Source organism: Atractosteus spatula, chromosome 3 (genome assembly GCF_055471065.1).
Source record: "Atractosteus spatula isolate fAtrSpa1 chromosome 3, fAtrSpa1.hap1, whole genome shotgun sequence".
In the NCBI taxonomy this organism is placed as follows: Eukaryota; Metazoa; Chordata; class Actinopteri; order Semionotiformes; family Lepisosteidae; genus Atractosteus; species Atractosteus spatula.
In genome coordinates this window covers 58,852,802-59,141,159 of record NC_142708.1, presented here as the reverse complement: position 1 = coordinate 59,141,159, position 288,358 = coordinate 58,852,802, and the positions used below count along the sequence as shown (strand labels likewise).

General features: G+C 37.9%; 2 protein-coding genes across 3 annotated transcripts; one reads left to right on the top strand and one right to left on the bottom strand.

Moving 5' to 3' along the window:
• The first annotated feature begins 107,031 nt into the window (after window positions 1–107,031).
• On the top strand, window positions 107,032–117,192 carry dusp4 (dual specificity phosphatase 4). The gene is made up of 4 exons (XM_088912257.1): window positions 107,032–107,573; window positions 109,518–109,654; window positions 110,794–111,013; window positions 113,744–117,192. The coding sequence occupies exons 1-4, from the start codon at window positions 107,198–107,200 to the stop codon at window positions 114,115–114,117; spliced, it is 1,107 nt and encodes a 368-aa protein (XP_088768383.1). The 5' UTR covers window positions 107,032–107,197; the 3' UTR covers window positions 114,118–117,192.
• Window positions 117,193–123,574: 6,382 nt separating this feature from the next.
• tnksa (tankyrase, TRF1-interacting ankyrin-related ADP-ribose polymerase a) lies at window positions 123,575–264,060 on the bottom strand. Of its 2 annotated transcripts, XM_088910194.1 has the most exons (28): window positions 263,225–264,060; window positions 252,002–252,226; window positions 231,340–231,435; window positions 185,364–185,400; window positions 181,281–181,356; window positions 163,177–163,197; window positions 161,379–161,473; window positions 158,672–158,738; window positions 157,321–157,507; window positions 154,236–154,357; window positions 153,886–153,977; window positions 153,709–153,787; window positions 150,302–150,473; window positions 148,911–148,990; window positions 148,282–148,427; window positions 147,323–147,488; window positions 146,282–146,501; window positions 142,039–142,148; window positions 139,527–139,715; window positions 137,679–137,916; window positions 137,107–137,189; window positions 134,088–134,208; window positions 132,858–132,955; window positions 130,075–130,149; window positions 129,365–129,470; window positions 128,015–128,201; window positions 126,545–126,701; window positions 123,575–125,740 (listed from the first exon to the last, which is right to left on the bottom strand). In XM_088910194.1, the coding sequence occupies exons 1-28, from the start codon at window positions 263,736–263,738 to the stop codon at window positions 125,654–125,656; spliced, it is 3,846 nt and encodes a 1,281-aa protein (XP_088766320.1). In that variant the 5' UTR covers window positions 263,739–264,060; the 3' UTR covers window positions 123,575–125,653. The 2 variants fall into 2 exon arrangements, with proteins under 2 accessions (XP_088766320.1, XP_088766322.1); XM_088910196.1 differs by lacking the exon at window positions 163,177–163,197.
• Between the last annotated feature and the right edge of the window lie 24,298 nt (window positions 264,061–288,358).

Genomic DNA, 288,358 nt, shown 5'->3' with positions numbered 1-288,358 from the left:
CATGATGGGTTTCAATTTGGGTTTTTGAAGGGAGCTGGCCCATGAGGACTGTTGGATAGTGAGAGACTGACTAGAAACACTACATTACCTGCTAGAGCATAAACCCTGTTTGCCTTGTGATGTTAATCCATTTATTTCCTTTTATCAAGCACTGGACTGGAATCTGTCACACTCCTTTGAAAGTGACCATAATAAATGTCTTCTTTTGAACAGAACAGTACAGTTGGGCACATGTATTAGATCAGAACGGATACACTCACTACTTTGTATGTGCATTTTGTGTTTTGTCTCCTTCCATTACAGTCACAAAAGGGCATGTTGTTATGGTATCCTGGTAACAAGGAAAAGAACAATCAGAGCTGGTGATAATGTAATTTAGAAACAATTAACAATTCTCAGCATTTCATCAAATATGCAGATTACATTCAGAGCCTTCTGTCTTTCACAGGGTCACTTGTCCTCATTTCCCCACCATGATTATATAAAATCCTTACCAGTCCCTAGAGATGTGCAACCACCATGTGCTCTAATCTGGACAGAACTTGCATATTTTTGCATGCATCTAATTGGCGTCTTTGGCAAAGCCCGAGGACGTAACATAATGTTATGCGATAAAACTGTCCAATCTGTCTTTTAAGACACTGTTTGCTTATACATGTTACTTCTCCTAGATGATTTTTCCTAAGCAAATCATTTTTAATTAAGCACTAACGATCAGTGTTCTGGTCTGCAGGCCCTTTTCTCATTGTGAATTACCTCATTGGAAAGAAGCACATCAGTGATATTATGAATCATGAATAAGTTTATTGTTATAGGAAACTAGAGCATGCAGGGTCTATTTTAAGAAAGCCATATTAGTTAAAACAAGAACTTTTTCTTGCAATGAATGAGAACAAGTTTCAGATTTTAAAATGTAATTAATGACGAACCGCAAACAAGAAACTGAAGGTCATTGTTAACAATTCTTATTTGCTTCCAAGTTCCTGGTATGTTATGTAAAAATCTGGATTTGCTTTCTATACACCCCACAATTTTGAAATCAGCATTTTGTTTGTTTAATACTGTGACTTACAGTCATGACTCATGTATCTACATAAGGAGAATGAAAAGGGACTCTCCAACCATTTGGGCAGTTCAATTTTGATACGTTACAAGCTCTGCAAGTCCAGTACTGATTGTATTGTGCACCCCACTAATGTTATCACAAACCCACAGCTGCCCACAGCTCACTGTTTTGCGAACAGCCAAGAGAACCTACCTCCAGTGGTAAGCGAATAGTGTGTTGCTGCCTGGGGAATTTCCAGTCACAGTCGACTAGTGAAATGGTGCACGCTTGAAAATGTTTGAACAAGTTTTATAAATTTGAAAATGTTTTGTCTCTAGAGATCTACATTTATAGCACTGCTACTACTGTATAGTGTAAAGCAGACTATATACAGTGTATATACAGTATACTTTATACCACTGTATATACTGGTGGTTATACACCAGTATGGGTCTAATTATTGCTTTTGAGATGGAACATATACAGGATAGATGATATTTGGAATTGATATAAACACATATGCATTGTGTATCGATTGCTGTTTGCTTTTGTCAAGTGAGTTTTGGTAGTTAGATTTCTTTGTTGCTAGTTTTCTGCTCAGTTTAATTTTGCATCATTGAAATTAATGGTGTGATATATAAATTGATGTTAGCCTGTAGTTTAAGAAGGATGCAGTAAACTTTAAAGTTAATTTATGCAATGCAGTACTATGTTATAATTGCTGTATCTGTTGAATTAGTTAAAAGAATTGTAACATATGTCATGTCACAGTCAAAAGGAAGAGGTATAATTGGTTTAAAACAACTGAACATACAGTACAGGTAACACTCAACTGTCAGTGTCTCTCTGTTTCACAGCCAAAATCTCTTGAGGCCTTTTCATTCCTTTCAAGGAATGTTGAGAATGTTTTGGTCATTTCCCTCAAAATGGTGGTGTTATTTTTTTTTTATTAGTGAACTGGCCTTTGGTGCTTTGTAAAGCAGACACCTCAGGCTATTTTTTTAAACTGAAAGCTCCAGTAACTATATTCTCTACCCTACTACAAGGATTCATTAGTTGATTAGTACACAGCTTTGTCAGTCTTGTGGATGATCTTTAACATTGTACCATAAATGTAACTTTTTAAGAGACATCAACAAAAGAAGGCTTTTAAAAAAATGTAATCACAAGGACATATACCTTACATCAAAAGACGTAATAGGAAAAGACACATTCTCTTCTGGTATATAGGACTTGTCCATCATACTGGGAGTAAATGCAGAAAATCCATTTAGAATTCTAATCTTTTGTCGCTAAAAGGGAAAAGAAAGATATAGACCCTGTGCAGGACTAAAGAAGGGGAAGCCACAAGCACTTAAGCCGGAAGTCCAAAAACGCTAGGCAAACAGGCAAAGTCAGAAAACTATCCGCAACAGGAGAAAATGAGAGAGAAGGGGCGGGGGGGACAGGATGCCAGTCCATTGAAGGACATACACAGACACACAGACCCTCAGACTCACACTATTTTCCAGGAGTAATTATCCTACCAGGATGCCTTTGGACTGTGAGATGAAAGCAGAACACCCAAAGGAAACCCACGTAAATAAAAGGGAAAATACAGTACATACTGTACTTCACACAGCTAGCATCCCAGGAACTGAACCCAGGCCCTAGCACTGCAAGGCAGTTACGCTAACTACTGCACCACTGTGCTGCATAAATACATGTTATTTTGTTAATAACTTAAACATTTTTTGCACCTTAAAGTGCTTTACATAGAGAAGAGGATCCACTTTATCTATTGTTGAAGTGCAGCTCCCAATGATGCAATGTGCTGCAGACATTTGATTATGCGCCAGTAGGCTCACCACCATATAACGTTTTCTCCTTTTCTAACTGATCACAGTTAGGAGACGAGGGTTAACACTCCTGCTCTTAGAAACGGTGCCAGAAGACAGCATAGAGTTGCAGTGTGTTTGGTTATATATAGAAATACATTACAATGGCTTGCTGTGGCTCTTTTCCCCTTTAAACTGCATTTTCTATGGGGATATGAATCAGGGATTTACAAAAAATGAAATGAAAAAAAGCTATCCCCCACAAAATAAAAATAAAAATCAATAGCAGAGGCAGCTGCATTTTTGGAAAGCTGATTGCAAGACTTTTCTTCTGATAAGCAGCTGAAAAAGGCAAGGGATTACCCTCTTGCTCAAGAGTTGCAGTTGCAGTGGCTGCCTCTGCAAAATAGGTTTCAGTCTCCTGTTTTGCAGCTTTTCTTCAGTGAAAAAATGCTTCTTTCTTTGTGCTGTCATTTCGCAAATTAAACTGGATTTAAATATTCATGTGAGTTCTGCTGTTAATAGTGAAAACTCATAAACAACAGAGGTTTAAACTCTAAAACTAGTGAAGACACCAGAATTCCCAATATAAACCCACTGGTGGCATCTTAAGACAGAGCTTTTACTGAAGAAGCAGTACCTGTGGGACACCACTGATGTGTCAGACAGTGAGGGTCTCTATCAGTCCCGTGCACCTGCCTCTTCTCTGATTATGCAGTCTGTTCACGGGTCACGTTGTTAATAAAATTCATATCTGGATGATTCACCACATCATTCATGCGCCTCTTTATAATACTGCCGCATTATCGGGGGGGTAAATCAACTCCTTCAGAAATTCTCAGAAGCCACATGCCATTTGAAAGAAGAAAAGAGAACAGAAAAAATATACAAGTGTTTGATTGAGTTCCTTACTGTTGTAGCAGCGAGGCTTATTAATAAGGCAGAATTAAGTGTTTCTGAGCTTCCCAAATGAGGCCCCATTTCTCTGTTCATCTCTGTGGTGCAGCCACAGAGAGACCATTAGGGTGATTTAAGGTTTCCTAGGACAGCTCCCAAAGGGGGGTGCACTTAGCTAAGCCTGGCTATCATGATCAATGGTCATCCGCTGGCGCCTATCAGTCTAGGGAGTGCCGGATGGACATCTGGACTGCATTACTAAGTGTCAGGACTAAGTGACTCATATCTCACCTTGATCAACCAATCAGGGACTGGTAGGGCTGAGTAACCCACGTGGGACTCTGATGCCCATGGAACTTTCAGCCAATCAACAAGCTGAAGTTCCTCCAGGTAAAAACAGGCAACACAGACCTGGAGATTGAGATTCAACAAGATTCAGATTCAACAAGATTCAGATTCGGGAGATTCAGTAAGATTCTGGAGAGGATTCTGTGGACTGTTCTAAAGGGAATTCAAAGGAGAATTCCAGGGCAGGACGGCCCAGGAGCAGAAGGCTCCCAAGGGCAGGACATTCTCGCAGCGCGCCTCCTGACCATTCCGAGACTCAGCCCGGACAACCACGGAACGGCCAGTGTGTCCGAGTGCCAGAACTTTCCTTTGTTCTAAGAGTCTAGAGTGGAGGTTGCCAGAGAGTAACCAGCAGCAGGCCTCGTGGACAGGTCAGAACTGTGGACAGCTGAATCACTATTCAGAACTAGCTCTTCATCAGGAACGAACCGGTCCTCTTCCTGACTTGCTGGGATCCACAGTCATCTTTTCTCCTGTGCACAAACTTTGCTAGTTAAAGCCAACACTAACTAGCCGGTCAGTGAGCATCAGCAGCGCACCGTCGCAAGCCGCACAGCACAGCCTGGCACGGAGCCAGAGAGCGCGGATTGGACAGCAACAAGCCTGCAGCTGATTGTTTGTGCCTGCAGGAGATCTGAATCCCCAGAAATTGGATGAGTATTCAACTTCAATGCATTACAGCTCGAGAATTCAATTGTTATCCCAACCAGTTGATATCAATTTAATTCCTAAGGGTTATGTACTTGTTTTGAGTATCTAATGTAGAAGTTGTAACCAAGTTCACTTTACGAAACGGTCTTAATGAATGATATACTGAACGTATGTCCTCTTGATGTGTAACACTTCGTAACTGAATGAATATATATCTTTTGTATTCTGATAACCCTCTCGATAAGATCTGTTAGGTTTAAGGCATATTCTATGTATTAATAAATGTATCCTCGTGTATTAGTACCTGCGTGTGTGCGTTGTTTGAGTTATGTCGCATGGTTGGATTCTAAAGCCATCAAAAGAATCAACTTTGTGATTTACTGCTACAATTAATAATTGTCTCAGTAAATGCCCAAACCCTACAGAACTGGTGCCTTCAGAGAGCCACTATGATTACATATTTGGCGTCCCTGAACGGCTATGAAACACTACATTTATGGCGTCCCTGGGTGGGCGTGGCAAGACTGAAATGAATCAACCAAGCGGAATAATTCATATAAAACGCCGCGGGTTTCATACACGACAATACAGTGTGCTGAAAGCCGAAAGAAAAAAAGTTCCCCTTGCTCTTTAAGCAGTGCTTGATTGTTTTGTGATCTTTTGCAATCTACCGGGTTGATTGCATACTTGATCTTGTGGTTTTCTGTGGTAAAACTGTGATTTCGTACTTAAAAGTAATACTCTTTAAGTTTAACGATGGTTGCTAAAAGGTCTGAATTCGAGTCGCTATTAAGCACTCTCTCTAGCAGCGACAAGTCTGACCACGATCTCTTCCATATCTCCGTCAGCGGAGAAGCTAGAAGGATAAATCTCCATTCTCTGAGAGAGCTAGCGAAGGACATAGAGAGATTTGACCCCGCAGTGTCAGAGAATAATATCGAGAGTTATATTCAGGACCTCAGGTATACCCTGCAGTACCTGCCAAACGCCACAGAACAGGAGAAAGTGTTTCTGGTCAGGAAAACTACCAGCAGAGCTGTACATGAGTGGATGGCTAGGCAGATGAAAGAAGTCTGTAATGACTTTGAGCAGCTATGTCAAGCACTTATCGAAGAATACAGTGCGTTTATTGACCCGACTGCCGCGATAGCCGCCGCCCTTAACATTAAGCACGAGAGAGCAGAGTCCCCTCGCGAATATTACGAGAGACTTAGACGAACTTATTTTGCAGGGCGAAATTATGAGGGTTGCGAAGAGAACACACATTTCAAGGGTTTATTCATTGCGAATCTCCACCCGTCAGTCAGAAAGATGATCTTAATGCATACAGATGCACAGACCATGAAAATGACTGATATTAAGAGATTCGCGCAGAAAGCCTGGGAGTATGATGTCCAAAGTCGCTCTGAGCAAAAAGCTGCTAAAGCGACTGTGTTCGCCGTCAGAGCCAGCAGGGTTAATTCCCCCCTGCTCGAAGGAGCACAGGCTCCTGAGCTGGCTAAGCCCCGTTCCAAAGCACTCACACAGGACCGCACCCAGCGTCCTAAGTGCCATGAGAACACCGGGGAAGGGAAAGGGCTAGAAAAGGCTGAACAAAAGGATTCAGTAGCCACCCGCCTGGCCAGGCTTGAACAAGCTTTATTAGGACAGGGACAACCGCTCCCCAAGGCTGCCGGAAGCGTGAATGAGCTGATACTCTCCACTGGAGGAGGCGGAGACCCGCCCCCTCCCACTCCCTCAGTCTATCTGATTGAGCGGAAGGGTTCCTGCCTGGATGAGGTCAGCCACTCCCAAGTGAGTGCTGACTCCACCCCTGAAGTCACAGAGCAGGCAGTAAAACACAGAGGAAAAGCAGGAAGCTTTTACCTCAAGGCTGCCATGGGAGATGTCTTACCCAGTGAGACACTGATTGACACTGAGGTTGAAAGGTGTTTGATGTCACACGGCAAGCTCAAACGGGTAGAAAAAGAAAAGGGTATGCGACTCAGAGTGGAACCTTTGGTGGATCACCAGAAAGGCAAAGTGTGGAAACAGGTCAAGGCTCCTAAGCCTTCTGTACAGAAGGAAAGGGGGGCCAAGAGGCAGACTGTGCTCACACAGTGCCCACCGAACACAGAAGCCTATGTGGAGATTCCTTCTGTTCCCTCTGGACAAGAAATAAAAATATTTTCTTGTTCCCCGGATATACAGGGAAGTCGTGTCCCGGCTGAGGTCACAACAGCCTCCCTGCCACAGGAGCGGTGCTCCAAGCAGCCGCCTGATCCACCAGGTAAAGCACACCCCTTTTACATCCCTAAAGAGGAGCAGATCTCCCCACCTGGCGATGAAAAGGAGCTTTCCCTGTGCACCCTGGCACCCAAGAGGGGTCAGGACCACCACCCTGCAGTGGTGGAAGGGATCCAGATGGCAGGAGAGCAGGTTGGTGATGTAGCCCTCACCCTTAGCCCTGAGAGGTCCTCTATTAGTGAGGATCTGCTTGAGCAGCTGTCACGGGGCCACCGCCAGGTGCCCCTGGTGCAACATTCACAGGTTAGACAGGAGGTCCAGCTGGACGCTGAGACTACTGCGCTGTGGACACACCTGATCCCAGATGCCGATTCCCTCTGCTGTGACCCAGGGAACCTGCAGTCAGGTAACATTATTTCTCACAACTACCAGGTAGTGAGTGAGACTGACCTGATTGTTCCTGCCTCAACGGCAGGGTTTCCAACACACCCAGTCCCCCAGAAGGGACAGGGAATGAAAGCCGAGCCGGTTTTCTTACAGCCACCAGCTCAGTCTGTCAGTCTGAGTCTGACCAACAGTGGTTCACCCAGACTGGAGCTGGATGGTCAAGCCACCCGCCTGCCAGTGCAGGACATCGCAAAGAGGGGTATCAGAATCCCCGCCTGCACTGACATGGGCCTGGTGGGTGATAGTAAGTTCAAAGACAATGAACTAGCTATCCCAGTGCTGGGGCAGCTCCCTGAACCCCTAGCGAGGGAAGGGGGGAGCGAGCAGGTGTCCTACACCCACGCCCAGCGAACGATTGTAAACATGCCGATAGAGGGATTCCTCAATCAGGAAGTGTGCAGGGTGGACCTGAACAGTGAGAATGGGATAACAATCCCAGATCACTCAGGTGCTCCAGATGACCACTCAGCCGAGGGTCAGGCATGCTCCACCGCTGCACCACCCCCTGCAGGGTTCCTAGAGCACAGGCATGAACAAATTGAAAAAGCAGATGCCCTGGAAAAGGAGGAGCAGCATCAGCCGCTGCGTCAGATTTCCCCAGATTTCCAGGATGTTGGTGCCCAAGATGCCACATGGCATACTGAGAAAGACACCATGTACATGCTGCGCCAGCTTAGAAAGACAACAGTCACTCAGAAGGAGATGACTGGGGTCAGCCACCCGAAAAGACTTTTGGGAGGACTGATTGCTGCCGCCACTGTTGCACGTTTGCTCTTTTTGGTAGGTTTGTTTGGTACTGGCACTCTCACCCTGACTGCCCCAAGAAGGCAGGTGAAGGAGATGCCAGAGGGTAGTGACAGACTGTATCGACAGCAGCAAAAGTTGGAAAGCTTAGGGAAAACCCTACAGGCAACTTCCTATGCAACAGGGTTAAACCTTATTCCCCAACCAGTGGACATGATTGTTGGTGTTATACAGTGGGTTTATGCTTGTGTGCAACAGGCCAGAATGTTGACACAAGACCTGTTAAGGGAGTTTAGTGCCACTGTAGCCAGTCTAACCATGGCACAAATCCCAACCCACTTGATTCCACTCTTCTCAGTAGAGGAGTGTGTGACATTAACCCCATCGCTCATAGCTCACCCAGAAGACAATCCAAGATTGAATTTGGTTCCAAATCTTGAGATGGGTATGGCTACCAAAGCTATCCATTGGCTGTGTCTAAACGATTCACCAATGAAGGATGTAAAGCTACTAACGAGCAGAGAGAGGTTAATGAACCCCATGAAGAGCAGGTGGGACGTAAATGGCTGGTCAACACACCACATTTAACTGACACTATGACTTGTGACAGGCATGATACAGCTACCGCAATGCAGCTACCTAATCAAACAGTTCCTGTAAGTTCCCGAGGAGGCCATAGTACAGCTTGAACTTAACACTGTACGGTCTGGAACCAGACAATATAAGACCAAACTTGAGGTCGTGGATGCCTTCAGGTGCCACACTATTGAATTGGATAGAAATCCAAGAAACAGTAAGCCCTGAAGAGGTACAGGTAGTTAGTTTGCTTTAATGGAACAAACCTCCAAACCACCCTAGCAGATACCCAACACAGGTGTTGTGGTTTATCGGGGGGCTGGGAACAGGAACTGGTGTTATTGTAACACTGCTGCCGGGTAGCTGGATCATGACTGACAGTGTACTCTGAATGATGTACTCTTACATCAAGATGTACTCCGGGTAGCATGAATGAGTCAAAGGTAGCATGCCAAAAGAAAGGAAGTGACTTCTCCCCAAATATCTACCACAGAGGTATCAGATATTGACAGTGAACTTCCTGATGTGTAATTCCTAGACTTAGATAATGTCTCCTACCGTGTTTATACATACTCCAGATGTTATTCATCCTGTTTGTATCCAATGCTGGTTCCGGTATGAATTCTCGAGGAGTAATGTAGACATTTAAGATTAATGTTCTAATGGCAAGGGACATCACTTAACTCTGTTTTGTTTTGAAGGCAACAACGCCTCAGGACCTCGTGACCTTCAAAAAGGGGGGATATGTAGCAGCGAGGCTTATTAATAAGGCAGAATTAAGTGTTTCTGAGCTTCCCAAATGAGGCCCCATTTCTCTGTTCATCTCTGTGGTGCAGCCACAGAGAGACCATTAGGGTGATTTAAGGTTTCCTAGGACAGCTCCCAAAGGGGGGTGCACTTAGCTAAGCCTGGCTATCATGATCAATGGTCATCCGCTGGCGCCTATCAGTCTAGGGAGTGCCGGATGGACATCTGGACTGCATTACTAAGTGTCAGGACTAAGTGACTCATATCTCACCTTGATCAACCAATCAGGGACTGGTAGGGCTGAGTAACCCACGTGGGACTCTGATGCCCATGGAACTTTCAGCCAATCAACAAGCTGAAGTTCCTCCAGGTAAAAACAGGCAACACAGACCTGGAGATTGAGATTCAACAAGATTCAGATTCAACAAGATTCAGATTCGGGAGATTCAGTAAGATTCTGGAGAGGATTCTGTGGACTGTTCTAAAGGGAATTCAAAGGAGAATTCCAGGGCAGGACGGCCCAGGAGCAGAAGGCTCCCAAGGGCAGGACATTCTCGCAGCGCGCCTCCTGACCATTCCGAGACTCAGCCCGGACAACCACGGAACGGCCAGTGTGTCCGAGTGCCAGAACTTTCCTTTGTTCTAAGAGTCTAGAGTGGAGGTTGCCAGAGAGTAACCAGCAGCAGGCCTCGTGGACAGGTCAGAACTGTGGACAGCTGAATCACTATTCAGAACTAGCTCTTCATCAGGAACGAACCGGTCCTCTTCCTGACTTGCTGGGATCCACAGTCATCTTTTCTCCTGTGCACAAACTTTGCTAGTTAAAGCCAACACTAACTAGCCGGTCAGTGAGCATCAGCAGCGCACCGTCGCAAGCCGCACAGCACAGCCTGGCACGGAGCCAGAGAGCGCGGATTGGACAGCAACAAGCCTGCAGCTGATTGTTTGTGCCTGCAGGAGATCTGAATCCCCAGAAATTGGATGAGTATTCAACTTCAATGCATTACAGCTCGAGAATTCAATTGTTATCCCAACCAGTTGATATCAATTTAATTCCTAAGGGTTATGTACTTGTTTTGAGTATCTAATGTAGAAGTTGTAACCAAGTTCACTTTACGAAACGGTCTTAATGAATGATATACTGAACGTATGTCCTCTTGATGTGTAACACTTCGTAACTGAATGAATATATATCTTTTGTATTCTGATAACCCTCTCGATAAGATCTGTTAGGTTTAAGGCATATTCTATGTATTAATAAATGTATCCTCGTGTATTAGTACCTGCGTGTGTGCGTTGTTTGAGTTATGTCGCATGGTTGGATTCTAAAGCCATCAAAAGAATCAACTTTGTGATTTACTGCTACAATTAATAATTGTCTCAGTAAATGCCCAAACCCTACAGAACTGGTGCCTTCAGAGAGCCACTATGATTACATATTTGGCGTCCCTGAACGGCTATGAAACACTACACTGTACAGACTCTGATGAGGTGTAAGAAAGCATATGAATGTTGTAGATCATGCTGGCTATTTTTAAGACTCTATGTTTCTGTCTAGAAAACATTTTCATTCATTGTAAGGTGTCCTGGATGAGAATGTCTGCTAATCAAATGATTATTATTAGTATAAGAAAAAATAATAAGAAGAAATTCTGTAATATATGCATATTCAATATTATTTTTAATGCTACCTATGGAGCTGTTGCGAGAGCAATGAGATGCATTGGTACCCTTGCTTGTGATGGTTGGTATCACATAAACCCCAAGTGGCTTAAATTTACTGATGAAGCAATATGGATTTAAGCACTTAGATCAGGGGTGGTTAATTTTGACATCATGCCATTGCAGGACTTCGGACCTTCCAATAACTGACTGTAAGTGCTGAATCTTTACTTCATTGCTTAATTTACCCAGGTTCTGCAGATCACTTTGATAAGTAAGGAATATAGCAAAGTCTTTTATTGGCTTAAAGGTTAGGTGCCAGGTTTGACTAAATATGGACTAAGTTTTTTAATGTTTACTGCTCTACAGCTTGAACATGTCAGATTCCAGGAAGCTAAGCAAGAATAGACCTGGTCATTACTCAGAGGAATGACATGCATGAAAAGTCAGTCAGTTGTGTCTGCAAACCAGTAGGTGGCGCAGTTCCCTATAGACCATAATTAAAAAAAAACAACGCCCCAGTATAGTGACTGAGAACCTCTGTGTTATAGATTTTGCTATCTGTTGAAAGACACATTAAAACAATGTCCTCATTCCACTATAGATACTGTGTCAAAAACTGAAAACTTAAGAGTGTTCATCCCAGTGTCCTAAGCTAATTGTAGGCACGTACAATATAACCTCTCTAAAGTTCCCCCTTTAATGCAATTGGTGAAGTAATTTCTTACTCCTCTATCTGATCTGCTTCAGAGGCTACTGGTGTGTAATGCTTGGTGCATGTCTCCCAGATGCCTGCTGTACTTTAATGGTAAATTATGGTGGTCCCTTCTTATATGTAATGTATTAATATTTCCATTTTTTATTTTACTTTCTTACAAGGCAGTTAATTGCTCTTCTAGTCACTGATTTTATGGTAGAAATTTTAACTCTGTCCTAGATCATTTTCCCCTTTGAATGCTTAATTTAAAATTGCTGCTGCTATTAATCAAAATTAAATATAAAACCCCAGCCTGAGAGCCCACTAAACCACATCAGTTCCCCTAAAGTGATTCAGCCTTTGAGACTTCATATTGGGATATTTTTAAGCACAACAGTTCTGGATAAGAAGCAGCATCACAGATTTAAGAGCATGAGGATAGACAAAACTTCTTATGTTCTGGCTCATTTCCTCTTTTAACTACCCAGTAAAAGGTCCAGATGACAGATCATAGAGTTTATGTCTGTTCAACCAACCCCAACAGCAAAAGCCAATTTGGGACCAGCAGTCTGACCTCCTTTCATTAGTCAGCGTGTGTCATGACTTGCACTCTCGCAACTGGTCTCTGGGCTGTTGGAGTTAAACTACACTTAAAGAGGTGCCTTATAATCTGATGCTCCATTGAGTAAAGTGGTAATGGTTATTAGTGTGATTTTCCGATGTGGTATTATTTGGAAATGCTCATTTTTTTGTAAACTCTGTTAACTCCAGATGGCCATGGCTGAAGAAACTGAATGTGGTGTCAGATTATCTGCATGAAAACAAATGGCTATAGTCCCCCAACTCAGGTATTGGGACCACCATACTCAATGCCTCTGAGTCACTCAGCCAGCCAAACTCAAAATGATTTATGGTGAAAAAAAATATTGAGGTCTGCAAGTACAGTATAGTTCCAAGGTGAAAAAAGTAACATCTGAATTGTGATACAGCCATGTCTTTATCTGTTCCTCTGATGCTGACATTTGCTGTGGCCCATGTTGTATGAAGTCATTTCAGTCACTTGAAGCAAACACGTATGACAACATATTGTAGTTGTTCTTTTGCTGCTTTGGGGCCTTCTATTTGAATGTTGCTTGAATACTTAACTCACATTATATTACCATTGTTCTTAGTACGTCTGCTTTTGTGAATGATATCTGAATCCTTTGGTGCACATCTGCACAACAGATGTCTTTGCCAGCTGCCTGTGTCTAACTGTTTTTCAAAACATGCAACTTTTTAGGAGTGTTCTGATCTGAAATTGACTATTCTATCACTGTACAGTCAGTGTGGTGTACTGCGTAATTGCAATCGCTAGGAGTCAACAGATGTTAGCTTGAACTTTGCCTGTTGGTGTCTGGACTTGGCATTCACACAGTAGATGCTTTTCTTCTTTACAATAAAGCTATAACAGTATCTTTAATTTCTTCTTCTTCTAATTTCTAGTAAAAACACTGAGAAAAATCCAGACAGCGAATGTAAGGAGTGGAAGTTTTAATTCCCTACCACTATGGTAGTGAATGTGCACATCAGAAGTTACGAACAGTGGGCAGTTAACATCCTTGGTGTTATAAGAGCAATACAGAGTATTTGTAGTTTATGAAGTGTTCAATAATTGAACCGAAAGGAACAGACTAATATCCATTTGGAATATACATGGCTATTTCACATGCCACATGTACAAAAGAATACACAGTATTTCTAACAGCTATCAAACAGAATTCTCTCTATCTGTTTTCTATTAGGAAGTTAAATTCATTTTGTATTACTTTCTTTGCATTACTAGGACAGAGAATGTATGCCAAAATTATGTTACTTTTTTTTCATTGTGCAATGTTGACTATAATTTTAGCCCCTGAAGCATACTTTTGACTCATTTTAACATATTTTAGCATTACATTTCTCTTGTATTTTGAACTTTCCTTAAATTAACCTTTGAAAAAGAACACTTTTCTTTAGAGTTTTTATTTTCTCATTCTTTCACTGATGCAACTGATTTCAAGTCTCACATAACTACTTTAGAAAGACTGTCATTGAAGGACCAGGTAACTACAAAACTAAATTGAAGCCCTGCTGGTACAAATTGGTCTTTTATTAGTTCCAGTGTGAGTCATACTTGAATGAATTAGAGTTTTATTGCTAGTTCTGTGACTGCAGCCCATTTACAATAATATTGGACAGATTCTCAGTTGTATGCAAAGCATCATTTTCTTCAATTCTTATTCCTAGTGTTGCTATAAAGAAAGAAGAATCGTGCCTCATTTAATAGATTTATTTTGAAAAAATATTCATACTGACACTGGTATAGCATGGAAATCTTAAAAATGCATTGTTTTCCATCGTGTGCATAATATACACAATCATGTAAACTTAAATTAACCAGATGTTAGTTATTATTTTTCTCTGTGGCATAACTAAGTGCTCAAGAAACATTGAATTATCTAGATTGTTTGGCTAGCGTGGAAATTCGGGACCTCATGTAACGGGAGCCGGTCCAGGCTTCCGCAAAGCGTAGTTCAGGACCCTATGTAGATGGTATAATCTGGAAGCAAGTGGAGAAGGACATCAGGAGATGAGATGGAGAGGATCAGGATGGGTAGACAGACAGGGGGACATGACACTGGGGAATTCAACCAAGATAATACAAACAAGGTTAAAATCCAGAACGGGATCTGGAACAGGGTATAAAACCAGAATAACGAGGCTAGGCACTCCGAGCCCCGGACTCAGATGGTCAGGATGGCGTGACAAAGCCTATGCCGTCGGGTCTCTCCTTGACCAGCTGGTAGGCGAGCTTCCGGGTGTCCATCTCCCAGTGCTGAGCCAGGAATAGCGAGAGCTCCAGGCTTAAATAATGAGAGACAAACAGAGGGCAAGTGCACATAATCAACTAAATACGAAAGGGTCAGAGCACCCTTAAGAGGAGGGATGAGAATCGTGACACCTCATTGTTTATTTGAAAATACTTAACGCACACATTTTAAACACATTATTAATCGTTGGAATGACATAACACTACTAATATAAAATTAAAAAAAATCAGACGATATACTGTAATTATTTTTGTGTTATTGGAAACATAATTGAATTCAGGTTTTTTGTTTGAGGACAACCAGATCCAGTACCCAGAAGGCCTTGCGTATACTACATCTGTCTGGCAAGAAGTCGATAAAAAATATACATTTTTATTTCAATAGCTCTTTAATTTGATTTAATTTGTTATAGAAACAAATGCCAATGGGCAGATTAATCTTGCATGCTAATCTTTTTGTTTAAGTGTCATCTCCAGGCGTTGACAATGTTTGCCGAAAAAGTTTTTTTAAGGGGTTAAAAAACCTGGGTCACTGTCCTTTTTATGTAGAGAAAATCCTGTTCAGATAGAAGCAGCAACCAGCCAGGTAAATCTTTAATTGAAAAATACATGCCATGGTACAAAAAAAAACAAAAACAGATTGGACTGTGACCTGCTTTGTCACTTAAACAGGCTCCCGTATGCTATCACTCTACACGCTCCAGGTAAAAGAAGAGGAAGCAGCTGGTACTTTAAAATGCAGTCACATCTGGTCACAAAATCCAAGGTCGGGATTTTGGAAAATATATCATTATTAGATATGACTTTGGAGCAAGTGTACAGCGAATCAAGGACACTCGATAGCTGTTATGCAAGTTATGCAAGCAGATATGCAAGGGGAAACAAAGCTGGTCGAGAAAATAGCTCCACATTTTCAAAATTTGAGTTTTATTTTGTTGTCAATTGCATGATGGTATTAGATTAACACTTCTTCCAACACCAGACTTTGAATTCAGCTTTTAATTCATTTATAGCTGCACTGCTAAGGATTTAGTTGCATCGTTTTACACACTCTGCCCCTCTACTCAAAGATGACACTTAACAGGAAGTCCAGTGTGAGATCATATTTGTCACGATCGCAAACCCCTCCTCTTAAGAGCGCTCCAGCCCTTCCTTGTTTGTTTCATCTCCCACACCTGTTCCCTCTTCCAGCCCCTTTTCAGTTCCCCCTTAAAAGCCAGACGCTGACGCTAATCCGGACTCTGCATTGGTTCCCGCATCATGTGAGCCCGGGACCTAGATGCGTCTGGCTCCGTTATGGTTTTAGTTTCTGTTTCTTGTTCCCGTTCCCGTGCCCCCTGCTGGTCCCGACCCGGTTCTGGATTTTAATCGTCTGTCTCGGATGGATTGCCTGGCCTTGGACTTGCTCTGTTTTGGATTTCCCTTTTGACTCATCCCTGGATTGTTTGCCTCGGCCACATCTCCCCCGACCACCAGCACTCCATGGACACGTCCCCCCCTGTTGTCATCCCCGCTTCCTGCATGCCTTTTTTCCTCGTGTTTTCTCACTCAACCCTGGATCGTGTTGTCTGCATAGGAGCCGGAAAGAACTCTCCCTGACAATATTGGGGTATAGTACAGAGCGGTTGTGGTTATTGCTGCGTACTGACACCTCTGGGGTCCTGTGGCTCATGTGTTTTCTCCAGTTCTTTCAGTTTTCTTCCAAAGCTTTTATAACTAAGTTAATTGGTGTCTTTACTGTGTGCTGACATGTGTGCCCATGGACACTCTCCAGATTGCATCAGCCCTTGCCAGATATTGCCAAGGAATTTTACGATAATGAGAAGAGGGGTAAATTAGAAGTTACATTGGGCAGGCCAGATTTTTATAATCTGTTTTTGGATTTGGCCAGAACATGTATTTTTCACAAAAGCAGGCCATGGTGATTTCCATTTATTGGATATGAGTGTAAAAGTGTAGCAGTGAATATCTTCTCAGAATCTTCTCGGAAAGAAGACTTTGTTAAGTGTTTAATTTTTCTTTAAACATAAGTTTTGGCAGCCTGGCTAAGAAAATACCTACTATACATTTTTTTTAAATTTCTCCGGTGTTAATGTCTTCTAACTTGTCCAGCTTCCTAACGTTTCCCCACACACAAGACAACATTTTTTAACATTTCAGTCAGATTGCTGGAAAGGAAACCAGGTTTTCTGTGGTGTGTATTGAAGCTGCTTTGTCTTGTGTATTGTATTATAATACATTTAGACCATAAATTATGTACAGGTACATGTATCTTTTCTTTTGCTATCCACTCCGTGACCCTGAATTGTACGCATGAACACAAATGATATAAGTGACTCACCGTCACTTCTGCTCCTACTGAGTAGAACTCATTCCCCAGGAGACAGACAACCACTTCACTGCAGAAGGTCACCTGATGGTTTCTGGGCCAATATGGGATCCTCATGCATAATTTAGTACAAAGTTGTCTAATGTCTCACAGGAGGCAGACATTGCCTTCTTTCGTATATTGGTATAAAGGTTGTTTATTTTTCATAGCCTGCTGGAGCAAGTATGAGTCAGGCGTGAGTCACAGCCCCCTGAAGGATGGATGGATGTGTGCTGCTGATAACTAGAGAAGGGCAAAAAAGCCTTTTGATTAAATGTTAATATTACCGGGGGAAAATGACCGTGAAGCCTATACTCCAGAATCGTTTTCCATCTTAGGTTTTTTTTTCTTTAATCCCCATTTAGAGAAATTTTCCTGGAGCAAAATACACGTATATTTAAGTCCATACTCCAGGTAATTGGATAATGCACAGTCTGGTACAAGTTTTGTCAACAGGCACTGACTGCTTATGTAAAGAATATCTGTAATATTTTAGTATTTTACTTATTTGTTTCAGAGAACATTATTATTTTCACTATTTCTTAAAGGGTTTCATGGAAAGTGGGCAAACACTTCAGCACATGACTTCTCTTCTACAAAACTGCTAATAGCACAGAATGCTCTTGTCCCAAAATTAGCAAGCTTATTATATTTTATCTCATCAAAGAGCTGCATCTGAAATCTCAGATGTTGTAGATGTTAGTGACCTGGAAAACACACATAAAGCAAAACATATAGGGGCACATTCATAAATCATCCAGCTTTTGCAACACTCCAGCAATGCTGCACTATTTAATTATCTGGGTGTTCCCTGTATTCATAGAGGAATTGGGTTGTGTAGTGATGCAAAAAGTAGAGTATAGAATGGTTTTATAGTATAGTTTCATTGACGGATTCTGTTTATAGTCACTTTTACCAAATGCCTCAGCATTAGTCAAATTCAATGCAATATACTGTAGGCGGAATGCCAAAACAGCATACTGAAGTTCACCTTCCTCTTTTTATTATTTATTCAAATCAATAAGCTTAACAACAGAGCAGAACCAGAGCTCCATACTGAGGCTGCTGAATGTTCTTCCTTTGAAATCTGACCGGGATCGGTTAACCCTTAGTAAAGTGCTAGATCACTCTAATTTCCCAAAACGTGAACTTAATGAATATGATATTTGAATATTGCATAACGAAGGCTGTGCCATGTACAGAGCCTTGGTCTAGCATAGCGAGCAGCTTTAAAATAAAGCTGCTACACTATAGCTTAAATGTAACCCCAACTTCAGCAGGACACCAAGACGTAAACTGAGCAAGCTTGTATTTGACAGCTCAGAATTGTGCCTCATGATCCTGATGCAGGTGATCAGGTTAGGAAGATTTCACCAATGGTGCAGGAAATGAAGCTGGAAAACTGGGCTCTTTAAAGTAAAAATATATTCCAATATATGTAGAAAAAGAATTTTTGCTAAAGAATAATATTTTTATGCTTCTAAATACATCAAATTTCCTTTCCTAAAAAAACTGAAAGATTCAGCTTTGAATGGGATAAAACTAATCTGTTTAACAAGTGCAAAACCCCAGTGATAGGATCTGCATGCAGTGAAGCAGTAATGAATTATCCATTCTTCAGGTGTTCATTCAGGGCCTGACCAACTGTCAGTCTAATTACTTATTCCTTGATGGCTTGAAAAAAGCTTTTGTTAATGCAAAATATATCGTAGACACAATTTCAGCCTTATGGAGAGAGCTCATTTGAAGAGTACATGTTCTCATCAAAGTCAATCCATAATAATGTAATAAATCCTCCACCTGCATCACATACCTGTGCATGAAAATTAAAATTTGAGAACGTTTTCACTGCAACAAGGCTTTGAAATGAACTCACAAATAGAAAAATACATGTTGTTTTGATTTGACTTAAATGCATTAAATATGATATGCTTTAGTAAAAAAAAATATAATGTGTAGGTTTTCAGGACCATTTTCATCAAAACCCAAATAACTTTCTGTAATGTCGATTTATTCTTAGTTACCAGCATCCATTTTACCAATTAACTGAAATGTTTTAAAAAATCGTTTGAATCATTCTTTAGCTGTTGTAATTCATATGAACATGCTTTCAAGCTGAATTATTCATACCTATGTCTGTTACATATGCCGTCCTGTGAGAGCAATCTCAGTGAAGACGCCCACCATGAACACTAGTCACTAAATTTGATTAGACTATTTGAAAATCCAGTGAAAGATGTCAGTGTAATGTATTCTGTCTCAGAATGGTTTAGTGGCATTGTAGGAAGGGCTCATGCTAGTCAGTGTGCATCGTCATTGTTATTTTCCATAAACATCTGATTGACAGATATATCCCTTTCGTAAGGTGTCTTGTCATTGCTGTCAGTCCCAACATTGCTGTCACTCAGCAGTGAATAAAAAACAGAAGATCCAACTCTTCCGAAACCGTCCCGTCCAACAAAGAATTAATGGTCCCTTATTTTACAATCAAAATAATTTGTTATGAAATAGCATGATCTTCTAGTGACAGAAAACTAGTCACGACCTCATACCAAGAATGTCTACTTATTTTCCGATGACAGTAGCCATTAACAGTACCCATGAAATTCTTATGCTCAGAAAAGATCACACATTGATAGCACTCTTTATTTCCCTTTCCAGGCAAAGGACACTGATCTCTTTGTTGTAAGAAATCTCTGCAGTATTTGAGCATCTGTTGGTAAAGCTTATGGTCTGCCATTCGTAGGAAAAATAATAATGTCCTTTGGGACAGATCATACTGAAGGCAGATTTGCTATCCCCATATTTTAGGTCATATGAATTCAAGGAGGTGAGGACTGATCAAGACATAAGGAAAAATACATGAAACTAATCCGTTACACATTTGAAACAAACTGTTCTTGTTTCAGTCACCTCTTGAACCTTGGGCTTTCTTGAAAATTTTTTGTGATGGGACAGGCCTTATCTACGGTCTTTCAAAAGAGAACGAATGGTGCGACAGGGAAAGAGGAAGAAATGAGGGTGGTTAAAAGAATGGAAGAAAGGCAGTCTATCCAATGACTCCAGAAATCTGAATGAATTCATGAGAAGTCCCCCATGACCTGAGAAAGGCGCTGTCTGCTGCAGTGTTTTTGCATTAACACCGACAGTCTCCTGCAATTCAAGCAGACTCTGTGGCAGAGGGCTCTTAAAGGCTCTAGCATCCTGCCAGGCACTAATTAGTCTCCAGAGGTGCAGTAAGATGTCTATGAAAGGGCTACCTCCCTTGTCTAGCAACAGTGAAAAAGCCTGATTAATCCTGTGTCGAGGGGTTTGATTTGACAATATCAACCATTACACCGTGATTCTTCAAATTTTAAAAGAAACTGAGCTGAATGGTTGAAACAGAGGTGCTAAATCTTTATGTAAAGTCCTAATTAGCAGGATCAGGAAGACAGGAAAGAAGCATTACACCATAATCATTGCACATAGGAGATAGCTGATAGCACCTTCGATAGCGCTAACAGTTTTTATTTTTACAATATAGATAATAATATATGAGAGAAATATTACTGCAGGTTTATTTTCTTAACAGGCACGGACAGAGAGAGAACCAAACTCATAGAAGTGAGACACTTAGTCCAAGAGGAAAAGGTTCCTTGAAAAGTCGAAGCTGAAAAGATTACTATTGAAAAATATAAAAAATACCTGGTATCTTATGTTGACACATTGTTTATATCTTCCAGACAATGTGGTGAAACAATGAAAAAGGCAAAAAAAATAGTCTATGTAGTCAAAAGTGCAGAATTCAATTAAAATTTAAATTGTATAATGCACTAGTTAGGCCACATTTAAAATGTTGTGTACAATTATAGACACCATGTTACAAAAAATATATTATTGCTGTGAAATCATTCTGGAGAAGAGTGTCCAGATGCATTCTGGTGCTTAATAGGATGACAAGCTGAAAGAATTGAATCTTTATAGTCTTTAACAAAGAAGAATATGAGAGGACATCATACAGGTACATTAAATCCTCAAAGGCATGGACAAAGTCAGTGCAGACGATTTCTTCAGAATGAACAGTGAAACATGTACCACAGAATACAAGTGGAAACTATATCTGTAACTAGAGGGCATTTAGAACCAAGGATAAAGGACTTCTTTATCCAAAGGTTTGTGGAAGTATGGAACAAGCTTCCCAGCCATGTGGTTGAAGACAGTACCTTGGCTTCCTTACACAAATGGCTGGATAAGATCCTGGCATCAATAAGGTACTAACTTCCAAATGGGCCACGTGGACAGAATGGCCGCTCTCATTTGAAACCCTTCTTTGGTCTTATATTCATAGGTGATAGTTAAGTTGATTGTGTTCAACCATTTGGCTCACAGTGAATCTCGTGCTAATGTGTAAAGCAGCCTTCTGACCTTATCAACACCGTGCTGGAACAGGCACCTGGCTGGTACATATATTACGATGCCCTATACTTGACATCACAATATGACCATTTTTGCTTTTCAGTTACTTAAAAAGTAATGAAGCATACTGTTCTTTTACACACATACAGTACAGCTTGTTGGAAATCTAATCAATCTCCAAAGTAACTGTTGCATTTACAACCCAGTCTGTTGTTCACTCCTTCAAGGACTGAAATAGAAGCCACATTTGTATTCATTTACCTTTATTCCTATCCCTTGGTTGCAGGCCTGATAAACTCTTACTTTCTTTATTGCACTTCAGGTATCCCAGATCCAGGATACCTAGAATCCTAGAGTTCACCAATGTAGCTCCATCTTGAGTCACCAGGGTGGCTAGCTCCCAGTTCCTTATTATGCAATTTTTTTTAAATGCATAATGATAACAAAAGAGCTAATGTATCAATGTATGCCTATGACTTCCTGAGAAGACAAGAAATAAATACACAGAAGCTTTGTTAGAGGAGTTTATTAAAAGGCTTGGTGAGTGAACATTTTGCCATGATTAATTACTCTGCGTTACAAGCACCTGTTGTAATATGGGTGTTGAAGTGCCGAGGCATGCCTTTTCTCTGTGTATATTAATTAATTCTTCAATGAACAAGAATACCTTTTTAATGAGATTTTTAATTATGCAGCAGCAGAATGGAGTGATATACTGTATGTGCTGTTCAGGTTAATGCTCAGTCAGGTGAAGTTTCGGAGAAATACAGATTGTTCCAGGTAGGGTTTTGCATTTTTAAATATTTCCTCAGTGTATTAAATGGAACAAATTGGTCAAAACTGTTTAATATCAATACAGTTATTAGTTGGAAAATGTAGGTAATATGCTGATGCTACTATAAAACACAGCCAGATGTGTTAAACAGCTGTAAGCTATTCTTTATTGCCTTGTTTAAGTTTGTTGTTTTGAATAAATTAGTGGTTTCAAAACATGCCCTGAAGACCAAAGAATGCATCCTATGCATAATATTATCTTAATATTTGTGTGGCTAATAATAACAAACCTCTGGTCTATTTTAGCCAATCATGAGACAGACAACACAAAGAGATGACAGAAACCAGCATACAATGAATTAATTATATATATATTTTTACTTAATTCAAATTTCAAGAGTATCTTCTATGTGCAACAATTTGCATTGATAGCAGAAATGACAGGTTTCTACTAAGGGGAAACCTTAGTAGACTAATTCTACTAATTTTAGTAGAATTCTTCTACTAATTGTGCTTGAATGGGAAACCAAATCTGCCAATTGTTGCTGAAAACTGGATGCCATTTTCAAAGATGTTGATATTAAGTTGTGTCGATTGCATGTCAGAGGCCAGTGCTAATCTAGCATTACTGAACTTCTACACTGGGGTGTGATGTGTATGAATCATAAGCAAATGATGCATTAAAATGATACCATTAATATGTACGCTAGCAAAGAAAACAAAAACTCAGATGGTCTGTACAATAACTTTTCTGGAGGAGTTAGTGTTAGAATGTTAAAAAAAATAATTTGACTTGATTAACAACAGTTAGATCAACAATATGAAAAAAGAGCTCTTTTCAGATTCTTTAACTTTATGTATTTGCCACCATTTATATGACACAAATAACCAATTTAATGTCCCCTAATCTATAAATTTACATCGAACATGCATTGTCCAGGACATTGACCTCGATGCATCCTGAACAATACGATAATCTGTGAGACTTTTTAGTTCTGTTGAAAACTGACAAGATTTTGTCTCCTGCAGAAGTGCTGAAAGAGTGATGGAACGTTAAAGAGATGCAACCAGAAAGGATGCCCCTTCAGAGTATTTTAAGGCTTTGACATGATTCATGTCAAAAGCAAGGAGCTTGCAGTAAACTTGTGTCATTCTGCCAACATCTTAAGTAATTATAAGTTGGAAGGGTGATTCATAATCACACTGTGATTCTGTTCAGAGTAAAAATAATGGCAGTATTTTTGCCAAACGCTGTTGAGTTTCAACTTAGCAGTGCCTGTAGTGTGTATTAAAAGAAAAACATTCCTCTGTATTTGTCTGCTCAATTATATGGTTTTGAAACCTAAAACAGACAAAAACTCCACAAAAAGTGGAGTTTTACTTAGTAAAATGAAAACATTCACTTTCTTGTGGGGTCTAAAGCAAGTCAGAAGTTTAGGCAAGCAGAAGAAAACAAATGTAAAAAACATGTAGAGCCACAAGTAAAAAGCAATCCTCACCCAATTTCAATTTGTGTTTGTGAAGGTCATGAGATTCCCATGTAAAAGCAGACCCCATATTAGTTACAGTTGGGCTTGTTCTTTTTATTCCATACTGTCTTGTTTCTCCCAGCTCCCTCTTCTCAAATGGAAAAGGACGTAAAGCAAAATATCGGCCTAACATTACAAGCACACAATGGTTAGCATGCAAAACAAAACTACGATGTAACTAAATTAAACAAGACATACACACCAACATAAGGGCAGCATGGTGGTGCAGAGGGTAGCTTTACTGCCTCGCAGTGCTGGGTCCCAGGGTTCATTTCCTGGGTGCTATCTGCATGGAGTTTGTACATTCTCCCCATGATTACGTGGGTTTCTTTCCTCACACAGTCCAAAGACAGACTGGTTGTTTCAATGAATTGGCCTTGTTGTAAGTGTTTGCAGGTTTGTGTTTGTGTGTGAATGGCATCCCATCCTGGGTGTACCTTGTCTTGCACCCTGTGACTCTAAATAGAATGAAGCAGTTAGAAAATGGATGGATGGATACACATGAATACATCCTCACTAACATCCCAGTATAATATTTCAGGCAAAATGATGGAGATTTCCAACAATAACCTCAGTGTGAAATGATTGAAAATATTAAGGAAAGGGTTAATTGTTTCCAACTGTCTACCAGGATATCAGCATTAATATACAAGTGTGAAAAACAAAATCAAATGGTATATAGAGAGCAGACTTTAATGTGTTTTTTAGCAAAAAAAAACATTCTTACCAATTAGGAAGCATACTGTCTGATAAATTCTCCACAAATGACAATAAACAACAACAATAACTTGTGTTATTAATAGCTAAAGTCAAAAGTTAGCCCTTCTCTGGGAATGGAAGCCAAAATATTTTTCATGTACAGTCACTACCCTCCATGCATACAATGTGTTAGTAAACATACTGTATATTCTCATATTAGGATAAAGTATATTAGTACTTTGATCCTCACTCATTCAAAAAGCCTTTCCTTATTTTTCAATTTTTTAAAATTATTTTCGTATTTTTGTGCAGTGCCCTGGAGGCAGGGCATATTTGCTGGTGCTGTTTTTATGCTCTGAGGCAACCCCTCGTGAGATGAGTCATCTTCTTACAGCTTTGTTATTAAGGAACATTTGACTGCATTTAAAAGAATAAAAGGTAGCTCTTCAGAAAGGAAAACATTCAGGAGGAAAAACTAAAATCAATGTTATAATATGTTAATAGGTCTTAAGCAAACATAAACAGCACTAGGTCTTACCAAGCTTGTGCTAATGGCAGACATGGCAGTGAACGATAACTGAATCAGTGTGTTTGTGCTTGTGATTGTCAGTTGACCTAATTAATATTTTATGTCACCGTTTGCCTCTATTTTTCCTGCTGCTCCTATTGAATCAACAAGGTTTGATTGTAAACTGGACCATTTCACTATATAGCTTGCCGTTTTTTTACATTCCACAACTATATGCTTTACAGTTTCTGTGGTGGGATGGCAAAGAGGCTTCAATAAGCAATGGAGCATTCAACCTTTTGATTTATACCTGTTTTTATCATTGAATAATCTATTCGCAACAATAAATTCATTTAAAAGTTCAGTTTTATGAAGGTCTAGTGATGTTTTAAATCAAAATATCTGAATATTTTGTTTTCCTCAACATGTACCAAAATATAGAACCACAAAAAGCTTAACCTGGTCGAGGAAGGCAATAACAAAAATGTTTTTAATATTCTGAGAACATAAAAGTGTAAGAGACTGTAAAATGTTATTATATTCAGTATGTGTAATATTCCATGCTTCAGGTTAGATTTTTCACACAGTGACTCTATGGATTGATTATAAAAGGCATCAGTTACCAGTCATTACTAGGAGTGTACATTTATAGTTATTATTTTTGATACTTCAGTCTTTTTACTTTTTACCTTTTTATAAATGGTCACATGAAATTAAATGCTCATTCAAATGTTTTCTCTTTAATCCATGTGATTGTCCTTTTTTATTCTATAGTACAGTGAATGACGCACAAAAAGAACTCACAGGATACTTTGCTCTGTATACTAAATATATATTTTAAAAAGGAGCCTTTCACACAGATTCAGAAAGAAACTCTCATTAGAATCAAGAATGTTTAGTTCTTTAGATAATTGCATTGTGTGTTAAATGAAGCAGGCTGTGTATCTAAGTGTAAGAACCAAAACAATAAAATATCAATATCACATAACAGTTTACTGGAAATAAGCTTTTGCTGACCAACTTCCGTTTCCAGACAGCACCACTGCCACATTGTAGCCTGATTATGAAAGCTAAGCAAGAGCAGGCCTGGGAAGTACTGGGATGAGGGACACTTAAAGAAATCAGGCTGCTGCTGCTGTAAGTGGTGCGGTGGACCAGTGAGTGGTGCTCTTTCCCTTTAAACCAGAATTTCCAGACAATATTCCAGTAAGAAATATTTTAAGGTTAAAACAATAAACTGATGTCCTGCCTACTTGGTCCATAAGGATGCCACATCACTGTTTATAAGAATAAAGGCATTAATCCCAGTAGCCTAGCTAAATTCCAACCCTGGGCTTGCTCAATTCAATTCAAAACCCCAGTTTTTAAAGTTCTACCAATTCATCACTGTATTAATTCAACAATCATAATTGTTTTAAAGGATATAACTTAGTTTAAACATGGTAGTAGGAGGCCAAACAACCCGTCAACACAAATGTATGTTAAGAAACATCCATTTCTAGAATGAACATGAAGCATGTGGTAGGTAGCTTTAAGAATCACAAACACTAAAATGAAAGTATTCTAGGTTATAAATTAATTTGTATTCAGTCAGAAGCATTTCAAGAGTTACAAATAAAAGCCAAGTTTTAAAAGGGGTCTTAAATTAAATGAAGGAAAGCAGGCATTATCTTTCCACTCATTATGCATTTACTTAAATCATTAACAATTTTGCATTTTCTTCCTGCAGTGGTCCCTGAGGATCAGGTTCTTCATAATTAGGCCTTTTGAAGCTTTTGGTATCTATTTCAGTTTTGTTTACCCCTCTTTGAATCTTAATTAGGTATGATTATACTATTTAAAATGAAAGCATTGACAATATGTAAGTTGCAGTGTTTATGGTTCAGAGTCCACAAACGGCTAGGATGTTTTAGCTTCAGGAAGCCTATTTTCAAACAGGGTGCATTATAAGATGGGCTTTGTGAGCCAGTTCATCCGATTGCTTGGTAGCTACTTGTGATTGTGTTTCTGTATAGGTGTTCATGGTCTCCATGGTTACAGAGAGCAGACGTGGCATTGCCCACATCTAAAATGGAGAATGAACAGTGAGGAAAGAAAACATACTGGAAGGCATTTAAAAAATGGCCCAACAAATTGTTTTGCACTGCGTAAGTTGTATTAAGCTTGGTCATTCCAAGAACAACATCTTTTAATTCTTGAAAATGTCCAAAGTTGGGGTATGAAGTCTTCAGCCTGAGGTGCATGTGATGGTGAAGAAATGTTCTAGTCTCTAACAAGCAAATTAGTCCATTGCAACTCACTGTTTGGTAGTGAGGTTGCCAATGTTGGCCAGGAATAATTGTGGGAGAAAAACTACTTATATTATTGAACATTTTATGGAGAAATGTGGAATTTAGGTTCAGCAAGGTAATGGTCATCAATAATTTTAGAGCAAACTAAGTAGACTGAAGGAAAGAAATTAGAATATGGTTGAAAGTTAAATTAATGCAACCTGATCTGATCATTCTGGGCCGAGAGCTGGAAATCTGCTGTTGCTGTGTGGGTGTGAAGGAGTGGATGTGGTAAAAACTCCAGTGTTGTGCAAGCAAGTAAATAAGCATCCAATAATGAAGCTGATACTTTTAGTGCAAGTGTACAAAGTGTAACAACTAGTTTCCGCTGAGATCTTTCACAGGGAAAAATTCACTACAGCATTATCTTTCACTTTATTTTGCTTACTTAAGGCATATTGTGACCCAGTTCCTTTCTTTCTTCATATCTGGAGCACAGTCAATAGGACTGTAATTGGCAGTGAGCAATGTGCTGTGTTTCTTGCTGGGAATGGCATGCTTCCCAAGAAAAGAGAAAATGAGCCATTTCATGCAGAGTCATTATTATGAAGCCGTTTTAAGCAGTTAATGAGCTATTGGTAATTGTTTTTTTTTTATTTGCATTTGGCAGGATGGTTTCCTATGTTTTTATTTACAGCAATAGCTGAGTGCCCAGTTAAGAGAAAAATCTTTTTTTTCTTTCCATTAACCTCTGCAAGATGTAGTTCAATAACATGCTGTTCACATGTTGTAGTTGAGTTGCTTTAGACATGTACCAGCTCTTTAGTAGTATAATATGTCATGTTGGTTATTGTGTTGTGATATCAAATTTGATATCAATTTGTGATATCAAATTGCAGTTCACTATTATTGTAGTTTTATTTGTGTGATGACTTTAAATATGCCTATTGGTCTGTCTTAATTAAGGTGAATTTGGTTTTAGCATACTGAATTGCATTTCCTGCAATTCCTCAGTCAAAGGTCAGTGGAATCTACCTATTGCCATTATTATAACATATTAATTTCCCATGTTTAAATACTGGATGACTGTGTGGAACTCTGGGACATTTTTCAAGAAAGAAGTGAGCTGCTCAGTCTTGTATGACTGAGATTAAAATTGTGGGACTGCATGGACGTTCTGCTTTGAAATTACGTTTTTCTTTCTTTTTGTTAAGCATATAGTGCATAATATAATAATAAAACTGCAACTTCCTGGAAGCAAGTATTTATATCCAGGCTGTTCATAACAAGATGCAAGCCAACTCAAAGAGGCCTGTCTAAAATAATGTACCATATGACTGTTAAATTACATTTGTCACGTTGCCACAGATGAGCTCTTAGAGCAGTGAGCAATAACCTTTGCTGAAAAAAAGCCAAAAAAATAGAGTTTTCCATCAGTGCAAATCCTTATAGACAAATATTCAAGGAAAGGTATAGTATGTTATTCATTATTCAAAATGTATTTTATAGGTAGATGTATGATAAAATTAAGTGTCCTTACATAATAACATGAATAGGAAAATATTTTTAATCTTTCGTGTGTGACTAATATTAAACATACAACACCATGGTCAACATCAACAGTACAGCACACCCCATTCAATGTACACATGAGCCACGTGAACCATAACTACAATAACACACATAAAACATTATGTGTTTTGTTTCACATTTCTACACCCCTCTATTCATTCTTTGTCTAACTGCATTATCCATTACAAGGTCGCAGGGTAAACAGTACCTATCCCAGCAAGCAACGGGTGCAAGGTAGGATACACCCTGGACGGGGCACAAACACAAACAGACACATTCACACCAGGGCCAATTTTCTCAAAACCCAATTAACCTACCATTATGTCTTTGTACTGTTGGAGAAAACCGGAGCCCACATTTCTGCTTACTAATGTCAAATTTTAAAAAATGCCATTGGAAATTCTCCATCATATTTTCTATATCTTTCCCTAAATAAACTTGAATTCACATTACATTTGCATTCTAAGAAGTTTTATACTGTGAAGTTAAAACATACATTTGCAACATCAAGACTAGTTCAAATAATGCATTTTGCTCTTTGTAAAACTAGTCATGCTTCTACAAAATGTTGCTGTGAGAATTTTAACAACAAGAACTAGGGCTATTGAAAATATTACCTCTGCATTGACATACCTCCATTAGGTTTCTGGTCAATTCAGGATTTATTTTAAAATTTTACTTATGACATATAAAGCTTTGCACTGCTGTCTACCCACAAACGATGAAAGATCTGGATTCCATATGTTTCCAATTAGTCATTTAGGTCACAGAATGCAATCTTGCACATTGTTCCAAAGGGGAAAAATGCAGATGGCTGAACGGCATTCAGCTTCTATACTGTGAAATGATCCAACTTCATTTATAAAGGTAGCTCCCTCTGCTCCTTTTTTACAGGAAGATTCAAATTTAATTTTTACAACTGGGCTTTTGGATAAATAGCTGGTATTGAAAACAGAATTAGTAATATATTATTCACAAAGGTATACAGCGTTAATTTTTTACAAGGGCTCATACAATGTGTTAGAGTTTGTGGTAGGATGTATCAATTTCCTCAACCTTCCCCCAAGCCATAGTTGCCTTCTCCTGTGCCTTGCTGTGATCCTAGCATCTATAAATTAGACACCAGTGACTATTAACTTTGGGCTTTTTTGCATAAATAAAGATTGATTTCCAAATGCCGCCATTTATGGAGACTTAGTAGAGCCTTTAACTCTGTTAATGTAATACTTGGTTATCTAAACAAATAATTATCTAATAAAAAGCAATAAGAGAGAATTGCTTAACATATGAATTCAAGAAATCCTGCAAATGCAAAGAGACCATTTTGGTCATTCTGATATTGGTTTCATGTAGTTTATTGACCTGAGAGCCTCATTTAACTATATATTGAAGTGTCCGGGAGTCTACTTACTGTATTGCATCATTGCGCAGTTTGTTCCTGACACCCAAAACTCTTTCACCTAAATGCAGCTCCTCTTAATCTCTATTTGGGGATTCCGGTGCTTGTTTTACTGTGTACCCTGAATAAATAAATATAATTTATATTCAAGTCCCGTTGTAATCCTCTCTCAATTAAGAACAGTAAATCGAATAGTTGCAGATGATAGGTCCTGCACAGTTAATGCTTGCCTCTTTACTATGTGGGCTACTCTCTTATATGCATGGTTTTGAGTAGTAATTAACTAAAGAGAGTTCCAACCTGCCTGACCTAATCAGTATACCAGTTATGCCAGGAAATGCACAGGTGGATCTATTGAAAATGCCATCTTGGACAAGATGAGAAGCCAAGAACTATCTTTGACAGCATTAATTAACCTCCACTTAGGAAACAATTTGTGCCCCTTAAAGGCCGGACTGATGGTTTATACTATTGCTGTAAGCCAATCTGTTCCTTCCTTCCTTCCTGTGCACTTGGGGGAGGCAGAGGGCAGAAGGTTATTATTAGACTGAAATGGAGAATCAAAGTCCCATTTCCTCCACTTCATGGTTGGTGTCAACCTCTGTTATCACTTGTCTTCCTGACAGTCCTACACATACCCTGTCCCAAGTGCTTCAGGCTTAGTAGTCTAAATTAAAAAAGACCAGCTGTTTAAAAAATTGGCAATGTCGATTTTAGGATCATACAACAAAGTGTGTAAACACTTCCAGTAAGAAGAAAATATTTAAGGATTTCTAAATGACAAATATTTTACTCCAGCTATTAATCATATAATCGAATGGTAATTTGGTAATTAGGAAGGATCACATGCTACAGGGTTAATAACACTATAATGTTAGCTATGTGTATTACAGGTACTGTATTTAAGAGCTTTTAAACATAAATATGCACCACAATATCCCTTTGCTTCTACACTTGTGATAATGCTTTGCTTTCTTTCATCCTTTATGCACAGAAAAAACAATGAAGCCAGGTGTTATTTTCTCTGAAACATTTGATATATTTAAATTGTTTAAAAAGTACATTCATGTACTTTCTAGTTTTACAAAAAAAAGTCACATGCGTTTGAATGATATTGTAAAAGAATGATTTTTTTTACTCTGAATTATAAATTCATGTTGATGTTGTTTCTTATTTTAACTCTTAAATTGTATTTGCTTGCTTTATACAACAGGCAATCCCAATATCTGAGCACATGTAGTGATGTGACTATGCGTATGATGTGAGTTCAAAATATGTGAGCACAGGTATAAAAATTTTAGATGTGATGCTGTGATGCCTGTTTTAATCTGCTGATCAAAAACTGCAAAATATTTGTGTTAATTAGTAGGATACTGGGAAACTGTAATTTTCCCTTAAATGAAAACCTATTCAGAAGTTAAATAGTTCTTACATTAATTTGCTGAATTTAGAACTGACCTGCTTCTAGTTATACTGGAAATGGTACCATGAGTTGGGTTACAAAAAGGCATTGCTCCTTTTTTGTGACATTTTTTCCTGCACCTAAAATAGCACAATAAAATACTGGTATTGTATTTTAAAAGGATTATGTTAATATGTTTATGTTAACTTGCTGTATTATTGGAAACTGGTGAGGAGTTAACAATTTAAAATAGGCTCTTTAGATTTTAAAATTAATATCAAAGCAGGGATACCTTTAGATCACCAGATGAAGTATTGTTAGAAATTGTGAGCATTCACCCTCTACAATAAATCTACTGCTACCCCATATTCAGGCCAGACTGCTGTCCTTCAAGTCAAACAGGTCAAACACCAAACTATGTGTGGCTTCATTTTAAAGTGTACTGTAAAGTATCTTAATTTTATTACTTGTTTGTATATTTCCTGTATCCAAAACCACTTCTATAAAATGTAAAAACAATTTATCCCTTTACCTCAGCTGCATAAATGCAACCCAGTTTCCTTCCTTTAAACCTATGGTTTTAGCAGAAACAGACTGAATATCAAAAGCAAGAGAAAGTGCATAACATTAATTAACCAATTCTAACTGCTTTGAGGCCCTGGAGTCACATGTGATAGGTTTGAACATTTCTGTTGAGAAGGTGAAATGAATTCACCTTCGTTGATTTTTGATGTTACTGCGCTGCATTTGGAGAGATTGTTCTCTGATGGAAGTCTCAACATCTCCTACTGTTTGCTGTGTGTTTTGATTCCACAAGTGAGCCACAGGCAATACATGACACATAGCTATGACAGGATGTGCTGACTTTAGCCCACTGAGTTTAATTTTCTGTATTGATCCCTGTGAGCACTGGGAATAAGCTGTGACCTAATAAAGTAACCCCTCTCCTTCCAGAGGTAATCACTATCTGAACTTTACAGATTTTTGTTTCTTGTAGTCTCATGAACTGTTTGTAGATTAAGGGAAGTATTGTGCTAATTGTACCATGAGAACTGACCTTCATATCACTGGACTCTCATTCTCTCTCCCGATTACTTACAGTACCAGAATTGTGATGCACTCTAATGGACTACAGAACATGGTGAGAGTGGTTAACCATGTGGTTAACAAGGCTAAAGCTCTGGTTCCCAGCCCTGGTCGGACTGGTTATGGCTGAGCTCTAAATCATCAGTGCTGATTAATGATTTAATTGATCTGATTGCTTGTTTATACTTTTATCGAACTTTTTTTGTATGTATTCTATTTCAAGGGTACTGTTTCCAACAACTTCATCATACAGTGCATTTTATACAGCACTGTCTCAGCTTGCTCCCTGTTATTTGGGAGTGACTCTCTTACAGAAACTCCCAAAGATAGTCTTCCACCACCTTTCTGTTTCGAAGCGTTTTGAGTCCATCATCTCCTCTTTCATTTTTAACTTTAACTGTTGAAAAATGCATTTCTTGCCCCTCCTACTTCTCCTGTTTCAGCAGGAGGTTTCTGATTCTTCAATATGCAGATGTGTGATCCTTTTATTTGAGAGCATGAGGAGGTGAGGGACATTTTTTTCTTCTGCTCTTATAATAACTGAACACATGAGAGTTATTACTTCTTGCAGGACAGTAATGTGACACCTGGGTGTTGAGGAATTGACATGACACTGTCAAACCACGTATCAAACAGGAAGGGAAGCAAAGTGATGCTATATGACACTGTTCTAAGGTGTCCTGGTTGTTTGTGCTGCTTTTTCTCTGGCCTGTTTTTTCTCCATATATCCTGAAATCCCTACCCTGGCTCACCATGTGCTAATAGGATTTTCAAATGCAGTATGTACAGTACTTATAAACATTTCCCAAGGCATAATCATGTCAGGTGAATAGCATATTATGCACTGAAAAGATAACTGAGTGTGTATACATTTGTGCACAGGTTTGTTTAGCAGATAGTTACATCTCATTTATCCAAAGGGTCGCTTTGCAGCAGTTTCAACATGTCTATATTTTTCTACTTTCCCTATAGAACAAAGGAAAAAATATGCAATCATTTTAAATTTCCCATGAGGAATGTTTAGTTGAATCCAACAAGCTTGATAAAAAAAGACAAAGTTAATGAAAAATAGCATTCTGTGGGAAAATGATCATTTTCATCATGCTTCAGTATTGATCAAGTTCTATTAATCTGAAATCTAAACTGGAGCATCAAAGTAATATAATCGGCAAGTTACCTGCTTGTTATTCTAAAACAGTGGTTCTCAAACTTTTTTGATGACGGAACCCTTTTCTGTCGAAGATAATGTCGCGGATCCCCAACAATCTTTTTTCTTACTTTTCAGGATTAGCTATGGTGGTGTTCTGCAAAAGGCATTCTAGGACTGCTATTCAGAGGCAATTAAGCCAATTATTAAGGAAGAAACCATTGATTGCTTTTGTTTTAATTGTAAGCATTGTATGAGCCCATTGAGTTTATTTCAGTCATTTATTAATCACATGAGACTAGCAGCCATATCACCCTGCAACTCACAACCGGCAACCCACTGAAACTAAGCAGGGCTGAGCCTAGTCAGTACCTGATTGAGAGACCTCCTGGGAAAACCTGTGGTTGCTGCTGGAAGTGGTGTTAGTGGGACCAGTGGGGAGCACCCACCCTGTGGTTTGTGTGGGTCCTAATGCCCCAGTATAGTGATGGGGACACTATACTGTAGTGGGTGCTGTCTTTCGGATGAGATGTTAAACTGAGGTCCTGACTCTCAGTGGTCATTAAAGATCCCCAGGCATTTCTTGAGAAGAGTAGGGAGGTATCACAGTGTCTGGGGCGGATTTCCCTCTCAGCCCTTACTGTGGTCTCCAAATTGTCCCCATGTGTATGATTAGCTTGCACTTGCCCTGCGGTGGAGTGGCGCCCTGTCCAGGGGGTGCCCTGCCTTGCGCTCGTTGCTTGCTGGTTATGCTCCGGCTTCACCACCGCGACCCTCACCAGGAAAAGCGGAAGTGAAAATGGATGGATCTAACCGGGCACAAATAGGAAAAGTTGGTAGCAAAATGACTAAGTAAAACACAGTGAAACAACAATACATGAGGTTTTTTAAAAAGAGTACTGATAATTTTTAATCAACATTTACTTTAAACCAGCAGAAACAGAACAATCTCAGTGTGATGAGTGAGTGAGGAAAAATAAGTTTGCCTCTTACTTCTACAATTTTTTTTTATATTTGGAGTTATGGATGTAAGTTGCAGTCTCATGTTCGACTCTGCATCCAATCTGTTGTGATACTTCATTTTTGTGGACACGTATGATGAAAATCCGGTTTCACACAGATGGGTGGTCACAAACGGGAGAAGAACAGAAAGAGCTTTCTCTGATAATACTGGATATTCGTTTTTGGTGCTGCACCAAAACTTTGAGAATTGCACTTTATTAAAAGCTGTTTTTAAGGAAGAGTCTGAAATCAGGTCAATGAACTTCTCATACGCTTGTGTCATGAAGTCTCAAAGTTTTTTATTGTTTTTCACATTTTTTCTTTTTTTTTTTCTCTCGTGGTTGCAGTAATTTCTAAGCCATCTTTCTACGTAGCAACACACCATTTTCTCTCTTGCGAGAGATTTTGATTTGCCGGATAGCGAAATGGGAAACTTTTATTATCTCCAAACAACATAGAAGAGCAGATGGAAGTGGAAATTTCATCTGACATCTTTGAAGTACATTCTGGCTCTAGCAGCAAATGTACACAAATTTATTCAGAGAGTTCATTTGAAGATGACGTTTCAAAAGACATGCCCAATTTTTCTGACTTCTTGGAGCCATGCAAAGCTCCAACATCGTAACACATTTTTTAATTGATATCAAATTATTATTTTTCTTGTAGCCTATGTGAGAGCTCACGGAAACACAGTTTGAGAACCACTGTTCTAAAACGTTATTGTGAGAATAGAATCCCACAAGATGTTGGGTTGGAGTAAGACATTTTATTTCTTCTGAACTGAAACAATGCACAGTTACGGTCATATAAGAGAGGCAGAAAACAAAAAAGGAGATTATCACAGCTTTTCTTCCATGGTTTTTTTCCAGCTTTTCTTGCTACTCTCCTTCCAGCTGTCACCATGCAATTTAGTCCTTTTTTCATTTTAGAATTAAAATAACACTACTCCTCAAATTCAGGTTCACAAACAAAAGAACACCTTACAAACTTAAACTTCAGTCCTACATTACTAACATCTAATGCTCTAATCTTTGTTGCTTGTATAATAAATTGTACACATTTAATTTAAAAATGAAAATGTTATATGCATGATTTGTAAAGGAAAAAAAGGAGTTGTATAAAATTACAACATGGCTAGTACTGCTAACATTGTATTAATTATTGTCATTCAAAGTTAAAATCCTCATTCCTTATTCCATTTGCACCTATCTGTGCTTATACAGAATTTAATTAATCATTTGCAATGATCTAATGCCTTATTAGAAATTAAAATCCCCTGCCTGTTCACAATCGGGGCTACAAGTAAAGCAGGAATGTTGTCACCCAGTGTCATCTCATGATTATATCAGCTCGGTTGATGATCCCCAGAACATCTTTAGAAGTGTTGCCCTGTTCTTTTTCACTGTTCTGTCAAGCACAACCTGCACCCTGTGGCCCTTATTAGTTTTGTGGCTGATGTTTGTTTCACTTTTGTTTTAGATTTTATACACAGCTATGCAGAAGTCTTACGTTTTGGCACTGAGTGTTGTTTTTTTCTTGATGCAAAAACACAATTCTGTGATGATGTTTTACTGAAGCATTAGCCATTTTGTTTTAAGCTCACACTTGATCTTCACTTGATCTGTGTATTTTGTAGTACAAAAAAGTAGCCTTTTAGTTTTATGGAGGTGTAGAGAGAAAAAAATGATGTTAATGAAACCAACTTTGAACTCTCTGTCATAGTGTACATTAACATTAACTCTCACTAAGGGCAGGAGTTCTGACTTACTTTACAGCACCTTCTTCACGAGCACTGTAACTCTCTTATCACTTTCATCCCATCTCTTACTCTCGCACACCCCCCACACTACTCCTTCCAACTACAGCTGCTACTACACTTGCTCAAGGCCACACCAAGGCCCAGATCTGAGGCAAGATGATGGCTTCCCAAGGTAGACAACTTTCCTTCTATCAAAGTAACCATAGTGAAAGAGAAATGAATTCAGCAAGCAGAGAGGTGCTATGATGAAATAATGAGTATGACTTACCTATTTAAGTGTACAGTTAAATACGTAAGGATCTTAATGCAGTGAATTGTTGTTATTGGGGATAGATTTTACAAGATTTTACTAAAAAATACAATATAAGTCAGAAAAAAATTATATAGCTTGCAAACCATTTTTTCCTGATATGTACTGTAAGCTACATCTAGAATAATTTTACTGAAATAACTAGCCATACAAGCCACATGTTACAAATGAAATTCATAATTCTTAAATCCATTTTTTCTTTTTCAGTTGACTGGTGCTGTTTGTCTGATACAGTACCTCACTGACAGCACTTTTATGTAGGATGACTAATACCTCATTGACGCAGCATTTGTATTGATGCCTGGTGACGTATTTTATTCCACTTACACCCCAAGTCCTGTGCACAGACTCTGCCTGGCAAATATAAGGTGAAATTTATAGCCCTAATGCTGTAGAAGAAAAAAATCCTTTGCTGGAATATGCTTTGCTTGCAATTGTACATGTTGAGTACGAACACTCCAAAAGCTGTGCAGTATCTTTACAGTATTTGTGATTATTGTATCAGTATAAATTTATTTAAAAGTGTATTTATTGAGGAATAAGAAATAATCTTTTGGATTTTTCCTTTATTACATTTGATCATATTAGAACAAAAAACATACCTTATGCTCAACTTGGTAATTTCAAGTGACCATTCATATTGGGACACATTCACTTTAAGTACATTTCAAAGTTTAAAAGTCATAATTTGTTTGCACATCCCTTTGAACCAATAACTGCAGGAACTCTGTTATTCACTGAGCTCACCAAACCCTTTGTGTAAATATTAAAGATGCTTTGGTGCAACCACTTTGCGTGCTTGGCTTTATTCAGCATGTAAAGTTCTCAACTGGATCTAGAGATTTTCCACTTCTTTCTCCTGATGACCTCTTTGGTTGTCCGGACATTATGTTTTAGATCATTGGCATACTGCATACTCAAAAGTATGGAAACATTATTTCTACAGAAGCAGACAAGATGTACAGTATCTGTAAAATTCAGAATTCATACTGTTGCTGCCATCATTTGTTACATCATCAACAAAGATGAGTGAGGCAGTTACAGAGATAGCCATGCATGCCCAGACCAATATATTACCTCACAGATGAGACGGTGTTCTTGGGAGCAGCTGAAGTTCTTTTTCCGCGTTCAACCTTTCCATTACCTCTGGTAAAGATTTTTCTTGGTCTCATCAGTCCATAAAAAATTGTAGCAAAACTCTCTTGCTTCATCAACAAAAATTGGCAGCTCTTGTCTGAAAGATAAAATATATTTAGATACAGTATACCTAGCTATATAAAAGGGTACAAATATAAGTCTTATCCTGATAAAGAAACCTGTGGAGAATGATCTGCACCTGACTACATGGTCAAAGACTGGTCTGGTTGCTTTTAAAACCAGGAACAGGACCTAGTAGAGCTTCTGTTATGAACTGAACCAGAGAAAGCAGGAAGCAACGAGACGCACCAACCAACCGACTGATGAACCTGCAGGATGAAGTCTTATGAGAATATTTAGAAGAGTCTCAAAGACAGACTTAGTTTGTGGAGGTGTCTGAGAAGTGTTTCTGAAAGAGACTTACAATATGCTGTACCCGTAAGCAGCTCAGCTGCCCACTTGTGTTTAGAGAGGGACTAAAGATGTTTAGTTTGAGCACGGACAGAGCTTGGCTATTGTTTTGATTTTTTTTTCTTGCAGTGAGAATAAAGAGCGCTGTTTTTTGGACCTCATGGCTGCTTCTGTGGCTCTGTTTTCCCTGAAACCTGCCTATTTAAAGACCCTGTTACAGCACTGAGCCCTGAGATATGCCATGAATGATGAAGTGATAAAAGAATGCCAGACTATTCTGTAGAGATTGCCAAGTTTCTAGAGGCTAGAGATAGCTACAGTTGTTTCAATCATACACTTTTGCGCATCATGAAGGACAGTTTAGAATGTATTGATGAATAAATAAGGCTTTCTGCAAAGATTCTTCAGAATATGAGTTAAGATGTACAGAAAGCAGATCCTGTCGTATATTGTCCTGGGTTTTATGTGTCTAACTCCACCTAGTAAACTGGGTTTAGCACGATGTCATCACTCCCCTAGGACCTATGCCAGAGAGCCCAGACGTTTGACACAAACGCAAAGGGTCCAGGCTGCTTTCCAAATAGCTAGCATGTTCCTCTGAAATTGGCTGGGAAGCACCATCGCTGTTGGTCATGATCTCAATAGAAAGTGTAGGATTATAGAGCAAAACAGTGCCATGTGAGATGTCTGCCAGACACATCTTTCACCAGATTAAAAGTTCGCCCCTGGCTCATACCTGTAGTAAGAAAGGACCAAGTGGTGGATACAAATGAGGCTGATAGCCACTCTGTTGCTGCATTCACATTTATTGCTGTAGCAACTTCAGAGTCACTGGACTGTGAGATTTATCCACATCCTTCATATAGTCGCAGAAAGGAAATGAACATGGGCCAGAGGCCATGAATGTTTTGCAATTTTCCTCTAGGGTTGGCAGGAGAGCATCTGCTGTGTGTATTCAGACTAAATCACAGTGGTCTGGCACTAAATCACAGCAGTCTGGAATTATTAGTATTTGAATTTGTGGAATTCCCGTATTTCAAAGCGAATAGGATTATTTCGGCAAATATAGTTTACCGGCCATACAGTTTGCCTTTCTTGTTCTTTTGCTTTTCAGGAGAAATACATCAATGTCTCAGTTTTTAGAAAACAAAAGTATAATTTTTAAAGGGCAGATCTTTACTATACACATACGGTACCTGTTTCTGAACATCTATGAACAGCACATCGCAGATAATGACAATTAGTGTTAATTTACAATTTGGTCCTTTTACCTCTGCTATTGTGGATGACAGTCCTTATTTCTGTAAAATGAGTCTTTGCACATCCTTAAAATTAAACTCTTCTGAGAACGTATGTGAGTTTTAAAACTAATTCCCAAAAGATCATAAGAAACGTTACAAAGGAGAGGACAAAATTCAGCCCACCTAGCTAATTTGGTTGTGATGGGACATACATATCTTAATTTTAAAAAACTTTTCATACATTTACTGTATGTGTTTTTCTATTATAAAAGAAACATCTTTGCAAAATAATTATTCTATTTTAATTCTATTTATACTGTATATTAATTTTAATATTTCATCTCAATATTACAATTTTGTTGAAAGACTGATCTACTGCAAAGTAGTGTATTTGCAGCTCTTTTGGAAAAGCTTCCAAGGAATCAACTTTCTGCAATTAAAAAATAAATTATTTTCTTCAAAATCATTGAAAACGATTCCTTTTTATCATATGTCTCTAGGGTAGATCTTGTACATCTACAGTGTATATGAATCACTGATCATAGGTCTCAGATATACTTTGTCGCAGCAATGAGAGGAATGGCTCATTCAAGAGTACGAGCAGGGGAGCAAGCACACTGAGGATTTATTCAACTTTATATTTTGACATAAGTCCCTGGGGGACTTAACATTATCACTTTTTTTGTGGGGTTCCTATTATGAAGTGTCATATATCTTAAGCGATTTTGAGCTTGTGCCAATTTCATTAAAGTGCTCATGTCTATAAAATCCATCTTTACATGTTCTTCTGAATGTGGGGGAATGAAAATGTGTGATGACAATGAGACACTCATTTCAGTGGCCTACAAGATGATGGCCTCAATAATTTGTATGACACATTTTTCAAAAATACCAAAACAGCATCATTAATAGACCACCAGTCATTGAGCATCGGGGCAGCATTACAAGTGATGGCCTGAAAATTGATAATGACTTTGGGAGAGAATAAAATGTGCTGATGTACAGTAACTGTTGTGAGATTTACATTATGCCACTTCGTATCTACTCTCTGGATTTTTATCTCAGAATATAACATCACATTTTAAAACAGATATACAAACACATTCAATGTAATGTTTCAGATTGCTTTTTTTGTAACCCAACCAAATACAGTGTGGTGTGGTGGCTCTGTGGCTAAGGATCTGCGCCAGTGGCTGGAAGGTTGCCAGTTTGTATCCCGCAGCCGGCAGAGGAATCCTACTCCTTTGGGCCTCTGAACAGGGCCCTTAACTCCAACTGCTCCAGGGGCACTGTATAAATGGCTGACCCTGTGCTCTGGCCCCAAGCTTCTCTCCCTGTCTGCGTGTCTCATGGAGAGCAAGTTGGGGTATGCAAAAAGACAAATTCCTAATACAAGAAATTGTATATGGCCAATAAAGTGATCTTGTCTTATCTTAAATACAGTAATAAGCATTTAAAGACTATACAAACATGGTGATTGTGACTAAACTGCCTGACGGTAAGTCCAGTGTAACAATGTGGGCTCTTGGGAGGAGCCACAGTGCACACCGGTAAAAGTCAAGATTTCAGGGGGTGGAGACACCGTTGTGAGGTCAGCAAAAGAGGTAAAACAAAAATAGGGAAAAAAAGGATAAATGCACTACTTAGAACAGCAGCTTCCAGAGTGGACTGTCCCTATTTAGTGGGGTCCAGTCTGGGGGAAATAGAACGGCTTGAAACAGTGGGATCCAGTTGCTTTAATGTCTCCACTTATGGGGGCTTCAGGACTAGAGTCCTGCTAGCTTCTCCCCCCGGGGAAGTGTTCAGTGTGTTCATAAACCAAAATTAACCACCCCAGCTGTGGTTGTCAAGGAAACGTGTCACCCTTAGACAAGGGCCTCGCCTCCACACTGAACATGCCCCATGTAATGCCACAGCAGCAAAGGTCTCAGACGTAAAAAATGTAGGCCTGACACAAACGTGAAGTGCAAAAAGTGTCTGGTTACTTAGGAACTTGCAGGAATGTATTGACAATACATTTTTAGATTAATAAGCAAAATATAAAGATGTATCCTTTTGTTAACAAATTTACCATAATGAGAGGAATGAAACCTCTAAGTAAATAGTGACTACCAGAGATGAGAGACCTCATTTGAGGTCATGGATTAGGGGTGCACAACAGCCCTTTGTCACAGTGATGTTTTATGGTGACTAATAAGATAGAAGTGGCAGATTGAAAAAGAAAAAATGTGATCATGGCATGTTTGGGATTACTGTCCATTTAGTTATACCCTAACAAAGTGCTACTGGGCTGTTAGCTTTCTGCAGCACAAGGTGTTACTGTACAATAATTCTATTAACAAGTAACACCTACCTACCTATTGGTAGGAAACAACATTCATAACAGTATTAACCCATGAATACTGTACAGAAATTAAAGATTGACAGTCTAGGATCAGTGATCACCCAGCCAATCTGCTTGGCTCATTTTCTGAACAACTGTAATTTGTTAAATTAAATTGAACAATATTTAATTTAATATTAATATTAAATATTAGTGATATTAATATTACTGTAATGTTTTAATATTCAGTTTAATAATAATTTACAATCCAATTCAAATACAGACAAGCAGAGATGAGACAAGAAGACTATAAGACCATGCTAGCACAATGCCACATATCACATTGGCTAAAACAGTTTCAATAGATTAAGCTCTGTTACAATTTCATTTATGTTTCATAAAGCTAATTAATTATTTGGCATATCAGTTAATCTACAACTGGGGGCACTAGTCTCTATGAGGTCAGAATTAATTTTAATCACTGTCTAAACACACACCAGCTGGCATCACACCACTGAAACTTTGACTTCATTAGATATGAAAATGGTCCATAATTACAGCAGGCCAAGGACAGGACATGCGTAGATGTTTAGGCTCTAATTTGAGGGAAATAATGGCCAAATTGTCCATCTAATTCATTTACTTTGTGCGAATTTTGCATGTGGTATCTCAAAGTTGAGAATGCACATTCCATTTGTTCTTCAAAGCTTCAAAGCTTGACTTATGAACATACAGTAGAAAGCAATTGGGGATTTGAGCTGTGTTTTAAATACTGTATAGGGCTCATAATACTTACACATTCATTGATTTGTGTTTAATTTTACTACTTTGTCTTTGGGACAGTTTATTTTTGAGTTTTTTTTTCTTTTGTGGGTGCAACAGGGTTTTACAGAGCATCAAATTTCTATCTTAAAATTTGTCATCAGGGACATTTCAGGCTGGGATTCTTAGAGAATGTAATGTTGATCCCAAGTTCCCTGTTTTCTTGCATTAACCTCAAGCAGCCAAATCAAAGCTCAGAATATTTTGCCATGGCAAGGATTAAAAATGCAAATTAAATTAATTTAAAGGAAAATATAAGAATCCTTGGGGGTGTTTGTAAAAGAGAATCTCAAGTTACTTCACTGTACTGCCAACAGTACTGTTTAAGAGAGTGTATATTAATACAGTCTGGAGCCCAAGAGGACATTTTCATTTTAAATGTTTAAAAGCTGAAGGCTTAGATAGTTTATCCACATTTGTAATCAAAGTGTATAATCTGGAAGGTGAATGTTTAGGTTTATATCTACCCACAAGTCATTTTTCCTTTTTTTGAGCATTATAGAACTGTGCTTTATTTTTTACAATTCTATTTCTTAGAAAATAGAGTTCCTCATAAATTATTAATGCTCAAATTGCTGGTGGAAGTTATTCAGGCTAATGTGAAACCTTGCAAAATAAGTCATTCCCATTCCAGTTGTGTCCCATTTTGTTGAATTACAAATGATATATGCATATGTATAAAATTAATATTTTATCTTAACTGGCATTATGGAACTGAACATATCTTCGGTGAAAGAAGTTAAATGTCAGTAACAACTATAATGAAAAATCAAGACTAAAATACAATATGTTGATTCCAAAGAATTCACCTTCCTGAATCAATACTTGGTGAAAGCACCTTTGGCATTAATTACAGGTGCAAGTCTTTTTGGTTAAGTCTCTACCAGCTTTGTGCACCAGAATGATGCAATATTCTTCCACTATTCTTTGTAAACATACTGTACTCTGCCAGGTTTGTTGGTAACTGTTGATCAACAGCAGTTTTCACGTTTTCAATTGGAATCAAGTCACAGTTTTGCTTGGGGCACTCAAGGACATTTACTTTCTTCTTTTTAAAACATTGTGATCTGGGTCATTGTCTTTAGAAAACTTGTCGTCTGGGACAGATTTTTTCTATTGGAAAACACAGTGTTTGGTTTTTGGCATATGTAGAAACATCTAGAGGCTCCTTGAAATAGAAAAACCTGGACATGTAGCTCTTCCAGCAGGACAATGCAAGACCACACAGTGATATTGCAGTAGCAATGTTGACCTTTTTCTCCTGACCAACAGAATATCTGTGGAACTGAGTCCCCAAGGTCATCAACAGGAACCAGCCAAACTTCACCAGCTGTTTGCAGCTGCAAGATCCCACAGCTGTCTTTCCAGAGGCTCATCATGTTTTTGTGTCAGTGCTTCCAGGATTGTTTTAATTTTAGGTGGTAATACTGTTACTTGATACTAGCTTTGTAAAGTTTTCTTGATGATGGTGTGTGCCAGTTCATACTGAAAACTTTTCATTGATTCTACAGTATATGTTTATTCTCAGTTGTTCTCATTATCTGAGATTTTGTGTGATTAGCTATGTATAAATATGTTTTACTGAATCTTTTAAACCTGAGTCGATGTCTTTTTGTGCACCGGGTTATTGAATGACTGAAAAAGGCAAATGTGAAGGGCAACACATCTTTTCCAGTCGGCTCGGTAATGACTTCCTTGGCACATTTTTAATTTGTGCTTTATTACAATTTGGAATAAATTAATGCTATGTTTAACTAGAAATTTGTTTTTGTTAGCCAAAAACAATGCATTTGTCTTAAATACTTAATATTTCATATTCATGATGAGGCTTTTATTGTTGTTTTTCATATGTTTATATCCACATATGTATTAATTTTTCTACTCTCAAGAAGGTCCAATAATGAATTAGGTGATGAATACCTTTGATTGTATGGCAGGCTGTTTACAGTACTTTATCATTGTAATAGTAGTAATATCTTCTTTTACCTATAGTGCATTGCTATTGAAGGTTTACAAACTGGACTTTTAAGGCAATGTGTATATACAGTACATATGTGCATTGTACTGGAAGGCTGTTAAGTAGCAGTTATAGGCAAATACTGAGAATCTATAACAGAAGCAATTACACATCAGGAGGGTTCCGTATGATAAAAGCATCATACATTGATATTACTGATGTTTATTTTATTTGTTGTCTTTTTAAACTCCTAAAATCTGTTAAATGTATAATTTAAATGGGGCTATGGCTGCTGTAATATTTCAGAAAATGGTTTTGGGCTGTTGTAAATTGCTTGCGCTCATACGGTAGCTCCTCAGCTTCAGTAGTTGTCAGTATGCTACAGTTTTATTAACCTCAAAATAGATGTGCTTGAGTCAAGCCTATATGTGAATTCAAACTACACCAGCAAAACCAGCAAAACAAGAAATTACTGACCACTCTATGTTTCATTATTTTGTTAAGTCACAATTCTGCCTGTGAAGAAGTGACCAGACTTGTTCTAAACAAATTCTAAAATAAAGAACTGTCAAATGTCCTCCAAATTATTTTGTTCTCATGTGCTGCATTGTACTCCCTTTTTATCATCATTTGTGAAACATTACCAAAATACAGTACAATATGGTATTTATAGATCTATTTTGTTTATTAGAAATCCTCTAGAGTTCAAAGAGACTTTGTCCTTGTACTGTACATCTTGATGACATATGTATATATGTTTAAGAGAATATTTTTATTGAGAAACAATCACTACTGAACAGTATGTTTGCCCAGCAAAATAGTGTCTGTACGCTAAAATATGCTTGAACTAGTCTGGATTAATCTTTATTAGTGGATCAGTCAAGAATAATTTTATAGTTGGCCATTTGCTTCAGACTTCTCTGAGGAACAAGAGCAGGATAAGAAAAAAATTGTCACATTCATCTCAATGTTCACCTACTAGAACCTCATAATACACATTACAGCACCTAAACAGTCTCAGAGCAACATCATGTACAAGTCTTATTGATTTGCTTTACTTAATGTTGCCCAAAGGCAAGGGAATAGGATTAAAATAATCCAGCTAGAGAGGAGAGCTTCTTAGAGCCAAGAAAAATGGTCCCTGAACATTTCAGACATGTTTTTTTACGACATCACAAATCCACTGCCACTTAACAGTGCTTGACTACAGTCCTTCATCTCCTGAAACCTTTACTTTCTACAGTTTTATGAAATTTACAATTGTTATTATTATAAATTGCTTGATAAAGTATAATATACTGGCATTCAAATTTAGGGTCATAAGAAAATGTACAAAATTTTAAGAAATTATAAATAAGTTACTAAAACAGGTGTTGTAGATGGCTAGACCAGGAAAGAGGCTGTTTTAAGTTGCGGGTTGAACACTACAGACCAGAAGGCTGTATCGAAGCTAGGTTACACCACTGGCTAAGCACTGACAGGGCTGCAGGAGTCTGAATTGACCACAATATCCTCAAATTAACCTTGGCAATAGTGCCACGGGAATTGTCCAAACACTTCTTTACCTGCAGGGACATGGTGAGAGACACACCTCTCCTCCAGTTAATTCTTGTACAGTATGAAGCACACTAAGGAGCCCAGACAGAGAGTCTTGAAGTACCAGAGGTGCCTGTGCACAGTTCCCATTCTGTGCTGACCTGCTCAGAGATTGCTGATCTCACCTGGCAATTCTACATATCAGCTTGGCAGTGGGCACACAAGGGAAAAATGGTGATCTCAAATTTTAAAACATAAATAAAACAAAGAAAACACTGTAATTGTATGTCTGTTTTCTCAATAGAAAAGGTGCCACAGAGGACTTCCTAACACTTAACCTCAAGCTTCTTTATTTGTGAATTGTTTTTGGCTAGCAATAGCCAGTCCCTTAAATAAAGCTGACACTCTCAGCTATCTGTCAGTTTTATTTTTCTGGTCATGATCATGTTCCATATCATATCTACTGTAGCTGTATCATTCCTTTCTACATTTTTGCCAAGATCGTCACATAACATTTAGTGGGGTGAAGGTCAAGGCCAGAACTGAGTGTGCATTTTACAGCCTCATACACAGTGTCCTCCAAGTGTATTCATACCCTGGATAAAACAGGAATAATAACCATCAAATAACAAAAGAATTAACAGATTGGTTATTTTTTGTTAATGAAATCTACACAGAGCTAAGCATTCATAAATACACTTAAGATGATCTTTTTTGCTGCCATAAGTAAGGATTGTGAACATTTTAAAACTGAATGATTATCTACTACAAAGCACTGCCTTTCTGACTTCCTATCTATCTGAAACAGCTGGAATTTAAATAGGAACTGTGACTACAGTAATCATGAATTGGAAGGCATTCATTCATGAAATACAGCCTTGTCTTTTTAACAATTTGCCCATTCATGTTTGCTTCCCTTCCCCCTACAATAGTGAGGATATTGTATTAAAAAATAATTAGTCGAAATTTAGAATGGCCGATTCTTTCAGCAGTGAGGCATAAATTTGCTTCAGATCTCTCTCGTTGCCAGAATTCACCCCCAAAATACGGTACTGAGGGTAATCCCTGATTACCCACACATGCCGAAATCAGTACAATTATGTATTCGTCTAGGTTCCGTTTCTTTCTGGTGCGTACTTCTGTGCATTCTCAACCCTCAATGAGCAACCAAGCTGATTATAAATTCATGGCCGGGGCTGTTATCCTGCCTTGTGGAGTGGGAACACACTGCCACAAGCTATGAATTTAAATAGAGATCACAGGACTAGGAGCGACAGCCTGTTCCTCTAATGTTTTGCACTTCATTAACACCCTCGCAGGATCCAGAGAGGAATGCAAGTTCAGTGTGAGGAAGATGAGCTGTCACTGGGGTACGCAAGAGATAAAAAATGGGTTGGGGGGGAGGGGTTCGGCAGCCATTGATGAAGATGAGAAGGTGGGACCATATGGTGGGGTTGTCATTATTAATACTGACATGCACACAGGGTGCTAAAGTGATTAATGTCACATGGTCCAACTGGAAAAATAAGCACCAGTGGGGGGGCGTGTATGATAATAAGCACCATACTCTCCGACACAGCCCAGGCTCCCTCTCTGTGTCTCCCTTTATTTAGAAAATAATAACCCTTTATGGTCCAGTGTTCTATGTATGCCAAAGAGGCAAACAGGCAGGAATCCTGTCAGTGTGTGCATCATGAAGTTCATAACCATGACTCTTAGAGTCTGTTATATGAGTTTGCTAAGAAATAATTTCTTATTCCTAGATAGAAATTTATTGGTTTGATACAGTCCTTATCACACAATTATTATTGTTTTAAATTTGTTGCATGCACAACTTGCAAAAAGAAAGAAAGCTAAGTTTAATTTGAAAATCAAGCTTAAAATTAACATGCATGTACTGTAGTCCAAGGGATGCTTAGAAATCAAAATGTAGACATGAATGTGTTAACAAAGTTAACAAATGCCACATTTTATTCTTTCTTGTATTGTTTTCCCCAGGATCTCAGAAGAGATAGATTTCAATTCTGAGGTATTGGAGGGAAATTATTTCCATTATTTCCCATATTAAGATCACCATTGTGATTGAATAAGCCTTGACAAGCAACCTATAATTTGAAACAGCTTTTATACTGTACTTTTGATCCTTAAGAAGGGGTAATATGACTGAGTTTGAATATATCTTTAATAGTAAATAGAGCTTAAAAGTATCTTATAAACTGGCACTATTAAAACCTTGAACAATCAGATGGTTTTCTATAAAAACAAGCATGTATCCCAAATGAATGCAATGTGAATTCTTTAAACTTAATGAACCACGGAGAAAGAACAAGAAAAAGAACCTTGAAGAATATATAATATGTGTTATAATTCTGTGTTATAATAAGATTTATATATTAGGAGTTACTTTTGATCACCTCAGGCCAAAATGTTTGTTGATAAAGTTTTTCAGAGCAGAACCCAACTCTGCCTGGGAAAATATTTTGAGAAATATATGTAGAAACCTCAGACATACACAAAGAAATGTATGAGTGTGGATCTGCTGTGTAAGGTGGCTGCAAAAGAACAAGTAAAGGTAATTCCAGAAAGAAGAAACACAACATTTGGCTATTGAGCCTTGAAGAAAGCTCCTGTATAAGGCTTGAGAACTGAAATGTATTTCTTATTTCTGTTTTGTTCCCACCTCTTACAGAACAGAAAGAAAGTGAGAAAAAAGGTACCTACTCTCAGAAGGTCACTAACATTCCGAGTATTGATCACTGGCCATTAATACCCTTGCAAATCAGCATGAGAACTCTGTAAAGGTGAAGTCCATGTCAGGTGAGACTTGTGATGCTTCCATTTTCAGATGCTGTTGCAGTTCAAGTGATGCTTAAATCCTGAATGAATCTCAAGTGCTCCAAGCGTTTGTAATGGCCATTTCAAATGACCATCTTGGATATCTGTTCAAAGTCTTAATTAATTATCTGACTATCAATAGCTAAGTTAAATATGTCATAAACCTATTGTACTTTGGACACTAACTGCCTACTGGTCTTCGTTGTATCATGTACTCTGTGATATTATAAAGCATTGTTTATATATAATTAATCGTTGCACCTCTGATCTTAATAACATTTATATTGATAGATAGATAGATAGATACTTTATTGATCCCGTGAGGGAAATTGCAGTGCAACAGCAGCTTAACACACACAACACAGCCACAGTGTAACGAATTATATAATAATAGTACAATACATACAATACAATACAAGAGTTACTCACAGTCCGGACGCACAAGAACAAACTAGAACAGAACAGTACACAGAAAATCGTATCACACTCATATCACACATATGAATATAAATATAGATGTAACTATAGATATAAATATAAATGTATTGCACAGGTCCCTGGCATATATTGCACAAAAAGTGGTTGTAAACGGGAAAAAGAAAAAGAAAAAGAAAGAGAACAGATGTAGCAGTAGATGTGTAGATGCGTTTAGTCCAGAAACAGGTCACTGTCGATGTTGCCTCTGCCAAGACGCAAGGTGGATGCGTTGTACAGTCTTATGGCAGACGGCAAGAATGACCTCCTGTAGCGCTCCCTGTCGCACCGTGGATGAATCAGTCTATTGCTGAACGTGCTCTTCATTCCTGCCAGCCTGTCAAAGAGGGGATGGGAGAAGTTGTCAATGATGGCCTCTAGTTTGGACCTCATTCTCCTCTCAGCCACTACCTCCAAGGAGTCCAGGTCAAACCCAATGACAGAGCTTGCTCTCCTGATGAGCTTGTTCAGCCTTTTGGAATCTACTGCTCTAATCCCAGAGCCCCAGCACACCACTGCGTAGAAAATGGCACTCGCTACCACCGACTGATAGAACATGTGTAGCATCTTACTACACACATTGAAGGACCTGAGCCTCCTCAAGAAGTAGAGTCGGCTCTGTCCCTTCTTATAGATGGCCTCGATGTTCTTAGACCATTCCAGTCTATCGTCGATGTGCACTCCCAGGTACTTGTACGAGTCCACCATCTCCACGCCACTCCCATGGATGTAGACAGGATGTAAGCATCCTGTCTTGATTTTTTGTGATAACATTTCTGATTAACAATCATTAACTAGTTTATTTTGGTACAATGCATGTTGACTCTTACCTTCTTTAGACAAGACAAAGCTTTAGCAGTTGTGATAATTCCATTCCTTCATACATCTGTTTTTCTCATGCCAAGTTCACATTTAAGATATGAGAGTTGTGGTTTATTGTTTTGTTTCTGATTTAAGACTAAAGACCCTGAAGCATTTGTTCAATTTCAAATTATTGCTTACCACACCCTTCAGCTCTTACATTTTTATCTCTTAATTGTTTTATTGGTTTTATACATAAGATGGAAACAATCCTTCCTTTCTTCTGCTATTGTGTTGTAATGTGTGCTTCCTGCTACAAGTCATATTTTCTTAAGTGTAATCTTGAGCTTTTCTTTTTTAAAACAGCTTACTGTAAACTTCTGCCACTCTCCTTTAAATGAAGGGCAATTTCTAAACTTAATTTGTCAGTTGTTCATTTTTTTATTGAGACTTCAAATATGTTGTTTCAAACACCTGTTCAGAAATACAGACTTTGTAGCACAGACCAGAAATAAAGTCCATTTAGTTATATGTTAATTTGGTTCATATACTTAACATGTGGTTGCTTGCTCCTGGTTTTAATTAATTTAGGACTGCAACAGATGTGCCACCTGGTTTGTGTACTGCCATTCTTTGCTAAACCAGTTCCAGAAGTCTTTCTTTACATCATTTAGTGTTATTATTAGAAATGACTTCTGCTTTCTGACTAGGTATGATGTACAGTAGGTGCATAATATACATAAGACATACATACTATGCAAGCTATTATTAATAAGCTTTCTTTATTACATCAGTTTATAGCAGAATTAAATCCAAACTAGAAACCAGTTAAATATAACCAGTTTATATGCCAGTTACTTGGCACAGTATATAAATTGTTATTGGGTTTCACATCTTAAATAGAGTACAGCTTTCTTTCCGGACACATGAACAAAAATACGTTATTTTTCATGCTGTTTCATTAAATTTGCACAAGGAACATTGTGTCATATACATTTTTAATGGAAATAGGGATGAGGAGACAACAGTCTTTCTGTCTTATCACCCAGCAAAACTACACCTCAATTGTCTACTCAAATGCACACTTTGTGTGTGACTCATATAGTATTTGAAGAACTATTTTCAAAAACAATATTCCGACATACCATTTGGGATATCTTTTAATTACTGGTCTGTAATAAAAAAAACATAAATGAGTATAATAAATAAATGAGTATAGATTCAGAATGGAGAAATGAAAGAACATTCCCACAATATGACTGTATGGAACAAGGTGTTAAATAATGTGGACACTCGTTTCTTACAGGTAAGTGAGGTTTCACAAGGTTGTGGATTACCAAAGTTTTATAATTCCAATATAAATTAGAAATAGCGTATAGCTATTTTTTGTCATCTATTTTATGTGGAGTTTTAAAAAGAAGACATACTTTAAAATGAATATGAGCATTCATTGGTGTTCCTGGCTAATAGCTTAGGTTGGTCCAGTTTGTATTTTTTTTTCTTTGCTTCAGAGTAAAGAAAGCATTTGAAAATTGCCTCCTGTGTAACACATGCCCCTTCAATATCTCCCCATGTAATGCAACCAGTGTAATGAGAAGTTGTTAAATGCATAATTATGCCTAAAAAATGAGTAATGTGTGAGTCATTCTTGTAGCTTTTTGTCATTAAAATTCGCCAAACTGTTGAAATATGTATTTTTAAAGTAGTCAGAAATCTTACAAATATTTTTGACAGCACCCTCATTATTATGTACGTCAGCAGCCATATCACCCTGCAACTCACAACTGGTAACCCACTGAAGCTAAACAGGTGTGAGCCTGGTCAGTACCTGGATGGGAGACCTCCTGGGAAAAACTAAGGTTGTTGCTGGAAGAGGTGTTAGTGGGGCCAGCAGGGGGTGCTCACCCTGCGGTCCATGTGGGTCCTAATGCCCCAGTATAGTGACGGGGACACTATACTGTAAACAGGCGCCGTCCTTCGGATGAGATGTAAAACCGAGGTCCTGACTCTCTGTGGTCATTAAAAATCCCAGGGTGTTTCTCGAAAATAATAGGGGTGTAACCCCGGCGTCCTGGACAAATTTCCCATTGGCCCTTACCAATCATGGCCTCCTAATAATCCCCATCTATGAATTGGCTACATTACTCTGCTCTCCTCCCCACTAATAGCTGATGTGTGGTGATGGTTCTGGCGCACTATGGCTGCCGTCGCATCATCCAGGTGGATGCTGCACATTGGTGGTGGTGGAGGGGAGTCCCCATTACCTGTAAAGCGCTTTGAGTGGAGTGTCCAGAAAAGCGCTATATAAGTGTAAGCAATTATTATTATTATTATGTTATTACACAGACTTTCAAAAAAGTTTATCAAAAGTAGCCTCGGAACTCTCTCTCCATGGAAGAAGAATGTTGGATTCTGAAGAAGAAAAGTTTTTGTGCTCAAGGATGACGGATTCTTCTGGAATAACTCCTCATAGCCCAAAGCCCTAAACAGTGGCACAGGAAGCATGCCTAGGCCTTTGTTTTTTCCTCCTGACACAGGAAGTAAACAGGAAACCAGATGTCACTACAAAGCAGCTTCTTTGCCTTAATAGTTACTGGTAATTGAAACAACTTACTATTCACAACCTAAGCGCTGTTCAGCTTTGCATACCTTTCCATTCATATGGTAACTGTAAGCGCTGAACTCACCATTGTGTCCCAGCAGGCACCTTATTCCATTATATAAAATGTTTGGTAGGTAAATATGTGGACATGTTACAGACAGCAGTTCTTAAAAAAGTATTTTTGTTTTTTTTATTCTTTTTCTTTCGGTTGGAACTACCTGTGCGCTGATCCTAACAGTACAGATGAGAAAGTTAAGTTAAAGCTGTAGCAGATAAACCAAATTTAATGCACATGACTCAAATAATAAAAAGCACTCAATGGTGATATATCTGGCATATAAAATCTGTGGCTATATCTGGTGGGTAAATGTTGCTGCAACATTGATTTTTTAAATGATTAGAGATTAGAATAGTACTATATACTGCAAAAGTTCTCTTGTTAAAGATACTCTTTGAAATGTGTACAAAACATACCGTATTTCAAAACCAGATTTTGAAATGTCTTCAAGACAGCTTATTAAAATATTTAATAATATGTAGATGTGATGCCATATATTATTTAAGAACCTGTGTCTATTCAAGAACACAGATTGAATTCATGAGGATGATAAATATTTCTCAGTTATTCTCTTGAATTCATTTCTCAACTTCTCAGTTACTGTATGCTATGTTATGGCAAATAAATAATATACATTTAATATTAATAATTTAACAATTACAAATGTTATTTAAAAATGGTCAATGTAATTCCTCTGTTTCCATGTTTCTAAGTAATCTACTGTATACATTCTCAATATTAGTATTTGGAGTTTTTTGTATTAATTAATTAAAGTATTCATGGGGCACTTGTTTTATTCCATTGTTTTACAACGTAATTCAATTGAAAACAGTATTTTGGTAACAGTGATGGCCTGGAGACTCATTTATACAGCTGGGCATTTTCAGGAACAATCTGAGTGGCATGCCTTGCTCAAAAGTACAACATCAGCATGGTATGCAGGGTTTGAATTAATTAATTCCTTACACTTATATAGCTTTTTTCTGGACACTCCACTCAAAGTGCTCTACAGGCAATGGGGACGTCCTTCCACCACCACCAATGTGCAGCCCCACCTGGATGATGCAACAGCTATGCATTCACCATACAGAAAAAAGTGAAGCTAATTTATAGAGGGGAATTATTAGGAAGCCATGATTGGCCAATGAGAAATTTGGCCAGGACACTGGGGTAACACCACTACTTTTTCAAGAAACACCCTGGGATTTTTAATGAGTCAGGACCTCAGTTTTACAGCTCATCCGAAGGACGGCATCTTTTTGAAGTATAGAGTCCCCATCACTATATCAGGGCATTAGGACCCACACAGAACTGGAGAGTGAGCACCCCCTACTGGCCTCACTAACATCTCTTCCAGCAGCAGCCTTAGTTTTTCCCCAGGAGGTCTCTCATCCACATACTGGACAGGCTCATACCAGCTTAGCTTCAGTGGGCTGTCAGTTGCGAGTTGCAGTGTGATATGTGCCGTCCTTTCCTTCAAAGTCCTCACTTCAATACAGCTGTCTGTTTGGTAAATTCAAAAACAAAGCATTAGTTGCTCCACTTCTACATTGAAGATGATCACTAGTCATTATTTTTCAGCATTTGTGGTGTCATTTCTCAACAAATGAATTACAAACCTTTATAGGCACATATGACATGTAAGAATAGATTCACTACACGTCAAATCACACAGTACATTATTGGAGTTTATCTATTCAATTTTCTGAGTTTAAAACCTGTGCTGTTGGAGATAAGCACACAAAACTAAAATACAATCATTTCCCTTTAAAAAATTATAAACTGACATTACTGGAACTGAATAGCTGATTCATACCACAATGCATTTCATATGTAATTCAGTCATTTCATCTCATATTGTCTGTGTTTAAGTGTCCACAAAGTCATGTCTGGTTTGTAAAAATGTATAATAAAAAAGCTATACAAAGCATTTTTTATTTCTGCCTACCACTATTTTTCATTTATTTGATCTGACAGATCTGACATGAATTTCTTTTCCTGGCACCACACTGGAGAATCCCCTTATTCATAATAAATAGGGGAACTGTGAGCTGTTGTCCGGCTACAGGCATGTTTTCACTCTTGTTTACTGAACCTACTGCACTTAGTAAATTAACTTGCACTGCACTATGAACAAAAATCATTGTGAGTCCTGGTCAGGCAGGAAGTCAGTAAAGTGCCTGGAGGCACAGGTCAGCTCCATTATCACAGATTGAATTGGCTTCCTGTTCAGCTATGGAACAATAATAAAACTAAAACAGAGCTTTAGGCAATCAGATGACCTTGAATCCAGTGGATGTTAAAAAAATAGAAAGAACTGGTTTGCATGAAGTGTTGATACCTTGGGAAAACAAGAAAATATTAATATTTCATCATAAGCCTTCATGGAATAGATCTGTATACATGCATGCAGATGTAATACAATCAATACCAAAAAACACTGGAAACACAATACGAATTTTCAGCTGTTAATTTGTAACAGAAGTAGATTAACCTGTTTGAAAATGGTGTTCTGGATATGAGCTTCACCATTGTTATCACAACTGCACCAATGCAACAGTTCAACGAAAGGGATGATGCATACTGGAAATGTTGTAAGATATGTTTACCTTTGGAATGTGTTAGAGTACAAATGTCCCTCTTTCAGTACATTTGATCTCCTATGTATTGTTACAGAAACATATGGCAATGGTTTCAGGCTCATCCCTGAGTAGGGTGAGCTAGCATAGGCCTGGCAGGTGGCCCCTCTGCTCCACCCACATGTCACTCAGCGCTGGTTGCCTTGAACACTAACCGACAGGAGACTCAGATCACCTGGAGGCAATCACCACCTCTCTGTTCCAGGTGATTCAGGGAAATTTAAGTCTTGCTCAGACTTTGTTTGGTGGTTCGTACTCTGAGCCTCTGAGTTCTCAAGTGTGATCCTTAGCTTTGTTTTCTGTGGCTTGTTCGGATTCCTGACCTCACCTTTGCTAGTTCCACTGAGCAACGTGGCTGTTGATCATTACAACTGGCATATCACATTATTAACCCTTATGTTTCACAGTACATGGCATGAAAGATGTGAATGTGTTTGCAAGAGTAAAACATTCACCAGTGCAACAAAATATACTTCTCTAAGAAAACTGTAATTGTAACAAATTGTTGGCAAGAACATTATTGTGTGATGTTGCTCAAGCAGTCACTTTTCATGACAGGACACCAGCAATGCAATGCAGCCAAATAATCTTGTCAAATGCATGTGACACACACATGAGAACTTACTTCCACACAGTAACACTTTAGCCAGCAGCCATATCACTCTACAACTCACAACTAGCAGCCCACTGAAGCTAAGCAGGTATGAGCCTGGTCAGTACCTGGATGGGAGACCTCCTGAGAAACACTAAGGTTGCTGCTGGAAGAGGTGTTAGTGGGGCCAGCAGGGGGTGTTCACCCTGTGGTCCATGTGTGTCCTAATGCCCCAGTATAGTGACGGGGACACTATACTGTAAACAGGCGTTGTCCTTTGGATGAGACATAAAACCGAGGTCCCAACTCTCTGTGGTCATTAAAAATCCCATGGTGTAACCCCGGCGTCCTGACCAAATTCCAATTGGCCCTTACCAATCATGGCCTCCTAATAATCCCCATCTATGAATTGGCTTCATTACTCTGCTCTCCTCCCCACTGATAGCTGCTGTGTGGTGAGCGTCGCATCATCCAGGTGGATGCTGCACATTGGTGGTGGTGGAGGGGAGTCCCCCTGTAAAGCGCTTTGAGTGGAGTGTCCAGAAAAGAGCTATATAAGTGTAAGCAATTATTATTATTATGTGCAACACAATCTGCCATTATGGACTGTAAATGAAACTAAGAACATTCAATAGCCAACTCAAAAGCTCCAATAACTATTTCAGGCAGTGAGGTATGTCTGTGTATAATAAAATCATATCCGGTCAGAATACTGGTGCATGGTTTGTAGTTTAGCTTTAAATAGATTTTTATGAGATTAAAGCATAAAACATTTCTTGCAGAGGCAATGTGATATATGCATATTTCTTTTGGATTCTTATGGGAAAATGTCTTACTAAGGATCTTCTGAATGTTAAGGGTAAATGCTATTTAATTTTCTCCTAGTCAGACCATTGTATTATGTTCTACCAGAGGCATGTAATAAAATATAAATGATAACCCGAGGAGAGATAAAAATGCATAACTTACCTTCTTTTCCAACACCTGTTAATTTTTATGGAGTAAAGTATATTAGTTCACAATTTAGATCATAAACAATGAAAAGGCTTTCACACATTTGCAATTAGGGGTTATAAAACACTAAACTGGTTACATATTGCTAAGAAATACAGTAACTGAGTACATACTGTATGTAGTGTGTGCTGTTGGTCCCATGCCTGAATATGACCACTGTTTCTCAGACAGTGGGGAAACCCACTATGCCAAAAGGCCACAGGAGCTGTTGAATTTTTCTAGAAGACTATGCCACTGTATGGGGCTCAATGACTGAATGAACACATTGTAGTATGTTAACTTCAAAAGAAAAATACATTAGATTTTTCTCTCTAAATTCCTCATAATCCTGAAATGGTCAGAACATAATTTCCTTTTCCTGTCTACAGCACAGGTACAGTCACGCCACAGCCAATATGTTATAATATAATACGTAATATGCTGGTACACGTATAAAAATAATAAAACAGCATGATTCACATTCTAAGGACAGCACAGTGGTTAGCATTGCTACTGTATTTTTCAGCGTTTGGGGCCTTGGGTTCAATTCCTTGAGTGCTATCTGCATGGAATGTGCTTATTCTACACATATTTGCATGAGTGTGCTGCAGGTTTTCCTTAGCTTCTCTAAAAATTGGCCCTGGTGTGAGTGTGTCCAGTACATGTTTATGTCCATGTCTTGTGTGCCCAATGGTGTACTGGTGTTCAATGCAGGGTGAATCCCCCCCCGCATCCCAGTATAGGCCCAGTATAGGCCCAATATAGGCCAGTATAGGCTCCAGGCCACTGTAACCCTCAACTAGATAAGCAATTATTGAAAGTGATGATGAATTCCCATCCTTGGAAAGTGGAAAACAGTCTGATTGATTTTTACCTGAATGAGCAAGAAAAGAAAGCAGACAAAAACAAATATAAAATGTAAAAACTTTGCAAAATGCTACACAAGCACATCAGATCATATTAAAAGGCCACTTTTTTAGCAATTTTGCACAGGCTAGTGTAACAGATAAATAGGAAATTATAGCACTACCTTTGAACAGAGCTTTGTGCACCAGGACTAGCTACAGAAAAGAAGCTTCTGCAAAGCAAACCTAGAAAGAAAAACAAAATTGTGAATTTCACTGCTATCACATGTTTCCTTAAAATAAGTAGTTTCTTAGCTTTGTTGAACAAAAGCTCTCAGTCTTCAATCCTTCACTGATAAGAGCACAGCTTTCAAAAATCATTAATATTCACTTCATCCACGAGTGGCCACAACAAGGCCACACATTATGAAGAGTGTCAGGTGTTGTATGTATTATTTATGCATAAAATATTCAAAGAAAGCATGTACGTGAATATCAGGCAATATACTCCTTTTCCATAGATGGAAGTTTGATAGTTCTGTGAAATCTGAATTAATGTGATGCAGAGTTCAAACATGATGAAGGTTATTTGGTGTAACTGGCCTTGCTGAGGGAATGACAGCCAGCTCATGAGGAAGAGGCTGAAATTACCCCTCTCTCTCTTCATGAGGAATGAGCCAGGAAGCTGCTGCAAGGGGGAAGATATGGCAAGAGGAATGAAAGAAAACATACACAAAAATCTCCAGTATATGCAAGGTGTGAGATCAACAGATAGCATTACAGATTGTTCTTGTACTTAGTAATGGGTTAAATGAAAGCAAAGGATTTTAGAAGAAGTGAAGAGAAAGAACAAACTAGCTAGAAATCTTGACCAAAAAGGCATTTCAAGGGCTTGTGAAATAGTCATGCGTTTGTGGGTTCCGGAACACTGTCAGGGGTATACACAGTTAATAAACAGACATGCTTCTTTTTATAGGACTTGATGACTTGTAAATGTCACTATGGAAACAGTGACACATACATACATTGAAAAAATCAGTTCTGTCCGATCCCGATTCTCTCAAGCTGTGTCATGTATAAGAAATGTCTCCCCTGGACCGGAAAGACCTTTGGTAATAGCTGCTGTATCGGTAAATAAGATCATTTGTGATCACACATACCACATGAGCAACAGATGAGTGTATTTTCCTGTTGTTCACAAGCTGCATCATGGAGAGCACACACCCTCACAGGTTTCTCACTTAACATGGAAGAGAAGACTGTGAGGGCAGCTGCCTAAAAGACTAAGCACGAGTCTGAGAGACATGTTCCAGACCGTTTTGTTCCTGCTTTTTATATTACTGAGAAATCTTCAAAGAAATTCAATTTGTACATGGGCAATGGAATTAGTTAAGTGTCAGTTCTCCACAATGTAAGCTGCCTGGTTTTGTATTAATTTACGGCTTTTCAGTTTTCTTTGCTTATATCCATATAACTGCTGTAGGGATATAAGGAGTCACAGCGCAGTGCAGTGAGCATTTAATAAGTTTAATTGCGATTTCCAAAGAACGCTGAAGAAAACATACACAAGGTGTACTTTTCACAGTGCCCCGAAATGCAACAATGTTACAGACAGTGTTGTAGTCCGAGACTAGCAATGTTATTACCATGAATGGGAGTTTAAGATTGATCATACCCCTTATGGCCTAGTGGCTGTTCCTGATGATTCCTGATGGTCTTGCCTTTCAGCTATTTCTGTGATGTCACGTACAACAGCAAGTGTCTGTTTAAATTTCCCTCAATCCAGGTCATTAGTAATGATCCCAGGCCAGAATCAAATTTCTACACTGCTCCTAATTTGTTTACAGAATATTCCCTTTTGATATTAGCATTGACATCTAGTGTGGTTTGCTTTTTAAAGATCTACAATTTGAACAAGATGCAATGCATTTTATCTTTCTCAAATAAGTCTACATTTTGACAGGGAAACCCTGCCATATTATTTTTCTGAACAATGATGGCACATGTGAATGCACTATGAAATAACATTGATCAACATTTTTAATAACAGTGGTAAACTAGAGAAGGCTATTCAGCACATCTGGCCTGTCTGAATTAATCCTAGTTAAAGATCACCCACTGTGTGCCTGGCTAAAAGGCATCTACATTTACAGTATTTCTATTGACATGATTCTTCCTGCTGAAATCAGCAGAAAATGGTTAATATGAAGACCTCTTGTTTGACCTTTGACCTCTTGTTATCACACCTCCCCTGCTTGTTAAAACATTTTCATTTTCACAATCCTCATTTATAAAAGTACGTCAGGAGAACTTCAATATCAGGTCTCTTGTATAAATACCACTCTCTAGATCACTATTTTACAGTGTTGATTGCACTAATACTCCTTTTTACATTCCCCAACACCATGCAGCAACTTCTTAGTTTAACTGGGGGGGGGGGGTGTAAGTGACAAGTTTGCCTGGGTAAAAGGGTACCATGTACTGTATATACAAAAAATATCAATGGAACTGAACTAAAACCATAAACTGATTTGAATAAAATGTAAAAACAGAAAAGGCAAGCAAGAAAATGTGATTATATTTAATCATGTCTATAAACTCTATGATGGGACATGGTATCTCATTTGGAAGTCACAGCATATAAAACAAAATGGCTAAAAGAGAACCAGGATTACTGATTTCCTGGTGAGAAAATGGTTCAATGGTAACGAATCTTTCTATCAAGCTAGATGTATTTCATTCAGGTGGTGTTAATTCTTCCTTATGTACTAAATACATAAATACAGTATCTATTAAAGTACTGTTCTCCATTTCTACAATAACCATTTAGTTTTAGTTTCTGCCATTTAATTGTCTTTGTTCTGCTCACCAGACTATGAAATTTCCTCATTTAGTCAATGAATTGGAAAAGATACCAAGACCCACAATAAGGAAGTCATCCTAAATCTGCACTTTAATGGCGTAAACACTAACATTGCAGAGGGTATGTTCATTTTTATTTTAAAAAAATAAGTCATCTTTTGTTGCAAAAAAACTAAATAAGAAATTAGGTGTTAAAATTGTTTTGTAAATATGGTTCCTCGAAAACATATTCTCATATCAAATTCTTAACTCACATCAGACGCACTATGCACCGCTCATCAGCAAAAATGAATTGGCCAAGGTACAATAATGCATTTTAATTAGAAGCTGCTTTAACGGTAGGAAGTGAGGTTTGATTCACGAAGGAAGTATACAACCGTTGTATTTCAGTCCAGTGTGTCTTTGATGATACAAGCTCCTTATCTAAGGGTGTGTTATATTCTTATTTGCACACATAAATGACTGTGCATATTTCACAAAGAAAAACAACACCAGAGACATAAATGTATTGAAAAGTGTGAATGTTTAGTCATAGTAAAATGTGGTTAAACCTACTGTACCTGGCTGAGGGTCAGCCCTTTGGCCATATGAGGATGAGGCTGCATGCAGAGTGAGGAGTGAACAAGGAGCAGCTACACACGTGGAAATGGGGTGGAGGAGGGATGCAAATCACTGACATGAAGGAACTTTAAAAGTGTAAATCCAGTTTATTTTATGCCACTGTTGAAATATGCAGCATATTTTACATATACCATGTCGTAATTATTTTTCACAAGAAAGACTATTAATTAACATGGTGTAAAATAGCAAGTGGGTGCAATATTTAGTTTTGTTTTTAACCCTTTTCCATTCTTCCTGGCTGTAATTTTTTCAGGTTTGATGTAGAATAATATATTAGTATATTGGACATATTAATCTCAAGGCAGAAAAGAGATTGAAAAACATACTTCCAATTTAATTTAGAATTTGAAGATCTTAGATACAATGTTTTAAGTGTAATCAAAACTACAAGTGATGGAATTGTATATGAACATCTACTTGCTTTTATAGGACTTCAGCAGCACTAACCTGAAGAGGATTTAAATATAAAAATGCTTTTGAACAGATGCCTCTACACAGGCTCCTGAGAGACCCGCTGTAAAAGCTACCGCCTGAAGGAGACTCGCATGCATGTTTGCCACGTCTGCTGGTTCGGAATTTTCCAATTGTTTTTTAACAGAATTACATTAGCTGTTAAATAAAGCATTGCACCTGTGTGCAATTGCATATCTTTGTTGAAGTATCCTGGTAAACTTAGTCATATGGCGTTCCTATTTGCAGTTTACAGATCGCTAGATCATACCTGCTATCTGTAACCAGGATTTCCCAAGACGAGACTTGCCATTGTGCTGCGAGGTAGGATGGGGTTTCAAATCAATCAGGATTTCCTCAACTAGCTGCGCAACAGTGACTCCTGAATCTGCCTGGGCGATTCTGAGCCTGCTGCATTATCAGGGAGAGATTCATTAATCAGACCCAGTTGCACTTGTGGTTCTTTGTTCCTATAGCACAGCACGATAATATACAACGGATATAAGAGGAGTGATCAAAATTGATTACGAAATGCCTACTCCAAATTAGAGAGGGACATAAAATGAAAAAAAGCGATTAATTTAAAATAAAAAAAACTGTTTTGTAATGCAAGTATTTTTTATTTTGAATTTTTGAATATTTGAATCTAAGGATTTGTCCTTACATTAACAAAGCACAGTTAAGAAAATAATTCCACTGTAGTGCTATAAAGATCATTGCTATTCGAGTTCATTTAACTGGGTTAGCAGAAACAAATAATTTGCAATGTAGCGAATTGCGAACTTCCAAAACGCAAAACGTATGTATAATCGATTTTTTGTTTACATGTAACGAAATGTGGACATCCTTGCAGTTTTTTTTTCCCTAGAAAAAAAAGCATCAATGTCCTGCGCGGGAGCATGGACATAAAAGCCACATAAAGCATTAAAAGCCCTCTCCCTGCTCGTAATAAAGCGAGCCTAATGCCATGTGTTCACAGAACGCGTGCCTCCTGTCTCAGACAGTTCTCTAAGGTACCCAGCTCACATTCACCGTCAGGAAGTTGTACTACTTATAAATCAAAAGCTCTCTGCTTCCTCCAAGCCAGTTGTCGAGTGAGTCAGTCCACTGCAGCGAACTAACACTAATAGCTACTCGATTATGGGATGCGTGCGTGCCTCGAAAGCAAAGAGGGTCTCTTTGTTCGCGACTATGAAAGGAGAGGAAACCTTTGTCTCTACATTACGGTCACATGCCGGGAGTGCACCACTCTGACAATAGACTCAAGCAGATACCGGAGGGGACAGGGGAAGCGCAGGAAATACCGTCCGGAGTGACAGGAGAGATCACAGGATGGGGATGGTCACGCTTCTAGCCGCTTGTTAACATTCATCAACCTGCCCCGTGCCTTGTGAAAGAGAAGAGAGTGGGGGAGGGAGAAAGGAACTTTAATTAATGCCATGCAGTAAAGTGCCGCACTGTCTACCATAGGAAAAGAACACTATGAACTATCTCTTCTTCTCCACTGCTCTTTCCAAAGGCAGCTGTATACTTTAAACCTTGGAGCAATATACCGTGGTAATGTGAACGATTTCCTTTTACAAAAAGCCTGCCTTCATGAATGTCACATTTTTACCCCTTGATTTGTTTTAATCAAAATACTAGATTAATGAGTAGTGTTTTCAGTTCATGTTGTTTTTATGTTTTTCATTTCAGTATTGTATTGAAAGTCTGCAAACTTTCTACATGCAAGAAATAAAATTCAAAACTCAACAAACAGTTGAGTACTGTACTTATAATAGAAGATTTACCCATGAGATGCACAAATCTTTTGTTAGTGAGTGGGATGCAGCAAAGAGAGTGTGACATTCCAATCAATATAAAGCAGTGTTACAGTCATAGTAATAAGAATCTAAATACTTTAAAACCTAAAACTGTTTGCTGTTTCACAAAGGGTTACACAACCTAGGCCTCAAGTGACAGGTTCCTGTGGGTTTCAGCAGTGCTTTTCAATTAGCACCTGGTGAAGACCTGGAAACAAAGATGATTTCACTTCTTACCCACTTGCATTAATTAACTATTAAACTCATTAAACTCTGAGGTGTTTGAAAACCAGAAACGAGCACTTGAAGATCAGGGCTATGTCTTATTCGAAGGATGGCACCTCCAACAGCACCAAATTGGAAAGTGTGGTCCAGCTGGAAGAGTGCCACCTACTGGTAGAGAAGCAACCTGGCGGTTTTTGTTGTACTTTTTCACCTTAAGTGACACACCAAAATGGGGCACACCAACTGATTTTAAAGGAATCACTAATATTGCAGGAAATAACATTAATCTGCAAACTAAAATTGAATTTGACCTCACTTTTTTTATAACAATTGCCATGTGAAAATGTGAGCTTATTTCATAGAACCATTTAATATTTTATTCAGTGTTGGAAAGAACTACACAAGTTCCTGATCCAATATTTTTTAAACTGAATCTCTTCTGATTCCCCAGCACACCTGAAATCTTGCAGTGGCACACAATTTGATAAGCAGAGCCTTATTGGTCTCCTCTTCCAGTACTGATCTTTCTTCACACTACAGTATGTAGGTGGAGTGAAACAAAGGTTGTCTTGTATTAGCTAATGTATTGTGGGTTTTATCAACAAACAAGATTTGTTGGGTGCCTTTAATTATTTGGCCTGTTGTCACTGAGAGCTGCATCATTCCTCCAATTGATGGTAAATATACTGTTATCACTGAAAAATGCACAAAATTAGTAAGTTTTGATAACAATAGTTAAATAGTATTAATAAAAATGTATTTTATATACTGCCTTGAAAATTGGCTTCTCAAAAATATTTACAGTAAGAAAATAAAAACACAATGAGAGGAAGCAGCAGAATTACACAATTACAATTAGTGTTTGGGATACAGTAGGAAAGGAAAGGGGCAGACACAGAAGCAGTTAAATAAAGCTTTGGAGCACAGCAGGAAAAGACCCTATCACCTATATAGAATGTAGGCAGGCTTGGGGGACAGACAGGAAATCAGAATTAAAAGAATGAAGGTTGTGAGTTTGGGAATAGGAAAATAGTAAGTCACATTTTTGTTGGTATTTTAAAAGCTGATACAATGTGAAACAATCCAGAAAAATGATTTCTATGTGTGTTTTATTTTTGTTATTTTTTTTCTCACAAGGCATGGTAGGAGAGACTTAATTAAAGCCTCCAGATGGAGGTATGGTGCATTTCAGAAAACAAAGCAACATTTCATCAGGCATTTGGAGAGACGAAATGGGGGCAGGGATAGGATCAGTCTCATGACAACTCCCCCACATAAAGATTTTCTGTAATGAGCTCAGGTAATTAAGCAATTCATATGGCATTCCAGGATGCCATACAATCAGTGGCTCATTAAGTAAGGAGAAACAAAAAGGAAAAAAAAGATCATTTCATCCTCTTGCATGTGTTGAAGGCTGAATAAAACGGATTCATTTGGGACTCACAGCATGAACAACAGAAAGCTGGCAGACAGAGCTGTCAGAAATGAGCACTATTTCTACTAAGGGTTCACAGGAGCATACATTCAACATTTTACATACACATCAGCAGAGCTCCACAAATTTATAGGTACCAGAGGTGAGCTACCGGACTGTGAAACAGATTTGTAGGGTACTCCAAGTAAGGTAGTTAAATTTGATCTAGAAAAAAAATGTGAGATGCGCTCTAATTTCTTTTCCTGATAATCAATGTCAGTCAGAAATATGAACCCTTTCAAGCAATCACGTAAAAAGAAAATCTTTTGAAGGCACTGGCAATTTTGCTAAACACTATAGCTGAAAAGATAAAAAAGCATCGAGAACAACCACTTTGCATCGTTCATTTTTAAAAAGTACTACATAATACATTCAGCAAATTTCTCTAAACTATTTTCATTCTGCAGATCGTCACAAGTGTCTCTAGACCAGAGGATAAAATTACATTTACTTTACTGAGTAATCACTTACGGTATGGGGATATTAAATCACTCTCAGTAAGGAACAATAATGTTCTGGATTTATTAAGGTTATCAAATCTTTTTAAAAAATACCATTAACATTTTTTGTGGGTTTTTTTACAATAGTTTACAATACAACATAAGTCAGATACAGTGTACATATTAAGATATCCTCCTACGTCCTACAAAACTATATGTACTCTGCTCTCTGCTCAGAAATGCCCTTCTCCCCCTGCTCTTTACAGATATCCATAGTAATGCTGTGTATTACTGGTAAAGATGCAATGGATTTATTCCCTATAGTTTTACCACTGAAGGCTTCTCACAGTTGGTCAGTAGATCACAGTCCACTCTAACCTGTAACAGCCCACTTTTGTCATGCTGAGCCTAAAATCTAGGATGGAAATCCTTGTTCCATGAGCCACTATAGCACGTTGCACTGGTTTTATAGTTTTATTATTGCAGCCACAATAAGCCCAGAACAGAAAACATCTTCAGTCATACTTCCCATTGGACTCCCATAGTGACCAGGAGACTGACAATGTTTCCTCATTTATTGTTTATTGACCAATACAAGAGCCTTGCCGTGCACTTACTGTTCATCAATTACATATGAGAGAGCAGACTGATGTCTTCCAAACATTTTTTATAGGAAAGTAATTCTATGGCTTATAATATAAAACAATCAGAATTTGTTTTCTCCACTAAGGTATTTCATGGGTAACAAAAGCTGTACATGTACTGAGCCAGCTCACAACTACTGGACTGACAGCACTTGGTGGTAATTCCAACATTTGATTTATCACCTTCAGTTCACTCCTGCCTTTCCTGCTCATTCATACCTAAGATAATAGCAGAGAAGTTAAGTATAAGAAGTACTGTAGTGTGTATTTCATGGATTTTAATACAGTCAATCAGAAATTTAGGTTGGATCAGCAACAAGGCTATGTTCAATCAACCCCAGCTGCCAGTGATCTGTAATTCCTGATGTCATTTCCCCACATAAAAAAACTATAAAAACTACACCTAATCCCCTTCTCTCCCTCTCATACTTCTTTTGCATGAAGTTCTCACATAGTCTGGATTTGCTGCTGTGCAATTCTCTGACCATTCCTTCTGGGCTGGAGCTGCCTCCTCAGCAATTAATCAAGGCACCCCTGATTATTTCATTAATCAATTCAGCCGCTGGTCATCAGAGACCCACCTCGCTTACATAAACGAATACTTTAAACAAGCTCTCCTCCAGCTTTCTAACTGCCAAAGCAAGCCTCAGGTTAAAGCCATACATCACAGACCACGTCTTTAGCTTCTCTATGCTCTTCTTTAATTCTACATTGGTGGTTTGGGGCCCCAGCCTCCTAGTCCTATGGTCCATCTAAAATACGCTATAAATCTTCCAATATGCTTAATTCTTAGATGTCCCTATTTCTAGTAAATTCTTTTTTAAAATAACTTAATTTTGGGTAAATAGAAATACAGTTTCAGGCAAATCTTTAGTAAAATTTATTGTCATGGAATTGTCTATCTAATTTCTCCTACCACCCTATTTATCCTAGATTTTGCAGCAGCAGGGTTAAGTACATAAGTTAGGTACATAAAATCTGTTTTTATAATTTTATGCTGAATACTTATGGCACAATGTCAAAGCTCTAATGCTACTGTGCCACATTTGTGGTTATGTATGCACTGGCAGAAAGAAACAAAACCTAATAACTGCCAATCTCTCCCTTTAATGTATTATTACCTGGTGATTTCTTCAACTCTTCATACTCTACATTTAGCTCTAATGATTCATCCCTGTAATCTCTGTGCCTTGTATTGTATTGCTTTTGTTTCAGTTTTTATAGACTGCATCTTCAGATACTATGATCACTGTATTGCAATAATTTCTTTACCTTGAAAAGGTTTTTATGTGCTATCATAAAGTACAATCTGATGCTGAGTTATTGTATTGAATAGACCATTTATTTATATTGCTGTTTTTGTAAAAAATTGTAATGGTGCATAACATTTTACAGTTAATAGTTCTGAATACACATTATTTTGGATAAAGACTTCAACTAGTGAAATAGAAGATGAATATGTTTATACATGTTGACTTTTATTATTTAAAAGCTTCTGTAGTAGCTGCATATTGGTGTCACTTTAGGACTTAGCTATTAACTTTTGTTTATTCTCTTACAGCTATATGCTTGTTTTACTCTCTATCCTACCTATACATAACTATCATAATATTTCATAATATTTACTGGCATATGTCTCAAATAAATCTCTTATGTCCAAGTAGTTAGATGGTAGTTAGAAGACATTTTTCTTTCTTTTGTTCCGTTTTGGAGGAATGGAGGGGATGAATTTTGATATTGAAATGTTTCCTGGTTTCCCGGACTCCTCCCACATTTATGTATGATCATTTTCTTCTTTTCAGATTCATTATTTTGAACGAGAATAGTGCTTTTTAACTCATGCAAGGAATCTATCGTTTCCCAGTCTATATAGTGAACTTCTGACAGAACTAACTTGTTTGATATATACTATTAATATGTTAATGATTAGTTTAAGAGTAAGACAATATGCTTTTCAATGCAAATAACTGTTCTACTATAATCATTTTTCAATGTAAATATATTTAGTCTATGAATGAAGATGTTTTAAACATCACCATGACTACGGATTTTGATTCTGTGGCTTTGGGATGAGTGAAACAAAGTTCTTGGATAATATAGAAAGAAGTCTGTTCTGCAGTGAGAAAGCAGCTTTGTGAACTAGAAAGGAAAACGTTATCTGGACAAAAGGATGCTCAAAATGTTGTGATTCTCAGCTGTCACTCTCATTGCCCCTTCCCTTTAGTCTCTCCTTTGTATGACAGGGCTCCATGCTGCTCTGCTATCAATGCCTTTGCTGTGTGAAGCTGTTTTCAGGACACCTGAACACATTGCTCAGCAGGAGCGCATGATGAGTATTGAAGGGCGGTGCCAAGCTTTGCCTACATGAGTGTGTGGGAGTGAGGCGTGTGCATGTGAGTGGGTGGTAGGCCTGTGTGTACAAAAATCATCTATCATCCCTTTTAGAATAGGAGATCGATGTGACCTGAATGCCCACGTTTTTCTTTTGAGTTTTTTTTTCTCTCCTCAGGCTGCGGAAACACTGTATGGACATAAATGGAGATGTTAATGGCAGTGGAAGCTTTTTTGTTACATTTCTTTCTTGGGAAATGTGTTCAACACAGTAGCATTTCTAAGAAAAGGCAGAAGTCAAATGAGTCTGTTGTTGCAAAGGAACAAGTAAATTCAAGGTTAATTCCACTTGACAGCAATTCCAGCTCAAACCTGAGCTTGTGGCTGACTGGTTTCAAAGTCAATTCTCAATTTCTCCCTGTACTCTGATGTTTTAAGCAAAATCTACACAAAGCTTTGCCGTGGGTCTTCTCAAATCTAATCCTTAGGGTCCCAGAGTGTCCTGGTTTCTGTTCAAATGGTGCTGTCAGTGCAGCAGACTAATAATAATACTTCACAAAACTAAATAAATATGTTTTTTAAATTGCATTAGCTACTGAAAAGATGGTTCATGTTAGTAATACAAAAGTTAATTATATTAAACCTTAAGGTTATTAATATTAAGACAAGCTAGATAAACAAACATTCATGGAATACTTGTGGAAACAGAGATGAATGCATTTGAGAAAAGACGACTCTTCCTTATACAAAGAGTTCTAGGAGCCTGGGACATGATACTGGCCATGTTGTTGAAGCTGATACCCTGGCTTCTTTCAAGAAGGAAGTGTTTTGATGTTTGCCTCACTTTGAGCAAACGTGTGGCTCCGGAAACAGGGAAAGTAAGTCAAGGACTTACAACGGCCTATTCACCTTGTCTACTAGACATGGATCACTGCAAACAGGAGAATTACCTGCTGAGAGTGTAACACTATCCGGTTACCCTACCAGCTCCGGTAAGAAACAAAACAAAAATGTACATCTCTGTCCAAAAGTTAGAGACCCTCCCCAAAGTCGAGTCTCACACTTAGTCCAAAAGGAGATGAAAGTTAACAAGATGATAAATCAGTAGATTCTTGGAAGTCAGCACATGCACACACCATAGCGTTGGGAAAACAGTGGTGCGGTCAAGTCAAAATAAAGTTGTCTGTGTAGTACACAATGGTTTGTAATGGTTGGGCTTGTTTTGAAACAAGATATAAATCAGCTGCTTTCTGTCTTCCTGATAAAGGGCACTGTGTGGTATGGCTGAGAGCACTGTCACACCCTTTGAATCTTAAGAATTCCAAAGAATTTTCCCATGCTCTTGCCCTTGCACGGAGCTGTTCATAGGGAGAGTCCCTAAGTGTATTTTTCCGGGATTTTTCTTACTCTCAAGGCCATGCTTAGATAGCTCTGCTTTTTGTGTTCAAAGCGCTCTTATGAAACATATTGAGAAAACAGGAAAAGAGTTGCTTCCCAAAAGAAGAAAGAGTTATTCTGTTAGAATCCAAAATGTTGGAATGACACCATAGTTTTCTTAGCAGAAGCCACTTCATAACCATTGATACGAAATGAGAAACACAGTCCTTCCCTGAATTTAGTGAGTCAAAGATGTGTAATCTATGTGTATCTTCGTTACTTGGTCCAAGGGTGTAGCACTGAGTCAAACTTATTTTGGGAGGGAAAGATAAAAATGAAAAAATTGTTGGTGATTGTAACTTGAAATCAGATTTCAATTTTAGATTTAAAAAGTGTAATTATTACATTTCACTATACGTTATAGGTTTTATATTGTCAATTGAAATAATAACAAATAATATTTATTAAATTAACTTTAAAAAGTAGTAGAAAATTAATATACTGTACCTGTAACAGTTGATTTTAAAACCCATCATTTTAAACATGTTTAGAAGGCATAGACCATGTTTAAACAGGAGTTTTGTTTATGTATAAAATGTTACTATTTTTTATAATTCCTAATACTTGATTACAGATTACCATATTTTTCAGAAATGACTAATTGTTTTACAGTACTGTATGTTTTCCTGTTTTAAGGTTATCAGTATCCCTTTGAAAAATTCTCCTTCTTCTGCTAAAATGCCAGATTAAAAAGCTGAAAAGGAATTGGTTTGAGTGAGGAGCTGCGTCGACTTCCACTAGCTACAAGGAAACAAGGAATCCCTTCAAAAGGATGCAAAAAGAAAGCTCAGTGAAATCATGGCTGGGAGAGGTGAAATGGGGAACTAATGGTTTGCAGTCATTTTTGCTCCTCACTGCTCTGACAATAGGCCTGTTTTCTTCCCATCTAATTCTTGCTACTGATAGAGATCAGTAAATGAGATTGTTAGATACACATTATGTTTTCTGTGTGACCTTGAAATGCCCAGAGGGGCCACGTGTACAGTATGTGTGCTACTGGATATATATCTCCATGTGATCCAGCAGCTTTTGTTGTCCAGTGTCCAGTGTCAATGGTGGCTGTGGGTGGTTAAGTAAAACTGTGGACAGGAAAAATTGGTCAGAGATATGAAATGATTTGCATGTCAAAAAAGATTCCAATCAAGGGATCATAATGTAAAATGGAGAAGTTCAATTTTATAATTTCATGGAATTAACCTTTTATTAATCTAAAAAAATATTGGTATGACATGAGTTTAAGTACTCGTTAATAACTGTCTATTAACAGTCTCTTACCATTTATTTCTTCAGTGATGCTCTCTCCTTCCTGGGATTTCTACCCAGAAACTAACACACCTAGTTCAGTTGAGTTAACAGCAGCAGTAGGTGGAGCTGTTTAGGAGATCTCAGAAGTTCATATCATTAGCATAGTTCTGCTGTCCTAAAAAAACAGCGTGGATGGATTTTTATTTTGGTGTTTTTGTGGTGTACAGAAATGATTAAACCCAATGAAATCTGATACTTGCCAAGTCCTTTATGTAATTATTGCCATTACGTTTTTATTTCATTTCAATACCGCATTAAATATATATTTACTTTAATAACAGTAACAAGGAGCTCCAGACAAAATTAAAACTAACAATTGAATTATTCATTTCAGATGGATGTGACTCTATGATCAGATTTTTATTAATTGAGATTGAGATCCACTTTAAGGCTTAAACACTTTAAAAATGGAAAAATATGCTTCCTCCTGTGCAGAAATGGAAAAAGCCCTTTTCTGTTTTTTAAATGGTGTGCTTCTAGGTATTATTTTTGGGCCTGGTTGTAGGTGGGGTTCAGAGTTTGGAGTGGAGAAGAATATCACTGTACTGTAGCTAATTGGTGTGAAGATTAAAGTCTTTTGGGACTAGAGGAACGGATAAATGTTGACTTGAACATATGTAGATATCACTTTATGTCAGATAAATTCAGAATACCCAAAGAACAGCACCCTACTGTTGGCTATTGGCCACAGAATTTGTACCAGCTTCATCTAATTAGAGATGGAAACCTACACATTTTAAGGCTATAATGCCATGTTAATCTTCACACCTATGAGTCATTATTTCAACACACTCACACTCACACATATTTGTGGATGCAGCAGTCATAATGTACTGTATATGCATGCTAAGGTACAACTGAAAAGTAAAGAGGTATGGGAAAAAATGACTCAGGGCATTGTTAACAACAAATGGAGTTTGTAAAAGTTGCTTCTTCCTGTTTTTTTGTCCTTTGCTTCTTTAAAATCCTGCTTTTCAAGCTCTTAGCAAATCCCTGTGGCTGGTTCTGCTTATATTGTGGTTCACTATTCCTAGAAACACCGCAATGCTGCAGAAAACCTTCCTCTTTTCTGACATGTAGGAGACAAGGAGGTGGAAACACGTTTTCGTAGGAGGCTTCAGACTAATGTACAAGCATAAATTTCTTTCTCTGACATAAAAACGCTCTAATTTGTGAGCGGTTTAGGTGAAATAAGAAATTACTTCACTGATTGAATCGGGGCTGAAATTTAGGTAGGACAGATTAAGTAAGATCACAGTAAACTAGGATGTGAGGGTTAATATCCCTCCACTTACAGTATAAGCAGTGCTATGGTATTGTAGGATCAAAAAATACTAAACAGCCTAGACGGGTCTCCTCTCATTTATAACCATTTTGTAACTATCTTATGTTTAATGACCATTTAGTTAGGACTTCAGTTTCACACCTCATCCAAAGCACAGCACCCCTTGCAGCCGCATTGATTTTGGAAGTTCTGGTCTAGAAGATGAGGCCACATATTGGTCCAATAGCATCACATCTACCATCTACCTGGTTTTCCATAGAAGTCTCCCATCCCAGTACTGGCCAGGCCCAGCTTTACTTGGCCTCTGAGATCTGACACAATCAGCTTAAAGTGGGGCAGACTGTTGTCTGTTATTTAGTAAAGTCTAAAACATTATTTTTTCCCTGAGAGTCCAAAGGATTAGGAAGAAATATGATCACCTTAGAACAGTTTTGTTCATAAACTCTCCTATGAGACTATCTATTTTATTGCAAATATTTCAAGAAGAATAAGCAGTTATACGTGTATATCAGACAATTCCATTCTCTGTGAAAACTCGGTTCTCATGGAAGTTACTGTATTTCATCCACCTCCATGCTGCTGGAACTAGCTGGCAGCAACCTGTTTAAGAAATTGCCTTGGAGCTGAACTGATCATGATTCCAACAATGTGAAAATAGAACCATTTACTGGAAAGGTTTGATAAAAGCTCCTATTCTTTGGGAGTTCAATGCTGCTAGGTGAAAGAGGAAACTGTGTTACCTAACATCAAAATATGCTTTATAGGGTTGCCATGGCAATGCTTTGTAGGATAATTTACTGTGAATGACAGACATGTTGGTCAGACTGAGCCCAAGGTACAAAATCAGACAGAATCATGTAAAAAGGAAACACTTGAAACACTGTAGCACGATCCAGTTAACCGTTGCTTTTGTTTCAGCTGGGTTTGAAATAGAGATTCCGAAGTGAGAATGAGGGATAACATGATTGAATTCATAACCAAGGCATGGAAATCCTCTTTCTTTAAAGAAACCATAGCATTCACTTCAAACAGTTCAGCTAAAATGAGAAAACTGGCAGGATTTTCAAAGCATTTTTCTCCAGAAGGGAATTTATTCCCACTTTTCTGAAATCATACATTTATAAACGCATAAATCTAAAGAGCAAAGTCTGATCTGAAAACAAAAGTACATACAGTATTTTATTTTAAGTTCAAATTTAGGCCCACATTTTGTCAAGACTTCTTTCAACTTGCCTATTGTGAACTGCAGACCAGCTACTTGATGGCAGCTTTTCATAGTGTAAAAGCAGGACTCTTGTGCCAAAGATCTGCCAAGTCAAGTACTGATTCTGGAAGTTGTTATTGGCAGGTAGGTTGGACTGTACCAACAGAGTTAAGAACTAAAGAACTGACGAGAGCTAAGGGCTATGACTCTGCTGTGCCTGAACTAATAACTTGTTATAAATAGGGGTGGAAAACATTTTCCCAGAAATGACAAATTTCTGCTAAAGAAAAGGTGCACAATTTTGGTTATTTTAGAATGCTGAAGTGGATTGTACCATAGAACATATTCATTCTTTGTCTACAGGAAATGTTCATTTATTTTGAAGAACAATGAGCTTTTGTAATAGCATATCGTCTATAATGCACAACACACTTAAGGCAAGGGTGCTCATAATAAAAAAAAACACTCTCCTGGGAAACAGTTGCTTACCACCCAAGTGCTTCTTGAAACACCAGAATATAAGATTTTACATATGTCCCCATGCTGTATGTTTTAGCTGCACTTCAGTGTCTGAAAAATTACTCCTGAGAAAGAATGGCGGCTAGCTTTGCTTTTAATCAATTTCTTTCAGTCTGGCCTTGCTTCATTGATTGGCTGTTCTTCACTGATGCTGACACAAGGAAACTCAATACTCACAAATTCAAACAACTGAAGTGTGACCCCAGAACAAAAACAAGACACTGCCCTCCTAGAGCCATCCATCTGTTATCAGCAAGCCACTTATCCTGGTGATGGTCATTGCAGGTTGGAGCCCATCCTGGAAGCAGAGGGTACAAAGTTCAGCCAAAAGCACGCGACTGCTCTCTCACTGAATGGGACATCAGTGTATCACAAAGCAACAGAGAAAGGAAGCAGAACAGCCAGTCAACCCTAGCCAGCATGCCTGTTTGTGGTGGAAGTTAACAGGGGCACCCAGAGAAAATCCACATGAACACAGGGAAAGCAAATAAACACCACACAGAAGTCCCAGGCCAGAACGAACCCCAGCTTTCTGCCACTTCCACGCTTTTCTTTTTTAAATGAATGTTTGATGTCTCTCTACATATAAAGAACAAAGCATTTCAAACAACAGACAATTCGAATGCATTATTGTGATCAATGCAATACAATATTATATAGTTCATTACAAGTACCAAGTATAAAACTACTCTTCAGTCACAACACAGGAAAAATTGCATATTAAGGATGTATACCGCATAAGTGGGTATTTTATTTAAAATATGTCAAAAACAATACGATATTTATTGTAAATTAACATAAAGGTAGACTTTATACTGTAGATGTAAGTATAGTACCTAAAATATATTAGTCAAAAACATATACCTAAGTTCCAGGTGCATTTGGAACAAAATTAAAGTAAAAGAAAACACTGACTTAGCAAATGATTATGACGTAACAGTAATCCCTAACATGCCTGCCAGAGAACGATGGTGATAAATGCAATCTAAGTGGTTATGTAGAATTCTGAATAATCAGAGAGATTGGTGGAGGCACTGTATGCCAGAAAGATTTAGACAGAGGAACATATACTAGAGGAATCAAGGGTCTCAGAATCTATATGGGCATAAAGACAAATTTCTGCATTAATACTAAAGTGTTAGCATAGAAGATGCTGAAATGCTACAAGTACAGTACTAGAATTGGATAAGAAAAATATCCAGAGCCTGATTATAATAGCAAATATACTTACTGAAAGTAATAAAAGATGTTATTTCAAAGGCCGTTAGCAAAATTCTTTCAGCACTCACTCAAGACATGAAAGTACCCATTGACTGTTAAAACTGCTTGTGTAGCAAAAAACAAGGTAACAAAACTGAACCACATAATTATAGACCAATAAGTGAAGTTGAGAAGCAGGAGGATTATCTATATGTAAATAATATGCTAGTGGGTAGTAATCATGCATTTAGAAAAGATAGGTCATGGTTAACTAACTTCTTAGAGTTCTTTGAACAAATAATGTCGTACTTTTAGACTTTTGGAAGGCTTTTCATAAAGATCCTCACAAAATCTCCAATTAAGGAAATAGATATATTTAAGTTAAGAAATGGTTAATGGACAGGAAAAGAAAGCACAAAAAATAAGAAAATGATCAACCTCAGGTAATTAGCAGACTTTTAGGACTGCTGCTCTTCCTATCTTATATCATTGATCTTGATTCTGCTATAGTAAAATGCTGAAATTCAGATAATAGCAAAACTGGAGGATTAGCAAAAAATTGTAAAAGCTGGAAAGAAAATTTAAAAGATTTAGATAGAAGTGAAGACTGGGCAAACACACCTAAGAGATTATATTTAATGCAGATGAGCGCAGGGTGTTACATGCTGTTGGCAAAAAAATAAACTTAAGAACATGGAAAATATTAATGTATTTGAATACATCTTTTACATTTTCTAGAGAATGTGAAGAAGCAAGAAAAAAGGCAAAGGTCAAAAACATCCTACACTGACAGGTAAAAAAACTGAACCCTTTTAATCTTATCACACAAGACTACAAGAGACTACAAGTGATCAAACTCCACGAAGGCACTGACAAATTCAACCCAGTAGACTTCCTCAAAATCAGCGTGAAACATGAACTAGGACACAAGTAGAAATTACATGAAAGTATATTTATAACTGAGGCACAATCATTACACAAAGATACCTGGTAGAGTTGTTGAAACCATAACCTGGTTTCTTTCAAGAATGGCTGGTTGAGATTGTTGCATAAATGATGTACTAACTTCCAAATGAGCGAGATGGGTTGAATGGCCTTCTCTCATCTCTCACATTAACACATAATTAATACAGAGCAGATCAGATGAAGTGAGAAATTGCTTTACCAGTTGAATTAAAGGGTAACTTTTGGCCAGATTTAGGGAGGCCAAATTGTAAAAGCCCAGAGTGGAATTTAACCAGGACATCCCTAATGAATAGTGTTGTGGAGCCAAGCAGTCAGGATGTTGGTTTAAGTTTTCATCCAAAGGATAGCAATTGTACTACAGCACAATGTCCTCAGTCACCATGATGGCAAATTGTGTTTGGCAAAGCTGTCAAATGTCACATACGAGTCCATACAAGTGCCACATACTGGTCCCCCAACACCATTTACTGCAGAAATGTGATTTTCCCTGGAACAATTTATCATGTCAATCAGGCATGAAAGGGAGGAATTAGAGTTTGTACAAATAACTAACACATCATCTACATATAGTAGGACTTTACTTTTCACACTTTGTGACCATTTACTTGCATACTTACAGTTTGTTTAATTAATTTTGCTAAAGACTCAATTAAAAAATTAAATAACAGAGGTGAAATAGGGCAAACATTTGCTTTCTTTGTATAAGTCATAGGGGGCAGAAATTTTCCAGTTTACATGGTAGTTGTGGGATGTGAATAAACAGATATCAAGTATCCCCAAAATCCATCTTCTCTAAAGTAATATATAAAAAAAATTAGTCTAAAAATGCATTGACAGATACAGCAGAATCACAATTATCTCTGTCCAATACCTGTGGGTCATTACCTAAAATTATCTGCTGAAAATATGTCATTACCTTTCTGGTCATGATAATTAACTGTTAAATAACCTCTTGAAGTTTATAAACCAGAATGTTCAACAGGATTTTTAAATCTATGTGAAGAAATGAAACTGGATGATAGCTCCTAGAGGGGGAAGGACTTTAATCTGGATTTAAAATAAGATTTCCATTTGCAATTTTAACTGCATTTTGGTACTGTGTTATTTGATTTAATAATCTAGAACAGGGATGCCCAGTCTTGTTCCTGGAGTGCTAGTGTGTCAGCAGGTTTTATTCCAACTCAGCTCTTAACAAGCTAAACTAGCTAGTTACTGTCTTAACACTAGCCCACCATGACTAGGATTGGACAGCCTGGTCTAAACTAATTTCGAGTTTTAAATGGTTTGGGTATATCATCCCCAGGAATTTTCTTTATCAGTAATTTTATAACATTTATAACATTTTTTGTCATATGATATGAACAAAATCTGGGTCAGTATAATTTTTATTTACTGTAATTCTATACTTATTGCAGGAAGTGTACAGTTTTTTTTAATTCTTCATTGTACATTATATATACTGTATACAGTATATGTTTCCAGGTGTTTCCTAAAAATATCACCTATTTTAGAGATATACAACCTCCAACAAAGAGGAGTAGGGCGTACTTTTGAATTGGTGGGTTGCCTTTTAAAGCAGTCAGACACTTTCACAAGAATGTGGTGCTGGTGTAGAGGTGCTGTATTTTTATCACGGCAACCTTCATGAATAAATGCATTTCTCCATTCATCTGAAAGTGTGTCGGCAACACTCGACTGTGCACAGAGCATAAAATACAGAGGGTCAAAAAATAGAATCAAAATAATCAAGGTGCTAACATCCTCTGCACACAAATATGGATTTAAAATTAGGATATTTTTTATTTTCATTTGCAATTTTAATTTACCTGGGAAACATCAAAGTCATACAGCTGCAACAAGCCAGACCTTCCCCTCCATCTCAGAACCTGTTGTATAAGGTGTTTCTTCACAAGATGTTCTTGACAGAGCAGAGTGTTATTAATGAGCTTCAGCATTGTATTGTTGCTTAAAAGATGGAAAAGGAATAACAATGCTACTGAAGATCTTCAGTGAAGACAGCTGTGCTTAATGCCTCACTTGAAGTGACCATTTACCTTTAAACACGAGAATAATTACAAAGTCCATTTGTTTTATTTTTTCATTTCTTTTTAAAGGAAACACAAAGGTTACTTAAACTAGAAAAATGGCAGAGTTAAATTAGAGCTCACACATTTCACATCATTATTCCACTTTGTGTCTTGCTAAAACGTCTTACAGTGCATTTACTTTTCCAGGATGCTGGTTCAAACCCCAATTTCCAGATAGTGACAATAACGCAACAGGCCTTTCATGCTCATTCACACTCAAGAATACCAACACCAAATTTTTTCACTTTTAAGTTTGGTTAATGCTGTTTTTTCCAACTTCTAGACAGTAGCACGTTATGATTTTGCTACAGAAAACGCAGATAAAACATATACTTTAGTGAGACAGCACCATATAGCCATTCCTGATTTCTGATCAAGAATCTGTAAAAGCTCTGCAAAATCTTGGCCACATCAGATTGTGGAGCTTTGTGTAAGCCCTGTTTCTTTTAGTTTACTTTTTTCTCATCAACATTTAGTTTGCAATCAAAATGTAGTCTATCAAAGCTATTATCATTCACATTACATAAAAATGCTGTGTACAGTATATATATGTATTCAGTGCATCGATATATGCCGTTTGTTCATCCACCAAATTAGCTGCACATACTGTATCTAATCATTTTCAACAAATCAACTTATTTTCTATAAATCTGTTCTAGGAATCTGTAAACATGGACATGGAGAGCTACAGTTCTTCAGTTTTATAAGCAGCCACTGAGCAGAGATCTTGAAAGCAGGTTAAATTATCCTTACTAACCTACTGATTAATTTAATTAAATCACTCATCTAAAATGAAAACAAAAAAACATTGTAGCATGACCCTGGATCCTTACTCAAACATAGTATGTGGATTGATATTACACATACTTTGATGTGGAACAGTGAGAACAATTTTTTAATTGTTCGTTTTCTATATTTTAATCAGTTCTTCTGTAGTAGCTTCCATATCCTGCCCGTTTTTAACAAAATGTCAACATGATGCCTGTTTTTTTTCCTTTCTAGAGTGGCAAGCCATTGTTTTCATGTTTGTGGGAATTATGCACAACTGGAATGGCATTTGAAGGAAATGAAATGTCATTAATGTACCAACCTACACACTGCCTTAATGAAACTTGAGCAACATTCCGGCAGTAAAGCTTTCAAATCCACTCCTGACCCATTTACAAGGTCACATAGCAAACCATATAAACAAGCAGGCCTGCTATGTCATTGGAGGAGTTTTGGATATTGTCCTAGGTTTATTTCCACAGTTATTGAGAAACATGTAGCACTTTCCCATTGCAGTGATGATGGATACTGGTACAAGATCAATGTGAGCTGTCCAAATGATATTTAAGAATAAAAAGAAAGCAAAATGATACTTCTGAAGCACATGTCTTTCAGGGTTTTCAAGAACTTTGCATCCAGACTAGGAGGTGTGAGACACGGAGACATTGGGGCTGGGCAGGTTTATTGGGTGCATTATAAGTAAGATTTAAGATGGCACTGGGGTTTCTTCTCACCAGAAATAAAGACTCTGTCTCAGATGCCTTTGGCACCCAGCTCACACCAGCAGCTCCGAGCATGCCATCTTTCACACCCACCATCAGATGTTCTAAAAAAGGGATAATCTTGCACAGTCTCAGTTTTAGAGTTGGTGTCTTTAACAGCAATCTTTTTCACTGTGCAAACCGCTTCAGCTTGTGTTGTTCAGGTTCTTTAGTTCAGAGCAAGGAAAGCAATGCCAGCCTTTATTGCCTAGAGCCTCAGGCTTCCCAGCTGTGCTGTTTATCTCAATATTCTGACTTCTTTCAAGAACCAGATGGATGAGATCCTTGGGTCAATCAGATACAAACTGGATTCTGACTAGATTGGCTTTCTCTCATTTGTAATCTCACTTATGCTCTTATGTGCTTAATATTTACAAAACTAGAAATATTGCAAAACAACAACAAAATAACTTTGCATCCTTTTTCTATCTCTCTTAGGAAGTAAGATAAGACTTTAATCTAGAGGTTTTACAACATCTAAGGTAAGCCAAGAGAAAGCAAGAGTGTTAAATCTTCACACATTGGCTGTAAGATACATACAGAGCTATTTGCATTGCAAACTGCATTCGGAATCCTCCTAATTAACACCTTCGTAAATTATAAAGGGGAAGATGCATGCAGTAAATGTCTATTTGTATTGTCTATTGAATCTGGAGGTCTGTACTCAGTCTATATTTTTACAGCTAATGACAGGATAAATCCTCACTCCTTTAAAAACACAACAGCCAGATGTGTTTGGAAGCCATCAATGGAAGAAATACAGTAGTATAACTTCAGTCTTGAAGTATCTTGAAACTTCTACTGTACACAGCTAAATAAACAAGAAATTGCAAATTACAAAACATTTACGACATGTTCCTTTAATGTTATTAAACTGGTTTAATTGTTGTTTCATTATTTATAGAAATAGAAATTTAACACATTTTACATAAGTATACAGTGTGTTACATCTTGTCTTCTTAAACAATGCTAAAAGTTGCAGAATATATTACTTGTCTTGTTATTGCAGTTTTGTATCAAAGTCATATTTTCTGCCCGGCTAAAATGGGAAAGATAATTCACATTAAAATAAATGGAATTTATTTTGAACAGTTCAAAACAAGAATAGAACATAAACAGTATAAATTGCTGGATAAACTGTGTATTGTTGCAAGAGATACAAACAGTTGCAGGCAAACTGACATCAACATGTGTCTGAATCATATTTATTTATTTTTATTTATAACTGCAGTGAATATTGATTGTTAAAATGCAATACCCTTATCGGTGAATCTTCTTCCATGTTTATTGAATGTTCATTGATTCTAAAAAGTAATAATTAAGCTGCTCTTAGGAATTAAAAACTTGAAAATGTAGCATAAATCCATCAGATTACATTCTTTCAGATACTCCAGTCAGGTAATTAAAACATTGAAGAATGAACTCAGTCTTACTGTGTTAAAAACTGGCAATGTGTATCTAGACAGGTCCTGTGTATCCTTGGGTGTAAGATAGCCTTCACCTGAATACAAACTGCAGGATAGGAGCAAGGCCTCCACTTGTTATCAGCTTGTGAAAGCTTTCGGCACTGACTTCCTGAGAAAAAAAAACTTCCTCCGGCAGTTTGGCTGAGGTGGAGATGTAAAATGTTGTAGCCATTCACATTTTGGCCTTAATAGATGCATGTTGTTTAAGCTAATAATTATAACATTTAAAGGTAACTGAAGCACTTCAAAGCTCAGGTGTCAAATTAGCAAGGTGGGCATACATTTGCCACTCCAACGGTGAGAAAAAGGGGAAAAAATATGGCAGAGCTGCCACTTATCAGCTTCCTCTTCTGTCAATGGCATGACCAGAAAAAACTTATTGCATTTCTGTTCTGTAACTTTCTCTAATCTGAGAAATGGAAGGAACATGACAGGGAAGCAAAGGGTTTCCATTTTGCTGTGTGTTTTTAACAATTTATTAAATAAAGCTCTCATTGAAAGACATTTCGTAGGTCACCAGCATGTATTAATCTATAAATTTTAAAAGCATTACCTAATTCTTAGGTTATTCAATTTCATATATACACTACCACCGACAGTAACGCACTGTGGAGAAAGGGTTAAACGTTTTGCTGGCTTAAACGTTTCATATTTTTTTCTTTGCTCAGTGGCCATGAAAATCAGAAACACAGAGGACATGCAGAGATCTGCTGTCATTGCAAATAAACTGTATTGCAAATAACCTCCAGAAAAACTGATACATTTACATATTAATCTGAGAAGGTTTTATGACAGTTGAATAATATCAGTAAAATACTTTACAGGTTCATTAAAAAGATGGAGATGTGTTAAATACCCCCACACCACCATCATACATCTTCCACTATCTCTTTTCACACAGGTGAAGACGGCAGTGCCCTAAAAAGACAGAAACCATCAGGGACAATGACATGGTGGGGACTGGAACTTCACCAGGTATACTGACACCTGCCAAGGGAAAGAATCATCAGGAACTATCCAACATGGGAAAACACCAAGATTATCTGAGATACTAGTGAAATCCAAGCAGCATGGAACAGCAGTACAACACATAATGAATAGATGTGCACAGATCTGCGCCTGTGGCTGGAAAGTTGCTGTTTCGTATCCCATGGCCGGCAGAGGAATCCTACTCCGTAGGGCTCCTGAGCAAGGCCCTTAACCCCAACTGCTCTAGGGGTGCCATATAAAAAAATGGCTCACCCTGCACTCTGACCCCAAGCTTCTCCGCCTGTCAGTGTGTCTGTGTCTCATGGAGAGCAAGTTGGGGTATGTAAAAAAAAAAACAAATTCCTAATACAAGAAATCGTATAAGGCCAATAAAGTGATCTTAAATCTTAAATAAGGAAGTTACAGTAATACAGCTATAGTTAGATGGAAAAAGCAAACACAGACAGACAGCAACATTAATGAGAATTCCAAACCGAGCATAGGATATGGGAGGAAACTTAAGAGAATCTCCACACTAGGTATCCAGGGCTGGATTTATATCCAGGAGCTGCACAGCAGGGCTGATGTGACGGCTCTTGCATTCTGGTAGGGAGAGAGTTCCCTTAGCATGAGTGTCTGTTCTCCACAGAGGAGGAGGGGGTCTTGCTAATTGCCATCTTTATTTAATACTGTGATTAAAAAGGTTAAATATAGGTTCTGAGGGCAATGAATACCAGTGGTGGGAAGGGGAGACACTGGATCTAAAATAGATGGGGTCCTGACACACATCCCCCCATCTACACCCACCACCACCCACACAGGACTGGAGCTAACGGAACTATACCTGAATACATACAGCACCTACGCGTCTGTAGGGACAATAATTAAAGTGCATCGTACTGCCATTCTGGTTTGGGGCTTTATGGTTATAAGATTAACTCTTTAATGGGTTTCAACATTTTTCTAGATTTTCTCTACGTTTGTTCAACATCTGTTCCTTTCTATATTATCATCCTGCTGTAATGGCAGTAAACTGTGACCACTTAAAACAAGCTGTGAAAGGGTAACACAGCTGTGTGTCCTCTGCTAATGAATGCTAGAAAAAGTGCTCTTTGTTTGCTTACAGGCTACAATGCCCTGCTGTGCAGTGGTTAGTTAAAGCACACTGGTAAAGGCATCAGCTTGAGTGAACAATGGAAGTAGATTCTTGTCATCATACACAATGTCATATATTTTGTAGCATTGCTGAAAAAGTTTCCCATCCATTTCATGCTCACATAGTTACTGTGAGCAAGAGCCTAACCCAGCAAGATACACAATGGTCTGTAGGACAAAACATCTGGAGACACCTCTCACAGATACAGAAGCAACATGCAGAATCCTTACAAAAGGCACCCCAAACCAGAAGCAACCCCAAGACCCAAGAGCAGTGAGGCAGTAGTCCTCAGTTTTCCCAGTCATCATCTATGAATTTATATAGCTCAATGTTACTGCAGCTCTTATCAGCATGATGAACACTAGATGCACATACTGCATCTTAGAAAATGCACCGTCAGTCAGTGGACCATATGTCTGTTATATCTAAAATGATAGATATTTTGAAATAGGAAATAAAGAGGTTAGAATGTTTCCCATTTGGCTTATCTAGCTTTTATTTTTAATAGATAATTGATTCAAGGATCTCATCTAAGCCATTTCTTCACAATAGCCAGGGTATGTGCATGTGAGTATTCATTAAAGATTACGGGAAAGATATGACAAAGCACTCCTCTATGAATGCTTTGTTCCATTACTTGGAAATGCAGTATTGGCTTAGTTAATTTCATTCACAGAATACATGCAGTATCATCTTACCAGTTAATGTACCTGTATGAAATATCTCTCTGTAGTTTCCTTTTCACTTTAACACATTAAAGATAAGAAAAACAAATGTCATCATTGTTTCAATGGTCTTTTATAGCATTAATTTTGTATGTATGTAGTGTTACAATATTTATATGGACACTTGGTTAAGTGAAAACAAAAGCACAACTACCGTATGTATGACATGAAGCAATTAATATGCTATATACACTTGTAACACTGAGTTGGAGTAGTGGCTACATCTATATACACCATGATTTGAGGAACATGAATTCAAGTCTTCCTTGCATTTACTGATATTCTGACATTTAGAAAGATACTACAATTCAATTTCTCCTGTCACCCCAGCTGTGTTAATGGAGTACCAGATTTGTGATATACTAGCACCATATCCAAAAGGGAAGCTACACATTCTCAGTTCTGTTATAGTTACAGAATAACAGGATAAGATCCTGCTATATGAGCCATTAGGACTGCAAAGGATTTCAGTTTAAATCTCCTTTACTATATGACTTTTTTCCATATAAAATGTATAGGATGAGTAAATGTTTGAGGTTGAATTTGGTAATATCCTGTATGATTTATACTTTTTTTTCTTTAGTTTCTATCTCTATGGCTTAAGACGTAAATAGTGCCAAGCCATTTTTTATTTAATTGTAAAATGTTTTCATTTGCTGTCTCATGGCGAATTAACGTGAGATAACAGAGAAACGGACAATGAAGCTTTAATTTCTGTCACTAACAGACAGCCAAATGATACAGAAACAGAAAAACCAAATGATAAAGTGCATCAAAAAATTACATATGTTCTACTAATTTCATCCTGTTGAAACATAAATGTTTTTATTGTTTGTAAAAACAGAAGGCAGATTCAACAGATCGAGCTAGACAGACCAAACTACTAAAGAACAACTAAAGCAGATTTGTACGTTGTGTCAAGCAAGTAGCTGGCTTTTTTTTTCATTTTTGGCTAATCAAAATCTTAATCAGAAGCAGCTTTCCTCCCAAAGATAAGACAGAAACCGACCTGCCATGCCAACAGCATCAAAGCATCAAAATTCACTGTAAAAGCAATAATCCCTGTTTGGCGGCAGGCCCCACTTCCTTGGGTGGGTTCAGGTCAATGGGGAGGCGAGGTTACCAAAAGCTACAACCCAAGAAGCAAAATCAAAGGTGCTCCAGCCAGCAGTGCCATATGGCTTCCTCTGTTTCACACACCCATACACACATGGAGGGAGTGTGTCGGGCATATGGTAGCGCCGGTATGTGATGTTTTGTCTGACATCCTCCCACTTTTTTAAAATGGCCATGAATTTGGCTTTCAAGTCCTCCCCTGACCTCCAGCTGGGGGGCTTGATCTGTGGGAGGAGAACGAGTCAATCCCATTGACACCAGCCTGTCTGCAGCTGGCCACATATCACACATCCCTCTGCTGTCAATTACACTCCTCGCTCTAGACCTAATTAGGCCCTTCCCCAGGAAGTGTGGAGGTGTGAATACACGGTGTGAAAGTTGTTTTTAATAACAGGGACACGAAGTGGTGAGGCTGCTGGAATGATAGATGCCACATGAAAGAAACATCAGCTCCGCTTTGGGAGAGAGCTGTTGATTTAGGATGTGGCCTTGATTCAAAAGTCTTTTGTCATGAAGATTCACCAATCTTCCTTTCCTTTTCATATTCGGATTGTGTTATGTGTAAGGGCTACCCGTCTCACACTTTCTGGACAAACTGGCTAATTGAAAATAGATGACATCCTCCCTCTGCTTCTGCAATTTTCATTCGATGTGCATAAGAAATTGAATTACTTTACTATGAAAATCCTGTAAAGGTGGCCCAAATGCCAATCATTAATTTTTACTACATTTTTTACATGTGGAGATAATGTAGAATAAAGAAAAAGGGAAACTACCCACAAAAAATGAAGAACATTTTAAAGTTTTCAAAAATTTGGTGATTAAAAATGTCTTCAGAAAATATAAATTCACAATGGTTCTGCATGCTGTTTCTTCTAGAATTATGTTAATTTGACAGACATTTATCTTCTGAAAAGAAATAAATTCAGTCACAATCTTGGTAATTTTCTCATTGGTAATTTTAGCTACAAAATTGTTAAAGTTGTTTTTCTTTTATATTGCACATAAATGTTTTGTTCAACAAACCTAACAAAATGATTATCTTGAAATAGTCATATCATATAACTGGGACAATTCAGATATAAAAATACATATGTTATATACACTGTACACTACAAAGAGAATGATTTTGGTACCTGATCCTCAGTAAGCCTGCACTTATTTGAGGGCAAGTAATCTGGTTAATTGGATTTTGTGTTATGTACCTCAATTTATGTACAATAAATGTCTATTGTATAACATTAAAAAAGAGAAAGAAACTGGAACAGAGCTCTGAAAATTAATTAACATATTTAAGATTCATCATGTATCACATTACTTTTTTAACAGAGTATTTGGTCTTCAGACCTCTGCATTTGGAATAGTCTCTCTTTTGTGCCTTATGATAACTACGTCATCAGCTCTTGTAACTTGCTATATTGTATGTTGTTTTGCATTTTCATGGACACAAAGCTTCTAGAAAAAAAAACAGTACACGATATATGTTAGTATGTCATGGCTTCCATTGTGTGATAAAAGAAAAAAGAATGTTAGAAGTCTCTATTACATGAATGTGGTGCAGTCACAAGTATATGCAAAGCAGACTAACAAAGAGCAGTCTGTTTTTTTATCCTCTGGTATGTATTGGTCTTTATGTGACCAACCATGGACAATCCTACAGCAGAGAGGAAGGACTCCAAATGAGGGAATTTGTCATGACTTACCAAAGTCAAACCTAGCCCTGTGCCTTTACTATGAGCGAACTGTTGTTACAATACATAGAAAACCAAAAAAATGGAAAAAATAAAAGAGGCTGAGATGAAGATGAAATGAGTCATAGGTTCTCATCTACAGTACCTACAGTTCTACCACTTCTACCTACAGAGAGAAGAAGCCATTTCTAGACAGTACATTACCACATAACAATAAAGCAATTTATATCTGCTCCTTCCTCTTTGGAACAAGGCACAAAATAAGGTTAACCATTAGCTCTTTGTTGTTTACCTCTCTTTGGATCCTCTGGCTGAAGCAATCAAATGAAAACCCCCATTACTATTATGGACATTAGGCACATCAAACCTATTATAATCCAGTAACATTTTACTCTTTCAGCCTGAACCAAATGGTTTAGATGTTTTGGAAAACAGTGGGAGGCCAGGAAGCAATACAATCTATTCCCAGTATCATACTTTCCAATATCTTAGTAAAGATCTTTTGCAATACTGAACCAGATAGACAGGAGAAATTGTATGAACAATGTGAAGCACTGGTACAGTACTTTGAGGCACCCTTACAATGATAATCAACCTTGTTCCATTTGAGAGCCTTGCAGTTTCAGCTGAGCCAGAGCCTGTGGTTGCTTGGCAACAAAGTGAAGCCTCACAAGTTCAAATAATAAACAGATTACTGAACTCTTAAACACTGTCAGTCAAGAACCAAAGTAATAATAAAAAAACAGCGCGGCTCAGAAATATTGTCGCCAACAAGCTTAGATTGCATGTACATTCAGTCCAGCAACAAAAATTATGTCAAAGCCTTAATCACTCCTGGAAATATATTTCTCAGGACTGATGTTTAAGATGAGTAAAGCACTCATTGTATTGATGGACTCTTACTGATGCACTGAGTGCATTACAGGCAATTTCCTGACAACGTCAGACCCAATAGATGCAATTTTCAGCAGCCTCATTTGTTCAGTCATCAAGACTGCAAGACATCCGTTCTCAGGATGGTAATACAACACTTTCCCTCAGAGCAATCCCATTAGAAATAATTTTTCAAAGAAAATTCAGAAGTCTTCTCTATATCTGCAAGATGTATTACATAGAAGAGAACTGCAAAACTATATGTTCCATATATAGACCTACTAAACTCTCACATTATCTAAAGATGTACCCCACCACCACGCCTATTCCCCACTTATATACTAGGTTTATGGTACATGTATAGTGTCCATTCTGTAGTGCAGTGTACATAATATAGAGAAAATGTTGACAGGTGTAATCCTTTGAGACACTTTCCTATCAGAAACATGTTCTCCTCAGAACACTATTTAAAACAGACATGAATAACATTAGAACTGTATTACTAAACAAAATCTAAAAAAAAAAAACCTTCAGAGTCACAAATATTTAACACACTCAAAAGTAAGAGGACTCAAGAGTAGTGCAACCAATAACCAGATTCCAAGTCCTGTCTATGTCATTAACCCGCTGTGACCCAACCTCAACTGGACAAACCTAACCTTGAAGTCAGGAATACTATTAGGATTTACTTACACTGGTGAGCTTGTGGTAAGGACAACCTTCATTATGTCTTCAGCTGGTGCTAAATCTCCTGTGAGTACTGTGGGAGTCATCATGCCTCGAATGGCTGCATGGCTCCATAACAAATTTTTTACAGAAGCGGGCTGGTAGACTTGGTTAACCATTAGCTATTCCACACAGGGAGGCAGTAAATGGACAAATAAGTGCCAAATGCTAATTTAAAAATGTAACGTTTTGCCTGAATCATTGATTTACTTAATGTCATAGCCACAGGCTATACAAGTCATGGTTCAAAGGAAATTTTCAGAAATCATTTTATTTTCATACTGAGTCCCATCTCAATTCCTTTGCAGTCCGATGACATTGTACAGTACATATACCATATAAACTTCAAAAGAAACTGAAAAAAAAAAGATTTCCCCAGAGATCAATCACATCTAAATGATTCAGGCTGATGCATGGTAATATTTGAAATTCTTTAAATGCTTATGTTTTAATATATACTAGAAATGTAACATTTCAAAGACAGATATTAAAGGCTATTGCCAATGAGAGTGGTTTAGAGGAAAGGGAATCTCTACTTTTCAGAGATACAAAGAACAAATTTTATAACAGCTCAGGGGATAGGACATGGGTACGACAGAGAATAGATTTGCTTTTGAGCACGGAAAACCTAGGGGACCCTCTAATACCAATTGCTAAAACTTAGTCTCTCAATGAATCCTCAAGAAGTGCTGAAACTTTGTTGTTATGAATGTTAATGATTAGATTTTTAGTTACATAACAATCACCTCTATCACAGAATTTCACAGTTTTTTAAGTCACGACAAAGTCTTGGGCATTTTCCTGAGGAAGATCCTTTAATGTAATTGTAACATACTGAAATAAATTCTTATTGAGCTGATGTGAATCCTGAAACAAACCTTGCTAGGTTAGAGCTGGCACATAGAAATGTAGGCTGTGGAGTTTTATGGAGAAAAACCTAGTTTCTTGGAAACCATGAATCACAGTGATATAAATAAGGCATGGGAGTACAGTAAATGTTACTGACAGCAAGATAGAACGCAAAACATGACAGTTCATTCTGATAAAGGGCTGAGTAACCTAGTTAATTTGTACTCAATGGCAGGAAGCACAAAGCCGGATTAACACAAAGATTAGAGCTAATCAGCTCTGTGCAACCAGATACACACATCCCGTGTGAGCTCCATGAAGAGGACATTCATTTACAAGCACTCAACAGCAGTTGAAAATAAAGATTCATGCAAGTGTGAAACGTTCCGAAGAGGCATTGCGAAAGCCTAGCTAAAGCACCAGGGTACACGCTTTGCTCTCTAGTCCAGGCCCACGTTGATCTATTTCTGGGAAATCGGTACACCAGCAGGACCTGACTCATGTTTCTAGGGTGTCCAGGTGCCACAGCACCTTAATCTGTGATGACAACACTCACTGCATTTGTCTGTAAACCTGTTCTCAAGGTGTTGACCTCAAAAGGATGTGCTTAACACTTTTAACTTACCTTTACATTTCCTTTAACAAAATCTTTCGTTTTACAGTTTTGGTGCACCTATTGTTTTACCCCTGTATATTTACCCTTATACTTCCTTTACACCCCTGTATACTTATTATATCTTTACACGACCTGTATACTGACCTTTACACTCATTTTACAGAACGCAATGGGGGTGACATGAGTTATGAATGACAAATGTCAAGTCAGACTTCCTGCTGGGACTCCCAGGCACTGAATGGCAGTGGATTTGTGACAGGAGACCATGATGACAGTGATGGCTGGGAGCCATAATGACAAAGGGACTGAAGAAGGTTATACATTAACAATGTTTAGACATTCAAGGGGATAGCAGGACAGTGTATTTTAGAGCAAATCTGTAAGACAGACACATGGTTTTCTTGTTCAGGGTGCTATTTATCTTTATTGTGCTACAACAATAATAATATTGGAATCACTGACTATAATATGCACAAGTCTGAACTACCAGACACCACTGTGTGGCGGCTGTGTTTGCTTTAGTCTGTACTTGGAATTGTGTCAGATACAAATTCTCAGAAGCAATAAAAACACAACAAACAAGTTTTGCAACCAATAGTGCTTGTGGCATTTTAATGCCTGTCAGTAAATAAACAATGAATTTATGAATGGAGATAATTTTAAGAAAAGTTCATTATATGAGATATATTTTAAAGAGCATAGGTATATGACAGGGGAGAAGGCAAGCGATAGAAGCAAATAACATGAGCACAAGCAGCTTGTAGTCAAATAAAATGGCAGCTGTTTTAAACTTGGGCTCCCTTGTGTTTTAGAGCAGGCTGGCAAATAGGACCTGTCTTCACGTGCAATTTTTTTTTCCCTTTAGTTCATCATGATCCAGAGCCCTGGGTCTCCTTTTGAACACGTGCCTGCTGAGCTGCTTCCTGAAAAGATCCAAAGCTGCACGCCTGAAAGCATCTGCCACACTGTAATCCTCATTCAGACGACTGAGCTGTTGACCACGTAAGAAAATCACAACATACCATCTGCCTGTACTGTGTGAGTGTTTCATCTTCTTCGATAAGCAGGGCATATCTGAGCTGTTTACCACACGCCTGACCTGACTGGAAGGGCCTTCACTTCCTGTGCATTGTTTGCTTATTCAAAACAGGGATTTAAAGGGAAACAAAATGGCTTTCATTGGTGCGTTGCTTCAGTGATACTGAGGTTTACTACATATCTATCTTTCTGAAAGTAGAGTAAAATGTGGTGCGGTGCACCACACAGGCAAGGTACCTAACAAAAAGAAAAGCTGTCTAAACACAGCTTTCCACAAAGGATTTCCACACCCCTGTGTTTCACAGGACACTTTACTCGTCAGCATAACTGACCTTGGGATTGTGGTTTTGTCTGTCCGCTTTTCTAATCTCTCTAAACAGAGACAGTTTCTGGCCTTTCCCTGTGTGGGAGAAAATGAGTAACATACAAAAGAATTGACTATCTTATTGCTTTACTGTATATTATGCAGTTTTAACACCTTTGTGAGAACTAGAAACTAGTTTCATGAGGTAAAGTTACAGGTTACATATTTAAAAAGGTAAAATCAAACATTTTTAATGTACTATATGTTGCAAAATAAAAGAAGATCGAACACCAATCACAGCAAAAAGACAATGTCACTTTAAGATCCAGGTTTGTGTATTGAATGTGTCAGCTTCACATTCAGCTCATCTGTGAATCAATGAAGACAAGCTTCTCGTGCTGCAGGCTACATAGTCAAACACAATGTTAATTTTCCAATCGCTCCTTTTAACTGGCTCATACCCACCATCATTTCGCTACCTCATTAATTCTTTAGTACGCTCCTGGTTTAATGCACAGGAAGCTCTAGAGACAGAAGGCTTTTGTGCTCGTTAAACAGGTGCAACATTAGCTATACTCCTAGAGCAAAACAGCAATCTAAAATCATCTATAGCACAGTCTTCAGATCATAACGTTATACAGGCAAAGGCATAATCATACACTCACTCTTTAAAACACAGATTATCAGGCACTCTAAGCCAGAGTGGTGTTTGTGTTCTAATGAATTTCTGTATGTTAGTGTGGGACTGAAATCCACATATGAAGCATTTTGCCCTAAATTTCAGATTTGATTTTGGACCACAGCAGTGCTACTTTTGTACAGAAATAAAGATAGATAAGGAGACAACAAGATGGGATGGGAGAACCACAGCCTTTAACGTTGGTTGAAGTGATTTGAAACTACATGTCTTATTGTACTGTGTTGAATCTAGAAAATACCTTTACATTAGGGAACCATGCAAAGAGGTACAATTTGTTTCAATATTTATAATAAATGTCCTATGCTTATATTTAAAGTGCATATACTTTTTGCTGTAGCACATGTGTTTGTAAGAAAGATATCTTAACAATCCTCTTTTTTGATGATTCAGTGACTTTAAAGCTTTATATCAACTGCTTTCACAGTTTCAGAAATTGATTGTAGCACTGCAATGTGTGCAAGTCATGATCTAGTGCAAATATTTTCTATGCTAAGCATCTATAGTTCAAGTACGCAGCATGAGGAAATATTTAAATTACTTTCAATTTCAGATTCACAGAATATTCAGTAAACATGAATGAATTTAATTTAGTTTTAGAACTGTATCTATGCCTTTATGAATGTTATAAAATAAAAAAAGTGTTTTAATGTTTTCTAATGAAACTTCCCATTCTCTATAGAAACATTATGGTTATTTTTGTAAAGATAGAACAGGTAAAAAAAAAGGTTATCTGAATCAAAATTATTTATTTTTACACTAATTTTAGCATTACTTTTTCTGAAGTTTGCTGTTTTTCCATTGCCATCAAGCCGGACTTCTTAGTACAACAAAATGCAGTATAAAGAATTCTGGCATGGAGAGAAAAATCCATTTTAAAAAAGTATTCGCCCTGATTTTCTGCTTGACGGACTGGTGAATACAAAAGAACCTTACTTATGCCAGCTTGCTCCAACACACAGAATCACATTACATGTGGTTTTAAGTTTCCCTAGAGGAAAAACTTCTTTTTTAGATGTAATATAGCATTGCCAAGAAAACAGACATGAAGAAAGCACAAATAACTATACAAAAAATATGAAATGTTTATGATACTTTTTTTTATCATTAGTGTAACACTATGTAATACGTCTTCAATTCCAATATAATTATATTAAATTAAATTAATTCCTCAACACTCCCTCAACAGCTACTTAAAATAAAGTATATAATTGAGCCTCACTGATCATGCCTTACTTGCTTCAATTATTTTAGCTTCAAATTCTTGACAGAACTGGACAAAAAATCAAAAGAAAGTAAATACAGAGTTCCCATGCGAGATAAGAATATGGGTGTTGACTCTACTACCATTTGCTTTTGAGATCTTGGCAAGGGTTGTGTAGTTGAATTGTTAGGCAGCTGTCCAGCATTAATTTGCATTTGTTTTCTGAAAGGAAAGCCAAGCAAGCAGATAAGACCACATGAAGGGTCATGGCCAACAGAAATTATACCACCACACATTTACACAGACTCCTCACTTAATTCTGAACAACAAACGCTCAAACTCTTTCACACTGTCACAACACTTATGCATGCTCTTGAATCAGGTCCTTCCCAGACTCTCGCCTTCTCAGAGCCAGTCTGTTGTTTGTATGTTTTACAAAGAGACCAAAACTTCACTTCCTGTGGGTGCAAACATAGGCCGTGTCATTCAGATCTGCAGAGGACGGGTCATATAGAAAATCAAGTATCAGTAGAAAAATACACCAGCAAAATACATCTTGGGTGAATGATTTCACTAAATAGCTTGTGAAACAAAAGTGGTGATCTTGCTGAAGTTTTACAGGAAACACAAAATTGACACAAAACATATCTACAGCTAACATGTTTCAGTCAATCTTTGACTGTTAAGGCTGAAAACCGATTGCCTTTTTTACTGAGTTCCTGAACATGTCTTTCAAAGGCAGGTCTTGTTGAATTGGAATCTTCACTGGAAAACTATTTCATTCAGTTCCCACACATCATGAATCACAAAGGAGTAATTCTTCAATAGGGCAGGGAACAGAGCAGGACACACCTAAGGCAAAGGAGGTGTAGAACCGAGACAATTATGAGGTTGCAGATGTTCAAATGGATAATGAGCTGAATAAAGGACATCCCAGTGGGCAACACCTTTAGGAGGGGTGGCCAAAAGAAATGACAGGGCAAAATAACAAAATTATAGGAATGCCAGTTTAGGAACTCATGATTACTATTTTTTTTATTTCTTTATTTAGATGAAGTTTTCATCTAAAGCTACATGGCGTGCTAGTTTACAAAAACAGAATGCATCAAAAAGAAGGAATAGAAGAATTAATAATAAACGTTATTTTATATAGCGCCTTTGAACGTGGCATCTCAAAGGGACTTACAGACAAAAAAAACAACAACAAAAATCAGTTTTGATTAATTAACACAGGTAATACATAAATCCATGTGACTTATATTTAGCAGTACAAAACTTTACAGTAGACTTTTACAGTCTAGGAAATAATACCTGTGGTATTAGTACAATAAATGGAGTGTAACAACACTTGTGTCATAAAAAGAAAATCATACCAGGAAAAAGGCACTCCAGCAGGTACATTCCTTCCATCTTCTCCTCACGTCATTTGGCGGGCTTCAATCTCCACAGAGACAGCAGCAATTGGACAAGAGGTACACTCCTCACTGAAAACACTGGGGCTTTCGGGTGTCCAGCAAGTCCTAGGTGTTCCTGTTGTGAAAACAAAGGAAAATCTAACTGAATATATCCCACCAAACACTGCCCAGTTGTGCACCGCTGCTCAGGGGCATCATGGTCTTAATCAACTAATAATAGAGCCCGAGTAATAAGTGAATCTAAACCTAGAGTTAACAATCTTATTTATCAACAATCAACAATCTTGTTATTTTCCCACCCACTTTGGAATCACCAAATCGTATCGTGACATCTTGACACACGGTAATGACCCCTGTAGCCTCATGGAGAAAATGGAGAAGTTAAGACAGACTCCTCCCTCCCACCCATTGAATCTTTCATCTTTCCTCATTTTGCAAGCACCACAGTGACTTACAGGGGGGTTTCATGTAAATTGTGTCCTTTACAGTGCCTACACTTTAGCATTTAAAATGACAAAATGATGCATACTGTACATGTGTTTTGAAAACTTAATATTTTATTGCAAACTTGAACACTCCAACAGAAAACTTCTAAGGTTAATGTACATTACAGTAAATGTCAACAGATCCTAAAGAGAAAAAAATAACTGAAATGCATAAAGTGTAAGGTTTTCAAATCCCCGATCTCAATATCTGGTGGAAGAACCTTCGATAGCAATTACAGCTGCAAGCCTATTTGGCTGTCTCTGCTAACTTTGCTCACTAGCTTGATGCAATTGTTGTCCAGTCTTTTTGGTAGATTTTTTCAAGGCCTCTGTTTGGGGATCACTTATGGACAAGCAATTTTCCAGTCTTTCCACAGGTTCTCAAAAGGATTCAAGGTCAGGAATTTGGATCACTTAAGGACATTCACTCTATTATTCGTCAACCACTCTAAAGTAGCTTTGTCCATGTGCTTCGAACACATTTGCTAGCTATGTTCCCATCAGTCTTGACACATTTCTGTCTATCTGTAATTCACCTGAGAATGTGAATTATAGACTACCGCTGCCACTACCATGCTTGACTTTGTTGGGATTCTGTCAGATACAACAGTTTGCATTTATACCGCAAAGTTCTAATTTTATCTTGTCTGACCACAATATGCTTTGCCACATTTGCAGTGTCACTTCAATGCTTTGTTGCAAACCCTATGAGGGATCTGAGTTTTTTTTTTCTCTCAGTTCCATGCATGCCCCTCTTCTGGAGCGACTGTGCTAATGTTGACCTTACAGTGGACATTTTCTCCCATAACTGCCACTGAACTCACTGAAATCTTTCAGAGATGTCATTGGTCTCATGGTGGTATCCCTATCAAGTGTTGTCCTCACTGAGCTTCTCAGTTTGGAGGGACAGGCTGATCTACACAGTGTCTGGGTGCCTTCCGTTTCTTAATGGTTCACTTCACCATGTTGCTCAAAGAGATATTAAGGGTCTTTGGAATGTTCTTATTCCTCTTCTCCTGATCATAAAAAATGCTGAAAGCATGTGGGTCTTCATAGTTGTTTTTGCTTGACATTCACTGCCTGACCTTACAGAGATAAGTGTGTTTATTCTGAAATAATGTCAAATACTATTATTGTACAAAGACGGAGGCCACTCAACTAATTATGTGGCTATTTATTTTCTTGCTTTAAATGTGTTGAGTAGATTGTGTGTACAAAATATATTCATAGCTAAATCAATGTGTCATGACTGCAAGTTTTAAAGCAACAAAATGTGAAAACTGTCTAATGGTCTGAATACTATCACAAGGCACTGTATATAGCCACACACCTGTAGTCCTTAATCCTCAATCTTTGCCCTAGAGGACTCTTGTCTCATGAGATAAACTACTAAATTATAGACAATAACAAACTGATTTCAGTTATTAGTCCAGCAAGGCTCTTAACAACCCATAGACACACTGGTTCTCCGGGACCCGGTTTGAATGACTCCTGCTGGAGACATTTGAAAAGTTGCAGGGGATGTCATTTTGACGGGACCAAGAGAGCTCTAGCTGACTAATCACATCCCTGCCTCTCAAGGGGATGAGCCAATTCTGCTCATGTAATCCCAAACAGTGTTTTGAAGAGGTGTGAGAAGGTGGTGAGTGACAGACCAGTCCTGCTGTTCACAGGTCACTCGTTCCACCATTAGAGTGGGACTGGGAAAGGAGTAGGAGCAGACATAGGATATTACAGGGTTGCTAAATTGTCTCAAACAAAAACAAAGTTATTGCCAGTACGTGTAGTTTCACAAAGATATATACTATATCTGACAACACTGAGGTTTACCCCTAGATAGTTATTGTAATGACTCATCCTCCTGCAGAACGTATAACCATATTTTTAGTGGTCGACTGCAGGTTCTATTCTTGCTGTCAGATTGGACACGATTCTTGGTTCCCTTGGGCTCCAGCTCACATACACTATGACTATACTTAAACTGCATGCCCACTTTGCAAGGCTGTAGATAAGGGATTCAGGCAGCATCTGTCATAAGCAAAGCTCAACACTAGCAGCACAACCCTGAGACAGGTTTTTTGGTCCAGAGCAAAATTTGTTTCCCAGATTCTTAAAGAAATTGTAGAAGTTTGAACATACTGATTTAGCAAAGGACAAGACAAGTGTGGAACAAAAAATCATTTTTTATTAGTCAATCTATATATTGCTGATCAAGTATTTAGAAACAGTTCTGGGACTTCACTTAGAATAAGCCATCCTGAGATCCACAAGACATCCTGAAACCATATTAGAGCTCCTTGTATGCAAAACACAGCAACTCTCTTAATTAATGGAACTGCTTCTCTGTCTTATCCGGACACTGACTCCAACACACATGAACTACTACTGCACCAAAAAGAGCCTTAGCCACTTGCATAGGGCTTATAATAATAGTTGGTCTATTCAAATGACAACATTGTGAAAGTCACACATTACCGAGCAATCAAAGCAATCTGGTACACATAGAAATAGCACCTCAGGGAACTTGTTCCCTTGGACATGGAAGGTGCACAGCAGAACATGCTGCATCGGCTCAGTATCTGTTAATGTCTACAATGAGTTAATTGAATGAAGGAACACGAAGCACTACATTGTACTAATGGCTCGGTATCTACCGTTATTATACCATATGCATGTTTGAAGTTTCTTGGATTGGAGTCTAACAGTGAAAAGAATCTTATTATTTTGTTATGATATCCCTGCAGTTATTTCTCTGCAGGGAGCCATTCTGTGGATTTTGTTTTTATATTTCTTTTAAGCATTCCACAGGAGTGTTTCAGCTTGTATTAATTATTTTTACGCAAATAGTAAGCTGTTATATAGGCTCATTCACAATTGTTTCAAACATCATTAACAAAATATTTGCTCATGCATTGCTCTTAGGTGTCCAATGCAACAAAACCATTACTGAATGGACTTTAATTTATATTTTATGTTAACACCATATCAATAATATAATAAAAGTGATAATCCCTTTCATGATCTCAAGCCTACTCAGGATTATGTGGTTTGTTCTGATAAAAAAAAAGTAGAAGCCAACAATACAGTACCACAATTCGAAGGGAGTTTACAGAATTGAGGCTGAAATGAGATTATAAAGTGTGGGTGTTCTACTCTGAAAGGGCTTCCAGTTACAAACACAACCATCTTTATTCTCTCTACCAGACACTGCTGAGGTTTTTTCTTAAAACACTGGGAAGAGCCTCACTTTGGGATCTGATATTCAGCCCTGGGCAAATATTACACTCATTCGAACAGCCCTGCAATTACACACACACACACTCACAAATCAGTTATACAGTATTTAATCTGCCAAAAGCTTGATATGGTTGTTGTGTCAATTTCTGATAAAGATGTAGAGTACTGTACAAACAAGTATTGCTGCAGATTCTTAAAAGCTCAGCAACCTTAAACCTTGAAAGTAATATAAAAGCAGAGTCACAGACCACATAGTCTCCAAGTGGGCTCCTTTCCCATCACACCGCAAAATGACTCATGTTCTTCTCAGGATATGAAACATGGAGATCATTTATCATGTTAGAAAATAGAAGTTAATTTTAGCAACATTTTGCTTAACAGCCAAGCAATCTTCCCCCTTCCCCCCTCTTTGTCATACCAGCCTGTCGAAAAAAATAATGACTGCACTAAGTCTTTTGTAAGAGACTATTTTAAAGCAAAATCAACCATCTGTGTAATACTGCATTGCTGATTTCTTGTTTTGTTTCTAACACACCAGTAGTGTGCATTCTGTTTGAGTATTAAACATAGATACACAGACCAGACCAGTGCTTTTCATCTTTATGCACGCGCATCCTGTACTAAACTTCTAGTGGAACACCAAAATATATAAAGATAATCAGCATTAATGTTGCAAGAAGTAACAAAGATTTTGAACTGAAACATAGACTACGGTTCTGATGAGACTTACTTGACTTGTGTCAAACTGCTGTGTCTAGAATTTCAATGTAAAATTGTGAACTTGTTTCTATGTACTGTAACTGTTACATTTGGTTCAGTGCTGGAAAGAGCTACATGAAGGTCTCATTCTATACATCTTAAACCTGTAACATATTGTAACCAAGAGGATTTTAAAGTGTATCAAGAGTTTAAAGTGCTATAAGAAGAGACATTAAAAGATGTCAGCTCAAGCACACAAATGTACCAAAAAAACCTTAAAAAACGATTTAAACAATACAAAATGAAACCCATTTCTTTTAAGTACGGCATTTGCATTTACAGAGATCCTATTGAACACCGAATTGGAAGCCTGTTCTGTCTCTTGATAGTGATGTGAGAAGCAACCTACTCCAAACCCTAAGAAGATGCATATGTTCATGGACTCAGAACTGCCATCATTTTTGTCTTTGTGCCAATCGGCGTCAAAAGCAGAAGCTTCACATTATCATCTTGTCTTTAATGCACATTGGAAGGGTAGCAGACGTCTCTATGAATTATGCCAATGAATGCTGACTGGATGTTAAATGAAAATGCTTTTATGGTTTGCATAGAGACGGTATACTGGTACCGTATTGTGAGGTTAATTGCATTTATTGCATAGCAGTATGCTCTACATATACTGTTAAGGATCAAAACAAGTAACTCCCTGCTGAATTAAATTAATGTACAGCTCTTTAATATAATAAAGACATGACTCCACCACACACTTTATCCATTGTGAAATCGAGAATCCTCCTTGCACAACTTGCTTACCAAATATCTGATTGCATTCTGAAACATAAACACTTTCTCTTTCAGACCCATGTGACATATTTGATGAGCAAGCTCTATTACATTTTCTCCAACACCTCAAATAGTGTATTTTATTGGGATTGAAAATATCTTAATGAAAAGAAATAAACAGGGTACATGAAAGGGGGGAATGCTCCAAATTCCTGGATTACCACAAGGATCAGTGTTGGTATCACAGGCTTTGACTAGTTTATATCAAGGATCTGGATTCCAGTACAGTTAGTGAACTAGATAAGTTTGCAAATGATCCAAAACCAAGAGGATTATCCAAAACTGTAGAAGCAACAACCAAAATTTAAAAAGATTTAGATCAAATTCAAGACAAGGAAAACACCTGGCAGGTGGCATTTAATGTAGACAAGGGCAGGGTTTTGCATGCAGCTAGTAAAACTTTATATACAAAATGGAAAACACTGAGCTTATGAAAAAAACTGAGGTGCGTGTGTTTATACATTATTTACATCTTTGGAATTCTGTGGGGAAGCAACAAAAAGGAAAACAAAATGTCCGAAAATAAAGTTAAAAAAGAATTTAAGAAAGTAAGAAAGGTTACAGATATGAGGAGGCAGTTTAGTTCATCTGTCCCTTTAAAAAAGGGAATCCTACATTAAAATTATATAACACTCATGTATAAAAACGAGTTAATCCTCATTCTGAATATTACATACAATTTTCAATTTTGTTCATCTTGTTATAGAATGGCTACTGCTACCGTGGAATCAGCCAAAGAAGTGTAATCACTTCTTTCCCAGTTTACTCTGGGACTTGAAGGAATGTCCTACTCTGACAGGCTGAAAGAACTGAACCTTTTTAGCCATGACCGGAGAGACTATGACAGGACCTGATACAACTATTTAAAACCTTAAAAGGCATTCACAAAGTTAATTTTCACTTCAGCTAATAAAGCTGTTCAGAATGAGACATTTGTCACAAGCAATACTAGAAAATACACATTCAAGAATTGCCTGATTCTTTCATTAAGGCTTTATAAAAAGAAAGTCCTTTTAGCTCTCAATTTTTATATATTTTAATATATCTGTTATTATTATGCATCATGAATTAATCGGGAAAATAAATATTTATACTGAGTTTCTACTCCACATGGGTTAGTATTGAGGCCATTTTAAAGACAGTGACTTCACACACACAAAAAAAGATCTTGGTTCATTGCTGCTGTGAGTCAGTTTCTATTAAGATATCTTTTCTTCAGTATTTCACTATACCCTGCCCATGTTAAACACTATGCAAATAGTCTCATATGCCAGAAGAGCTTCTGTTAAATGATGCAAATTCTATGCCTCTGAGCTCAGTTAACAAGTTCAGAGCAGAGTTCTGAACATCACCACCCTTTAATTCAGTTCAACCCCTCTTCTGAGAAGGGAAATGCATTCTCGGCTTTATGTAAGCATTCAACACTCTTCCTCTGACCAGTAACCTTGTTATAGCCCAGTAAGATTGTACCATGGAAAGAATAACAAAATTTGTCTTAAAAAGCCATGGATTTTGCAAACTGCTTAACATATCTTCTCCATATGGACACAGATCTGCCTTAAATGTCTTATTCTGATCTATTGACAAAATATAAAAAAGTAGTAGTTCAGGTGTAGGTGGGTAGCTGCATCAGCGTGCGTAGGCTGCAAAGGAACAAGTAATAGGTTTATTCCATGCTGAAAAAAGAAGAAAGAGAACACAATGTTTCGGCCGTGGAGCCTTCTTCAGGTGAGAAAATCACTTCTCACACCTGAAGAAGGCTCCACGGCCGAAACGTTGTGTTCTCTTTCTTCTTTTTTCAGCATGGAATAAACCTATTACTTGTTCCTTTGCAAAATATAAAAAATATCACTAACAGTGTGTCAGATTTCTTTCTTATTTTTAAAATCCAAATTAATTCAGCAGACAGACACATTTGCATGTTTACAAAATCATCAGAAATCACGCCAAGACTGAAAACATCCCCAAAGTGACATGGAAGTAATAGGAGAATATAGGACTAAAATGCTGCATTTCAAATAATGTGTTAGGACAAAATAATTAGACATAAAACCTGTATTTAAAAAAAGACTTCTGTTGTCCTATATATATATTTTTTGCGTTACTTTTTAAACTACTAATTCTTTCATCACGATCAATCCATTCCCTAATACGACAGTGCACCAGTGGACATTTTTCTGTCTCGAGAGAGACCCTTTTGCTCTACAAGGGAAATCACACCCACATTTTATCGCAAAATTGTGAAATAGTTGGTGTGAATTTTAAGTGCTGATAATGAAAAGAGAAACAGAATGAGTCAGTCACTGAGCCCCCAGTGTAGTGGTTCAACTCATCAGCTGTCATAGGTCATTGATATACATGAGGTGTGCTAGCACCTGCTCTCTGCAGGAAATGAGGACTATCAGCAAGTCCAATGAGACCTGCGAACAGGGCCCGTGCATGCTGAGAAGGGAATCACACACAACCCTGCCTGTCTTATACTGTTCTGATTCCAGAAAGGGTATATTTGATAATATTACAATAACTAAGACAATGTTTAATGAGACAGTGTAAGACCACATAGAGCTTTCAGGAATTCCAGTACAATTGTTATTGTTCTGAAAGTCATCTAAGCTTAAAGGTTTCATTCCAAATAAAGTTGCCAGATCCAGTGAGGGTTTTATCTCCTGTATCTTGATACATTACAAAATTAACTGACTAAATTCTCAATAGAAGTCTAGCCTACTATTTAACCACAACAAATCTCTCTAACAATAATAAGCCTCTGACACAGCTGACATCTCACTAAAATGGGCTATGGATACAACATTTATTAGATTACATATTGTAATCAACCCAGTTGCTGTGTACTAGCAATTTATACATGTCACATGAGATATGAGACTTGATCAGTTAACTTTAAAGACTGGATGTTGTTTTGTTGAACCTGGAAAACCGGCTAAATCACTTCTATCCACAGGAGCCAAGGTTAGTTTTATGCTATCTTAATCTATATAACTAACAAAGAAAGATACAATCTGTTGGGCATCAAAATGATTAAACGTTTTTTTTTACTATAAAAAACTACAAAGTAATCCAGAGTTAATGGTAAACATTAAGAATATTTCCATACTTTTGGTTGTTTTTAAATCAAATGATGGGGTAGAGAACTCCCTTAAACAAAAATCAGTTAATATTTTAGCAGATAAGATTATTTGTACCCCTTGTAATGGCTCATGTTTTTGCTCTCTGGTTATAATGAATCACCAATTGAGACTTTTGGCGAATTGTGTTTCAATTGAACTGCCTGAAAGCATACACTGAATTTTTTTTTACTTCAATTTTACAGTTTTTTAAAAAATATTTTATTGGTAAGCCTTTGACTAGGGGCTGAAAAAATGAATTTCTTAATTCTTTATCGCTGTCAATAAATACACAGATTAACAGCATACTTATAACCTGGTAAAACCTAACTCAGTCAAATGATACATTGTACATTTACGTACAATAATAAGACTATCCATACATTAATGAATTATTAGTTTTTTTTAATTAGACGCATTTTATTGTGTATTTATGAAGTGTCATTTGCAAACCCTAAAGTGAATTCTTGCCATTTATCCTAAACAGTATGCCACCTGTCTGTTGGCCCATCTCATATCCGAACCGTATTGATAAATAAGATAAGAAAAGATCACGTTATTGGCCATATACAATTTCTTGTATTAGGAATTTGTCTTTTCGTATACCCCAACTTGCTCTCCATGAGACACACAGACAGAGAGAGACGCTCGGGGTCAAAGCGCATGAGTAAACGTACCCATGTAAACGTAAATGTAACCCATGTAAATGTAATCCACATGGTTTTTCCAGTTATTTGGCTCTTGTTGAGAGGAGGAGATTCTAATTTTGTACATTACTGCTTCTGGACAGCCTCAAAATTCATAAACAGGTAGGCATGTAACTGATTGCTTGGTCTGGACTAGTTACAGTTCTCTTAATTCTTGGAATACCTCTTAAAAAGCTTTAATGGCTGCTTAGACCGGCTTATACAATTCATACAGGGTGGGTAAACTTCTTTTAGGAATATGCAGCTGTAAAAAAAAGCAAATGTAAATGTTCAATACACATAAACACATAAGTCATGGAAGTATTTCATTTTCCTATTTCGCTTACATGTGACAAGCTTTTTTAACTGTAGGCAATGATGCTGCTATTTGAATAAAAAGGTAAAGCTTTGCAAATTTCTTATTCGCATAAAACAAATAAACTTAGAATGTTTTCTTCTCTGGATTCAATCACACCTGAAGTGAGGTGTTGCACAGCAGCTCCAGAGCCATGTCTCCAGGGTCCTGGGTCATGTGCAAACTTGGATTGCCCGTGGGTGTGAGGTTTGCATTTGATTTCCATGTCTGCAAGGTTTTTTTTATCAGGTGCTCTTGTTTCCTCCCACCTCCCCACGACATGTAGGTTAGCTTTGGCTCGTTCCTCTTAATTGTCCCTTTCTGCAGGGTATTTCATACAACCAACCACAGAACAAACACAAGAGAACTCAAAGCAAGTGAGAACAAGCTGAAAATGGCCTCCTCTCATGTGTGGCCTTTCGGATGGTTCTTAATTTGGATTTTGCTAAATAAGGTAACTAGGTCTCTATATAATGCCTTATCCCAAAGACAAAATGTCTGATTATTCGCCTTTGTGCCATCATTTGGTGTCCTTGCTCCTTCCTAAAAATCCTCCATGTGCTTTATTAGACAAGATGGATGGGATAGCAAAGCTTACCAACGAGAATATGGAGGTGAAAAGTGTAATTTTGCAGAGCTCTTGGAATCTTATTCTGTGGTGCACTGTGGCGTTCGAGGAGTGTGCTGCAGGAAAACAGTGGCAAGTTGATAATAACAGAGAAGCATAGACTCAACAAAGATAAAGGAGTAAAACTGCCATTCAAATGTAAAGTCTTGTATTCTTGTATTCTCCTGGCATTTCTTATGGCCTAAAACACAATTGAACTGGAAAAATAAACTGAATGAATAAGAGATGTACCATTTCAATGCAGTTGATGAGAATATAATGATCACAATATGTTTTAACGTCGTTACCAAAAACCACAAATACATAATCTTTTCTAATTTCTTTTCAAATTTATAATTTTCCTCTAATCTACATGGCAACATTAATGCATTCGATCCTAGGCATAGAACTGAAAACAGATCACATCATCATAAAATATATAATCTATTTGCTTATCCAGGGCCTTTATCCAGGGGAATTTATAAAATTAGTGAATAAAGTGTATTTAAGTGCAAGAACAAGGAAGGAACAATCGCACAGGTTCAATAAATTAAATATAAATGAATACGATTATATTGATAAGTCAGCACAAACGGAGGGACAACGAAAATTCAGCGCAAACAAAATTGTAAGAAATAAAACAGTATACAGGTACATTTGCATACTGGTAACTGCTTTTGCTCCTAGACACCGCACTGTGATCAGATCTCACCATAATAATATTAATTTTTATTTGCTTATCCGGGGCCCTTATCGAGGTGCAATTAGAAAGTTCACAACGATGAAAGCATCCCAATCATTATCAACTGTAGATTGAAATAAAGGTATCTGTCTGTCCCCCAAATTCAACAAGAAATTGTTGTAAATCGGAGATTTGGCTTGAAATCGCCTTCAACAAAGGAGGCGGGGGAGGGACTTCTGTCTGAAGAGCCCCCACTTCGCCACACGTGCGGCCAAGCGTTGAGCCTACGTGGGTAGAATATGGTAATTTGGTTTAGCTGCATTGAACAGTCGTAGACATAATCCTTTACCTACTTCAAAGCACTTACAGTATAGGGACATATTGTAAAGCCTGTCACACATACGCTGAAAACACGTGTAGGGAGGTATGCGGTTGTGAGAATATGCTGTCTTGTCCATAATATATCTCAGAAAATAATTATACTCCCTTCGGTTACACGCAAATGATTGCTAACACGCATCTCTGTATGAAAGTGTTGTTTTCCTACACAGGAAAAAAAAACAGTAATTAATAATGAGCGACCCTGTTATTTTATTATTTAAAATTTTCACGATAAGCTTTTTGGCTTGTGTAGACTAATTACATTAGATTGATTACAAAAAAAAGTTTTCGTCGTGAACCTGGGTTTAATTTACAGCGTCTGACACTGTTTTAATTTCTAACACCTTCCATTGATTACCGGCGGTGCTGCTTTTTTTGAATGAAAAGAAAAGAAAGAAGGGTTAATGAATGGTGCTAGTAGATGACGTCTTCGCCCTTGTGACGCCACTCTCCTTATTTGGGGCTGGTTTCTGAAGCTCCATTCATAAAAAGGAAGGAGAGGTTACCGCTTGCGATAGTATTCCTCTCTGGAGAATAACACACTACAGCAACAGTGCAAAAGGGCTGCGTGTATATAAACTGGATTGCTGTTGATTGTCTCATTTTTCATCTTTTCTTTTTTTTTCTTCAAGACATAGTAATAAGAAAAATATTTCGCACTGCAATCGCACAGAGAAATGGTCACGATGGACGAACTTTGTGAGATGGATTGTAATGTTTTGAAAAGGTTGTTGAAGGACGACACGGGGAAATGTCTGGTGCTGGACTGCAGATCATTTCTAGCTTACAGCGCTGGACACATCCATGGTTCGGTAAATATCCGCTGTAACACCATCGTGAGACGGCGAGCGAAGGGCTCGGTCAGTTTGGACCAGATTCTTGCGGGCGATGAGGAGGTCAAATCCCGACTGAAATCCGGACTCTACTCCGCCGTTATTCTTTATGATGAGCGGACGCCACACGCGGACTCCATAAAAGAAGACAGCACAATTACTTTGGTACTTAACGCATTATATAGGGATTCCTATGGGACTGAAATCTATCTGCTCAAAGGTAAAAATGCAAAGTGTGTTCTGTCAGCAATTCAATGCAGGTTGATCTTGAACAAATTATTTAGTTGGCCTCGATAAATAGAAATTATCTTCCAGAACACCGATTGTGAATTGAATCGTGATTCACGTACATATTGCATTTCTTTAGGTAGCGATGTCTTTCTAGCAAAGAAGCAATCACTGACTCGAAGAGACATGAACCCAGTTCGCCCCAGTGGTAAATTATATTTATTTATAAGGGCTAAATATAAGTTAAACACTTCACAGAAAATACAAATTAGCATGAATACAGCTGTATATATCAGCTAAGTTGTTTCTAGAGCTTTGAACTATAGTATTTCTGCACGATAATATTAAGTGCGCACTGTAGCGATGATGTAATGTTGAAACCCGTAAACGGGCTGTATTGTTTAAACACAGGGAGCACCAGCTATAGCGTGTATTTCACTAACTGCAGTTGTCACTGTTTAAAGAAAATAAAAAGCTCTTATACAGTACAGTCTTTGAGATGCTATAGTCAATTTTTCAATAGGCATCTGGACAAATCTTAACTCTTATTTTATTAATCAGTTCGACATGAATGATTGAGCAGTGAATAACCTACCTGCAAAATGGTTACTAAAATAACGGTTTTAAGGGTGGTTTTATGACTACGTATCAGAAATTACAACCCATATGGTATTGTGGACACAATTCAATGTTACCTACTTAAAAACGACCTGGAGAAACAACAGTAGTAAAGCCTTTTTATTATTATGCTTCAACGTGGCCTTCATTCAAAATTATAATTAAGTTTGAAGGGATGTTTGAAAGCTCGTCTTTTGTGCTGAGTGTTGTGACAGAAACGGTGTTTTTATTGTAATAAATGAACAATGAACCAATGTCACCAGATAAAGACAGCACAATTACCAAAGTGATTGAAAGGCAGAAAATGATAGTAAACGCAGTATAAATTCGATCACCATTTTGGAGAAAAACAACAGAATCTAATCACGCGTTAATGACCAAAGATTCTAGTCCTTTACATAATAAATGCACTGAGAGGCATTTAGAACGCACCTAACTGGTAACAAACGTTTTTAATGCGCCTTAGTTTATATACTGTGATATGGAGCTGTGGAGCAATGTAAGTGTAGTTTCAGAAAGAAAGAGATATACTTTATTTTTCTGAAATATCTCGCTCAAATGAAGTCCCAATAAAATCCCTAGAATAAAAGCATGTGTATACGCCTGTTTTTTACGTTTAGTGAGCATTTCAAGGAATTCCATGTATTTTGCTTACTGTTGTTAAGCACTTCGCCTTATTTCTCAGTTACCCTTTAAATTGGATACCTTAGAATTAGTCATTACTGCGATGTAAGCGGACAGTACTGTGTCCTTCGATACAGATAGGATTTTCATTAGTCTATACCAGACGCTTAAACTAGGATCAATTCAGTCAAATTCACGGGACAGCTTTATTAGAATTTCAAAGTGATAGAAATATACAAATCTACACGACACTCAATGTAATTTGTTGTGGAGACTGCCGATTGTTACTGTTTATAGGCCGCTACGATTTATTTTATAGAAGAAAACATATTAACACTCAGATTACTGAACCCTCACCAGTATAACCGTATTTTTACATCCAACTTCATTTCAAGACCTGATTGAAAAAAAAAGAAACGCAACCTGACCACAAAATAACGTTAAGTGTAACACGAACAATTGAAATAAAATGCACTTGAGCTTCAACATTATACACTTCTGAACTGTTACAATTATCAAATTTATTCAAGATTGCATTAAGCTTTTTACAAAACGCTAACTATCCTATTTTAACTGTTCTAGTACTATACTGTAATTTTTTAATGTGTTAAATGTTCTCAAATAAGGCGCATGTGTTCGAAACTTCCTTCCCTAAATATACTTTTTTTCCCCACTTCTCTCTCTGCGTTTTTAGGGGGCTACGACAAATTCCTCTCCGAGTATCCCGAATTCTGTTTAAAAACCAAAACGCTCTCCAGCAATTCCTCCCAGTCAAGTCTCGACGCGACAGAAACTAATTGTACTTCCTGCGGCACCCCCCATCATGACCAGGTAACATCCCAACATCACCTCTGGTCGTATTACCGGAAGGTGTTAAAGAAATACAGTACTTGTTTTATCTAGGCGTGATATCCCTTGATTTGATTTAGGTCATCCGCTTCCCTTATCTCTGTTGGATAATAACAGTGCATGGTTATAAAAAGCCCTTCGATTTTTCGTTATGCATTTAGCATCAGCGGAAGGGTGAGTTGGTAGACACAAAATTGTGTTTTAAACTCATTGATGTAATATAAATAATCGTTATAATTACATGTTTACTACCATTCTGACCACTTGTGGAATTTGATAGCATTGATTTTACTCTATCATGCTATCCAAAGAGTAAACTAGTTTAAGCTTTTGCAATATACTAAGGTCTACTATTTGCTGCATAGGAAATTAATCGGATAATGAGAGATGAGAATCATGAATCAAACACAGTTATACATAAACGTTGTTTTTAGAAGGTGACTCTTTGAGCTCTATGTTGAAAATTAAGTCTCACCGCTGTGCTGTGAAAACTTTAAAATCTGAGTGATGAGGGGGGAATTATTCAGGAACAAAGGATCATTAGATCTCTTGTTTTTCTGATTTCGTTTTGTGTTCATGGTAAATTACCAAAAGAGATGGTTTATTCTTCTTTGTTCTCTGTATTATAGCTCAGGGTTAGGACCACAAGATTTGGTGATGTGTTCTTATGAGCGTATAGGAGAATGTGAAAGGATTTTTAGCCATTTTTTCTAAATAAAATCATTTAAACTGTGGTTAAGGTTATAACTACAAGTAGTGTTGTATTCAATATCCCTTTTGATATCAACGTCTGATTTGGAAAAGTATCAAATTACAACTCCACGTATTTTAACTTCAATGCAATTCATGCTCAGAACAGCAGGCACTTATTTTCTCAAAGGATTGTGGGAGCATGGTTCAAGCTACCCAGTCATGTTGTTAAAGCTGATACCCTGGCTTCTGTCAAGAAATGACTGGAAGAAATCTTTGGCTCAATTAGCTGCTGACGATCTAAATGTGCCAATTGGCCTCCTGTCATTGACAATGTAATTTTACAAACCACCCTTAACCTTTATTCTGAATTCATTGCATTATTGTGCTGCCATTTATCTGAACTACTTTTTCTGCCTTTTTTCCATTAGGGTGGTCCAGTAGAAATCTTGCCCTTTCTTTTTCTGGGCAGTGCCTACCATGCTTCCAGGAAAGACATGCTAGATGCAATGGGAATTTCTGCCTTATTAAACGTGTCTTCAAACTGTCCGAACCACTTTGAAGGGCTGTACCAGTACAAATGTATTCCAGTGGAAGATAATCACAAAGAGGATATCAGCTCCTGGTTTATAGAAGCCATTGAATATATTGGTATGTATTGTCTCATTTGACTAAGGTTATTTTTGATTACCAGTAGGTATATGTAGTAGGTAAAAGTCTACTATGATGCAGTACATGTTAAATGTAGAATAATGTTAAATTTCCCAGTCTGTGTAAAATCAACACCAGGAGGTGATCAGTTTATCGTATTCTACATATACTCATAGAGTTCACATAATATGCTGCTTTAATGGAAATTGCTAAAAGGCACTGCTCAAAGTAATAAAAAAGGAACATTTCCATATAAAAATAAATATATAGAAAATGGAAGGTCCCAAACAGAACAGACATTAATGATGCATTTCTAATTAATGCAGAGCAACATGCTTAATCGGGGAAGACTCTTTCCACAAAGGATCGGCATGTTTCCCTCCAAATATGTTTTCCTACCTCATACCGAATGACCTCGTGTTTATGTATTGTGTGGGGGGAATTCATAGGCCTCTACAGCTGCCATGGGCTTTACAAACCCTCTAGTTAGAAATGTGAAGGAGATATTTTACAGATCAAAATGGAAAGGCCTGCAACACGGCAACAAAGAGGCAGCAATCGCCCTCAGTTTCTCTTCAGAAAATCGGAAGAGTACACTAGGCTGGAGTGCTGCAGGAAGCGTGACTGAACTGGTGCATTAGAAGGCACCACAAGCCACGTTGGTAGTCCTCCATGGACGTCAGAATGCAGTTGAGGGACTTGGGATGACTCACCCCCCCCCCCCCCCCCTCAGTTTTTCACACTGACGATTTCATATACTGTGTCAGAGACTAGGCTGGGGGGGGAGGAAATCAAACTACAAAAAAATCCCGCAGGGTACGTGTGTGCTTCATTTTACAGCATTTCTTTTTTTTTTTACACACTGATACACAGTCAAGAAAGGGAAGCTCACAAAGACTACTGCCTCATGCTGTTAGCATTCTCTCTCGACACAGCCTGCTCAATTTACACCTCCTCATATCAGAAGAAAGACTGAGGTCTCGCACTCCTCCAATACATGGCATGTGCTAATTTATTTATTAGCTGGGGCATTGTGTATGATAGTGCAGTGTGTAGCTGTGATTACAAATTGGATCTTTTGTCACTTAAATAGGAAAGATTGATTTCAGCCCTGTTTTGTTTGGGTGAAGTTTGACCTGTCAAAAACTGGTATTGTACAATACCTAATATGTATTAATCAAAATAATAAATTATGTGAGCAGTATTTCAAGATTGTGGTTCTATATTTACATGCATCATGCTCACAATTATTGCCCTACTCTCCAAATTGTGATTTATATATTTTGTATAGATGCCCTGGTACAATAAGTACAAACTACAGGGCTAGCTGTGAAGAAACCTGCAGCAGGGTTTTAAAATGATGTCAGTTGTGAAGAGCACAATGTTAACTGCCTGCTGCCCCCAGAGGTGTGCATATCAATTGTATGGTAATTTCTAGGTTATATTGAGTGCCAGGTCATATGAGCAACACTGTTAAATTTACTATTCAGCTTTTCCAACTAAATTGATTAGTCATTTTTGTCAGTGGTACCTGTCGACACGAAATATATGTTTTCCTTATTTTGTAATTATAAACTTAAAAAATAATACAAATTCAATAATATATCTGTGAATGTGAGTTTTAGATTATGAAGTAAAACTGCAGCATTAAAAATATATGAAATATACTGAAAATTAAATGAAATGTTTTCTTCCAGTTGCAGCTTAATTCTACTATTATGAATTGTAAAACCTAAATCAGAAAATCAAAGAAGTCTCATCTATAAAGAACTTAGTTTCCCATCACTTTCTGCCTCTGTGTCTTATAAGAAAATAATGGTCACTGATTAAAATAAAATAAAAACAACTTTTTCTTCACTGAATCATCCTTCAGGGATTTTACTGGTTTCCATTGTGATCTATTGAGAGAATCAATTGACCTGTTGTTCAGTTGTTCCAGCAATTTACTGAAGGTTAAGAAATAATAAGAAATACAGTTAATTTACCTATTTTTTCTAGGAGTTTGGCACTCCAGCCTGGAGAGTTTCTGACCTGTACAAAAAAAATGTATCAAGACCAGTATACTGAGTCACTGGACAAGAAGAAACACACTTAATCACAGGACATACAATTGTGCAAGACAATGTTTTTCATAGTTCTTATGCCGAACATCATCCACCACATTCCAAAGAAACCATACTGTCGCACTTCAGTTACACAGCTGCTACAGTTTTCAGATAGTATTTCATAAAGCTTTTAAAAACAATTGTTAATTTCAATAGAATTCTCAATAATTAGTTCAATAGAGTGACTATGATCTCAGATAGATAAGAATAGAAGATGACAGTGCAGTTGTTCAGGATTGGAATTGTCCACATCACAATTAACATAAACTGCACTAATTTGGGGCAGCATGGTGGCATAGTGGTTAACATTGCTGCCTTGAATTCAGTTCCAGATCTGGGTTTCTATGTGCATGGAGTTTGTATGTTATCACCATGCTCACATGGCTTGCCTCTGGGTGCTCTGGTTTCCTCTCACAGTCCAAAGACATACTGGTAGGTGAATTGAATTCTGGGAAAAGTGGCCTAGGTGAGGGTGTGTGTCTCTGCTGTACCCTGTATTGCTCCTATTGCAAGCTGGGATAGGCTCTGCCTCCCTCACAACCCTATATTGGATAAAGCGGTTAGAAAATGAATGGATAGACTACCTGGTAATGCTGATTGGCATGTCCTGTTTATTTGCCCACAGACTCGGTGAAAGACTCCAATGGGCGGGTGCTTGTGCATTGCCAGGCAGGGATCTCACGCTCTGCCACCATCTGCCTGGCATACCTGATGAAGAAGAAACGCGTCAAGCTGGAGGAGGCCTTTGAGTTCGTCAAGCAGCGGCGCAGCATCATCTCACCCAACTTCAGCTTCATGGGGCAGCTGCTGCAGTTTGAGTCGCAGGTCCTTGCCACCTCCTGCTCCGTGGAGGCGGCCAGCCCCTCGGCGGGCAGGGGAAAGTCCTCAACTCCCACCTCTCCGTTCGTCTTCAGCTTCCCCGTATCAGTGGCAGTGCACACCCAGGCCAGCAGCCTCACGTACTTACAGAGCCCCATCACCACCTCCCCCAGCTGCTGATGGGGAATAAGAACAAGTGTTGCTTGATCCGCCAAAGACTCGAAGACCTAGGCCTTCAGGACTGTGGAATGTTCGAGCTGTGCGTGACGATGAGCAGAGTGACTACGTCTGACTGCCGAGCCTGCGGTCAAGCATCCATCATTGCAAGGAGGTGGGCAAAGATCCTAGGAAACTGAGGACCAGTCATTCCAGTCAGGTTGAGAAAGGAGAAGTGCTACATGAAGTTTGACAGTATCCACCTGCGTGAACCTGGCATTTTGTCTTTGACTTGGTGTTCAAGCCATTCTCTGCATCTGAACTTTATGTATTTATTTTACAAGGAAGACGGTCACTTATTGTGGGCCGAATGCATTTAAAAAACACAAAGTAATGAAAAAAATGTAATTTAATTTCTTTCCAGATCCAAATCGAAGGGACACATATAATTTATTAAAGAAAGCATTAATTTATTTTTAAAAGCAGACTAACTATTAATCACACATTTCATTTAAAAGGACTTTTCAAACTCCTCAGAAAAGTAAAATGGTAACATCCTCATTTAACTAATTAATTGTACTTCCTTTTCAATACCAAAGACATGCCATTATTTCCATGTGTTTATAGTACTGGATTTTGGAGTCTCTAATGAAAATAACTATAGAATGAAACTTTATAAAACAGCATAAAGAAGAAAAAGTTCAAGCAGTCAAGTACACTTTATGTAGCACACAATTAAAACCAAGCCTGACAGGTTTTGTGCAAACCGCTTCTTTCATTTGCTTTTCATTGAATATTGAAACTGGAAAGAAAATTAAGCATTGGCACTTTGCACTGGTGAACTTTGATGACAGTGTGAAATTTGATGTCACTAGTTGGTGCCAAATACAGAGTAAGAAGTGTGCCATCTCTCTAAAATACAGAATGCTGTGCACACCAGTGATTTTTAATGGTAAACTAATAGCAGCACAGAAAAAAAAACTACAGTGCTTCCTAAAATTGTCTGGCCCTGTGTGAAATGTTTTTATCTTCTGTCAGTGCCTTGTTTAAGAAGGTACCTAAAGAGTTCCTAGGGCCAGTTCTGTATTTTGAGATGTTTTAATCAGGTTGCCATTGATAGATACAAGAACATAACAGTGCTCCATGCATGGAGCCCTCACACAAAACAAAGTAGCATTTGAAACTTTCTGAACTGCAACACAGACTTTGAAGATTGAATGATGATTTTCTACTTTGTTTTAAAACCTTTTTCCCCCAAAACAAAAACATACATTGTTTTTTCCCCAGTCATGACAATAGGTGTACTTTTCCAAGTGTTTTCTAATGTGTCAATTTTTTTTCATACCTCATATATGAAGTAAAGAGACTTGAAGACTTTTGCTTTCAGCCTTATTAAGGTTTTTAACAAGACTGATCAAGAACTTTTCCTGGTCCAACTGACACTGCAGTGGTTGCAATAGCTGTGTTTAAAATGATGTTAGAATATCTGGAGAACCACAGTCTTTTTGTATCTGAAAAAAATCGTACCACTCTTAACAAAAACATACTACTACTACTTGTATTTTTTAAAAATGTGAGCAAGTGAAGACTCCCTCCCAAAAACAATAACAAATACTTGTGCGTGATGTATAACTTTGGGTACAAAATCTTTTTGAATTTGCACAGATAACCTACAGGGCTCTTTCTGGAATCTTGTATTTCATATCTTTTCTTGCACAGATCTGTATAAAAAAACAAAGCAAGGGTGGCACAAGCGCAATTCCCGGGATAGTGACAAATCTAGGAGTTGTGAATTGAATGGCAGGGACAGCCCAAACAAATAATGTTGTATTTGACTGTTGTTTTATTGGGCCTCACATTTCAACTAACACAACCTTGTATCCTGTAGCCTTTTTAAGAGTAATACATGCTTACGACAACGTTCAAAGGTAAAAGTACTAGGTAGAAAAAGCTTGACAAACATTTTTTTTGGTAAAAACATCCTCATTCTTCTGCTCATATTTGTCATACAAATATGACATTTTACCAGATCTATGAGAGAAAAATATGTTGTCCGGGTGGGTTTCTACAATCCCAGTACAGGAAGGAAGAAAGCAAAACTGGAAGGCTTTGGTTGGTCGTTGGGTGACTTTGTTTTCATTTGCCATGTAAATGGCAACATTACCGGTAGGATCATTTCCCGGGCAACGATTCAAACTTAAAGTGATAGCGTGGCTCATACCTAATCTTTTTTTGCACCTAAAAAAAGAATCTGAACCAAGGTCAACGCTATCCATAGTAGCTACAAAATGTGATGGAGTTTGCCCAGGAAGATCAGTAGAGGTAGGAGGTTTTGACTTGTGTCTGGAAAACAAAAATGCACAGTGCTGTCTATGAATCTATTTCATATGGAAAATGTGCCATTCAGACAAATAAGGTAATCCCTAAAAACAGAGGACCATTCATCACATTCAAATCGGCTTCAGAAGTATTAAAATGGTTTAGAGAGGAGATAAGTGACACAGAGAGTGATATCTATTCCTGAGATTGATCTTTTAGACTTTTAAAGAGACACAGCTCTGTACAAAAACTGTTTAATAACTAAAATGCACTAGTCATTGCCTTGCAGTGAACAGAATGACTACAGAGCCTGGGAGGACTTGTAAATATTAGCCAAAAAATTATGAATCATTGTCAATGGTGTGTCTTTTGCCTCTGGATCAAGGAAAAGCTCCTGGTCATTGATGCTAAAACACAGAGGAGGTTACTTTGTCAAGAATGTGGGCACCTTTTTTAGAGCACTTTTAAAGTGATGCAATACTGTAGTAAAATGTATGTTTAATTTGCACTGCGTGATTGTCATTTCTATTAAGAAGAACAGACAACTTTTTTACACCCATTTGTTAAGTGTTTTAGTCTCAATGATAAAACAAGATGTACAATTGTTAATAATTACAGAACAATGCAATACTTTCTACTTGTCTGTAGTGAAATTTTAGTTATTGTCAGACTCATGGCAATATTATTTGTATCAATACAGTTTTCACTTCCCCCCATTTTGTCCTATGGTATGTTTTTATTTCTGGAAATGTTAATGAAATATGAATTCATTCTCATAAACTAACAGTCTGAAGCCTTTCTATTAATAGTATGTATAGCACGGAAAACAGTCCTTAGAGTGGGAAATGAGCTAAGCACTCTGTTCTGTCACACACTGATCCAGACACATTGCACGGCTGACTGTTTCAAGCCTCTAGTGATTACACAGTGGTCCGATGTGTATGAACAGGGGAGATATCTGGAAACAGAACTGTTATCTGTTACATGACGCTGTGACCTAAAACCTCATACAAAGTCGAGCAGACACAAAGTCCTTGGCTTATACTATAGTTTCATAGTACACACAATGCAGAAAATTGACACTATACTCTATCGGTACAGTATCATTCTGATCAGTATTGGGGCCCAGGTTATAATCATTTTCTTATCTTTTTATGGTATCAAAATAAGCCATTTAATCTCTGAAAGGAAATACAATTCTTACAAGGAATACAAGTGGAAGTAGCAGTTTAATTACCACACTGGTGAGAGGGAAAATGTCTACAGTAAAGAGATCTCTGCTCCTATTGAGTGCCTCTGAACTGAGTAACAGTTGGCAGAAGGCTGAAATGTCTGTGTAACACTGACCTCTTGTGGTAGTTGTCATGCCTGCATAACTGGCTTGCATCATTGGAGAGGAATCTATCTGCTGGCTGACTGACAGATATAGTTTAAACAGTGTAATTTTATTTTTCTACAATCATCATTGCATTTCACAAAACCCATAGAAAAACACAAGGCATAGTTAGAAAAGTGCAACAAAATTACAATTGGTAATGCAAAGAATATTGAGAATATTGAGATTTTAAATAATCAAAGATTCAAGAACTTCTACAATCATTCTGCATAAACTGATATCTGCAACCAACCAACAAATCTGATTTCTGTGAAATTATGGAAGAAATAACGAGAGGGAAGAACATCCCCTGAAGTAAATAAAAAGGTCAAGCACATGACAGAATGCAAATGAGCGTAGCTTGTTTTAACTGTTATTTTGAGAAGTCACTGGTAGCAAATGGAGGGACCTGACCAAAGGAATAGCATGTTCCAAAAGATAGGTATGAACTGCTCTATTCTGTGCAAGCTAGAGCTGATCTTATTTCTAATCAGAGCACCTCACAGGGTGATCAAAGAGGTCACAAAGTCCCGGGATTAGCATCTCTCTGCGCATCTTTCCATCTTTAGCAATAAAACACCATTCTATTTAAGTGGTGAATAAAATAAAAAACCTCACAGCCCTGAAGGACGAGCTGATAGAAATCCACCGCGTTTGGAATCACAGCAGACATACTCTCTGAGGACGTTCGCTTATGTGTTTCTTTACTTGCAGCCAGGGACACCGAAGTTGGCTGGGCTACAATAGGAACAGCCTGATTTCCAGCAGAGCCATGCAGACTGGAAGGAGCTCCTCGTTTTTGCAACCTACTCTGAGATGGCAGTCTCAAGACTGAGTGATTTAAACAGAACTAGACCAGCACCTTGTATACTGGTCATTCAGTGCACGCTGTCCATGAAGAAAAGGGACCAGCAGAAAGGATTTCTATTTCCCCTAAAGAATACCAACACCTGGCTAATCTTCCAACTAATTTACATTTACTGGCCTGTACTTGCATAGAAATGAAACTGCAAACTTCCAAGGACATAAATAGAACACTAATGTGAATCTGACCGGTCTAATGCATAGACCAGTATCCTATCCTGTACATCAGAAGTACAGAATTAGAAATACAGAAACAAAGGGGAAAGTGGATTTACAATGCAAATTCTACATTATTAGAGATTAATATTTTGGGTAAAATTGAGATGCCACCCTAGAATAGAATTATTCTGACAAGCTGCAATGTCACTGGTTGTCTATTGATGTACCACAATGCAGACATGTCCCCAGCAGACATTTTGATCTGTTTTTCTTGGCTTAGTCACATTTAGTTTTGGGAATCAGGAGACTGGCAGAGCTGCTCCCCATCATACCTACCCTCTGAGCTTTAGAGACTGTCACCTTGCACCTGCAGCCCAGAAAGAGAGATGTTTTCACCGCACACATAAAAAGCACCATTCCTTTTATAATACTCATTTAACCATTAAATGTCATGAAGTCATTTAAAACATACTTTCTGTGTGGTTGTTTACAACATGGCCTTAACGTTACTTCTTACTCAGAGGACAGAGCGCACAGATGTTAATATAGCAACAGACATTTTTCAATGGCAGAAGTAAGGATTGAACTGAGAAGCTATTCAAAGCTAGCCCTTGTCCCAGACTCCCAGGACCTACCTCCTGCTGCAACTGGGACAAAATCAAAAGCAGACCTACTGACATTGACACAATACCGTGATGTAAATTGGAAAGCAGGTCAAAACAAAATTCCTAACATCACAGCAGGATGGAAGTGACTGATGACACATAATCATGCTGTGAGCGTGCTCTGAGGTTGCTTGGCACCAGTGCCTCCGGCCAAAGTTATTAGTTTGTCATTCAAACAGGATAAGGCATGTGCAATGTAGTCTGTGACTCATAACAAAACATGTGTCACCTATGAGTTTAGAGAATCATGATGTACAGTGGTAAACAAGAAGTTATATGAAATGAGACACTAAATACAGTCAAACTGATCATAGTTATATTTCAGGTCTCACCAAGCACAACGTTTTAAATTTGATGTCATCTGTGAAACCTGGGTATCACACCTGAAGAAAGATGATTTAAGACTAGCAATGATCTTCTCTTGCCAGAAGGCTGATCTTTGAATTTATGCAAATAATTTAGGTGACTCAGTTTTTAGAAACTGACCAGTAATGAATGAAATGCTTCACCATTGGGGTCTTGCAAAACCACACATGTAAATTCCAACCGGATTTCAGTTTGATAAAAGTGCTCAGGGCAGAAAGTGCATTTGAATGTTATCTGAATGTTGAATGTTTACTATGGAAGACACAGTAATCGTTTCTGTCTTCCCCAAAAATGCTACAGCCATTTGGTTTCATCATTGAAGGTTCCCATTACAGCTGGAGTTAAAGAAGTAATTCTTATTTTCACACCATTTTGAGTAAAAGACAACACGCACATCTGTCCACATTTGGCAAAAGTTCCGTTTGTCTTATATAATTTTTAAAATGTTCTTACAACCTGTTTTCTTGGGACTTCAGTCTCTTTCTAACCCATGAAATATTTGAACTGAACTGTACAAGCAAGTTCTAAGGTGCTATGAAGTTCATTTCTAATGCTTTGATAACTTTGTCTTCAGCGCTTTGCCAGACTCATGTTAGTCGTTGAATGTGATATAGGGAGTGAACTTCCTGCCTTAAACACTCTGCCTTCTAGTGATCATTAAATTTCTACTGAAAGATGCTGATCACTGTCAAATGTTTGTTTGTTTTTTAAACATGTTGTAACGAGCATTTACATTAGAATCTTGTCCAGCATATCTTTCGAACATTTTTTAATTTGTTGGAAGAATCACAGATAAAAGCAGGACAACATATAGCAAACTTTACACATTTTAAAATTATTTTGAAAGGCCTTAAACTTACACCTGGAAAGCAATTTGTATACAGTATGAACCCATGGCTCTGCATTTCTCTCAATCTCTAGTCACATGATTTGTTCTTAACCTTAAGACATCTTAACACCTGCACGAAGGTTTAAAATTTAATCTTTTTTTTGACAGTTATTTCCCCCTATGACTTTAACTCAATTATAAGACTAGGAAAACGTGAATTACTTTTTCCTGTAATGTTTCAGAATGTGCAACTTGCATATAGATAAATCCAAGGATTAAAACCAGTCTATAAGAATATGCATATACTGTATGTGCAAAAATGAAAGAGGCTGTCCTTTAATTGTAGAAAATCATGTCTGAGAATTTAACAGATCTAAAAAACAGCATTATTTCACTATTATAAATCACCATAGTAGAAAGCTCTTTTTTGTAGTGATGTGTTGCCCCCTAGTGGGAGCTTTGGACAATCGCCGCACACTACTGCAATGTTGAAACATCACAAATGTAATTTCTCCAAATGAAAATACCAAGAGGTCTTTTATAGCCAAAAAAAAGTTGAAATGTTAGAGCAGTTGCAATGATGCAGCAGGGCAGCTGGACACGTTGAGAATATATAAGGCAGAGATCACTGACTTGGTAAGACACCTGGAACACGGAAGAACAAAAGAATGAAGGATCATATCCCTGCTCTGCTCAGTGTATGGTGTTCTGCCTAACCAACCTCCATATATGGTGGCTGGTAGAGAGCACAATGTGTGGAAGGGCTGCTAACCTGGACAGGTTTGTGAGATGGGAGATTTATTTAGGTGGCGACATGACCAGATATTGACACAGCCGGTAGGCAGAGTAGAGATGGCAAAGAGGAAGCCAAAACAACTAATCCAGGGCCCTTGTTTCTCCTCCCTTTGTTAGATCAGGAGAATGTATGGTAAAGGCAACAAAGGCCAAGGGGATCCTCGCAAGAGCAAATGACTGGGGAAACGCGGGCAGACCTCAAAGGACAGTTTAAGTTTCCAGAGGAACTAGCCAACATAGGCTTAGGTCTGACTTCATCCTTTGGTCTGGACTGAGGCACATAACAGACAGTTTTCATTGACATGACAGTGCCCTGGGAGGAGTGGTACTTCCTGAGCTTTCACTCATGTTTCTCCTCTATCCAGTCTCTCATCCTGGAGTGTCAGCAATATGGATGGAGAGCATGGAATCTCCCAGCTGAAGGTAGCTGTAGGGGATTTGCAGTGCAGTCACTTTGGAGAGGCCTGGGGCTGTTTGGTATCAAGGAAAAGGTTAGTTGCAAAAGTAACCAAGAAGAGGCAGAATCCAGATGGATATGGATTAAAAGGAATGAGCAGTAACAAACTAAAGCAGGCTGCAGGGAGACAGTTCTGTGCTGAGCGGCTTACTGAGGGGATGGTCCCAGGACACTAGGTTCTGCTAACGAGCCTCCCTTAAGTGTCGTGGTTTGACGAAACACTGGTGAGGAGGGGTACCCTCTTGAGGACCCAAGGAAGACCACACTCAGCTTTGCCAGTTAAAAGAGTAAAGCTAAAAGCAAAGGAAGCAATTCTGATGCCATCAGGTTTTGAAATACACAGGAAAGATTCTCAGTAGCAATGGTCCCATCATATTCAAGATACACTATGCTGCGCTTTTTTACTCGCCATTTAGAAGGGAGACTCCAGGAGCAATAAGTACTTCCAGAAACATTTCCAGTGGCTGGAATGACAACCAACAATGGGAAGCATTACTAACAGGCAGATGGCAGATACCTAAAATACTGTATATTCAGTTGGTATCCTATCTGGGACTGAGGCCTAGATCATGGTGAGGCCCAAACTTACTAGATACAAGATTTAGGGAGGCAACTACAGATGTGGTTAACAATGAATATCTGAACTTTTGACCTATCACCCACTCGTTTTCTATTAACTATTCTCCACAAAATGTAATCAATCTTTTACCTGTATTCATTGGAGTGTAATGATTTTTAAATGTTTTTGCATTTCATTCACAAAGTCTTCACCGCAATGTAGTGAAAAGTATTCACTGCTGCCAAGTTCAGGAAGATTCAGGATTAACAACAATAGTGACAGTCACGTCCTAATTTTCTGGGATACAATTCGGCTTGCCACAAACCTCACCAGGAAGCTTTCACCCATTGAACAAAAGGATCGATTGTAGATGCTTGCTCTGCGGGAAGGTTTTCTCCAGGGATGAAGCTTCATGACAGAGTTTAGAGCCAAGCAGAAAACTGTCATGAGAATGAATTAGCTCGTTCAGGTGCTTAATGACAACTTACCACACGACAAGAAACGAACGAAAGTGTTCTTCTTGCTCCATGTTACCTTTCGGTGTCAGAGACTCCGCTCAGATTCCAAAGAACCCTTTGTATTTTCTGACCTCTGAGAGGTACCAGTTAATAAACCTTGATTCCTTTTCGAATTTCACAAGCTTTGTTCTATAGTGAAATGTAATTGATTGAGATGGGCAGAATGAGAATTTTTCCAAAAACACCCTAACGAGCATCCAGTCAAAAAGGCCGTTGATTTAAGTGCTGGTAACACAGTTACCCAGATACTTGGCAATGTTTCCTCTACCTTTTTAGAAATAAAATGAATTTCTTGAGATGCATGTTTAAATAAAAGAACATCCTTAGAATTTTAAGTTAACGCACATGTTTTGTAACTAACTGTTTCGTTACAGTGTAGAAAACCTTTCTAAAGTAAGGTGCTATGTCCAAAAAGCTATTAAAATACTGTAAATTACAGAACTACATAATGCACTGTATCTATGCAATGTGAAACCGAATTAAATCGAGATTGTGTTCTGGAAAAAAAGAAAAAATTATTCTTCTCACACAGTCTAAAGGAACAAATCCACTTGAAAATAAAGCAAGACAGAAAATGCAGTGCCATGTGAAATTTTATTAAGACTGTTTTACAAGGTTGAGGAGTGTTAAAGTAGTCTTCAGATCCCAATTTGTTCTGTTAATAGACATGATTTCTTTTCGGTATTTAAAAAAGGACAGCTATTACAATCAGGCTGCTAAGGAAAGAAAACTTGTTAATTGGGAGAGGGTGCACAGAAGCAGCAGCGCCCAGCTGATACAGTTCGACCCAAACCCTTTGGACAAGTAAGGGACAGTTAAGAAAGGCAGGGGAAAGCCACTACCTGCACTTTGTGTTATGCCTACCTGAAATGCAGGACATAGGAGGAGAGAAGAAAGGAAGTCTTGAAGACTGGGACAGTATTTGAGTCTTTGCCTTGTGGTAGAATGCATATCCATCTAATATACATCTATACAAGGTCATGTCCTGTTGGTGGCATTCTCAGGCTCTGAATGAATGAGAAATGTTCTGTTTCCCAACCATTCCCATTTATTACCTATTCACTTCCACCTGGACAAAGACTTTACCTAGGTAAGCTCCCATTTGTCCTAATGGAAGGCAGGACAAGGCTTCTACGTCTAGAGAAAAAGGTCAGGGAAATCATCTCCAGGTCAGCATTGCCATGTTAAAAGTGTTGAACACTTTTACAACAACAGTGATTTTTTAAAATAAAAAAGAATACTGAACAATCCTGAAAACATTATCTTCAGAGAGGCACATCATCCTACAATTAATGTTTATTCAAAACTAAAAATAAAACAGGACAGCTTACCGTAAGGATGAAGTTGCCCCCTCAGCAAAAGGAAAAAGGTCCAGATCAAAACTGACTTCATTTACAGTACTAGTAAAACCCAACACCTTACCAGTAAACAACATCAAAAGCTTTACAGGGCACTGTCATTTAAACAACCTGTACATTAATGAACATTATCTTTAATAACATGAATTTTTTTTATTCTTACAATAACTTAAATCTTTCCTCTTTAAAAGTGCAAATCCTTTAAAATGTAGAGCTCTGTGGGTAAGAAAATGGCATTGCAGGTTCTTGAAGTTTTTATAGGCATCTCTCCTTGTGCAAAGAAAAAAAATCTAGAATACTCAAGCTCATTTTCAGTCATCCACTGAATTAACCTGTCATTTTCATTTTCTCTGTCAATACAGCGTGATTTTCTAAGTTAATCTATCCCTAAAAAAAAGAAACAAAAGTTGAATGTAAATTCTGCTACCAAGGCCTTTGAACCCAATGTTTAAAATGCAAGTTGCTCATACTGTGTGAAATGGTCCATGTGTGTACAATGCGATTAATCTAAAAACAAATTAAAATATATAATTAAGCACAAAAATTAAAATCTGAAAATGACATGATCTGGTTAAAAAAAGTCCCGCCGGTAAACAGTAGTATTTGTATTGTTCTGAACATGATGTAGTGATAAAAGCTACAGTCTCAAGAGGCAGGGTAACCCTCCATTCAGGTTATTCCTCAGGGGGGCAGCAACAGGAAAAACTGCCCCTGATCAGCACTCAGAACACCCTAAACTCGCTTCAAAAAACGCCATTCCACTGTAGTGTGACGAAAATGCAATTGCTGCCATTTGTTTTCTTTTGGTCCAACCCCTTGTGAGTAAGGCCAAACTCCACAGTGGCTTTCACACAAAACCACTACAGAACATGCGGAAACCAACCATTTTCGACATATAAAGGACTAGTGTAAAAAAGGAAAAGAGTTACATTTAGTGTTGTGTTCTCCCCTCCTAATTACTGAGGACAACCGCTGTCAGAATTGGTTTCTTTTCTTCAAGGGAGGAAAAGAAGAAAACAAGGCCACTGCCTGTCAGCAGAGATGTGGTCTGAAAATGAGCTGGAGTTGCTTTGAGTAGAAGGCAACCTTTGTAAACACTTTCTCAAAAAGGAAACGGTGGCAGTTTACAACCAAAAATGTTTTTATCTTTAGTGAAGTTGTTTTCACATAAGATAATCACTAGCTTATCTGCAAGCTCCCAGAATGTGTATGAAGCTTAGTAACAGTCACTCGATTTGCTGTACTGGAATAAAGGCCCAGGGCGGCTCCCAGGACTCTCCCGTTTCCTGTCAGAAACTAGGATTTCTGTTCTGCACCTGCTGTGGTCTGGGGGGTGCTCTCTGGCTTCAGGATCTGGTATGTGATGAGGTATTCTGGATAAGCCTGGAGAGAGAAAAGGAAACAGTGTCAGCTGGAAAGCAAGCATGCTTTTTTTAAATTACAGAAGAGGCAAAGTCCGATTACTCACAGGGCACTGTTATTTAAACAAACTGCACATTAATGAACATTAGCTTTAATGATTTGCAATTATTTTGATTCTTTCAACAGCTTAAACCATGCCTCTAAGGTAACAAAATTAGTAATTTTTATAAAAAAAGGGATGGAGATATGGGAGTCCAGGCCCCTTTACCTTAGTGAGTAAAAACTTGGCTTCAAAGGCGGTTAACAGTAGAGGCACAGAGATGCAAGGACAAAAAAAACAGAAAAGCTTGTGTTTCTACCTAGGTAGTAACATAGACCAGATGTTCCTAATTCTGCTCCTGGAAGACTGCTTACCTGCTGGTTCCTATTCCAGCAGAGATTAATTATATAACTGAAGCCTTTAGTGAGCCAATAAATTACTTGATTGGGTCATTTCTATTGTTGTCTTCTCAAAAGTTCGGAATTGAAATTTACTTTGAAATGAAATGCAATAGCTAAAATGTAGCCTCTGACACGTTTAATAGCAGAAGACTTCAAATGTAACCTATTATATAGTCAATTAAGGGTTCAACTGTGTATCATACTTGACTGGAAAAAGCAGGTGTATGGGTTTTTAAGACCAGGATTAGGAACCTGGACTGATGGTTGACTGATGGAGAGAAGATGGTTGTCTTCTGTCCCTGGAAACCAAACCCAAGCTTAGCACCAGTCGTAGCCCCTTTAACACCAACAGAACACAGGATCTTTTTAACAGGCCTGTCTCACCTGTTCACCTCTGTAGATGACATACTCCGCGTACGCCAGACCATTTACACTTGGCCGGCCGATCACAGAGTGGTGTCCCGGAGGAGCGTGGGCCATCTTCATGGCGCTGAACTGCAGGAAGGACTTCCCCAGGGTCACTCTGCAGAACAGCATTTGTCTGAAACACAGCCGTCAGAACCATAAGCAAAAGAGAAGCAGGAGTCGAACCGAACTCAGAGAACTCAGTCGAACAGAACTAGAGTGACTGGAATACCACCAAGTCTAGTACAGTAACACCTCAGTGATAAATGTTTCTTCTCTCTCAGCAACGGGGAAAACAGGTACGAACTACAAATACTAATAATGAAAAAAGCATGTGGTATTAGTTACTCAGTTAGTGCATGGTGCAAACCTCTTTGGTATTACTACTAAGTAATAGGCATTTTACTAAAGCAATCTTATTGAAGTATTATGTTCAAGGTTATAACTGAAATGGCTGCTGTTTCCTTTTCCCTTTAAACAGTTCTCTCAATTGAATAAGTTATTCAGTAATGATTAACACCAACAGGTGACACAGACATACAATAAAAGGAATCTTATTAAAAGGTGTTAATTGCAAGACAATCTCATGCTGTTTTCAACTTGTTTAAATTAATGTTTGTCCCAATCATAAAGTGTCTTTGACAGTCTAAAAATATCACTGTATTTTTAACAAATATCTAGAAATCAAATCACTCAGAAAGTACCACCTTTTTATAATTTATGACAAAGATTAATTACTTAAAAATTAAATACTAATCAGTGCAACTGTATGTAAAATATGTCCTTTTCATTAAGAAGCTCAGCATACAATCATGCTTAAAACATCCTTTGATGCTTATGCATGATGTTAGCTGGTGTACCATAATGTGCAACATATGTAGCATTGAAACAGCCTATTCTATGATTAATTCCACACTGTGCAGAAAGATTGTATAAAAAAAGGCAGAGATACACTTGGATACAGGTTGTCACAACTTTTTTTTTTGCTGGTGTTTGAATTAGATCTCAGACAAACTGGAAAAAAAATATTCCAAATAACAATAAAAAACAATCCAACCTGACAAGGAATACATTTCAAGGTGTGTGTGTGTTATAAGAGGTACCTGATGGTGTATAATATTTTAAAGCAGAAATTCAGAATGATGCTAAGATTTTTTTAAAGGCAAAGTGGTCAAGAAACCACTGATACATTTGAGCAGTGTAGCTGACTTTTGCTTATAGAAAGGTACAAAAAGGAAGCATTGTCAGGCATCTCAAAATCCTGAAACAGCCACAGCTACTGAAAAAGAGGTGCAGGTTTTATTTCGTGTTCTAGCAGAAGATGGAGCAAGAAAACGAATACAATTCAAAAGTCAGACCCTGATTCTTTTAAATTATTGTGAATGCATCATTTTTGTAAAAAAAAGTGTGATAACACAGACACAGGTTCTTTTCTGTCAGTTCACTTACCTGTGGCAGATGTAACAGGATCGATCTTTGTGTGTGGGGCACCCTGTCCCGCCTCCTATCCCATACACGTACTGATTACTTTTCGAAGAGTTCTCGGCGAAATAGATCCCTGCGCCGAACATCCCACCAATGTAGGCATGCCTTTCATCAAAGCCCTTGTGAATAATGGCATTAATAAAGGGAGAACCTGGAAATAACGGATGGAACACAATTTAAATCCCAGAAAACATCTTATTCAAACCATATAAACAAGCACCGTGTGCCCGCATCCCTAACACAAATGGAAGATGATATCACCATGCCTGCAACACACCATTCAGAACAGACTTTCAGTAATATATACACTGTATAGACTGGAACATGTGCTTAATATATTAGTGGGCAGGTAAGTTCTCTCAAAAGCACTTTCTCTGTGGGAATTTTGTTACGAGACTAAATAATGATATAAACAGGGGTAGCAACACAATTACCCCGGTGCACATTATTTTTAATGTATTGTTATGCTTTCACTGGCAAAGGAAACCTGCTCTGGCCAAGGCACTCCCTTGAGGTATTTCCAAAACATTACTTTGCAAAGCTCAGGATCTGGACCTCCTTTTTGCCTGGCAATGCTGCCAACACACTGGAGACAGAGCTCGTTTGCAATACAGGAACTCCTCAGCCATTCAGTCTTGTGTGTCTCAGACATTCATTCCTTTTACCCATGTAAAACAGAGGCAGAGACAGGGTAAAGATGCCTTTCTGTCTTTGTTGTTAAGCCTCATTTGCATATTTTGTTTGCTCTTTGTATAAGCATGTTGTTTCCAGTGAAGTTCTTATTTGCAACTCTCAATTAGCAAAGCAAAACTGCTTCACAAGGCTGCCCATCAAGACTGACATGAAAATATTCTGGTCCAAAAAAAAGCTAAATACTTTAATGGATCTCTAAATAAAATCTTGTCAAAATTCATAACATTTATGTACAGAAAAGAAAACATTTTCATTTCTGTTTTCTGGCTAAATACTGACCTCAAACTTCTACTATTCCTCCCCCCAAAAATGAAGAGCAAAACTGTTTCTGGGGCAAAAACATTTGCAAAAGATCCTGCTAATGTAATAAAATGTACTGGGACCTAAGTACAGAATGTTTCTAAAAAAGGTATGCCACTAATGTGTTTACCAGCCATGTTTTCCAGAAACCTCAAAAACCAGCTTTGCTGGAATTGCATGTTATGCTAATTCAAGCAAAAATGAAGGAGCTTAAAATGAAGGAAAATGCAGAATATAAATTGTCTGCATCTTGATCAAATCCACTCACAAGCAAGGTGCTAGATACTAGAATGCGTACAATGGTAAAAATTGGTTCCTTACCGTGAAAAAGCATGCGCTCGTTATGGTGGTTGTGATTCTCGTCAGCTATCTCTTTCTGTCGGTGTGTATACCTTTCTCTCAGCTTCTTGTTCACGACTTTCTGGATCTGCAAATAAAAAAAATATTAATAAAGAGGTAAAATAAGATTTATCAGCACACCATGTTTTCAGGTGTGCTGATGCTACACTTATATGTGAGCTCATTTGTAAAATAAATGAGGCATCTGAAACTGATCATCTTTACATAGGACTACCTAAAAAATATAGCACATTCAGAATTCAAAACTCCTTGGTGGTAATTAAAGCAACAATGCAGTGGGGCTTCTGAATGAAAGGCTGGGAGCACTGCACTCCAGCACTTGATTTATGCAAGTAAGACTTATTTTCACCACAGTCACTTAAGTCCCTATTACACAACATTTCTTACAGAATTCAACTATATTAAAATTGATTTAGCTTTAGGACAATATTAATGTAACTGGAACAAGCACAGAGGTTAAAAATAACAGGCCCCAATGTCCACAGCAGGAACCCTGGCCTTGCCTATGATTTTATTCTGTGGGAACACAGTAAGGGAAATAAGAACATTGGATCATTTTATACCAAGGGCTTTTATGTTCTGAATACTGAAACAGTATTACAGGAAAGGAAATATATGTGTGAATAACACGTGGTGTGAGTGAGGTGCAGTGTGTATTTGTTTCAGCTTACCTTTAGGATGTTGTACCTGCTGAATACACCACCTGCATTTCCTCCATCTCTGTGTTCCCGAATTGTGCTCTGCATCTAAAACACCAGAGCTGTGTTACGGGGGAAGACGATTGCTGCATACATTTCACTGAGATGTCCCTTGCATACTCACATCTGGATCTAACTGTCAAAACCAGTATGCTATTGGTTGAAGCCTTGAGAAGAGAAATATTTTCAAAGTCATTCCAGCCACTACTAATGTACTTCTCAATGTGTGAATTTCTCACTGAGTGGACTTGTGACTGGTATCCTGCCCATGTGCAGTTCCACCTTGAGCCCTGACTAGATTAGGCTCCAGCTCAATGTGACCCTCCAAGGATAAAGTAGTAACTGAAATTACTGGATGTTTACAAGTTTGATTCCTGGTATTGGGAATAAAATTTTTAGGATATAATTTCTTGACATCTACCCTGTGAAGTACACTGAATACTTACTTCTCTGTGAGTATTCATATTAGCATACAGTAAGTGATGTGGAATTTACCCTCTCATATGTGCTACTGCTGAAACATTTATACACACACCAATATATGCATGTGCATCTCCTGCTGGTAATATAAGTATATGCACAGATGGATGTTAAGTGTCACATATTCCTCTTCTGTACATTAATGGTGGAGAAGAAACTGTACTTGTAGCCCTGCTAATCACTTAACACTGGTTTAAAACGGGAAAAAGCCATTCTTAACTCGACACAGCCACAGAAAAATGTTGTCTTATTGTTGTATGCATGTATAATGTATTCAGTTATGAAAAAATGTCCATTCTGTATATTCTGCTTACTGTTTTAAAATCTGAAAAAAACTGCATTTACAAGCATTTTGCTTTGACTTTCATGAATGCAAATAAGCTGGCATAATCCATTCTCCTCTGAACCAAAAACTTATTTTAAAGCTGATATTTGACCTTCAATTCAATATGTAACACTTGGTAATCAGTTAAAGCAAAACGTTTACAGCACTTTATATTACTTCCAATGCCCACGCTTTTCATTAGTGTAAATGGTATTGCTGTGCGAATTCTGGAATACTTCTTTATTATTTTACAACTTTTCTCAATAAAAAAGATGTTTTTTCTCCTCATGATACCTCACACTATTACATTATTTAATGCACCTGTACTAGTACAACACAAAATGCAAAGAACTCAGAGCTTCTTAAAAAAACAAACCCCTTTTCAACTTTTAAACTCACTAATATTAATAGGAATAAAATTCTGTCTCCAGATTTTCCAGTAAAGTTCTCCAGAGATAGTTTTAACTTTAACTTGCAGATACATCAAAAATATGTCATCTGAAAAACATTTTATTTCATGTGCATATTGATCAACTGACCACACTGGATCATTGAAATTAGTGGTGACAACAAGAAAGCATAACTGGAGCCAAGAAGAAGCAATCATCTAAAATTACTCACAATGGTACATAAGTGAACATGATGTTGCTTCAGTACTGGGTTGGGAAGTGTCATACAATGTGTGCACATCATGGCACAGTAAAGAAAATACCTTCCTCTTGCAGACACTAATTGTATTATATTATATAATACTGGCAAAATTAGTAGCACTGTACAAAGGCTAAATAACACCTTAAAATGCCCTTTTAGGGGTAATTTCAGAGATAAATGCTGCTTTTGCAATAACATTTCAACTCAAGATGACAGTGTCAAGTGGGTCATTTGACTGGTTTTCTTAATGTTTACATTGAATGTTTTTTTTAAAGTGTGTATATGCAAGTCTTTTTTTCACAGGGAGTAGCCCGATACTAGGAACTGCCCCCTCCCGACAAATACACTTTTAAAGCCGTGACTTTTAAAGTAAAAAAATTCTGCATGTTGCACACAAAATTTGTACTTAAATGTGTGCATCCCTAAATCTTTAAGCATTTAAAAACACAATTAGCAAAAAGTCAAAGAAAATTGTAAATAAACTTACAAACAGGAAAAAACACTTTGGCTTTAGTTGATTAAACTAAATAGATGATAAAATAATCTATTAAAGACAGGTCCTATTTTGGTAATTAATGTTAAGCTACTGAATAATTAATGTTTATAATGAAAATCACTTACAGTAAACAACAACAACTTTCTGACTAATGTGTAGGGTGTTGAGTTTTGGTAAATTTGCTTATTTAATATTGGTAAATACATACACATCTTAACACACATAGGCCAAACTATATTTTCTTATGTACAGCAAGCTCTTTTTTTAAACTAAACTTCAGCCTAGAATAGTCTACCCAGATGCAGGTAAGAACATTTTTTTTCTCAGATATACCCTGGCATGTACCTTCAGACATATGCTGTGACTGCAGTCGAATAGCTAGTATTAATGGACTTTAATATAATGGATCCATGTCCACTCGTCTTGTCCTCAAGGGTAGCAACTATTTATCTGAGCAATACTATTCATTTCATTCGTACTGCTTTAAGATTCTTCCTTGTTTCAATATCATTCAAATGTATAAGTGCCAAACTAGAAAGTGAGTTGCAAATGTTTATGGAAGGTTATTGGAAAACCTAGCAGGAATAAGAAGATCAGGCTATGATGACATAAACACCACATGGGGCTGCTTTTAACTCCACAGAATCTGAAGTGAATGGAAAACTGCTCTGTATTCCTCATATTGCCACTTTTTTGTGCCACGTTTTAAAAAAGGAGAAAAAATAATTGTTTGATAACTGGATGGGTTATAGAGGGTGTTTATGTTAAGGAAAACAGAACTGAAAAAGCAGAAGAGTGAAGCACCTCTTCTTCCACAGACTGGAACTCCTTGTCATCTGGCACCAGGTCAATGAGAACTGTTCCCTGACTGGCACAGTGAAATGTCAGATAAGGGTTGGTACCTGTAGTATCAACAACATAAACAAATTAGAGGCACGCAACCAAACAAATAATCCAGACAAATATGACACACACAAAAAACCTATGCAGCGTTCAGTCCAACAATCACAACTAGATCCCTTCAAGATTTTGGATAATCTATTCAGGCAGTTTTAAAACTCCTGCAGAAAAAATCCATATAAACCATTACCAGCAAGAAACCTATTTTACTTAATTTCAGTGATTAGAAAGAACTCAGGGGGTAGTTAAAAGACAAATGTTTGTGTAATGCTGAGAAAATTTCACAAGGGAGAAATAGGCGTTGTGTACACACCATGAAAATAGGCAATTGTAGAATGGACTGTGGGGTTATGCAAAGGACTTATTACTGAGAAGCCCCTTATGTTGTTTGGACATTCAGTGGCATGTAATCACCATTTTGTTCATTTTTAAACATTTTCTTCTTCATTTCTCCATTGAAGTAAACTGCCAAATAATACCATTAAAACCCTGTGGGTTATTCTGCTTTTATTCAGAAGCAAAGAATCATTACTGTTTAGTCACACACATTTTTGTGTCTGGTACTTTGTACTCTGTCGTACGTATTTAAAAATGTGTCTTTTTAGAATTTCAGGAAAGGTACACAAATTGATAGTCATGGTAGACACAGCTAACAGGTATTTTTCTATTGTGCCACTAAACAACTTTCTTCATCTATAGTTCAGTTCTATTTCTTTTACATATAACCTGCAAATACATATTCTGCAGCAACAAAAAAAAAATAAGTAAAGAACAATATTAGAAACAAGGCAGATTATTCTTATTATAGAGCAGCTTGCTTATTCTACCAATTATCTACCTTTAGAAAACAGGAATCAACTGTGGTTTTAGTTAAATAATAGTTACAAGCGTCTTTATAAGTTTTCAGAGATGAGGACGCATGTATTTTCCTAAAACATAGCAAGTTTTGAAAACCTTTCATTTACAAGGCAAAACATTTATCTGTAAACTATTAAAATCTTCCTCTGACAGTCTAATTGCACAATATGACAAGGGACGTCCTTTGCCGTTTATGAAATTGCACCATCTTCCGGTTGCTTCTGATGCAGTTGTCCCGAGAGATGACCTGTATCCTCTCCACCTTTGCCAGCTTACCTTGCTGCCCCCCCAGAAGCCTCTCTATTCCTTTGATCAGTTTGTGACGATGCCCATAGGCGTTGATGCCAATTTCCTTCAGCTCTTCATGGCCCATGTCCGCCAACACGTCCAATGTAATCTGAAACATTTTAGTGAGCAACAGATTAGCGTGGGAATGCAGATCACATCCTATTTTTAAAAAAAGGTTACGGAATAAAATATTTAATCAAACATACATAAGCATGGAAAACATCCACCCACTTTTCCATCACCGTCACCTTATGTTAATAACAAGCGGGCGTTTACTAGAATATTTCATAAAGTGTTGCTTTCTTCAAGAGGGGGATGGCTGAAGGATTAAATGCACATCTTAAAATAATCAAAGACTTTGCTTTTTAGATTTTCTACAAGGACTTGAATCTTTTTTTATTTTTGACTCATAAATGAATCATGATTTTTACTTTATTCTGCACAAAGTGAACACATACATGTTCCAAATAAACTAATAGATTATTAAAGAGGAGCAATGGCATCACAAGGAATACAGCAATACTCATTAAGAGACCACATAGCCTTGATCAGAAAAATCACATTTTTTTTTAGAAAAGATTGATTTCATATAGCCATTACTTGGTCACATTAAGGTACGTAATTTGTTTGCATTCAGTCAACAGATTATATGAATGGCTGGACTGTCACTGAACATTTTAAAAAGTATGCATCTCACTTAGATTTTCATATAGTACAGTACATAAAGAAACACAACAAACTGCTGCATCTAGATCTACAACTACCCCCTAAGATTAAAATAGTGTAAAAACTTTTAAGTGCAGTCACTTTGAGCAAAGGTATGCAACTTTGTTTAATCTATTCATGCCCTGCTCAATCAGGTATTGCTGTCTTTTAAGTGACACCGGACCATCTGTTTCGGGGTTTAAAGTAACTCATGAACACTTCACCTTCCTCCTTTGCAAGGGTTTTTTGACCCGAAAATGTCAGCAGACTCATTAGTTCGACCAAGTTACTTGTAGAGCAGTTATGATAGCATTGAGCTGTGAGTCACAGCTATGAATTACCAAAATTTCACCATTCGTTTGCCTTTCTTGATTTTGTTATTACACTCTATAGTCTTACCTACTGTGAACATCCAAATTGCTACCAATTCCTAGGTAGGAAATAAAATATTCCAATATCACTTGTATGACCAATGATTGGATAACCAGAAGTTGCATCTTTGGATATCTACTCACAATATTGCTGTATTTAAAGTGGTAAAACCAAGACAATTGTTTTGCAATGTTGTTTTGTTAAGGTATTGCTGTATTTTATATTAATTTGATGTACAGTAGGTGATTCTTTGTCAGACACCAAATGAATATACAAGATAAGCAAAACAATTAAAGAAAAAGCTTTTTTTAAAGACAAGTACATTTTTTAACAGGTACAATAACCTGTTTTATCAGAGGGGGGATAAAAATAAAGATTATGGAATGATTAGGGACTTGGATTGCTTACAGATAAATTACATGATATTTTCACGTGTTCATCACTCAACTATTAAAAATGAAGTTCATTCCACAGGAAACATGCAAAACCATAGAGAGCAGAAAACCATAATTTTACACCAACATACAGTCTCTGCCACACAGTAAAATGAAAAGAGGAACCTTATGAACTTAAAAAAATACAATATGAACAGTGAGGACAGTGGAAAAAATAATGTGTTCCTGCATTCTGGAATTTCAGATGAATTATTAAAAATGAACTACTACAAAACAGCTCAAAATTCAGACAGCTATTAGCAAGAAGTAGGTAGGAGGTACGGTTACAGACGCTCGTCCTTCACCTTTGGTGCTCAGTCTCTACCACTGCTCTCATTCAAATGGTGGGTCTGTTTGATTACTGTTGCCCCAACTGAACAAACAGCTTTTCACTACTTACTAAACGAATAAAACCTTGATGTTATTGAACTTCTGCAGCTTGTAATAAATCTTATTTTGCATAGCTCTGATGGATGAAGGAAGAGATATATGAAAGCCTGGCTATTTAGACTTCAAATGGAATATGATTACGAAAAATGGCAAAATAAGACTGTACAAATAAGGTACATTTAATGTGAGAACATAACTTATTATTTAAAACATATTTGGCTTTTATTCTTCCTCTCTCTCTATGTAGTCGTATTAGACGATTCACTCTTGAGTACAAAGAAAATGCTACAGGTCCTCTTTAGATAATTCAGGTCCATAAAGAAACCTGAAGTAATAAATTGAGATCTCTAATTGAGATAGTCAGCGCAGATGTGTCTATTTTTTACAGAACTCCACTTAGAGCACTTATTTCTCAAGATCTGAGACATCACATATGACTATTCCTACAAACTCATCCTAACTTCACAGCATTCCACCAATATAGCAAGTTATCATCAATTGCTTTATTATGGATGAGATTGTAGCAGTAATGTCACTGATATCCTACTTGCCACGCTTGAGCCCCACTGAAACTTTGCGTGGTAAGCTGGAACAATGTGTGGTATCTGGGGCTCAAAGACCAGTAAACAGGTGCACACTTGTTCAGGCACTGAGAGAGTAACGAATACATCCCACAGGACTGCATCTGCTACCTGGAGCAAAGCATGAGTTGACTGTTATACACTTGATGATATCCTTGTGGATTTGTTGCAGTTGTAATTGATGTTTCTTTTGGTGTCCAGGATATAATGCACTGAGGAACTGCAGCCAATTGAAAGGACAATTATGTATAGGAAGTTCTCTTATATTCAAGAAAGGGCTTATGTGACTGTTTTGAACAAGCTTCAAGCAAAAGCAGTGAACAAGCGACTGTTAAAAAAATAAATGAGATTTTAAATGAAGAAATCCACAGTGACAGCAGCTGCTGTCTATTTCCGTCTCTGTGGTTTATCTGTCTGATGAAATTGTATACAAGCGAATCCCTGAACTGTTAAATATTTCAGTAGTTTAAACATACATACACAATATTTTCAAGGTCTTTCCTCTGTTTTCTGTAAAGTCCTTACCTGCTCTCTCTCAAATATGTCTCTAAGATGTTCGAGACCCAGACTCTTCAGGAACTGACTGATGTTCATATCAAGCACCGCCACTGTAAAACAAAAAGACTTTAGTCATTTTTCACCACCCAGTAAATGAAATTCCCTAGATTGCCTTTGGTTTATTTCCGTCATCACCCAAAACCTCAACTGCTAAGCAGAGGGAATGGCAAGACTTCTTTTCATTCAATTACTAAATGCACATTTCAGCATATGCCTTTGTGGGACTGCAATGGCAAATCAAACTAGTGGAATTATACCCAACTGGTCCAGAAGATAAAGACAAGCCCAAAATTCCTCTCTCCTTTTTAAAGAATTAAATTCAGATTTCAGCACACTGCAGGGCAAGCAGACACTGTATTCTCCACAGTAAGCAATTAATTACAACACTTATCCTCATTTCTAGGACTGCTATCGTAATAGCTACAAAACAATTAACTTCACCATGCTTTTAAGGAGTTCTTAAATTAAAGTGTGCTCTGTGTCTCGCTTCTCTGAAAATGAGTACTGCGTCACTCCTAGGTAAATAGTTTGTCACTTACTCTCCCCTTCCTTCCTCTCAGTACCAGTGGCTCCGTCTGCGGCACCTGAGGCCCCGCTGACAGCCAGCTCTGCCAGTGGCCCCGTCAGGTTGTCGATGCTGCTGGCAGCGGAAAGGCAGGACGGTGTTGAGGCTGGTGAGATGACGGAGGCACTGACCACTGTGGCCTGGGGCTTGAAGCAGCTGGGCAAGGCCTCAGGAGGCATGGCATCTATCAGGAGCGCTCTGATATCATCCGCCTGAGAGACGGCCACAAGACAAACAAGACAGGAAACTTAGCTCAGTGGCATCAGTCGATTCCAGTCACCATGACCCTTTAGCCTGTGATAGCATGGGGGAAGAAACAGAAAAGCAAACCATGTCGACAAAACTGGTGAGGTACAAGAAAGCAACAATTCACACTACACATGGCATTTCACCTTCATAGCTGGAAAAATGGCACAATCTAACAGCGACAGACACCTATGTTTGGGACATATTGGTTACAGAAAGGACAGTCTGAAAATCAGTTGAGAAGGACAGCTCTGTTTTGCTGAAACAAAGAGCATATCTCAAAAATGAAATCTATGAATGGAACAAGATTAAGTGCAAATATTGAATAGACAAATATTAATAGTTTACATATTTGCAAGTTTGGGGGATTTTTACTGTTCAGTAGAAGTCAGAAAGTCTTAAGAAACAGGAAATGTCTCACACAAGAAGCCATTGAGTCTCGATGCTTAGCGTTCACAAACGTGCACAGTAGTTTAAGTAGCAGCAGTAAAAGGGGGCAAAGAGGTAAAAAACATAAAGCAACATTAAAAAGGCACAGTTATTTTCTCAATAAGAATACGATTGTTTCACAGAACACAAAAGTTCAGTTTTATCCATAAAACTGCAAAATTGTTAAAAAACTGCTAAGTACTGTAGACAAAGTAAAAAATACCGTCATTATTAGGTCCATGGGAATAACTATGTTCTTACTTCAATTTAAATTAAATAACAGTTAATTAACTTAAATTATCTCGCAGTGATAAGGCAATGATTTAAGGGAAGGGATATCTTTAATTTAGGAGCTATTTTATTCACCCACGCACTGTAGTTCTGCCTGTTCTACCAGTCATTTCCAAAGAGATCTATTTCATAGAAAAGAGTACATTTAATGGAGCATGACGTTCCCAGGTAATATGAATTAGTCAACTTGTGAACTGAATATTACAGATTAGCACTAACTTCCAACTTTTCAAACTGTTAAAGAAGTTGACAAAAAAGTGACTCTGGGATTACCTGCAAGAACATCTGATACTTGCTGTAACTATACTGATGATGTCACTGCCCTCAATGAGTGCATGTGGATTTTAGAGTCAAGAGCTACACAGCACTGTGAGGAATTCAAATGTGTATCAAAAATTACCTTAGTGTGTTAACAATTTGTACAGCATTGCCTCACAGGACTTCCAAGTGAAGTATGCATGCATCTGTCAGCTCTCTCATTACCTCCCATCTCCCAAAGACATAAAGGGTAGGTCTGATTAGTGGTTTTAAATTCTCTCCCCAATTTCAACTGCAGGTCCTCCTGAGTTAGGGAATGGGGCAGAGGGAGTTTTTGTATACCATGTCTCTCATTCCTACCTGGACTGCATACAGGTTACATGAATGTGTTAAAGATAGCTGTATTATCATTCATCAAGCACGTGTACACCTTTCAACTGCTTTCTTTCAAGGTTTCGTAAAGAAGACTTTTGAGACATCCAATCTCTTCCTCTGCAAGTGCTTGTTACTTTGCGCCTGAATTGTATAAAGGTATGGCCAAGGGGGGTGCTAGGATCTTCGATGTGCTTGTAGCTTGTGACCCTAGGTCAGCCCTCACCGTTGCCAGGTCCAGGGGCGTCTGTCCTTCCTGGTTCTTCATAGTGGGATCAGCTCCATGGGCCAGAAGAAGAGCACACAGCTGGGTCCGCCCCTTCTGGGCTGCCTCATGGAGGGGGGTGAAGGCCCATTTGTCGGTAGCATTAACGCAAGTGTTGTACTTGATTAAGAGAGCTGCAATGTCCACATGCTGTTACGAAAAATACGATCAAAGTGAATATCCTTTTGGTCCATGCACCTCAGTTAATATTTCAATATAACAAATTTCTACACCAGTAGTCGTCTCTGGATTGTACATAAATAGTTAATATTCTTTAACAATTTCCATCATTTCCTTGTAAGCAAATCATATTAAAAAAAGATGCAAATGGATTAAACTTTCATTGGAATGCGTTTAGAAAAGACTGGAATTGTACAAGATCAATTAGAATTCTAAACAGTGAATTTGGTTTACTATTCTCAATTTTTCATTGAATATTTTCTTATTCACAACACCGGTATGCAGACACACATTAAACTAAAAGAAAACTTTGGTCCCTATTTGATGAAGTTAGTACAAACTAGTGAAGTAAAAAATAATGCTTTTGTACTAGCCAAAAACTTTCTGCAGAATTGTTATGAGTTGTTATTATGTGTTGTACTGCATAAGTTACTTTCTAATCTTGATTGCTTGCTTGCTTGCTTTTATACTCAATCCTGGGTTGCCTTAAGGCAATTATATTTTTTAAGCAAACTTCCCTCATGTAAACTGTAGACCCATTCGTGCCAGAACATTCAAGGTCAAAAGAGTGAGAGCAGATGATTACCAGAACGACAGCACTATTAGAGCTAAGGCTGGTCTCAATTCTCTGTGACAGGAGGTAGATTCACAGGCTATGCAGAAGTGCTGTAGCAATGTGTAATTCTGACACTGTAGGAGCCACACACACAGATTGCACCTCTAGCTCCCAGACAGGAAAGAGAAATGTGCTTTGTGAAAGTGACCTAACTGCTGCTTTTAAATAGCCTTTTCTTTTTCCAAGAGCTTATCGAATTTCAAGACCATATAAGCTATAAAATAAAGTAATGGTATAAAAACAAAGCTGAACACTTATAAATTCTGCACTCATCTACACTAAGCTCAATGCTTTTTATCCCGTTTACTATATGAGCTTCCCTTGCGCGGACAAAAAATATTTCACCTCGCATATGACCAAGAAGCATCTCATATCAATCCACTCAGGTTCTCTATGATTCTATTCATGGGATTTTATTCAGCTACTGAACTCAAAACACTGTACTTCAGCACTAATGATATTTGCCAGGTACTTGAGCTATCCAGAGGAGTTCACAGTGTAGCAAAGAGGCTAATTGACTTCAGCTGATTTTATCTCAATAATTTACAGGTCACGTTAATCACAATCTCTGTTAACAGGACATGGATGCCTTATGAAATCATACTTTACGTTTTAAAACTGCAGTGTCTTGCTCTTGTCTGCTTAAAACTAAATTATTTTCTTTCTAAATTCTAGTGGCCAGAGACTGGCAAGGTAATGCTTAGGTTTATAAATGTAATAGGCGTTTGAAAAAATATTACATGGATCTCACGAATAGCTTGTTTTTCTTCACATTCCTTTAAAAAGTTTATTTCAATATTTTTGTTAAGGAAGTTAACGAAGAAGGCATGACTTACAATGCACTGATTTCCATTTAGCCGATGTCAACATTTCATGTACAGTCCCCAATCAGGAGATGTGTAACAGATTAAATGAATTTCAATTAAGAACATATGTACTCCATGGTAGTCTTATTTAAAGAATGAGATTTTACAGCCTGCTGCTCAGCCATGCCAGGTCACAGTTGCCCAGAATTATCCATATTATTTCAAATATAATTATATTATACCACTGATATCTCACGGTCTCTTCAGAATCAGCTAGTAGTGAACGAGTGATAAAATGAAATGACAGGAAAAATTCAGCTCTAATGAGAAGTTGCTCAAAATAAAAAAACTATATTTCATGATGGTCCTGCTTCAAACTAAAAAAAATAAAGAGCAACCTATAATGAATTAACAATATTCTAAAACTTAATTTAAAATTTCCAAGAGCAGAAATTTCAATTTGTACCTTTTGTGGCAAATTACATGCTTTGTAGTCCCAATCATTTTTAACCAAGTTAGTTTTGAGAGACAATGACATTTAATGACTCCAAACATCAAAACCCAAATTCCTACATTATGCCTCTATCATTTCTTTCTCTAAAGAAAAAGACAATCTTGACTAAAGATAACAAGGGCACGAACCAACAACAAAAAGGCTGAAATTTAATCTAGGCAAGTAAAGAGAAAAGATGCATTAGCATTGCATTCAATACGGCAGTTCTTTCCCACTGTCATGCAATAAAGTCATGACGAGTTAAATGAATTAGTGCTGTTGAAGATGTATAGAAATAAATTAGATAAAGCACTTACAAAGACCAAATTCTGGAAAACAAAAAATCAAGCAAGAAGCAGGCTGTGTGGTCATACTCACTCCATAGGAGGCTGCATTGTGCAGTGGAATCAGACCTCCTTTGTCCTGGGCATTGACATCTGCCCCATGTTCAAGAAGGTACTCTGCTACTTCCAGATTATTGTACCCAGCTGCAGGGAACACAGAGAAGGCACTGCATCATACTCAATCACACATCAAAGCCAAAAGCCAAGTCTGTTCCACTCACTTAAAACTCAATTTCCATTTTGCAGTTGCAGAAATAAAAAAAAAACATTAAACCTAGACCACACAATACACTACACTAAGAAATCACCTGCTGATACTCTGATATACATGTTAACACCCCTAGTAATGGTGTGGTGTTTTTGCAAATATGTTATGTTTTAAAAATATTGTTGCACTGAAATAATAATAATTATAATATTTCCATACAAAGTTACCAAGATCTAAATACGTCAACAATATTTACAGTGCTGTGAACCTGAAACACAGACTCCAACAGACAAGGTTTTACTATCTAACCCTCTACATTTTCCTTCGTGATACTCCACACATGGTAAAAGATTCGCAAACTGAACCTGAATCATTCTGAAAAAAATGCACAACTTGCTAGGCTCCCAAATAAACATCTTTAAAAAAATCAGAATATTTGGAAAAAAATTTTTAACATTTAATCTAAAGCTAAAGCTGAATGTACCCAGACATGCAAAAAAATCTTTAGCATTCCGTAGTTTTCAGCTATGGCAATTGGCATATTAAATGTATGCAATTTCTACTTTTGTGCATGCTTTAATGGATGGAATTAGCAAGAAAAGTGCTGTAAGTACTGCAACTATCTTCCCATTATAGGGTGTTAAGAAAATTTTCCATCCACAGTATTATTTTTGTTGATTACTGGAAGCCCAAATTCTTCAACATATAACAGCTTGACTTGCACAGCAGAAAGAGAATGATGAAAGATTATTCCCCTTTGACTTTATGCTTTACTCTTGGAAAAAAAAAATCAATGAGACCAGCCTAATCTACGGGTTCTGGAGCACTGAACATGCACACAAAAAGCTTCTTCCAATTCGATAGCCTGAAAATAGATTTTTTTTTGGTTTACAAAAACCTTCAATCTTGGATTCAACTGTTTTGTGAAGTCAGGCTCCAGTGTGTAGGGTAATCATATAAACGATTTTTGATATAAAGATGACACATATATAAAGATGATTTTGTGTGTAAAAATACTGCAGACATTTCTGCACATAATAAGTGATGGCAATCCACCCTTTTTAACTAAAATGTCTGATAACTATGGGTTCCTAAACATGCGAAATAAAAAAACGTTCATAATTTTAAAAAAAAATTGAGATGTTTACTGTTTAATATTTTAAACAATCAAGTTGTCCGTTTCAAATCTAGCTGAAGCAACAAACTACTGAATTGCATCTGAAATGCAACATTCCCAGTGTGTACTGTAAGGGCATCTCAGACTATCTGGTTCTTCAGAAGTGGCTGAAATCTTACTGCAGGCTATATATACACATTTAAAAAAACTGAAGCTGCTGAAGCTCCTAATTACATAGAAACATTATTTTCCAGCTTCCTGCAGAGAAAGCAGCTGTGATATTGAAGAGCTTTTTAAAATAACTTTAACGAGTCACAAGAATATTCTTTTATTTTTCAAAATTACAATACTAAGAGACCAGCTTGAAAAACACTACCAGACATGCTATTCGGGAACTGACATTCTGAACAATTATATATGCCTGGCACTGAGGCGCAATACTTGTCTAACGAAGAAATTATCTTTCTGCTTTTCTTGAAATCCAGAACTTAAATCTTGTGGTAATTTAAAGAGTTTTATAACTGAAAAATAAATATTCAGATCACATTTAAGCATAAGCTGCAAATAATGTTCAACTTGAAATCCTATTCATTAACTAAGGAGAAAGAAATTTGATACAAAATACAAAATTTGGTAAAAAATCTTACGTTACATATTTTAGTAGCTAGGCTTGAATATTTTTACGTTTCCTGAAAAAAAATCTGGAAAAAACATAAGCTTCACAGTTCACTGATTAGTTCAAGGTGTCTCTTATTCTTTAATATCTCATTAATTGCTTAGTCTGGGTTAGCCTGAGGTCAGGAAGTATTATTAAATACTTTAACCTTCAATTATAGCAATTTATTTTTCTATATTCAGTGATTTTAATAGTAAAACTACCATGGGACTGCATGTAAAAAAATTAAGACAAAATTAGGAGAGTTGCATTTCTGTAGACTTCCTGACATTGGCTTTTATGTTCTAAAATCGCATTTAATCATATCTTAAAAGCTTAAGTAAGACTGGGCCTGGTCAACACTGTGATGGGAGACCTTCACAGAAAAAACAAGGTCTTGCTATAAGTAGGGTTTGTGGACCAGTAGGTGGAACTCTTTCCTCTAGACCAGAATTTTCAAACCAGTGCCACACTAAGGTGAAGGTAGATGCTATCTAAGAGGAGCATCCTACACACCTAAAATATTAAACCAACTACACAATTATTAAAGATCCAATGGTGCTGTTCAGAAGAGTAGGGGTGTTAACGTCTGCATACTAGTTAAATTCCACTTTGGTGCAGTTTTCCTTAAGGTCTAGCTTTGTTCAGTTTGTTAAGTAGCTTCTCATTTGTCTGCCTTATCTGCTGTGTAGAAGTCCATATATATTTGCAGCACTTTGGTATCCTTAGGGATAAAGTACACTATGCACGTGTAAGCCATTATTTGTTATAGTACAGAAGACAAATGATAATCTTTTCACATTCTTTTCGTAATTTTAAATATATTAGTCTTTGCTGAAATGTATTTAATCAGACAGCAATCTCTCAGGTAAATTCTGTGAACTCCAAAATGTAAAAGGCCAAACAGAGACAAGACTTGCTGCCAATTAAATGCTCACTTACAATTGTATCTATATGAAATCTCCAAAGAAAAAACACTTTCTCTGGCCATTAGTATTAGCTCTTGCTTCTACAGTCTATGACTATGGCTATTTATTCCCACTGCAATGATTTCTCAACAATGACACCCTGGCCCAGAGCTGCTCCAGTAGTGTCACTATCCATCTGGTGCCTGTACTATTTGCCTCTGCATTCCAAAAAACTGGAGAGCATTTCTGAACTTTTGCCATTTGTGTACCGACATTGGCAATTCCTTCTTAAAAGGACATGTGATCAATGTCAATGACATGTTTTAGAAAAGGCTTAGGTGGTCCGATATAGAAAGTAAGCTTTAACAGACTTATTTTCTGTAATGGGTATACCGACACTTTTGTGACAGAAGTATATGTTGACTAACATTTGTCATCAGATGTATTCACAGGAGGTCTAAAGTTAAAAATCTCAAGCCATCACTGGAAGCAATTTAAGCTGCACATTTACGATGAATGCTTTGCATCATGCAAGTTGCAGATACTTGTGGGATTTTGTTCAATTCCTCTCCCAGAGCCTGGAAAAGCAGTGACTGTTCAGAGGTCTCTGAGCCCTAGGTACCATACACCATCCAAGGCTATTCCACAATGATTCAGTGAAATTGAGTTTGGTCAGTAAGGGCATCCACGGCACTGCGGTCATATTCTCAAGAAAATCATTACTGTATAAGCAGCATGTGGACGTTTGGTGTTCAGATGGAATGCTGTCAATTCAGACAGACTACAGGAAGTGTTCTAAGTGAGGTGTAAGGAGGACTTGATCAGCATAGTGCTATGCAGACAAATTGCAACCAAGCAGTACAAGTGGAATTTTGTAGCAACTAGACACTCCTGCCCAGGACGCCACAGTTAGACATATTCATCAATCAGTCACGGTAAGCTGCCATGACCTGTGTTTTACCAATCACAGACTGCATTTGGCAGTAATGCCTGGCTAGGTTAGAAACTGTCTAACTGTAAACACCCCAGATGGCGAGCAACAGAGTGGAGATTTCATCCAACTTCTAACATACTAATGGCTCAAAGGCAACGTTGGTTCCTTTCTGTGTTCTTCATTCATGATTTACACCAGGGCTTGAAATCCTACAGGGTAGGCCAGCTCATCATCTATGCCCAACCCATTCTCTCACTAATGAGGCAATTATTTCTTAAGTAAGTTACAAATAGTCAAGGTGGAACTGTGTAGCAGTGCTCAATGTAGGACTTAATTTCTATCCACTGATTATATAACAAACAAAAATGTAGGTGCTTAGATACATGTGCAGAAAACAGTTGTCAAGATATTTCCATCCAACATTTGACTGGATGGGCAGTCAGTGGTGGCTCTACCTGCTAAATGCAACGGAGTTGAATTGCGCCCCTGGGTGTCCCTGCAGTTGATGTTCTCTGGGCTGCACAGTTTCTGCACTCTGGCCAGGCACCCCTTCTTGGCAGCATCCAGCAGAGCCGCATCCCCCCTCAGCAAGTCCTGGATGTCTGTGTCACCCTCTTTCACCATGTCTAGAGGCGTGTTTCCATCCCGGTTCTTCTTTGTAGGATCAGCCCCATGCTGTAAATCAAAGGAATGAGTTCAAAAAAAGTCTTGCATGCTTAAGCAAAAAAAAAATCCCAAAAAAGTCTCAAAGATTTTTGCTTTTTAAATTAAAAAAGACAGGGAAGGCAAAAGTGGATGTCCTGGCACAGAAGAAAGAAGGCCATTCCTTGTGTAACACTATTGCAGGGATAATTTTTGGAAGAGAAGATACAAAGGCAATTCATGAAGGTTAATGACATTTTTCAGAGATCATTAACATTAACTGATCACCAGAGTCTCTTACACAGCAATAATGTCAAAAAGTTAAGCTCACAGTCAGCACTCTTTCACGTGATTATGGCATTCTTGTTGAATGGAACGATGATGAAACGTATTTGGACAATTACAGCACAACAAATCGTTCAAATATAGAAAACAAAACTTCCCAGAAATAAATAAGACTTTGTTGCATTCTATTCAGCTTAGTTAAATGTTTTGGCTGATGTGAATGTCAACACATCTGAATAAATTTCAGTATTCTTCAAATAATAAAACTGTTGAATGGAGAAGAGTTTTTGAAAATGCCAAATACCATACTCTCTAGAAGCTTTCGCTTGTTGACGTTAACAAAAGGACAACATTCTGCAGGTTAAGACCTAATATTATAAGCACAATACCCCCCTTTAATCTCCTCAAAGGCAAGCTAATAAAATGACATCTAAGCAAACAGAAATTAAATGGAAATGAACTAACTCAAAAAGGTATACTGAAAGATATGTTAAGTTCACACTTACATTTCTTTATGGGCGGACAGGTTTAAGAATGGAAGGCAGGATGAGCATAATAGCCAAGCATACCTTTAAGAGCAGCTTGCAGATTTCATATTTTCCTTTGGCCGCTGCTTCGTGCAGAGGGGTGAACTTCCATAGGTCTGCAACATTGACCGAAGCCCCATGTCTGACCAGTAGCTCTGCTACTTCATAGTGTCCATATGAGCAGGCATTATGCAAAGGAACCAAACCCCTGAAAGAAGGGCACAAGCCAGACATCAGCGCGCAGCATAGCTATTTGGCTCTTTAGGTACAGAAGACAGCTGCCTTCAGAGTCATAAAAAAGCCACAGTTGAGATTCCACTCACAGCTAGAATCTACCTTTTCCTATACAAAGACATTATCCATATTTAGCTCATCCTTACCGATAGGAAAATAAGCACTTTCATTTTTTATTTAGATAAAATCATGAGCATGACAGCATGTAAATCCAATTAAGAGAAAGCAATCTTAAAAAAGTCAATGAAAAGACTAGGCATCACTACAGCACAGTGCTTCTTTTAATATTATCCCTCAGAGGCCATTTACAGCCAAGGGTAAGGAATGACTGTGCATTTGCAGAGAAAGAGAAGAATGTTACCTTTCTTAAATACCATTCTAAAATGTTTAATTTACTTTCAGAATAAAACTAATACAAAACTGGTAATAAGTAAAGCAGGATTAGTACTAACAACGGGGCAGCATCCCATTTTAAACCTTCAGGAAGTTCACAATACAACCGGCCCTGAATAAAATCTGCAGGAAATAAATATAAGATGAATCTGACATTGCTGCCATAATCTCTCCAAGATGTTGAGCAATCTTTTAAATGTTAAAGGTGCACTGACAATGTGGCACCTTTTCAGTGCACACAGGCAGCATGGAGATGCCCGAGGCTAAACAAGCAAGTATTTCTTGTCAGTTAAAAACACCTCAGCATGGACTGATCTGCAACACGGCCTGCAGCAGAAGAGAGCAAGTATCTGGACACCAGGAAAGGGTCATACCCTTTGTCTTTGGCATGGACATCGGCCCCATGGTGCAGCAGGTACTCCACCACAGACACGCGGTTATAACCTGCGGCAAAGTGTAGGGGGGTAGAGTGACGACCCTCCAGATCCCGGCAATTCACATTCTGCGGGGAGCACAGTTGCTGAAAGAAACAAACCGTTGATTTAAAACATCTAAAACATCTTATATGCCACAAAAATATGAGGTAACACAATCTTACAATACTGGAATATCTAGGCTCTAATGTCTTCTCTTAAACATCCCAGTCTTTGCTGGTGCTGAAGACAATGTGTTACAGAATTCAGAAACTGAAATGGGCAGAGCAATTATTTGGTAAACAATTTTAGTTTTGCTTCTGTACAGAAAACTGATTTCTGTCCCGGTGCTTTTATTTACAAAATAGAAGGATAAAAAAAACAGTGCAAGATAAAGACATTTAAGGTGCTGACGTGGTTTAAAATGACCACACAACAAATGACTAAAGTGAATCTGCACCATGGGTTCGCAAACAATATTACCTATTGAGCAAGGTACACTTCTGCTTGTACAGATCTGCTGTAACAGCTTAAGATACTGTGCGAGGTTTAATTAGGAAAACTTGGCAGATGAAATGTGCTGTTCATACCTTCACAGTGTCCAGGTCTCCAGCTTTAGCAGCTTCTAGAAGCCGATAATCAACATCAGAGTTGCGCACCGGAATGTTTTCTGCAGGCAAAAACCAAAAAAAGCTTTTGCTGACTCCTGTCAATTTAATGATCACACAACAGCAGCTGCAATTAAAAGCATGCAGCAGAATCAGTACACCTGCAGGTGAGACTTCTGTCTGAAGCAGCTGATCTGAATCTTACTTTTATTTTGCTGCCTTTTCATTCATTCTGAAGATTTTAAATATTCATTTTTTAAAAGAAAACCGCTCTTTATCATTCTATCCAAATTAAGTCACTTTTCTCTTAAAACCACCACTTGAATTAATGGATGTTACATTAATAACTGAAGTGACAATAAAATGATCAATTTTGCAGGCATGGAATTCAACATAACTGAACAAATATCTAGCCAGTTTCTGATACTTGCAAAATAAATGCCACACACCTGTCATTAAATAATTTAAATTAATAACAGGAAAAGTCAAATTAGCTAAAATTTTCTCTCAGATAATCACAGAACAAAAATTACAATAAGGAGGACATTTCATAATCTTAATTGCTTCACACTTCAGCAGTATGCAGATTATATTCAAAAGCCAGATGCAAGATTATTTTTTAAATAAAAAGTAGTAGTATTTTAGCATAAAAAGTTCCTACTGCTCAGTGGTACTTGAACCAGAATAGTTAAAGGCAAACAGCTATAGTTTCATAAATTCTAGGTAATTTGAATAAGATCCTATTTGTAACTATATAGCTCTTTCAGATTTTGCTTAACATAGATCTGCCCTGTTGCAAAACTGACATCAATTTCGTACTTCTGACGTGTAATACACTTACATATTTCTCCCTACTTAACTTTGCCTCATGTTTAACTTATCAATATGTAAATTGCATTTCCCTATTTTTCCACCATGCCCTCATTCAAAAGCACTCAAACACTACAGACACAAAAGCAGTGGGCTCAGATCACCTTCATGGTATTATAGCGTTTGTCCTACAAACAATAGTTTTTTTTTTCTTTCTACTATCCACAAATAAGAGCTGTAATAAAAGTATACAATTCCAAATGAAAAAAACAACCACTCCTTCACTTTAGAGTATTACAGAAATTCACTAGAAAACCTCATGATTTATTCTAATTACCTCTTCACACAACATTTACACATTTTTGGCAAATCACCTCAGAACACATCAAATGGCAACTAAAATTAAAACTCATCATTCATTATTACATGGTACACACATTAAAGGAATTAGTCAACCAGTGATTTGCTTTTTGTGAAAGCATTTACAGACTTGATTTCTCAAGTGCTGGATCCTAGCAATGTTCTAATGTGCACACTGCAGTATGTGCACCAGAGCTCCGCACCGTTAAGGATCTGCTGCACTGCTTCATTGCCCATCTGCGCAGCTGTGAAGCCCTGCAGTGAGACGATGGTAGGGTCAGCTCCGTAGCTCAGGAGGAGTCGGCAGGTCTGGAGGTGACCAGCCAGGGCGGCTCTGTGGAGGGCTGTCTGCCCCAGAGTGTCCAAGGCGTTCATCTGTAACCACAGGGCACCAGCTGTTAGAACACTGTGGGCATTGGTGAACAGTCAACAACACAAAGTGATGACCTGCTACAGGGCTATAGAAGACACTTTAAAATCTCTGCCTTACAAATAATGTTACAAGCAACAAAATCCTATGGGTTACTGTCTCCAACATAAAACAAAATTAAGTTCTTATTTATTTAGAAGGTACATACATCCCTGTGCGAATTTTTTCTTCTCATCTATGCAGGTTCAGAATGTTCTCAGCCAATAATAAGACATTTACCAGACACCACTGCTGTGACACCCGCTTGTACTTCATGTTACTGAGGTAGACAAGATCTCCTGTTCATCATATGTTTTTTTTTATTTATCGTTGAGTATTTTTCTGTGGCAGAATACATTTGTGACCATGGGGAATGTAATCTCTTGCAACAAAAAATTAAGCATCCATTATGGTCTAATAGTAACAGACAAGACATAAAGGACCACAGGTAGCTCTAACAGCAACTGAAGGTGTTTCTATAAGCAGCTCAGACTTTGCACACCACTCTTGTGTACATAGAGATGGAGCGAGAGCAGATGTGAAACTGACAGTTGCTAGCTCCACAGTTCTGAATGCTAGGGAGAAGGAGCCATGTGTAAATCTGATCGTTTGAAATGAACACATATGTGAATTATTTATCACACCCTGCAGGCAAACAGCACGATCCTTTGGAAAGCCTGTTGTGTGTCTGCAATATGCAGGTAACCAGAGGAAACCAAGGCAAAACTAGAAACCCACCACAGCAACATCATAGTGTATTCAAGACATCAAACCATTCCTTGTGTGGGAAAAGAAGCCCTTCTAATTTAACACAACATTCTTTAATCAGTGCTTTCTGCACTGTTTGTGAACACAGCAAACCAGTCCGATACAGTAATACTTCAAGGATGGCAGTCAAAAATAAAAAAAATTTAACCTCAAAACAGGCATAACAATATTCAGGAATAAATTAACGGATTCCCCAAAAGAAAAAAAAGCCTGGGGCACCAAATATAATTCAAGCCTCCTGTGCTTCTTCACTTTACATATAATGACAACTTCATCTTGATAAAAAGATAACTGGGGATAAGAAACACATGACAAGGCATAGTTTTTACAGTGGCCATTTTTGGACTTCCGGATTTATGAACAGAACAGAAATGCTAAATGACCCACAGGATAAAGTGGTCACCACCCAGTGGCTGATCAAGATCATTTCCTTAGCTCTGTTCCCCAGTCTTATTATTATTCCCGGCAGTACGCTCTCCAGCCATCTGTTTCATTAATGACCAGAACCACTGAGGATAAAGCAAACAAACAAACAAAAAATGCCATTTCCCTGTGGTCCTATCTTGTTTTTGCAAGCAATTCATACACTTTTAATTATTAAAGACTCAAATTTTATTCACCTCTACTATAAATCTCACCGTATTGACCCAGATCAAATGGAAGCCTCATATTAAAATGCTTTAAGATATCATGCTGACCTGAGCAACTACTTCTTAAAGTCACTACACAAGCGTGATCAGAAAAATCCCAGTTCAACAGAAAATTAATCTAAAAGGATAGAGAAAGAGAGGTGCATTAAGAAAAATGAATTCCAAATGTGTTAACTGTTAACTTCAGTATAAATTATAAATCGAGTTTGTGAGAAATTTAAATCATACTGCACAACAGCAAAGGCCTGTCTGCCTGGTTTGGGAAGCAATGAAAGAACTGAATACGTTGTTATGCTCAGTAAGGCTCATTCTTCTCCAATATTTAGCTCTCAGCTTGGCAAGGATATAACACTAAGAACAACAGGTCTGCACATTAAACAGGAGGCTCAATAAATCTTTCATTGTGATTCCTATCGCTTGACTGTTCAAGGAATCCTGGCTGCACTGCTAAAGATGCTTTATCACACACTCGGCTGGACCGTCAGCCACTGTTAGTCTTACAGGTTACGTGAGAGGCAAGGACATTAGAAGTCTGCACCATTCAAAGGAAGCCTTGGTGCACCGGCGATGCTTTATCGCCTCAATCTGGAAGCTTCTGCCTTTAAAGACAGTCTGTGGTGACTTTACGGTAATAAAAAATCCAGGAGAAAGAAGAATTTAAAGCTGTTGTGGACTCTCCTATGGAATCAAAAGTGTTGTAATAATAAAGGAACTCCTTAAAATTTGACAAAACTGAGAAATGGATTTATTAAATACTTTCTTCACATTTGTTAACCTATTAGAAAAATGGACATCATCAATAGCTATAAACATATTTGAAAAAACTGATTTATATGCCAATGAGTAACTACTATCCTTACCTCCTGCTTTTCTGCACCTTCACAGACACAGTGAACATTCAAACCATTCCAACAGGGTATCAGCCTGGCTTTGATACTGTACTAACCTCTACACAATAAAATAAGCCTCACTCCTTTGTTGCATCTTCCATTTCTTGTTAATTTTATTATGACTAAAATAATAAAAATAAACAGCCTTTAAATACATTTTTTAATACTGGCTTACAAGATCTTTCCAGGCCTGAAAAATTAAGTTTGCAGGTATTTGGGAAGGGCTGTTAAAAATCACAGAAATTCCAAGATGGAAACCAATCAATTGATGTCTTGCAGACAGCTTTGTTATATCGCGAAGCAGGCACTGACTATATGAGCGGATTTGGCACACATCTGCCATTTATTGTGCATCTTACAGAACTGCCACAGGAAAGCAGTGAGCCGTCAAGACCCACTGTGTGCCATAATGCAGTATCCCCCTCATTAGTATGACTGCGTCGCATGAACTAACACTCGTGCAGAAATAACAAGCCTGAACTCCAAGAGCCTTAAATATTCATTACGTTAACACTTTTTTGAAGCTGAACACAGAAGCACATACAACATGTACAGTAGATCCAAGCTGATCCAAGGCACATCAAACCAACCACTCTGTTAACCAGCTAAGATCACAAATAAAAATAAACACCCCACTACATCCAACCAGCCTGATCTGGAACAATGTTTTCGCTAGAAAATTACTTTCTACATTAATCTCACTCTACACATTTTCACACCGATGCACAACAATGTTCTTGTTGAAATATTTCAGCCCCCTGAGGCTGAAAGGCACACAAGGGACAACTGGGGCAGGCCCTGCTCACTTGCACTTCACAGTGCAGCAGTGACAGCAGAGGCAGGGGCGAAGAGTAAAAGAGGAGGAGCTCAAGTATTAAAACATAAGTCTGCACCTTGGCCCCATGTTTCTGTAGTACTTCCATGACGTCGTTGTGGGCTCTCTCGGCTGCCACGTGCAATGGGGTCATAAAGCTGTGGGGAGAGAGATATGTCAGCACGTCAGGAGAGTCCGCAGGGAGTGCACGGGTCAAAGCAGGAGGAAAGCCGAACCCCGGCTACGGTGCACTCACTCCTTGTTCTTCTCATTGACGTTGGCGCCCTTCCGCAGCAGGAGCTCCGTCACCTGCTTCCGCTTGGGATGTGGTGAGGCGACAGCACAGTGCTGAAATCAAGGGAAGACGCTCTCAGCCTGCGGTTTTGTTCCACAATTATCGCAGACTATTCCCACAGGTTGTTCTTTATACATAAGGCCAAACAAAAAACAAACTGTCCTTTAAGTTAAATTGGGACTTCACAGGTTAATTCTGCAATGATCGATACTATCAATACAAACATCCATCTATCACTGTATGGAAAATAACCACCATGCCCAGCCACATTTATACAGGAAGGTCATGGCTGTGTCCTTAGCATTTCTTACCAAAGCAGTTTCATGGGACTGTGGGTGTTTGAAGTTGATGATTTCCAAAGCAAGAGTTTTCTTCACCTTCGCCATATCAGCCTCACGTGCTGCCTGAAGCAATGAATGACCTTTGAATTCATCTGAGTGAGACAAGGGGGAAAAAGTATAGATAGCATTTTTCAAATATTTTTATTTTACTCTGTATTGCACTTTAACACTACTGCTGCATTTCATGCCCAGTATTTCAAGATGGCTTCCAGAAACTAATGACAAATATTACAAATACAGAACACTTACAAAAAATAAGATAACTTGTAGCTAAATAACAGCATAATATGTGTCTCTGCCAAGAGATACTAAGCAGCCAAAAATACTTTACACTTCTAATTCCCAGTAGGCTGCAAAGGTAAGCGCAAGCATGTTTGGTCTGAGCCCTTTCACCACACTGCAGGATATAAAAAGATGGATGTCATGTGCCCACATAATGAAAATCGATGACAAGAACGTGTGCACAGGAAGTACATTCTCATTGGTTGTTTGGCCAGTTAATACCATGAACTCAATACTCCACATACACCCCACCACAGATGGACTTCAATGTCTTTCTAGGTTTGTCAATAAATATGATTGAGCTACAATTTAAAAGAACTCCACACTTCATTCTTTATCTTCAATTTTCAAAATCTGTGCCAGCTACATTAACTAATCCCCACAGAATCACAAGATTCCATCCCGAATGTGCTGTGTGGTCCAACAGCTATATTAAGAAGTAACATGGAATCCAAGACTTTTTATATTTGATCATACCATACATTTAATTTAAAAAATGGCAAAGATGTACTTGGGGTGTGCCTCTAACATAACTGAAAACCACAGCAGTAATCCTGTAATTCTAATTTTGTAGTTATATGTTACCACAAAGAATGTACACAGCCATTTAAAAGTAAAAATTATGAACAGGGATAATAACACACTATCAGTTATTATGCACATAATCTAGAAGTGGTGGAGCACACCAAAGTAAGTTAAGAGATGATCACAACTTAACACTATAAGCAATGATGGAAAACTTTTTTCATTAGGATTCACACTTCAATACAAAGGGCTGTTTTATTATTTGCAGATTTAATACCGTCTGCATTTCACTTACCTTATAAAAAAGGAAATGCCTTGCTAGATTAAAACAGATTAGAATACAACTGAATTGAATTCAAATGTTATTCACTTCTCACTCTATAAAATTCAAATAATTAAATGTCTCACCCAGCCTTAGAGCTGCATAGTACATTTGTAATTGAACGTGGTTGCATTGGAGTCAATTTGTGCAAAGTCTAATTTCTCCAATGAGAGCAGTAAACTACAGCTTTAACTTGCTTGTGTCTTTCAACAGAAAAAATAGCGAGCACTACAACTTACAAGGTATCTATTTGACATACACTACCTTGCCTGTGTTTATCTAAGGGTTGGAAAATACTATAAGAATAATCAGAAAATGCATTGTATGTCAAGAACAAACCTTGTCAGCAGTCATTCTGCAGTTTGCCCAACCCATAAAAGTAATGAGGGTCAGGGAACAAGGGCAGTGTCTGCCAATGTAATCAATGTATTATAAAATGGTCAATATAGGAAAAACTATCAGAAGACTTATAATACCTTTTGTAAATGTGGTGTTGGTTATTTTTCCAGATAGATGGCAAGTACAAACACAGAATTATGTATTTTTTTAGTTTTCAATTACTGTCATGTACTGAGACGACTTTGCAAAACATTTGTCTGCAATTCATGAAAATATTTCTTCCATGCAAAGGCCATTAGGTTACAAAAGTTACCCACCTATACTACTATATAAACATTTTAAAATTAACAATTGTTTTTGAACTACTCTAATAAGATTGTGTCAGCAGATGTGAAAAAAATGAATTAGCAAGCTATGTCAATTTAATTTTATATTCCTTTGTCCTCAAAGCCCCAAAGCCCTCTGTAACCATCAATTAAGCATTCCCCTCTATAATTCGCAGAAGCAGCACTGTAATGACAGCTGTCAAAGGGCCTCAAGTTTAACAGACACTCCTGATATTAAAATTATTGCTTCTGGCAACTGCAATTATAATAAACCCTCAGGGTGGATTTAATATTAAACATGAGTGAATATTAAATACATAATTCCATTAGAACCGCAATGGGATTTTTTAAACCTAAGCTGATTCCTTTGTAAACTACACATTGCCCAATCACTATCTGCAAACATGCTTCCACAGATATAGGATTGGAAGAGTAAGATCTGACTGATTTCATAAAGCAGTAGCCCTTAATATAACTGAAACAAAATGCCTACTGAAATGTAGGGTCACTTATAGGGTGATACCGATCAAAATGATACTGATAAGGAAAAGCGGATAATAGCCTTTTACTACATTACAGTCTATTTTTTACTTAAATTGAAATTGGATTATTTTAGATAAGGCTATCTATATAACATACATATCAATTAAAAGAAAAACAGGGTACCCACGGTGGTGCACTGGCAAAAATTGCTGCCTCATAACACTGGGGGCCCTGGGTTCAATTATGGACCTGGAATTCCAGGCCAGGAAACTGTGAGGCCACCCTCAGCAATGCTGATGTCCAGTCATCCAGCTGTGCTGACTGGAGCCAAGTGCCTTGATCAAGGGTACGACCACAAGGTCCACAGCTTTGCAGCTGGGAGTCCAGAGGGTTAGCTACTTCTCTGCACTACCAGCCTCTTTCTAAGGATAAAAGCAAACCTTTTGTTTTAGCTTTCATTGGAAAGATCGTTTTTCTTCTCTTCACGCAGTGTAAGCATAACTACAAAGTAACTACATAAAAAAAAATCTTCTAAAGCACAATCCAGCGTAGCTCATTTCAACATTTATCTTCCACAGTGCAACCATAGGGAATGGATATCAGTGCAACTAATGACCAATGCACTGCCTGAATTTGAAATATATAGACCATCATTCTTCAATACACAAAACCATACACACTGTACGGCACATAAGGCCCAGCAAAGCTCCTAAAAAGCCCTGCTGTTATGCATAGGAAACTGAAGCATGGGAATGGGAGTGGGGCGATTTTTGCTTACAGGTGAGCCGTTCCTTCAGCTCAGGCGTGGGGGCCATGTCGACAGCGCTCTTTCCATGGCAATTGACCAGCGTGGGGTCCGCGCCATGGCTCAGCAGGAGGGAGCAGACCTCCACTCGGTTCTTGGAAGCAGCTTCATGTAAAGGTGTGAACTGCCAAAGGTCCATGGCGTTGACACAGGCTCCATGCTGGGGATGCAAATGAAGATACAGCTCAGCAAAAAGCACAGGCAGGCTTGTGAAATGAAAGCTGTTAAAAATATTAATACTTCTCTGTCTGTGCACCTACTAAACTAAAAAAAAACAGGGCAATATGTTATTCTTCAAATCATATGCCAGGAATACAATCTCACGGCAATGAACCGCTGCCTTATGAACTGCCATGAAAGATTAATGGATATTATACAGCTATGCAGAGCCTGACACGGGCACAATTTCTATCAGTTGTCGTCGAGTGTGAAATTACCAGTGACAATACGAGCCAACAAGTCCGGAAACATTGGAGAGCACCTTAAAACTGCTACAAAGATGCTGTACAAAATCTGACTTTAGTGCTAATCAAGGATTTGTAACAAACATCAAAAGATGTACAAGGCAAGGGAGAAGCTCAGAAGACTGCCACAGTTTGTACGCTTTTATGTGTTGGCGACTCTAATGCTTCTGATCTAATGGATCATGCACGGCGCACTGTGATGATGGGATAATTAACACAACCTCAGGACACCTTTGTGCAACAAAATATAGGCCTGAATCATGTCTGTCTGGAACCTAAATCTACACTTAATGAGCACAGAGGTTTTGAAGGATTTGCTCTTGGAAAAGAGCAGTTTAAATACATAAAAATTTATGTGTTGAATGTTTCAATGTGTTTTAATGGTGTAAAAATCATACTATGTAAATATTAAATACTGCTGAGGGCTTCCAGCTATTTTAACTGAAAACTCAAAGTCACCAATACGTCCATTGTACATAAATATTTCTTCCTTTCCAATGTATTCTGCTTCTGAAAGTATTAAATATTAAAACATAGGAATATTTTGTTCTACATTTTGGATAAATGCTATAAATTAACTTGTTTCTAAATATCTAGTGTCACACTAAAACATCTTTCAAAGAAGAACTTGCTCTTTAGTTGCCTTTGTGAAATGTTCACCATTTTCACTTTTTACTCAGCCCAACATATTTCATCACACAAAGGTTTTGTCCTTTTTCTTTATCCCCAAGAGGAATTATATAATAGCACAGGGATATTCCAAACTTGAAAATATAATTAAATATGAAATGGTCTAAGGAACCCTTACCAGGCACTATTGCCTAGTATTGAGGACCATGCAAAGCTCTGTCCTGTCTTACCTTGAGCAGTAGCTCTGTCACCTCATAATGTCCATAGGAACAAGCATTGTGAAGGGGAACAAGACCACTGCAAAACAGAACAATGGATAGGTATCCATGAATTAATGGCTGAGATGCAGAACTGGCAACACTATACCATGCTTCAGATCTTGAGAACCATGACTTTGTCTAGCCCTGACATTCCTCCGCCTCTGCTTTCTTTTCTGGCAATCCAAATCTCCCACATTAACACATTCACAAAGTACAACTGATATCAGATGAGCTCTTTATTATAACTGCCAAGCAAAGTGTGGTAACAGACACTGTATTTAGAAATTCTGCACACCCCAATATCTGATGTACCCCCCAAGAGGCATTAAAACACAGTTCTGCTGAGCACATCCACAGTAGGTAGAATCATCAGTGCAACATTTACATGAGCTGTGAAGGACTGGAATCACTCACAAGGACAGTCATCAACTGACTGCTTCGATTACTGGGACACCCAAACACATCACGCTTTCCTGAGCTAACTTTCAAACTGTAGTTTTAAACTCACTATACAAAAAACAACAGGATTTATTTAAGCTTGACTTGTCTAACGTGCTTCATGTCTAATAATCCTAGACCCATTTCAATCAACCAAAAAAAAATCTGCTGTTTTTCAAATTCTGCTAACAGTACAGGCAGATTTGGCTCAACTTGTGCAAACATGCACATTAGCATAGCTTATAGCTAGCAGTGTCATGTTGCCTAGTAACAAAGTGATCGAATAAGCTGTGGAAATGTCAAACGCCACGGTGGATTTTATTCAGAATAAAAAGGAGAGACATTTAAATATAAAATGTTTAGTGTTATTTAATTAGAAGTTACCAGGCTTTACACATTCATTCAAGTGGATCATGAAACCCTTTTTAGTGTAGGATACTGCTCCAATGGTTTCTTTTAGTGCATAAACCATGATTAAATGTGTACTGCAAGCACATATGAGCAGGCAGAATTTAATCAGTATAATTAAATTGGCAAAATAAAGTACCTATATTAGCCTCTTAGTTCAAGCCAATATAAAAAATACAGAGGCTTATTTACAAATAGCAAACAAGGCAAATGTAAACAATGCAAAGGGGGGTGGGGGGGCAAGGCCCTTAACCCCAGCTGCTCCAGGGGCGCCGTATAAATGGTTGACCCTGCACTCTGACCCTAAGCTTCTCTTTCCCGTCTGTGTGCCTCTGTGTCTAACGGAGAGCAAGCTGGGGTATGCGTAAAGACAAATTCCTAATGCAAGAAATTGTATATGGCTAATCGAGTGATCTTATCTGATCTTAATCTCCTATCTTAGTGATGTTCAGCACCTATATATTATTGTCAACTTGTGCAGTGTTGCCATGTGGTATCATTATTGTTTATTTGTTTAGTTAATGTGAGGTCTTTAAAGCTATATTAATAAGTCCAGAATTTTGCTCAATCAGAAAGTAAAAAGTATTATTAATTTTGCTAAAAACAGATATGACAATTATCTCAAATTAATCTCGACACTCCATTCTTAAATCAGAGTTCTGTTAAATTTGGCTTTTTCAAATCTGACAATTTTCTTTTTTGCTTTTTAACCATATTCTATCCGGTTACTGGGCCATTGTAAAAAAAGTACAGTTCACAATTTTACATATACAGTAGTTTAAACAATCCTGTTGGCTTATATACAGTTTCGTACATCTTTTGATTAAACCTGTCTCAGGGTTCTTCTCTATTCTCTCTTCTCTGTTTTCTATATAGCATTGAAACAGACCATCAGGAATACATACACTGCTGTACATGTACAGTATTAATAAGTATTAATGTGCTTAAACATTCAGTGCCTAATTCCTGGAGTTGGCCAAGTCTATGTTAAGCATGAATTTACATTCTGAACATGTGCTCAAACATTTATACAGTAACATTCAGAATTTATATAGCAGTACAGATGTAACTTGCAAAATGAAAATGATCCAGACAAAACCAGCAGTAGAGCTACTTGTCTGTTTAGTGTTGTTTCAATAAAATGATACAGAAAATAAATAAAATCTGTTGTTTTTAATGCCCTTTAATTGTAACATTTATTCTGTAAATGGTCATCCTTGGCAACTGACCTGGTGCTTCCAATAAGGGGCAAAGTAAAGACATGTAATACATTTAAATTACTGCAGTAACTTGACTTTACATTTTGTATTTTATAATAGCCTGCTGTGAGATGTGACACAATGACATGTACTTTCATTATCTGTCTCCATGGGTTCCCAATAAGTGCCAGTAACAGCAAAGGTGAGATGAGGCAAAACGGAAAAGGCATTCTTGATCAGCAGTGTGCGAAAAATGAATATTCAGTTCATCACTGGTATAAAATTGTTTTGAAGAAGCCCATATTTCTTAAAAATAAAGAAAAAAAGAAAATTAAGAGAAACAGAATAAACATAAGTCATAGAGAGGTGCGAGTGGAGCACCTCAGTTCTGGAATATGATCACCACAGAAATTAATATGATTTCTTTCTGCAAACAGATATAAGTAGTGAACATTTTCAGATTTCTTTTTTTTTTGGGGGGGGGGGGGGGGTTCTGTAATACTGGTGAGCAATTTTTTTACTCCACCAGAAATTTGACTCTTCTTTTTTCCACGGTTCTTTACTGAGAATCTTCTCACTTCCTAAGGATAGCAATGCTGTAAAACAAACGAAAAAGTTGCACGGCTACGCACCCCTTATCCTTGGCGTGCACGTCAGCTCCGTGCTGCAGAAGGAGCTGCACAATTCTTACTCGGTTATATCCGGCTGCCAGGTGTAGAGGGGTGGACTGGAAAAAAAAATAAAAACCATTACAGAAGCAAGAATTGAGTGAATCATAGAACATCAAACAAAACAGCTCCTCAAATGGAGCCAAATCAGATTGAAGTCATTAGTGTTTTTTGTTTTAGATAGTGCAGCACCTTTTCTGTAATGCATTAAAACAACATGAAAAATCACAGCACTAAATGCGAAGCGTATGTCCTTCAGTATTCCTGCCATAAAACGATGCTTGACTACACGTGCTGAGCATGAATCTCAGACTTTTGCCTGTTTGCGTGGGTTGCAAGAGCTCTGCCTCTACAGAATGGCTGAGAGACACCAAAAAGAGCTCTTTTCAAAAACATTAACCTTTGCATGTACAGCTGACAAACCGCACATTCAAAACTAGCTGAGAATGAACCTGTCAACCTGAACCAAGGCAAAGCATTCTGTGCCCTCCTTACAACTTTAAGGTGGAAGAAATGTTTTAAAAAGCACATCAAAACTTTTCACTTAAAATAGCTTTGGCAGAAGATAAGAAGGAGCAGGGATTTCTCCCTTCTCAAAAGCATGCAAGAACCATTTCCAGAGAAGCCTTGAACTCAACAGCTGCAAAGAGCTAAGAGATGGCTTCTTAAACTGTTAAGGCAGGTTGATTTGCAGCAAAATGCATGTCATTGAATTTTTAAGCAAGATAATCCTAATGGCATTAATAGACGAAAGCAAGAAAGGGGGTTAAATCCTCTAAAATATTTTATAACAGAGTTTGCCTGCTCCTGCATCATTTTCAATTAGGTTTTTTTTTTTCAGCAGAAATGGGAACCAGATGAGGAGCTGCCTGTTGTTAAGAGTGAAAGTTCACAGCAGTAGTTGATGCATTAACTTCTAGGCGACCTTTGGAGACCAAGCTTTATGGTACACAACGATACTGCACTTTTCTAATTAAAAGACAACATGAGCAGCTTAGCAACAGTATAATTCATAGACGTAGATGTTAGCGATACGTGCACTGGATATAAGACAAAATAACTTCTGCAAGGGAACAGCATAGCAAACAGACAGGGTGGGCTATGAGGTCAATATGGCTACAGAGAGAAAGTGCATTCAAAACAAGGTGCAAATCACTCAAGAAAGTACTGCAGAATCATTCAGTGTGCTCAATGAAGGAGTATTAAGAAAAAAAGTGAGAAATCACAGAAAACGTCTCATGAGCGAGCATTAAGTTACAGCCGCTTAAACAGTACAGTGATTCGTTCTGTTTTTTGTTACATTGTAGACTTATGAATTAAAAGACCAGAATCACTTCTAGCCAACATGAATTGGATTAAAAACTGTATGACTTATTGTGTCGGACAATATTTACAAAATGCAGAACAGGCTTTGTGCATGCATATTTGTACAAAAAAATTAAAAAGAAGAGTGGCTCAAGCTTTTGGGGTGGGAAAGTGAGATCACTTGGGGTTAGGGGGTGTAGATTGGGGGGGGCAGTGTTTTCTCTTCCATTAGAGCAGGCAACAACAAATTTGAAATCCTACATGAAGGACAGAACCTCTTATAAACCCCACCCACCCCAACACACCAAGCAGGAGCATTGGTAGATGGAATGTGGCCACAGCAAAAAGTCCCCGGACCATTTTGTGCGTGTAAGAAAGTCAGAGCCAGCTTGTTTGTAAATTAAAAAAAATCACAATAGTGCATCAATCTAAGAGCTGTTATTTAAAATAAACTTACCAGCATTTTTTGGGATGTCGACTGATAGACAATGTCGCCAGAATCACAAAAAAACAAACAAAAAAATGATAAAATGATAGCATCATGTTATTATCTCAAAGATAGAAGGCTCTTACTATAGATGTATATAGGTTATTTTTGTAAATCTTCACAAACAATAGTTTAAAAAATATTCAGTTTGTTCTTCTTATAATTTAACAACATTGGAAGCTTTCAAGAGATCAGGCGGCCACAAGTTTACTATCTGAGCAATCACCTGTTCATGCCAAAAACGATACGCTGTCTATTGGAATTGCTTAAATTTACAAAATGCTGCTTTGTTGGTTATGACATTTTGGCTGACTGACAGGATGCCACAGTGACTTTTATGCTCTTATACCAAAAGCTGTTACTAAATGCAAGGGTCTCAGGATACATCCTTAAAAGAAAAGACAGTTGAGCTACTAAAATGTACAACAGTACATCTTTAACCCTGTAGTCTCATTAAACTTGAGGGCACCTGCAAGACAACTGCAATGCCTATAAAAGATGCCTGGAAAGCAGCTCAGTTCAGTCAGCAAGCTAGGATAACTCTCCATCACCCAGCAATGCCTCACAATTTCATACTGACCAGTGCATTAAAGTGCCTGAAAAGCACTTCTGCTTTTCAGTTGTCTGGTCTTGGTATCACCTGATTAGTCTCAAAGACAGCTCCTCAGATCGCTGAGCATCACCTGTTTTTCGGCCACTGTTCTCTTGAGTAGAAAAACTAGAAATAATGCACACTTGCACATACGTGCTTAAAGCAGACCATTTAGCACATCAGACCACATAACTGCTTATTTCCAATCTCTTGAGATCTGGGCATGCTAGTGCATTTTACCAAAGGTTTTTTTAAGCAACTGAGTATATGCTAACAAACTACTTTTTCAGCTCACTATTACAAACTATAAATGAATTCAGACTTTCTTTTCACCCATGAAACTAATTTGTAAATATTAACAAAGCTGTAAAACTGCAGGGAAAGGTGGTCAGTTAAATGTATATTTTAATAACTGTATGGCTAAGAAAAGTCTATGGAGCAAAAAGGCGGAACATCCCCTAACAAACACATTATACAAGTTAATCATCCTTAGACTAATGTATAACTACCAGTGGTTCCACATAAAACAGTTAAATCAGGATATGTGATAAGGAAAACTAAGCTGAATTTACAAACAAAAAGTGGAATGATTCAAAATGCCACCGTAATGATGGACTCACTCTCAAAAAGAAAGATGATAGATTTTAAAAACTTTATAGTTAAAAAAATAATTGGTATGTAACACCCAACATAGAGTCATGTTAACATTATCTGTAGGAGTCCCATCAAACTACACTATGCCAAACTTAATATTTGCCTTTACATGGCTCTGACATCCAACTGACAGTTCTGTTAAAATTCAACAGATGATTCTCCAATCGCAGTTTTCATTTTATAACATTGTGCAATGGCAATGGACAAACAGCTACTTCTAGTAGACTCCGATATACCTCCTTCCCTAACTCTGTAAGCTCTGAAGCTTCAAGATTGGATTAAAATCTGCAAAACAAATCAGTAAGACAAATGTACATCCAAGTTGAAAACATTTCAGTGCACATAATACACACTGCTGTACTTTCTATGAAGTACATTTCTCTCACAATTGCAAAGAACACCACACTTTGGGTGTCTAATGAATATTGACCATAGTTCAGAATTCACTCCACAGAAAATGAACAGGTAAGGTCCCTCAAAGAAGGATGGAGCACATTGTAAAGTAGCTCCAAAAGGCTTCTGATGCCCGTTTGCACACCTGACAAATGCAAAACAGTAATTAAAAGGGTAAGAAAACATGCCTCACATAACTTTTGTGATGCATGCTCTTACACAAGCTAATCTGAGAGTGCTTAAAACCCTAACATTCTGACTCAATACAGTACTGATGTGAGTCTTGGAAGAGTTTAGGTCACTACTTTTACACAGACATGGCAAAATTTACATAGACATTGAATTACAAAAATTCAAATATCAAATTAAAAATTACAGCCTTTATCTTCAGAAAAATAACCCAGCACATTTTGAAACTAAAGTCAGTGTCAAAACACTACAAAATATACATCTTTTGTATGCTAGGACTTTTCTATTCTATAAGACTTTAAAGGGCTGATTTAAAATGAGAAAAGGAGTATTTTCAACTTTAAAAACAAGACAAACAAACACATTGAAAGCATCACCACGTGACACATTTCTTCCAAATCTCCATCAGGGACAATGAGAGATGATTATAACACAGAGAAATGACATAAAAATCGTAAGGGGCAGCAGCAGTTTACACTGGGGGACGTGTCAGAATCTGTTACATTTAACCTTTTATAGGCAAGGTCTGAATTATAAGAGCATGAAACTGGACACCAATCTACAGACCAGGGGACATACTGAGTTCTAAAAACACAGTACTGAAGCACCAATATTAATTAAGATTGAAATGACAACTGCTATAAAAATACTTAAAACTCAAATGTGGTTTTCACATGATATGATGAAACAGCACAAACCCACTCTGAGACTTTGACTGGACTACAGACAAAGCAGCATACAACCATAAGTGGTACCTTGTTCAAGGAAGCCACAAAAACAAACGCTTATGTGCACCAGTATCTTGGGCTGATCAATCAAGGTCCTGCATACAGAGGACTTTCCTTTAAAGAAAAGCAGGAAAATGAAATCTACAATGTTGCTGAAAAAGCTGAAAGCTGTGATGTAAATTTAGCAGCAGAAAACTCTGCAATATAAACGCATCATTAAAACTGCACTGCAGCTTCACTTAAAAGAGCAGTAGCATTTTAACTGAACTCAGGCTATAACGTGGGCTTTAGCACACCCAAGAAAAAAAATGATGGCACCCAGTGGCTTTTCAACTGTTCCTCAAGTATAGAACAGGAGCGTCTCTGGACACCTTTCCCTTCATAAAGAAGACTTTCAGCCCAAAATACAGGCAAACAAAAATATCAACACAAGCAAGCAATTGGCACTTAGACTCATGGCCCTGATCTGGCAATGATGCACAAATGCAAGCAGAGAGACTAAGGGGAGGGCGCTAAATCAAGAATGCGTTTGATCTTTCAGTCCTTCTTTAATTGCTGATCTTCACGATCTTGTACATGTGTTACCTTTCCTCAACCACCCCCCTCTTCGTGCAGCTTGTTTTTTTTTTCCTCTGGAGTTGCAGCAGTTACCATGGCAACAGAAGGATTACTGGCTGACAGCTGTTGCCATGGTGGCAAAATGTGCTTTGACTACCCTAAAATCACAAGGCTTTAACGAAACATTCGCTCTCCCCTGAGTGATTCCGAGGAGATCCCAAATCAACACAGATTTTAATGCACGTCTTTTGTCCACTTTTCTTTAAGGAAAAGGCTTATGAAAAACACATTAGAAAGTACAGTCAAAAACAAACACAGCTTGATACATTTGGGTAAGATAAGCCTCCTAAACAATTTCTGTTTCACTCTACCCAGATGAGTTTGGCAATCTCATAGCAGAATGCTCTTGTCGCCTGAATCCAGACTGGTATTTAATTGCAAAGAAACAAGCACCCCCAAACTTTTGTACAGATCCATTTTAGCAGATCTTTAGAAAAACATAGCTGACTCCGAGTATTTTTACTTCACACACCTGAAATAATTAACAAGATACAAAGCTACAAGTGCATTTTTCACTAAAAGTAAAAATAACAACTGTAGACATTATTAACAGGTTTATATATATTGATAAGAAGTAGCTAACATTTCAGCAGCCACTAAGTGACTTTAATATATAAGATTTAGAAGCATTTCAATGTACAGACAACAAAATGTTCAGTCAATCGGAATTATAAAACATTTTTTTGATATTTAAAATGAATTGATTTAAAGGGCATCGCATTCAATCCATTTGGATTTTCACAAATTGGCATGATCTAAGCCCTTTCCGAGTGCAATAAATAAAGCTAAAACACCAAAAAGTTCCATTTTAATGCATAAGACTATCAATTAATCTTGAATTTAAGTCTACAAAGAATCTATTATAACTATAAAAGAAAAGAAACCATTTAAATTATGGAACAATAAAATTATGGTATAATGCATTAATGCACATTTTACTATCCTAAAAAGGTTTTCCTACAGCTGGACTGTAGGAATCAGTATCCTGTTTAAACCTGAAAAAAATGTTCATTTAATAAATTTAATATATCAGTCATTACATCATCAATACCTTTTGGGTATGTGTATACACATACGGCTCAGGACTCGAACCCCACCTCTCAAAATATTGTGCACTTTACAATAAAACCAAACTATTTTGAACGTCCGTGGCCAGGTCCTAAAATCTGGAAAAGGGCTGCACTCATTATACTTGCTTAGAACACAGTTTGCCATCATATAAGTGTTTTCAAACTAAATTTTTTAACGAATATCCTGATCAGCAAGGTAGGCCACTGTATGATTTAATTTTTAAAATGTAGCTACTATGTTGCCATTAAGAGTAAATCTATCAATATAAAATAAATTTATAATAATTAAAAAGATGCATTGAGAGCTGGTTGTAAAGCCTGGATTAACATTAATTTAGTACTCCAGTATCGCCACTACAGATAAGGCAACACATTCTAATGGGAAAGTCTGAAATCCAGCTATGCAACACAAGCCAACAAGCCTTTTTCAAAAGACATGCAATGACAAAACATAAGTGCTGCCTTAGACTAATTCAAATCCTTTCTTATTAATTACAACACCATAACACACCTTGCCTTGATCTATAAAAAAGCCTAATTACTCTCTGTATTTTATGACTTGGTGCAGGTGTAAGGGCAGCGGCTGTCATCTTAACTTTTCATCACAATGATCACACCACTCATAAAACTGCTCAGAGCAGTACACCCTGTCTCTTTTGACAGGCTTCGATGGCTATGTGAATCACATTGTGTTGCTCCCAATAATGCCCTTATCACTTCATGCCCAAGTCTTTCAATACTGAGGATTAGTTCTGCTCTTCCAAAGGCACTCTAAATTTCACTAAACCTCATAAAGATGTTTGCAAATTGCTCAGAGAAAATGTTTTTTAAAAGAATCAATAATGGCTTTTTTTAAAAAGGAGGCTAAATTAATAACATATACAGATTTAGCATCAATATTTACTTTTTGCAAATATCTGACTAATTTCAATTAAAATCTTAATCACATCCTTCTCAAGCTTTAGTTACAGGGTTCAGTCTTGATCTGATGTTTGTTAAGCTGACATTAAAAGTACCTTAACGTAGAGCTTCAGGTACATGGAGAAAAGTTCAAATTATCGAATATAATAATAAAAGTATTACTTTATTCAACAATATATTTGAATATTAGCCTAATGTCACCTAGAAGCTCTTCTTGCAAGTAAAGCATATATCTATGCATTGTAGAACATAAAGCACAAAAAAAAAGTGATGTCATACAGACGCCTATTAAACGCCTATTTAGACCAAACATACAGTATATGGAGAATAAATTACTCTCGATCGTTAAAATTACCTTCCATAACCAAGAAGATAGTCAGGTCATGTACAGATTAAGGAAAATAATATTCGCTGGTTCTACCCAAAGAATAGAGGAGCAACAAAATTAATTATAACTGAGGTATGAAATATTTGGGTAGCATTACTACTTGATGTTATACTGCCCAAACTAAATAATGAGGCTTCATTTGTTAATAGATTCATATTCTATTCTATAATTTCTCACTTTAGCTTCAGAAATCAAACAAAATGTCCTGCTGTATGCTCCACAAAGGAGTTTGATATGCACTGCCTTTGTATAAAATCAGTAATCGAAGGTTCCTACCACAATGAAAAAAATAACGAGAATTCGGTTGTGGTATTGTTTTGCAAAAGATAGATGGTTTGCTGCAGGATATGGAATAAGTTTCAGGTTCACTCCAACAATAAGAATGTCATAAAAGATATCACAGTGTTTTAAATACTATAACTTATACACATAATGAAAGATGGAGGACCACAGAATCTGACTGAAGAGATGTGTTAAGGGATGTTTAACACTAAGGGAAACCTGCTACAAAATATTTTATTTCCAAGTAATTTGTGAAAAAATACATATTGTTGTGCTTATGACCAGAGGATGTTAAAGCACTGAGAACCTTCACTGATTTCTTCCAAAAGAGTGTAATGAGACATTAATTGATATTCTAGGGATGCTAAGAATCTAATCTTTTCCAGATGGTGTAGTTGGTCTGATAACTGCTGGGGGAAATGCTGCAGCTTCACTGTTCACAAGTAAAAAAAAAAAAGTGCTGTGCTGCAGAGATGTATAACTACACTTTATGACAAAACAGAAAATAAAAAGTATTGGTTTCTCCTTTGTCAGAACGTATCATCCATATGACTTTACAGCCACGCCGTAGTGCCAGTTACAGTCTTATACTGTATGCTGATGGGGAAAAACATGAGAGATGACCTGACCAAAATTCCTTTCTGCGCATTACTATTCAAGACTTCAGAAGTGTACCACTGTTGTAAGGCAAGAGTTATATCAGCTTTCAATCTTTTCTTAAATGTGTCATTATCTGCAGTATCTCAGTTCTTTGCAGCAATCAATTTTCTCTTCTGAAGGAAAGTAATGGCTTGTGTCTAACCAATGAATCCCAATGCTATTTGGATTCCCTATGTGAAGCGACTGCATCTTATTTTATTTTCTGGTATTTCGTGTTGTTACAACAGGATTTATGCAGATAATGAACACTTCTTTGTTATACCATCTGTGAGCAACTGTTTCTTAGCAAAAGGATGAGTCCTGATTTGATCACCTAAAATTTTTTAGCCAACGTTTTTTTACATAAAGCTTTAAGGAAAATAGAAAGCAGTCATTTTAACCAATGCAATCACATTACACAGTCTGAGCAACAAGAAGACTTGCCTCTCAGTGAATAAAGGTTAAACTGCCATTTCTTGAAGGTCATAGCCTAATCGGCATTTAATGAATGCAAATGACCACTTTGGCCACTGTCTCGAACAGCACTTGAGGGAGCTGTTCTTCCAGTAAAAGCAAGCAAAATAAATCTGCATTCTGTTTTAATAGGAATGAAGGAAAGTGAACTGTCAACAACAGGTTATGGCAAATGACTGTAAGCTTTCTACACAGTCATTGTGATGCAGACTTTGTAAGCTTTCCCATTGGCAAGTTTAATTTGTCAATATATAAGTGCTTCCCTCATTACAAATAAAGTTTAACACACCATTGGTTTGCCAAGAGAAAGAAATAACTGCTGGTCATTACTGTTCTAGTACAAAATCGCAAAAGGAGAAGCTTGCAATGGTATACAACAGTCACCCAAAAATCACTGTGCTCCATATAAAAAAGTTTTTATTTATTGCACAGTGAGGTATTTGTTCCACAGTGTGCAAGATACTAGCAAAAACAAGAACCTGCAATCAGATTTACTGCAAGATTGTAGGAAAAAGAACCAGACGCCACTGTCCCAATAATTTCTTTTATCTTATGATTTTAATAGAGAATGTATTAAGTTAATGTAAATAGACAAATTATACCACTGAGAAAAGGTTCCAAGAGACGAGTGTATTTGTCTCTGTTACAATCTGCCAGTAAGTTCCAATAACCCTTGATCTCCCTAACACCTTAGGTCACTTTTTACCTCACCGTTTTTAGCATTGACTCCTAATATTCACAAATATTGTACAATTACAACTTACTTGAAAACGGTAAGTGTGTACTTATTTCTAGTTTGAAAGTAGTGAGAGCTGCAGCAGTGCTATGATGTTTTGCAAATGCAATGGCAGTTATAATGCAAATACTTAGTAGAGCCCTACTTAGTGATATCATGGAATTTGGAGATCCTTTAGTATTAGGCTTCTACAGCAATTTCCAATAGTGTACTTGGAATACTTTACAGAACACAGAATTGTAAGCTGTACCACTGTGTTATAAGACCTCAAAAGCATCACATTTACTTTACAGCACGCTAACAGCAGCTGGAATTTGTTTAACATATGCGAACCTTCAGTTTCAGAGGGAAGTTAATTATCTCTTGACTACTGGTATGGCCAGGCATTAATTTGTGCTGGAGTCTCTGGTCTAGTACATTGCTGTGTAAAACCTAGTTATAACATTAAGTGTCTATTTGAAAAATGATGCCAGAAGAAAAATAGACCTTTAGTAAAGTAAATTAAGCTAGACCCCAAAATCTGTTTCCTGCAATGTCACTGTCAGACAACACACGGACAGCTGTTAAGGTGCATTTCAAAGACAAAGAAAGCAGCCTCATATCAAAAGGAAAAAAAAAACAGGTGACTGCTTTAATCAAAACACTGAGAGTCATGAAAGCTGGTTTGTTTTGAATTTGTGAAGATATTCTGATGTGCAGAAATAAAGCTGAGACTATTACCAAGTTACAAGGAAGTACAGTGTCAAAAAATCCAAAGAGCTTCAGTGCTTTTATCATTTCAACTCGGTGATCATCTGTCTGCGTCTTTTCAAAACTCATAAGAATCCCTACCCTTTGGTTTGTGATATGATTTTAGACTGAGGTGAAGTCTATACAATCAGTATTTTTCAATATTTCATTTAAGTAATAGAATGGTAAAAGTATTAGTTTACAAAATATTTTGTAGTTTGGAGAACCAGAAATACCAATGCCTACAGCTCAAGAGAGATGCTATATTTATTCTTTACTGAAACAGACAATAGTTGCATGACATTGTTTTATAAGATATTTAAAGAGTCCTGTCTTTTGCAAAACAAGTTTGTTTTCCTTAATTTACTTGTACAGTAACTACAGGTGTTGAAGACACAGATACTCAGCACAAAAACACCTAGTCCTGTAAAGTACACAGGACCAACACACATAGTTTGTCTATGAGGGTCACTAAATTCTCTTGATAAAATACTGATTCCCATAAAAAAAATGGTGGAGCAAAACCAAAAAATAGTTCCTGCAACAGTCTTTTGCCCCTTAATATTAATGAAATACACACAATATGGTCTAACAGCTGTCGGGAAACAGGCTCCTTTATTTAAAGGATTCTAAGACCTGTTTATACCATTTAATTGGATTGCTAGCAGCAAATAAACAGGGTGGACAATAAACACACTCAGGCCTCTCTTTTGCATTTAAAGAGAATTAAAGAATATGGTATGATGTTAAAAAAGGGAATGGAGGCTGAATAAAAAGCATTCCAGTTTGTCATGCTAGTCATGTATTAGCTCATGCAAAGCTCTGACAACAAGCTGTCATAGAGATGTCATGGGTAGGCTAAATGACATGCCAATACAGCATGCCTATTGTGCTAAATATAAACAGATCCCCACAAAATACCTGGCAAGTGTTAGATAATTTAGGCAAAAAACTACAGCATCTGCTAGGCATTCCTTGCAACCTTTGATCTTTAACATGAAACAGTTTGCCCCTTGCCATATGTTTGGAATTCCTAAAGTAGATCATATACTCGCTGATCTTGCCATTTAACCAACAATATGGAAAAAATGTTCACTACAGTCAAAGACAACATGTCTTCCACACAAAAGGACTGCATTTACTGACGATTACTCACAGACACCAAGCATGTGTCAAGGTATTGTTATTAAAGAAACAGCACAATTTATACCTCTGACAGGCTAATCTGTCTGACTGAAACAACTTGTATTACCAAAAAGCCAGGTGACACAGATTCACTGAAGAAATGGCAATGTTATTGTGTGTGGTATTAGAAAATTAATCAGTGGTACAGTTTGAGAATTACTATCAACACTAGTACCTCTGAGAGGATTCCTTTATCTTAGTCTGCCTGCAGAAAATAACATCAAAACAGAAGAAACCTTACCAAAATGTACTGCTATTATTTCTTAGTTCATTTCTTAAGAACTATGAAAAGAACACATTACTTTTCTCATTTATAAATCTATTGTTCTCAGTGAACTGATTGGGAATGAAGACTGTTATCTAATTATTTTATTCCTAAATGTCAAGGGTGGTTTGTCTCTAAATCAGCAGATTGAAAAGGATTAATATTTTACTGAAGATAAAGAAAACATTTATAGTACAATTACAGTTTCCCCAATATAAATGATCTATTCTGTATTAAAGATAATTAAACATGTTAACATAAAAGAAATATGAAAAATGTACTCAGCCCTTAATTTATGCTTTTTACACATTTTAAGACTCTCCTTTTTGGGGAAAGTATCAGATTTTTTTTATTGATTCACTACTTATTTTGGAAAGGAATAGTTTCTAGAACATCTAAGAAATATGACCTGTTTAAAGTGAAGAAAAATTCTATAAACAGCTAAATATTACTTCTTCGCGGCACAATATAATGCTTTATTCCATCGGTTAGAGCTGCAACAGACTCCTTGTGCAAATGATTCTTAATTTAAACTGTTACATTACAGATGAAAACTGCAATGATCCCTGTAGAAAAATCCAGAAGAGGCATATGGATATATGTATTATCTACCACAGCAATGAAAAATTAATTGCATCCATTCTACCAGGTTACTGCTTTGACTACCAAACTAAGGGATAATGTATGGAAACCTAGACGAGCAAAATTTGCAGTATGTTGCATATTTAGTTTTCAAACATGGCAGAGTTGAAATGTTAAACCCCAAAGTCTTTGACTAGCTCAAATTATCTTAAAGGGGAAGCATGTGCTTGCGACTTACCAGTTTTCCAGCACTGCAGCCAAATTTAAAAATGTGATTTTTTTAAAAAATTGAAGTATTCCATCACATAGAACAACAAAATGCTCTCTTAAGCTTGTATGTTATCATGGATAAAAACATAACATTTTACCTGCTAGGGAAGCTCTCTTAATTTGTCTCCCTGAAGTACTTTGCAGTTGCAATGGGTCTATGAATTTATTTAGCAATGGCTGTAGAAATGAATAATGACAACACAACGAGAAAGCTGTGAATTCTGCAACCATCCCAATTAACCATGCGGGCTGAGCTGACAACGAAGAAAACAGTCTGCAACCAAGCAACCGCATTGAGATTTTGGGTAAATGATAAATTACGGCACCTTGTCAACAGAATATATCAGGCTTGAGGAAGAACCTTTGCAACAGATGTTGCAGGAGGCTGTATGGGTACAGATTAGGTGTTCAGGCCTAGACGGTCATTTGTAGTTAATTTTGCCAGCAAATGCTTAAATGCAAAACAGAACAAAGGAAGCCTTCTGTCAAATGGAGCTCATTAAAAATATTAGCTTTTATTTTGTATGTTAGAATACACCCAGGTGACGACCAGCAATGGATCATGGAGCCCTCATAAATAAGAGATTTATCATAAAGAACTGACATTACATGCCATTGCTCAATCATATCAATGTCCACCAGGCAAATTCAGGTAAGATTTTTTTTTTTCCAATGTTGAAAACCTTCCTGGCATAAAGTATTACTCAGTAAAACAACCACCAGCAGGATAATCGAAATTCATTAATAACAAAATACAATATCAAAACATTACACTGATATTACAAAACCCCTTAATTAAACAAGAGAAAATGCCTATCCAGAGGAGACACTAATTAAAAAGTAACTTTCTAATATGCCTTACGCTATGAAGCCACACAGCTCAGTCAGCTAGTCTGCCTTCATCATCTCAGCTGGAAGAAGTACAATGAGACTGCTGTTCTTAAATTAAGCTTCATTAACGCAGATCTTTAAAAACACTATGTTCCAGCACTCAAGGCCTCTGCAGGTTCACCAAACACTAAAAGACTGATGGATACAGAGCCAAGAGGGCCACCTAAATCGCACTGCAGTCCCCCTTTTGCACTGGGTTGCAAGGGGTGTCTGGAAAAAACTCAGATCTGAGCAACCCATTACTCTGCACATCTAAAGAAAACCTCTGTCTTCTGCAGGCAGGCATGTGACATGTTGATTTCAGGGCTATTTAAGTTTTATTATTCATTTGTTTACTGTTAAATTTCATTCATCTAAGAATTTTAAAATAAAGGAACTGCAGGACAGTATACTTGCACCTACAGAACAGCAGCTTCACTTTGAGAAACTTTTGTGTCTTTGTAACGAACTTTTGCTCTTAATGTAATCATATAAACCCAATATATGAAAGCAACACAAGTAAACGAATGAATACAGAGCTCCCACAGCGTGCCAAACTGTGGTTAGGAACAGAACCACAACAATAAATATGCATAACTAAATTTATACCATCTGTCAGCACATCATTATGCTAGTTAAAATGGTAGATGCAGGTTTCCCATATAGCCAATCAAATTAACAGAAAGGTGTTTGATTAATCTTTTAAATACAATCTACCATTTTGAATAGATTCTGTGGAGCCTCTGGCACAAGACAGAAAAAGTGTCCAACAGGGAAGAGACGTTTTTGTCAGGTTTGATGAATTGTCCACTCGGTAGTATCGATACCCCCACCTCACCATGTTAATTAATATAGCCTCTTTTCAAATGATTAACACTCTAAAAAGGAATGTATGGTTAATTTTCTCCAGCACTCCACAGAGTGGAATACATACAAAGTGAGACAAAAGGCTTGCAATATTCTGAGTGCTTATAATGGGCTAGCATGCAAATTAACCACCACCCTACCCACAGAAAATTAAAATCGAGTCTCTTTAGAGGCAAAAAGGTCCCTAAAGGAAGCCTCTGTACTGAAAAAAACAAAACAAATTGAGCTAGTAAACTTCAAAAAAAGAAAACAGGCCTTTCTGTTCAGAAATGGCTTCTTTCTCACTAGATAGCCCAGCTTGTAAGGCCACCAAATACAATATAATTTAGGTTGATGCTTTAAAAAGTAATCAACACCAATTACCAACAAAATTTTATATAGCTTATTTTCTTATTCAATACTCTTAAGAAAAAGTATTATTAAAAAAATACATATTTCTTACACTGATGGAGGCTTGATGTAACTTTAAGGGTCTGTCACCATTCACATTATGCTGTAGGTCTCCAGAGTCTCCCTTATTAATCTCAGACACAAAAATACGAAAGCACACCGACTCCTGAGGACATGCTGATCCCTAGTGCAACAGGTTCATAAAGTAACCTCCTGAGGTCTATGTTTAACTGCCCCTGCTCACAGCATTATTGTAAAGACACCCACAGTTTCCTTCAACAATGCCTTGGGAAAGCAACAGGATACCTCCTCTCATTTTTTGACATCTTCTGATATAAGGAAGGAAGAAGGGATGATGATTACCTCTCTGAACTGAAGAGCTCACCAGCTGTCAAACCTGCTCATGGCTCTGCACAAGCACCATGACACAAAGAATGTGAACAGATAAGAGAGAATAAAGCTTTTTGGAAAAAAAAACCTCTGGAGCTACGGGTTTGTAAAACTAACAATGTTAACTGGAACAACTGCGAACTGGCAGAACTCCAACAAAGTTCTCCAAACAGTTCTCCACCAAAGAGTCATGCTGTTCCATCAGTTAACCAAAATCAAAGACCTATAAAAACCTTGTAAAGACCAATTCAGAGGTACCAAGAGGCACAAAAGCCTTTGGAATAAGAGACTCTGCTAATGTTCTAATTCTCACAACATATATTCCTAAGCATTTTGAAAATTAAGGTTGAAGTTATTTTTACAATTAGCAAGTTAGGTCTAAGTACAAATTTTCCAGAAAAGAAAAAATAGCAGACAACTATGCTTGCTTCTAGTTCTAATATTTGGAAAAGACAGATAAGAGTTCTGGACAAATATGTTTAACCACTATGAATCACATAAAAACAAAAGTACCAAAAAAAGCAATACTACATGCTTGCAGACACTTTTTTCAAACTTTCCTACTGAGTACAAAATATGATACTACATGCCCTGTACCTCCTAGTGACACCAGGAGAGTGCTGAGCGATCTCCTGATTTCAAGAGGCAGTGCAGAAGATTTTCCAACCCAAGCAGTGCTCCATGAATTATGATGATTGCCTCCGAACTCGTTTGGAGTCTCAGCAGTTTGTACGTCAGGCACAATGCTGTTTTATTTTTCCTCAGCCAGCTGAGGAATGAGGAGCATACTGATCTTGAGGTGAGAAGATGATGGCCTGAATTAAAGACTACTTCACAGACAGAAGGAAAAAATACTGGAGGAATAGCAATACCGAAGTAACATAACAGAATTCTCAATCTCAGAAGGTAGAAAGAAACGCCAATCCCCGATGAGAGCAGTGCTTAGCAGTTTGACTAAATGAAATAGCAGTTTCCCTCTGTGTTAACCTGTAGCCGAGAAAAAACAAATTTCTCTATTATGCCTCTAAACAAGGCACACCTGAGCTGAAATGCACAGATCTTAGTAAGATGCTCTAAAGTTTACCTGTGCCCCCAAAAAGAGAGATCTTTAGAGATGAAAGACACCAAAGCCTTTGGAATAAGAGGATCTACTAACATTACAATTCTGACAGTTTATATCCACAAGCATTTTGAAGATTAAGGCTTAAGCCGTTTTGACATTGGCGAGTCAGGTTTAATTAGACAGCCAACCAGATCTTCAGAAATGGATCTTCCTTCTGCCAATTAAAGCTGCAAAGTGGAACAATCTTTCTAGAGTACACCTGAGGACCATTTCCCTTAAAAGTCTACCAGGTTAAATCAAACTATGCCTCTTGACAAGTCAGTGAGTGGTTGCTTTTTCTATCAAGGGAAAATGGTCTGCAAGGTAAATGGGTATGAAATTGAAACGCAGCAGTTAATGTAGGAAGAAACAACAAAAATGCAAAGAATGAACAAAACAGTGAAGAACATAAGGTATGGAAGACCGATTGAAAAAGCAAGGTGTCGGCTTACCCCTTAACCCTTAGCCACTCCTTCCGATTTACTAAGAAGCTTCACAATACAGTTTGATTTCATTGTACATCATAAACCAAACAAAGGGCATGCTCTGTAACCATGCTTTACATAGAAAGGCAGAGAGCAATATCCTGGTGGAACCGCATTAAAAAGGCTTACGTCTTATCAACTGCTGACATCTGTTAATACCTATCTAGAGTACATGTCCTTTCATAAGTCCAGCTAATCACTCTAGTCTGATCAGCTGAACAATTAACAAAGAGATAGTGTATAGCACAGTAAACAGTCACAATGAAAACTGATAGCAAATGGATGACTAACTTCGGATGTTAAGGATAACTTGCAATGCATTTCCCAAAAAAGAGAAGTAGATTTTTTTCCTCATGAATGTCCCCAGATCAACCCCATGAAAGCATTCCGTTGATTTTTCATAAAGCAATGCAAGTTATGCAATACCCCAGTTTGAGAACAAGCAGGATATATCACACCATGTTGTCACATTTGTTAGATATTATGAAAGTGCATAATGTTCTGGCAGATTCAAATATCTACCTAGTAAGAATCTTCAGTGGAAAGGATGTAATAATAATGCCCAGTCAGTTGCATTAGCTACTTTTCTCAGGCACTGTAAAATACATTAAACTAGGCACTGGTTTTGTGATAGAGATTAATGGGTAGCCACACTATGTTCAGCTACATGAACAAAGGGTAGTAGCACAATCATCGTTTTAACCATCCGAAGCACAAAATCAGTGGGTTGTTAGAGAGATACCTTTCGGAGGCTTAAAGCAGTGTTAGACATATACTTAAGAAATTTGCCTTTCTTTAAATCTGTTAGTATTTAAACTTTTGACCTCAATCATTGTCAAGGGCAAAAAGCATCCCTTCATTTATATGTTCTGAAGTACAATTTTAGAGGTAAAAATTAATGTTTGTCTAATTAATAGGATATATCCCCAAATATGTCCTACAATCAAAATGCAATGCAATATTCTTTTACTTGTCTTTTAATGTCAATTTTTTTTTGATTACTTTGCATTTTAATCTTAATATAGTAGCACACTTCGATAAAACGGAAAATGTATCACACAAGAAAGCTGTAACTTTTGATAACTATTGTCAAACTAGAACAGGTCTTTGTAATTACATGTGCAAGGGGGGATAGTACTTACACATCTTCAGATGTAGAGAGAGAACATAGTGCTATTATGGACTAAAAACAATCATATCTTTGCATCATTAAGGATCAGATGGAACTTTGAGTAGGCCCACTCTGCTGGAAACTCAACAATGAGGGTCTGTTTACAGACTCTAACCACACAAAGAAATAGCACCTTAATACTCTGAGAAGTACAGTTTTTGCAGTACAGTTCCTGACTAGTACAGAGAAAAGACCACTTTCCCCTGCTTTCAGAAAGGAAGGGATAAAGATAAGAGAAGGGGGGGGAAGATGCTGTCAAATAAGAAAGGCCCTTTCTTGTTTCAAAGTGTGACGGCCATGAGGAAGCTAATGGGCCTCTGTGTTTGAACATCTTTAAAAATTAAAACCCTGACAGATAACACCTTTTAAAAAACCCCATCTATTTTATCATCAATTCATCCACCTTGACACCTTCTGCCAACTGCTGCCTGAAGGCATATGTGCCTTGAAGATCTCTGATTAGATTCAGAAGCTAGCTGAAAGAAAGTGTGCAAGTGTGTGACCTACAGTTAGCTCTCTGACTCCAATACACTCTGGATGTCCAGGTTCTGGTTAGCATTAGTCTCATTCCGCTTGATGGCATATCACCACTATGTAAAATATTAATGTAATCTTGCACTGAACTTCATAATAACCAGGCTGAAAATTAACAAGGATGGCAAGATGCAGCTCAGCACCTGAATAACCCACACTGCTTTCTCCTAAGTTGACAGTGAAACTGTAGAATAGCTCATAGCAGCCACAGAAGTGTTGCTATATACTTTCATTGAAACATGACATGTTCATAATTAAGGCAAGAGAATAACTTTACCAAGTTACTCGGTCAATTTACTTAGTCAATAGTCCTACCTAAGTCAGGATTAAAAAAAAAATCAATGAAAATGGTTTGTGCAACCTACAATGAACATACTGTACTTCATCAGCCTGCTATTTTGCAGAAAATGGTTCTCTAACTGTCCTCACTCCTGCTGTCCTAATCTTTTCTATTTTGTTCTAAACATATAGTTCAAATATGCCTTTAAGTGTATTGTGGCAAAATTGGGGCAGTTTGGAAAAATTGGTTTCTCACAAATGTAAAATGTATGGTACATCATATACATATTTACATGGATGAATCTTGTTATATTAAACTGGAAAATACAAATTTTGGTAGATATACTGAAAATAAGATTCTGTTTTTATACATAAATTCAAGTGATGAACATTTACATGTGTTTTGAAACATTTGACCAGTAACTGTTTCCTTAGCCATGCACATAACCTTTTAACTTTTTAGGCTAATGTCAAAACCCTTTAATTAACATCTGTTAAATATACTCTGCTATTCTAGTAAATCTTAATAGTTGGATACGTCCAAGTTATCAGAAATGAAAATAAAGTACACTACATACATATAAAATTAAATTAAAAAAATCAACATTTCCAAGATTCTATTTTATGCTTAACTGTAGCTTTTTCAAAATGATCTGCTCAAAATCCCATAAACCTGTAACAGAAGATATTTAAACTGCTTTTATGTTGCCCAAGTGTCCATTCAATCTTCAGGAGCGTAGACACTGACCTGTCTCACCCTTCCTTCAACCTGAACCCAGCTCTGCTGCAAAGTGCACTAGATCTGAAACCTATAAATCAGCTCATCACAATGAAACCCTACTGCAATAAGCTGTGGTTCAGATGTTTAAATGCAGAAAAGGGACTGTTTAAGTGCTCCTTTTCAAGTGATGAAAATCTGCATCAGCATCAAGGCCAAAAAACAGCTTTCAACCGAATTAAAATCTTTGTCTGAAGCAGAGAGCCAATTAAAAAAGGCTGCTTTAATTTCTGATTATTTTCCCCCCCAAGGATAAAAAAAATATTCAATGCTGCAAATTTGCAACATTGCCAGAAGTTGAGTCAAACTTTTTTTTAGCCAATATGGCAGGGTTTGTGCTTAGTCACAAAATGCCCAGGTGGTAAAGTTTAGGACTGACATTGAAAAAGGCAACGACAACAAAAAGGCTTTCATAAATCAACTCTGGATGTATACTCAGCTGCTGGGCTTCAGTTTGTTTTAATGTACAGCTGAGGTCACACCACTGTCTTACCTTCCTTCCATCGCTCGCATGGCAATTCACGTTTAATGGAGTCAGCAGGGCCATGAGCTTCTCTTCATTACCGCTCCTGCAGCAAAACAGCATTTAATAAAAGGAGAGAATAACAATGCAAACTGCATTAGATCCAGTGGAGACATAACATCATCACTGTTAAGGTAAGACTGGTTGGAACATATAAAAAGCTAAATAAAAAGGGCATGCTTAAACCATCTTCCAGGTAGTGCTATCATTTATTTGCGATTCATGGTCCTAGCAGAATTGGTGATCAATTCTGAAGGCACAATATGCGACACCTGAAGTGCAAATCATACCACTGTGCGACCTTCAGCACGTCATCAGATCATGTCCTTCCCGACTACAGATGGAAAGGAATGAAGAATAAACAAGCAACAAAATTCTACCATATTGCATCTCACCAGGACTAGAAATCAATCTGTGACAAAATTCCTGGATGAGATTTATCAGGAAAATGAGCCTCGAGTCAAGACAGTCTGGGGGTGGAGGGAGGAAAAAACTGAAAAATAAAGCATCCAGCAAACCTCTGGTGCCTCTTTTGTTTCCCCCTTGAGAAAATGAAATATTATCGACCGCAGACAAAGCTCAACGAAAGCCACGAGTCACAAATACGTCCAGTCGCTATTACGCGATAAAAAACAGCACAGAACAGCAACGTCAGTTATATCTGGAGCTGCTCAAGGGCAATTGAATAGCTAATTAATTGAGTATTAGTTATCATGACCTCTGGAAAGTTTAGTGATGTTATTTACATGCCATGGCAGGCGTTCTCTAAACCTATCTTTCAAACACCTTAATTCCTGACTGCAGGCCAGCAGCATTTACCCTCACCAGCCTGAGGAACCATATCTTGTCCCAAAGATCAGAGTACAACACATGTCTACAGTTAGGACCAGTGCTTCAAGCCAGTGGCCTCATAGGGTTCTTGGTGAACAAACAAAATGTGGGATCTTGGCTTTTTTTTAAGCATTTGTCGAGAAGGATGCTGAGTATTGAACAGCCTAAGGTCACCCTGAAGAAAAAAAAAGGAACCCCCTATGTGTTAATATTTTAGCAAGGCTGTCCATCCTGGAGTAAAACTGCCTTACTACACAAATTTGGCTGTCCCAAACAGTACAAAACAGTTATGTTTACGCTACAGATCATCTCTAGTATTGACCGCGATTCATATTTCACATCTCCTCCACAGTAAATAATGTAAAGTTAAACGTCTGTGTTGACAGGGAAAATGCATGACTTCCATGCAGCAGTCCGGTAGCTAAAAGGACAAAGATCATTATAATTGATCACCTACTGAAGCACTAAGTTGCTATCATTTCTTGTTGTTTTCTTGCAGAATATATATTTGCCTGCAGGACTTGTCACAAAAAAACAAATGCCTGTGAGTCACTTCTAAAAATGAGCCATCCGTGCTGTCCGTGGTGCAAGCAGATCAGTGCTACAGCGCAGCTCTGTGGCAAAGCAGTTCAGACAGGTGCATTTGCATATTAATACATCATTCAAAACTGCATTTCAGGCAGGGCTAATAAATGGGCTTTTCCAGTCGAACACAAAGTCATTCTTAAAATCCACCTCTGTTCTATGGATCCCTTCACTGTCCTAAAGAAAGTCCTTCCTGAGTGTGTTGGGCTTAAGATGACGGGTTGTATTGTAACTAAAAGCAATACCAAAGCCCTGATTTTTCCACAGCCTACCTCATTTTATGTTTTCTATCTTATTTCATGTTTTAATTATTAGCCACCTATAGATGTCCATCAAATCAGTTTAATCAGCATAGCTGGATTGACAGAATGCAGGGTGAGGTTGATGATCAGATTTGAATGATGATTAATTGCTTACACTTATATAGCGCTTTTCTGGACACTCCACTCAAAGCACTTTACAGATAATGGGGACTCCTCTCCACCACCATCAATGTGCAGCATCCACCTGGATGATGCGACAGCAGCCATAGTGCATAGCCATAGAAAGCTCCCCTCACATCAGTGGGGATTAGTGGGAAGGAGAACAGAGTGATGAAGCCAATCCATAGATGGGGATTATTAGGAGGCCATGATTGGTAAGGGCCAATGGGAAATTTGGCCAGGACACCAAATGTTCATGGGGATTTAATAATGTAAGTTGTGTGCATGGTTTGGACTTATTGAACTTGGTGCCACCTATTTACTGATTGTAAGTGCAGCGCACCTTTAGAAAACTAAGCATGCCTACAAGTTAGCCACTTAGGAGCCTGGCTAATACCTTAGTTACCTAAGCTATAAGCAAGTTTCAATTAGGTCCTTCCATCTTAATAATATACATAAGATTGCAGAAGCTAAATAAATCCTTTTTTCTGCTAAAGGAACATTCTGTCCTTAAAATGCACTGTCTGGTGTGTCTTTGCTAACATCTGCATCCCTCCTCTCTGTAGGAAGCCAAGGCCAGGTTTTAGTATTTTGGCAGGAATTGTGAATCTATTTATTATAAACGACTGGTCCAGTGGATTCACTGTCGTTTCGTATTTAGTTTTATACCTGACTAAGAAATCTCATAACATAGTGAACCAAGCATGAAAACATTACTGAATCCAGTCAATACATTATGCATTAAACATAGCACGTAACAAGAATCAAGGATTAGATTGCCCCTTTTGCACTTTTTCAAGAAATGCTGTACAGCTTCATTCATAGCCAGAACAAGTACAGACCACTGAAAGAGTCAATGCACTCTGAGATGTCACTTTTTTCTCCACATTCAGTGAACTACACCTAACTAGTTTAAAGCAGACAGATTTATAATTTCCACACAAATGCGTAAGACAAGAAACAACAAAATAAAGTAATAAATGTGAGCTGTCTCTGATTTCATTTATGTTTTCATTTGGCTTTTTTGGCATTTTCAAATTTTGTACTTTGTCTCATCATACATTCCTTAACATAAGGTTTGAAGAGGGATATGCAATGTACAATTAGTCAGCTATGACACAAACATTACATTTTATACTTTACTATAGCTTTTTCTTTGTATTTAATGGCCTACAATATCCTCGGCACATCCTATTCCTGCCGAAAAACAGGCTTTCTGTAGTCTGTCAGGGTTCACTGCTCAGTCAAAATGCTCCTCCATACAATTATATGAATAAGCCTAACAGTGTTATATTTCAAAACATCACATACACTTTTTTATATTTTTTGTTTGACAGGCCTTCATAGTGCTTGGTTTTCACATAAACATTTTATTTAATGGGAAGTGAACCTTAATCCTCTATAGTTTTGAATCTTACCAAAGTAACTAGTTTTTATATAAAAAAACATATCCATCATTTGACTTCACGCAAGTATTAAATGCGGTGCACATAGAAGTAAATACATAATCAAACGGCATATTGGTCAATGATACATTTGTTGCTATGAATAAAAAAATACCACATCAAGCAACTTGTTCAGCAAGTCCTCAATCAAGTGAGACAGTATTACTCAATTTCTGTCTGTGTGACAATGAAGACATTTACATTAACAGCTCTTTATTATATGAAGAAACTCCCTTTAGCAGACACTACACATAAAAAGCTGACATTTTGCAGGTTAAAGACAACAGGGGCAATGATGTGAAGTTCTCTCTAAACTCTCTGTGCATTATCTTCATGTAACATCAGCTCTCCAGGGATTGTGTAACAAATAAGGACCCAGCTGGTCAATTAAAACACCAGGATGTTCTGGCACGGCATTATTTACAGCAAAAAAAAAATTAAGATAACAAATTTAAGAGGGCTGCCTGTCTTGCTCACTTTGTCCACCAGTGCCTGGGAGAAAAGGCTTTTATTAATGCCAGCACCTCCATTCAGCACAAGAAGCAACAGTATTGCACGAGGTTAATTATTACATGCACATGTACATACACAATAAAGCATGCATCTATAACACTTCTTTGCTGATAAAATAAGAAAAAACCCTTCCCAATGAAGTAGTTTACTGAAATCAACCCACGTGCAGTTCCAACCACAACACTACCTACCCCTGTCTTTTCTTCCTTTCGGGGGAAGGGGGGGGGGGGACAAGGGGGGGTGGGGTGCATACTCACCTCGCTGCTTCCAGGAGTTCGTCCTTCTTGTATTCACCTAAGTGATTGCAAAAAATCATTGTCAGTGCCAGAGCGGTGAAATTTGCAGCAGCAGCCAAAACACAGAGAGGAGAATACTGAGAAGCAATCTATGAGCACCACACAAATATATATACACACACACACACGGAGACCTCTCTCTCTCTCTCAGTCTCACTCTCTCTCTGTATAAATAAAACAGAAATGTGAACTGGAAGGGGAGAGGAAGCCCACACCCCACTGGGTGATGGAGCTGTGACGATAGGCAGCTTGTGGTGGCAGCATCGCCAGTGTCTTGGAGACGACCGGCAAATTGACGCAGATTCTTGTCCAATCCTCAAATTAAATGGCTTTCCTCAGACAGCCAATCAATGCTACAACACCCCCTCCCACCCCGTCCTCTGCCACCCTCCCCTCTCTCACACACCCCCTCCCTTTTTGTTCTTTCCACGGAGGAGTGAATGCCGTGATAACAATGCAAAAAAAAAGTGAAATAGAAATTACAGAGATGCCCTCCCTCTTTCTCTTCCCCTCTCCTCCCTCCCTCCCTAGCAGGGCCAGCCTCCTGGTTACTCCTGAACCACAACAAATCCAGGGATGAGCACTTGCACAGCCCCTGACGTGCACATCCCTGCCAGCGCGGAGCGAGCCGGAGCCACAGGGAGAGGGAGAGAAGCACAGCGAAAGGGACAAAGAAAACGAGAGAGAGAAGCAGAACATAAGAACCCCTGCTGTTAGATGGAAACCAAAACAGACAGGGCACGATTTTTTCACACTCCTTTGTTACCTACTTGGGGAAGGGGTTCTGGTAGAAAAAAAAAAAAACTTGTATACACATGCTTTAATCGGGAGCCTTCGGAAGTACAGTCTACAGACCATTTCCAATTTGGTCAGAAACTTACACACGTGTGTGGGGGTGCTTCTTTTGAATTTACCTGACCTTGCTAAGCTAGCCTCCTTCAAGAAATACGAAAGCCAAAATCCACAAATTCAAGTCAAATTCCATTAATTTTAAGAACTACATGGTTAATGGATTCTGCTTTAAGAGGTCAGAAATTGTAATTCAGCAAGGCAAACAAGATAAAACTGGAATGCTATTTAGAGGATGAAAAAATGGAAAGAACCTCTGCATGCTCTCTAAATTGATAAATACTGTCTGACAGTTGACTGACAACTGATATCGTTGTAGACAATGATAGGAAGCTGTAGGCTGTAGTTATTGGATTGCATAAATAATGAGGTATTTAATATATGCTGTGAGCTGTGATCAGAAAGTACTGACAATCAGTACTTTCTCTCAATGCTGACAATTATATACAGCCTTGGTAGAATTCAAGTTTTCTATTTATAATTTTTGCAATATCTATTTGAAGATGGCTGTATGAAAACCCAAAAGCTAACTACTGCAAAGAAATCAATGCTTAGTCTCAAAAATAATCCCTTGCCACCTAAAATGTCCATATATTCAGCTTTGAACCTAAACATTGGCCGCAGAAACTTCATTTCACTTGGCAAAATAGTCACAGACAAATGTACTGGCGCCCTGCATTTGCGGCAGTGCTATTCCCTAGTTTATTATGTATAATAAACATTGTGCATTACCATCTTCTTGCACCACGTCTAGTCATTCATCCCAGCAAAGAGGAGTTAGGATTTCTAGTGAATTAAATAATTTAAGATACGGATCTTAATTTTGCAACCCTACAGACATCCATCAAGTAGTAAAACCAACCCTATGGCTTAAATGAAATTAATCAGGTTTACGCAAATTACAGATACTTCCTCCTGGCAGTGTAGTCTGTGGATGAAAGAAATGTGAGCAAATCTGAAATATATTTCATAGCAAAGAGTGCATATAGGAAATGTGAGCTCAGGCATATTCTGCAGGAATTTCTAACCTCTCATAATATCACACTCATTCAAGTTAGTCATGATGATATAAGTAGTAATTAGGAATGAAAATACCTGTTGTGTTTCTGGGGTGTCTCAGTACACATTGTATGGGGAATGGTTATAATCCTTGGAAAGAATAGAAGCAGGACTCGGCAATATGAGCCCTATTTGTTTTACTCTTAGTAATTTGCGCACATTTCTGTAAACATGATTTGAACTAAAGCACTTAAGCACAATGCTTCTACTGTTCACAATAAGCACATTAATTGTGATAATGTGCTTATCTCCCAGTACCACAAATGTGGTCATGAAATACAAATTGTACAGTATAGAAATAGATTATGAAATAGAAGATATTAGTGGTTTCAAAGATTTTTTCTGGGTAAGGGTACAAAACCTTTGAGCTAATGTGCGTCACCCAAATACAAATCCTATCAACAAAAAATCCAAAGTTAGGCTACGCACACTGGGTAGTTTCATAATTATACTGTGCTGATATCACGCATTTACTTTAATAGAAGTACTTGAATTAATGAAATTCACTACAGAAAAGTTTACACATGAAAGTTTTCAAAGTACAACTAGACTGCAAAGGTAGATAGTTACAATGAACAAATTCCAGAAATCTGGTGTCTAAAAGAAAGAATCAAAGAGAACAAAGTCGAAAATCCACCTTAGTTCTGTCTAACTTTAATCTTTGTAATATTATGCCTACTTCTTATAAGACAAAGCTTTACGAGCTGACTGTTCTGCTAAATTACTGATTTCTTAATAATCACAAAATGCAGGTTATTAAAGATAAAAAAGAAATGTATGTAGATTTGATGTCACAGCAGGAGTACGCAACTCATAATTGTAAGACAACCTCAAACATGATGGACATAATATTTGCCTTTGTTTGGAAACATGTTCTGTATCACTGGACATAATGCCTCTCGCCTCTCATGGACAAGTGCAGCTAAGCTGCTCCATAGAACAGCATTTATATTACAAAGTGTCTGCAGCTTAAAAGTTGTCTCTCTCTGTTCAATGAGATAAATGTGGTGCCTTCTGAACATTGTCATGGTGTTACACTGCATGATGTACAAGGAGAGCCAGCTATCAAACTGCGGTGAAAAAAACAGCACAAGCAGTTTGTGAAGGATTGTTCACAAATTCAGGTGTAAATTTGATAGTATTCACAGCAATACAGAAATGTTTGTGCAATTCATTTTTATGCAGATCAAATTAAACTGAAGCAGCACTGGAGGCAAGTTTCAAGATCTACTAGATGTATTTTGTTTGTAAACACAGAGATGAATCCAGTGAAACTATCACTACTCTGACAGTCAAGTCCAGCAATGCTCCAGCCAGGCGATCTAGATCCTCAGACAGTTAACCAGCATTCCCAAATGCTATCAAAAACAGAGCATTCAGCGGAAAAAGCTAAAAGCATCAATTGCCTTATTAATGTGCCCTTGCTCACACTCTGAATTTACTACAATACTATATTTCAGTGTGCTCTTTGTTTAAAAAAAAGACGAAGGTGCCCTGCCATCTATACAGGAAGGCACAGTGTCCTTCTCCAGACGCTGCACACCAGATGAATTCCTAAATACACAATAAGTAAAAGAAACAAGTACAGTTGTCTAAAGATTCAATGACCTTCCAAAATTCTAAATTTATTGGGAACTTCCAAGGAGCTTGGCTAACAAAATGTCAAAATTGGATAAGCAATATTTTCTAGAGGTTTTGCGAGTCCAGGCTATATCTGTTACCTGTACTGAGCAAAAGTGTCAATGTTGTTTTTCTGCTTGCTACACGTATATTAGGTTATAACTCCTAAGGACTGAAGTGCAAAGAGCACTTCCCACTCCCTCCTTTCAGACAAGGAAACCGAGGTGTGAAACAGTTCGAGATGTGAAGTTAGGCAGAATGGAAAAACAAGTTGTACGGCCTTTGTCTAGAAGCTGTTAAACAGCAACATCACTCTGAAGAGCTAGAAAAGGGGGCCAAGAAAAAGCCACGTCAGCCTTATCTGAAACAGGAGAGCATGGAAAATAATTGAGTCGGCCTGATGATTTATATTGTTTTGAGAACGTTCTCGTTTGCAGGAACCCATGAATCCGTGAAGAGCTGAGATAGGTGGTACCGTATAGCCCATATATAGTATACGCTATATAGTATATTTTATCTTTACTATCAAGAACTCATTAAAGCCAGATTTAGCTTCATCCCCATTTAGAGTAAAGACTATATAAAACCAATTACAACCCCAAAACCAATGCTTGCATGCTATAACATTCCAGTTCTTTGTACAGTGTGTACATCTGCGTCAGAATTTTGCAACGCAAAAGGAATCAGATAGCACCAAGCCACGAGATCAGTGCTGTGCCTGCATCAGCTCTGGCGACTGGAAGGTGTTCTGTTACAAATGTATCTCTACATCAAGGCAGTTTATTTTAATAAGGTGACTCAATAAGCTGAACAAGTGCATTCTATTAGGAAGCAGAGCCAGACACAGTTATAAAGAAAAACAACTACTTTCTCGAGAAGTTCTAGGCTGTGAAAAAAGTCTCTATGCAAAAGTCTTGCCAGTCATTATTCCTGGCCCTTACTCGAGGTTTCAAACACTGGTGGCAAGGCCTGTTGTTCAATGAAGCAAATCCAGACTGCCAGTGTAACTGGGGAATAAGCCCTTCATTTCAGTATTTCTCAAGGCACTGGTGAGAATGATGGAATAGAATCAAGTCCTCGGAGGCCAGAACACCACATAGCTTTCCTGGCCATCATAAAGCTCGCTCCTTGTGGCCAGTCATGCTTGGGAAATAAATTATATGGCATTTAACATATGACATCCGGATGTTTTTTTCAAGAATGGACTTGTCTATATTTACGTGCAATGTGTTCTAGCGGAGACATTCTCATATTGCCCATAAACAGAGGTACATGATCGATATGACAGATAAGGTATTTTTTAGTTCCACAAGATAATTAAAAATTACTGAAGTAAACAAATTACAACATACTTCACAAATAATAAATTTAATTTTTCACACAAGATGTCCTTGTCCCTCAGGGGTAGTCTAAAGAGAGAAGGCATGACATAAAACATACTAAATAAAATTTTTTATGGACTGAAAATTTTAAATGTTTGTCTATTTTAACACCTAAATTGAGAAACCTGCAGCGATGAATGAATCCAGCCATACTATTGTACAGGATGTACATACCCGGACAGAGAGTTCAGTGAAAGGTACCCTGTCGGCTCAGCAGCAGCTTTTTCTGCGACAGGTTGCAGTCTCCCTGGCAGTCCTCAGTCCTAATGCAACAGGGCCAACCACAGGACAGCTGCTGCTTGGGAAACTGAGAACCCCCAATGTAGCTCTGCCCTGCCAGTCCAAGTTCAACCCACAGATTAACAAAGTACAGCTCATCCTGCAATCTGCACTCACTTGTACAAGCTGTGCAACTTTTTCACTCATATACGTCACTTTCAAATCTATGATTTAACGTATGATTAACATGTCTGCTCTTAAATGTTAGAGTGTGTATAAAAACAGGGCTATCTCCATCACGGCCATGCTGACAATGATAAAATGCGTAATAAGGAGATGTGCAGAATATTAAACAGACCTAATATAATGGGCTCACCTCAAGGATATATTAATTCAAGGAAAGAATAAACTCTTTAACCTTCTTTAAGATTTAAGCTTTAAGGTATGACAATCTGGTGGTCAATGAAGAAGCCTGTTTCTTGATTTATTGCCAGCAAATTAGAACGGTCAACTGCAAGATGCATCATTCTTTCTAGGACGACATGAGGCTGAGGACAGTCACTGAAAAGGGAGATCCTGAAGCTGCGTACGACGCACTTGTATGTAATAAAGGCATACAGACGCATACATCATTGCCACTTCAGGCAGTGATAATTGATCTCAAGTGGCTGTATTTCCAGAAAGCATTAGTCTACAGTGACGCCAGAAGCAAAACAAAAAACAGGTAGGGCAAGATGCTTCAAAGAAAACTTTAAGCTCTCAAAAATACTGAGCAAGAGACTTAAGATTTTAATAAAGGCAGAAGTGTGGAGTGATGGCTAGCTCTCTGGACTCATAAAAGACGGGTTGTGGGTTCAAATCCTGGGTGGGGCACTGTTGTTGTACCCTTGAGTAAGTTTGGTTGGTAAAAGCCCAGCTGTATAAATGGGTATAAATGTCAGTTACTTTGGATCAAAGCATCTAGATTGTCTTGAGAGTAGGAGGTTCAGCAATGACTGCACATGAGGAGATGCCTTGGAGACACTTGAAAATGTCAAGCTGTCCTTGAAAACAACACAAAAAAACATGCGGATTTTCTTTCACAAATATGCCCAAGATTTTACAAGTACACAGCCGAGATGCAGCCCACATTGCTGTTAGGTGGAAATAACACTTGGCTTAACATTTATATCGTCCACATAGCATTTCAGTTGTCAGCACATTATCCTGGAGGATTATATGACGGAACAAGCTTAGTCAATTTTGAGTAGTACAGATTCCATACTACACCGTTAAAGATAAGAGATTATTTTTAATCTCCAGAGAGCTCTAAATATCTTTAAAATATTATATTTTCAGTTGAGATAAATTATATATAGGCCTACAGACAGATATAGACAAGACAGATTCAGTTTAGGCTGAATGATAAATGTTGGGTAACACAAGGTAGATGGAAAAATAACATAAGACAAGTTCTCTTATTATTTTTTATACTTGGCAGTTAATCATGATCATTACTTGCAGTATTGACCAAAGTATAGTTCCTAAGGTACAGTTATCTCTTGGGCTCCGATTTGGTCTAACATCCCACTGCTGATGCACAAGAAAACGGCAATCCAGCCATGTATGAAACTAGGCAATTACAAGCAGAGATAATAGAGGCCATAGCCACTAGATAGCTGAGGGAAGATGAATTGTTTTTCCTTCAATCTTGGAACTGGGGGCAAAAAAGCACTGAGCCACTGCCTGTGTAAAGCAGTTTCCAGACTCTTCAAACGGAGGCCTATCAGTCACTCTGAGAGGACAATGCCAGAGGAAATGCCTATTATTGAACCACATAGTTGCATGTGGCAGGAGAGGAAAACCCTTCATCTTGACAAATTTGCATGTAGCTTCTTGAGTAATGCACTGGTGAATTAAGATGAATGACTGGGTTGCTGAGAAACCTCAAGAGTTCTGCCCCATTTATCACAGTGGATCGAAAAAGTAAATTGGTGGCGCAATAATACCTGATTGGACAGAGGACAGGGTTGGTCATGGTAGAATGCAGATGGCTGTACCATGCAGCGTGTGGCCCGTTAAAGGTTGCAGCACTATAGGATGGCTGAACCGAGATGAGTTTTAGACATTAGAATGAGCAACAGGACTTTTCCAGTGTGTCATGTTTTCAAAGAGATGGCTAACTTTAAAAGGAGTGTCAGAAGAAAATCTTTACCAAACAAAGTGATAAAAGGTGAAAAAGAACAAGAAACAGAAGAATACAACAAAAGCACACTCTTATGTGGTGATAATGTGCAGCAACTGTACCACGTTGAAACAAAGAAATGTCTGTGAACTTCACGAGACAAGAATGATTAAGTGCTGTAGCACAAGATGGAAATTACTTAAAGCTTATAATTAGGGAGAACAGAAAATTTCAAATAAAAAGGAGGATGTCAACAGAAGGACTTATAATGAAAGAAGGCAGTCTCAAGCTCACGGAACTTTTCTCCCACGATGGAAAAGGGGACAAACCTGTCCTCTCAATTGCAAGTTTCTGTCAAACACTAAAGGATTAAGTTCCCTTGGTTGGGCAATTAACAGACACCCGCGGACAAGCTCCGCTTAACAGTGAAATCGCACAGCTGATTTCAGCTTCTTGTATACACTCTTGAGCAGGCTGCGCCAATGACCAGCGAGCTGTATTGGACAGCACATCTCCTGTAGCCCTTGGCTTCACACCAGTAATCAGCACTTACCCATCTCAACGGTACCTTACTAATGCCAATGAGACTGATAATACAGTGCACTTTTTAATTCTTTTAGTACTCTTACACAGAAAGGTGGAACACCACAATCTAGTCAGTTTCTGCCATCTAATAATCAGACTTCCACTAAAAAAAACAATGGGGGAAAAAGAAGCCCATGTTCTTGCGTATTTCTTTTGACAACTGGGAAATCTTAAAAGATACAGCGATTTGTTTTCTAAGGGTTCTTTTACTTGAAGAAAATGTTACTCAAAGTCTTTGTCCTGGAAACACATGACCGCTTATGTTATGAAACTTTCAGGTAGTCATAGGGCTGTTAAACAACCAAATGCTTTTCAAGGACAGTTTGTAATAGCCAAATAGTTTTAGAGAAAATGGAGGTGGATAACAAATGGACTGCATCAACTGAGCCACAGTAAAGCAAAAAACCATCGAACGGAAACCTGCAAAATATTGTGAATATTAGATATTCAGTTCAGATCTAGTCATTTCAGTCTTTTTTCACAGGATGCAAAACACCATTAATGCCTGAATAGTATAATAGGAGTGTTTCCCCCCTTTTTCTAGAGTGCATTGAAATTCAATAAAAATTTTTGACTGTAGCTATTTCTAGGAAAACAGTCTTCAACTGAAATGTTAGTTGCCTAACATTAAAATTAAAATTTAGCAGATATTTTACCATATTATTATGGGAGAATAGCATTATTGGTGGCAGATTATTTTTTCTTAATATATCCAAACACTGAGTGGAATTAAAAATGTAAAAAATTCTACTAGTTCCCATACTAATCGGTTATGATTTTAATGCCTCTCTATAGTCCTAATATCCTAAAATATATGGGTATAAACCTTTGAGAAGGATTACAAAATTAGATGTTTGAAGGAAGGGCAGCTGTCCATCATTTTAAAGTAAAACAAAGTGTTAAAATAGTGATAATATAATCAACTTTTGAAGAAATTGAGCTTAATTTCAGACATTTTCAGAAATACAAAACAATTTAAAGGTCCTGAGAAGCTTGAAGATCATGTCAAATAGATGCAAGGTAACTAAACACTTGAATTCCACAAACTTTTTCGGGTGCAAATTACTAGTCTGAGACCATATCTCCGATTTATCATACAAAAACATTTTATAGGATTCAACTGGATGAACTGATTTCTGACTACACTAGCCTCCTAGTTAAAATGTTAATTAGAATGTTCCAAATAGTTAAGACATGTCATCTGCAAGTTAATGAAGCAAAGGTAACTGAAAAGTTCAGATTTCTGAGATCAGAAAAATTCTCAGGATTTTGTTCCACTTCAGTTCTTAGTAACATTATAAAACGTATCTTTGCATAATAATTCAAATGAACCTTCTTCCAAATTCCAAAGGGTTAATCGAAAAGTACTTCTAAAACCTGCAGGGCAGTAGCCCTGAAAGACTGCATTTCAGAAGAGTCTGGTCTGCTTATTCACAGTGCACATACCACCACAGGCTGTGAGAGCCCCGATCTACTTCATAAATCCAATGCGTTTTAATGCCATGAGCTGTGTCATATTAACAAAATGTCCACTTTCATTCTAGAAATAACTTTAAAACAGTTCAAGGAAACTCAATGTAATGCTTGAGCCTCAACAATTTTGGGGCTGTTTAGCTTATCAAAAGCAAGGAAAGCATCCTATCAAGATAAAAACAACATTTGGCTTCTTTTCTAACATTGTTTTTATAAAATTGTCTAATTGCAGGTACAGAGAAGCATTGAATTTGGAAATTATTTTTCTTAATCTTTGCATTTGGAGGTATTATGCTTAGGATACGAGTGCATATCAATTTCACAGCTTTCTGCAATTTCCCTCAGGGGATCAATAAAGTATCTATCTGAGGCAGAAGAACAGACTGGTGGCTGGTACAGTACCAGTAAACACACCTTATTAGAATACAGTGGTAAGTGGCACTACAGACTCATTATACCATGCTTGACATGACCATTACACTAACTAACATTTGTCATCATCAGAGGGTCTACTATGAAAGTTGCAAAACAGCAGATTTGTGGCCACCACTGGAAGAAATATAAGCTTTACACACTACCAGATTCAGCTCAACACCTAGTCAATGTTCACATTCAGTCAGCAGGGCAAACGTTCTATTTTCATCATAGGCAAGAAAGCCATTGTTACACAAGCAAAACCGAGTATGTTGTCCTGCTTTGATTTTGCCAGTCAAATCAGGATTTAACTGCAAGCTGGGTAGGTCCCAGCACATGATATCACAACACACGATCAATGAGTGACTTGACACCCTACTCCACTCCAACCAATTGCACTCCAACCAGCCCCATCAATTGAATTTGTCCTAAACAACTTGCATATTTTTCTGTAAATTTGCAAGACACTCGCTTATATCCATCAGGATGCTCCAATACCTCGATCCATCACTTAAAAAGAACTTGGCTCCACTGCCGGTGATTCCACCTGAACTGCTGTTATCATCACTTCATTCTGTTGCATTAATGAACATTGACAAAAGAGACTAAGAGACAGAGAAGAGCACTACGAAACCGCTACTTAAAGACTTCTTAAATAACTAGCTACAGTAATAATTGGGATTTTGTCAGATCACCTAGGGAATTAACAAATCTTGCCATTTACACAGCTCTGCTACCATGTCCAACAGTCCTAGCCAGCAAAAAGGGAGCTTTCTTAGAATCAAGCTACTTGTTCTGCAAGATTAAACTGCAGTCTTTTTCCTTTCCACCCAGAGATGTGTTTAAATGCTGCAAACAGACCAGAAAATCTGAAAAATGTCACAAACAAAAGACATTTTTTAGCTTTACCCAACAGAGAAAAAAGGCTAGAATCCTTTTCTCTCTCCCACCATGAATTTGACATCAGTCATTTTATGGTTTTCATTCCTCCACACTGTGTGGACTTTGAGAGTGACTGCAAAGCAATACTGTGCGCCCAATACATCAAGAAATGTCTGAACTATAACAGGTCGGTGCCTTTAAAATCAGGACAACACAGGATTTCTTAATCCGATTATGCTCCAGTTACAACCTAGAGTAACACTGCTGCGAACATCTGATTGAGACAATAACTTGCCTAAGAAGCTAATGTCTTCAGATTAGTTGAAACACACAAATAAGAAAAATTTCTTTAAATTTGCATTTAAATTCTTACAAAAGTCACTTCACAATCACTGAAAAAAGTTCTGTTTTAAATTGGTATAGGCCAATCCCACTGGAGGGCAGTATAGCATTCAGCTCTTGTGTGCAAGTACCAAAAGTAATAGTACCCACTCCGGCAGAAGCATAAATTAACAAGCACTTTTTTACAAAGCTGAGCTATTTTATTTTACAACATTTGATGTTGTAAGACATCAATGATTTTACATTTTACTTGATGTTAAGGTGCTCTCAGTTTAACATCTGCAAATAAAAAAACTCCTAAGTCAACAGATGTCAATTACAAAAGCAGTTCAAGAGAAACACTGATATGAGGTACATAAATTCATTTTTGATAAATTGACATGTGATTTTAAGCCTAATGTGGAATACAAGCAAAGGGCCAAATTCCCTCTAAGAGTGAATTACATGCTTAAATAAACTGTTAAATCTCTGTCATGGGATTAAAAAATACCAACATTTTAAGCAAGTAAATAGATGTTCATACAACAGTTTTGACTGAATCTGCATCTCTTGTAAAACATCTTGAAAACAACAAATTTCACACACTGAGGGCAAGAATAGGGGAAGATTCAGAAGCAGGGGGAACTTGAAATCATCTTAGGACAGTAAGCAATCAGGCAAGATGGATGAGAGAGAACATGCTATTGCTGAAACCTACAAGTCAGCAACATCTTAAAATCAGCTCACAACTTTTCAGCTCATTGACTGGCCTCCAGGCAGATGTGAAAGGCCATGATTACTCACTAGCTGCATCCTACACAATGCATTCTATTTGTTTTACATTAAAATATCTATCATTTGGCCTGACTGAAAAATAGTGTAAACTACAGGCATTATCATCAATAAAATAACAATTCATGTAACCTAGTCTTTTCTCCAAGGCAACACAGAGAGACAGTGCTTACATTTGGGTGGAGCACAGAAACAGATGCATTTACTATTATCACGAACTCGGTACTAGCTGTCATATCACACACATAATAGCGAAGCTTGGCTAGGTATGTTAACCTGGTAAAAGAAATCCTGTAGATTGATCTCTTATAATTTAATGGAATAATCTCAACTACCTGTTCACTCCTAGTAAACTCAACTTAAACTATTCAAAGATAACCAATTTAAAAAACAAAAAGGAATCTCAACTTTGCTTTCTTCTAGCCTGAAGCAGCACTATAACATCCTAAAACCCAAGAAAAAGATGAATATACTTATCTTCTTCAGAGAGAGAGAGAGCAAACATTGGTCAACAAGTCATTCTATACCATTCATTATTGTGAATTCTGAATTGTGTATTAATATTTTCAAATTGGTTTCTTTTTCAGAATTCTGTCACAGCTCTTGAAAAGGTCTCTTTAGGTTGCAGCAAATGGAATGAATAATTCCAGCGCTTTGACTTAAGGCTCAGTGGTGGCAGGGCAATTCTGCATAGACTGCAAAGAGAGCTTCTACAGTCTCCCTTGAGCTGGGTCCCAGCTGGGCCACAGTCCTTGTATCTTCTTCTGCCTCACTGGCTACAAGCTGAACAGCATGAACGTCTGGGACACCAGACTGCATTTCCCTACAACCTAAAAGTCTAAATACTCTTAAAAGAGATCTTTATAAATTAGTCTTTCATCACAGAACCCACATCCACAACACGAAATGCCTAACAGGATGAAGTAAGAACATAGGTGTGTATTCAGTAGGATAATTGCTTTACTCAATTATCCGTGTCCAGTGAATCTCCATTTACTGCATGTTTTATGTACATTAGTACAGGGCGGCATGATGTGTACTGGTATTGTACAGATTAGTATTGTTGCCTGGCAGTACTGGAGTCCTGGTTCATTTCTGGGCTATTTACACAGTCCGTTTGTTCTTCCTGTGTTCATGTGGGTTTCCTCTGGGTGCTCCAGTTTCTCCCTACAGTCTCCCTACCAAGTTTTACTGGTAGTTTAACTGACTTCTGGGAAAATGGCCTTGGTGTAAGTGTGTGCTTTTGCGCCCGTTTATTGCCAGGATAGACAGCAGCTCCCCCACAACCTCGAATTGGATAAAGCAGCTAGAAAATTGATGGATACATGCATTAGTCCACAGAGCAGTTTATATTAAACAAGAGAAAAGGCTATTCAGTCTTTATATACTAGGATCCAACTTGAGGAAAGAAAGCATGTTACAAGACCTACAGTAAGTAACAAGAGTTCAAGTGATTGCAAATATAAAGCTAGTCTAAATGTTACATACATCTGTTTTATTAAGACACAATCTTGCCAGTAATTCTCTCCCCCAGTACCAAGGACATGCTGCTTATAATAGCATGTTTACTCATGAATCATAATTCCTTCACTATGGACACACACAAGTATATAACAGCTTTTACTTTCAAAGTCTAATGGTGTACTACAGTGCCAAGAGCATTCATAGCACTACATAAAGAATCCTGTTTACATCAAGCCTCCCATTAGTAGAAAACCACATTTGTGCAAACTGCAGAACAAGGTGACTTCTACCCATGTGTTTTTATTTAGCATTTTTATAAGCTTTCTTTGTAATTGACTGCAATACATTGTAACATGCGTGCAGCACTATTTCTTACATAAGAGAATTTAGGCAATTATTCTGCAATAAACATTTAGTTCCTCTGCTTTAATTTGTGCTTAGGTCAGAGAGAACCATTGTTACCTATTTTTTGGCAACATGAAAAATGTGAAGTGCTACACCCTATTAATATAGACAATGTATTCAGTAGAAAAAAGACATTTTGTTACCAAGATCGTAAGTGTTGATAAGTGACTCATTCCGAACATTATTCATCCAGTGTGGCCATGTTTTTCCTACTCTTCAACAACAGTTTCAAAATTATGTCTTTCATAACTCCCCACCTCTCCAAGGAAAGGAGAAAACAGTAGAAAGTGAGGAATGGCTACCCTGTCCTGAAGATCTACAAAATCTTCTGCCTTGCTTGTTAAGAAGACAATTAAAATAAAAGAAAAGTCCCCAAATTAAACAGTTGATTTAAATAAAAGAAAACTTTTTTACATCAAAATTTAGCTTAACACTACATTTAAACATGGGTCGCTTGTGTGAAGTGAGGGGTTGTAATTTCTGCGCTCGGCAGTCCAAGAATACCAACAACCGAGGTAATTAATCCGAGTTAATGCTGCCTAAGTTTTTTTTTTTCCTCCACACTGGCAGCCTGAACTCTCATTACTGTTGCCCTATAGAGTGCTTTTTCAGCAATAATAAATTAGCTGTGTTTAGACTGTCTAATAATGTGGTTTTATCAGTCCAAGACTGAAGCTCTACAGCAAACAGCAAATAAAAAAGCTGATACTCTTCGAAACCCCTGCAGGAGTCCCTCCTCCATCATCCAGTGGTTAGGATTTAGTACTAAAACCATTAACGCTTTGAGTAGAAAGCAATGGTGACATGTCCGTACTTGTCGCTGTCACTGAATATTCTCCCCGATTTTAACAAGTTGGAAATAAAATAATGTATTAAATTAAAATAATTAATAAAATAATCAACGAACAAAGCTAGATAACTATATAATACTATACAGTTCTTCTGTTGAGTATGATGGCTATGTTACTTCCAAATTAAATTGTATTTTTGTGTAACTATAGTATGTCATCTAAACTATATTGTGGTACAACAGAATTTGCTATAAATACAAACAGGACCATCTGGAACACATTTCCACAGATGCTTACAATGACACCAGAAGACCTTATACAGCTGTCTACCAATCACCGTGGACATTAATGGTGGAACATCACTGTTAATGGAAATGTGTTCTCAAATTACACATTTTTGGATGGGCCAACTAACTTGAAAACCTCCCTGTAAATAAGAGGCAGGGAAGCAGACCCACAAATGAAAAGGAAAGAAACTGTATACCCACAAGAGTAAGGGAGACTAACTTGAAAGAAGTCTAAACTTTTTAGCCACAGAACCTCTCAAACTCGGTTTGTCCCCAAGATGAACACTTAAACAATGTAATAAACCCTCCCACCAATCTGAGGAATTGAAGTGGTGGCACAGGACACAGCAATATGAACAGACTGTGTGATCAGCTCTGCATGAGAGCTACTTAACAGAATAGCTCAGTGCCATTCCTGCCGTGGTTGAGAATAAAATAAGGTCTTTTTTCAAAAAATGCCAGCTGAACTTACAGCACTTCTAATGGGGTGGAAATATGTTTGATATGCATTCACGTACAGTGCACTGCTATAAATGTCATCGGTTCTGTGCAGCGCTGAAGCCTATGCATGCTAACAGGCTGTAACACTGCATTCTCTACAATCACGTACACTTTGACCACAGGAGACATAGTGCTGCTAACAGCAGCTCAAACTGATAGAAGTGCAGAGGAATAATTAAGCAACAAAATTGACAAACAGTCTTTATATACTTAGGTTTATTTTTAGTAAAGATTCTTATGTTTCCTTTTAAATAAAAGAAGACCATTCGACCAATCTCTCTTGTGTGGTAAGCAGTAGTTAAGTAAAAAGGTTTTCATCCCAACATTTCTTGGAAGAACTTTCTTTGAGCTTCGTAGCTTGTCCCAGACGCTCACATTTCTTTGTATAGAAAACTTCCTCCTGTTCTCAGTATTAATTGCAATTCTATGTAGTTTCCACTGGTACCCTGATTTATGATTGATTGTTCTCTCAAACGCAATTAAAAACTAACTCAACAGCTGCCAAAAGCACTTTTTTAAACAAAAAAGCCCTGCAATCTCAACTCCTGCAACTCATTTTTTTGGGTACGATTAGAATTCATAACAAAAGGCCCTATGCATCCTTAAGGCCTAGATTTCAGAATTTCAGCTTTTAATACATCCAGCTAACCTTAAGATTTTTTCACTCTATTTTAATGTTGTACAAGTGTTAAAGGCATACAGTTTTTGAGAAGCCATCACATTGAAAATAACCAATATTTTATTAACTTTGTAGTATGTAGGTCTAAGTTATGAGTGGTTCAGGTGGGTAGCTGCGTCAGCATGCGTAGGCTGCAAAGTAACAAGTAATAGGTTTATTCCATAATGAAAAAAGAAGAAAGAAAACAATGTTTCGGCCATAGAGCCGCCTTCTGCTTCTGCTCACACCTGAAGAAGGCTCCACAGCCGAAACGTTGTGTTTTTTTTCCTCTTTTTTTAGCATGGAATAAAGCTATTACTTGTTCCTAAGTTATGAGTGTCCTAGTATATCATACTCTAAATCCTAACAGTTTTAAAACACCTTGCCCATAATTCTATTAATAAAAGAAAAGAATATGTCATGGAAAAGTCAGTGCCTATTAGTTATTGTTATAAATGGAGAGCAGATGTATATCTTTTTAAAAACTCAAAAAACATGTTTCCTATTCTCATATCATATCTTCCTTCAAACAAGACCTTTAACTTGATGGAGAGCAGAAATCAAACTGTAACACCTTCACACTTTCAAGGTAGTCCCACAGAAATGATAGTCCCCTAAAGACCTACAGGTACATGACATCTTCCACGCGCCTAGCTTTGCACAATGCTTATTAAATGCGTATTAGGGGACAAGGTGATATGTTTGCCTTGATAAATAATTTTATTAAATCACAAACAAGTTCAAGTTTATTTGTTATTTTGTAGCAAATTTAAGATTATAGCCATTTGAAGTTAAAAAAAAACCCAGAATGGAACATATACACCAGATGGGTCTTGGTTACAACCTTTTTATACAGGCACTTGAAATGTAACTATTTGTTGTTGATTTGGACAACACTCTAAGAGACTTTTTCTTCTTGAAAAAGAGGTGACTGAATATTTAGTAATCAAAACAAACTCTAAAGGGTGCAGTTTCAAATAACAGAAGTGCAAAAAATCGATCAGTATGTTTCTAAAGCACAGGCACTAATACATCATGGCCCTCTATGTTATGGTGGTTTATGACCCTGTATTCACATTATCAACTGACAGTTTATTTACATAGCCTCTGTGATGGATGCCACATTCATTTTTTCTCATCCCATAGTTCAGTTGCGTTAAATATTAGCTCCAAAAGCAAACTGCTTTAGCACCTATTTTCTCAATATTTCAAAACACATTCGTACCACAGTAGACAAAAAACAGAAAAGCCTCCAACAGAGGTGTTATGAATAGGTGATAATGAAAGGCCCGGCACACTGTTCAAGTGGCTGCCATGCAATCACACCATTGGAGAGCAGATAAAAATAAACAGCTGGCTTGAATAATTTAGCTTATATGGAGACAGTACTGATGGGAGATTTTATTCTCATTTAAATAACTGTTGCCCAACCACCAGTAATCAGCATCAATGGTCGTGTGAATCACTAAGCCATTCTGGGCTGTGGAGGACAAATAATTACAATCAATAAAGGAATGTCAAGTGCTTGACGTGTATGGCAGTGTAATCACTTTCTTCTTTGCTTATGAAGGTAGTAATTTATCCCCATTTGCTCATGTGTGAAGGGTGTACAACATCAAAGAGCAATTCCATGACATCTCTTCTGGTCACTGTTTGAAGCACACAGTCACTGAAATATCTCGATTGATTAAAAAAGCCATGTTTCACTCTGCCTCTATCAAATGTTTTGGGCTTTTAACAGAGGCCCAAGTAATTTTAAATAAAAAATGGACATGAGAACCAAGTACTTAAGGATCCACAGCAATTCTTTACAAGAAAGAAAAAGCATTACGTGTACCAGAATAATTTCTAAGATAGTCCATAAAAAAAAAATTTTTAGTCCTCAAAAATATTTTCACACCAATTTTAAGACCAAGTCCTTAGTGTTCCACATCATAATGGTCAGATATTTTTAAAACTTTCCTGGGCAAGATTATTTTGATGAAAGGAAAAGAAAAAAACACTTCTTCAAGCCTGAAGAAGGCCCAACAGTCGAAACATTGTCTTTTCTTTTTCAGCATGGAATAAACTGTACAAGATTCAGATTATTTTGATGCTCAAAATGCATTTTTAATCACCCACACAGACTCTATAACAATTCCTGCACCTGCCTGTGAAATCCATTCTGAGCTATGTGAATCTGCAGGTGTGCCCGTTCAGCAGCTGTACTGTTTAAAATTCTCAAGGTGTGGGAGCTCAAGAGGCTGAGACTCCTCAATTAAATGCAAAATCAGGATCCATAGTGCAGCTTTGTCATTTGTCTTTACTTATAGAAAAAGATGTAGCCTCATCTGTCCATGTTCACAACATATATGCATTCTGCCATAGCTACTTTCCCTCTTCTTCTTCCATTCAGCATTGGTGATGCCAGTGCTAGCAAGAGCCAGAGACAGATGGGCAATGACAAATACTAATGCAAAAGGCAAGAAAGCGCAAATCATATCCCATCATTTCTACCTTCTATTCAGGAAAGCACTATAGTCAATGATAATGCAGGTTAAAATTTTCCCTGCTTTCATTCCTATGGCGTGTACAGCAAGCTTATGCTAAAGTGGTTGGCATTTTAAAAGGGACTAACTATCTCTAGTTCATTGCTGAAGCCCCTTTAGAGCAAATAAATATTTAATGCAAGAAATCCAATCTCTCATTACAATGCACTGGCGCACAGGTGGGAAAACTATGGTCCTAGAGCCACACCCAGCCTGAAACAGCCATTTTGAGCTGTAAAAGCTACTCAAATACCTCATTATGCAAAACAGCAAAAGATAAAAACACATTACAATCAATCTTTCTTAAATTGAAAAATGATTTAAGTGATGTTTAACAGCCCTACATATGACCAAAATGCAAAAAGAGTGGCTGGAGAATTCCCACACCTGCCAGAATCAGAAGATCTTCCAATCCTACTGGTGGAGGGGGAGCAAATGCAATAGAGCTGTGATCTGTCACAGTGGAAGGAACAGTGAGCCTGTCTCACAGTAATGTTTATGTGTTGTATGTAAACATCCAATAATATGTTTTACCTTACCTTTTTTATAAAAGTATAAAAGTCTCTGATTTGTCGGGCAGTTTTCTAAGCAAACACTATAAACTGTCATTTAAGTTTCGGAATCATGGCTGCAACGTAACTGAGGAATGAGCATAGAAAGCAGAGAAAAATACAAAATACAAAAGTACACTGTTCTGGCATTTAAGATTGGAACGCAAAATAAGATTTTTTTAAAGAATGAATAGTCAAGGCTACCGACATGTTGTGCCAAAAAATACTAAAAGAAGATTTGAGAGCACAGACATTTAAGAACTATTACTCCCTACGCAGAAGTAATAGACTTGACTTCTCTTCCTTGAAATAGAACGTATGGCGCTTAAGATTTTTTCATTAGCTCTTGATCAAAGCACTGACATCAAGGACCCTCTTGATTGTTGGGAGGAGAATTGACGACAAATTTGAATGCAAGGAAAAATGTTATTAGTGGAATCATAAAGGAACAGCAAAGGTACGAGTTTTGCATTAGAAGGTATGTGGCAGCCCTCTGTGGTCATGTGTATTAGTGTACTCCAGGGGAGCTTCAGACAGATGGCCAAAATTAAAAGAGGAACCACAGGAATGTTCTGGACATCGATCCTGTCATTCACACAGATGAGAAAATAGTGAACTAAGAGCAGCAGAACTTAAGTTAAAATCAGCTTGGAATTAATAGAAAAATTGATCCATCTATCTTGCCAATTTCAAATCTACTTATCCCGGTGAGGTGCTGTTAAGAGATTAAAAATTAACAACAAGGCTGGGATTAATTATTCCTCTCTTGGAACTGTGGCCTACAATGTTACCCAGCCCTGTACTCTTTCAGGACACATACAGTATAATAATAATTTAATTATAATAATTGCTTACACTTATACAGCGCTTTTCTGGACACTGCACTCAAAGTGCTTTACAAGTAATGGGGACTCCCCTCCACCACCACCAATGTGCAGCCAGAACGCTCACCACACATCAGCTATCAGTGGGGAGGAGAGCAAAGTAATGTAGCCAATTCATAGAGGGGGATTAGGCCATGATTGGTAAGGGCCAATGGGAAATTTGGCCAGGATGCCAGGGTTACACCCCTACTCTTTTCGAGAAACGCCCTGGGATTTTTAATGACCACAGAGAGTCGACCTCGGTTTTACGTCTCATCCGAAGGACGACGCCTGTTTACAGTATAGTGTCCCCATCACTATAAAAAGGGGTGTAACATTTAGGATAATTCTTTTGGAAGCAGGGGGGGGTTTGGTGAAGGACTAAGAAGCGTGATAACAAGGGTTAGGAACTAGAGTGGTGCCAAAGGAAAGAAAATAAACAAAAATAGAGCTGGCTAGGACAGTGAGGGAAAGCTAATCTGACTACAAAAGAAAACCCGAAACACACGGTCTTCGGCGTCTTCAACACCCTAGCTAACCTGCACTGACTACCCAAAACCATACAAGACAAACGGCAGTCACCCGTACTAACTAGTGTACTAATACAAAATCAACTAAGTGTGTAAAGTGTACCCAGCAACCTAAACTAACCTTATATACAAAAGTTCACACAAAAACACAAGTGAACCAGGAATACAAATAAGGGAAAACAAGAGTAATCAACAGGAGCAGGGTACAAAAGAACACAAAAGTTGAACATGTAACACTGGGGCAAGGTAATGACAAAACAAGGATGAACACGCAAACAAACGAAAATACAAAGAAACTAACAAAAAAAACAACAAAACAACAGAGCCAAAGCTATACGAAAATACACACACACAAAGCAAAACAAACCAACAAATGAAGCCGAAGCAATAACCAGAAGCGAAGCGAAGCGATAACCAAAACCAAACGGGACCGAAGTCAAACGAAAGGCCTCTTCTTGCTGAAAACCTCCATGTTATATGCTGAATAAGATGTGTTCTGATTGGCTGATTGATGATGACATCAACTGAAAGTGTGGTGTAATGGTGGGCCAATGGGGAAGGGAGAACAATCAAGGGTCAACAGTGTGGACATAACAGAAAAAACACACACAGAACACACACTGGGACGTAACACTGGGGCATTAGGACCCACATGGACCGCAGGGTGAGCACCTCCTGCTGGCCCCACTTAACACCTCTTTTAGCAGCAACTTTAGTTTTTCCCAGGAGGTCTCCCATCCAGGTACTGACCAGGCTCACACCTGCTTAGCTTCAGTGGGTTGCCAGTTGTGAGTTGCAGGGTGAAATGGCTGCAAGTAATGATGATAATGATGAAACAGCACATTCAGAAAGTGCCCTTTACCACAAAGAACCACCTCAGATTTTCAGAATTTAGAGCACCAATGCCATGCTTAGTAACTTAAAGACAGAACTATAGGCAAGTAATTTAAACACAATATTTTAACTTGGACTAAATCCTTCAACAATCAACTGCAAAAATGATGCATAGGAAAATCATAGTTCTAGTTATAAGGTCTGCTTCCCATTTTCCACAGGTTGTTTGGACTAAATAATCAGGAGGAAACATTAAGCTTTGGAATCCATGTATTTTAACTTTAACTCAGTTAAAGTTAAAACAATTAAAACCAAAAAAAATAAAACCATCTTATTTAAAGAAATTGTAGATACAGAAATGTTTTTCCACACGATGGAAATTGTCTTTCACTGGAAGAAAGGTGAATTTCAATATCACTGGCCCTGCCAAGTATCAGACAATTTTTAAGTGATTAGAAAAGACCCAAGATTCGTTATCACACCTAAACCCTGGGATTTGCTCACTGCCACTAAACAAAGTGGATAAACGGATTAGCCCATCTACATGCAGAGCAGATCAATCCAGATCAATCGCTCTCTAATCATCTAGGAGAAACTTTCAAGGTACCATTAATCTGTCAAATTATTTATATTGAGGCTTGTTCAGTACCCCCCCCCCTCCACACTCCCAAAAATTAAAGCACTGATAGATGTTCAGACCCACCACACAGAATGTTTCAAAAGAATTTATCTACTTTATGTTCAATTTATATTCAGTAGGTGTAGATAATATCCACCACCAGATAATTTCTTAATAGGTTTCTGTGCAGCGCTGAAGCATAATGCCTCTCTTGAGTTCAGTTGTTCACAATACTTACGACAAGACAGCACACATATGTTTCCATTAAGATAAAAGATTTACGCCTGGGGCACAGATGTATACTTTCAGTTTGTAATATTCAATGTTTAAGAGACTGGGCGAATATTACAACAAATACATCAGCAAAATTAAAACTTACAACAGTACATATAAGATATCTTATTGTAAGGACTCTAAAGACTATACTGTCCTCTCCTTATGCTGTTAACCATGCAACAATGTAAATTTGTTTCTCCTTCTATTAAAAGTTGGAGGAAAAAATCTCTCTCTCTAAATATATTTCAGCCTTATAAATTCGTGAAGCAAGTTCTAAGGGTTAAGGACATGCAGGAAAGTATTTTCCTTGACCACTTGATGTATGCCAGAACTGGTATTATATGAATCATACCAATTTCCAAAAAAGCAGAAGAAAAACGGGTGCTGACGTTTACGGATTTCACTACTCACTGCCACATCAGTGTTCAATCAGAATGTCCTACTCAGCATTATACAGTCCAAACTGAGGGTTTTTCAAAGTGTCAACCTGAGTAACACTGATGTCTGTAACCAAAGAGGGACATTTTCATACTGCACATGTCCCAGGTACTTACTTCAACAGGAACAGCCATTTATTGAAAATATCAAGAGATATTACATGGTGCCTACATTTTTTGAAAAACAGAATAAAAATAAATCTCTTTTGGAATCGTTAATTATCCATTACATATAGGGTCTAGTAAGTTCAATGCATTGGCGTAGGTAAAAGTTACTTTTTAATTAATCTACAATGATTTAAACTCAAATTTTCACACCTTGTGTCTTTTGCTTGGTCTTAGATTCAAAATGAGCTGTAAAGGAGGTTTGCAAACCAGTGATACATCAAAGCTGTTGCCCAGTCAGAGGGTAACTGTGAGAAGGTTAGGAAACAGAAAGAAGGTGCATGATTATGGCGACATAATAAGGCTGCTTTACATTATGCCCCACCCCCTCTCAAATCCAGTATTGTCTCCTGTCAGCGGAAGAAAAAAATCAGTCAAGATCCAATAAATCTGCGCTGTCACTGGCAGAGATGTAGGGGTTAAAGAGTGGATGCAAATAAAATAAAATCCTTCCAGCTTTTCAAGGAGAGTTGCTCAAAAATAGTGGTATGTAGGTGTCAGCCCCCTAGCAGGACCCCCTTCCTGTTTTCTGACAGCCAAATGAATCAAATCACTCTTCAGTCAATTACCCAAAGAGCTTTCTCCATAAAGAACTTAAGAGGGCACGTACTTACTTTACACTTAAAAAAAAGCTTTTTGGGTGCCTGTACACTTGCAATTGAAACAAAGTTACGAATAGATCTGTTGTCAAATTGCGCTAGGGTACTTGAATTCTTCATAATGCATATCCTTCTAGAGCTGTAAGGCATGACATCAAGCTTGTACACTGATGTGTTGCACTCAGGCGCTGCTTTTGTCCAACACTAACCTCAAGACAAATATTCTTACTTTTAAACTAGTGCGTGACAGCAATGCCAAACAATCCGTTAGCTCTGTCTGTAGCCATTTGTGATTCGAATTTGACAAAACAAACTAATGAATATGAGTAATGAATAATGAATGAATATATTAACTTCAGTAACTTGCGATTTTAATTAAAGGAAACAAAGGCCAAGCAAATTTCTAAATTGTACAGATACATACTTTTTATAAAAAGAAAGAATTTCTTGATTTCCAGACTGCGGTTTATTGCTGATAAGACTTCGGCTATAACATCTTCTCAGGTTAGAAATTTAATTCTCTCCAGTTTTAACATTCAACTAGTTAACTCACCTCATCACCTGCACCATATCAACTGTCTTTCAAACGAAGTGATTCAGTATTTATGCAAAGTCAAAAACACCTGAGTTTATCACTTTCAGGCTTGATCAATCATAAGATAAGTTCAGATGAGTTCAATTTTGATCAGTTCCCAAAATCCACAAACCTTTTCTAAAAATATAGCATATAAATATTCAGTTTTCATGCTGTATGTATATAAGCATATACATTTAAACAAATATAAATATTTAGCCAGCAGACATATCACCCTGCAACTCACAACTGGCAACCCACTGAAGCTCAGCAGGTGTGAGCCTGGTCAGTACCAGGATGGGAGACCTCTTGGGAAAAACTAAGGCTGCTGCTGGAAGAGGTGTTAGTGGGGTCAGCAGGGAGCGTTCACCCTGCAGTCTGTGTGGGTCCTAATTGCCCCAGTATAGTGACAGGGACACTATACTGTAAAAAGGCGCTGTCCTTCGGATGAGACGTAAAACTGAGGTCCTGACTCTCTGTGGTCATTAAAAATCCAAGGGCGTTTCTCGAAAAGAGTAGGGGTGTAACCCCGGCGTCCTGGCCAAATTTCCCATTGGCCTTTTACCAGTCATGGCCTCCTAATAATCTCCATCTATGAATTGGTTTCATTACTCTGTTCTCCTTCCCACTGAGAGCTGATGTGTGGTGAGCGTTCTGGCGCACTATGGCTGCCGTCGCATCATCCAGGTGGGTGCTGCACATTGGTGGTGGTGGAGGGGAGTCCCCATTACCTGTAAAGTGCTTTGAGTGGAGTGTCCAGAAAAGCACCATATAAGTGTAAGCAAATTATTTATAAATACGTAATCACAAAAATGTAAGATTAACTATACTTGAAACACACAGCTAAATTCAGGAGTAGAGGAGTCTGAAGTACTCATAAAGTTGCACCAACAGCCTACATTAAGACCCCGAAGGCCATGACAAGCAAATCTGTTATAAACAACAGATTTGCATTTTATCAACCCACTTGGGTAAACTGGGGAAAAATCTTCTCAAAAGCATCTACAGCTTGGTACCTGGCAGGAATCAGTCATCAACTGAAGGAAAGAGCTTAAGTAGGAAAAAAAATCTTTACCATCTGCAGAAGCCAGTCTTTTGGAATAAGAAACTGCTGTTGTCAGTAAAATGCCCCCAAAAAACCCTGAAACTCTGAAAACCTGGAAAGGCTCATTTAAAATCTTCAGGCAAAACAATTTTATCTCTAAAATATTGCATATATTTTAAACATTTTGCCTCTTTGTACCTTTCATTCCACAAAAATGTCAGTTTGGAGAGCAAATGTTGAAGCAGGTGTAATCTAGCAATGTTGTTAAAGCCAATACCCTGGCTTCTTTTAAGAAACATCTGTATGAGATCCCTCAAATTAGTTATTAGCAAAGAAACAAGACAGATTAGCTGAATGACCTTTTCTTCTGAACTTCTATGCCTTTTTTTTCACAAAATAGAAATGTGGTTTTCCCACAAACCCGCATAATTTGCAATAGTCATTTACTAATCTACTCAGCTTACCACAAATCATTTACTGCACAGAAAAGTGACGATCTATACACATTCTTCTCCTACACCCCGAACTTATTTTAGAATCACTTGGGAACTTCACTAGTTTACCAACTGTACCAGAGTCTACATGACTAATACATATTAGCAAAGGCACTGGTCTAAATACAGGTCCCAGTGGTACCCTGATACATATTAAACGAAAATGATAGATAAATTACTTATGCCAATTAATATTAGTAACCAATGTGGTTGACCAACAGGTGGATTTACTGAAAAATTCACAAGGTATGCAGATATGCTGCAACCTGACAAAAAGATGCTGTGATATTCTGTCCCAGTCCTCTAGCACAGCCTGGTCAGGTATGTCTCATCAGTTGTCTCTCAGGCCTTGATTCCACACTTAATCACTCAGGTTACCCTACAAATGCTCAATGGGCCTGACATCTGGTAGGTAAGATGATACAACTACCATTGTCATCTCACAAGAAAGCTTTTGGTACATGTGCAGCAGGAGGATAGGCATCCTTCTCGAACTTTTTCAGATCATGATGAATCCGCACAAGGGCAGCAAGTGGGGCCCCAGGACTTGATCACTATCCTGCTTATAGTGATCAAGCCAATATGCTATATGATCACTGACCACTCTGTGGTCGGTCTTCTAATCAGCACGAGGGAAGTTCTTAAGAGCTCTGTACCAACTAGACACTCCTGTGCAGACCATCACACCTGGAGTTCCACATTGACATGTCTGTTAAAAACAATTAGTGTATCATCATTCATGGATGTAGAACATTTGCTGACATCCTCCAAGGTAGTCTAGACAAAACCATAGTTCTGCACAAAACAGTCCGGAAAGTCCACCTGAGATGACAGTGCTCATACTCCAAAATATTGATAGCACAAAATCACAACTCCTGGTTCTCAGAATCAAAGTGTTCTAATTTTCTGAAATCATACAAGGCAGAAATCAACAGTTACGTTTCTTTTGATGGTTTAGTATATTTTAGTATCCAAGACTTAACCTTTAATGTCGAGTTCCTTTAAAAATAAGAAATAACTCCATACAAGCAGAGAAAGCAAAACTCAATTAGCACTAAACCTCTAATCTCTGTAAAAACAAAAATCTTTAACCGTTCTAGGACAATAACACATTGGGGAATGATAATCAATGCCACACAACATCCATTGGACAATTTGTACTTCATGGAGGTCTCTAAATACTGCAGCATAATTAATATAATATGATTAATGCATCCTCTACCAATGCTTAATGTCACAACACATAATTATTTATTTTCAACTAAAACTGCCCTGAATTCTCTCAGCTGCCAAACGAGGAAACTGTTAATAAAATGCCAGTGAAAATTTTTTCTCCTATTCCTAGCTGTCAAATACAAATTAAAACTTTGCACTCTCTCTTTTTAACGGTCATAACAAAGATTAATCATATCACAACACGTATACGAGGTGGCGAAGAGAAGTGGCAAGGAAAGAATTCATTAGCATACAACTGCAGCAACATGACAAATTTGGCATGTACTGCAGCAACTGAAAATTAAATGACTAGACTAGAAGTAGACACGCAGGGCAAAATGTTTTCTTCTGTAATCCAAATGCTCCAAGGCTACTCATGGTAACTCCACCAGCAATGTAAGATACTGTATTTGTATTTCCAGTGGCTTGAATTTCATCACAACTCAAGTTTGTTTCCATCATTGCAATTTTAGTGCTAAAAAATACAGTTTAAGTACTAGTTTCCATAAATTCAATGTTTAATCCCCTTCTGATATTCCTTCTGCAGAAACTACCAGTTCATGGAAACAGAAATGTATGTAACTGGCACAATAACTCTGCTACACAGTTCACTGTGCCTGAAGTTCTTTAAATCTCCCTCAAAGTGGGAAAGGCTGACAGTTAGCACAGCATGTTCTCACTGATGTCCATTCAGCTAATTCTAGGCTGACAGTGGGGGGAGTGGGTGAGAGAAAAGTATGAAAGATATTGACAAAGTCAACCCAAGGACAGCATTAACAACGTAACTCACATTCTCATCTTGCAAGAAAGCCTTTGTTACACGAGGACATGCTGTCTAACCAGAACATTGGCACATCCAAACAAGACCGGAGAAGGAGCTTCAGGCAAGGTCCCAGGACTTGATCTATGTAGTACAATGCATTCAGTTGCCTTCCAGTGGAAATCTGCGGTGAATAGACCACCTTTTCTCTGGGGCAGCCACAAGTGTCTCAATCTATGTTCATGTAGCCTTATACAGGTCATTAATGAAAATCTGATCACGCTTTTTGACTGCACTTTGTTACACGGTAAGGTACATGGAGAGAAGCAGTTGAATTTGCATGTGCCCTTCGTAATTAAAATGCACCTCACTACTGCATTTCCTGGCAGCTACTGGCCACTTCAATATGCATTCAAAGCCACTAGCGTCTGGGAAACACAATTTCAGGCAACAAATGAAAAAGTTACCTAGTCTAAAAATGGACTTTTTAAATAAAAAACAGACCCCGCAACATGACCCTAATCTCCTAAGATTCAAGAGGATCAATCTCTGTTTCAATGCAACACTGGCACATGTTGGTGCAAAAGTCAAAGTCACTCAAATAACGTGGGGTCATGGGGTGTGGTCATTTTCTATTTAATTAAAAACACCAAAAAGCACTTAAATCGGAATCAGAATTCAAATGCTTATTATTCTCTGTTCATGTGCATATTTGATCAGTCCATTCAGCTGATCTACATGGTCTTTGTTTGCAAGACCAAAGAGTCCTGGGCTGCCCACTGGAGGCACTGCTGCTCTGTCACCAAGCAACAAGCTCTCCATCGATTGTTTCAGCCAAATCACCTGTATCAACAGACGCCAGCACTACTCAGAGAGTGGGAAGCCGTCTTCTTAAGTTTGCTTAACTGGACGGAAACAATGATTAATTCCAGCCCTGCAAGTCACTTATACTGCAAGCCTGTGAAGACTTGAACATTTTACACTTATTGGCAATTACTGCTGTGCTCCATCCAGCACAACCAACATACTGCAGTCCTGTCGACATGACAGTTTTTATATTGTAATGAGAAACTTGAAAAAATAGCCAACCAAGGCATGCTGGCAACCAGGAATTCATTTCTGTGCTCTCCCTATTGTGAAACGTAATTCTTTACAAGAACAAAAGTGTGCCAGTAAATCACCAGCACATTCTAAATGGAAATGAAAATAGTTTGTGCAACAAAAGACTGACTCAAACATTCCACCGTGAACTGTAAGGTAGCTCCAACAGCCACAAAGGCCAGGGAGCTGTCATGACAGCTTGTTTTGTTAAAAAAAACCCACATTTTAAATGGCAACAAGAACTTCCAATAAATATTTTCAAAGTGTTTCAAGCCAATTACAATCGCACAAAGAACAAAAAAAGTGACTGTTTACTAGTTCTATCTTGAACACTAAACATTCATTCATGTACAAAAAAACGTTGTTGTTCTACACTCATGAGGGAACTTGTGAGGACCTGCATACATATATGTATGTATCTGAATGAACAATGTGTTGGAACTCTGCAAATCCTACTGGGACATGACAAAGAATACCACAAGGTTTAGAAATATTCGCTCCTCAATCCCCCCCCATTCTCCGCACAGGACTGTCTTTGGATAAGGTTAAAATGACAGCAATGTTATGCTGGACTGAACTGCAAGCTCCATGCAATGACCTGGCCAAGGAGGATGATGGAAGTCTGTCTCATGCCCCACAAGTCAAGCATGTATGGTCACTTGACTGGGGCTTCCTAATATTTTCTGACCTGCAAATGCATATATATCTAAAGAAAAAATATCCATACTGATGCGTTTACAAAATACTGTATCTACACCATTAATTACACACATACATGTACGTTTATATATATAAATGTGCACACAGACATCATGTACATACATTTATAGTTACAGACATACATATTGGAGCAGCCACAAACAGTTCCCTTCCTCCTGTTCCCACTATTTGCACCTCTGACATATAAGACACCAGCTTGTACTGGCTAGCCTATTCACTGAACAGTCTGTACACAAATTGTACGTAGTGACCCTTCGCTTTTGCACTGACCAATAATCAGTATTTTGGAATAAACACCTGTTTCAGGCCACCCACAATGCACAAGACCAATCTTGTCTGCAGCATCGGCAGTATGATGCTGCTGTGTTAGCAACTGCTCCATTTTGTGCTTTATGTTAATAAACATCACTGTGTCAAAGCTGATTTTAATAAGAGAGCCCTGTCCTTCTGGTTTACTTATAAAAAAGTAATATGCAATTAAAGTAAGTATCTGTCAATTCCATAATGGACCAAGAAGGAAAGAAAACACGGTGACGCATCTTGGATTTAACTCAAACTCACACTGCCTCATCTGTTTTGCACAGCCTCTCTGCTGGAGAGTTTATTTTCAGCACAGAGTATTGATGTGTTAAGGCATCGGTGACCGTGCAGACCCCAGAGGAAAGATCTGCTTGCTCACTTTCCACATACCTTATCTAGCATGATTAACAATTGTACTTGTCTTCAAACATCATTTAATAAACGAATTTACTGATATGAAGTTCATTTCTCCAACATCAAAAATTGAAATACAAATCCCAAGTGGTCAAACATTTAAATTGCAATATAAAACAAAGCGATTTGAGCTGCATGACTAATTCCAGCAATGGAAATATTGGGTTCCTTGCTGCTCCTGTGTGGAAACCTGTGCGGATGGACGGATTAAAAGGAGAACGCTGGTTACAGAAAACTTTTCACCCATTTTTGGCTGGAGGAACCGTTTCCAAGAAATCCTATCCCAATTTTAAACTGTCAAAATGAATTCCACAACTGATATTAATAATCAATCAAATGAACAAGATATTAAAAACAAAGCCAGATCAGCAAACACTAAGGGCTGTCAGAGCCAAGTTAACATGCTCATTTTACACACTACATATAACGTGACAAACATTACATTTCTTTCCAAAGACCCCCAAACCTCTGGGGCAAAAACCTCTAGTATTGAACACAAGCACTACATTACCTTTAATCTTTTAATTGTATAATTTTACAGTTGAATTTGTAAGGGTTAAATTAACTCTTCTAAAAGTAAAAAATGAGAGTAAGGGTATTCTGGCTACAGTAGGACTCTCCACCTGGATTCAGATCAGCTATCTCTTGCCTGAAGGGCTCAGTCAGCACTCAGAGAAGGAACCTCTACCTCTCAGATTAAAGGCAAATGAGGTTACTCGTTACACAGTGGTTACCAAGCATTAAAATGGTCAGCATCTTATATCCAGTGCACTTCTTATAAGTTGTGCATAATTTCTTCAGCTACAAATACCAATTAACCCCACAAGGCTGCTGTCTGACTCCAAGGTTGCACTCCCTGTTCACGACTGCACAGCAAGACAGCAACAACCGCATCATTAAGTTTGCAGATGACACCACTATAATAGGCCTGATCAGCGATGATGACGAGTCCACTTACAGGGATGAAGTCGTACAGCTGCTTAGGTGGCTATAACCTAATAACCTCAACTTGAACGTAAATAAAATGAAAGAGCTTATATTGGACTTTCGGAGACACAGGCCGCACACCCACAGCCCACTCAGTATTGATGGAACGGAAGTGGAAAGAGTCACCAGTTTTAGGTTTTTGGGAATTCACATTTCTAAATATCTAACCTGGACTGTGGACATGGACATTATCTTGAAGAAGGGTCAGCAGCGCCTTCATTTCTTGAGGTGCCTCAAGCGATGAGGGATGCCAGTACCTGTGTTGGTGAACTTCTACCGCTGCAACATCGAGAAGGTCCTCACCAACGGGATCACCGTGTGGTACAGCAACCTCTCTTCTCGAGAGAGGAAGGCACTGCAGAGAATGGTCAATATGGCCCAGAAGATCATCGGCTGTGGTCTTATTAAACAGATTAAACATCTCTATGCGGACCGCTGCCATGGTAGAATTCTGGCCATCACAGAGGAGAGTCACCACCCCGGGCATGAGCTCGTCACCCCACTGCCCTCAGGCAAGAGATACAAAAGCATACGGACACTTACCACTAGATTCCTCAATAGATTCTATCCACAAGCATTGCGATTGGCGAACACATACTATATTGCCATGCCCCTTGGACCACACCTATACCATCTACCTCATTATGATTTCTTATTTATTGTACATCTCCAGTCATTGTTTACACGTCTGCATTGTTTACATTCAAACTGTTTACTTGTTTACTTGTACATTGTCTACTGTTTGTTTGTATATTGTCTTGATGCACTGTCTGCACTTTGTGTTTTAACACTTGTTTTAACAATTGAGAGACTTTCTGCAAGTTAGAATTCCATTGTACCAGTACATGTACCGGTTACAAATGACAATAAAGTTCAAGTTCAAGTTAAGCTAATGCAAATTACTCTACTCAAGTATAAAATGACGGCATATGCTGATCCTTATCTATTCACCTTCCTAAGGGGCAGTGGCTGACTGCTGATGGATGTCGTTTTTTCACTGATGACTGTCAGGTGTTGTTTTCTTATTCTAAACACCATTCATTATAAAATATATTACAACAGAGTTGTTACAGAAGTGTCACGGGTAGTTTTCGTGACATGTGAATTAATTCATAGTTCCAGGTCAAATTAGAAAACTGGTAGCGTGTGGTACCTCTACCTATCATATGAATCCCTAACTAGACCGACCACCTTATCTCCCTTCATTCTTAACATACATGGGTGTTACAACTGAGCCATAAAAGCCCTAAGAGTATGTACATTTTTCACATTCATTCTCAATTTCTAATCGATTTAACAAAACTTAACTTCAACTGTTCAACATTCTTTGAACTTCATGTAAAGTGAATCTCAACTACAATGTCCAACAGATTACAATGGGGAACACAGATTTACAGATTTTAAACTCAGCTTCACGAGCAAGCAGTCTGCTGCAGATGTCCTTGCAGAAGGCTGACCATTACTCCAGCACTGGGATTCTTGTGAGTTCTTCTATCCTGGAGGGAGCAGATCTTAATACAACAAAGCTGTGCAATTCGTTTGTTTAACATGGTTATAGACTGAGCAGTCCTTTTAGACTGACTGCTTTGGGAAGGTACACAAATGTAATTGTTCTTTCCTATTAACTGAAATTTTTCTCAATCTTGTCGCTTGCTAGTAAATGTCACACCACTGTCTAGCGGAACACAGTTCCCCTTAGAGTATAATGTTGTGTTAATCAAATAAAGCTGCAAAGAAGCAAGGTCCCACCACTGCATCCATTTGGATGCGAGGTACAGAAAAAATATTTGTTCTTCCTTTTCACTCAAATAACCAAAGTGGAGATACAGACGTGAGCAAAAAAGTAAAATCCTGACTGATCTCCATTTTAGATTACAACACAGCCTAAATACTGCCATCACTATAATATGGGAATGTTAATGCAGACCTGCACTAGTTTTCAGTAAGAATACTATGTAGTAAAAGGATGACCTTGGTATTTAAACTGAAAATAAAGGCTTAATCTATGTTGCTGAAAGTCCAATACAGGCACCAAAGATTAGTTAACATTATTTAGATGTAGGTGTTGTAATATAATTATCTACACAGCAGGATTTGATTGAAAGCTAGCTTGCAAATATTTAAAATAATACCAGAAGACCACATTTTAGCTCTTCGATTCAGTGGTACAGACTTACGTCTCAAAGTCTCATTGCCTCTTTTAGTATAGATTTACTTTAAACAAGTATTTTCTTTCTGGCGCCATGTCCAGTACCAGAAACCATTTTTTTCTTGCGACTTTTAAAAAATTTGAAGGGTGAGTACATAATATCTTTACAGATGATAGAATGCCCTTGTCAAATGCAAGTTTCCTATTATGATCGACTTGACATCTGAGATTTTGTGAGCCGTCCAGTAAAATGACAGACAGGGCAGGGGAGACTTAAAGGCAACCGGCTCAGACCTAAGCCACATGCCCCTCTATCCTGGCAGCTCAGATACAGGATAAAGGCAGAACACACGCTACACAATGGTTGGCATTTTTCATTAAGCAACAAATTCTGTATCTTAAATGCAGTGAGACACGTATTAAAGCACATTACACCTACAACTGGCTACTTACATTATAGTACACTGGGAATATTATTCCAAACAAACTTAAAAATCATCAGCCTCTTCTTCTTTATAGGGAAATTGGCTTTCCTAAAGAAAATTCAGAAACTCTGAAAATGACTAAATGAAATTAACTTTTAAAATGGATGAAGGTATTTGAAAAGCAGGAGGTTCAAATATAAGTATAGGCACTGGGCTGTTGGTGCAAAACAGTAGTTAAGATGGCGGCCTGTTGTTTTGAAAAAATTAAGCTTTTCAGTAGCACCCAGGTTTACATGAAAATTAAAAATACTGTAAGTTTACCAGCGAGGCAGTGCAGGCTCAAGACTAGCTCAGTGAAACTCAACACTGACTTCAGCCTTAATGTATACTCGCAAAAGGGGGATTCATGTGAAAAAAGGCTAGTTTTCTGAATGATAAGTAAAGGTTATTTCCATGCTGAAAAGAAGAGAGACGTAGGGTTTCAGCTGTGGAGCCTTCTTCAGGTGTGGTACCTGATGACACAGCCACCTACTTGAATAGTTTTCCAACACACTGCATACTCTAAACTCTTCCAGGCACAACACTTTCCACAAAGAATACTATAAGTTCCTAAGTCTGCCAAAACAGAAACCCCAGCAGACAGATTATGTGATATAAAAGTGAGGTATCCATTGGGGACAAACAAATAAGACACTGTCCATGGATTCTCCAAGTTTAAGTAGAACAGCTCCTCCACGATGTGCTTTGTTAGAGGCAGAGCACACACAACAAGTGATGGATGGTGACCAGTCATGATTCAGCACGTAATTTTCATCGTGCACTAAGATCACTGTTTTTAAAGCTGTGCCTACTCTAAATCTCTTTGAGGCACAACACATTCCACTAAGAACCTTAGAAGAATATATCATGGTAATGTTTCACTTTAATGTGGTTTTAATCTAGTTTCTATACACTTTCTTCTACTTCCTCAATAATTTCACTGTTAAAATTACATTACACATAATTAATGTTAAGAATTACTGTGAGAAATTATCACACAGTAAAACATGGTATGATCATAGTCTGGCATAGTAACCCATAGTGAAAGCACAGATAAATCACAGGGAACCACAAGAGGAAACGGAAACAGTGTTAGAAGTAATAGAACATACTGTAAGAAACAAGTAAAGGTTAATTCCACACTAAAAAGTAGAAAGAAGAAACATTTCAGCTGCAGAGACTTTTTTAGGTATGGGGTTTGTGCCCAAGGAAGGGATATGCACCTGAAGAATGCTTGTATTTCTTTTTTTTTTTTACTTTTATTTGTAGAATTTGCCTTTACTTGCTCCTTTGTAGCCAGTGCTTGCTGATGCGGCTCCACATTGAAACCATTGTAATAAGTGTGAAATGGCCATCTCTTGGATGGACAGAGTAACAAAGCCAAAGTCAATGGTCTCAGCTTATCCACAGTCTAATATCTTACCATATGCTGTAGGTATTAATTAATAATAATTATTATTTCATAAACAATGGTGAAAAACTCTCAAAGCAACTGGAGACTTCTTCTTTGCAGAGCACACACTGCAGAGACACTGCTGTTCCCTCCACAGCTCTGTGCCAATCTTGGCCTGAGAGAGCCTTCAAGAAGGCTCAGGAATTTAGGGTCTTTCATCATCTATCAGCATATACACAACTTCTAGACTCCCCTGATATATTTCATTTAATGGTTTTGAAGCATTTTCTTCATACATGTGTACATGACAGTCTTCCTGGCTTCTTCCATTCAGACTGATGTTACACTGTTATATCACTATGTACACAGATGATTCTATATTTAAGCTAAACCAGGACTGTTGAGAGTTTTTTCTGATTTTTTTTTAATTCACAAAAGCTTCAACTTTTAAAACTAAAAAAAGATGCAGAAATGCTACACTTCTTTGTTCCAAAATAGCACAGTAAAATAAGGAAAAGAAGCTTGTGCCTTTCCAAAAACACCTCTTACATGCTCATTTCACACAGCTGCACACTGATGCCTGTGTTCAGAACTATAACACTTTAATAAGAAACATATCAGGTCATGATGCTTGGTTATCTACTGAATGCTTTAATACATGTTGTAGGTTTTTCCAGGAGCACCGTTGTCGACTGATTTTTTTTTAATAAACAGGGTACGAGGTGACATTCTCTGCCTCCGATATAGTTCAATGAAATATTTAATTCAGATTTATGATCTCTGGGAAAGGCGGATTCACTTTTTGATCCTGATTGTCAGGACATCAATAAGATCTGACTTTATATCTTAGAGGTATGCTATGGCTGCTCAGCTTCACAGCTGTGACTAGTTCTGCAGATGGTACAGGAGAACAGTGGGCAAAGCCCGTTCGTTCAGAAGCTTAAGTGCAAGGATGCTTACCCTAATTATATGCCTACAAAATCCATGTCCTCAGTTCATGACACTGACTTGACGCTTATTATAACTCTGTTGGAAGGCTATCGGGAGAATACAAGAGGCTTGACTACCGGCACTTTAGCCTCCAAGTACCAACTGAGTTTGCATGCATTAATGACAAGAAAGCGCAAAAGGGCATGTATGTCTGCAGGATCCTACAGCCTTTAGACGTGTACACTCAAAAAACCTTTGCCTAGAACCTGCCATTTGAAAAAGCAATCTTAGAGGGGAGAGAGGCTGAAAGTACACTCAAAGGGTACTTCAACAGGGAAAGGGAAGACTAAGTTTTTTTTTTCCCACTTAATTAGGGGGACTGTGTGTTACTTTTTTGGAATTCATCATAACTTTGATCAGGAAAGAAATGGTATTTTAGATGTAATCAAAGCCAATGCAGCTGCAATGTGAAGATTACATTTGCCAATTATTTGCCTATTTCAAATCAAAATGGTGATCAGCTGGTGACAAATCTTACCTTTTAGGCAGCATGGCTATCAGAGGAATTGTGCATCACTTGTTTACAAAGTAGTTTTAAAGCAGGAAGTGAGGAGGGATTGTTTTTATTTCAAATAACTATTTCCAAAGACACCTTGATGGTACTCAAAGGACTAACTTAAAAGGAATTTTGAGTTTCTAAGAAGGAGATGCACAGGATCTAGAATATAAAAAAATAACATCTCTAAAAATACAGTATTTTTTTGTCTTCAGAGAAGCGTTATAATAAGTGTAATTAGCTATGGTCCTTAACATTTTTTAAATACCAAATAGCTTTCAAAACTATTTGCTTTAAAATTATTTTAACCATAATAAATGCCTCAAGAAAACACTTGTTTTAAACAGCCCTGTAGATATGAAATACCAGGACTTGTATAAGTGAAAATAGAAGATGGCACACACAACTACTTGTTTCCAATCTTAGCCTTCTCCTCAAGCCTGAAGAGTCTTTTGGTGGCTATTAAGCATTCGAGCTAACACCCGTATTTTTAAAGGTTGTACCCCCTGGAAAAAACTAAAGCTTGCCAAATATTTTACATCACAGCTGGAGTATAAAATAAAAAATGTACCGATTAAAGTGCCCGAGCTGTCCGCTTCAATGAATGGTAAGATGTTTGTGCAAACTGGAAAAAGAAAATTGTTTTTTAAATTATGGCCTGCTGTGATGCAAGCAGCAAGGGCTCACCAGGCTTCTCTTTCTTGGCGCTGCTCTCTGAAAGCAGGTGAAATATTGGCAGGAGGTTAGCTGCCTTCCTGAAGAGCCATTTGAACCATGGACAGAAAATTCAGCTCATGAGAAGAGCGTTATTATACAGCCTTTTTTTGTTAAAATGACTGCCAGCTTTCACACCACGCACGGATAGAAAACTTGACCCACAAAGCCAATTTACAGACCTCATTCCCCAGAGGCCACATAGACAAATGGGTACCAAGTGCTGCTTATTCAATTGGTTTGGTCTGACTGTTAAGAAAAAAATTTAAAAAGTGCCAGAAGTAAAGAAAATGTGTAAGACTCCAACAGGAATGATAAAAAGAATAACTGAACATAGAAGACAAAGTAGCAAGGAAGTCAGCAACCTAATAGCCTGGTTGATTTATAACACTAACAAGCAATCAGTTACAAGCTGCGGTCACCAAACATGGAAATAAAGTTTATAAAGATGCAAAGAGCTGAAGCTTGTGTTTCACGTTGGCCTACATATAAACAGCATTTTCTCAGGCACCAAGGAACTGAAAAGAATGATGGAATAAGTAAAGCAGATTGGCATTGTTTCTTAGTACATATTAATATCAACACTAATCTGATTGAAAATGCTAGTACAATCAAGGAAGGTCTGGATTTGAGTTCACAACATATCAAGCAAGCCCACACAACAAAATTCAGAACTATGTTTAGCACAGAAGAAGTTTCATATCTTATCTCTCAATGAGCAAGAAGCACAGAAATGAAAAGCACCTCATAAGAGCTAATCCATTAAAAACAACTGGGATACATTGCTTACTTTCAAACTATTAGATCACACATTAAAATTCACATTAACTGCATTATTTTAAAAACTAAAAACATCCTTTTAACACCATTTAAGTTTAGAAGGTAAACCTTTCATGTAATTCACATAATAGTGCATAAAATGCACCTGTAGTAATAAAACACTCTGCCTTGTCATATGTTGTGGCGTACACAAAAATGTGCAAAATAGGCAATTACAGACACAAAGTATATAGTGATTTAGTGAATACTTGTAACAGTTTAAGGGGTCAGTACTAAACCTCACTCAAACTTGAACTAAAATCTTTAAAAAGCATTCAATATCTGACTATTTACATGTGTTTAAGCAGTTTGTGACCATTTTCACTTTAAGCTATACCTGCTGTCAAACATTTAAGATGAACAATTCTGAAATGATATTAAGAAAGGGCTTCAAAGGGAAAAGTGTCAGGTAAAGTGGTTTATTCTGTCAACATAATGAGCAGCCTTTGTGATGTTCACAAATTCATTGGGTCACCTATAAACAAATATTGACAGACTCATGGTTTTCACTTATGAGTGTGGTCCTAGTGTATTGATCGGAACAGACTGAGGTAGGAGCTTTGTGAACATCTTTACTTTGTCAATACTCATTTAAAAAAAGAAACCTTTTTTATCATATTGTATATCTCTCCCAGGAAAGCACAAACGCCAGGAATTGCTCAAGAAATAAGCGAAAAGAAAGACACACTATGCTTCACACGGACTCCTTTCATGTTGCTACTTTGGAATGTTCTTTGCTTTGAAAACACTATGGAAGGTATTCATAGATAAAATAGTTCAGGTGGGTAGCTGCGTCAGCATGCGTAGGCTCCAAAGGAACAAGTAATAGGTTTATTCCATGCTGAAAAAAAGAAAACATAATGTTTCGGCCGTGGAGCCTTCTTATTAATTTACCTAGCTTTCTTCTGCAGTGCAAGAAATGTCAGCTAATTAGCTCATTTTTTTGAGTGATATTTTATTTTAGATATTATTATCAAATATTACACCCATCTATATCAGCTGGATATGCTACTGGAACAAGTTAAGGCTTTAAGGGTACTATAGCAATGTCTCACCAGAGATATGAACCCACAACCTTCCAGTTACAAGTTACAGGATCAAAGAAGGCTCCACGGCCGAACCGTTGTGTTTTCTTTCTCCCTTTTTCAGCATGGAATAAACCTATTACTTGTTCATTCATAGATAAATTATAAATTTACACAATTAAGTAGAGCAGATGTAAACAAATACTGAAGTAGTTGCACATAGTGCACGTATAACCTTAGGGTAAAATCTTAGGCAAATACTACAGGAAAATGGAATGACATAGGATGCTACATTTCTAAGGCAGGGCACCAATACTAGGTCCTCACGATTTCAAACTCTGCTAGTTGCTGCTCCAATTGACTTACCCAAATGAGAGAACCCCATATTTACCTGTTTAAATCAGATCTTTTTTAATTGTTTAATAATTGTCTCATCTACAAGAGACTTATACTTTACCTACACTCTCAAGTAATTTGAATGTTTTGAGGAATGAAAAACGATCAAAAGGGTTTAATCTCATTATGACTTCATTTGAGCCATGGATAGTGCAGAGAGAATGAACATCAGCAAATTTTGGGTCTGTGTGGACAAGAACAGGAATACATTTTTTAAAAATCGGTTTCAGGCTGACCTTTTTAGTTTGGAAAGAAACTTATTTTGCTGTTAAGTAAATTAAAGAATGCATTGTAATGTCCTAAAAACACAAATTATATGAAAATAGAGACCGGGTTGCCCAACATGTCTTCTATCAAGCACCTATCCGATTCCATTGTGCACTAAAAGCTTCACATTTAAATATAGCCATATAATGAACAGCCCAGCAAGCCAAACAATGCTGTACAAGGAAAAGAAACAGCTTTACTGGCCTATGCAACCACATGTCCTGCATCTTTCTAAAGCACTGAATCTCAAGGAAAGTCTTATCATCCACAAAATGCACAAAACTGAATGCACTCAGTTTAGCCCTAACTCCTGACAGCATGGGTAAAGTTTCTCTGGCCAGATGCAGACGCATCACCTAAAAGCACAAAATTAAATGCTAATTCAGAATCCAGAGAAGAAAACAATTATTAGTGTGAAAACTTTTACCCATGTGTATTAAGCAAAAATAACTAACATTTTATAACTCTGCACTTTCCTTAATGTATGTGCCATGTGTAGGAGGTGAATCACTTTTTTCAGAGTCCAGATTTCCTGCTGGAATCCTTATAATTTTTAAGTAGCATACAAGAATTGCAGCACGCGGTCCCTCAGCCTTCACTTCGCTGCCTGTCGATTGCGTATGATATGGCAAAAAACGCCATGGAAAGATGCCATTCCACTCAGGATATCGCCAATTCCTCAGCAAACCAAGTATTTCATACTAGTGATATAGTCTCTTCATTAAATACAGAAATATTTAAGCATCTGTAATGACCTCGGACCAACGAGCAATGCTGACACTTGAAACTCAGAACTATAATAAATCCTTGAATCACTACACTACTAAGCTTCATTTGAAACAGATGTCATTATTTAAAGGTAGCACTGTTCTTAATTATCATATTTGTAAAAGGGTAGTTTTAAAGAACGTGACTGGCTTCCACAAATATCTCTTAAATATGCATGTGTAATAACTGTATGTAAATGTCCTGTTCTCCCTCAGCCAGACTCATCAAAGTCACCATTCCAAGATTTGTCACATTGCCGCCTGCACGTACTCTGGCTTTATTAGGCTATACAGTGCCTTGTAAAAGCATTCCGACCTTCCTATGATGTTCCGTTTTATTAAATTACAAAATGATGCCTACACATTTTTACACCTTACTATCTTATTCAAAATGTGAATGCAAATTGGGTTGAAAAATGTTAAGTGTAAGATAAGTTACAGGATATGTCAGCAAAACCTAAACAAAAAAAATACATATTTACTGCATATATTATCAGACCCATGAACTGATTACTTGGCCGAATCACTTCTAGCAGCAATCATAGCAAGTCTTTTTGAGCAATGGCTTGGTACAATTTTTACCCATTCATTTCAGCAGATTTGCTTGGGAAGTTGCTCAGGAATCACTGCCGACCAGCAGGTTCAAGGAATCATAATAGGATTCATGTCAAGACCGTGACGAAGCCACTCAAGACAATCACTTTCTTAAGCGTCTCTGTCCCTGGTGATGAGAAGTAGCCGTATAACATGATGCTGCCTCCACCACGCTTGACAGTAGAAATTGTGTACACTGGGAGATGTGCTATGTTGCCCGTACCAAGACATAACAGTCTGCATTTAAACCAAAATGCTCCAGTTTTGTCAGTCTGACAACAAAAGCAAATTGTTCTAAAATCATGTGGAAAACTTTTATTTCACACAAAGGCCACTCAATTATTTGTGTGACTCACTGAAGTAATTTTTGGCACCTAAATAAACTTAGGTTTGCCACGGGGTTTAAATAACTACGCAATCACGATTTCAATTTTGTTTATTATCTATTCACTTCTTTGTTTTAATTTTGCTTTGAGTTCGTGATTATAACAAATATTAATTGGTACTTCAAAGTGTCATGACTGCAAGCTTTAAAGCAACAAAATGTGAAAGCTGCAAGAGTCTGAATACATTTACATCACTGCATGCAGCATTAAAAATCAAAATGTTGGCTCTCCTTTGGAGTCTTTTCCAGCAGAATCAAAACGAATTAAACAGTAAGAAGAGCTTTATTTTGAAAAGGTGTTTCATATACATAAAGGTAGTTGGCTGCCAGACGTGGGAAACGATGCCATACATGGTTATAATTAAAACAAATATTGTGAGGTTCCTAGAATGTCTGGAACAAACCCAATTTCATCTGGGTACATAACACTGATACAGGAGGAAGACAAGACAATTTTGGTGATTAAGTAAACCTAATAGTTCAAATCTGAAAATCTGCACCTGGGCAGTCGAAAGTAATGACAGCTGCATTGCTTGCCCCCTAGTGCCTGTTGAACTGTTGCCCTAATGTGTGAATAAATGAAGGCTCTCAACAGTGAATTAGCGAGGTATCACTTATCACTTACCAAATTTTCAAGTCTACCATTTATATTGTACTTGCTCTTCTAAAACACTAACACCCTTAAATTAACAGAACTCATAATTCATAACTCAAAATTACAACTGTCTCTTGCCAATTCCCAACACTGAAACATGTAAATCTCAGTGACTAAACCATATTTAACTATTCAGCGTGACACAGAGCTATGAGGTAATGCAATTAGTGGAATCATAACATATGGCACAATGAACATGTATTCTGACACTCACCAGACACATATCCATACATAAAGACAAAGCCTGCAGGAAATACCCTAAGTAACCATCCTTTTAAATTGTTCAATAATGTTTTATTAAGGTTAAAATGTAAAATGTACAATCAAACATTTTAGATACTCCGCCTACTCATACATCCAATGAACAGATGATATAGGCTGTACCTCCTACATACATTGCACTTTTAGTGCAGGAAGGAAAAGTTCAATTAGCGTGTGAGACATGGTGCCACTGCAATGTATCCTGAGCAAGAGAAAATCATGGGCTCCTTCCAGAAAAAAAAAGTCCCCACTACAATTTTGTGCAACAAAAGGCACAGATAAGAAAATTAGTGAAAGATAGAAGAGCTAAAATTTGCTTAATAATTTCAGCAATTCTGGATTAACCAGTAATGGACTGAATGGGGAAGTGCCTGCACCTTTGGCACAGAGCATAAACCAAATAACTAGAGTTTACAACAGGAAATGTACGTGATGTAAAGGCCATTAATGCAAAAGGGAAGAAAAAAGTCATGATCATTAAGCCCTCTCTGAGCAGATACTGTTTAAGGGGGGTACTGAAATTGCAGAGCAAGAAACCTCACACTGTCAGAGGAACGCTAGTCTGGCCAGATTCAAACAGCATGGTCAGAAACATGACTATCAGGTGGATGACAATAAAACTAAAAGGGATACCCAACAACACACTAAAGCCCATAAATGATGAGCCACAAGGTCACAAGAGGGAAGAAACGTAGGATGACTTGGTGGGACTCTACACCAATGAAGCAGCTTCCAAGGCCAAGCGAAGAACCAGGTTACAGGTCATGATCAAGCAAGCTGCACTTCTTCTCTCTGGACAAACTATTATTCAAACAGAACTACAAAATTAACCTAAGGAACCACTTCTTTAGTATTTAAAGGACAGGATAGCAAAAAACAAGAAATTGCTCATTTCTACTGTTAAACTGATCAGATGTGGCTTCTGGAATTTCTCAGCAGAAGTTAAGTTGATATACTAATGTTCTAGGGATGAAATCTCAAAGACGATGAGCTATAAGCTATTCCCCTTTGCTCTGCACCAGCCTGATGCGACAGATCTTCCAGCTGTCCTACAATCAAGATCTTTGATCTTCTTTTACCCAAATATCTGTAATCACATTTCTGGCTCAGCATGAAGGCAGACACTTATGACGCCTGTGCCATTCACCATCACTTATTTGTGTGAAACCAAATCATAGTCTCCATTAAGACAAGCAATCACTTTCCTGCAGACATTATTTCTGAGCTCTGTTTTGCACAGTAACTACACAAATCTCAAGGTGTGTTTCACATCACTGAAGCATATGCATCACATTACTCCAGGTGAGAAATCAAATGTAATGTTTAAAGCCTTCACATTTTATCAATGCTACTGGAATTTTCATGCATGAAATAATTCCTACAGTTAAAGTTTAGCCCTTTAAACTTCTACACATACCTGTCAAGGAAGTTCACTATGGTTTGAGACAAATGTTTGAACAAATAATTTGCATTCATCAACCCAATCTTGCAATATGTGTGAAAACAATTCCACAGACTTTAGTGCTGAAAGTACTGTTACATTTTGTGATGGTATAAAAAAAGTTATTTAAGTGAGTTTCAGTGTTGATTTGCCATAAGAAAGTATAGTTCAATCAATAGGTCTCTTCTATAATACAGCTGACATATTTAACAAATAGCAACTGCAGGTTTAGAAAAATGGTTTAAGACACTTCAAATCGAGATACTATTTCTTATAGGTGAATGTTCATGCCGTCTCTGGATAATGTCTGGGTTACAAATGTTTCAATGTTTTAAATACAATCATATTGATGAAAAAAGCTGTGATCAACCATATTGTATCGCAACTCAATTCCAAGGATCATAATACAAGTATCAGTCCAGTTTTATGATCCAACCTGCAATTAAATCACTAACTTCGAAGTCCTATCTGGCTCAAATTTGAAGCAAGTTCACAATCTGAGACCATTGGGAATGGATCCATACTATTGCAGGTTCACACTAGACATTTTATTTCCCATATTGTATTTGAGACATCAGAAAGACAACTGAATAGCCAGTGGGTTCCAGGAACCACAAGAGAAAAATCGCTAATACCTTTCAAATGATTTATAAGGATATAAAGCTGGGATGTCTCCATTTTAGGGTTCTTTTGGTACTGCAATATAAATGCAGAGCTCAGAGTTAACACTGGCTTATTCCCCACTTGTCTTTTAAATTCTTTCAGTACCAATACAAATGTATTCCCTGAAAAACAACTGATGCCACTGTAAAAAGACACAAACCTATTAAAATATGTGAAATGCCAGATGAGAACAAATGCTTTTTTGTTAAGGCTTTTCCAAATGTCAGTTCTGACACCAACAACAAACTATTATGATGGTGTATTAAATCAGTCTCTGACAACACCTTTTTCTGTAAAATGACATACACACTGAAAATGCCCTGATTAGGAACTTCATGTTAAGTTACATAGGTCTACAACCTATATGAGTGTAAAATATTTTCCTGAGCAATATTTTATGTTGAATACTAAAGGAATATTTTCATAGAGTTGCACCTATAAAAATGGATTCCAAAAATAGCTGCTCAACTGCTAATGAAGTTTTTTCCATGAATTGTGGCAACAGCCCCACATACCATATAAAACAAAGACCACTTTCAATGCAACCCAATTACCAGACAAATATGACCATGTACAGTGATGTATTCCAATCATTAACTGCAACTTATCAGATAAAATGATTGAACCAATACTAGTTGAAACATGCATAGATTTGACTTTTTACTAAATGTGTCCATTTTAAGCGATACCTGTTGGCTTCAAACACTTTGATAAAGAACCTCAGAGACTGCGACATCCAGGGATGTCACACGATAGACTGTCAAGAAAACAAATATGTCTCATAGCCATATAGCCCAGCGCATACACAAGGAAACAAAAATGCAAATCCAATACTAAAGGGTACCGTATTTCCATTGCTCTTCTGAAATTATATAAAGCAAAAGGCTAAGTTAAATAACTAAGGCACAAGAGCTCTCGATTATAACACCTGAATAGCTTTCTCTGTTTTTCAATAACTTCTAAAGGGTAAATGCAACATGCTGAAGTTATATTATGTGCCATTTCTTTCACTCAAACATTCATCCAGCTCATTTATAACCAGGCAAAGCTTTTCAGCAACTGAAAACTCTTGAAATAACTCTGTTCTGGTTTCACGTCACATAGCAGAGATTGATTAACTCATTATAAAGTTCAGGTAGCTTTTTTCCCTCCCTAAGCCAGTGTTAGCACTGTGCCTCTAGCATACTGTGTAGCATAAAAGTAACAAAAACAGTAAAGACCCTTATTGATGTTTCCAATTGAGCTCAACATTAACCTGGAAATAATCAGCAAAAAAATGTGGAGTTACCATTGCAGTCACACTGTAAAATAATTACCTCACAGAACAGAAGAACAGGAAAGGGGGGAAAAAGATGACAAAGCTTAGAGAATGATGGAACCACTTATGGACAGAGGCAATAACTCCTGACCCATTAGTGGTCTGTAGATCGACTGTTACAAATACAAATGGAGGAAGGAGCAAAAAGAAAAAACAGGGGATGTGGGAGAGAGCGAAAGAAGCAACTTGGAGAGATTACTCTAAGGAGAAGTAAACTGTGGCACTAGGAAGAGAAAGAGTAAAAAAGTTGAATGGCACTCACCGGTTAGGACTGCCTTAGCAGAAGGATCAGCCAGGTCCAGGGCTGACTTGCCGTCAGTATTTCGAATGTTAGGATCAGCTCCATGCTGTAGCAGGACTGTGCAGGGGAAACACAAGCAATATCTTATCTCAGGGATGCACAGACTGTTGGCCGGTAATACTCTCCTTGGCATTGCGCAGACATAAACATACATTGCACAAGTGCACATCTAAACAGGAGGGGAAGGGGGGGGGGAGGTAAAGGGAAAAAAAATATGCACTGCAGCAAAAAAAAAATCCACGTTATAAAAAGAGATGGACTCGAGGCAGGACCATGTGACTTGTATCACAGGTATGCGTGTCGAATATCAAAGTGAAACATTTTTTTCCTTCCCTCAAGAAGCTCTTCTGAAGCATGCGTGCCGTTGCTTCTCTTCCACAGGCAATGAGGAGCTGGGAAGCAGCGCACCTAAAGCCAGCAGTGTCCCTGTAGTGTCTCTGCTCTGCCTCCAACCCCCCCCCCCCAACACACACCTCCCCTTCTCTCTCTCCCGCTCTCTCTCTCACTCACTCCATGCTGCTGTTCTTTTCCTAAACGTCCGAAAGCAGTCGCACCGCGAAGCCCAAAGCCGCGATAATGATTAGGCTTCTGAGCCTTCAGTGGCTTGCAAGTTCCAGAGAAAAAAAAACCCTTGCTCGACATGGTTCTGGAAAAGGTAATAGGCTGACAGCAAACTGGGACCCTGTACTCTGCCTTAGAAGAAACAGCCTGTTCCACACACACAGCCACAGTGCAGAAAGCATGATGACACTGAGGGGAAACCTGACAAAACCGTGGACGTCGCACTTGTCCTACAGTATTCCCTCTCCACTTCTGCCTCTGCTGTTTCGTGAGCTACAGTTGTGCACCACAACCCCTGAAAGAAAAGAGCTGATTTGCTGGCAGATTAATTGTTGAGGCAGTAATGAAGCTTTTGATTACTTTTCGATAGCACTCGCTCAACAAAGCAAAGCGGGATTCATGGACCCGTCTCTTACACGCAGCCAGACCCACCAGGTCCCCACCTCCGCACACTCAGGTAAAGGATTAAGATTGAAATTCAGGGATTATCCTGTTGGCAGCTTCCATAAAAGATGCATGACTGCTTACTGCAGAAAATATGGGAAAGAAACATAATAGCATGCCATCTCAAATCAAAATATTGCATTATTCAAGATAAAAAATGAATGCTGCTTTATGCAAATTGCAGGCCTTGCAGTGAGATTTACATGCAAAACAGCGCACATGTATTTGTATGCACGCAAGGCTGCTGCTACACAATGTCACCACTTCAGTGTCCAAATATCAGATATTGTAGCAGAACAGACTTCGCTTCGAGAATGATAGTATTTCCAATTGAAATTGTATTGAGTTTCAACAACCGATTTCTGCTACAGATGCCACCCAAAAAGTGCAAGCCTTTTTTTCCATTTGTCTGTTTTCAAAAGCCAAACTCACCCATCCCCAGGGAGATCAATTGCAGCGCTAACCTGCCTGCACAAATATAATGGAAATCTCAGAGTACAGTATTAGCCAATGGTGGAAAACAAAAGCAATATCGGGCAAGTGGGGTCCAGATGTGCTCTAATTACATAATTAAACTGAGTGAGGTGTGTAATTAAGAGGACATATATATAAAAATCAATGTCACAGAGACAGTGGTACAGGTGTTCATAATTAATCCCTGTTACTGTAGCATTTAATACCACTCCAATCATCAAACAACAACAGAGGTCTCCATGTTGCTTGGAAAGGTGACTTAAGCTCACTGACAGAGTAAAATTCTTAAATTTCTATTTTACATTATTGCGAAGGTGTAATCTTATTCTGTAGGATGCAATGAAATTTCACTTTGCCGCATTGCTTGGTATTGTGAGACTTGAGAAATGGAGACCAACCATGACTAGAGTTTAAGCTATTCATATAGTTGTGATGACTTTTCTCTAATTTTCCCTTCCCTTTTACTATTTAAATTAAAGACAGTCATTTTTTTTAATTTTTAGATGTAACATTTTCTCCAAAAAAGGTTAATGGTCTTGCTATATTTAATTTATGTCTCACCATAAGCATACTTGGATTCTCAATATCTAGGCTTTCTTTTGTGCTGAAATTGAGAACGTTACTCTTGCATGAAGTTTATTAAGCTCTTCTTCACACAAGTACAATCTCAAATGTCAAACATCAGCGAGAATAATATATAGCTGCACTGCAGCAACTTTCCAAGTCCAAGTGCAACCAGTGGCTGCAGATGCACGTATTCTCCAAATAGCAACGTTCATGCATTTTGTTTCTACACAACAATATTTGGCCATCTTCGTTCCTGGCACGATCTATACAGGTAGAAAATGGCGGAATTTCATTAGCCTGTCCTCTCACATAGCATTTCTCTACTTGAACTGTCCAAAATCTAGTGTAGAGACTTCTTTAGACCAAAAAACACAGTCCAAAAGAACATTACAAGTAAATACCCTGTCCCAATTCTCATACTGATCCCTACGCCCTTCCTCAAAGTCCGCACTTCCTGTTGATGCTCCTTTCCCAGTGGTTAAGTGCATAGCAGCCGATAATGGTTTCTTAAAAGAATTTTTCATTTTCTGCTCGCTTTTTGATTAAATTATCCAGTGCAAATATGACACTAGAGGAACATAACGCGTTTATTCACGTTCATTCATAGTAAACCAAGTTAAACGCGACAATACCTCAAAGCTTTGCACTATTAAATACGCGTACTATTAAATATTCCGTGTACAAAATACATCGCAGGGTAAACGAATTTTCATCAGTCGAAACAGTTGACGAAATAAAAGCTTCGTACCCAGAATACATAAAGTATGAATCTAAAGTAGCCTAATGAAATTGTTTTTTTAAAATATTATACTTTTTTTAAACTGTAAAAAAGTTCAGTTTTACTAATACGTGTTTATATTCTACATGGCAGTCTCTCTGCTTTGTTAGGCTAGAACACGAAACGTCGCCATTCCGAAACTGGGGGTAATTCCCTCTTAGTGGAGTCCGCTCCGATACGGACTTCAGAGAAGGACACTTTAAGGCTGCATCGGGGCCACTCGTGAGCATCCTTGTGAAACACACATTTTGAAAAGAGCACCATAAGCCCTTGCAGATGTTAGCGGGAACGTGTATATGAAGGGCGCAAGACCGCAAGTGTGCATACTGGGACACGGCCAAAAACTGAAATCATGAGACAATAACTAATTACAAAAGGTACAAATTAAAATACTGAATGTAGTCTTAAGGAAACAGTAACCTGAATACACTAGAGGAAATACAGATATTGGAAAACAATGTGACAAAATACAAATGAAGACAACTCTTTTTTTTTACTAAACCTGTGAGCAAATACTTTGATATAAAGCATTTAAATGCACAATTTATGTTTTAACAATCTCATATAGATGTAGGAGAAGATCTAAAAATAATCATATTGAAACATAGGTGTTCTGAAGCTGTTATCTGCAAGCCAATATGTTTTATCAGAGAATTTGATCCCCCATCTAAAAAATAAGGCTCTATTTGCATAACGATTGCAGCATCATTAATAGCTAATTAGTAGAGAAGTAAAATAAATGTGAGGTGTAAAGATTTAATCTAACCTATGTGCCTGCTGTTTCTTTGCATTGCTAGAAAGGAAAGCTGATCACATGTGAGTCTGACCTAGCTTGATTCTCATTTTTGCCTGCTTTGTTTTTTCTAGCTGACCAAAAACAAGGATAAGGAAACCTGGTGGCTTTAGTAATTTGGGTCACTGATTTACATTTCAGGATTCCAGGTCAGGCTGCCTTACACCCTGCAAACAGCCAGCACAATTATACTGAGCGCTTAGATTTGAACGCAGTGGAGCAGAGTTTCAGTGCAGTAGCCAGATCCAACATTTGGCCAGTTGTGGAAAGAATTTCAAAAAGATCTGGATTCCGTATGGCTGCAGAATAAATGAGACTTGCATTTACTGCTCTGCATTCACATTTCCCAAGGACAGGAGCACAGAATTGCAGGGTTTTATTTTTACCCTGATTTCTTTACTGATTTGACCTACTTGTAAGAACAGCTATCTCACGCTGAAGAAAGGTGAAAGGTGCAGGAAAATCCTAAAATACCCTCATTTTACCCAACACATCACTTGTGTTTACCCACTGTGTTGATCTTGTGCGACAGATTTTCTAACACTCCAAAGAGCCTAGGCTAAGACCGGAGTTCAAAAGGCTGGTTTGGCTTCTTTCATTAAGATAGATATGAAATGGATTATTATGATAGTAAATTTATAATAATGGTAATATGGATACAGTACCCAGTGAATCAAAGGTCTTCCATAATTCCTGCATAGACTCACGAGTCTGCAGTAAACATAGAAAGTTCTGATTGCTTGCGAAAGAATGCAATACAAAAAATGTTTGTGAAAAGCTGAATGTAAACCAAACCAAGGCTTAGACTCTCCTGACATATAAACCAAGGATAAAGGAAATTATGTAGGGTGGCTTATGAGTTGGTTCACTTTCATATAAAGTATTTAATGCTGGTCATTATCTACATTCAAATGTTATATCCAAAAACCCTGAAATAGTGAGACAAAAACTAATTATCTGTAAAGGTTAAAATTAAAATACTGAACTAACACAGCACATTCATTTTCCCAAAATGCTTCTAATCAAACACTTTCCCACCCCTTTAAAAAAAAGTTACTTCATGATTCAACGTACTTTTTCAGAACCCTATTACTATTCTCCTGAGATCAGAACAGGTCTTGCTCTTTGTAGCAGACGCTAAATAATTCATATGACAGTCAATACTATGTCATAAAACCCTTGATCATTTCACCTTGCATGGAAAACTGGAGAGAAATGTTGAGACAAATGTGAGTGCATTCAGCCTGTACAAAGCATTTTTACTTTATCTCCAGCTTCCCCCTGTCAAAAGTATTTCCTCTCACAAAATCTGCATTCTTTGTGCTCACAAAATTTATTAATGTAAAAAAATACTGATGGGCTAAAACTCCAGTAACTGCAAGTTGAATCCCACCCCATCTTTTTAGAGTAACATACATTGGAATCTTAGAGATGCCTTCCTCTTAGCCTAAAGTGATTCCTGTAACTTAGGGTTCCTCTACCATGTCCTCCTTTCTTTTAAAGTATTCATTATAGCAGAGTTCTTAAAATCTATGATAAATAAGCTTTTTATTTAAATCATTAGCTTGATTACACCATGAAAAATATTCAGATTTTATTTTTTATTTTACCTAAATCACAGAGAACGTGAGATGGTTATGGGAGAGTCTAACACCACCTAGGTTTATTCATTTGTGCAACAGCTGTTCCAACAGTTTGATCATCAACAGCTTAATGAACAAGCAGAAGAAGAGTTTAGTTCACTGTTTCTTATTATTGATGCACCCAAAGCCAGGTATTAATAGGTAGGATGAAGCCACGTGAAGGCAACAGAAATGCTGAAAATATTTTAATTCATCCAATAGTTCAATTAAAGGTTCAATAAATTAATAAAATAAAACCTTGACTACAACAAAACCTAAAACACACAGAGTGCCCAGACAGAGATCCAGGACTAAGAGACCACACGTTTTGCAGCATGGCTGCCCTCATTGGGCTAGATAATGTGATTAACTTAAAAAAATAATATTCAATTGAATTGCCTGAAACTAAAAAAGTTAGTTTTTTTAGGTAACTGAAAACGTGAAATATCTAACTGAACCAATCATTAGGATCAATTAAGCTGAAAGAGAGATGATCCAATAGACTGTGATTTAAAGCTCTGCTCTAGACTAGGACAAGCTCAGGTGCAAGTTATGGCAAGTCAAAAAGTCATTCTACTAGTGCCAATACTTCCCTCCATCCATGGTGAGAATTACATTTGGCTGGGATTACAGTCTCGTCTCCTAGGATAACACTTTTATGCAGCTCTGGCCCAATACCACTTTGAGCACCTTTTCTCCCTATCAGCACACAAAGCTTGCAGTCATATGTATGAATTATATTCTAAAGCCTCCACAAAATAAAAAAGAGATAACTGCTCTATATTCACTACAGCATTCCAGCTCGAGCAGGAATGTTTAAAAGGAGAGGTTTTTTTTTGCTTTTTCTGTCCCACCAGAGCTCAAAATTACTACGCTTCAGTGATTACTAACTTAATTGCATAAACATGATATTATATCAAGATATCAAGCAGGCTTCTTTTAGAAATGGCTAGACTCCCATGAAGCCAATTTCATTCCTGGAAAAATAAAAGTTTAGCCACCTTCAGTTTTAAACTCATTCCATTCCATATTGTCTTATGCCAGAATAAGTAGGTTCAAGACCTCACTAGTTCATGTACTTATGAACTTATTTAAGAAGCAAATTAAACCATGATACTGTGAATGAAATTAAATTAAAATAACACAGGAGATAACATAACTGCACTGCTGTGACTTTCATCCAAATATTTTCAGTAAAAAAATCTGAAGTGGAACCAACTCCGTTTAAAGGGGGGGAAATCTCCCAGCAGTGAAAGATCATGACAAGACCACTGTCAAAAGATTTCCAGATTGATGCAGTCGCAATGAACCTCACACAGTAAATTATGTGAGTAATTTATCTGAGATGAACTGAGTTCTTCTAGCAAGCCTCATATTATTTAAGTGAAATTCCAAAAGCCTCTTTACAGACAACTGAAGACATAAAACAACGAGATGGCGACACTTAAAACAGCTGCAGAGAAGGATGTCTGTCTGTTCTTCTAATAACCAGCAGCACCACTGTAGTGCACTTTCATTTTATGATGTTGGTCAATAAACTCCTTCTCTCTATTCTTTCAGATTTTATGACTCCACAGCGCTGTGATTTGTGTGTGCTGCAGTAGGTTCCTGTGCATCAGTGTGTCCGGTATGATGTGTGCAGAGAGCACAACCATTTTAAAGAAATGCACCAAGTAAAACAACTTACAGTATTCAAGTATTCAAAAGTGTTCCAGTTTATCATTTAAAACTTCTAACAAAATAAAATATTCCCCTTTTCAGCAGATAATGTTACCTTCTTTGTGAACCCTGTGTACAAGCTGATGAAATGGTTTTGCCTACAGTTTTACAGACTTACAGCCAACAGCCACAAAGAGAAGGGACTTCAGATCGCATAACAAGCACTGTTGCATCATAGGAGGTCATCAGTAAATGTTACTAAAGCCTTGAGGGTTTTTACAGGTGGACTGTCAAGACGAATCACCTTCTCTGGCATCCCTGAAGCTGAATAATTTCACCATTGCTGAACTGCAACTCTGCATCAGTTCCAAAGCTTTGCATTTGTTTCATACCTTAGTGTTTGACAGAAAAAAAGATACTGCGACCAAATATACATATATATTTTATGAAGTATGACTTGAAATCCAAACTCATTAAATTTAAATTTGACTGCAAATTAGTCAACATTATGTGTACAACATGTACTGCTATCCTTTTCCAAACTACAGTATGCTGACAAAGCTATTAATGCTTTACATGTCCCATCACATGTTTTAGTTATTCGATACAGATATGACTAAGTTCCATTAATGTTCAGACAACATGTATTCCAATATGTAGGTCCCTCCTAAAGACTACCCCTACAGCCAATATGTGACTTGGATTTAGCTTTCTTCATGTCTTGACCATGTTATTATCTTTACGTACAGAAACTATCCCTTAATATTTTTACTGGACAGTTTTTCCATTCACATTGCTTTATACCGTGGGACAAAGTTCAAATCTAAAACTGTACCAGATATGAGTTGATCTGCATAAAAACAAAATCACAAGATGTATACTATTTGAACCTATATTTGAATATACAATTTCACAGTTTGAGAATTAAAAAAAACAAACAAATCTGAATGTTGTCAGTGCACAATTCAACAAGGATATGTAGCAGTTTCAGCTAAAAGAAAGCCTGCTATCTCCTACTCTAATCCACTAAGCTGAATGCATTAAAACAGTGAACCATGGATTTCAATTTCACAAGCATCAAACCGTTTCCTCAGAAAGAAGGATTACGCACGTTATCCTATTTTACTTAAAGCCTATACCCAACTTGTATTCCGAGTTGGCTCCGTGCCCCTTTAACAGCAGGAATATGGCACAAGAACTACGCTTCCAGAGGGAAAGAGACAACAAGGATGTTAAAAGAATGCTGCACTATTGCCAAATTGCTCCCTTTACACTGTATAATTTTTTAAAAGGGAATTTTTAACTATACACCAGCCTGATTGCTCGAAAAGGAAAGCATCTTTAAAAAGAAATTTGTGTACTAAGGTGGTTGTGCACAAGCATTTGCCATGATAGAGCATAAAACTATTTTTATTGTTACACCAGCCAATTGCCATTACATCCAGCATTTGTCAGTCTTTCCCCCCTACCTCTGTAAGCACAGTTTTAAAGAATTCTGATGAAATTACAATCACGTCTAGAATTTACTGCCAGCAGAAAAGGCTGCGTCTATTAATGTCTTCAGGTACTCAGACTGACTCAGTCTCAATCAAGGCGCAGCCAAGTCTCTCAAAGATAACATTAGCAGAAATATGTCATCAGCAGAATGACACCCTGATTGGAAAAAACCATAACACACTTATTTGGAAAAAAAACTTTGCTCTGATTGAAACAGTCAGAAGACAGGTGCGGGATTCACTACCTCCTATTGAAAAAGAAAGCAATCAAAACCAACAAAAAAACAGGACGGTATAAAAAAAACTGTAAATTTTTAGAGTGCATGTGTCAAAGCACTATATGGTACAATGACACCTGGCCAATAACTAATGCTCATGCTACAGGATCTTCTGCATAGAGATCGAGCATATCTCCATAGACATGATGAATGTGACGAAGAAGAGAAGAACATTACCTATTTTAACTCCTTGTACAGGAGACTGCAGACACCATACAAGACCTGAAACTCCTGAAAGTGCTTTGCAGTGTAAATCTTGTGCAGTTCCCACCTATGCTCCATAAAAGGTACAGACCATGCTGCACACAGGCATCAATGACAAGCCTTTAATCCTACAGGAGCTCGTTCTGGTTGAAAAACCCCAGAACCTCCCCTCTGACTCTGACTGCATCCCCAAGGCTCTTGTAACAAAGCAAAGATTGGCAGTTATATTATAATATCCAATTAAAACAGAAAACCTCACTGTCACAAACTAAAACCAACAATCTGCTAAATGAGTGCACTAAGCGACTAATTAAAATATGATTGCAAATTCCATTCGGTAATTGTCTGCACTGTGCATGCAGAGAAAGCTGACTTCAGCTCTTGTGCTTTAGAATCATACACAGGTAGTAAGAATGTTTAGCAATTAACTTTTGCTAATGAGCTGCTAAAAAAGGATGAAATATTAATTTTCAGAAAGTCACCCCTTAAGATTCACTGAAAAGCACTGAAAGATGCATGCTCAAACATATCACAATGTAATAAATATTAATTAAGGCAGTCCTGCTGACATAACTTGATTAGTTACCTATCCATGTCCTGTTGTGGTCTCCTGCTTTGCAGAGCAGCTATTTATTTCTTGACAACTGAAGAATGCCATTATTTCAAAAACAACATAAGAGATTAGATGCTTATCATGATTAAGTCTACTGCCTCTGAACAGTTGTGTTCATTTTCTAATGCTTTCTAGGAAAATCTACAATCAACTGATTAGATTTCAAGAGCATTTCTTAATCTAAAGATATTAGCTACTGTCATCAAAGGGAACCACAGGTCTAACACCAAGCACAAAAAAGATGTTTTCCCCTAAAATGCATTAGTAAAATTATATACCTAAGTTGTGTTATTACCCTGGCTTACAAAAACATAAAAACACAGTTTACAAATGAGAGTAGGGTGTTAGACCCATCTATTAAATTTTGTAGTTAATAACTAAAAAAATCCAAACATGTCATCCAGGCAATTCTTGAAAGAAGCCAGAGTTTTAACTACAAAACAGCCACATAGCTTGTAACATAGTCCTACAATCCTTCAAATATCCACCAATGACATTTTAATTAATGTTTAGAAAGTCTGGGAGACATCTCAAATGAAGCATTTTGTACGAAGGTGCCGTGACACACTAATACCACTGTATAAAATGGAAGACGCACATACATGGCAGGACACTAATTGGATCATAAAGAGGCAAATGTTGAACAATGACAATAGCAATACCATAGCTGCATCCTCTGTGCGGGTAGAAGTTGTTTTGGCTAAACTGATACAATATGGTACAATTACTCTAAAGAGACGCAAACACTTTTTTCATAGACCAAGGAGCAAAAAAGGCCTATAAGAGTATAAAGTCATGATCATTTCATATTCAATCCAATTAAGCTGCCAGAACCTGCCAAGCAATAAATTCATTTTAAAATGATAAATCTGGAAAAAGTGCGTCAAAAGCAAATATGGTTTTCCTCTTTTCTCTTTTCCTCCATGTTCAACTGAAAATTTATATCTTAATCTAATTTATTGAAGAAATAATTACAGTCTACTCATAGGGATCTCCTTCATCCCCCTATTCAAATGTATAAACAACAACATCCACTTTTTAAAGCTTTGTTTCAAATGCTTCCATTTTTCTGAGTAATTAACCGTGAATTATTTTAGACATTTACGCAATGTATAATATATCAAAGATGAATAAAATGTCAAAACTAAATTTCAGGAAAGGGGGTTTTATTGCATTAATTCCTATTGGAACTCTGTAGTGTTAGGTGCTTTAAGTCACTGCACAGGAACAAATGGACAGTAATAAAGCAGGCAGGCGTGACCAATTTCATTGCTCAGCTGTCGGCTTTAAGAGTGTGAAGCATGTTTCTGAAACAGTTATAGAGTTGCAGACCTACGTATGGGCTCCCTTTACCTCGAAACAGCAATTTTCCAGGGCCATCTTGACTACCACTTGTAAGGATGAACGCGTGTTCAAACTTCAAAGAGGCACTGAGGTCTTCAGTTCTCTAATAGATTTATCATCACTCCATCGCCGCAATGAACTTTAATAATCTCGGCAGTGATTGTGAGAGGACTCCAGCAGAGAACCAGGCTGACAGAAATTGGGGATTCTACACTACAAGAAGACAATATTAAGTAAAACGCTGCCAGTGGGTTTAACTCATGTGTTGCTGGAAACAACCACTCACAAGGCAAATTTCAACTGAGACTATGATACCACACAGCCTGTCCTGGGTTATATCTTAATCTTGATCAATTTTTTGAGTAACCACCTTGGCGGTCTCACCAATTTAATTTAAAAAATTGCTGAGGTGACTTTTTAAAGAAGAATTTTTTAAAGCCATGATTCTTGGTAAAAAACCTGAGATTGGTTTTGAAGTTCATTTTTAAAGGGATCTGATTTTAAATGTGGAACGCCTAACTAACTATGCACTCCAATGTTGAACAGACACCCCTCAACTCAGTTTGCACCTATATTATTACAAATACCCCAAAAATGCAGTTGGATTTATTTTTTAAAAAACATTTTAAAAAGTGCCTATTATTTACCTAACCAGTTTGGAGGTGCTTCTGTTTAAGACTTGGCAATCCATCAACAACTATATGCACAGGGACAATAGGGACAAGTTTTTGTAAGACACACACCACACTTCTAAGAGAAGAAGCAGTGATTGGACAGGTGGTGCATCTCTCTCTGACATCACTGCAAGACTGCAGACATCATGCGAGTCACAGGAGTCACTAATGCACAGAAATCCGAGAGGCATCTCTCAGAAGTACACCTGCTCTAGCAGTTTTCTCTTGTGTACCACTCGAGGCCACAACAACCATCACAGGCCTAACGGACAATAAAGAAATCTCAGCCAGCTCCAAAACCCAACAAACTCTGGCAGCGTTCACCCAAAGACTCACTCATCATTAGTGGTGGAATCTCTCTCACAGCTGGAAGACACCCCATGACTGCAGAGCCAAGCCTAGACTGAAGCAGGACCCTTGAGCCCTTTGCAAAATCACACATTAGTTGTTTTAGATATTTGGTGAGAAATACTCATTCATAAAAACCACCTGAAGACTTATTTATACAGCGTGGCCTTTACTGGAGCAATCAGAATGAAGTGTGTCACCCAAGGCTAAGCAGCATTCCAGGTGGGACTTGAACCCACAATCCTGCTCTCCTCCAAGCTTCTGTCCAATTTAAATTTGGGCCAGACCCATCTTGTTGTGAACACAAAGTGCTTTAAAATTAAAAAAAAATATGCTGAGGCAGAATGCAGTAACTGACTTTAATTTAGCTCTGCTATTTCATCTGTTTTGTCTTTGTTAAAGGAAGGTGTAAAAATCAGATACACTGAGAAATTACATTAGAAAAAGCTATTTTAAAAGTTCAAAGCAGAAATGTAATAAAAATAAACATCAGAATAATCTTGGTTACTTGCAGTTTCAACCTATTTACAAAGATCATCAAATCTTTCCTGTAGCAGGTGCATTGACAGTTAACAGAACCGACATGACCTACATAAATTAAGTAGATTAATTTATCACTAATAAGGCTGATCTACATGGGGTCCGTTTTGAAAGTCATAGATTAGTAGCATGCATGGTTAATGTTGGAAACAATACAGGACGTACAGTGGATAAAAAAAGTCTACATACCCTTATTTAAATTGCAGGTTTTTGTGATGTAAAGCCAGAAATCAAGATAAGTCATGTCAGACATTTTTCCATATTTAATGTGACCTTGCAACCAATTAAATTCAACAGAAAAATAAATGGATAATTATTAGGAAAACTAATTGAAATTAAAAAACCTACAACACCCTGGTTGCATATCCACAACTAATACTTTGTGGAAGCACCTTTTGCATTTATTACAGCAATAAGTCTTTGTGAATACGTCTCTATCAACTTTGCAATTTTATCCCACTCTTCCTTGCAAAACAGTTCAAGTTCCTTCAAATTGCCAGGGGATCTCCTGTGCACAGCCCTCTTTAGGTCATTCCACAGGTTTTCTATGGGATTGAGGTCTGGGCTCTGACTGGGCCATTCCAAGACTTTGATCTTCCTTTTCTGAAGCCATTCCTTGGTTGACTTGAATGTGTGCATTGGGTCGTTATCATGTTGGAAGGTAAAATTCATCTTCAGCTCTTCATTATCCCATCTATCTTGACTAGAGCCCCTGTCCTAGCTGAAGAGAAGCAGCCCCAAAGCATGATGCTGCCACCACCATGTAGAGTAGGTATGGTGTTCTTTGCCAAAAAGTTCAACCGTTGTCTCATTAGACAATAAGACATTTTCCCACATGGTTAGGGGTGATTGAATGTACTTTTTTTGCAAAATTTAGACAGGTTTGGATGTTCTTTTTTTTGTGAGAACTGGCTTCCGTCTTGCCACCCTACCCTATATCCCAGACGTGTACAGAATACGGGAGATTGTTGTCACAAGCAAGGAGTGACCAGTACCTGCCAGAAATTCCTGCAGCTCCTTTAATGCTGCCGTAGGCCTCTTGGTAGCCTCCCTGATAAGTTTTCTCCTTGTCCTCTCATCAACTTTGGAGGGTCATCCTGATATTGGCAGTGTCCCTGTGGTGCCACTTTTTCTCCACTTGTTGATGATAGTCTTCACAGTGCTCTATGGTATATCCAATGCCTTTGATATTCTTTTACACCCCTCTCCTGATTGGTACTTTTCAACAATAAGATCCCGTAGATGTTTTGTCAGCTCCCTGCAGACCACGGCTATCCCAGTAGGATGCATCCATGAAAGTTTCAAGGAAATCCTACAGGAACAGCTAATTTTTATTTGGGGTTAATCAGAATCACTTTTATTGATGGCAGGTGTATGCTACATACTTTTGGACATGATTTTGAAGGTGATTAGTTAACTCTGAACACAGCTACAGCCCCCATTATAAAAGGGTATGCACACTTAAGAAACCAGGGTGTTGTAGGTTTTTTTAATTTAAATGATTTTTCCTAATTATCTATTTGTTTTTCTCTTGAATTTTGTTGGTTGCAAGGTCACATTAAAGATGGAAAAATGTTTGCCATTATTTATCTTGATTTCTGGCTTTACATCACAAAAACCTGCAATTTCAATAAGGGTGTGTAGACTTTTTATATCCACTGTATATCTGCGACACATGCTTTACACCAGAAAGAAGATTCTGTGCAGTAAGATTTTCACCTATTCCTCTTGTGCAGCTCAAGTGTGGCACTATGGCATCCACAACATAGGTGTCATTCTCTTGCAAGAAAGTGATCACCTAAGCAGCATGAGAACACACAAATTTGGAGAAGGTTGATGACAGCATCAAATGCATTAAACTGGAAGACCAGCCCTAAAATGTGTCAAAACTGTGAATGCTCTCTGAAAATTAAAAACAAAACAACCTTCCATACAAGCTTGAGTTGAACAACATCCATGTAATCTAAAAATCCTGCTGCAGAATCCTGCACAGTCTCTTAGCCACAAGTGATGCCTTCGGTACTTCATTCTACCATGCGTACTGCACTCTCAAATGAGCCATTCCATCTGAGTATCAGAAAAACACAGGAGAATCACAAAAACACAGCAGGAACGAGCCAGTACTGTACTGATATTTTGACTTGGAATAGTATTGCACCTGTAGCCAAAATTGCTTATTCATGTACTTTTCATGGTAAGTAAAAATTAAAAAAATGGTTTCAGGGTTAATTTAAAAAAATATATTTTTCTGAACAAATTGTAAAGTATGTATCCTGACAGGAAACCCTGAGAACATTCTTGCTTGCTACAGCACTAGAGAAATACCAAAGTAAACATTCAGACATTTTATGTATAGTATTAAATGGTGTTTTCACAAATTAATACCTTTTATCAGTGTTTTTTTTCCTTCTGATCACATGGTAGTGGTCAAAAAACAGCTATAAGTGTCCCATTAGCATAGTCCAACCTTCAACAGGGGCTCAGAAAACCAGTGTTTGCTCTGGTGAAGGGCCCTCTTGCATTCAGCAAGGCATTTCTGCAGTAAAGAAACAGGGGGCATGTGGGAAAAGCAGCATCAGTTTTGTACCGTTCCCCGTGCTTGTAAATGAACTTGACAAGTGGCGCTACTGTTGAACGAGCCATTGCGATATATAAGAAATGCAGACGGATGCCACTGTAAAATACATCGCCTCTGTAATCTGTTTGGACCACAGGGCGCTTCATTTGCACTGCTGCTGAATAAGATTTGTTTGTGAGAATTTCAAATGGTTTTGATAAGCAGTGCAATGATTGAAATCGGCACTACAGTAATTCATCCCTTCTAGAAAATGGAGAGTGATCATTTGAGTGTTTCTTTTACTCTTTTTGACAAACATTTCTAGTCAGTTTCATTTTCAAAGCACAAATAAAACATCCATAGCTTCAAAAAGTCAAATCAAATATTCTGAAGTTTAACTTAAAAGGGTAATAAATATTTCAACCCTTCATCACTCAAATTGCAGTTATGTAAGAGTGACTACAGGAAGATCTATGACTTCAGTTCTTTTAAAATTAAGACTACTACTCAAAGTTGAAAGCTCTGAACAATAGTGATGCGCTGATGTTTATCAATGTGAATAAAGAAAAGTGTTTTGTCTGACTTTTCAAATGAAGGAAAATATTCTTCTTTGCTCTGTACATAGTTAATTGCTTCATCATGATTTTTCCCCCAATGTGTCCACTGAATTGACCTGCGACTTTCACAGCTCCTGATGTATTTCAAGGAATCAGACCACAAGCTCTTGCACACGAGACATCTAGTCCAAAAATACAAAGGCATGTGTACTGAAAGAGACAATACAGCAAATCCCACTGAGATGAAACTCAACATTAGATTTTCAACATTCATCATACACTGGTGGCTGGTGGATGACTCTAAATGCATCCATCACACAACAGATGTTGTAATTCTCACACAAGTCAGTTTTAATATCCCTGACAAAATGGGGAATTTAATACGAGCTGGTGCACAGTAATGGAATGCCTCAGGGCTTGACTTTGCAATGCATCAGGACATACGGATCGAAAGTTCACCATTAAAATAATTAAGACAGTCGTTCCACTAACAAGTCTCATACATCTCCTTGGAAGGGTCTTTAATTTTCACTTATAACTGTGATACATTCATAGCTCTCCAATGACTGAAATCTTCAGTTAATACCCCCTCTTCCTTCAAATACTGAATCGGTCCAAGTTCAACAACCAGCTTTGGCTGCATATGATTTCCTCCCTTCCTAGGAAGGAAGATGTTATTCTTTTTAAGGCCAGATTGTCTTTAGCCGAGAACCGTCACCATAATCCCTGCCTTTTCCCAGTAATCTATTACAGTTGCAGATATCTGCAGATATTGTCAGTAGTTTACAGTCCACAGATTCTTTTTGGGCATATTAAGATAAAAGGGCAGATGTTAATGGTCCACTCAGATGCTTCAACGGGATAAGTAAGGGCAGGACTGTGGGTAACAAATGGCTCTAGTAGTGGAAAGGCAAGAACCCTGGCTGGGTCCCACATGGGATTGCTACAATGAGGCTCCCAACATAAGAAAAATGCCACACAGTTTTAGTGTTACCAATTGGTAGTTAAGAAATTATGGTGCAGTTTTATCTCCCATTAAGAGTTTAATCAAACCATAAGCATTTCTTCTATATAAGCACCAGCCCTAGAAAATTTGAAATGACCAAGCGCATCTGATTAATAATATCCTCAATGTTTTAGTTACATATACATGTAGAAAAGAGAAAATATTAATGCTAAATGTTGATTTTTTTTTAACAATTCAAATTTTGCATTTTGTATCCAGGAGATAATCAGGTACTACTTTATATACAATGTATGCTGTAAAAACAGTCAGTCCCTGCTACATTTGTTTAGCACTTTAACAAGCTCATACAATCCAGACAAAGAAGGGAAAGTCTGCACACTGGACAAGGTACATTCTAAAGAGAAAAGCATTTTCTGATTTTGATTTTGAAAGACACAGCCCTGGGATCTGGAAGTTTTAAACCATTTTTTGCATTGACTTTTTGATACATTTTTCTTCCACATTCTTGTTTTCTGAAGGTCAAAAAGAAATTACACAGGCTTTATCTAATTAGTTTGCAGCTTCCATAGTAGCAAAGAGCAAAGTGAAAAAAAACGTGTCTGTAAGACACTGACGTAATGAATATCAAACAAGAAACAGGTTTCAAGCCACCCTTAATTATACAAGTTTCATAGCAGAAACTTACAAATTCCCAAGAACACAGAGCATTACAGAATTTATTAAGACTACCTAATGACAAAATCAGAGGAACTAATCAAGAGGAATGGGATACCAGTTTTTTTTAGAAAGCAACTCTGTGCAGAATTTACAATGTAAATTAAAAGCTATATAACGCACATCTTTAGTTAGGGATTATACAACCATGTCACAGCTACTTGCCTGGTCCTGCATTCAGAATGGAGATGGGCTCATAAAACACATTCAAAGTGCCAAGCCTACAGTGTACTTTGTGACTTACATCAATTTCTCTTTGCTACATCTTTTATTAACCCAAATGTGCACTGTATTTCATTAGAAGACTGGTTTTGTAATGCCCTGGTAAAACAATGCAACTACAATAAAAACGTTAACTAAAATCATTAATGAGCTACTGTATGCATAAACATAAAAGGCAACTGAAAAAGTACCATCAGTGTCATGAGAACAGTGCACTGAAAAAGAAAACGTTCCCCAAGCCAATTTACCTAACCTGGTTTCCATGCACTGTTCTTATATATAACACCCCCTGTATTGTGTGTTTTAGTTAGGGTTTCAATATAATTTAAACACTCTAGCTGACTGGGGAAAAAAAGAATAAAGACATACAAAGAAGAAAAACAGCATGCTGGTACAGAATACTACAGGGAACACTCATCTGAGCAAGCTGGAGAGAAGACAAGTTATCAATGATGTTCATCCCAGGATCGTGTCATTTTTCATTTATATTATTTTCTTAAGCGTAGTTAAAATGTCCCTCTAGTCTTGGAAAATACATTGCCTTTGCTATGAGGGAAAAGAAAGCTCAATTCTTTCCTAGAGGCTCTGATCCCTCCTTCTCGCTCACTCTTCCTGTCTGGACCAGAGTACAGGACAAAAGAGCACAAGGCCTTCCTCTCTCAAACGTCCATTGCAATCACACTAGATGAACAGATTGAAGTTGGACAATTGCTCTCATGGCCCTGCAAACGTTGCTGATAGATTTCTAAAGAACATTTCCAACCGATTCTCTCGTTGCCCATACGGTTATCTGCTCTAGTTAATGAAAGGAAAACCTTTCTAGAAGGCAAAACCTACAGTGCTCATTAAAAATCTCTTGCTCTGCTTACGACAAACTATATTACAAGACTTGAGCTTTTCTTCTTATACTCACTGAGAAGATTACTGACGCAAAGCCCTCATGCTTTGAACTGTATCTTTTTCACTCGATTTAAAATTAGTCAGGTTTATTTAATTTAGCTGCATATTGTGCTTCCCATGCAACAGAATCTCCTCTTTCATACACGCGTCTCCATGTTCAGAGTTTCACAATCCCAGAGGGCAAACTTTAAAGTATTTGCCACATTTTTACAGAAGTATGTCACCTGTAAAAAGCACTGCCAAATAATATTTTTCACTAGCAAATCAAAAAGCATGGCCCCCCATGTGTATGTAAAATTTAAAGCAACAGCACATGAAAATCAAGCAAAATGAAATGCAAATACAGTCTTAATAGCAGATACTAAGAATCGGAGTGAACTGGACTACCAGCAGCCCCAGTTCTTCACACTTTCATTTATTTTTAATAATTCAAATACTTACTTTTCCCTTTTTTAAATGACCTAAACACAAATGCTGATGTGCATTTCTGTATTATCAAATTTCCTCTCTCATTTAACATTTTTCTTTTCAAGATGCAATTAAAAGGTCTTACTACATTTATTGATTCAAAGTAGGCAGAATGGAACCATTTTAAAGTACCTGAGAAATTGAAAGTAACACTTAGAAAATCTAAAGGGGAAATAAACATATAAAAATCATCTGACAAACAAATGTTCCTTTTCCTCATTTGTTTAATTAAAGGTGGTATCCAGTACCTGAGAAAAAATGTGTATTGTTCTGTCAAAAATATAAATGGTGAGCTTATGGTCTGCCATTTGGCTGGATGCAATTCCTGAAGAGACCCTGCAGCACCAATCTCCAACAGAAAGACCCCGATCTCTCATCAGCTCCTTTAACTGGATCACCAAGTCTGAAGGGCAAGGAATAGCGGATAAATGCTTGCCAATTACCTTTCTCCCCCCGATACTCTTTTCACCTGATGAATCTAACAAGATGAAACTCCTGATCTGTTTAGCCCCGGAGCACCAAAGCTCAATCCGTTAATTAATTAATCAGTCAGTCTCTTATTTATACAGCTTCCCTTAATCACGTCTCTAGACAGGCCTGAACAACCGCTTGGCACAAGCCTTGTGTAATAAGCAGCAAAATCACTGATCATACCAGCAAGGGGTGAGGGAGAAGGAAGGAGCAATCACTCTAGCACTCAAAAGGTCCATGAAGCCAGGAGGATTTCCCCTCTCAAAGCCCATTCAGTCCAATGTTGTCTTTTGCCTTTACAAAGAGCGGCATGTTCTTGGAAATAAAATCATCTTTATTGACGGCATCTTATATTTATATTAAATCTGCAAAATAATAATTACAGCATCTAAACTTAAGATTACCCTGCATGCCTAAACTCAAAATTAGAACCAGTTTAGTGTGTATTTACAAGTGAGTGCAGAATGTGCAGCACCATGGAATGGCACCTCTTCATTTATGCATAAATATTTGAGGTTTTCTTCATTTTTTAAAATGCCAGTTGCTGACATTTCATGAGAATCTATTCCTTAAACTTTTTTTTTCTCCTTTTCATTTTTAAGTGACAATAACAAAAGTAATCGATTTTATAAAAAAGCTACAATATTAAAATGCCCATCAAAAGCAAAAAGCTTTTCACTCTCTGAAGGTAGTGATTTCCAGGCTTAGCTCTTACGGATGTATTATTCCAATATCAATTAGTCGATAAAGCTGCTATAGAACTGTATATCAAAATGTGCAGATGGCTCAATATTCATCATGACAGACATGACAGCACTGATGGGATTTGTCAGGTGGTTTGTACTGGAATGTCTTGACTGAAGGTTATGTATTCTGAAAACAAACTGTCCATGAATTACAGAAAGGTGCTCATGGCTTCAATAGATCATATACACAAAGGCACAATCAGTTAAAAACACATAAGGTACCATAACAATTTCAATTCTTTGTATACTGGGAATGAATGATTACTCCTTAACAATGCATGGGGCAGTGGCTATGTCTTAAAAGATTTAAGTTCAGAACCAGTTCTTAGAAAAGCAGTAAAACTCCTAAAACAAGACTTTAGTTGCACAGCAAAGCCAAGTACTTTCTTCACCTACCACAGCCACACTCAATAATACCCAACAACCTGCTTAAGTTACAATAACAATAACCATGTTCTATTGTACCTTTATTTAAATAAAGCTGATGAAGCAGAATTATCAAATGCAGATTCTGTACTATAGGTTATAAATAAAAGACACCATTAACTCATTTGATGATTTTGCAACCTATATGATCTAACGGGTAAGAAGGAGACGTGGAAAGAGAAGGAAGTGTGGGCTCTTACCGATGCATACGTCGATCTTGCCCTTGATGGCGGCCTCATGCAGAGGGGTGTAGTTCCAGTTGTCCCTGGCATTGGGGTCAGCCCCCTGACACAGCAGTAGGCTCACCACCTCGGCGTGGCCAAAGGAGCAGGCGTTGTGCAATGGGATCAGACCGCCATCGTCCCGGGCGTGAACGTTGGCGCCGGTCTGCAGGAGGTGCTCTACCACATCCTTCCTGCCAAACCCTGAAACACCGAAGAGCGGGAGTTAAAATGAGCACTTTTCTCAGTTAGCGATGCCACCCTACAAACAACTCAAAAGGACACTTTTAGGTCTTTCCATACAGGCCGACATTGTTCACACAGTCGTATTGAGCAGAGACTACACAACGCACCAACAGCAGCACTTGTCCATACTGGCAGGTGGGCTGTCCACAAAGCCATCTTCTTCCAAAAACACATAAATAAATCCTGTGCAGGAAATATGGACCTTTCAGGAACGACTTTCCAACTTTAACTCTGGCAAAATTCAAGTAATTTTAATGTGAACTCTTTAGCCAATTCCCAGTACAGGAACTGCCCAGATTACATAACACTGAACTTGCACAAATGTTACTTTAATTTTTACTTATGGGTGTATTATGCAATTTAAAAAACTCTCCAAAAATGTAGATTTATCTACATTTTTAGAGATGTATATACATAAACAGACTGGGATCAGCTACAGCTTTGTACCGTTTTACATGGAAAGTAAAAGGAATTTACTTTTTTGGTTTACAAATTTTCACCTTAGGAACAATTAACGATGAGCAAAATCAAGGGATTGACGTACAGGTACTCTGTTTAATAAATCACTTTCACAAGATCCTACAACTTATAAAACCCAAAACTACTCAAAATACTATGTATGTATTTATAGATCCTATTACAAGTCATCACTCGTATACCAAGTCATATTACCCTGCTCAACATACATTGGCAGTGATTTATGGAAAAGGTTGGCCTTAATCAAGAAAAATGGGCATTGACTGGGTGCTGGAGATAGCACTGTTACACAATGTCACAATAACTGGTTTTCCAAATAAACTACCTCCACAGATTATCCATGTAAAATACCATGAGCGGTTCTTACTTTTGTGTTCTCTGCATAAACAGTGATAAGTTTTGTCATATTGGATTTGACTGCTTACGAGTGCTTAAAAATGAGTTTTCTACACCAGTCAACTTATCATCGAAGAGCAATGCCTTATATAAGCATGTCAGGATTACCATAGAAAATAGTTCGGAAAGAGACAAGACCTCAACCAGTACCACAGCAAACGACCTCAATGGAATTCTGCAACAGCATGAAGTCATGGCTATCTATATTTTTAAAAATTAAGCAAAACATATTGGTAAAATGGTCATTTTTACCAATATACTTATTATGCATAATAACTCTTTAGAAGTTTCAGTCTGATGTAATAATATATCTTTCATATGTGTCCTTAGCCCTGCAAGTCTGTGTTCTTTTGAGAACTGAATTTGGGGGGAAAAACAAAAAAAGCACTGGCATTCTGTACATTAGTAACCTTGTGTCACAGTATTACTTAGAGTGTCTTGTCCATGCTGCTTTCAGCGGTATGTGAAGCTTCAGCTCTCACTTTACATATAATACCAACATGCTGAAATACTATGCCAGACAATACATTAAACAATCCATAAAAATGTATAGTGGGACCAGCTAGCAGCAATGCATAATAATCATCATTTTTCAGATTATTCCTTGTAATTCTGAATAAAATGTGGCTTTGCATTTTTAGATGGATTACATCAGTACTATGCTTTGATCAACAAAACACTCCAGGATGCTAATGTATGGTCTTTTCAAATGCATAAACATTTGTATAGGCCAACGACTTTAACATGTCTTGATTATTTTTCTGTCAAATTTCAGGGTGACCCTATAATTCTGACCTCCTGTACATATTTTGAATTGGATCTCAGCTTTGAAACTATCCAACCCTGCCAGTGTTCAGCCAAATAGTCTCAGCCAACTAATGACGTTAATCAGACTTGAACATCAATGTTAAAATGGGAAAATAACTAAAACAATCTTAGAAGCCGTTAGTAAGTGTTCACACTATATTTCTCAGGTTATGGAGGTGGCTCTGCTTCAGACACCCTAGAAGTCTGAAATAAATACACATTTCCTCACTGTCAGCCACCTCCATTGACTTCATGCCTCAGGCTAATGTAGGATGTTGCCACAAGTCATAGGCAGACTGAATGATGCTGGCAGTTGAATTTCTCCCTTGTTTGACTTTTAAAGTAAGACCTGGACAGAAGAGAAATCTTTATAAATTACAGAGACTGCTCTGCACGACCCCTCAGGGAATTGGAAAAGGATTTAAACAAAAAAGTCCAGTGGAGTGAGAAATGATGGAAAAAAACATAAATCATAGGAATATCCTCTCCTCCCTATCAGCTGCAATGCCTCAAACTCAAAACCACCTCTGGCTGGGCTCTGTGGACAGGAAGATTGAAAACTCTGACAGACCAAATCAGATATGTCCCTCAACAGACAAGGCTGGAGTAAACAATAGGCATGGAATTGATCGAATCCCACAGAAGCACAGGCCTCAGTGTGATCCTGCAGTGCAGCACAGCATACTGATATTGTTCCTCAAAACTTATTTACCACCCTGTCGGCAGGCTTATTACCCCAATGACATGCCCATTGCCACCCTCCCTACTTGGAAGTGTGCTCCGATAGAAATCAAGCCCTCAAATACAGAATGTGATCTGTCAGGAAGGCATAACATCCTGTATAAAGTCTGAATATGCTCAGAAAAATCAGCGATCCCTTTTCACCTGCCCTGCAGAAAGTTCTGAATTTATGATCGTTACTGTTGCATATTAAATCGCAACACTTCGTTTACCCCACTTTCATATTTCCCTAGACCTACTCCAAAACAGCTTGGTATCCTTTATCTGCTGGTATCTAGCACTGCTCATACACCAATTTAGATGTATTGATCAAAAAGGATCAATACTCCCAGAGCATGTTTTGTTTATAATGTAATGCTCATTATTTAGTCATCTAAGCAGTCCAAAATCAGTATATTAATACATTAGGTATACCGGATGTTGCAGGTACTGAAATATAACATCTGCAGGTGATCCGATATGTTGTAAGCAAGAATTTCCCAGAAAACTAAAGTAAAGCCAACACAGTGAAACTCAAACTCATGTCTGTTCTGCTGAAAAGCAATACACAATGCTCTGTCCAGAGGGTACTACAGGCAACCTTTTCCAGTAGTGTACCTTTGTGGTTCATTTCTGATAACCCAATTCCTCCTCTTTGTCCATTATTCTAAGCAAAAACAGGCCTTGCTCTTGCCTAGTACTCATATAAATGATAACTCCAGGCTGTCAGAATTAAAAATTTGTATTTTGTAACAGGAATGGTTGAGTTGTTTTGTTCTCGGTTTTGAAAAAAATATTCAAGAAATCAAGCACTAGGCCATCCACTTTGCCTGCTATAAACAGTTTCCACTCGTATACACTTCAGTGTTTTGTACCTAGCATTAGGAGTGGCAGGTCTTTTTTTTAACCAACCTGGTTTCGCTGCCTGTTCAGAGAAGGCTACCTTTTTTGACTACACCCTACAAATTCCTCAAGCCACAGCTCAAACTAACTATATGTAATTTGGGCATCCCTGTCAAAATGAGAAGAAACAGTGTTGTTTACTTTGAATCAAGAAAAACAGAAAAGGATGGGTAGAAAGAATGTTCACTCAAAAAAGATTCTAGAAAATGATCACATCACCATACCTGCTTTAGGGGTAAAGCACAGTCGAAGAATAATTGTGTGGAATAATGCAAACACCCAGACTTAGAAGAAAGAAACTATTCTGATAGATCATCAACCCATCATTATCCACTTATCCGTGGCAAAGGTCACAGCAATCCAGAGCCTTAGCTGGAAGCTTAGGGATAGGACCCTTGTCCACTGCAGGGCACAAAGCATTTTGAGAGCCAAATTCACCTAGGCAGCTCAGAAAGTGCACCCGACTCAGAAATCAAATCCAGGATCGAAGAGCTGTAGGCCAGTACTCCTATTAAGATCACTCAAATAATCAGTAACTGTTAATATTTAATCAAACACCCAGATTCCAAAGGGAACAGGTTAATGAGCAGGCTGGGAGAACCTGGAAAATTTAGTAATGATGGTCCAGAGGTGAGAGTGCCACCTACTGGTTCATCACCCCTTGCAGTAGCAAGTTTTTCCTTGGAGGTCCCAGGCCTGCTTGGGGCTTCTGAAAATCTGACAATCAGGCTACATGGAGCTAATGCTGTCACTAGTGACAATGACAAGAACCGCCAAGCATTCATTACTGCATCTCTTGCCCGTGGTAAACAGAAATTGTACTGTAGCCCAAATAAAGAACAAAAAGGTTGTTCTTGGAACATGGAAATATTACATTTCCATTTGTATCATTAATTGGCAACTAGTTATGAAGCGCTTATCTAAAAAGCTTTTGCTGGAAACAACATTCTCTGGATTTAGAGCCTTTAAGCAATTGTTTTTCTGAATATATAGTGCCAATACTACTATGGAAGTTGCAGAAAAAATAGTGAGTGGCATTTAGATGCCTAAAGAAACAGACCACTTGCTGAACCATGACTAGAAACGTTTTTTCCCCCAACATCAGCTGGTGTGGGCCATCCATTGCAGGTAAAACACAATAAAGGCTACAGGTTTAACTGGAAACACCTTGCATAGGGAAGTTAAGGCCGAATTCTGCCAGTCAGCTGATTCATCCTTCCAGACATAGGTTGTGATTTGACCAAAAAAGATGAGGGACTTCAGTTGAGTTTCTTTCTGATGGGGCATCACAAGTACCTCTATGACCTTTTCATACACACACACACAGTATTTAGTGCATGCGTCCTGATTTTGATAAACTCTACAGCAGTTGGAGAACGCTTGACAGCTGCCATACAGCAAGGTCAGAGGTAACTCATTCAGAAATCAGCCTCCTCATTATGTTGCTGCACCACATTGTGCGACTGCATTCATTCTATCAAATGATTACCTTCAAAACCATTACAGTAAATCCAGTATTTAAAAAGGCTTTTTTTCCCCGTCTTTGAAAGGATCGCGCAATCAGAAATAAATCCTTACAAAAAAATCTGATCTTTCAAAAGAGGTCACATGCTTGTGCTTAAGCATTCATCACTTTCAGAAATTGCTGTATTATCACCGCAGAATAAAAAGCACATTTCAGGCAACCAGGGGTTGCCAGTGTCAGCTGTTTAAATGAAAAAGCTATCTGCCACAAAGCAGACTTTCATCTAAAAAAGTCTTATCAATTCCACACCATTCCATTTCTCTTTACGAAATAGAGAAACATTTTAGAAGGTAAATAATCAAAAATGCAAATGGATAACCCACCAAATACAGGTTACTCTGTGCTTTTTACACACCTATAACCAATTAAATTATCTACCCCAAATCAAACTGTTGCTGTTTCATTGGCATCAATCATATTACACCAATTGTAATCTTTTCCCTTGAGAAAAAAAAAAACAAAGTAAAGGGATCTTTACATCTGACGAAGGCTTGACAACTAAAACGTCTTTTTTTGTCTAGGTTTCTCCGTGAAATTAATTTTTACTTGTTTAAAATGGGAAATGGTGAACTTTAAGAGGCTACGTATGAAACATACATGTTTATGTTGGCACAGCATCACATCATTTAATAATGTATATCTTTTAGACAGGTGGGGAGGCAAGGAAAAGGAAACATTAGAAACTGTATAGGCTGTAAAAGCTGTACGGGTTTTGGAGTTATGACACAAGCTACCTAGCCATGCTGTCATATTGGCTTATTTCAATAAGTGGTTTGATGAGATTTCAAGATCAATTAGCTATTATCACCCTGCAACTCACAACTGGCAGCCCACTGAAGCTAAGTAGGTGTGAGCCTGGTCAGTACCTGGATGAGAGACCTCCTGGGAAAAACTAAGGTTGCTGCTGGAAGAGGTGTTAGTGGGGCCAGCAGGGGGCGCTCACCCTGTGGTCAATGTGGGTCCTAATGCCCCAGTATAGTGACGGGGACACTATACTGTAAAAACAGGCGCCGTCCTTCGGATGAGATGTAAAACCGAGGTCCTGACTCTCTGTGGTCATTAAAAATCCCAGGGCGTTTCTCGAAAAGAGTAGGGGTGTAACCCCGGCGTCCTGGCCAAATTTCCCACTGGCCCTTATCAATCATGGCCTCCTGATAATCCCCCTCTATGAACTGGCTTCATTACTCTGCTCTCCTCCCCACTGATAGCTGCTGTGTGGTGAGCGTTCTGGCGCACTATGGCTGCCGTCGCATCATCCAGGTGGGGCTGCACATTGGTGGTGGTGGAGGGGAGTCCCCATTACCTGTAAAGCGCTTTGAGTGGAGTGTCCAGAAAAGCACTATATAAGTGTAAGCTATTATTATTATTATTATTAACTACCAACAGGACTAACTTGGCCAAACAGCCTCATGTCAGCTTTCTTGCCCTGTTAGTTATGACGCCAGTGCTCTCCCCACTGCTTCACACTGTTGCTCCATGAGCACCCTAACAAGGTTAATCCTTAAAACAATCCTGTGGATTTTCTCACAGCAAGCAAAAGGTTGACATTTCAGATGAGCTGCCAGCTTCTGCCCTGGGAACGTTTTCCTAGTTCTTTAAAGCTAGCAACATGAACGAATTTCAGCAGCAGCTACTGCTTCAAGTAAACATACAGTACGTCCGCTACATTTTCACTGCTTCGCATCTTTGATTTTATTTAATCCATTCAAACCACTGGATAACCAACTATACTATTTTATAAAATCGTTAAAAATATATTTTTTCAATATTTTACCAATTTTATCTTGCTTACACAGGGGTAATAATGTACTGTAGCATTACAAAACTGTATGAACAACCTGAAGAATCGGTCACTAAATCTACGAAGCTAAAGGGGTTTTAGTAACAATTTCACATCACAAGCAACCTAATTATTTTCATGGCAACTGAGGATTTGCCTGTTTGCAAAACGATGCAAAAGGTATAATTCTACATTTTGGTAACGGGAAGCTTATTAGCATAACATTTTGACCGTAATGTCCCTACACTTTGTGTACTACTGAACACAACTAATTAATTCCTCCACATGCAATTGGAAGATGGGCAGATAGACGCAAACACCAGAAATCCTGAAAAGCAAAAAAAGGGCAAAGAAATCTCAGATAGGAGTACTATAATTTTAGATGCATGGGAAGAACATTACACTGCACTGCAGTCATTCATCTAAGATAAAGCAGACTTAATATCGCTGAATGCAAAGGGATAAAAAATGATATGCTATTTATTCATTAAATCTGGTGACATTTGCTTTAGAAAAGCAAACTGGCAACTTTCAGCTCTGGAGCTGAAGTTGGCGACACTAAAGCAGAGCAAATGATTCTTGATTAAAACAGTAAAGAAAATATACGAGCTCATTTCATCATGAAAGGGATCTGCACTTAAAGAAATGCACAGGCAATGGAGTGACACACAGCAAGGAGACTAACAGGTATTCGACTTAACTTATTTTTTAACTTCTGAATCAAATGCCAATATGAACATCCTATAGCTAAAAGCATACAAAGCAAACTTTACAGTTGCTTAAAACATAACAGAGATTGTAAAAGTAGACTCTAGGTACTAGATATATAAGACACTATATTGACTTTACATCAATATATCACAGGCATGTTTAACCTTCAACACTTAACATGTTTGAGAAACCCAGTGGATTTCTTCAGAATGAACACTGAAACAAGAACCAGAGTACAAAAGTGGAAATTAAGAAATTATTACTTCTTTACCCAAACTGTTGTAGCACAGGCTAGCCATCCGGGTTGATGAAAACAATACCCAGATTTATTCCAAAGAAATGAATGGATGAGATCCTTATATTAATTAACTACTAACTACCAAACAGTCTTGAGGGGCTGAATGGCCTTCTCTCATCTGAGGCTTTTCTTTCGCCACATAAATAAACAGGAAAATAATACAGCAATATACAGCTATAACAGAACCTATACCAAATAGAATTAACTGCACTGATGTTTTTGGTCTATTTTCCAAACCAAGAGAAGACTAGATCAAGAATAAAAACGACTGTCAATGTAAATGCACATATGTGAGCTTTGCATCAGCCATGGCCCTCCAAAACAAATTAAAAAAAGAAAAAAAGATTTGCCCTCATACCAACAAGGTAAAACAAAGAGAAAGAAAAAGGTTGCAGAATACCTACATCATACTTTCACAAAATTCCTAAACCTTATTTTAAAAGAATATGGGTGTAGGCTACTGAATATTCCCAGATATTAACAGCAATGATGGATCACATTATCAACAAAAAGTCGTTCGGAATGCCAACCGAGATGCAGGATGCCTCTAATTTGTTAAGCAAACAGGGCAGTATTGAGAAGGACTATTCAGAAGGGCAGCACGAGCACATTCCTTTCCGAAATGGATATCTTGGCCAGACATTTTCTCACGGATAAAGGGTTCTGCAATAAATCTCGTTTCCTTGTGGAAAACAACAACAATCGCAAAAAAAATTGGCTCACGTCAGCAGTTTCCAAACTTTGACTTTCTAGACCTTCTCCCAAGAGAGAAGAAGGGAACATGTTAACCTCCCCCATTAACACAAGGATTTTCCAAACTGAGGCCAGCTGCTCGTAAGAGCCAGTCATGTACATATTTCTGCAATTCAGGATCAACTGTCACACGAACAGGGCCGATGTGCAATGCCTTGAACTGCACTTATCTGGACAAAATATCTAAGAACAGCTAATAATAAAAATGAAAATCAGAACTGGGCCAAAACAGGGTTTTGTGAAACTGAAGGGACATGATTTCATGTTGAAGGATTTACACACTCCTTGGTTTATATACACTTAAAAAGAGTTTGAATCCAGTCAGGAAGAAGGATTTGAAAAGCTGAATAATTCTATTTCTTCCCACAACATAAAACAATTCAGATATTTCTCTACATTAAGTAAGAATCAGCAAATAATAGGCTTTGTGCGAGTGAGATTAAAAAAAAACATTAATAAAGTGTTTTCTTCAACATTAAATGCTGATTGACCACCCAGGGCTGCAGAATCCTTACACTCACATGTGTGCTGAACAATTTTACCCTGAGCTTAACATTATGTGTTGTTCCCCCATCACTCCAAGGCAAGTAAAGAAAAATAAGTAGGAAAGGCTCTCAGCATAATATCTGCATACACATATACTGAATATGAAGTACACATCCTACATCTGTATATGTATGCTTTCACACATGTTGACCACGTTTTCTGCAAGGAAGGAGTACCTGAGCAGAAGACTGTGAAGCTCTGATAATATCCAGTTTACAGTCCTTTTTTCACTAGGTCATATGCCAGGTTGTAGAGAGAGTTTTCATATAACACATTACGAGGAAGGTGCAGGCATCAAGTGTAATCCAGAGAAAAGCCAAGCTCTCTGTAGTGATTGTCATATTCTGGTGATTCTTTTGCCAACCAATGTGATTATAACACTGGAAGATACTGGTACATTTGTTTATTTTGCACTATCAGTGAAGTACTTTTGACAATCCCTCAGACTCGGACAGTTAAGCAGGTATATGAAAGAAAATACATCTCTAGTGTGAAGTAGCTTTGAATTTTAGAGTTTCTGAAAAGTCTCGTGATGGATGTCAAAGTCATTCTTGTTATGTTCTTATCACCACCCATGTCAGCTGCTAGACAAGACATACGCAGAGAAAGGTCTGAGAAATGTTCAAACTGCCATACACCTGGATTGGCAGATGTATTTCTGGAACAACCTCCACACTTTTTTCTTCTTTTGCACTTTTTTCTGAAGTACAAAATAAGAGCTACCACAAGGGAAGCTGAGAAAAATAGAGCTGTCAAAGTTTTGGTTGTGGGACTTTTGAATATTTTAATACTTTCTAAAAGGTCCATATCTGCAAATTGGCAAAAGTGCACATTTTGCACCTTTTTGTAGAAAAACACCCTGGCGTGTCCTGGCATGTTGCATCTATAAATATACACACAATGTACCTGCTGTTCTACAGCCAAATAAAAGCAACACAAATGGAAGGTTTTGACATCTGATCTTGAATTTATTAAATAATGGTACATTAAAATAGTACTGACTTTTTCTTGTTAGGCTTTTCTCAGGACAATGTGGTCCATCTAGGAGGACCCAACATGGTGGTCTTAAAATCTTAGACCTGGGGTCTTTTCTGCCCCCTTATCTGAGCAAGTGTGTCAGACTACAGACAGCAAAATAAATCACAGACTGACAGGTCCTTCAGCACGTGTTGGACCATTTGTCACAAGCATGTACCCAGACAGCCTAAACTGGAAAGTAATTTTCATGGGATCACCCAGTATATTAACATAAGTTTCGGTTTTACTTTGCTTGTAAATACGTGGAAAATGAAGCAAATTCGGTCTCATCTTGATTTCAATAACACGCCCTGAAAAGTTTGTGTTCCCCACAAATGACGGACGAAAAGTCACGTTTTGACAGCACAAGTTACTTATCTCCGTGTTAAAAAAAACAGCTCTCAATAATCAACTTCACGGATTTTTGTCACGGACTCCCACAGCACGCACACAACAAGCTGACACGGCCTGGGCTTCGTTTAAACGCTCAACCCAACTTCCCAAAGTTCAGTTCAGACGTTGTTTGGAACAGATCTCTCCTAGTAAAACCCCGATGAGATAACAGAGCTTCGCACGAACTAATTGAGACACGTCGCGGAGTGGCGTGACAGCTTCTGCTCGCTCAGGTTTTACTAGCCTCTCCCCAAACTGGCACGACCCCCAGACTCGGCTCGGACACCGCAGACGAGGGCTAAACACCAGCGAAGTCTCGCCGCAAAGTTATACTCCAGTTAAAAGGCATCCACGTTCATCGGCTAAACCACAACAACGCTGCCCTCTCCACCGACCCCATCGAAAAAAACGTCAGCAACTCTAACTCAAATTCCAGATGGAAGCATGGATTTCCAGTTACTTTGATCTCCCCCCCTCTTCTCTCGATTAGAGTTGTCGATCATCATCGCTTCATCGTTTATTGCGGTGTTTTAACCACCCTCCAGGGCTGCCCTAACACATCCTAACTGCGACTGCAAACGCCAAGCGACAGAAAACAAATCAAACACACACACACAGCGAAATACTGACCGGCCGCGAAGTGAAGCGGGGTGGATTTTCTCCCGGCCATGTCCTTGGCGTTCACGTTCCCCGAGTCCACCAGCCTCTTGACCCGGGACACATCCCCGTTGCGGCAGGCCTCAAACAGCTCCCTAAACGCCCCCCCGCCGCCGCCGCCGCCGCCGCCGCTACCTCCCGGACTAGCAGTGCCCGAGTCCGGGCTGGAGCCGCAGCTGCTGCTGCTGCTGCTGCTGCTGCCCCCGCCGGTGGTTGTCGTCGTGGAGCCGCCGCCGCCGCCGCCGCCGCTGCTAGCGGTACTGCTGCTGCTGCTAAGGGCCGGAGCGGGGAGATCGGGGGAGGCCGGCGTGATCTCCGCTTCCCCGCTGCTGTCCTGGTCGGCGCCAGCCGGGACCGTGGCTGCAGCCCCTGCGGGTGCGGGAGCAAGAGGTGAGCCTGGGGGAGTAGGGGAGAGAGAGGAGCTCCGCGGAGGGGACGACAGGCTCTGCTGCTGCTGCTGATGAGACGAGCGACGAGACGCCGCCATTTTCACAACACAGGAGTCCCTCTGGCAACAAAAACAGCGCCGCTCACTTCCGGGAAACAGGCAAATGCGTGCTTCCGGACGTGGACAGCCAATGATCGCAGAAGCAAAACAACTTAACAAAGGACAGACGATCCCGTAGCGCAAATATATGCTGTACGGAGTTTATTGGAGCCGGGACAGAAGTAAAATTCAGTAGAAAATGAGGAGAATAACACGCATTATGTACATACATAGATATAAAAGTACCTGTGAACACTACTGCAATTTATTTTGACAAATTAAAACTTTGCAACGAAGATAAACACAACAAATATCTAAAAAAAGTAAATTGGTACAAATGTTTCGCCTTGTTTTTTGCGCTAATAAACACACTTTGTTGAACAGTTAAAGCTATAGCATCCAAAATTAACAGTAACCATATGTAATCCAAAAATCTGCTTAGACAGCTCTTGATCGAACTCAGATTCCTGACATATTATGGTCTTCTTGAAATTTTCAATGTGTTCCTTCAAGGGATCCCTTCTAAAGGTGTTCTATGATGTATTTTGAAATAAACACGACAGAGTGCAGCAGAATCACAGTGAAACATTAAACCCAGATGGCTAATATTTTTGCCATGGCAGAGAAAATTAAAAACCAGATCCTTGTGGTACATCCTTGGAACCCATGCAGTATTACTGGACAGATTTATCATGGTAATAAGAAAAACTGAGGTTTTAGTGGATAACAATTGAGGGGCAGCAATAGAGTACTAGATGGAAGATTGTTGATTTGATTTTCTTATGTAGACTCTAAGTACCCCGTATGAATGGACACAAGCATGGCTGGAGTTACTTGGGCTAGTGTCACATACATCAAAGTCATATAATCTTAGTCCATTTAACACCACAAAATCTGTGATGAGCTCAAACCTGATGAGCCACAAGCCTCCAGGATAGCTTTTACCAACGGAGGATACAGAAATAGAAATTAGTATTTGCCAGTCTCTATGAGCCTGTCAACTCACCTGCACCCAGGAAAATCATGGATCCAGTATATCATCTGCCCATGCTTCTACTTCCATACTCTACTGTGTGATTAAGTGTAACAGATTCACAATCTGTTCTTTGTATTAACTTTTTTATCCAATTTTATCAGTTCCACATCTACAATGCTAACTTACAGTATGTTTCTCCTGCATTTCTGGATTCTGCTGGTTGTCTTAAATTAGAAAAACCATCCATGGAGTCAGTCTTATTTTGCTCTTAATGTTGGGAAGGTCTTAATCAATGCTCATCTCAGCATACTCCACTCCCCACCCCCACCTCCTCCTTAACTGTAGCATTTATTGTGGAAACCAAAATGTTTCTTACTGTAAATACTTTGGTCTCCTGTACATGACGACTAATTAACACATTTGCTTGTGGACTCTTTATAAAGCCATCTATCTTAAGATTAAAATAATGCAAAAATCTAATAATGTGTCAGCTTTATCCCTTTGCAATTTACTTATCTATGTTTAATGAAAACCTGACACGGGAGATATTAAAACAAATGCTGCTAATTAATTTCATTGTGCTTTTTCTCATGAATGGCAACATTAAACATCACTCATTGTCATAGTAATTACTTCCAGTGCTCTTATTCCTCTTCTAAAGCATGTTGTGCATATAATTAATATGTTTTGAAATGCACTCATACATAATTACATCATCTTGGTAAGGAACCAGGGAGTGTCCACCATAAGCAACAAAAAATACTGACATAGCATCTTCTTAAAAAAATGACATGAATTTAATCAACTGTTAATTGTAAACATAGCATCAATTATGACAAAAAACATTTTGCAGCAGGTTGATTGACACAACATTGGTAAGTTAATTTTGCTGATTAACAGTGGGTCACAGGCTACCAGTGTGTGTGGCAGCTGCTGAAAAGAATTCAAGCTTAAAATCTTGACATGTTACATTGCCTGTGTAAATCCTGGTCAAGCATGGGTCAGATCACTGGTCTCTGAGCTCTAATATAACACACATCATCCGAGTTCATCCCACTGATGCTCCAAGTCAGTGCAAGCAGGATATTGTTGACACCACTGTCACATACTCAGAGAAAGCTGTTACACAAGCAACAGGAGGACTCACTTTGGCTGTCTGGAATGTTATCATATCTGGATGAGTCCACAGGAGGAGCAACAAGCGACACCCCAGAACTTGATCAGAGTAGCAGCGTGCAGTCGGGATGTGTTATAAGGGGATTTCTGTAGCGACCAGACACTCTTGCCCAGACCATCATATTTGGATCTTCCTGTTGATCGATCTGTTGTACACAGCGCTTGGCATAGCACTCTGCACATCTCCACTACGTTCGCTGAAATCTATCAGGTGGGGCTACACAAAACCCTGATTCATCGTTACAGAGGATTTGGCATCACTGCCTTCATGTCCACATGAATTCATTTAGTCCAGCTTCCAACATATCGATTGCATGAAGGCATTGTTCCCTTGATAAAAGGTCCCATTAATATTGGTTCTTTTCTGTGGTTTTCTCTTTCGATTTTTTACAAGGTTTGACATTTATCTGGTTACACCACCTCATCACCTGTGTCCAATTGACTATCTCACTAATTAGGTGATTTAGTGATTATCCAACCGTTGAAGTCACTTAAGTGTATTACAGTCTCTGAAGTATCAATTAGTCAAAATGATGCCAAGAACATTTAATTAATATCCAATATTTATATACTTTATTTTTCAAATAACATATTTGAAAATTAATAGAGTAATATGTTTGTTTTGATGCTCTGTACAAGCATCAATATTGTAATATTGATGATCCCTATAAAAAGACTACAAAAAAATTGTTGGTTTTGCATCTAAGTCAGGTGTATAAGAGAAACGTCAAAGAAAATGACTAAACTGAGTGAAAAAATAACAAAACATTTACCTATTTTTGCAACACAAAGTGTAAACCTGTACTGAACAGGTCCATTTTTTTACTTTCCATTGGCCTGTTAATTTAACCCATAAATAACATGCCTTCCATCTTTAAAATGAGACGTTAAACTGAGGTCCTGACTCTCAGTGCTCATTAAAGATCTCTGGGCATTTCTCAATAAGATTAGGGAGTTATCAAATTTCCCCCCCTGCCTTTACCGTGGCCTCCAAATTGTCCCCATGTATGATTGGCTTGCACTGATGGACTGGAGCTCCGTCCAGGGTGTATCCTGCCTTGCACTTGTTGCTGTCACAATTGTCATTCGTCCCCCTTAAGGGCGCTCCAGCTCTTTCACATTTGAGTTGATTTTGTGCACCTGCTCCCAGTTCCTGCCTCCCTACTTAAGCCAGACGCTCACTCTGTTCTGGGCTCTGCATTGGTTTCCAGTACCAGCCGAGTCTGGGACCTGGAGTGCCTGGTCCCGGTCCCCCTTCCCCCCCCCCCCCCCCCCCCCCCCCCCCTCCCCCCCCCCCCCCCCCGACCCTTTGCCGGATCCCGCTCCGGTTTTTAACTCCGTTTGTCTTCGTCTTGGATGGACCACCTGGCTCTGGACATTCGCCTCGTCAAGGATTTCCCTAGAACGCTTTCATTACAGGTGCTTGCTGGGTAGGCTCCGGCTCTCGTGACACCGGATGGTATAAAGCGGTTTGGCGAATGACATGACATGAGATGACAACAGGCCATTCAACTTAATCTATGTCTCCAATACACATGACACTACTGTCATTAAAGAAATAAGCTCCATGCAGTCTTCTTTGTATTACCCAGAAGCCTCTTTTATCTGCTACTCTAAAATAAGCTGTGTTAACACAGGTCAATTTGGAAATAAAATAAGACATTTGCCTAATTCTGTGAAGCCCGTTTCACTCAGCCCACACAGTTCACTGGGGCTCTCTGTGATGTGAAGAAAGCTGTGTGAGCTGAAAATCCATTATTTAACATTGCAGAACTACTGTTTGACTTGAACAGAGACTACGGATAGCATTGTTCAGATCAGGGAAAATAATACCTGTATTCATTCAAGTTTAATGTCTTGCTGTGACATCTGCTAAATCCTTTTATGTAAAGCAAACAAAAAGAGAACCCCATTGGAATGTTAACACAGAGTACCTAGTTGTGGTAAATCCTAATATACAATATTTTTAGAATAATCCTAACTGACGTAAATTACACTACACAGTAGCAAATCACTTACCCTTTCAGATCTTCACATTTGTTTGACCAGAGCTTTATAAAGTCTTATACACTGGCTTTGAAAATAATTTAATTGTTGTTCATTTGCTTGTTTTTCTTATGATAGAGAATTCATTGCATGTTCAGAAGTGTGCCCAATCTTACATTTAGTTCGTTGTCAGGCACTTTAAAATGTGATGTTCTGTTAGAGCTGAGCTATAAGCTATTAAAATAGATATTCATATGAAATGAATTATAAGAAATTTGTTTAGAATCAGCAGATTTTCTCTAAAGCAGGATAATGTGACATAGACACAAAAATATAATTCTCCTGAGATACAGTTTTGTTTTGTTCATCCATACACTTTCTAACCACTTTATCAAATACAGGGTTGTTGGGTAGCCGAAGCCAATCTATGCAAGCAATAGGCGCAAGGCAGGATACACCCAGGACAGGACACCAGTCCGTTGCAAGACACACATGCACACACTCACATCAATTTTTCCATTTTCCCGAAAGCCAATTAACCCTGCATGTCCTTGGACTGTGGAAGGAAACCCATGCAAACATGGGAAAAACATAAAAACTCTATGCAGATAGCACCCCAGCCCCAGGGCTGCAAGACAGCAATGCTAACCACAGCTCCACCATGTCATCTTTGTTCAAACTTGCTCTTGTAAATTTCAGAAAAGAGAGTTCTATATATTATTCCAGCACCTTCATAGAAACTTGTCCTTTGTTTAGTAATGTAAAAGCAATATGATCTTTTATCATATTGACACAGTCTATGAAATACTACTGCTGTGAGTATTTAGCAGCTACTTTTCCAGTTGGCTAGTTCTGCTGTAGAATTAACTGAATAGAAACTGAAGATCCTTTCCATGCGATAAATCAGAGTTCCTAAGTACTCTTTATTTCAAAAAAGCGTTTTACATATGCAGCTGTATTCATTTATACAGCAATAATCCTCTGCAATTTCAGGACAAGGGCCTCTGGTTGCAGTTTTTTCATGTCACTATCAGTACGATCACTCTTTTGCTCTGTTTTGCAGCATGCAAAAAGAAGAAAAAGAGAAAGGAAAATCATCTGGAGGCCTTTATTATCTTTCACAGCAGGCTGACTAAGAATATCCATCTCGATGACTCCGGGAATATTCCAAACTAATGAGATTGGAGGAACATGTATTAATGAAGGCTGCGCCGTGTCTAAGCCTGCAGGCAACCTGTGATGGATGACAGCGGTTGAGCGAAAGCACCTAGAAAAACAAACTGGTGCTTGAAAATGAAATTGCACCCAAAAACCAGGCACAAGTCCTGTCCAGATAAATACTGATGCAGAAGAACACGAAGGGGAAGGGAGTGCATTTCCTGGAAAAATTGTATTTAAGTAGACAAAACAATTGTAGGTTCACTCTTACAAAATTCATAATTTCCAAGGAGCTGAGAACTAGACTCCATCCATTCTCCAGATACAGAAAACATTTCTACTGTCACACCTGGAGGCCATCTGACCCATGTAATGTTGGTTTGTTTTTTTTAACAGCCAATTGATCTGAGGATCTCATACAGCCATTTCTTAAAGGACGCCAGGATATCAGCCTCAACAACATGGGTGGGAGTATCTTGCTCTATAATTCCCCAACCTGTTGGGTAAAGAACAGGCTGAGACTTGATTCACTTGATTCACTGTTGAAGTGTCGCATATACTAAAGACATTCTTAGTGTCTTTGAAGATTTTGAATACTAGAGGTGTCCTCATAGTCTTCTCTGTTCAATACATTTCAGTTCTTTCAACCTGTGAATGTAGGGAATTCTTCTTAGTCCAGCTAGGTATACAACTGCTCTTCTTTGAACCTCTCTGAATGGCTGATTCCAGAGCAGTAATATCTTTCTTATATCTTAGAGACCAAAACTGTACACCATATTTTTAATGGATCATACTAGTGCATTAGTACATTTTTAACATAACATCTCTAGATTTGATGTGTACACTTTTAATAAAACACCCTAACATTGTTTTTGCTTTCTTATTGCTTCTCCACAGAGTAATGGTAAACAAACCTGCTTGAGTTGTTGCTGTTTTTTTATTCCATTATATACAGTACCTTGTTGACTGGAAGCAGTCAAGTAAATAAGAATTCAAATCACCCGTGTCTTCCAGAAGACAGAGGAGTGACAAGTTGTGTCTTTTTTTATTTTCATCCCATTGACCTCCCTGCTCTTTTGATTTATTGCAACACGTTGACAAGCAACTGACATCTGCAAATCCAAAAGTAGACACAGAGGGAAGGTAGACTCAGCATCAAGCTACAAAATCTAATCTGACATTTCTCTCCCAAGAATGTTAACATCTTTAAAATGAGAAATGTACATATATGTTAAAGTTATTCAAAATTATGTATTAACATTCACTATAGGGCATTTCAACATGATGAAAAAACATACTTTTCTATCATGTTCAAACTTTGTGTTAACCTCTCTTTCTTCATGTTTAGTAAAGACATGAAGAACTAAATTATCCTGAATGATCATGAATTTGTAATCAGTAAGGACAACCCATTTTTATCAAGTCAACTTCCTGAAAGCACAGAGCAAGAAAAATATCAGCTGCATCAGGCAAGTAGTAAAAAATAACTGGGACCTGAAGACTTTTGTTTTCTAAGTCAATTATCTGGTCTTGTTTTAATATCACAGCAAAATAGAATGCCAAGTTGTATGCTCACTGCTTAATAGCAAATTAGATGATTTAATTTATTATCAGCTAAAAGGCAATCTTCCTGCCCCTTCTTCTAGAGAATTAGCATTGACTGGGATTTCTTTTTGATGTTTTATTTTCTCTCAGCTTTATAATTCCCACTGTGGTGACATTTTGGTGGAAAGTCTTAGGCATGTTAAAATCAGTTTAGCAGAATAAAGGCTAAGTAATTATGAAATTGCTGAAATTTTTGTTTTCTTTTCAGACAAAAAAATGGTGCAAACAATATTCAGAGGAATGAGAACTTCTGCACTTGTATATTTGTTCCTTTACTTTCTTGTGAGTGGTCTGTCAACGCAAGTTCTGAAGCTGCTTTCAGCAGTGTGACAGACAATTTTAGCTTCATTAACTTTTATCACCCCCACGCATTTTAATCCAGGGGAGAAGCAGGCAGCTCACAAATTAAAGTGCAGGACAAAGTTTCAAAGGTAAAAATCAATCCTGTTAAATATGCAAGAGTAAGGTTGTGGTCTTCTTGGTTTAAAAAGCAAAGCATTAAGGAAGATCAGCTGAGGACAGTCCATAAAAATGTGACAATCTTATTACAGCTGTTGATGAATTGCCCTTTTTCAGAAATAATTATATAAATATTTCAAGGTATCTGTCATGCCTGCATTTTATCTGTTACATTTAGAATGTGTCACATATGACATAGAATGGATATCTAATACCTGATGTGACCTTTGTTGAACAGCTGAGAGCTGGCAGGCCACAGATTCCATGAGATGAATAAATTATTTTTACTGAACATAGTGCAACATTTTGAATCATTATGCAGGTCTTCTCAGATCTGTTTCTTAAACATGTATGTGTTTTGTAAGCACATCACAAAGTACCGTGTATATTTCTTAAACCACTCTAAATTGTAAATTGTGTTAATTTGTGAACTAGCAATTTAACAAGATTGAACATTTGGATGTGAAGGACTCCATGTATAATTTTGTGCAGACAGCATGCGGCAATATGAAACAAGCTACCCAGCCATTTTGATGAAGATGATACCCTGGTTTCTTCTACAAAACAGCTGGATGAGATTAATTAACTAACAACCAAATGGGCCAGATGTGCCAACTGTCAAGGATGTCGGAAGGGACGAACCGTGGAATGGCAGGAGAGTGAAAATAGACCCTATGCGTAGCGGCGAGACGGGGGTTAGCCCGGGCTCAGCTGTTCAGGAAATGCCATATAGAAACCTATGCCCTCAGGTAGAGGACGTGGGGTGACCTGGTGCTAGGCGGGTTTCAGGAAATCCGAACCTCAGTGCTGAGCGAGGAGCAGAGCAGAAGCAGCACGTAAATAGGCTACACAACAAGACACACCAGAAAGACATGAATAATCACAGGGAACTAGGAACAGGAGAGAAGTAGAGCGCCCTCTGGGTGTACTGGCGTGACAACAACTGGCTTCCTGTCATTTGTAACCCTTCTTGTGTTTTTAAATTCTTATTTTCTTTTAGCCTTTCAGTGTAGGACATTTCTGGAATGTTTCTGAGGACTCTTCTCTGGACTAATTCATTTCTTACTAATGTTATTGTGGAAGACCGAGTGAAAAGGTCAAGACGGTGACTATGCACGGGAAAGGTTTTCTGTTTGCATCTAAGACCACTGTCTTAGGTGCAAACTAAAGCCTGTGATTCCTCACACTCATTCAACCAGAGAGAAATGAAACAGATTGCAGGATGCCAAATGGCATCTTCCTGTCCTGTTTGTTTGACTTCTTCTTTCCTTGAATGTTCCTTTGATGTGTTAAAGTCGTGCATGTCTTGAGTGCTAGGGGAAACCCTTTCTCTGTGATATGCTCCCCTTCAGCTGATTGAATTAAAGATCTCTGTTTGACAATCTCCTAACCTGAGTGAAGACTGAGTTTTCTTCAACACTATATATTTTATATATATATATTTTTGGTAACACTGTGAAAGGGGAGCACTATTGCATAGTGGTTAGCATTGCTGCCTTGCAGTGCTGGGGCCCTGGGTTCAATTCTTGGCCGTGGGTGTTCGTCCCACAGTCCAAAGACATACTGGTAGGTTAACTGGTTTCTGGGAAAAATGGCCCTGGTGTGTGTGTGTGTTTGTGTCTTATCATGGACTGGCGTGACATCCAGGTGTATCCTGCTTTGCGTCCATTGCTTGTCTCAACACTGTATTGATTCAAGCAGATAGGAAAAGGAGGGCTGATTTACACAAACAGTATTGGTCTTATGCTGGTATACTGTGCCATAGGGTTCTGTTTTGTGCATTGTTTGCTATTTGCTTTTATGAGTTTTGTGGTTCTCAACTAGATGCCCAAGATCAGAGACATGCAGAGACCTTTTGGTGGGCAGTGGCTCAAATGGGGACAAGGGGCACTTTCCGGGGCAGGATTTATTACATTAGAGTATCTTGGGCCCGCTTGTATCTCTGTGTTTTTTAATTTTACAGAAAGTTTGGATATGACTTAAGAGGCATTATAATATTCACAACCTTGGCAAAAAATGGTTGTCCATAATTGCTGATTATGTTTGATTAACAGACAAGATATTACACCACCTCTACTGAGCATATACAGTACTTTATTTTCCTGATATACTGTAACACATTTTAACAAGAGGACAGAACAAATAAAAGAATTACCATCTGCACGGCCCTGCTCAAGATCCTTCTGGACTAGAAGACTATCCTGGAGGTCACCAAAAACAGGGTAACTTTTTCCCCATGCTATACCAATACTTTTTCAGGAGGAATCTGTTATGACAGCAATTGTTGAACTGTTGATCTTGGTTTTACTACATTAAATCTAATGTAGCAGGTTTGTAATTGCTAGTATTCTGCCTTTTACTACCAAGGTGGCTTCAAAATCTTTGTGACTCACACATGATTTTCTGAAAAATAATCATAAAAATCTGAAATATTAAATCTTTCAAACACATATTTACAACGTGCACCGTACTGATCATGGTTTTTACCTAAACAAGAGCTACAAAGATAATGTTGTGTATACAAAATTTAAAAGCTTCAAATTTGAGTTTACGTTTAACTGAAAATTGTAAACACAAAAAAAAGTATGTGAAAAAGTGTGAAAAATGTAAACATTTCTATGCTTTTTTACTAAAACACTTTACAAAACTTACAGTATCTATACATCCAGTGCATGCTGGATTCACATTGCATAGATGCATTTCACACTGTGTTTGCATGCACATACAAAACACAGTGCGGTTGATGGCCAAAACAGACAAAACAGACATTTGCTTTCCAGATTGTAATGGACAGATCTCAGAGCATCACGGTCTTGGTGTCTGGAATCTTCTCAGCGAAAATGAGTCAGTTCTATCAAACAAAATTCAAGTTAAAGCAATCTACTGCCAAGTGGATGCTGACACTAGCACCAAGTCCTCAGGCCCTACGACATCAACTTCACAGACAATTAGTTTTCTACCTACCAAGCAAAGAATTGATTTTTAAGATGCTGCTGCTGAAAACTGTGTGAACTGGACTCTCTTAATGGCTGCAGAACTGCACACTCAGTAAATCGACTTTATGGTATTCTAACATACATTCTTTATGTTTTGTTTTCTTTTTTAACTTCTGATCGCTTGCTAGTACAGTGTTCTCTGCTCCTCAGCTGTGTATGAGATTTTTACAGAAAATTAAAAACCAAAAACTACCAGTTAATTACCCAACTTTCAAATGTAGATGGAATATATTCTGTTTTCTCAGTGAAAGCTGAGAAATGTAACATGAAAGGTGCTACGAAGCATTTAGTAGCAAAATTGTGTTTTCAAATGTGACTCTAACATGATTACAGTGTGATGATCATGTTTTAATTATAGGTGATGCTATATAACTATTTTATTTAACTTCCTCATTGCTAAAGGAAAATTACTAGACCCTTTTTAAAACTTTGCCTATGTTAAATTCCCAGTCTTTGCTAGAAATGTTTATTATTTTTGGTGTCTATTTATAAAGGATGAAGCAACTTATTTAATGGAGCAACAAAATGAAGATAATCTATCTAAATATTTTTTTACCATTCCTGTGTGAAAGCAGAAAAGTCTGGGCATATATATTAGCAAAAAAAATGTTATGAGTCACTAGAGGTAAAATATCACAGTGGGAATTGTTTTCCCAATCTGATGGATCATAGACCTGGAATTAATTTTTATGAGATAAACTTTTTCAATATAAGCAACAGAAAGCCCTGTTCTAGAAACCAAAAGGTTTTCCATTTCTCAGGCTTTCCCATTAGCTTTATACATATACTGATCATAAAAATGCATCAGTCTGGGTTTTCCATCAGTAACTCTTTGGGCACATACACAATGTTATTTATTTTTTAAATGGTGAACTGATAGGTTTGTTGCTTGTTTGAGGAATGTTCTTTGGGATAGCAACATACTGAGCTCTGTGACTTCATACAGTAAATACTGTATGACAGGCGCTTAGTGTCTGAGTTAAATTTGCCAAAACTTGTTATTTAAGGACATGTGTAATTATTCATTTAAAAATACATTATTTGAATTAATACAAGAACAGAGAAACCCCCCACCACACCTTGCTTCAGTAATATACGTTTCAGGTCAATAACAGCATGATTGAAGCCAAACTGCCTGTAAAAGACATTGAAGAAGAATGAAACGTTCTGCTTCAATAATCAGTGGACAAGTTCAGAGAATCCAGGAAACAGACTCTGTAAGGAAGAAGCTACATCCTGTAATGTCCCTGCTTCTGACAGTGCTAGTGGAAGATAACGCATGTAAAGACATTGTGATGACCGTTATTCTGACTGTCCCTAATCACTAATCTACAGGATTAATGATGATGTGGAGAGCACCATTGATGTTGATGGAAAAGAAGCTTACTGCTGAAGTTTTACAAAGACGTTACACCAACAAGGTTTTCCCTTCCTGCAAGCAAATCCAGAAGTGTTGATTTTCTAGCAGGACAAATCATGACCAAAAATGACAAAGTCTTGCCAGGGCCAGCTTGTTCTCCTGACCTGAATCCAGTAGAACATCAACAGCTGCACAGGAGTGCCTGGTGGAACATCCCCCAGCTGTCATTCCAAAGGCTGGATTAAGTCGATGCATCAGCACTGGCAGGGTTGCGTTAATGCTCAGTGAGTGCTTACACGATATTAATCTTGTAGTGTCCTCATTTTGACACTGTGTCAAAAAGTATCACTTATCCATATTCTTTGATCTGCATATTTTCACATTTTCTATGATTTTGTATGACAAATATGTTTAAAATATTGGGTTCAGCCTAGTAGATCTGAGTGTCTCAGTTTCTTTTGTGCATCAATGCATACCGTGCCATGTTATTATTCACTTCACCACATAGTGTTAATAAAAACAATTCCCCATGAGTGACATTCTGTTGACATGTTATTCTCCCATTCATTTATAGTTTCCATCAATGATGGCTGCATTATCCCATTTCATTTATAGTTTGCAGCAATGATATCATCAGATTGTGTCTGTATTGCGTTGAAAGTAGTGCATATACTAGAGATGCCTGTTTTTACAATGTAAATGTAACTTCCAAACAGTTCTGCCTCATTCTTGTGTACATGCATGAGGTCATCTTAGACCGATTGTCATTCTTACTTGATCTATATCACTTCTATTGACTTATTCTGGTCTAGAATATGTGCAATCATCGTGGGTAAAGAATCATCTGCAAATGATTGTCACGGGAGCTGGTCCTGTGGTGCGTATTTAGGACCCTGTGCAGACAGTATAATCCGATAGTGACTGGAAAAGGGCTACGGGGAAAACACGAAGAGAAATGGATGGGAGGATTGACAAGGGGCGGTGCAGATGGTGATCCAGTTGCGAGGGGGAGCGCAGGCGAACAAGTCCAGTGGGAGTCCAAAAGGGAAAAACAGGGCGCAATCCAAAGTCCAGGTAGCTGGTAAATCAATCCAAGACGAAGACAGGGAAAAGGGATCCAGTAACATGGAAGATAAAACCCTAATGGAGCAAGGTGCTCCAAGCCCCAGACTCAGATGGTCAGGACGTCTGGGGAAAAGGCCTTGCCCTCGGGCTACTCCTGAGCCCGGTGGATAGGCGGGCCTTCAGACGTCCATCTTCCAATACTGAGCCCAGAGCTTAGGAGGCACAAACTTATAAAGTGATGGGTTAAACAGGAGACAGGTGCACGTATTAATGAAACTAATAATAAAAGGTCGGAGCGCCCTCTAGAGGAGGGATGACGACTGTGACAATGATGAGACAGGGTACAGAATATCCTGTGCTCTACTTCCTTCACTTAATCTGCATATTGATGGGAAAATTGTGATTGGTATTAACTGTGGGGAACTCCATATTCTAGGGGTCACAGTCCTGCGTGTGTTACAGCTACAGTACTATTTTACAACTAGTTTAACAAAAAAAAGAACTAATATGAATATGCTGGCGATTTTACTTCTTGACCAAATAATGAATTTACTTACATAGTAAAGAACAGAGGAGGCAAGAAAACACAGAGAACTTGGCCACTCCAGAGAGGAATTGCCCTTACTGAGTTGCATGAACATGTACAGGATTATTCTGCAATTTCTCATTGGGTATCTACAAGCTTTTCTGCGAGAGAGTTTCGTTCCTGTTTCTGTTTCAGACATTCTATATGTCTCTGCAGAACTCCAAGGTCAGCAGGCCTAAAAATGGCGAGCTGGACATGGATTCATCTGGGAAAGAAACTTGCCAACAGAGACATGACCCCTTACTGCCCTCTCCACCCACCCCCTCAGGCTAGTTGGTCACCGTGGGAACCTGGCAGTGAAAGCTCCGGCCACTCATCATAATAACAAGCAAGAGACCATTTATAGCAAGTACTGCTTTAGAACAGGAAATACTGCAAAACAGCTGCAAGGGAACTGCCTTTTGTCATATGTCAGTTGACATACAGTATATTAATGGTACATAGGTACTGGATAAAAAAAGCATCAAAGAAAATGTTCAGCAGGCACAGGGAGAACAGACAAGCCATATATTTTTCTTCCTGGTTTGGGAACATTTTTGAAGAAAATTGCCAGTCAAATGATTAACTCTTCAGCTGTCGCTAAAAGGAGACTAATACAAAAAATACAACTATGTTAGAAAGGAACAGTATAAAATATTAATTTGTGTTGAAAATGAAACAACTTTATCAAAAGTTCATTTACCGAAAAAGGGTGTATTTGAATCATACAGTATACTAGATTTTGAATTTATCTCTTTGACATCAAAGTTGCAAATGCTCTAGACTTATTGCATACAATTTTGCATGTCAGTCATCTGTCAGGTTTAAATACAATTAAAAGTTCTCCCCATAATTTTGATAGGTCAGAGCATGGATGCTAATATATGTGTGCAATACAGAAGGACTCTCAAAGCAAAATTATTAATGAATAATCAGGACATGATATTATGTATAGAATTTATTTTGTACAATTACACACGCTTCAATACTTTTGAACTGATGGATTTCCTTCAGATATCTGTATAATTCAAAAGGATCACAGGTAAAGGGAAGGTCTTGGCCATCTATGTGGCAAATCAAAACCAATTTCAATTTCAGAGCATAGCCTGTATACTGTATAAACGCAAATGCCACTATCATCTTCATCTGGCAAATAACTAAAAATCCATGGCACAATCAGGATGGTAGAATGGAATTATGTGAATATTACCTCCCCCTTCCTCTCCTGTTAATTTAAAGCCAATACCTTTTAAATAAAGCAGGAGTGCAGTCGATTAAATCTGCTAGGAGAAATTCCTTTAGTAAAGGAATTGATTGAGTGCCCCTGAGCTGTGGTATTCTGGGCATACAGATGAGTGCTGCTGGCCAAATGGCCAGGAGCAAGATGATCAACAGAATAGCAAGAATGAAAACAAAATGAAACTAGGCCTTGAGGAAAACTAGAAATACAGACTATGCCTATTTCTCAAATTTGAAGCCCCTTGATTTGTCTCTTATTCGCAATGACTTCAAAGTGATGATTTTTTCATCTAAGCACATGTACTGTGTATATACTGTACTGTATACACTGCCAGTCAAATGTATACATTTAATCACACTTCTGTAGAGTCTGATTATTAACACACAGTTTTAAGCAATTTCTGCTTTTGACCACATTGAAATCGTGGAAAACCACACATCTCCAAGGAGGAGCACTGTGAAAACAAAAAAGTAAGAATTAAATAGGAAATTCACTAAAAAAGGGGACTTGAATAAAAGGTGACCTAAAACCCTTGCATTTGTGTTTCAAAATGCAAGGTCACCAATATGTCTTATGCATAGAACAAAGTATGATTAATCAGCATTAACAAAAGATAGCTGTTCCCTGCAAACATCAAAAAGATTTATGCTCATTCCATGAAGCAGCATACAGTGATGAAAAGTCTTTAAGGCTTTAACTCTGTGCTGCATAAGAACATAAGAAAGCTTACAAACAAGATGACGTCATTCAGCACATCTAACCCATTTGGTAGTTAATTGATCCAAAGATCACATCCTGCTGTTTCTTAAAAGAAGTCAGAGTATAAGCTTCACCAACATGGCTGAGCAGTTAATTCCATACTCCCACAATTTATGAGCAAATTCTGTAAATGTCTCCTGTTCTCAGTTTTAAATACACTTCCATGTTGTTTCCAATTATGTTCTCTCTTACAATGTGTCTTTAACACCAGCTGGTCCTTCCAGCTTTTTATTCACTGCAGAATTCTGATGACTTTTTTCTGATGAGTACAATTGCAGAATATCCTGTTTTGTACAGTTGTGTTAGGTTTTCACAGATGTTGCGTAGGTGGACAGCCAGGCAAGAAACATCCCTGGAAAAACACAAGAATGTAAGTATGCTTATGCTTAAGAATAGATGCATCTTGCCTTTTTGATTGCCAGTAGCTTATTGATTAGACAATCTCTTGAATGATCCCCAGGATATTGTCTTTAACATCATCAATGGGCAGCTTGTCCCATACTCCCACAATTCATTGTGTGTTCTGTTTTGAAAATGCATCCTATGGATTTTCATTTGCATCCTTATTAGGCCTAAAGCTGTCCTATGGGTGAATTTTGTCAATAACATTCAGGCTATTGAATATTTCTATCAGGTCTGTTCCTGGACTCAGAGATTCTGCTCCCTCGATCTGTCACGGTAAGACATCCCTCTATTATTCTGCATTGAACTGGTTTTTGTAACAGTCCTTTTTGTAGCATGGCAACCAAAATGATATAGAATATAAAATATCATGACATGAAATTAGGCCTTGCAAATGACCTTTATAACATTTGAACATAACTTCCCTTGATTTCAATTTTAAATTATTTACCACATGTCCTAGCATTTAATTGGATGTTTTGATCACATTCTCACAAGTAAAATGTGTTAGGTGTCAACCTTTCCAATGAATGTTTTTTGCTCCCATAGCCACAAGCCATAACAATCAGCTATATTGATTTAGATATTGAATGCATCACAGCATACGTTGAGAAACACTTGCACAATGGCGTGCTGAATGGCTATATGATCTTCTATCCAAGCAGCACTGGGGACCAGGGGTAGTGGGTTTGGAACCCATCTAGGCCTCAGTGTAATAGGTAAAACACAACAGGCTGTCTTATTTTTGCATATTCAGAGTTGCAGGGATTACGGCTGAAAATCTAAAACCTTCAACCATTTTAGGTGACAGAGGCACAGTTGCCTTTTTCAGGCCCTGTACAGGATGTCTGTAATTTAGACATTTAAAACCCATGGACCTTAAAATATTTCTTAGCAGATGATCTTGGCATATGCAGTTATAATTATAAATAATAAACATTAATTAATTAGAGTACGTGTATTCTGCGTGTATTGATCTAAATTATTTGAAATATTTAAATTGCTTTATTATTCACACTTGCCCAGATTTCGTACAAGTCCTATTTTATGCCACCTAGTGGTGACATCAAAAAACACAAGCAAGCAGCCTCTGGAGAGACTCACAGGGCCATTGTACAGGAACTTTGTCAATTTAGAGACAGGGCAGTTCAGCTACACTGGAGAGTAAATTGAGAGCAAAGCACATGTTTCTGGATTGTACATATATAGAGTAGTTTAAGTTGCTGCTCCAAATTGCTGGTATAATGAGAACATCAGAAAGTTCACATCCTAAAGGAGGTCAGTTGACTCATCTAGCCCATGTGATTCCTAGTAGCTACTTGATCCAAGAATCTCGTTAAGCAGTTCATTGAAAGAAACCAGAACATTGGCATCAACAACATGGCTATCCAACAATTCAGGTTCTTGAATATTTGTGTCAAGAATGTCAATATTTGTGTCTAGAATATCAAAGATATTCTAGTTAGAGATCCCTATAAGGGCAGGAATTAACTTGGTTTTTCACTGATGATTCCAGAGAATTAATGTCCCTTTTGTTGCATGGCATCCTAAATTACATACAAGATTTGAAATGAGGCCTAATTAATTCTTCTAAGGGCCTCATCCAGATGCTTCTTGTTAGAAATGAGAATACCAGCTTCAACAATATGGATGGCTAAGCAGTCTTGTTCCAAACATCCTCAGTGCTTTGTGTAAAGAAGTGTCTCTTGTTCTCAGTTTTAAATTCACTTCCAAGTAGTTTTCACCTGTGTACTTTGGTTCATGTAATAATATTAACGACCATAATTTATCTGGATGTTCACTTCTGTCATGCCCTCTGCAGCCAGAGGGCACTCCTTCTCTGTTCTTTCCCTAGTTTCCTGTGCTTTGCTCTCCTTCCAGTGTCTCTCTCTCTCTGGGGCTATATATTTCCGAGTCACTTATTCTGCTTTGCTCAGCATTGACGTTTGGATGTCCTGAGACCCGCCTAGCACCATGTCACTGCTCTGTCCGTGGCCTGAGGGCATAGGTTTCTATACGGCACTCCAGAACTCTTTGCACTGCTGAGCCCGGGCTAACTCCCCGTTCCGCCGCTTCGCATAGGGTCTTTTTCGCTCTCCTGCCTCTCCACGGTTTGTCCCTTCCGACATCCGTGACACTTCATTGATTTGGATTGGTCATGAACATTAACCTTTACCATTTACCAGTTCTGTATTATAGTAATTATTAAAATAATTTCAAATGTTTCGGTATTTTAAATAATAATAAGTAAAATAAAATGTTTGTTAGTATAATAAATGATACTGGCGAACATTTTGAAAACTTCCAGGCTTTTCTTCAGAAATGTAAAATGTATGAGTTTTGAGCTCCCTCCTATCTATCAACTATTCTTACAAAGAGTGAAAAACTCATTTTGTTCAGAAACCTGAACAAGAAAAATCAATAAAGATTATCATTGCTCAGAAAAAGGTTAAGAGTCTTTTTTATTACATTTCAAACTGCTGATATTTTTCAGGAGCTTAGAAAATGTACTATGAATTTTGTAATAGGAATTATATACAGTATATATTCCTTTTATAAAGCTCTAGGTGATATTTTTTTTAAACTTCTCTTAATAACAAAAACAACTCCTCAGTATCTAGGTGTGCTAAAAAAGCCAGCGTCATTCAACACTTTCTCTCTTTACATCATGCCTCAGATTGATAGATCTCTATGCACAACAACAGTTCTGCTTCTAATTTACTTTTAGGCATTTTAGGTTTCATTTAGCAATTCATTTCTTTTTATCCCTGACTTAACATAATAAAGGGGTGTTCACACAGTCATTACCATGTGGATTACTTGGTTATTAAAGATACCGAGGCACTTTTTAAATAAATTGAGTTGTTAAAGTCCCTACATTTCTTAGTCTTGGGTCTCAGATCTGGGAAAGGAGACCTCCAAAGAAAACGTGGTGCTGGTGGACATGTAGGAGCATTCTTCTCTCTCTGCCAGAAATTCCAAAACCAGTGGGCCATTTTGGTGACCAGATATACTAAACTGTAAGAGGTGCTGTCCTTAGGATGATTATGATGTCCTGATAACATTAAAGATCCCATGGCATTTTTCAAAAGAGTGTGGGTATTCTCCCTTGTGTCCTAGTTAAATGTTGTTATGGGCTTGAACATTCTGAACAACCTAAGGTTTCCCCCTTAATTCACTTGGAGACTCTCATCCCCCATACCTGCTCTGAAGTGGAGCCGCTGATATAAAGACAAAGGTGAAGAAAACAACTACTGTATAACTATAACTATAACTATAACTATAACTATAACAACTGCCAGGTATTTGCTAAAACAAATATAGCAAATACCTGGCAGATAACAGATTCGGACATATAATTAAAAGTGCAGTTTAAATTAAGGGATGTTATTCTAAAATTGTACAATGCAGAACCAAAACAAAATTTAGAATATGGCTTCCTTCAAGAAATGATTGAATGAGGTACTCAGATCAATAAGCTACTATTATTGCCAAATGAGCTAGATGGGCCTCCTGTTGTGTGACCTTTCTTTTGTTCTAATGTGTCTGTGGGTGTCTTCCAAGAGACGGTCTCTTTTGAGGTGAGAGACGTCAGTCTAATCAAGTCAATAATAGTGATTTAGTAGTGTGGGTTTTTAATCGTGGTTATTCTGTAAAATTCTGTCAATGAATATTCTTCCTTTAAAGTTCAGAATTATTAAGTAATGAATCATAACAGTTATGCGGTTCATAGATTTTATCAAGAAAATATAAAAATAATAATAAATATTTATATGATAAATGTTTCATGATTAAAAAAGTGGTCAAATGCAACGATTTGTCATGTTTCAACAGAGTCTCAGGATACATTTTTACACTACCTGGTAAGATATTCCTGAAGTATTTATATCTCAGTACTGTCAGCCCTGTTTTATACAAGTGGTGCCAGTGGCTAAATATCAGTGAATTCTAATTAGATTAAATATTTCAAAACACCAGTCCACCAGTCCTTTGTCAAATTCACTGGTTACTATGTTTTTCTTAATTAGAATTTAAGCATTGTGAGCTTCGACACCTTTCAAAGTTGTCATTTCTTTCACACAGTGAAGCTATATTTATTGGTTCTGTTCCTCAGATTATTTTAGATTTAGACTTCAGTCAGATAATGCAATTATACTGTAATAATAATACAAACAGGACCTATTATATTATTATGTAACACGAGTTAAAAAATCACTTTTCACCCTATTTATATTCTATACAGTACTTAAATTCTATTGCTTTTTGTAAAGTTTATTAAAACTAGTTAATCCTCATTCTGAGTGGAAAAGATTTTTTTTGCAGCTGATGGCTCTTTTTCCATTCTGTTCTCTGTAGCAGATGTACCCCTCGGCAACAGCTATGTGTCCATTTATTGCATTACAGGAAATTATTGGAATGTGGATATCTCTTAAAAGGCCTCAGGTAATCATTGCTTTAGCCCTGCTGCCTCAAAACCGGATAACAAAACCAGATTAGCCCTCCCGGTAATCCCTTTAAATCGCTTGCTTTAACATGATGGTACACCGGCATAACTGGATAACTGGTCTTGTTCTGCTCTTTTAAATCTCAGGATGTCAGCTAATGACATGAGCCAGACTCTTACCCATGATCACGGAGCTCAACCTCTGCGGGGATGAGCACCTTTACTGGTTAACCCATTGGCACTACTTTAAAGAAATTTACCATCAGATGATTGATTGATTGGTTGGTTGGTTGGTTGGTTGATTGATTGATTGGTTGGTTGGTTGATTGCTTGGTTGGTTGGTTAATTGGTTGGTTGGATGATTGATTAATTGGTTGGTTGGAAGATGAGAATCCCTACCTTTTTCTTTTGCCTTTAATCCATATCAAATGAGATGTTCTCAGTGCAAACCATTGATACAGGGAAAAATCTCACATCTTTCTCTACCTTTTTATAATAATTATAAAATAGCATTACAGTAATTTTACTTATTTGTCTCTCATTTATTTTCCAATTACATGAAATCTTGAGGAGTTAATTCTTCAGTCGTGTTAACTTTATTAGTCCTTCCACTCATTTTTTATGTTACGGTGCTGTAATAACCCTTATTATGTACTGTACACTCTAAAAAACTCTAAAACTCTAACTCTAAAAAACACAGTTTCCACCAACATAAGCATCTAGAGCTGGAAAATCTAACATGTTTAAACAAGAGAGCCTGTACAATGTGCCGACAGATTATATAACTCAGCCTGTAAGAAGATGATTCTGGGTGCAATTGCAATTTTGGAGGCAATTGCATCAGTGCAACTTGAAAATGAAAGGCAAGAGAGAGAATGTTTAAAACATAGTTAAAAGAAGAATATTCAGAAATTCACCCAAAGAAAACTTTACATAACCTATCTGTGGTCTATCTGTTTCTGTTGTTCTTGTTGCTCCTATTGCAGGTAAATTAAAAGTACCAGAATCTGTTAAGTGCTTTTCTATCATCGTAAGAGGAGAGAATTATCCAGATTAGTGAGACACTTATCCTTGAGTAACATGCCATCTGAATGTGTAATTATTTTAGGAGAGAAAGTTATCTATGGAAAGGGGCATACAAGATCAATGGTTAGTAAACAAAATGAAATTATTCTCCTGCTGCACCACCCAGCACAAGAATTTTAGAATTTTTTTTTTCTCTTTCATAAACCAGGCAGCCAACTTGAAAACAATTATTGAAAAAAACTGTTTTAAAAATCTTTATAATAGAAAATACAGATAGATATTTACTTACTAAGAATATTTACTGTTGCACTGATGCTGTTATACCAGTTGGGGCACATCTTTTACTTTTGGAAAAACATGAGAACTATGTTTTACATTTTACAACAGGTGTATTGTAAAAGGGCTAAACATGACCCACATATAGCGAGTTGCTTTCCATGAGCTACTGAAATATATGAAATAACAAAACAAACAATATGTACGTTACCATAATGATACACAAGCGATCCCACTTAATGTCTTTTTAAAAAGTTTCTGTTATAACTGACTGGCCAATGAAACTTCAAGATCACAGTGATTTATATCACTAGGTCTTTTAGGAATTATCACTAAGAATTCTAGTGACACTGAATGAGGGCTGTGTCAGAGGTTTTATGAAGTAAGTCTGTGTGAGTGAGAAACAAGGTCCAAATCCATGTGTCTAATAGCTAATAACTAGTGGAAGATGTGATATTTTCTTTTTCTTCTGCCCAGGCTAAGTCTCCTAGTGTTACAAATTAATGCAAGCCCAGATAGCATTTGAAAATAACTCAAGATGAGGAATCAACCTGGAGTAACTGTTTGCCCCAGCAAGGTGAAAGCCAACAGACTTCTTCTGAATCAACAGGGGCCGGATCACACAGGTGAAACGTGGAAGAAAGGGAAGTGTACTGAAATCTGTTAATAGGAGGCGCTGTTAACATAAACAGCTGTAGAAGTCTGGAACAAACAATTCAGCCTTTTGTTGTTGTTTGTGTTGGTACCCTGGTGACATTCGAGACATTGCTGAATGACATCTTCACATCACTTATTTGAAGAAATCAATTATTTATGAATCCTGTGTGATAGATTTCATGTCTTGTTGTGTTGTTTTTCGGAGGCGGGGGGGGGGGGGGTTGGGGTGCAGTCCCTTCTGAGCTCCACCTCACCACAATGCATCACTGTCTAATTCAAAGCATGAACACTGAACCACATAGGAAGAAAACACGAGCAGCCATCCATGTGAGTGCGACAGTTACATGAAGTGGCTTCATCTGTCACACAAGAACACCTTTCTGTTAGATCATTTGAGTTGGGAAATTGGTTTAGTTGAAAAGAATGCATTCCCAGGATAACGCTCCCTAGAAAGAACTTAACATAAATCTTAAGATGACAAAATAAATTCTGCTCAGACTACTTAAGGTGGCCAGCTTGCTTTAAATTACTTTTATATATCAAGCATAATTATGCCGCAGCATATTTCAAAACTTTTTGATTTCCGTATAAAGCTTTTATTTATAACAAAGTTACCTTTATTCAGTGATGAAAGACATACAGTATGTGGTGGTATCTGCCTGTAGATGGCATCATATCCCATCATGAATATTAATAAGAGTAAAGATCACTTTTTCATAGAATAGCATTGAAGAATATTATGCGGTCTAGTCATTAAGCCATAAAGCCAGTATAAGACAAGTCCTTAAAGTACTCCAATAGGAAAATCAAAATATCAGGCAGGGTGAGAAAAATGTTTTTGCACAATCCATTTCTTTCTGAGGAAATTTGCCCATTTAGAGTTTTACATTAAATTATGAATAATGTTACTCAGCTAGCGCTTGAAGGCACACATATGAATCATATCATACATATATTTCAAACTTGGAACCCCCTTATAAGTTACCAAAATGTCAGCCAGCAAGTGAAAATAAATGATTGAGTTGGATGAGAACTGAGCTGACAATTTCCTGGTCCAAGATGACACATTTTACAACAAAGTAAAACCCATTACCTACTGAAATATTAATTTGGTTCTGGAGTAGAGGGGACTTTCTAAAGGCTGAATCTGCCTACAATCAACGAATTTTGTATCACTTTAAAGTCTACTCCTCTAGTGTCTTTTTTGTATCTGACATTCACTCAGAGTACCAACCACACTTCAATGCTGTTCCAGTCCTTCCTGGATGTATTTCTTGCATTTTGTGTTATGCTGATTTTCACCTTGTTGATTCAGGTGTTCAGCATGCTACCTTACAAAGCCAGACACAATAATTTGTGAAGCAGCAAACTAAGTGAGACTTTAAGGCATCAGATATATTTTTGACTGTGCTACATGACTCAAGAGAGGACTAATCCTGTTACTTATTTTGTCATATTCACAGAGCTGCTTTAACAGCTGTGTCATTGGTGCTCCTGGACCAGTAAAGGGTAAATAGTTTTGTCAGGGTCCACTCATGTCAGCTGGACCTCTGGGATTTTGAGGACTGAGTGATTCCCAATCTGAATCCCTATATATTTTTATTGTACATTCCTGTATACCACAAAGTCAAATTTCACATGAACCCAAGATGAATAACAACCTTAAAAATATAATAGCCAGAACTGCAGTGAGCATTAAGGATAAAATGCTGGTTACAGCAATAAAAAAACAAGTCTGCCACAAATTCATGACAAAAAGTTCACAGGTCAAAAATATTTTAACATGACAAAAAACTTGTCTCAATGTTTCCTTTTTTAAAGGTTCAGGAAACTATTTTATTTTGCTGTGGCTTTGACAGTTTCCAGCCTGATCCGAGTAGCAAGGTTGGGCCTTGCTAACTGGGTTCCTGCTATAAGAAATGTTGCTAGTAGGTGTCAATCTTCCACCTGGGGAGCACAATAAAAAAATGTATCATTTATAGTTTTAAAACTGGAATAAAATGTGTTGAAATAATCTATATGACCTTTTGAAAGAAAAGGGAGGGAAAAAAAGAAAGAAAAGAAGTATAATTGATTAGTCTTTTTCAGTTTTACTATTATGATAACCTGTAGGAGTAACAGGGAGATCCAAAGTCTACCATGGCTAAATGTAATCTTCTTTCTAACCAGCTGTAGGCCCCTTGGAATGCTATCATTTGTACGCGATAAGCAGAATGTTCTAAAAATGTCACAGGCTTCTTAGTTCTGAAGTGCATTGTAGTTTCCATGGGGAGGAAATCCAAACACCACAAGTGACAGTAGAGGATTATTTGAGCCCTGAACATAATGCATGATACAGCACATTATTGTGTAGTATATATATGCTGTTAACCTTCCATTCATCATTACCTATTCTGACACATAGCTTCCACAACAGTCCTGCTTAACATATGTGCATTGTTGTGCATTAATTACTGTATAATCAAACTCA

What these genes read in the sequence shown, in the direction of transcription:
- dusp4 (XM_088912257.1), top strand. Translation starts at nt 107,198, where the DNA reads ATGGTCACGATGGACGAACTTTGTGAGATGGATTGTAATGTTTTGAAA. An exon ending in GCACCCCCCATCATGACCAG is followed by an intron (nt 109,655 to 110,793) that starts GTAACATCCCAA and finishes TTTTTCCATTAG; the next exon opens with GGTGGTCCAGTAGAAATCTT. An exon ending in AGAAGCCATTGAATATATTG is followed by an intron (nt 111,014 to 113,743) that starts GTATGTATTGTC and finishes ATTTGCCCACAG; the next exon opens with ACTCGGTGAAAGACTCCAAT.
- tnksa (XM_088910194.1), bottom strand. Translation starts at nt 263,738, where the DNA reads ATGGCGGCGTCTCGTCGCTCGTCTCATCAGCAGCAGCAGCAGAGCCTG. An exon ending in CGACATCCCAAAAAATGCTG is followed by an intron (nt 161,474 to 163,176) that starts GTAAGTTTATTT and finishes TTTTTTTTCCAG; the next exon opens with TCCACCCCTCTACACCTGGC. An exon ending in GAGACCTGGACACTGTGAAG is followed by an intron (nt 148,428 to 148,910) that starts GTATGAACAGCA and finishes TGTTTCTTTCAG; the next exon opens with CAACTGTGCTCCCCGCAGAA.